This window comes from Bos taurus, chromosome 8 (genome assembly GCF_002263795.3).
Source record: "Bos taurus isolate L1 Dominette 01449 registration number 42190680 breed Hereford chromosome 8, ARS-UCD2.0, whole genome shotgun sequence".
NCBI lineage: Eukaryota > Metazoa > Chordata > Mammalia > Artiodactyla > Bovidae > Bos > Bos taurus.
This window is the reverse complement of record NC_037335.1, coordinates 37,068,276-37,356,633: the sequence shown is the minus strand read 5'-3', so window position 1 is coordinate 37,356,633 and position 288,358 is coordinate 37,068,276. Positions and strand designations below refer to the sequence as shown.

General features: G+C 40.0%; 1 protein-coding gene and 1 long non-coding RNA gene across 4 annotated transcripts; one reads left to right on the top strand and one right to left on the bottom strand.

The window, feature by feature from the left end:
* Window positions 1-60,711: 60,711 nt before the first annotated feature.
* Window positions 60,712-278,244, top strand: LOC132346043 (uncharacterized). Its single transcript, XR_009495763.1, has 3 exons — window positions 60,712-60,855; window positions 146,421-146,523; window positions 278,137-278,244. It is a non-coding gene; the product is annotated as an uncharacterized lncRNA (long non-coding RNA).
* DMAC1 (distal membrane arm assembly component 1) lies at window positions 259,741-261,316 on the bottom strand. 3 transcript variants are annotated; one of them, NM_001077007.2, is made up of 3 exons: window positions 261,000-261,311; window positions 260,398-260,444; window positions 259,751-260,029 (listed from the first exon to the last, which is right to left on the bottom strand). In NM_001077007.2, exons 1-2 carry the CDS (start codon window positions 261,271-261,273, stop codon window positions 260,413-260,415), a joined length of 306 nt encoding a protein of 101 aa, NP_001070475.1. In that variant the 5' UTR covers window positions 261,274-261,311; the 3' UTR covers window positions 259,751-260,029; window positions 260,398-260,412. The 3 variants fall into 3 exon arrangements, with proteins under 3 accessions (XP_024851742.1, XP_024851741.1, NP_001070475.1); XM_024995974.2 differs by lacking the exon at window positions 260,398-260,444 and having other exon boundaries at window positions 259,741-260,029; window positions 261,000-261,316; XM_024995973.2 differs by lacking the exon at window positions 260,398-260,444 and having other exon boundaries at window positions 259,741-260,029; window positions 261,086-261,316.
* Window positions 278,245-288,358: the final 10,114 nt, after the last annotated feature.

Here is a 288,358-nt window from a genome sequence, read left to right as displayed (position 1 = left end):
TTTATATAGATAGAATGGAATATTACTCAGCCATAAAAATGAAATTATGCCCTTTGCAACAGCATGGGTGGACCTGGAGGATGTTATACTTAGTGAAATAATTCAGAGAAAAACACTGTATGTTATCACTCATATGTGGAATCTAAAACCTGAAACAAATGGATGTAACAAAGCAGAAACAGACTCTCAGAGAGCAAACTAGTGATTTCCACTGGGATGATGCAAGGTGGGAGGAACAAGATAGGGGTAGGGCACTAAGAAGTAAAAAATATTATGTATAAAATAAATAAGCTACAAGGATATCTTGTACAGCACAGATAGCCAATATTTTGCAATAACTCTAAATGAAGTATGATCTATAAAAATATTGAATCATTTTGTTATACCCCTGAAACTAATAAAAGTGTATAAATCAACGGTACTTCAACTGGAAGAAAGAAAAGTAAATATAATTAAGCATTCAATTCCTCAGTCACACAAACCATTAGGCACATATGGCCATTTACTGGACATTGAAGATTTTGGAATGTTTTCATTATCACAGAAAGTTCTTTAGGACAGCAGTGGTAGACTTTTCCCCTATAAGAAAGGACTTACTCTTAAAAAGTTTTGGGCAGAGTTTTTAAAAATTCTCAAATTAAAAAAAATGGATTAAAACCCGTGTGTTTACATAATCTAATTTCTTCTAATTTAGTTGGTATGTATTGAAGTTTTGTTTGAAGTTTTTGGTACTTTCCTCTTACACGTCAAATGATATTCCTATTGTCCTGCGTCACTGACTTTTTATCCAAGTCTTCTGCACAATCTAGTGTGTGAGCTGAGTTTATTCTTACTTCCTTCTTACACTGATGGTAACTCTACATAGAAAACCCTTTTCTTTTCTTCCCCACTTAGCTCAAACCTATCCCCCGTGGAAGGCCTCGTTTATGTCCCATCTCCCTGTGAATACTCTCCAGAACACCACAACTCATCTAATTACTTTCTGTTCTGATAATTTGCCACTTTTTTTTTTTTTGTATTATACGTTCTTTCATGTGCTGATTTTCTTTTCTTAATTAGAATGTAATGTCTTTGAAAACTTGGACCCTGTCTTATATTCTGCTCTTCAAATACGACCTTTGCAATCATCCTGAACTCCATAAAATTTAGGAATCGTAACGTAACTTTTAATCTAGGCATATTCCAGTTTTGTCAATTGTCCCAACAATGTGGGTTTTTTAGCAGCAATTTTGTTTTTCTTTAAGATTTAGTTCAGAGTGGTGTATTACATTTAGTTAGCATGGCTTTTGGATCTTCTTTGTTGTTCAGTCACCAAGCCATGTCTGACTCTTTGTGACCCTATGGACTGTGGCATGGCAGCCTTCCCTATCCTTCCCTGTCTCCCGGAGTTTACTCAAGTTCATGTCCATTGGGCTTCCCAGGTGGTGCTAGTGGTAAAGAACCTGCCTGCCAATGCAGGAGACATAAGAGATACGGATTCAGTCCCTGGGTTGGGAAGATTCCCCTGGAGAAGGGAATGGCAACCCACTCCAGTATTCTTTCCTGGAGAATTCCATGGACAGAGGAGCATGGTGGGCTACAGTCCATAGATTTGCAAAGAGTCCGACATGACATGACTGAAGTGACTTAGCATGCACACATGTGTGTCCATTAAGTCGGTGATGCCATGCAGCCATCTAATTTTCAATTGCCCCCTTCTCCTCCTGCCCTTCTTTACTGTGGGACAATTCCTCAGTTTCTCATTGTCTTTCATACCACTGGCATTTTTGATAAAAATACAGGCTTTTTATTACCTTAGCCTAATTGCCTAATTTTTTCCACTGTACAGTTACTATTTTTTTCCTTTTTTAGTCAAAAAGTAATTGTTGATGGGCTATGTTGAGATGTAATATCCTTTTAACCCTGTTGAACTTTTCTGTTACTGAAATTTAGCACCTATTGAGGATTCTTGCCTGCATCAGTTTTTACAACGTTGTTTGCAAAATGCTGATTTTCTAAATGCATCCCACCTTTACTCTATTTTCATATCAGTATTACATGAAATTTGTTAATCTGTGTTTGTTTACAGTATAAATTAATGTATTCTATTTTATTTAATAGTTTGTAACTTATTACTGTCCTCTATTTTAATGATTACATTTCCTGAATTTGGTCAGTTGGCATTCCTTCAAGCTGATTCTTAGGTCTTTGTGACATAGCCACACTTCTTTTTTCAGTTCTTCTTTATTTTCAAGCTCAAAAATAGGATTCAGGCTCATCTAGTACTTTCTTGCCCCAGCCTTGGAATCAGCCATTTCTCCAAGGAGCTATGGTTCCTTTTAGTGGAGAATGGTATTTAGAAACCAAGATCTGGGCAAAAACCTGCAATTTGAGCAGGGCTTTGTGGGGAAAGTTTATTTCTACTTCGTGTCCTGTCCTGGGATTGCTCAATTGAGAGATGTCCTGTCTTGAAATAAGGGATGTGTTTCCATTGTTCAAATCTATTTTTTGTCTTTCAGTGTTTTTTCCTTTTAAATAGTTCTCTTCATATAGGTTTTGAACATTTAGTATTAACTTTACTTTTAAGTATTTTATCTTTTATTTATTTTTGCTGTTATAAATAGAATCTTATTTCTGCTGTATCTTCTATTAGATTTTATTTGAGCATGAAAAAAGCTATTGGTTTTTGCATGTTAATTTTAAAGCTGCCAGGTCGCTAAATATTTTTTGATTGTTTGAATTATTTTTAGCATTATTCTCTAGGATTTTTCAGGTATACCACCATGCCATCTGCAAATAGAGATAATTTTGTTGCCTTTCCAGCTCATATGCCATGAACTGTTTTCTGTTCTCTAATTGTGTTAGCTATTATCTCAAAGATATTGTTAAATGTAGTAGATACAGTGGTCATCCTTGCCTTGATCTTAACTCTTGTCAGAACACTTCTAATGTTTCTCCATTAGATAAGATATTAGCTATGGAAAATCCCATGGACGGAGGAGCCTGGTGGGCTGCAGTCCATGGGGTTGCTAAGAGTCGGACACGACTGAGCGACTTCTCTTTCACTTTTCACTTTCATGCACTGGAGAAGGAAATGGCAACCCACTCCAGTCTTCTTGCCTGGAGAATCCCAGGGACGGGGGAGCCTGGTGGGCTGCCGTCTATGGGGTCACACAGAGTCAGACACGACTGAAGCGACTTAGCAGCAGCAGCAGCATAGGATGAGGTATACATAGTTCATTACCACAATAAAGAACTATATGTCCATTCTTTTAATCTCAAGTACTTTTATTAGGAATGGGTGTTCAATTTTGTTAAATGCTTTTTTTCAATATCTTTATAAGATTTTTCCTCTTAAAAGTATTAATCTGGTGAGGTATTTTAATGGATTTAATCCACAATATTTGCATTCCTGGTATAAACTCTACTTAGTCATGGTTTTCATAATGTGCTGTTGGGGTTTAGTTGCAAATATTTTTTAAAGAATTTTTGCATCAATAGTTGTTAGATATATTAGTCTGTTTTCTCTTTCTTGGTTTGTTTTCTAAATCAGATTTAATTATAAATATCATAATACTTTATAAAAGGGATTTGGAAGTTCTCTTTCATTTTATATTCTCTTGAACAATTTATGTAGCATGGGAACTATCTGGTAGAGGTCTCCTTGTGAAGCCACCTGGACTTATGCTTTTTGGTTAGATAACTCCTTAAAACTTTTGCCATTTATTCTACAGAAAATGGTCATTTAAATGTTCTATTTCTACCAGAGTAAACTTTGGTAAGTTAAATACAACTAAAAAAATGCCCATTTCATCATTTCCTAAATTTTTTTGATGTATAGGGTGAAAATTGACCTCATGATTTAAAACATTTCCTCTGTACTAATATTTATCCCTTGTTGTTTCTCATTTTGCATCTTTGCATATTCTCCTCTTTTTAATAAATTATAATAAATTAGCCAGTGGTTTGTCTATTTTATTGATTCATTTTAGGGAACCGGGAACCAGGATTGTATATTTAGTTATGATTTGTTTTCTACCTCATTAACTTTTTTTTATCTTTATCATTTCTTTCCTTATACTTTTAGCTTTCTTCGTTGTCCTTTTCTTGCTTTTTGAGTTGGAAATTAATTTCTTCTTATTATAAATATGTTCTCAAAGCTATGAACTTCAAACATATCCCATCAATTCTGCTGATATGCAGTGTTTTTTTATTTCTCCTTTCAGTGTTCAGTGTCTTTTTATTTCCTATTCCACTCAAAAATTGTTTGAGGACTTTGTTTTTTTTTTTTCAGATGGAAGGGTGCTTTGGGGTTTTGGTATTATTATAATTTTTTAGTTTTATTGCATTGTGATCCAAGAGTAATTTTGCAGTATTCTTGCTTTATTAAATTTATCAACATTGTCTTAGTGAAGTAATACATTATTAACTATTATGAATGTTCCCTGTATACTTGAGAACGTATATTCCCTATTATTGGGGTGAATTGTTAGGTATATATTCATAAGTTCTACACTATCCATAGCACTGGTTGCTTTCTTTAGGTCTTCTGAAACATTACATAAATATTGTCACCTTATTCTTGTACTGAAAATGATGTTAAAGTCTCCTATCATTACTGTGCTTTTGTCTGCTTCTTTTGCATCTCCTATAGTCTTGGCTTGAATTCTATTTGTCAAATATTAAGATTGCAACCTTGCCCTCTTTTTGTTTCCATTAGCCTTGTCTATTTTTCCTACCCATTTATTTAAGCCTTTTTGAGTCATTATTTTAGGTGTGTCAACTGTATGATACAGAGTTGACCTTTGTTTTTGAGTCATTTGAAACAAAGTTTTATTTTAATTGCCAAGTTAAGCCTAATTACATTTGTTGATATGACTGATAAGTTTTGATCTCAACACTGTTGCATTATTTTCTATAACACAGCCTGTGTGTATCCTTCATTCTTTTTTGAAAATTTCTTTTAGTATTTAGAAAGGTTTGTATTTTTTGTTGTAGTGCTTAACTTTGTATTTATATAAAATCTTTTATAATGCTATTATTTTTTCTCAATTTTTTATGATCTTGTTGCTAAAGTTTTAAATGATACCCTTTTACTTCTATTTCCTATATAATGATCAATGATCTGATTTTAATTTTCTTTTTCTATTATGTTAATTTGCATTTTTCTACTTTGTCAGAACACATAATATTTACCTGTTTTCCCATCTATGCTATTACCTTTCAGTCTTAAGTCTTTAATTAAATGTATTAAACTCTTACTCTCAGCACTTTGTTAAATTTCTCTAGTTATGTCTTGATTGAAAAGAGCTTCTCTAGTAAATCCTTCAAGAAATGGTTCTAAAAAGAGCATTCCTTGAATTCTTTGATATTTAAAATTATCTTTCTGTTGCTTTGATACTGGAAAGATTACTTAGCTGAATATAAAGTCTTTGGCTCCTACTTTTTTCCCTTGAGTTTCTTACTGTTAATTCTTACCTTTCTTTGTGTGTTTCTCTTGAGAAATTTGATGCCCATGTGAATTTGTTACTCATATAATAACTAGTTCTTTTTGCCTGAAAGTCTTCAGAAATTTTTGTCTTTAACGTCTTCTTCTCTATTAGACTCTATCTCAGAACTGATCATTTCACACCAGTTTTTCCCAGTGTACGCAGTGGATACTTTCAATATGTAGATTTTCTTTTTGTCTCATCTCTGGAAACATTTCTCAGATACATATGTAGTATTTCTTTTAGTTACTGCAATCGTACCTGTATTGGATTTTGTTTTCCTTCTTTCTCAACAATTTTCTTTCTGACCCTTTTTACTTTTTTCTTTTTTCCTTTCTGTTCTTTTTAGTTGTTTCCTTGTCTTTGTTCATTGTCCCTTATAATCATTTAGATACCTTTTACATTTTTTTTTGAGACTTTTTCTTTTATTTTTTCTGGAGTTCATTGCATGTCTTTATTATTTTTCAATTTTATTCTTAAATTTTTGAATTCCTGATTTTGAATAGTTTTATATCTCCAAATGATTATTTGAAGAAGTTTAAATTTGAAACATTGATTTACACTTTTTATCTCCTCATTATCTTTCTTGAGGGAGCTAATCATCAGCTGAAATGTTTTAAGTCTCATTTTTTGTTTTCTATTTCTCATTGCTTTGAATAGAGTTAGCCTGAAAAGTTTGTTATTATTGTTCATTTGTTTTGTTTTTGTCTTTTCTATTCCAAGATATTTCAGAGTTCATCACTGAAGTGTACACACTCATGCTAGAATATTGAAGTATAATTTCCTTACTGAATAATCTTTTTATTGATGAAGGTGTTGGAGGAGGGATTGGTATGAATTGTGTTTCTCTTTCTCTTACTCCTCTCTCTTTTTCCTGTAGATTCCTTAACTTTTTTCCTTCTTATTTCTTTGTTACTTTAATGCCACATCAACAAAGTTTCACTCCTTCATTTATTATCTTCCCCCCAAATACTTTGCAGACACCAGTGGAATCTCTGGTTTCACTCATTTTCAAACGTCTTTTCTATTGGTGTTACTATGAACTACTAAGCCCCAGACCTATGTTCAGAATTTAAGCATTCAGTATGCAGTCTCTCCCCGGGAGTTATTTTTATCTGGCTTTTGTGTAAGTCTTATATACGCCTCTTGTCTTTTCCCTGGAGACTCCTAAGGCAACAAATGCCTCACTTTCTGAACCTACAAGCTTGTGATAGTGAAAACTCCAGTTGGAATTGATGATTGTTCTTCTGCTATTAATGGGGGTTTCCCTTGTAGCTCAGCTAGTAAAGAATCTGCCTTCAATGCAGGAGACCTGGGTTCAATAGGTAATTTGAAATTTGTGCTATTATTTTTCTCCAAATAATTCTTTAATATGTCGTATATTTGATTTTATTTGAGATCTTTATTGAGCTTAAGACTTTGGGGACGGGTGTGTAGGAAGCTGCCTTTATGTTAGTGTCAACCAGGCCTCTCCATAACTTAAGTTTTTTTTCTTTTCTTTTGATGATCTGTATTTTAGCTTTTCCTTTTTGTCTCAGTGCCCCAGTATCTGTTTCTGCATCTCAAGCTTAGGACTCCCATGGCTTCTGTCTTTATCACCATTTTGTATTTTCCTCATATTATTGGTCCATGGAAATATATTGCTCATTTCTTGTAGACTGGTTATACATTTTTCAAAAGATTTCTGATTGTGAAGAGTAGAAGATATATCACACCATGAATTTACTGCATCAGTTTCACCTGATAGCTCTTTACTTGGTACATTAGACAGAATCAGGAGAAAATAAAAACATTATATTTGGTGAAATGTCTCTTTAGGTCTTCTGCCCATTTTTTTATTGGGTTGTTTGTTTTCCTGATATTGAGCTTCATGAACTGCTTGTATATTTTGGCAGTTAGTCCTTTGTCAATTGCTTCAATGGCAATTATTTTCTCCCATTCTGAGAGTTGTCTTTTTATCTTGTTTATGGTTTCCTTTGCTGTGCAAAAGCTTTTAGGTTTAATTAGGTCCCATTTGTTTATTTTTGTTTTTATTTCCACCCCTCTAGGAGGTGGATCATAAAGGATCTTGCTGCAATTTATGTCAGAGAGTGTTCTGCCTATTTTTTTTTTTTCCCTTTAAGGGTTTTATAGTTTCTGGTCTTATATTTAGGTCTTTAATTGATTTTGAGTTTGTTTTTGTATATGGTGTTAGGAAGTATTCTAATTTTATTCTTTTACATGTGTTGACCAGTTTTCCCAGCACCATTATTGAAGAGACTGTCTTTTCTCTATTGTATATTTTGCCTCCTTTGTCAAAGTTAAGGTGCCCATAGATGTGTGGGTTTATCTATGGGCTTTCTGTCTTGTTTCATTGGTCTTCATTTTTGTTTTTGTGCCAGTACCATACTCTCTTCATGACTATAGCATTGTAGTATAGTCTGAAGTCAACAAGACTTATTCCTCCAGATCCATTTTTCTTTTTTAAGATTACTTTGGCTATTCAGACTCTTTTGTGCTTCCATAAAAATTGTGAAGGTTTTTGTTCTAACTCTGTGAAAAATGCAATTGGTAATTTGATAGGGATTGCACTGAATCTGTAGATTGCTTTGGGTAGTGTAGTCATGTTCACAATATTGAGTCTTCCAATCCAAGAACATGGTATATCTTTCTATCTGTTTGTGTTGTCTTTGATTTCTTTCATCAGTGTCTTATAGTTTTCTGTATACAGGTCTTTTGTCTTTATTTAGATAGGTTTATTCTTAGGTGTTTTTATTCTTTTTGTTTCAGTGGTAAATGGGATTGATTCCTTACTTTCTCTTTCTGACTTTTTGTTGTTAGTGCATAGGAATGCAAGGGATTTCTGTGTATTGATTTTGTATCCTGTGATTTTAGTAAGTTTGCTGATTAGCTCTAGTAATTTTTTGATATCTCTAGGTTTTTCTATGTATAATATCATGTCATGTGCAAACAGTGAGAATTTTGCTTCTTGTTTTCTAATCTGGATTCCTTATATATCTTTTTCTTCTCTTATTGCTGTGGCTAGGACTTCCACAACTATGTTGAATAATAGTGGTAAGAGTTAGTACCCTTGTCTTGTTCCCAATCTTAGAGGAAATACTTTCAGTTTTTCATCACTGAGTATATTATTTGTTGTGGGTTTGTTGTATATGGCCAGTAGAGGACCTAAACAGACATTTTGCCAAAGGATACATACAGATGGTCAATAAACACTTGAAAAAATGCTCAACAATGCTCATTTTTAAAGAAATGCAAATCAAAACTACAATGAAGTGTCATCTCACACTGGTCAGAATGGTCATCATCAAAAAAACTACAAACGATAAATGATGGAGAGGGTGTTGTGAAAAGGGAACCATCTTGCGCTGTTGGTGAAAATGTAAATTGATAGAACCATTATGGAGAACAGTATGGAGATTTTTCAAAAAAGAAAAAAAACAAACTAGGAATAAAACTACCATAATGACACACAATCCCACTATTGAGCATATACCCTGAGAAAACCACAATTCAAAAAGACACATGTACCCCAGTATTGATTGCAGCACTATTTGTAGTAACTAAGACATGGAAACTACATAGATGTCCATCGACAGATGAATGAATAAAGAAGTTGTGGTACATATATACAGTGGAATATTACTCAGCCATGAAAAGGAATGGTTTTTAAGTCAGTTGTAGTGAGGTGGATGAACCTCAAGCCTGCTATATAGGGTGAAGTAAGTCAGAAAACAAATATTGTATATTAATGCATATACACGGAATCTAGAAAAATGGTACTGATGAACCTACTTGCAGGGCAGCAATAGAGCTGCAGCCTCAGAGGACAGACTGTGGACATAGTGTGGGATGGAGAGGGTGGAGTGAATTGAGAGAGTAGCTTTGAAACATATGCATTACCATATGTAAAATAGATATCTGGTGGGAATTTGCTATTTGACACTGGGAGCTCAAACTGGTGCCCTGTGGAAACCTAGAGGGGAAAGATATGGTGGGAAATGAGAGGGAGGTTCAAGAGGGAGAGGGCATATGTATACGTATGGCTAATGTATGGCAGAAACCAATGCAACATTGTAAAACAATTATCCTCCAGTTAAAAATGAAATTAAAAAGATTATACTCTCAAATTAGGTAACTTGAAAATTTATTTATTAAAGAATTACTTCTACTTGCATAATTGGAGTATAGAGAATGTCAAGGAATAATGCAGAGTGTAGGAAAGCACAAGGACTGGTGTAGTGCCTTGACTAGTAACAGACAGGGATACTTACCACCTTTAAGTCCAAAAAGGCAAGGAGAAGGAAAAGGCTATCAAATCCTAAATAAAGAAAGCAGAGTGGAAAGGGTTGCCTCATAGGATCTGGGGCTTTTAGTTGAAGGGCATAGCTAGTCAAGGTGAACTTGTTTTCAAAAGACTAGAGGAATGACTAGATTAAATTCGCTCTCTCCCTTCAGTCTCTTGTTGGTGCTCCCTTTTATCCAACCCAAAAGGAAACCAAAGGAAAGAGAGCCTGTTGCTGGTATAGTCCATATATTTAGCTTCTCCACATAAGAGCAGACTGAATTATGGACAGTATATTTAGAGAAGTGTGGTTAATAAAGATTTTCAGGTATGAGTGCAATACTACCTACTGTCTTGGTGTTCTTCCAGATTACTACCATACCCATACTGCCATACTCAAGACCTAGAGTTGGGTCATATCTCCTTAGGTGAGCCTTTATGACTGTCTGAACTAATAAGGTGAGGTGGAAGTGAGGTTATGTGACTTTCAAGGTCAAGTCATAAAAGCAAATACAGCTTCTCACTGGCTCGCTCTATTTGGATGCTCCCTCTTGGAACTTGGTTGCTCTGCTTTGAGGAGGCTCCAGGCATGTGAAAGGATCCATGAGAGAGGAACTGAGGTTTCTGGCCCTGAACCCTGGTTGAGAAACCAGCTAACTGTTGGCACCAATTGTCAGTCTTCATGAATGAGCCATCTTGCTGAAAATCCTTTACACCTTGGTTGAACCACCCCAGTTTACACCACATGGAGTAAGAGGCAAGTGTGTCCCATTAAACTCTGTCCAAATTGCAGGTTTGTGATCATAATAAATAACTGTTTTTTAAGTCCCTAAGTTTTAGGATCATTTGCTACCGGAAACAAAGGGCGAGTGGACACTATCCAGCATACCTGGCTGATGTGAAAGTATCCTTCATATTTTAGCTCAAATCTCATATCCTAAGAGACTGTGTCCCTGATGGAAGAAACTTCTAAGGACTGAGATGTTTCCTTACCTCCCCTCTGGCACTCTGTACTAGTCTATCATGGAATTCAACCTCTTGTATTTTAATTACCAATTTATTCCCCCTTGTACTAGGTTACATGCTTCATGAGGGCTGATATGATGGCTTGATTATCATTTTACCTCCAGTGCCTACTACTGATTCTGAAGCAAGTACATGTTTAATATATTTTGGTTAAATAAATGGATATGGATTTGGACCTTTTTTCCCGAGCTTTAACTTTCTAAGAACTTTTATGGGTTGTCATTCATAGCCCCAGGGTTGCAGATTAAGAAGCAGTTGTGAGCAGCATCGCAGCATGAGGCTGCCATTTGAGCAGTTTCTCTCTATAATATACCAGCCTTTCAGAGTGCCTGGTGTGACACCACTATCATTTTTGCAGAACACCAATAAAAAATGATTTGATGTCGTTAAAAATGATTTCTCAAACGTGTTCTTAGGAGGAAAGGGAAATGGAGAGATGGTACAAGGAGATTTGGAAAAAAAAAATAATTGTCTTCCTTTCCTGAGGAAAGAAATGAGGATGAAGAACTCAGGAAAGAAGGGAGGGTAAGTGACAGGGGAAGTAAGATGTAGTAGCCCAACACCTAAGACAGGTGGTGTCGCAAAGGGGAAAGATGGGGGATTGTAGAGTCAGAACTGAATTTAGATTCTGTCTCAGCAATTTTTGGGCCGCTGGATAAGTGAACCTCAGTGTCCTCCTTTGAAATGAACATAGTAATAGCCATTATACAGAGTTGTAGAGGATTAAGAGACCCTATATAATGGCTAACACAATACATGGCATATGGCACGTGATTAACAAATGTTTTCTACATCATTCACATCCCTACAACCACTGCTACCAGAGCTGTGGAACTAATTGAGAGAGAAGATGGGGGTTGTGAGTATCTGCTGACCTCCAGAGTCTAGTTCCCATCCGATGGGTGACAACTGATGCCTAATATTCAGTAATATATTTCTTTGCTTCAGGTGTAAGTATAAGACAGCTGAACACAATCATTATGTTATTTCATAGTCACTGAACTTGCTTCATGGGAAATAGATGGGGAAACAGTGGAAACAGTGTCAGACTTTATTTTTGGGGGCTCCAAAATCACTGCAGATGGTGACTGCAGCCATGAAATTAAAAGATGCTTACTCCTTGGAAGGAAAGTTATGACCAACCTAGATAGCATATTCAAAAGCAGAGACATTGCTTTGCCAACAAAGGTCCGTCTAGTCAAGGCTATGGTTTTTCCAGTGGTCATGTATGGATGCAAGAGTTGGACTGTGAAGAAAGCTGAGCGCTTTCTTCAAAAAGCACAAAAAGAATTGATGCTTTTGAACTGTGGTGTTGGAAAAGACTCTTGAGAGTCCCTTGGACTGCAAGGAGATCCAACCAGTCCATCCTAAAGGAGATCAGTCCTGGGTGTTCTTTGGAAGGACTGATGCTAAAGCTGAAACTCCAATACTTTGGCCACCTCATGTGAAGAGTTGACTCATTGGAAAAGACTCTGATGCTTGGAGGGATTGGGGGCAGGAGGAAAAGGGGACAGAGGATGAGATGGTTGGATGGCATCACTGACTCGATGGACATGAGTTTGAGTGAACTCCGGGAGTTGGTGATGGACAGGGAGGCCTGGCGTGCTGTGATTCATGGGGTTGCAAAGAGTCGGACACGACTGAGCGACTGAACTGAACTGAACTGAACTGAATTGAACTTGCTAGTTTATAAGCAAATTCTCCCTTGGGTTAAGGTAGCCAGAATGCAGATACACCTAAAGAAAGAGGGAGATGAACCATGACTGGTTCACCATCATATCAGTGACTCATTTAGATGTTCTGAACAAACAGCATGTTATTGAGTACCCAGAAGATACCAAGACAATTTATGACAAAGAGCAAATTTGCCATCCTGAGTATACCTTCATAAATTTTTCAGACACTTTTATATAAATGTGTTTATTAGTTGCATAAGAAAAAGGATGTAATTTTTGATTTCTATATTTAAATCTTGACTCACTACTCATTTCCAAAGGGACCTTAGGCTAGTTTTAATTTTCCAGAGCCCAAGTTTTCTCATTGGCAAGAAGGAGATAAGAATAATGCTTACATTGTAGGATTGCTATGATAATTAATGAGAAAATGTATAAAATGCCTGTTGCAAAGATAGTTCATCCTAGATACTCAATGTCCACTTGCTAGAATAATTATTTTTTAGATCAAGGAAAAGCAAAAGGTTGTGGGTGGGGGGCAGAGACAGGGTGTTTGAAGGGGAAGAGTAGGAGATAAGGTTAGGGGATAGGTCTGGGGATAAATTTTCAAATGCCTTGGAGGGTCTGAAAGTTTGAATTTTAGTTAGTGGATATTAGATCAACTTAGTTCAGATTAGATATTAGAAAAGAGCTTTCTAATAATCTGATGGAGGGGTATTGTCTAGAAAGAGATGGCTGTTAATTGAGAGACAGTGATTTGATGTGGGCAGTGTAGATACAGCAGAGTACATGGTTCAGGACCCAGTTTTTAACTTAAACCCAGTTTAAGCTGGGTTAAACCCAGCTGCCTGAGTTTAAATCTTGGCTCTGCCATTTATGAGCTGTAGGGCCTGGACCACGATGTTTAACCTTTTGACATGTCATTCCTTATCTCTAAAATGGGTAAGTTTTAGTGCTTTCCTCACAGGGCTATAAAGCTTAAGGCAGTACCTGGCCATGATTAGCATTTTTTAGATAAGAACATCACTCATAAAAAGGTCCATTTCACTGGACCACAGACAGGGAAGGCAAGAAGAATGGAGGGTGGATCTGAGGCCCCATTCGGGAAACTGAGTACATGCTGGTGTCAGCAACTGACCTAGCAACACAAGAGGAGCAATGAGTTTTAGGCTTTTCATGATAAGCTTGGGATCTGGGAGAAGGTCTGGGATGAAGATGTAATTTGGGACATGCATTATGGAAAGTAATGGGAATGGATGAGTTTACCCAGTGAAATTAGGTAGAGAAGAAGAGCACTGTGGAAACTTGGGGAACATTTATATCCTTAGGTGGGTTGAGGACTATGATTTGAGCAAGAAGGGGGCTGAATGACCAACAAGAGGAGAACCAAGAGATCTTGGGGTGGTAGAAGCAAAAAGTAGACAGAATTGTCAATCTGACTGGGTGGTCAGCAGGGTTAAAGGCCAAATGATTCTGTGACTTTTGTCATCGTATGATTTACCTCCCCATGGGCCACGCCTCTAATGTTTCTGGTAATGGGATTTGCCTTTTTGCCTCATGAATTTCCAGCTGTATTGAATTTTGAGTCATCTAATGAGTCCCAGACATATGCACACATCTACTGTGCAGCAGAACGGAGAAAGACTCCCACATCCACCAGCCACGTGTACAGACACACACCACAAAGCCTCACCTGGGAAATGAATTAATACGGCCAGAGAGAACTTCCTGTCCTTAAGTAGAATGCTAATGCTTTTCTGTAAGGTCGTGAAAGTGGTGTTAATCAGTTTGCTTGTCCTGCTTTGCTGACCTCCCCACTCCCCACCAAACTATGGTGCCTCTCAGATGGCCTTGTTTTTGTATTTTGCCTGCACTGGGCATAGAAGTCATACTGAGATGTGGGCTCCATTAACTCAGTTCACAGGATTATCATGTACATTCTTAAAACCTGAATGGCTGAATTCAGAGTTGGCTGTCCCTGACCCCGGTCTTAGTAACAACGGTGTAAGTGGAGTCTTGGACACATCTGATGGAAAGGGTCAGCCTATTGTCATTGAGGCTATCTCTCTGCTTCTGGAAGGGACTGCATCTCTAATATTCCAAATAAATGTCTTAGGTTTCCAGAGAACAAGCACTGTTTGATTCTGTCCATCATAAAAACAGTCTGCTTTGAGCACCAACTGTGCACTCATTCCTAAGTGAGTAGCAGAGGGTGCCACCACCCAGTGTTCCTATCTCCCAAGTCGCAGTCAGCATCAGGAAAGCAGACCAATAACAAGCAGCACTGGAGAGAAAGAAAGAGTGCTTTGGGGCTTTAAGGAGGTAGGAAGAAATGTCAGGTACTTGTTTTTATTTTCAGAATGCTAATAAGATAAAATGATTGAATTTGGAGAAGTGATATACTATTGTCCCATGGCATGTTTCAGGGTTGCTTTTTGGGGTAAAGCACTAGAAATTGGAATATGGAATGAAAAACAATGTTGGCAAAGAGACTTTCTGTTAAGGTAAGTTAGGTCATTAGTTTATTAACTCAGCATATATTTATTACATGTGCACAATGAGGAAGGCACTCTGCTAGCTGCTGAGGATATAGCTGCTTCTGTTGAGAATGCAGGTGATGATCAGCATCTCCAGGGAGCACTCTTGTCCTTCAAAGTGAACTTGAAGGGGAAGGAGGCTGTCAGCAAAGGGTTACATCCACTTCTGCATTGTTCACATTTTTGCAGGATTCTTCTGAACCTTGACTGAGTGGGTTTTTTGCTGATGCATCAAGCATTTTCCTCCTTTCACTTCCACCATTAGCAATGAAAACCAAAAGGGTAAGAATAAATTGTCCATTCCACAAATCATTGGTAGAGATGTTTAATTAATGGATAGAAAAATGCACAGTAGTTAAATGTTAATTAATTTCTTTTTTTTTTTAAGTGATATATTCTTTTTGAGGTTGTCTAGTACTTTTGCCTGGAAAATCCCATGGATGGAGGAGCCTGGTAGGCTGCAGTCCATGGGGTCGCTAGAGTCAGACACGACTGAGCGACTTCATTTTCACTTTTCACTTGGAGAAGGAAGTGGCGACCCACTCCAGTGTTCTTCCCTGGAGAATCCCAGGGACGGGGAAGCCTGGTGGGCTGCCGTCTATGGGGTCGCACAGAGTCAGACACGACTGAAGCAACTTAGCAGCAGCAGCAGCAGCAGCAGCAGCAGCAGTAAACAGATTCGTATTACTTTGGTTCAACCATTGAATTTCCCAAAGTCACTTATCCTTAACATTCATTAATTTCCACCAGCTCTAGAGACTAAATTCTTGCTGAACATTACCACAAAGTGCAGCTCAAAAGCAAGGAGCATGTCTGCTTCATGTTCTAAAAAAATGCCCATAAGGAAGGAGAAGTGCTTGAGGGAGCCCCAAAGACAGGCTTTGATGATGATGATGATAATGATAGGGTAATGGAGATGGTGATAGTGATGGCAGTTTTGGGTTTATTCCCTGTTTTGATGCCAACTGAAGATGAGAACTGTGGTGTGAATAACTTTTCAGGTGTGTTAAAAAGATTGTGTGTGTGTGTGTGTGTGTTTACCAGGGGCACAAAGGAAGATGCTTGCAGGGGAGAGTTAGTTAGATAATCTAGCTTAGAAGGGCAGCTGAGGAGTGAATGGACCAAAATGGACTTATACCTACCTGCCAGAAAAATGGAATAAACCCTCAGCCAGTGTAAGGGAAAAATCTGAAGCCAACCTGGTCTAAGTACAAATCCAAGGTCAGTTCTGTCAGCCTGAGTGGTCACATAAACGCCAAGTCTCCCTTTTCTCATGTGTAAGTGGAATACGGCTCCATGCAGTTCTCTAGGTCTTGGGGCTGTTGTGAAGATTCAGTTGGGTAAGGTAGCAAAACTTCCACGTGGTTTCTAATGCATGAGTTGCAAAAAAAAAAAAAAAAAAATTATCTTTCTCATATTCCCCATAATCATCAGTTTACTCGCATCAAATACAGTAATGTATGTGAGAATACTTTGTAAAGCAGAGTGTGTGATAGACTTGCAAAGATGAATTATATTCTGGTGAAATATAGGCTGTTAGAAATGAGCAGGTCCTTTGCAAATCCTTGTAAATCTCAGGGCTTTTTCAAGATTCTGTGACTTTGACCTCAAATTCAGTGTCAGTGTCATTCAGTGAAGAGTTACAGCCATCCCTTTGAACCATGGATTGTAGTTGGGAGAGAGAAAGCAAGAGATGGGGCATTCTATAATGTAGAATGCTGTAATGTAGAATTCTATAGTGTAGAATGTAGTAGCTGCCAAGAATCCATGAAGCTTTACAAAGTTCATCTGTTTGATGGTTGTCACAAATGGAAGAGAGAGCTGGGCCTCAGCTCTGAAGAGAGCCAGTGGGGGATGGGTACTGCCAAGTGCATGTGATGTTCTGAGAATGGTTATGAATTGATCACTTCTCTTAATGGCTCAAGAGTATCAGTGGCTCAGTGCCCAAAGCTCCCACAAGCTCCCAGCCACCCTGCCCACATCTCCCCTCCAGGGAACTGGATCTCTGCAGCTCCCTCTGCAATGAAAGGCTTGTCTATGTGACATCAGGAAGATCAGTCTATACCTTGGCTTCACAGTAGTCCCATCATCATGCAGATAACTCCCTTTGCTCCTGCCAAACCTCTTTATTGAAAAATCGGATTATCTTGTCTTTATTTTAAATTTTAAAACAGGCACATTAATTTTATTAGTTAAACCACTCTGGGGGAAGAAAGAGCTTTTTACCTAAGATGCCATGACATCATCTCCTCTGTCACCTTTTAAAAGCCCTGTGTCTGTAAAAGTCCAAGCCTCTTGGCAGTCTGTACTTGGGCAGACACAGCTTTAAAAAGAGGGAGAGAGGGAAAAAAAGTCATAAAGTGAACTGAACTGACTTTTGGAAATTTAGTGACATGACTACAAAGAATCAAATAGAGCCTGAGCTGGAACAGCTGCTCCAGCCTTGAGTCCGAGCTCCAGGGATAGCCAGCTCCCAGCACGTCACACACTGCGACAGATGCCAAATGTAGCAGGAGCATTAGCAGTTATTAGAATGGGGACAAGGTTTGAAATGGCACTGGGGCCAGTGTTCTAAGGAATAACTGTTCCTCTCTTTCATGCAAGCATGAGGGAAGTTGGAAGCATCTCAGCTTAGAAGGGATTAGTGTGTTTCTTTCATTGACTCCACAAATGGTCTGTTCTCTCATTGTTATTCTGGGACCCTTAGGACTTGAGAATTTCAATCAGTACACTTCTCTCCCTGGTATCCACTGCTAAGGCTGCTGTCACGTGTTGCCAGCTTCCTGTAGTCTTCTGATTGCTTGGCTGACTTGGGTTGCATTCTGTGAGACATAAACTTTGAGATGAGAGATTGGCATGCAAGACGACTACTGAGGAGTGCTCTGGCATCACGGCTGTGAGAAGTGAGTGTTGCAGGATTGGGCAGAAGAAGTTCAGTCATGATGTCATTGCAACAAGGTCTCTGCTGATACCATCTGGAGCATCAGAGCACAGATAGCACACCAGAGCCACCCCGAATGGAAGCTTTTGTAGCAACATGGATCAGTTATCTGACGTCAGCTCTCCCCGAGGAGGAATGGCCTCCAAATAGCAACTTCCTTTAGTCAAGGGCTACTACCAGAAATGGTTTTAACTATTGAGTTGTCAGCAGCCAATACTTGCTCCTATAACCGGTAGAATGCACTGTAGTCCTGAAGGGGTACCTGGGATACATGCAACAGCATCCACTGCACTGATCTCTATCCACTCCAATACCCCCATCCCCTGTTCTTTATACCCTACTCCAAATTATCTTTCCAAAATACAATTGGGTATACCTCTCCCCTGCTTATAAATTAGCCAATGACTTACTGCATCAAAGTAAAGGGCCAAGTCCTTCTATGACCTACTAAAACCTGAATTAGTTCCACTCTACCTAAATTCCCAGCCTCATCCATTTCTCACAGTCTCTCCACCCTTCTGGCACGAGGCCACTGTGCATCTTTTTCTCTTTCTCAGAAATACTCTTCTCCCTTCTGCCTTGATATCAGACTGATTTTCTTTTTTTATGTCCAGTGTTGCACCCACCATTCATAATTTTGGGAACTCTCAGCATGTGGGTCAATAAAAGAAGAGCCAGTTTCTTCTTGGACATCTGACCTAAACTTGTACATCTGGGTGTTCCCATCCTACACTTTGAATCTGGAGTTAGTGACAACAAGACAAAGGAGAATGAAGTTCAGTTGCTGGCCTCAGTGGCAGCATCAGTGAGCTGGAGTAGCTACAGATCCAAAAGTTTCTGCCATCAGCTTCCCTTGATGTTCTGAGCTTATTCCTTCAGTCTTCCTGTCAATTCAGTGAGTTGCTACCCAACACCTTCTTATACATTCTTCATTTGATATACCTTTGCTTCATTACTCCCACTCGTGATTGAGTAAGTAACCCACTCATGAGGTACTTCCTTAGGGAAGCCTTTCATGGCACTCCTCCCCGATGTGGGTCAATTTCCCATCATATCACTGGTCCTCTTCATCCAGAATACTTACATACCTCTAATTAAGCATTCATGAAAGTGATTATTTGGTTAATGTCTGTCTTCCCAATTAGAGTTTGAACTTTCTGAGAGCAAGTAGGTATCTATTTTTGCTCATAATTTTTTTTTTTTCTGCAGTTCTAGTAGAGGGTCTAAAGCTAAATATATAAACACATGTTTTTGAATAAACAAAAATATAATGAAAGCCAGTGTCAGGAATTTATCATCTATAACTTTTTAAAAAGTAAGATAGATATGGACTTTGAGGGAGGGTGGTACAGGAAATTTTCCCAAAAGACTGAGAAAATGCCATTATTGTTATATACTGTCTTATTGCTTTTATCAATAATGTCCTGTGTTTCTTTTTTTCTTGTTACCCGTTAGTAAACTGTCTTTTTTCCCCACAACTAAATTTTTTATTGAAGTATGCTGCTACTAAGTCACTTTAGTCATGTTTGACTCTGTGTGACCCCATAGATGGCAGCCCACCAGGCTCCCCTGTCCCTGGGATTCTCCAGGCAAGAACACTGGAGTGGGTTGCCATTTCCTTCTCCAATGCATGAAAGTGAAAAGTGAAGTATAGTAAATTTATAATCTTGTGTTAGTTTAGAGTGTAGAGCAAAGTGATTCGGTTTTACATACGTACGTATATATGATTTTCAGATCCTTTTCCATTGTAGATTTTTTAAAAAATTATTTGTTTTTAATTTAAGGATAATTGCTTTACAATTTGTGTTGGTTTCTGTCATACATCAACACGAATCAGCCATAAGTATACTTATGTCCCCTCCTTCTTGAGTGTCCCTTCGCCTCCCACCCCCTGCCACCCCTCTAGGTTGTCACAGAGTACTGGGTTGAGCTCCCTGAGTCATACAGCAGTTTCCCACTGGCTGTCTGTTTTACATATGATAGTGTTCATGTTTATATTCTACTCGGTTGTTCCCACCCTCTCCTTCCCTGACCCATGTACAAGTCTGTTCTCTATGTCTGCATCTCCATTGCTACCCTGCAAACAGGTCCATTAGTACTATCTTTCTAGATTCTATATATGAGTGTTAATATATATTTGTTTTTCTCTTTCCAGCTCACTTCACTCTGTATAATAGGCTCTAGGTTCATCTGTCTCATTAGAACTGACTCAAACACATTCCTTTTTATGGCTGAGTAATATTCCATTGCATATATGTACCACAACTTCTTTATCCATCCATCTGTCAATCATTTAGAAAGTTTACTACATGAAAGTAAACTGTCTTAATGATGTAATTGATCAGCCCTCTTGCATTCAGATCCTTACCACACTTGAGGAAGGCTGAAAATTCCAGCTTTACCTCTTTTGAATCTGTTTCTTTATCCCCCCACTGCTTAACACAGTTTTGTTTCCTTCTCATCATTAACTGAACCTTTAAAGAATTACTGATGAAATCAATAGACGTTTGATACATGGAGTCAGATTCCCTTAGAGCCTCTGTCAGGTGGCTCCTGAGAGCCATGTGGCAAAGATATCCCTTCAGTAGAAAGAGCATCAAATGCGAGAGGCTCCCAATCCTTCCCTTTTTGGGTATCTGCCAAGTCTCACATATCAATGTATGGGTCCAACCTTAATGTCCCTTCATTTGACCCTTGCCAGGAAGTTTGGTTTTTGGTTGACCTCAGGAGAACTCTCAGGGCAGAGTGGGTAGATGCTATCATGATAGTTGCCTAGGACCATACAGCCACCAGCATGTTTGTGGGGAGGATAAAGAGGGTTGAGTTTCACAATCTGGAGGGCTTTTCAGATAGCATGGCCTGGATTTAGCCCACATCAGAGCATATGGGATTCCAGTGTGTTCTCTTTGCACAAAGCTCCATGTCATCTCTACATGTTCAAAGCCAAATTGAAATAAGAATTTACTACCTTCCTCCATCAACTTCTCACCTTTTCCCAGGGTGAGGATACTATAATACCAACCAGAACCAGTCCCTGTGATAGCATCAAATTAGTAGGATGTTCACCCAAAAGGAAAGGTAGGTATTCCTTAAGAAGTCAGCTCTCTTATCAGAAACCAAATGTCAAAGGGAAGGGGAAATAAAGGCATATTCAATGGGCTTCAGAGCTGTGTTGGCAGCTTAACACATACGAAGTTGCTGGATCCTCATACTATCCTTGACAGACAGGTAGAAGTGTCTCTGCTTTCCTTGTGGCTCGGATGGTAAAGAGTCTGCCTGCCATGTAGGATACCTGGGTTCAGTCCCTGGGTTGGGAAGATCCCCTGGAGAAGGGAATGGCTACCCACTCCAGTGTTCTTGCCTGAAGAATCCTAGGGACAGAGGAGCCTGGCAGGCTGCAGTCCATGGGGTTTCAGAGTTGGACATGACTAAGTGACTAACACGTTCACTTTTACTTTCATAGATAAAATATTGAGGTTCATAAGGGATAGGTGACGAGCCCACATCACACGACATAAAAGTGACAGAGCAATGATTAAAACGGAGGACTGACTGATTCAAAGTTTTGGCTTTTCTCACACTTCCCAAGTGTCATGCCAAAAGGGCGCTGTGGGAGACAATTCCTATACCTGGTGAGACTTCCTACTGCTGTTTAGACACAGCACTGGTCCCTCTTTATAGATGTTGCTTGGCACTGATCTGGCTGGTACTCCTGTACCCTGTGTATCTTGAGATGTCTGTATTCACAATTATTTTCTTGGTATCTTATTTTTGATTCAGATAATGTCTTAGTTGGACAGGATGGTGCTATGAAAACTGCGAAGGGAGAACTAAAAGTTATAACATCTAGAATTTGGATCCCAGCTTTGCCTTTTACTACTTGTGTGATGATGAGTGAGTTACTTTAATGCTCTAAGTTGCATCATTAAAATGGAAATTTTCTTACCTTTGTGGGAGGATTAACTGTGTAGTAGCAAATATGATGCTACCTTATTTTCTTTAAATCAATTTAAATCTGACTCTGAGCTCTTCCTGTTAGCTTATGAAGAATTTGTTCTCCAATAGCATAGGGGCTTCCTCTGCTAGAATTGTCCTTGACGTATATATGAGAGACATATGTGGTAGGTGCACAACAGAGGATTAGGTTGGAGCATTGAGTGAGTATCTCTAAATCAACCACTTACTGATAAATCAACCAGTATGTTCTATTCTGTGCTACGTGTCTGGTTGAGAATGGAAAAGAGACTCAGTCACTCCAGTAAGAATGAGAAGACAGACAACGTTACAAGATAGAGTGATTAATATTGTTACAGGGGAAGAATGTGTGGGAAACTAATCCAGTCTGGTTGTCAGGCAGAGTGGTTCATTAATTCTGCCGTGTATGTGTGTGTGTGTGTGTGTGTGTATGCATGTCCAGTTGTGTTCAACCCTTTGTGATCCCACTAACTGTGGCCCACCATGCTCCTCTGTGCATGAATTTTTCCAGGCAAGAATATTGGAGTGGGTTGCCGTTTCCTACTCCAGGGGATCTTCCTAACCCAGGGATTGAACCTGCTTCTCTTGTGTCCCCTGCATTGGCAGGTGAATTCTTTACTGCTGGTGCCACCTTGGAAGCCCAATTCTGGTATCAGATCAGATCAGATCAGTCGCTCAGTCATGTCCGACTCTTTGTGACCCCATGAATTGCAGCACGCCAGGCCTCTCTGTCCATCACCAACTCCCGGAGTTCACTCAAACTCACGTCCATCAAGTCAGTGATGCTATCCAGCCATCTCATCTTCTGTCATCCCCTTCTCCTCTTGCCCCCAATCCCTCTCAGCATCAGAGTCTTATCCAATGAGTCAACTCTTCGCATGAGGTGGCCAAAGTACTGGAGTTTCATCTTTAGCATCATTCCTTCCAAAGAAATCCCAGGGCTAATCTCCTTCAGAATGGACTGGTTGGATCTCCTTGCAGTCCAAGGGACTCTCAAGAGTCTTCTACAACACCACAGTTCAAAAGCATCAATTCTTCGGCGCTCAGCCTTCTTCACAGTCCAACTCTCACATCTATACATGACCACTGGAAAAACCATAGCCTTGACTAGACGAACCTTTGTTGGCAAAGTAATGTCTCTGCTTTTGAATATGCTATCTAGGTTGGTCATAACTTTCCTTCCAAGGAGTAAGCGTCTTTTTATTTCATGGCTGCAGTCACCATCTGCAGTGATTTTGGAGCCCCAAAAAATAAAGTCTGACACTGTTTCCGCTGTTTCTCCATCTATTTCCCATAAAGTGGTAGGACCGGATGCCATGATCTTCGTTTTCTGAATGTTGAGCTTTAAGCCAACTTTTTCACTCTCCACTTTCACCTTCATCAAGAGGGTTTTTAGTTCCTCTTCACTTTCTGCCATAAGGGTGATGTCATCTGCATATCTGAGGTTATTGATATTTCTCCCGGCAATCTTGATTCCAGCTTGTGTTTCTTCCAGTCCATCGTTTCTCATGATGTACTCTGCATATAAGTTAAATAAACAGGGTGACAATATACAGCCTTGACGTACTCCTTTTCCTATTTGGAACCAGTCTGTTGTTCCATGTCCAGTTCTAACTGTTGCTTCCTGACCTGCATACAGATGTCTCAAGAGGCAGGTCAGGTGCTCTGGTATTCCCATCTCTTTCAGAATTTTCCACAGTTTATTGTGATCCACACAGTCAAAGGCTTTGGCATATTCAATAAAGCAGAAATAGATGTTTTTCTGGAACTTCCTTGCTTTTTCCATGATCCAGCAGATGTTGGCAATTTGATCTCTGGTTCCTCTGCCTTTTCTAAAACCAGCTTGAACATCAGGAAGTTCACAGTTCACGTATTGCTGAAGCCTGGCTTGGAGACTTTTGAACATTACTTTACTAGTGTGTGAGATGAGTACAATTGTGCGGTAGTTTGAGCATTTTTTGGCATTGCCTTTCTTTGGGATTGGAATGAAAACTGAGCTTTTCCAGTCCTGTGGCCACTGCTGAGTTGTCCAAATTTGCTGGCATATTGAGTGTAGCACTTTCACAGCATCATCTTCCAGGATTTGGAATAGCTCAACTGGAATTCTATCACCTCCACTAGCTTTGTTCTATCACCTCCACTAGTGATGCTTTCTAAGGCCCACTTGACTTCATATTCCAGGATATCTGGCTCTAGGTGAGTGATCACACCATCATGATTATCTGGGTTGTGAAGATCTTTTTTGTACAGTTCTTCTGTGTATTCTTGCCACCTCTTCTTCATATCTTATGCTTCTGTTAGGTCCATACCATTTCTGTCCTTTATCAAGACCATCTTTGCATGAAATGTTCCCTTGGTATCTCTAATTTTCTTGAAGAGATCTCTAGTCTTTCCCATTCTGTTGTTTTCCTCTATTTCTTTGCATTGATCGCTGATGAAGGCTTTCTTATCTCTTCTTGCTATTCTTTGGAACTCTGCATTCAGATGTTTATATCTTTCCTTTTCTCCTTTGCTTTTGGCTTCTCTTCTTTTCACAGCTATTTGTAAGGCCTCTCCAGACAGCCATTTTGCTTTTTTGCATTTATTTTCCATGGGAATGGTCTTGATCCCTGTCTCCTGTACAATGTCACAGACCTCTGTTAGACAAGCATTTATCTAGTGCTTAGTATGTCAGTCACTGTTTTCGGCTTGAGAATGCACCATTAAATAAAGGAAGGCATAGACAGCAAGAAAGTAGAGTGATGTGAGATGTGCCTGGGGCATTTGGAGGGGCCACATAGTTGAAAAATCAGGTTCAGATCCCGAAAGGGTAGATGACTTGCTGACAATCACAATATTAAAATAGCAGAAATAACTGAAACTAAAGCTTGACCGATTCATTTGTTTGTCTCAGTCTTGTAGTCAAGGCTCACAAAGTCTTCCCCCAGAGGGTTTATACAACAACTTTATCTAAAGGGAAAAATTGTAAAGCAGGAGAAAAGAAGCAACTGAGATTTACGGTATGATTCACATATTTATTTGTTTCTTGAACACTTACGTGTGTCAGACACATTGTTGCTGCAGCCATAGCCCCACTTCAGCACCAGAGTAGCCCAATTCAGTATGCCCATTATCATGCCTGATTTATATAATAGAAAATTAAGGAGTAGTGAGGTAAAATAATTGCTCAAGATGACACAGGCCATAAATGATAAAACCAGGGTTTAAATCTAGATATTCTTTATTCCAGAGCCCTTACTTTTACCTTAGAATTTCTGACTAGTTAATTGGGTAAGTTGCCTCTTAGCAGAAAGCAGTTATCTTGAAGTTGTACATAGAGCTAACATGTTTTGATAGTGAGAGGAAACTAGTTTTGGAAGGTTAAACTGAAAGCAAAGAATGAATGCTTCCAAAGGAGCAACTGTGATATTGGTGTGTATGGGGGTACATGTGCTCATCACACATGCACCAGGATGGAGTCCATGCCCAAGGGACTTTGATATTTGCAGGACCATTTGATCCTGTTCAAAGCATCCACAAGACATTTGGTTCTTGTAAAATGTCCTTAATACTTGGTTAGGTTTGGTCCTGTCCAAAACATCCATGAAGGCATTCGGTCCACACCAAAAGGCCCTTAATATTTGGTCTTGTCCAAAACCATTTGGTATGGACTCCTGGTAGCTCAGGTAGTAACGAATCTACGTGCAGTGCTGAAGACCCTGGGTTTGATCCCTGGGTTGGGAAGATCCCCTAGAGAAGATCATGGCAACCCAGGCCAGTATTCTTGCCAGGAGAATTCCATGGACTAAGGATCCTGGCAGGTTACAGTCCATAGAGTTGCGAAGAGTCAGACACAACTGAGAGGCTAACACACACACAAATATGCATGTGGACATTTTGAACAGAAACAAATTTCGAGAAGCTTTTGGCTTGGACCAGATGTCTCATGCACTAAATGTCTTACAGACATTTTGGATAGGACTGAATATCAAGGACTTTTTGCCATGGGCCAAATGTCCTGCAAGGGAGGTGAGTGATATAAGAGATTCTGTCCCAGAGTTTTCCAAACTGTGTTCTGCAAAGAGTTCTAGTCTGACACATGTTAAGAGATGTTTTTGGAAAGAGAATTTCTGCAGTCAAATTAATCAAGGAAACATTGGAAAACAGAGTTAAATTCTTAACTCCAGGACTTCTCAGTTTCTTCAGTATGATATGTAAAGTATGACCCTTCAGGAGGGAATTACTGTTTTTTAAAGATGATTGGTACCATTATCTATTATTTTTTTCCTTAAATACTTATTGACTAATACCATATATAACATAGGTTAGAGAATGCTGTTGTAAACAATCTTTATGACTTTTATGATTTTGCATTGGTAAAACTGATTATGGTATTCAGTATAATTCTGTGAATTCAGTTCAGTTCAGTTGCTCAGTCATGTCCGACTCTTTGCAACCCCATAGACCACAGCATGCCAGGCCTCCCTGACCATCACCAACTCCTGGAGTTTACTCAAACTCATCTCCACTGAGTCGGTGATGCCATCCACCTATCTCATCCTCTGACATCCCTTTCTCCTCCTGCCCTCAATCTTTTGCAGCATCAAGGTCTTTTCAAATGAGTCAGCTCTCTGCATCAGGTGGCCAAAGTATTGGAGTTTCAGCTTCAACATCAGTCCTTCCAATGAACACCCAGGACTGATCTCCTTTAGGATGGACTGGTTGGATCTCCTTGCAGTCCAAGGGGCTCTCAAGAGTCTTCTCCAACACCACAGTTCAAAAGCATCAGTTCTTAGGCACTCAGCTGTCTTTATAGTCCAACTCTCACATCCATACATGACCACTGGAAAAACCATAGCCTTGACTAGATGGACCTTTGTTGGCAAAGTAATGTCTCTGCTTTTCAATATGTTTTTTCTAGGTTGGTCATAACTTTCCTTCAGCTTTTGATAAATACTCCCTGGAAGTTTGCTTTCTTTGAACACAGGATTATTTTTTATTGACTTGTTTGCTTTAAAAAGAAAGGATGTTATTATTGTCTTGGGCCAATTCAAACCTAAGAGAAAACCCTTGCCCCTCCAGATGCACCTGAACAGCTGTGAATTACACTGTGATTTAATAATACTTTCAAGATTTCATTACAATATATCTGTAGGGGTGGATGAGTTTGGCACAGAAGGGTTACAAATTAGGCTTTAAATCCAGAAGCCTAAACTTATTTCCTGGTATAAAGTATTTTGTATGAAAAAGACTTATTCATGTTTCAGAGATGAACAGAATGAGAAGTGGAGTGAAAATCTGGCTTTAGGAGTTAGTAACATCCGCTGGATCATAGAACAAGCAAGGAAGTTCCAGAAAAACATCTATTTCTGCTTTATTGACTATGCCAAAGCCTTTGACAGTGTGGATCACAATAAACTGTGGAAAATTCTGAAAGAGATGGGAATACCAGAGCACCTGACCTGCCTCTTGAGAAATTTGTATGCAGGTCAGGAAGCAACAGTTAGAACTGGACATGGAACAACAGACTGGTTCCAAATAGGAAAAGGAGTTCGTCAAGGCTGTATATTGTCACCCTGTTTATTTAACTTATATGCAGAGTACATCATGAGAAACGCTGGGCTGGAAGAAACACAAGCTGGAATCAAGATTGCCAGGAGAAATATCAATTACCTTAGATATTCAGATGACACCACCCTTATGGCAGAAAGTGAAGAGGAACTCAAAAGCCTCTTGATGAAAGTGAAAGAGGAGAGTGAAAAAGTTGGCTTAAAGCTCAACATTCAGAAAACGAAGATCATGGCATCCGGTCCTACCACTTCATGGGAAATAGATGGGGAAACAGTGGAAACAATATCAGACTTTATTTTTTGGGGCTCCAAAATCACTGCAGATGGTGACTGCAGCCATGAAATAAAAAGACGCTTACTCCTTGGAAGGAAAGTTATGACCAACCTAGATAGCATATTCAAAAGCAGAGACATTACTTTGCCAACAAAGGTTCGTCTAGTCAAGGCTATGGTTTTTCCAGTGGTCATGTATAGATGTGAGAGTTGGACTGTGAAGAAGGCTGAGCACCGAAGAATTGATGCTTTTGAACTGTGGTGTTGTAGAAGACTCTTGAGAGTCCCTTGGACTGCAAGGAGATCAACCAGTCCATTCTGAAGGAGATCAGCCCTGGGATTTCTTTGGAAGGACTGATGCTAAAGCTGAAACTCCAGTACTTTGGCCACCTCATGTGAAGAGTTGACTCATTGGAAAAGACTCTGATGCTGGGAGGGATTGGGGGCAGGAGGAGAAGGGGACGACAGAGGATGAGATGGCTGGATGGCATCACTGACTCGATGGACGTGAGTCTGAGTGAACTCTGGGAGTGGTGATGGACAGGGAGGCCTGGCGTGCTGCGATTCATGGGGTCGCAAAGAGTCGGACACGACTGAGCCACTGATCTGATCTGTTCTGATCTGAACAATAGAGAATGGAAATGCAAACAGAAGAGAAGAGGAAAGAGTTTACTGAATTTTAATTTTCTTTTAAAATCTGTTTGGAGAGGACTTTGCCTTTACCATAGTGTTCATCCATTAAACTTTTTCTTTTTAGCAGTAAGCATTGATTTGTGAAAATAATGGCTCCTGCTGGAAGATGAGAATTTCATTTAAAAAAACCCACATTTTTTAGTTTATGATATCTTTAAAAATAATCTAAAAGAAGAAATTGCTAACTTGATTTTGTCAGTTTTCACTGTGATTTGTTTTTTTTAAATTCTTGGACTGTTTCCACTGATAGAAACAATTTCAGTGCTTATGGTTTGGCAGAGAAATGACTTTTTTTTTGGTCCCCAATAATTATTTTCTTTAATAGTTTTCATCAAAAACAAAACTTATTCTGCAAGATGAAAACTTGCTAGGGTTTGAGTGTTTAACTAAACTAAAATTATTCTTAAGAATGATGCCAAATGATAATAATCCTCATAGAATTATGAACTGGAAGACCTAAGCTTCAGTAAAGTGGAGCAGAGTAAACTTGGTTTCACAATTTAAGGTGGGGGGACAAGCATGGCCATAGATGCTTGTTCTCAGTGATGCAAGTGGCTACAATAAAGAGGATGAGGTGGGGGGAATCTTTAAAAAATGCATAGTTCTTATAAGTTACATGCAGAAAGTATCATTTAGTTTACATTGTCTCACTGTAACAGCAATTTTATGACAAAGGTGTTGCCATAATCCTCATTTTACAGGTGGGAAAACTAAAGCTCAGAGATGTTAATTGACTTGTTGACTTGTTCATGGATTGAACAGAAAGCTAAACACTTAAACTAGACTGTATTAGTCAGAGTTCTCCAGAGAAACAGAGCCAATGTATTTATATATTCAAAACTCACAGTGACCTAAGACATGTATATGTACACACACACACAGATTATATGGATTGATTGGCAGATGTCAATATGGAGGCTGACAAGTCCCAAGGTCTGCTCTCAGTAAACTGTTCATCCAGGGGAACTAATGCATGGTTCCTGTCTGAGTCTGAAGACCTGAGAACCAGGAGAGCTGATGCTGTAAGTTCCAGTCTGAAAGCCAGTAGCTTTGGCAGACTCAAGAAGAGCTGATGTGTATTTCCATGTGAATTGGAGGGCTGGAAAAGACAAGAACCTCAGTTCTGCAATCAGGTAGCAGAAGTTCCCTATTATTCAGCCTTTTCCTTCTTTCTGTTCAGGTCTTCAATGGATTGGATGAAGCCGCAAACACTAGGGAGGGCAATCTGCTTTACTCAGTCTGCCTCTTCAAATGTTAATCTGATCCAGGAATGCCCCCACAGACACACCCAGGATAATGTTTGATTAAATATCTGGATACTCCATGGCCCAGTCAAGCTGACACAAAATTAACCATTATGTGGGTCTTCTGGGTCTAAATCCTATGCCATGCTTGCATCATAATAATATTAAGCCCCCTTCCCATATCTGTTTCTGAAGCTGTCATCCATGCTCTTGTTTGTTTATATTACTGTAAGGTTTTTACCCATTGTCATTCAATATTGATCTCATAATATTAGAGCTAAATAGGATGCAACTGGGGGAAATTTTTGCCCTCAGAGGGACACATGGCCATGTCAAACAATTTCAGTCATCACAACTGCTTTAGAGGAGAGTGGTGGAGAGGTTAGACTTCTGGCATGTAATGGGTAGAGGCCAGAGATGCTATTAACAAGGATAGTCTACAGGCTAGGCACCCCCCCCAATAAAAAAATTACCTAAATATCCCAAATATTAATTGTGTCAAGGTTCAGAAACTGTAACAGTGTAAAGAGTTCTTAGATTCCATGGTGAGTTTGGGGAGATATGCACACACCATGAAAATATATGCAAAAAATTTATACATGCATTATGTACCTTTTTTTCCTTTTTCTGAAGAAGGTTCATGGCTGTTATTGGATTGACAGAGATCCATACTCTCAGTGGTGGATGTGGCAGGTTGGCACAAGCTTCTTTTATCCTGTTTTCCTGTAGTGCAGAGCTTGAATGGGTTAGAGCTATATTTTCCAAACTCACCGTAGCTATAGTGTTGGGTATAACTTCATTTCTTCCCAGTTTGTGAAAGGCAGATATGAGGCAGGAGTCATATTCCTGCTGCTTTGGTTTTCTACTGGCAGGTTGTGCTGGTAGTCGTGTTAGGTTTTTCTGCATTTTCTTTCTGGGGATCAACCCAGAGCTTCACGGGTGGTAAGAGGCAATGTAGTGACAGAGGCAGTGAGGACAGTGGTTTTCTGCTCTTGTATCACCATTAGGAGAGTATGTTCTTGAAGTCCACGGTTTCAGAAGCCACCTTCTCATTTCCCATCTTTTCAAAGGCAGCAAAAATATCCATTCCTCCGATGGACCATTTTTTGAATATTTTTCTAGAAGTCATTTCTGGAGGCCCAGTCTAGAACTTGTTCCTCCATACTATTGAACATTTTGAAAGCACCTACTTCCTTGAGCTAAATCCCATTCTACTCAGAATAGTTAGGCAGTTATCAGTTCCTTGCAGTTGAACCCTACTGACATACCTCCACAAAATTTAGGACCATTAATTTGCTGGACTTCTGCTCTGATGGACTGTTGATTATCTTTCTACTGTAAAGTACTCATGTACCTCAGTGGCAAGGTCTCCTTAATATCTGTGTCAGGGCACTGTTAGAAAAATGTTTTCCCTGGTGCCCAAGTAAGCTTGTCATTGTTGAGGATAAGCAAAGACAGTTGTTCGATATAAAACTGTTCTTCACTGGTATAAAACTGTTGCTGTGCATGTAAGAAATATTGAGGGGGGAGGAGCCAAGATGGCGGAGGAGTAGGACGGGGAGAACACTTTCTCCCCCACAAATTCACCAAAAGAGCATTTAAACGTTGAGTAAATTCCACAAAACAACTTCTGAATGCCGGCAGAGGACATCAGGCACCCAGAAAAGCAATCCAACTCTTCGAAAGGAGGTAGGAAAAAATATAAAAGACAAAAAAAGAGACAAAAGAGGGAGGGACGGAGTTCCATCCTGGGAAGGGAGTCTTAAAAAGAGAGAAGTTTTCAAACACCAGGAAACCTTCTCACTGCTGAATCTGTGCCGAGCTTTGGAAGCACAGAGGGCAACATAACAGGGAGAAAAAATAAACAATTAAAACTCGAAGATTGCGAGTCCTACGGTAACTCCCCCAGCGGAGAAGCAGTGCAGACGCCTGCACACGCCATTAGCAAGCGGGGGCTGGGCAGGGAGGTGCGGCGCAGGCTGCATAGCTTAGAGTAAGAATCTGGCCTGAATACCCTGAGCACTATCTGAGCGAAATAATTTGGGCTAGCAAACCAGACTGTGGGATATCTACCACGTGAAAAGCCAGCCCCAACCTAAGACACTGCCAGGCCCGCGCCCGGAACAAAGAACTGAACAGAGATAGCCGGCTGCAGACCTTCCCCCTCCGGTGACAGGCAGCCAGAGCCGGAAGGGGGCAATCGCAGCCCCAGAGAGACATTATCTATAAAACTGTAAGCAGGCTTCTTTGCTAACTAAAACTTCTGGGGGTCTGGATGGTTAACATCTGCCTGAGAAGGTGTACCGGTTTTACACCCAGATAACCGAGTGGCGGGGAGGCGATGAGTGGTGGGGAGGCGATAAGTCGCAGCATTGGCGCTCGCCAAACACCTCATCACTTGAGCTGCTCGGACCTGGGAAGAGCACAAAACTCAGGCCCAACTGAGTCTGCACCTCTGAGGACTACCCGAGTGCCTGAACCTGAGTGGCTTGGACCTGGGAGGTACATGCAGCCCAGGGCCAGCCTCGGATTGTTCCCGGCAGAACAACCTAGAGCCCGAGCAGTGTGGGCAGGGAGGCTACATGCACCGTGAGTGGGGGCAGACCCAGTGTGGCTGAGGCACTGCGAGCGCACGCCAGTGTTATTTGTTTGCAGCATCCCTCCCTCCCTCCCCACAGCGCAACTGAACAAAGAGAAGAAATACAGCTCCACCCATCAGAACACCGACACAAGCTTCCCTAACCAGGAAACCTTGACAAGCCACCTGTACAAACCCACACACAGTGAGGAAAAGCCACAATAAAGAGAACTCCACAAACTGCCAGAATACAGAAAGGACACCCCAAACTCAGCAATTTAAACAAGATGAAGAGACAGAGGAATAGCCAGCAGGTAAAGGAACAGGATAAATGCCCACCAAACCAAACAAAAGAGGAAGAGATAGGGAATCTACCTGATAAAGAATTCCGAATAATGATAGTGAAATTGATCCAAAATCTTGAAATTAAAATGGAATCACAGATAAATAGCTTGGAGACAAGGATTGAGAAGATGCAAGAAAGGTTTAACAAGGACCTAGAAGAAATAAAAAAGAGTCAATATATAATGAATAATGCAATAAATGAAATTAAAAACACTCTGGAGGCAACAAATAGTAGAATAACAGAGGCAGAAGATAGGATTAGTGAATTAGAAGATAGAATGGTAGAAATAAATGAATCAGAGAGAATAAAAGAAAAACGAATTAAAAGAGATGAGGACAATCTCAGAGACCTCCAGGACAATATTAAACGCTACAACATTCGAATCATAGGGGTTCCAGAAGAAGAAGACAAAAAGAAAGACCATGAGAAAATACTTGAGGAGATAATAGTTGAAAACTTCCCTAAACTGGGGAAGGAAATAATCACCCAAGTCCAAGAAACCCAGAGAATCCCAAACAGGATAAACCCAAGGCGAAACACCCCAAGACACATATTAATCAAATTAACAAAGATCAAACACAAAGAACAAATATTAAAAGCAGCAAGGGAAAAACAACAAATAACACACAAGGGAATTCCCATAAGGATAACAGCTGATCTTTCAATAGAAACTCTTCAAGCCAGGAGGGAATGGCAAGACATACTTAAAATGATGAAAGAAAATAACCTACAGCCCAGATTATTGTACCCAGCAAGGATTTCATTCAAGTATGAAGGAGAAATCAAAAGCTTCTCAGACAAGCAAAAGTTGAGAGAATTCTGCACCACCAAACCAGCTCTCCAACAAATACTAAAGGATATTCTCTAGACAGGAAACACAAAAATGGTGTATAAATTCGAATCCAAAACAATAAAGTAAATGGCAACGGGATCATACTTATCAGTAATTACCTTAAACATAAATGGGTTGAATGCCCCAACCAAAAGACAAAGACTGGCTGAATGGATACAAAAACAAGACCCCTACATATGTTGTCTACAGGAGACCCACCTCAAAACAGGGGACACATACAGACTGAAAGTGAAGGGCTGGAAAAAGATTTTCCATGCAAATAGGGACCAAAAGAAAGCAGGAGTAGCAATACTCATATCAGATAAAATAGACTTTAAAACAAAGGCTGTGAAAAGAGACAAAGAAGGTCACTACATAATGATCAAAGGATCAATCCAAGAAGAAGATATAACAATTATAAATATATATGCACCCAACACAGGAGCACCGCAGTATGTAAGACAAATGCTAACAAGTATGAAAGGAGACATTAACAATAACACAATAATAGTGGGAGACTTTAATACCCCACTCACACCTATGGATAGATCAACTAAACAGAAAATTAACAAGGAAACACGAACTTTAAACGATACAATAGACCAGTTAGACCTAATTGATATCTATAGGACATTTCATTCCAAAACAATGAATTTCACCTTTTTCTCAAGCGCACATGGAACCTTCTCCAGGATAGATCACATCCTGGGCCATAAAGCTAGCCTTGGTAAATTCAAAAAAATAGAAATCATTCCAAGCATCTTTTCTGACCACAACGCAGTAAGATTAGATCTCAATTACAGGAGAAAAACTATTAAAAATTCCAACATATGGAGGCTGAACAACACGCTGCTGAATAACCAACAAATCACAGAAGAAATCAAAAAAGAAATCAAAATTTGCATAGAAATGAATGAAAATGAAAACACAACAACCCAAAACCTGTGGGACACAGTAAGAGCAGTCCTAAGGGGAAAGTTCATAGCAATACAGGCACACCTCAAGAAACAAGAAAAAAGTCAAATAAATAACCTAACTCTACACCTAAAGCAACTAGAAAAGAAAGAAATTAAGAACCCCAGGGTTAGTAGAAGGAAAGAAATCTTAAAAATTAGAGCAGAAATAAATGCAAAAGAAACAAAAGAGACCATAGCAAAAATCAACAAAGCCAAAAGCTGGTTCTTTGAGAGGATAAATAAAATTGACAAACCATTAGCCAGACTCATCAAGAAACAAAGGGAGAAAAATCAAATCAATAAAATTAGAAACGAAAATGGAGAGATCACAACAGACAACACAGAAATACAAAGGATCATAAGAGACTATTATCAACAATTATATGCCAATAAAATGGACAACATGGAAGAAATGGACAAATTCTTAGAAAAGTACAACTTTCCAAAACTCGACCAGGAAGAAATAGAAAACCTTAACAGACCCATCACAAGCACGGAAATTGAAACTGTAATCAAAAATCTTCCAGCAAACAAAAGCCCAGGTCCAGATGGCTTCACAGCTGAATTCTACCAAAAAATTTAGAGAAGAGCTAACACCTATGCTGCTCAAACTCTTCCAGAAAATTGCAGAGGAAGGTAAACTTCCAAACTCATTCTATGAGGCCACCATCACCCTAATACAAAAACCTGACAAAGATCCCACAAAAAAAACTACAGGCCAATATCACTGATGAACATAGATGCAAAAATCCTAAACAAAATTCTAGCAATCAGAATCCAACAACACATTAAAAAGATCATACACCATGACCAAGTGGGCTTTATCCCAGGGATGCAAGGATTCTTCAATATCCGCAAATCAATCAATGTAATACACCACATTAACAAATTGAAAAATAAAAACCATATGATTATCTCAATAGATGCAGAGAAAGCCTTTGACAAAATTCAACACCCATTTATGATAAAAACTCTCCAGAAAGCAGGAATAGAAGGAACATACCTCAACATAATAAAAGCTATATATGACAAACCCACAGCAAACATTATCCTCAATGGTGAAAAATTGAAAGCATTTCCTCTAAAGTCAGGAACAAGACAAGGGTGCCCACTTTCACCATTACTATTCAACATAGTTTTGGAAGTTTTGGCCACAGCAATCAGAGCAGAAAAAGAAATAAAAGGAATCCAAATTGGAAAAGAAGAAGTAAAACTCTCACTATTTGCAGATGACATGATCCTCTACATAGAAAACCCTAAAGACTCCACCAGAAAATTACTAGAACTAATCAATGATTATAGTAAAGTTGCAGGATATAAAATCAACACACAGAAATCCCTTGCATTCCTATACACTAATAATGAGAAAACAGAGAAATTAAGGAAACAATTCCATTCACCATTGCAACGAAAAGAATAAAATACTTAGGAATATATCTACCTAAAGAAACTAAAGACCTATATATAGAAAACTAGAAAACACTGGTGAAAGAAATCAAAGAGGACACTAATAGATAGAGAAATATACCATGTTCATGGATTGGAAGAATCAATATAGTGAAAGTGAGTATACTACCCAAAGCAATTTATAGATTCAATGCAATCCCTATCAAGCTACCAACAGTATTCTTCACAGAGCTAGAACAAATAATTTCACAATTTGTATGGAAATACAAAAAACCTCGAATAGCCAAAGCGATCTTGAGAAAGAAAAATGGAACTGGAGGAATCAACCTACCTGACTTCAGGCTCTACTACAAAGCCACAGTTATCAAGACAGTATGGTACTGGCACAAAGACAGAAATATAGATCAATGGAACAAAATAGAAAGCCCAGAGATAAATCCATGCACATATGGACACCTTATCTTTGACAAAGGAGGCAAGAATATACAATGGATTAAAGACAATCTCTTTAACAAGTGGTGCTGGGAAATCTGGTCAACCACTTGTAAAAGAATGAAACTAGAACACTTTCTTACACCATATACAAAAATAAACTCAAAATGGATTAAAGATCTCAACGTAAGACCAGAAACTATAAAACTCCTAGAGGAGAACATAGGCAAAACACTCTGACATACATCACAGCAGGATCCTCTATGACCCACCTCCAAGAATATTGGAAATAAAAGCAAAAATAAACAAATGGGACCTAATTAAACTTAAAAGCTTCTGCACATCAAAGGAAACTATTAGCAAGGTGAAAAGACAGCCTTCAGAATGGGAGAAAATAATAGCAAATGAAGCAACCGACAAACAACTAATCTCAAAAATATACAAGCAACTCCTACAGCTCAACTCCAGAAAAATGAATGACCCAATCAAAAAATGGGCCAAAGATTTAAATAGACATTTCTCCAAAGAAGACATACAGATGGCTAACAAACACATGAAAAGATGCTCAACATCACTCATTATCAGAGAAATGCAAATCAAAACCACTATGAGGTACCATTTCACACCAGTCAGAATGGCTGCGATCCAAAAGTCTACAAATAATAAATGCTGGAGAGGGTGTGGAGAAAAGGGAACCCTCTTACACTGTTGGTGGGAATGCAAACTAGTACAGCCACTATGGAGAACAGTGTGGAGATTCCTTAAAAAACTGGAAATAGAACTGCCTTATGATCCAGCAATCCCACTGCTGGGCATACACACTGAGGAAACCAGAAGGGAAAGAGACACGTGTACCCCAATCTTCATCGCAGCACCGTGTATAATAGCCAGGACATGGAAGCAACCTAGATGTCCATCAGCAGATGAATGGATAAGAAAGCTGTGGTACATATACACAATGGAGTATTACTCAGCCATTAAAAAGAATACATTTGAATCGGTTCTAATGAGGTGGATGAAACTGGAGCCTATTATACAGAGTGAAGTAAGCCAGAAGGAAAAACACCAATACAGTATACTAACGCATATATATGGAATTTAGAAAGATGGTAACGATAACCCTGTATACAGGACAGCAAAAGAGACACTGATGTATAGAACAGTCTTATGGACTCTGTGGGAGAGGGAGAGGGTGGGAAGATTTGGGAGAATGGCATTGAAACCTGTAAAATATCATGTATGAAACAAGATGCCAGTCCAGGTTCAATGCACGATACTGGATGCTTGGGGCTGGTGCACTGGGACGACCCAGAGGGATGGTATGGGGAGGGAGGAGGGTTCAGGATGGGGAACACATGTATACCTGTGGTGGATTCATTTTGATATTTGGCAAAACTAATACAATTATGTAAAGTTTAAAAATAAAATAAAATTAATTAATGGCATTGAAACATGTGAAAAAAAAAATTAAAGAAAAAAAAAAAAAGAAATATTGAAAGGTTAACACTGGAAAAGACCTTAGAGATCATCTAGTCCAGTTATTCTCAAACAAAATGGAAATTTGTGGGGAACGTTGCGTTGATACAATGACTGGGGAGTGCTACTGGCATTTAGTGCCCAGGTGTGCTCAACTTCCTGCCATGTGTGGGACAAACCTACACCATAAACAAGTGTTTCTTGCCTGCCATGGCCAAAGCATTCTTTCTGGATAATACCAGTGCAGTCTCCTTGCTTTACCAAAGAAGCAAGTAGAGCACAGGACAATGAAGTGATTTTCCTAAGGTCACAGAACTCATAGCACTAAGACTGAAACCTAGGTCTTCTGACTCCCAGGGGAGGGGTCTTCCCTCATCACAATAGGAGAGGCTGTCTGATGTTGCCAGTTGACAAAAGAAGCCAAGAAGTAGGCCTGGAAATGGGATTAAGAAGGAGTTGAAAGGTCTACCGGACCTATGCTATTCAGTCAACATACTCCTCAATAGCCAGATTTTTGTTCTGGCTATTTTTATATGGGCAGAGCCAGTCCTGACTGCTCATTACTCATGCTGTACTAATTGCTAAATGTTTTGTATATTGACTGAGTTAGAGAGTCTTGCTGAAGAAAAAATGTGAATGGAGAGATGCTGGCTTAGCATTTGTTTTCAGCATGGTGTCTCCATCTTGAGATGCTTATTCCTTAATGCAAACAGGGAATTTAAAATCCTTCCTCATTATATTGAATTGCTAAGCAGTACTATTTTTCTTGCTATCATGTCTTAAAAGGACACCTCACTTGCTGTAGCTTTTGTCACTGCCATGATATTTTCCTTTCTGGGGTGTTCTAAATTAAACTAGAAAGTTTTACAAATGTTTTTGAGGTTCTCAAATTGTCCCCAGGATTCCCAGTGCATGACTAATTGTGCAGGGATCAGTGATTAGTTCTTACTTTGGAAACGATATTTCTCAGCTGAACAGAAAACAGATTTAATGAGTAGGTTGCCTTGTTCTAATGTACAGTTCAGTCATAATCACCTTTCTCTAAGAATCAGACTCCTGAACCTTTTTGAATTTCATTATAAGCTTGCTATTTACTCGTATGATAATTTTTAAAATGTAGGTATTAGAAATAAGATAACTAATTAAGCTAGAAATTCAGGCATATTAAGTTAAATCTTAATTTTGCCCTTATACCTGTGGTCAATAGTTATCCATATCTCCTATAACAATGAAGTGCTTTTTGGCAGAGGTGATGTCTTACTGCTTTTTCCATGTGCACAAAGTAGGCATTCATTTGCTTGTTCCTGCTAGAAACAAATATTTATGAAGCACCTACAATCTGTCAGGCAGTAATAGGTAGAGGGGATTTATCTAAGGCTGTGTTCCCCAGCCCAAATGTCAGTATGTCTGGAGGTACTGTAATTTTATGACTGGTGGTTTACAATGGCCTAGGTTTTTTTATTCTACTTCCCATTTTGTCTATGAGTCTGGAGGTGAAACTGACAGTGATCTAGAAGAGTTTGTATGCACTTAGTCGTGTCTAACTCTTTGCAACTCCATGGACTGTAGCCCGCCAGGCTCCTCTGTCCATGGAATTTTCTAGGCAAGAATACTGAAGCAGGTTGTCATTTCCTACTCCAGGGGTTCTTCCTGACCCAGGGATCAAACACATGTCTATTGCATCTTCTGCATTGGCAAGTAAATTCTTTACCACTGAGTCATCTGGGAAGCCCCAATCTAGAGGACACGGGTCTCTCAAATGGAGAAGGAAACCAAACAGTCCTTACCTTCAGGGAGCTTATACTCTGATATCGTTGTCTGTTGAACTAGAGTAAGCTGTCTTATCAGAATATCACAAGGGTTTTGAGGAAAAAAAATAAAAGAATTCAGTACAATGATCAACTCTAGTGAGTGCACTAAAATAATTAATATTGTGTCAGTTATAGTTGTTAGGTGAGTTTTTCATAACTGTTTTCCAGCTGTCTGTCTTTCCCAATAATGTGAGTACCAGCCAGACTCTGTTCCAAATCACTCAGTGTTACCTCCTCACTCCTGTGCAAAATGAGACACAAAACATGTGATTGGTATCTATTGCAAGATACCAATCATAAAATTACAGTACCCCCCAACAGATTGACGCCTTGGCTGGGGAACATAGTTTTTAGATAAAGTAGCTCAAATTTGTGTTAGTTTTTACATTCAGTGAAATGCATGTCACCTCCTCCTCCTCTGGAGCTGGGAGGATTGATGGGGGCCTAGGTTACAAGCTTATTCAGCTTATAGGATGTAGTCTTTCTTAGTGGGTAGCACAGTATGATGACAAGCTGCTGTCCCAACAAATATGCCACAGAAGCAGAACAGCAGATAAAAAGATGCTGACTTTATGTTCCGTTTAAAATTTGATACGAGTGAGGGTGGGAAGAGTGCATGTACATCTAATGGAAAAAAATATTAATAAAAGACTGAAGAACAACCAGGAATTAGAATTGATGAAAAAAATAATGAGGGTGCTTAGAAAACATTTGAAGTGAAAAGTAGAGTATAATGTTGGCAGTTGTATAGAGGTGGTGTAATCGTGACAACCGAAGTTTACAGTGAAGAAAGGCGACAATGTTTGAGAAAAGTTAAGCCTGGGCTCTGACTAGCCTGGTGACTTCTGGCATCGTTCAGTCTCTCTGGGTTCCAGTTTTTTCATCAGTCCAATACTAATGCTTGCTCTGAGCCCCAGAAATTGTTCTGAAGACTAGTGAGAACAATGAAAAAAATAAGAAAGGGCTTTATTATAGAATTATAATATAGCTGAATTATATGTCTCCCAAATGCACATGTTGAAGTTTTAACTCCCAGTACCACAAATTATAACTTTTTGGAGATAGGGTCTTTAAACAGATAAGTTAAACTGAGGTCATTAGGGTGTCCCTCATCCAATATGACAAGTATCCTTATAAAAAGAGGACGTTAGGACACAGATACACACTAAGGAAAGACCATGTAAAGTAAAAGAGGGAGATGATGGCCATCTACAAGGCAGGGAGGGAGGCCTCAAAAGAAACCAACCCTGCCAACACCTTGCATGCAGACTAGTAGCCTCCTGAACTGCGAGAAAAGAAACATCTGTTTAAACCTCACAGTTTGTGGTACCTTGTATGGCAGCGTAAGCAAATGAATGCAGTCCTTGACACAGTAAAGGCACTGGCTATTTTGTTTTTGTAGTTTGCCATTGCTGTGGACTAAATATTTGTGTCCTTCCAAAATTAATTTGTCTAAGCCCTAATGTGATGGTATTTGGAAGTAGGATCTTTTGGAAGTAATTAGGCCTTGAAGGTGGAGCCTCTATAATATGATTAGCATCCTTATTAGAAGAGAAAGAGGCCAGGCACTGTCTCTGTCTATACCTGTTGTGAGGTGAGAAACCTAGAAGGAGGAGGGGCAGGATTTGGGGTGACTGATTAGTGAAGTTTGATTTATGCTGAGAATAACATGTGCTCATATTCCTACATTGATTTTAGTACCTCTTTAAAGCTATAGTCATTTTATGTATCTTTATTCAGTTTCAAAAAATCCACTAAATCTTTTGGATCTTCTTCCCTTGAGTGCTCTTAGATCCCTGTAAACAAACAGCCCTCGACCTGAGTATACTTCACAGTCTGTGCTCCACATTGTTCAAGAAAGAATGAGTTGGAGAGGCAAACAGGCAGAAAAGAGAAAACAAGCATCTGGAAAGAGATTCAGTTCAGTTCAGAACAGCACAAATACGTGGCCCCAAACACGCCTCATTTTAATTTGCAAGAGAAAGCATGAGGCCACATGTTTCAAAGTTAATGTGTTTGAACATGATTTTTGCTAAAAATACATTTTTAGAGGGGAAGAGTGGAGGATCCCTGATTCTATAGCTCTCTTCTTATTCATAGCCTTTGTATTTCTTTTGGTGGAGTCTTTTCCATATGAATTGACAGACACCTGTCCAGAGGATTTCCCCTGGGGGAATCAGTGCTTTCCAGGTCCTTGCTCTTGTAGGGATGACAGAACTAGAGGCATGTTCACCACATTCTCCCATCAGTTCGGTGAGTCCTGTTCCACATACATGGGGGTGGGGGAGTGGGGGTGGGGGTGGTGGAGGACGGTTAAAGGCCTCTGCTGGGTCCTCCTAGGAGACCTCCGACTTAGGGAGGGTAAGTGGATGAGGGTGGCTGCCTTGTTAACAAAAAACAATTTACTGCTTTCTTGTTTGTTTAAGTCTTTTGGTGCCAGTTAGTGATTACTACTTAGTCAGCTGAAATATTTGATAGCAGCTCCTGAGAAGAACCAGAACCAGCTTGGATTTGGAAAGATATTTCATGCTCCTTCCAAGCCCAGACACTGGATCAGGAGCTCCTGAGCATGCAGAAGCCATGGCGGTTGGGGGTGCCCTTTATTGCAGATAGGACTTTATCACTTGGATTGACTGGTATATGAACAAAGGGGCTCTTCAGAGCCCTCCCAGAACAGAAGGCCTGGCCTACCCCCTCCTCCTGGCCTCTCCTTCGCCCCCAGCTGTTGTCTTTGGATTGTTAATTTCCATGCCTAGTTGTGGTCCCAGTTTGAAAAATCACCAAGATTACCCTTTTTGATTTTGGCTTGTTTTGTTTGAAGCTGACTGGAACTTTTGAAGCCAGTCAGCCTTTGGGGAACTCAGTGGCTCCACTGTGAAATACAAGGAATGCACCAGAGAGAAAACGAGCGGGATTTTATAATGTGTCTTTTCTTTTGCCCATCGTTTCTCCTAAACAAATGGCATCACGTCTTGTCTGATTTTTCTGGGGCAGAGAGAGGGTAGGGGGATGTTATAAAGAGTGCAAAAAGCAGAGAAACCTGCACCCTCCCACCCCCACACTCTTCTTTACCCCTAGGAGAACAAGTCTCTCCAGCACACCCACCCCTCTCCTGCCCTCTTCGCACTCAACCTTTGGCCTGAAAGAGCCACTTGTGGGCTGAAGGCTAGAGGATGCTTTCAAGAGAGGAAGGGGAGGTGTTTCCCAGGCTCCTGTTTTCTGTTTTGGGCCATTAACAGTGTTAACTGAATAAACCAACCACCAGGCACAGCTGTTTTATTCCAAATACTTGCTGATCTACACAATTTCTACAGAACTCCACAGTTGTTCTGGGCTCATAAAGGACATTTGAATAGATTGTTCTAATTCTGACTGGCACTGGAGTGTGGGATTCTGACCTCCCCGGAAACGACATTTTTCCAAGGGGAGAGATGGTAAATAGGATGTTTTCCTCCTCTTCCCTCCCCTTTATGGCCGATGCTCGCTGGGTTGAATTGTTTAGAGACCCGTTTCATACTCCATCTTCCTTTCGGAGAGGCTGCAACATTACAACTCAATTACCATATGGCAATATTTAGAAATGATCTGAATAAATGAAAGCAAACAAGCACATAAAGCACACACACACTCATATAATTTCTAGCTAAAAAGCTAATCTATTGAAAATGTAACTCTAAATTGGTAACTTCTCATTGCCACCCAGGGCCGACATGAGGTCAGTAGATCATTACACATTTCTTGGTACCGTTAAAATTTCTCCTAATGCAATTTGGAATAAATATGTGATATTAAAGGTATCATCTTTACAGCATCTCAATCCAGAGCACACTGAGGGCTTAAAGTGCTCTAGTGGGATGAAAGTTCTTTGCTCAAGTTGTGAAAACCTAACTCCCTTCTGCAGTGATTCTCAATTTTCCTTTTTCCTATTAGGACCACAAAACCACTAGAATTTGCTTCCTTTCAGAGTGCTGCTTTAGCACATATGGAGGACCTGTGGGTCTTGGATGCAAGTCCTTGTGAGAGGTTAGCCTGGCCCAAGTAGCCTGCACTTTCCCACTCTTTTCAGACAGTTCAGATCATTTAACACTGTGTCTGAGTTGCCCTGAATGAAATGTGTGAGCCAAGATGGTAGTTAGGGTGACCACAAAGTGACTCTTTCTCAGGGCTTTCGGTAGGGAGTACCATGGTTATAGCCCGGTAGGATTCCTTTTTTTCACTCTTAAAGGTTACTTTTGGAAATGACCCACCAATTTGTGATTTCAGGGTTAAAAAGTATTGAGGCTTAAAAGCTGTCATTCTAAGTACCCTGTGTACGTCAAGATTTCTATCGTTTATGGTGATGCTACCTCATCATGGGCTTTCCAGGTGGCACAGATGGTAAAGAATCTGCCTTCAGTGTGGGAGACCCGGGTTTGATCCCTGTGTTGGGAAGATCCCCTGGAGAAAGAAATGGCAACCCACTCCAGTATTCTTGTCTGGAGAATTCCATGGACAGTACAGTCCATGGGGTGTTGAAGAGTCAGACAGGACTGAGCAATTAACACTTTCACTTTTACCTCATCACAAGTAGAGTTCTAGGCCTTCTGAGCTCTTATGAAAAGGAGTAATAACTGTAGTTAGAAAACACTTCAATGTTTGGAAAATTAATGACTGTAATGTAATCATGAAAGAGAAAGTGAGATTCTTGCTCTACAGTCGGCCCCATCTGCTCTCTGAATAGATTTTTTTGGGGGGGAAGAGGGAGGAGGAGCACTATTTGTCCCCTCCTAATGACTGTCACATAATGTGTTGGAACTAACATATGTTATTGGTTCTTGTTCTTGAACTATTTGCTTTTCCTAAACAGAAACGGAATCAAGGTAAAGAAAAAGAGGCATCTAGGGCACAAAATTTAAGGAGAGACTCTTAGGGTCATGCAAGTTTCAGCCCTGCTCCTAAACATGAGAATCCACTTTCCAGAAGCAACCCAGAACATCTTCACTCTGGACCTTGGACAGAGTAAATTCTTTAATTGTCTGCCCTCTGCTCTGTCACAAAGCCCTGCTAAGAGAAGAAATATTTATGAAGCATCATTCAAAGGATCACCTCTTTCTCTAGATAGGAAGATTCTATTCTTGGATCAGGTTATTCTCAGAACAATACCCAATTGAACTCTTTTTACGTTAGCTGCTTTCAGAATTATAGCTTATTTAATTTTCTTTTAATGGCATTCCCTTAGCTTTTATCTGAAAATAGTATTTTTAAAAAGCCAAATCACACCCATAACTTTATCTGTTGAAGAAAACTTGCTCAGAATGTTTCCTCTAGAATATTCAATGCTTCCTAAATTAATTCTTTTACAATTTCATACTAGGAAAATGTTACCTCCCTTGAGGAATAGTTATGACTCACCTTGTGATGGTTAATTTTATGTGTCAACTTGACTGGGCCATGGGGTGCCCTGATACTTGGTTAAACATTGTTCTAGGTGTGTATGTGAGGGTCTTTCTGGATGAAGTTAACGTTTGAGTTGGTTGACGAAAAAGCAGATTGTCCTCCCCTGGGTGGGTGGGTCTCATTCAGTCTCTTGAAGTCTTAATAGAACCAAAGGCTGAGCAAGAGAGGATTCACTCTCTGCCCGATGGTGTTTGAGCTGGGATATCAGTCTCTCCTGCCTTTGTACTCAGACTGCAACTTACACCTTTGGCTTTGCTGGTTCTCACGCTGTTGGACTGTAGGTTGTGGGACCTCTCAGTCTTCATAATCACATGACCCAGTTCCTTTTAATAAATCTCTTTTTCTCTATGTTTCTTTTTCTCTATATGTCTTGGTGCTTTTGTTTCTTTGGAGAAACCTGAATAATGCACATCTTTTCTGAAAAGTAAGCTTATGTACTTGTCTACATCCTCTTTTTGCTTTGGTTTTCAAGCTTCTCAGCTTCCAGTTTGAAGCATATCTCTAGCGTATATGTTAACTATTACAATTTGTCTTACCTTTTTTGGGCCTGCAATGCAGGAGACCCTGGTTTGATTCCTGGGTCAGGAAGATCCCCTGGAGAAGGGATAGGCTATCTACTTCAGTATTCATGGGCTTCCCTGGTGGCTTAGTAAAGAATCTGCCTGAAATGTGGGAGACCTGAGTTCGATTCCTGGGTTGGGAAGATTCCCCTGGAGGAGGGCATGGCAACCTACTCCTGTATTCTTGCTTGGTGAATTCCCATGGACAGAGGAGCCTGGCGGGCTACAGTCCATGGTGTCACAAAGAGGTGGACATGACTGAGCGACTAAGCACAGCACACATACATAATGAACATAACATAAACTGCATGGCTTATAGACAACAAACATTTACTTCCATTTATTTCTCATAGTTCTGGAGGTCTGGGAAGTTCAATACCAAGGCACCATCAGTTTCAGTATCTAAGATTCAGGTTCAGTGTCCAAAATTCAGAAGCTGTCTTTTCATTGTAACCTCCCATGGCAGAAGGACAGGAGAGCTCTCTGGAGCCTCTTTGATAAGGGTACTTATGAGGGCTCTACCCTCATGACCTAATCCCCGCCAAAGGCCCCATCTCCTAATATCACCACTTTGAGTGTTAGGGTTTCAATGTAATTTTGAGGGGGACACAAGCATTCAGTCATTGTAGTCTGCCTTTTTGTCTTCATCTTGGAATTGACTTTCTACTTTTATCCATAGTGAAGTTGCTCAGTCGTGTCTGACTCTTTGTGACCCCATGGACGGTAGCCTACCAGGCTCCGCCATCCATGGGATTTTCCAGGCAAGAATACTGGAGTGGGCTGCCATTTCCTTCTCCAGGGGATCTTCCCAACCCAGGGATCAAACCTGGGTCTCGGGTATTGTAGACAGATGCTTTATCATCTGAGCGACCAGGGAAGCCCATATCTATACTTTCATCCATACTTTTGTCTAGTTTGTATCTTTAAATAAAAATATTTAACTTTTATTGAATGCTTGTCAGGTGACCAGTATATTCTAAGCACTTGCTGAAGATTACTCCATTTAACCCTTAAAACAACCCTACCAGTTTATTATCCCTGTTGTATATGAGAAGAAATTGAGGCCTGGAGTAATTCAGTAATTTGTCCAAGGTCAAGTAAGGATACAGCCAGTTTGAATTTGGACAACCTTATTCTGAAATCAGTATTTTTATTCAGTATCTATGTGACATTTGTTTGAATGCATTAGTATAACCATTATTTTCCCTGTGTCTTTATATAAACCATTTCAGATATTTTGAGTGAGAGATGCATATATATATTTAATTTAATTTTCTTCTGTTTCAAATTTATATTAAGACTTGAATTACAAGGCTATTTAATTCCTTAATATCTCTCTGCTATATGCTTTTCTAGTTGAACTTTTTAATCTTGAACAAATTCAAGCTTACAGAGGAGTTTGCAAGAACAATACAATGAATCCTTGGATACTTTTCACATAGATTCTTCAATTGTTTAGACTTTTGGAATATGTTTTTGCTTTAGTGCTTTTATTTATATCTGTCTTTATTACTACTTTTCTTTTAATTTTCTGAACTGTTTGAAATTAAGTTATAGCCATCTTGACCTTTTACCACTGACTATATCAACACAGATATTTGAAGAACAAAGATATGTTCTTATATGATTATCAAGTTCAGGGACTTTAAAATTTATAATTATTCAGATTTCACCAGTTATCCCTAATATATTTTATAGTATTTGTTTCTCTCTTTCTTCCTTTTTTTTCCCATCTGTTCTGTCTAGAGTTTTTCCTATTTCCTTCTTTTTTCCCTTTCCAACTTCCTTCATTCTCCTCCCTCCTCCTTTCTCTCACTCTCTCTCTATCTCTGTCTGTCTCTTTACTATCCAGGATCTAGTCTAGGACTGTACATTTAATTGGCATGCCTGGCTATGTGCTTTGAACGTTCTGAGTTTTAAGTTTTGTCACACAGTCATGTCTGACTCTTTGTGAACCCATGGACCATAGCCTGCCAGGCTCCTCTGTCCATGGGGATCCTCCAGGCAAGAATATTAGAATAGGTTGCCATTTCCTCCTCTAGGGAATCTTCCCAACCCAGGAATCAAACCCAGGTCTCCTGTATTGCAGGCAAATTCTTTACCCTCTGAGTCACCAAGGAAGCCCTCAAATACTTACTTACTTTCTCTCCCCACCAAGCCAGTTATCCTCCAGTCTTTCCTTCCTAGAGAAGATCTACTTTTCCTACCTGTTTCTTAAAGGAGCTGTGTTCTGTTACTTGCACACATTTAGAAACCATCAGAAACAACATGCATCAAAAATTCAAAAAAAATTCAAGTTTTTTTCTTTACTTTTGCATTGGAAAACTTTCTAACCTCTATTATAGATCAAATTTGATTACTTTTCCCCCCAAAGCTATGTAAGATCAACAAAGCCAAAAGCAGAGGAGTACAATTTGAAGACCAAATTGAGTAGGAGTGTTTCAGGGTACATGTTTCTGTGAGTGAATACATGTAACACTTCTTAATAAAAGGAATCATCAAATCAGCACATCTTGGTATCAAATATAATTGTATTTGAGACAACATTATCTTCTAATTTTGAAGCAGTTAGGACAGAAGCAAAAAAGATTATAAAAGTGAAAAACAAGGCCATTTCAGTAAACTAGAACACATACTCAAAGCTCATTCAAAGCATTGTTTATGTTTAAACTCTTGAATTATGATGGGCACAATGCAAGGAACAGACAAGCAATTTTCCATCGACCTCCCTCATAAGGAACAGCATTTTCAATTCATATAAAATTATTTTATGCCAAAATTATATTTTCTATTACTTTACAATGCAATTTAGGTAGTTTTCATTTTTAAAAATTCATTTCCATTAGTTGGTTGAATATTTTAACACTCTAATTTTAAGGCTCTGTTCTCTCCACCCCCAATCTTCATGTCAAATATTTAATGATCTATAAATATTTAGAAAGTTCCAAAGTAGCATACTATTAAAAGCAAACCTATAAGGAAGTCTGATAGTATTTGAATAATCTCTCTTAACTTATCTCTTTGTAAATTTGAATATATAAATATTGAATTTTCTCACCCATCATTTTATTACATTTTTCCACCCCTTTTACAATCTGGTAGGGAGTACAAATTCTGTTACTCACTGGATAGGTTACTGGACAGGAAGTGTTGACTAAGTACTGGCAGATTAATAGGAAGAGGAGGTCTTTTGTAAAAATAGTATCAGGGAATTTTATATAGTAATGAATAATACTTAGACCCATTCCACCCAGTTGAGTGCTCGTGAGTTGTCATATTTGTCTTCCAGTTAGGGTTAGCAGAGTACATCATGAGAAACACTGGGCTGGATGAAGCATAAGCTGGGATCAAGATTGCTGGGAGAAATATCAATAAACTCAGAAATGCAGATGACAGAAAGTGAAGAAAGTGAAGAAGAAACTTATGGCATAAAGTGAAGAAGAACTAAAGAGTCTCTTGATGAAAGTGAAAGAGGAGAGTGAAAAAGTTGGCTTAAAGTTCAACATTCAGAAAACTAAGATCATGGCATCTGGTCCCATCATGGCAAATAGATGGGGAAGCATTGGAAACAGTGGCAGACTTTATTTTGGGGGGCTCCAAAAGCACTGCAGATGGTGACTGCAGCCATGAAATTAAAAGATGCTTGCTCCTTAGAAGAAAAGTTATGACCAACGTAGACAGCATATTCAAAAGTAGAGAGCATTACTTTGACAACAAAGGTCCGTCTAGACAAAGCTATGGTTTTGCCAGTAGTCATGTATGGATGTGAGAGTAGGACTATAAAGAAAGCTGAACACTGAAGAACTGATGCTTTTGAACTCTGGTGTTGGAGAAGACTCTTGAGAGTCCCTTGGACTGCAAGGAGATCCAACCAGTCCATCCTAAAGGAAATCAGTCCTGAATATTCATTGGAAGGACTGATACTGAAGCTGAAACTCCAGTCCTTTGGCCACCTCATACAAAGAGCTGACTCCTTGGAAAAGACCCTGATGCTGGGAAAGATTGAAGGCGTGAGGAGGAGGGGACAACAGAGGATGAGATGGTTGGATGGCATCACTGACTCAATGGACATGAGTTTGAGTAAACTTCAGGAATTGATGATAGACAAGGAGGCCTGGCATGCTGCAGTCTGTGGGGTCACAGGGTCAGACACGACTGAGCTACTGAATTGAACTTGGGTTAGAGCATTTGTGTTCCTGTGGAGGCAGTGGGGTCCACAAGAAAGAGCAACCATCTGGGAATCAGGAGACACTGGTTTCTGCTTGGCCTTCATCACTGAAACACTGTATGCCATGAATCTGGAGTTTCACCTCTCTGGAGTTCAATCCTCACCTTCAGTGTGGTGAACTAGATGATCTCTCATTTTCTTTCTAGCAGTGTACACAATACTAAGAGATCTAGACATTTGATGGAAGCATAGAACTGTTTATTGACATGTTTTGATTGGTATTTATGGTTGCTCAGACATTAAAGAATCTGCCTGCAATGCAGGAGACCCAGGTTTGATCCCTGTGTTGGGAAGATTCCCCTGGATAAGGGAATGACCACCCACTCCAATATTCTTGCCTGGAGAATCCCCATAGACAGAAGAGCCTGGTGGGCTATAGACTGTGGTATCACAAAGAGTCAGACATGACTGAGCAACTCACATTTATGCTCAAGCAATAACTTTCTATTTAATGTTGATTTATCTTTATTTTTCCAATGGTTTGCCAATGCTTTCCTGGATATGAATCCAGGTAAGTATCTTAATTTACAGATAGAAGAAAATAGTTGAGCATAATGTGGATATATTGAATTTAGGTTAAACAGACTCTTGAGAGTCCCTTGGACTGCAAGGAGATCCAACCAGTCCATCCTAAAGGAGATCAGTCCTGGGTGTTCATTGGAAGGACTGATGTTGAAGCTGAAACTCCAATACATTGGCCACCTGATGCGAAGAGCTGACTCATTGGAAAAGATCCTGATGCTGGCAAAGATTGAGGGCAGGAAGAGAAGGGGATGACAGAAGATGAGATGGTTGGATGGCATCACCAACTCAATGGACATGGGTTTGGGTGGACTCTAGGATTTGGTGATGGACAGGGAGGCCTGGCATGCTGTGGTTCATGGGGTAACAGAGTCGACATGACTGAGTGAACTGAACTGAACTTTTCATTGAAATTTTAAATTTAAAAAATAATTTAAAGGGATACATTTATTCAGAATGCCTTTCTGTAGGACTATATTTTTTAGATTGGGCCTCAGCTTTTTAGCCTTCTAAATGAGGAGCTGATGCCTATTCTGGAATAGCACACGGGATTATCTGAAGTACTGACTCTAAGCCTCAGCAGGGAAAAGCACTTGCCATGGTTAAGAACCAATGTCTAGCAAAGTTAAGAGAAGCACTCAATGCCTTCCATTTCATGGACTTGGACAGAACACCATTAAGAGTCTTTCCTAAGTATAGTCTTCTTCCACAGTTAGCTGTCCATTGAATAATCCAGTTGCCTAACCCACAATCTGGAGGTGATTCTTGCTGCCTTCCCTTCCCTCATCTCCCCACTAGCAAAATTAATCACCGGAATCTTTCTATTTACTTCCGAAGTCATTCATTACCACTGTCCTCATCTGAAGAACCAGCATCTCTCATCTGAACCACTGTCTCCCTCTGATAATGGGCTACACAACAGATGGTCTAAGCATGTGCTTAGGGTACCAGCAAGATGGGAACACATTTCCTCCCCCTGCCACATAAACACACAAAATGACTAAAAAAGGGGGAAAAGCTATTTTAATATCAGCACTCATGCTCATCTGGGTCATTTAAAGATGAAAAATTGCTATATAATGGTATATGATTGCTTGTGTTTTGCATTATAGAACAGTATTCTTATATATGTGTATGTGTGTTGAGGGGGTCGGTTGGGCAACATAACTTTGTTTTACGAAATAGTATCTTTAAAATTCTGATTCTTGCCCTGCCTCTAATCTATATTGCAGCAGAATAATCTTCTATCTCTCTCTCTCTTTTTTTTTTTTTCCTTTGAGAACACAGTAAAATCTCACTAATTCAGACTGCAGTAACTATCATGATTCATGAACTGAGTAAATTTACATTGGTATTATCTATTTTTATAAAAAAGGTATACTTAGAAATTAAGCTTATAAACCAAAATAATCTTTTCAAAGCAAATTTTGATCTTGTTACTTCCTGCTTCTCCCTCCCCTTAGGCTAAATCTTAAACTCCTTATTATGGCCATGTATACTCTGGGTCCCTGCCTGCTTCCTCCTACCTCACATTTCTCCACATTTTCCCTTTCTCTTTTGGGTCCAGTCATGTTGTATGTGTTGGTCACTCATTAAGTCCGACTCTGTGACCCCAAGGACTGTAGCCTTCCAGGCTCCTCTGTCCATGGAATTCTCCAGGCAAGAATACTGGGTTGCCATGCCCTTCTGCAGCGGATCTTCTTGACCCAGGAATCAAACCTAGGTCTCCCTGATTGCAGGTTGGTCTATGTCAGTTCCCCTAAAGGTACTGTGTAGTAATTTATCCCTCTCCCTGCAAAGATATTCTGCTTCTTTCCCTTTAGCATTTAATACTGTGACTCATACTTTGATCTCAGCTCAAACATCTCTTACTTGAGGACTCTTTCTCAGCCTTCCGGATGAGATCAGAAGCTGCCATATTCTTGCTTTATATCACAGAATTTTGTTCTTACTGTTTTTATGAAATTTATTTATTTTTTAAATGAAGGTTAATTGCTTTACAGAATTGTGTTGGTTTCTGCCAAACATCAACATGAATCAGCCATAGGTATACATGTTATTTGAGTTGTATCTCTCTCTTTGTTCACTATTGTTCCAGGGGCACCAGGTTAACATCAGGCTCAATAAATACTGGTGGATGAGATGGATGCTTCTCTAATTTCATGCAATCTAGGATTCCTCAGGAAAGTAGTAGAGGAGATGCAATCTAAAGAAGTTAGAGCCTTATTCTCAATAGTCTTTGATCATAGTATAAATTCAACACCAACAGTTAGTTGTTGTGAAATATCCCAAGTTTTTAGAAGTTCTTAATTATAATAAATGCTTCATTCATTTCTCACATTCATTTCTCACCTTTTTCAAACTTTTTGTGGCCAAACAGAACTCTTGAAGTCTTCCTCCCGTCCCTCGCTGAATAATATAAACATATTCCTCTCCCAGCAATCTGTCTTAATGACTTAAATCCTTAAGGTCTGCCTTAGCTCCATCCCTTCTCAGTTCAGTTCAGTTCAGTTCAGTCACTCAGTCATGTCCGACTCTTTGCTACCCCATGAATCACAGCACGCTAGGCATCCCTGTCCATCACCAACTCCCAGAGTTCACTCAAACTCATGTCCATCGAGTCAGTGATGCCATCCAGCCATCTCATCCTCTGTCGTCCTCTTTTCCTCCTGCCCCCAATCCCTCCCAGCATCAGTCTTTTCCAATGAGTCAACACTTCACATGAGGTGGCCAAAGTACTGGAGTTTCAGCTTTAGCATCAGTCCTTCCAAAGAACACCCAGGATTGATCTCCTTTAGAATGGACTGGTTGGACTCCTTGCAGTCCAAGGGACTCTCAAGAGTCCTCTCCAACACCACAGTTCAAAAGCATCAATTCTTCGGTGCTCAGCCTTCTTCACAGTCCAACTCTCACATCCATACATGACCACAGGAAAAACCATAGCCTTGACTAGATGGACCTTTGTTGGCAAAGTAATGTCTCTGCTTTTGAATATGCTATCTAGGTTAGTCATAACTTTCCTTCCAAGGAGTAAGTGTCTTTAATTTCATGGCTGCAGTACCATCTACAGTGATTTTGGAGCCCTCAAAAATAAAGTCAGCCACTGTTTCCACTGTTTCCCCATCTATTTGCCATGAAGTGATGGGACCAGATGCCATGATCTTCGTTTTCTGAATCTTGAGCTTTAAGCCAACATTTTCACTCTCCTCTTTCACTTTTATCAAGAGGCTTTTTAGTTCTTCTTCAATTTCTGACATAAGGGTGATGTCATTTGCATATCTGAGGTTATTGATATTTTCCCAGCAATCTTGATTCCAGCTTGTGCTTCTTCCAACCCAGTGTTTCTCATGATGTACTCTGCATAGAAGTTAAATAAACAGGGTGACAATATACAGCCTTGACATATTCCTGTTCCTATTTGGAACGTCTGTTCTTCCATGTGCAGTTCTAACTGTTGCTTGCTGACCTGCATATAGGTTTCTCAAGAGGCAGGTCAGGTGGTCTGGTATTCCCATCTCTTTCAGAATTTTCCACAGTTGATTGTGATCACACAGTCAAAGACTTTGGCATAGTCAGTAAAGCAGAAATAGATGTTTTTCTGGAACTCTCTTGCTTTTTCCATGATCCAGTGGATGTTGGCAATTTGATCTCTGGTTCCTCTGCCTTTTCTAACTTGAACATTTGGAAGTTCATGGTTCACGTATTGCTGAAGCCTGGCTTGAGAATTTTGAACATTACTTTACTAGCGTGTGAGATGAGTGCTGTTGTGTGGTAGTTTGAGCATTCTTTGGCATTGCCTTTCTTTGGGATTGGAATGAAAACTGACCTTTTCCAGTCCTGTGACCACTGCTGAGTTTTCCAGATTTGCTGGCATATTGAGTGCAGCACTTTCACAGCATCATCTTTCAATATTTGGAATAGCTCAACTAGAATTCCATCACCTCCACTAGCTTTGTTCGTAGTGATGCTTTCTAAGGCCCACTTGACTTCATATTCCAGGATGTCTGGCTCTAGGTCAGTGATCACACCATCGTGATTATCTGGGTCGTGAAGCTCTTTTTTGTACAGTTCTTCTGTGTATTCTTGACACCTCTTCTTAATATCTTCTGCTTCTGTTACATCCATACCATTTCTGTCCTTTATCGTGCCCATCTTTGCATGTAGTGTTCCCTTGGTATCTCTAATTTTCATGTAGAGATCTCTAGTCTTTCCCATTCTGTTGTTTTCCTCTATTTCTTTGCATTGATTGCTGAGGAAGGCTTTCTTATCTCTCCTTGATATTCTTTGGAACTCTGCATTTAGATGCTTATATCTTTCCTTTTCTCCTTTGCTTTTGGCTTCTCTTCTTTACACAGCTATTTGTAAGGCCTCCTCAAACAGCCATTTTGCTTTTTTGTATTTCTTTTTCTTGGGGATGGTCTTGTTCCCTGTCTCCTGTAAAATGTCACGAACCTCCATCCATAGTTCATCAGGCCCTCTGTCTCTCAGATCTAGTCCCTTAAATCTATTTCTGACTTCCACTGTATAATCATAAGGGATTTGATTTAGGTCATACCTGAATGGTCTAGTGGTTTTCCCCACTTTCTTCAATTTAAGTCTGAATTTGACAATAAGGAGTTCATGATCTGGGCCACAGTCAGCTGCCGGTCTTGTTTTTGCTGACTGTATAGAGCTTCTCCATCTTTGATGCAAAGAATATAATCGATCTGATTTCAGTGTTGACCATCTGGTGATGTCCATGTGTAGAGTCTTCTCTTGTGTTGTTGGAAGAGGATGTTTGCTATGACCAGTGCGTTCTCTTGGTAAAACTCTATTAGCCTTTGCCCTGCTTCATTCTGTATTCCAAGGCCAAATTTGCCTGTTACTCCAGGTGTTTCTTGACTTCCTACTTTTGCATTCCAGTCCCCTGTAATGAAAAGGACATCTTTTTGGGGTGTTAGTTCTAAAAGGTCTTGTAGGTCTTCATAGAACCGTTCAACTTCAGCTTCTTCAGCGTTACTGGTCGGGGCATAGACTTGGATTACTGTGATGTAATGGTTTGCCTTGGAAATTAACAGAGATCATTGTGTCATTTTTGAGATTGCATCCAACTTCTGCATTCCAGATTCTTTTGTTGACCATTATGGCCACTCCATTTCTTCTGAGGGATTCCTGCCCACAGTAGTAGATATAATGGTCATCTGAGTTAAATTCACCCATTCTAGTCCATTTTAGCTCGCTGATTCCTAGAATGTAGATGTTTACTCTTGCCATCTCCTGTTTGACCACTTCCAATTTGCCTTGATTCATGGACCTAAGATTCCAGGTTCCTATGCACTATTGCTCTTTACAGCATTGGACCTTGCTTCTATCACCAGTCACATCCACAACTGGGTATTGTTTTTGCTTTGGCTCCATCCCTTCATTATTTCTGGAGTCATTTCTCCACTGATCTCCAGTAGCATATTGGGCACCTACTGACCTGGGGAGTTTCTCTTTCAGTATCCTATCATTTTGCCTTTTCATACTGTTCATGGGGTTCTCAAGGCAAGAATACTGAAGTGGTTTGCCATTCCCTTTTAGTGGACCACATTCTGTCAGATCTCTCCACCATGACCCCTTGGGTGGCCGCACAGGGCATGGCTTAATTTCATTGAGTTAGACAAGGCCGTGGTCCATGTGATTAGATTGACTAGTTTTCTGTGATTATGGTTTCAGTGTGTCTGCCCTCTGATGCCCTTTTGCAACACCTACTGTCTTACTTGGGTTTCTCTTACCTTGGACGTGGGATATCTCTTCACGGCTGCTCCAGCAAAGCACAGCCATTGCTCCTTACCTTGGACGAGGGCTATCTCCTCACTGCCGCCCCTCTATTCCTTCTACCCTCAACCAAATCCATCTAACAGAAAAGATTATTGGCTCTAAAAAATACATCTGGTGTCTGACTCTTCTCACCTTCTCTGCTATCATCCCATTTCTAGTCATAAATATCTTTCACCTGTACAACTTTAATATGTTTCCTATTGTTGTCCCTGATTCCAGTCCTGCCTCCCTTGATCTGATCATCTTGGAATGGCCAAAGTAATTTTTTAATGAAACATATTAGACCATATCATGCCCTTATTCACACTTTCCTTTGCTTTTTTGACTTGATTTACCCTTTATATGAAATGCTATTATTTACCATTGCTTCTTGCCTACAACTCTGCTCTCATCTTTTACCACTCCACTCCCCTCTCTTGATAATTTCTAGTCACATAATGGCCTCCTTGTAATTCTTCAACTACAAAATACCGAGTCTCACTTGAGGACATTCATGCTTTCTGTCCACTTTGCCTGGTATTCTATTCCCTATCTCATGGCATATGTTTCTCCTTCTCAATATTCAGGTCATAGCTCAAAGACCATGCCCTAAAAGACCTTGCCTGGCCACATGATCTGAAAGTGTCCCCTCCACCCCACCATCATTCTCTATCTTCTTATAGCCAGCTTTGTTTTCTTGATAGCATTTACAACCACTTAAAATTATTTTAGATGTGGTCCACTGGAAAAGGGAATGTGGTCCACTGGATAAGGGAATGGCAAACCACTTCAGTATTCTTGCCTTGAGAACCCCATGAACAGTATGAAAAGGCAAAAAGATAGGACACAGAAAGATGAATTACCCAAGTCGGTAGGTGCCCAATATGCTACTGGAGATCAGTGGAGAAATGACTCCAGAAAGAATGAAGGGATAGAGCCAAAGCAAAAACAATACCCAGTTGTGGATGTGACTGGTGATAGAAGCAAGGTCTGATTGCTGTAAAGAACAGTATTGCATAGGAACCTGGAATCTTAGGTCCATGAATCAAGGCAAATTGGAAGTGGTCAAACAGGAGATGGCAAGAGTTAACGTCACCATTCTAGGAGGCAGTGAACTAAAATGGACTGGAATGGGTGAATTTAACTCAGATGACCATTATATCTACTACTGTGGGCAGGAATCCCTTAGAAGAAATGGAGTAGCCATCATAGTCAACAAGAGAGTCCAGAATGCAGTACTTGGATGCAATCTCAAAAACGACAGAATGATCTCTGTTCGTTTCCAAGGCAAACCATTCAATATCATGGTAATCCAAGTCTATGCCCTGACCAGTAATGCTGAAGAAGCTGAACGGTTCTATGAAGACCTTCAAGACCTTCTAGAACTAACACCCCAAAAAGATGTCCTTTTCATTACAGGGGACTGGAATGCAAAAGTAGGAAGTCAAGAAACACCTGGAGTAACAGGCAAATTTGGCCTTGGAATACAGAATGAAGCAGGGCAAAGGCTAATAGAGTTTTACCAAGAGAACGCACTGGTCATAGCAAACATCCTCTTCCAACAACACAAGAGAAGACTCTACACATGGACATCACCAGATGGTCAACACTGAAATCAGATCGATTATATTCTTTGCATCAAAGATGGAGAAGCTCTATACAGTCAGCAAAAACAAGACCGGCAGCTGACTGTGGCCCAGATCATGAACTCCTTATTGTCAAATTCAGACTTAAATTGAAGAAAGTGGGGAAAACCACTAGACCATTCAGGTATGACCTAAATCAAATCCCTTATGATTATACAGTGGAAGTCAGAAATAGATTTAAGGGACTAGATCTGAGAGACAGAGGGCCTGATGAACTATGGATGGAGGTTCGTGACATTCTACAGGAGACAGGGAACAAGACCATCCCCAAGAAAAAGAAATACAAAAAAGCAAAATGGCTGTCTGAGGAGGCCTTACAAATAGCTGTGTAAAGAAGAGAAGCCAAAAGCAAAGGAGAAAAGGAAAGATATAAGCATCTAAATGCAGAGTTCCAAAGAATATCAAAGAGAGATAAAAAAAAGCCTTCCTCAGTGATCAATGCAAAGAAATAGCTGAAAACAATACAATGGGAAAGACTCGAGATCTCTTCAAGAAAATTAGAGATACCAAGGGAACATTTCGTGCAAGGATGGGCTTGATAAAGGACAGAAATGGTATGGACCTAACAGAAGCAGAAGATATTAAGAAGAGGTGTCAAGAATACACAGAGGAACTGTACCAAAGGGGTCTTCACAACCCAGATGATCATGATGGTGTGACCACTCCCCTAGAACCAGACATCCTGGAATATGAAGTCAATGGTGCCTTAGGAAGCATCACTATGAACAAAGCTAGTGGAGGTGATGGAATTCTGGTTGACCTATTTCAAATCCTAAAAGATACCTCTGTGAAAATGCTGCAATATATGCCAGCAAATTTGCAAAACTCCGCAGTGGTCACCGGACTGGAAAAGGTCAGTTTTCATTCCAATCCCAAAGAAAGGCAATGCCAAAGAATGCTCAAACTACCACAAAATTGCACTTATCTCATATGCTAGCAAAGTAATGCTCAAAATTCTCCAAGCCAGGCTTCAGCAATACATGAACTGTGAACTTCCAGATGTTTAAGCTGGTTTTAGAAAAGACAGAGGAACCAGAGATCATTGCCAACATCCACTGCTGTTGCTGCTGCTAAGTCGCTTCAGTCGTGTCTGACTCTGTGCGACCCCATAGATGGCAGCCTACCAGGCTCCCCTGTCCCTGGGATTCTCCAGGCAAGAACACTGGAGTGGGTTGCCATTTCCTTCTCCAATGCATGAAAGTGAAAAGTGAAAGTGAAGTCGCTCAGTCATGTCCAACTCTTAGCTACCCCATGGACTGCAGCCCACCAGGCTCCTCCATCCATGGGATTTTCCAGGCAAGAATAGCTCATGGAAAAAGCAAGAGAGTTCCAGAAAAACATCTCTTTCTGCTTTATTGACTATGCCAAAGTCTTTGACTGTGTGGATCACAATCAACTGTGGAAAATTCTGAAAGAGATGGGACTACCAGACCACCTGATGTGCCTCTTGAGAAATCTGTATGCAGATCAGGAAGCAACAGTTAGAACTGGACATGGAACAACAGACGTTCCAAATAGGAAAAGGAGTTCGTCAAGGCTGTATATTGTCACCCTGCTTATTTAACTTGTATACAGTGTATGTCATGAGAAACGCTGGGGTGGAAGAAGCACAAGCTGGAATCAAGATTGCCTGGGAAAATATCAATACCTCAGATATGCAGATGACACCACCCTTATGGCAGAAAATGAAGAACTAAAGCACCTCTTGATGAAAGCGAAAGAGGAAAGTGAAAATGTTGGCTTAAATCTCAACATTCAGAAAACTAAGATCATGGCATCCTGTCCCAGCACTTCATGGTAAATAGATGGGGAAACAATGGAAACAGTGGCAGACTGTATTTTGAGGGGCTCCTAAATCACTGCAGATGGTGACTTTAGCCATGAAATTAAAAAGACACTTACTCCTTGGAAGGAAAGTTATGACCAATGTAGACAGCATATTGAAAAGCAGAGACATTACTTTGTCAACAAAGGTACATCTAGTCAAGGCTATGATTTTTCCAGTAGTCATGTATGGATGTGAGAGTTGGACTGTAAAGAAAGCTGAGCACCAAAAAGTTGATGCTTTTGAACTGTGGTGTTGGAGAAGACTCTTGAGAGTCCCTTGGACTGCAAGGAAATCCAATCAGTTCATCCTAAAGGAGATCAGTCCTTTCTGTTCATTGGAAGGACTGATGTTGAAGCTGAACTCCAATTCTTTGGTTACCTGATGCGAAGAGCTGACTCCTTGAAAAAGATCCTGATACTGGGAAAGATTGAGGGCAGCTGGAGAAGGGGACGACAGAGGATGAGATGGTTGGATGGCATCACCGACTCAATGGACATGAGTTTGAGTGAACTCCGGGAGTTGGTGATGGACAGGGAGGCCCTGCATGCTCTAGTCTATGAGCTTGCAAAGAGTTGGGCAGGACTGAGTGACTGAACTGAACTGAAAATTATTTTATCAGTTTATAATATATTTTTTTTTATTATTTTCTGCACTGACATATGGTGTTCAGAGAGAAAAACTCCTAATTGCCTTGTTTACTGTTTTTTTGTTTTTTGTTTTTGCTTTTAGAATAATGCCTGTAGTGTGGTAGTTATGCAAAATATATTTGTTGAATGAATGAATGGAGATTCACTTCAGATTAGATTCATGCTGGGCAAAGACTGAAAAATAACAAAAGTGTTTCTTGAAAACCATTTTAAATCATCTTAGTCCTGTGATTACTTTTAAGCTTTCCCTGTTCCAGGCCTCTATAGTATATAGAGGTTTACTCACAGCTTTACCTTGGAGCATAATCAGTCAAGTGATTGTTTTTGAGGAGTGAAATTTCACAATGGGTTGCATAATTTACATGATTATAACCTTTAGTGTTTGACTTTTTCTCAGAAGAGAGTTTTGTTAAAATAGGTATCTACATGTTGGCTTTCCTGGGACTGGTCAATCAGCTGATTACTTAGAACTCGTTTTTTTTTTTTTTTTTCCCCATCTTCTTAGTTTCATTCTCAATAATTCCAATCTAAAATTCACATTTTTTGCTGTTTTATTGAAGGGCACAAGAAACCCTCATATTCATCGAGCATTGGATTCCTAGTCACTGACAGGTTACTGGAATGACTGTGTCATCATTTCCACCAGGACCATCTTTTGACCTTTATGCCTGCTGGTACTGATTACCACTGGGTGGCACCTATTAGATGGTAAGGCAAAATGCTGGCTGATGGACTTTTTGCTTTTAATTTGTGAAGGAGTCATGGAAAAATTGTAAAATGAGTGTATAAAAGTCAAGGGCTGGTGAAATTTAAGTAATTTTTTTTAAAGATACATGAGAAAAGAAAATCATCAATATCTAATACGTAATGGTAACTTGCATTTCCTCAAAACAATGCATAACTCAAAAAACCATTGCATGTATGATAATTAAGCAATAGAAGTAGATTTTATCACTTGCCTACTGTGCTCTGGACTTTAGTTAGGTTAACGTTTTTAGTGAATATCTTGGTTATTTTATCATATGCGTCTTTGTTATTGAAATGGAAAAATCTAGATAAATGAGAGTTTCATTTAGTTGTATTAAGATAAAATGAGAATTACTTTACTTTATCAGAGTAGCAAATACCTATGGTAATATATCAAATCGTACATAACTGCTTATAATAAACATCAACCATCCTTCTTTCTATTTCCAGCCAGATTCCATAAGGAAAACTTAAAAAAAAAAAAAACAAACTTTATAAAGCCATTATTTAAATACAGAAATATGAAATTATTTTGAGTTAAATAGATATGGTCTTTCTAGGAAGATTAATATGCAAAAATAATGTGATGTTGGCATGATTCTGTACACTTGTTTCAAACTACAATGGATACTTAGGAATGAAATCTTAGACATCTGTTAAAAATTCTCTTTAAATTGTGTACAAGATGCTTAAGCTTCTGGAAGTCCTTTCGTATAAGTAATTCAACTGGTAAAGAAGGGGTAGGGAAGAGGGAGAAAGGAGGAGAATGAGTGACAGGAAAGTCAAAGAACAGCAAGTGATGGAGAAATGGACAGAGAAGATCTTGGTGTTGATCTTCAGACTTCACTGTCTAGGATCTCTGGTCAGTCTATTCCTTACTAAGACTCTAAAGGCCACCAAAACCTGAGTTGGGGTGGGGAGGACAACTTGAAACTGAAAAACTATCAAATTCTACAACTGAATCCCTTGCTTTGAGAAGAAATTCATCAGAAGAGCCTCTGATGATTATCTGGTTTACTGATGAGATCATGGGATAGTAGGCATTGCATGGCCTGGGTAACTTGAATGTCTGCCTTTCTTACTAGTTATAGTTGCCCTGTGATTTCAGTTTTTTCCATTCACCACCTGTGGGCCAGCTTATCCTAGATAGATGGCATAGTCATGATTTGTGGATAAAATCACATTTGTGAATATGCAAAACTGCCTGTGAAGGCTTCTAATAAACTTTCTGGGAAAGAGTGTTGGTGGAATGCCCAGAGGACAGCCTCCATTTCTTTCAAGTCCCTAAACACACATGTTCTACAATTCATAGCTTGAGCAATGTCTATAGCTTAGGGAAGGACTAGGCCCACATCTTCCCAGTTCTTACTTACATAAGAGTTGGTTTCTACTAGCCTAATATATGTACAGCTTATATTCAAGCTATAGAATGAAGGTAATTAATTAGAAATGGCATTCCCATCAATTCTGCAGTGATCATTTGCACACCATGAAATCCTCTTGCTCCAGACTCTTGAGAACCTGTTAGAACTCTCCTTCTGCATGATCTCATATGTGCACTCCAGGATTCCCCCATGAATTTCTCATATCCACTCACTCTGACTAACCTAAGATGGTTAATTTCTTAGTGCTTACCTGCCCAGGTTCTGTGTCTTTGCCTTGAGAACCTCTCTCCATATCTTGATATTGGGATATTTTGGCATCTTCTCTTAGCTGGTGCTTTTTTATTATCTTCTTTTTGTTTTTTAAGTTGAAGTATAGTTGATTTGCAGTGTTGTCTTAATTACTGCTGTACAGCAAAGTGATTCAGTGATAGCATACACACACACACACACACTCTTTTTTGAAAATGTTCTTTTCCATTATGATTTCTCACAGGATATCAGTATAGTTCTCTGTACTATGCTAACCCCAACCTCCCACTCTTCCCCCCGACCCCCCATCCCCTTAGGAACCACCAGTCTGTTCTCTGTGTGTCTGTATCTGTTTTCTAGATAGGTTCGTTTGTGTCATAGTTTAGATTCCATATGTAAGTTTTATGGTGTTTGTGTTTCTCTTTCTGATTTACTTTACTTAGTATGATAATGTCTGGTTGCATCCATGTTGCTGCAAATGGCACCATTTTGTTCCTTTTTATGGTTGAGTAGTATTCTTTTGAGTATTCTACTAAAAAAAACTAAGATCATGGCATCCTATTAAAAAAAACTAAGATCATGGCATCCGGTCCCATCATTTCATGGCAAACAGATGGAGAAAAAGTGGGAACAGTGACAGACTTTATTTTCCTGGGCTCCAAAATCACTGTGGACAGTGACTGCAGCCATGAAATTAAAAGAAACTTGATTCTTGGAAGAAAAGCTTTGACAAACCTAGACAGTGTATTAAAAAGCAGAGACATTAGTTTGCCTACAAAGGTCCATATAGTCAAAGCTATGGTTTTTCTAGTAGTTGCATATGAATGTGAGAGTTGGACAATAAAAAATGCTGAGCATCAAAGAATTGATGCTTTGGAACTGTGGTGTTGGAGAAGACTCTTGAGAGTCCCTTGGACTGCAAGAAGATCAAACCAGTCAATCCTAAAGGAAATCAACCTTGAATAGTTACTGGAAAGGTTGATGCTGAAGCTGAAGCTCTAATACTTTAGTCACCTGAAGCAAAGAGCTGACTCATTGAAAAAGACCCTGATGCTGGGAAAGATTGAAGGCAGGAGAAAGGGATGACAGAGGATGAGATGGTTGGTTGGCATCACTGACTCAATGGATGTGAGTTTGAGCAAGCTCTGGGAAACAATGAAGGACAGGGAAGCCTGGGGTGCTGCAGTCTGTGGGGTCTCAAAGAGTCAGATATGACTGAGTAACTGAACAACAATAATAATTATTTGGAGGGTCACGAAGTTTGTGAAGCATTGCAAATACATGGTTATGTTACAGACTCCTCTATCTGGATCAGTCTTTCTACTTGCATTGATACACATATGATCTCTTGTACCATGTTCCTGGTCAACTGGGATGAAAGCTGAGGTTACTGATATTTCTCCCAGCAATCTTGACTCCAGCTTGTGCTTCATCCAGCCCAGCAGTTCACATGATGTACTCTGCATTGAAGTTAAATAAGCAGGGTGACAATATACAACATTGACATACTCCTTTCCCAGTTTGGAATCAGTCCATTGTTCCTTGTCTGGTTCTAAGTATTGCTTCTTGACCTGCATATAGGTTTTGCAGGAAGCAGGTAGAATAGTCTGGTATTCCCATCTTTTTAGGAATTTTCCACAGTTTTTTGTGATCTACACAGTCAAAGGCTTTAAGGTAGTCAATGAAGCAGAAGTACTTGCTTTTCTGAAATTCTCTAGCTTTTTCTATGATCCAACAGATGTTGGCAATTGAATATCTGGCTCCAAATAATTATATTTCAAATTACAACTCAGTATATGCTCAATATATATAACTGAGAAACTTATAAAATAATAAATAATACTGGAGAACAAGATGGTGGAGGAGTAGGTGGACATGGAGTACATCTCTCCAAGGATACATCAGGAATGCACCTTCAGACACGGAAGTGCATGCAGAACACCAGCTGAGAGCGGACAGAAGTACCTGACCAGTGGAAAATAATATATAGAACCATGCAAAACTTAGTAGGATGAGGAACTAGGGGGAAAAACAGGAGTGTTAATAGGACTGGACCTACCCCCAGTAGGTGGGGGAACTGAAGCAGGGCTCCGATCCCCACACCGAGACAATTGTCTGAGTCAAAGGAGAAACATTTAAGGCTGAGAGTGAAACAGCTGATTTGTGGCAGCCTAAATGGAATGAGAATCACACAGTCCTTTCCACAGCTGTACCTACCCTGGACAGGAATGCTGGTCTCCTGGAAAGCACAGTGGCTGGGAGCTGGAGTTCAGGGATTATGGAGCAATCCCAGGGTAAGGGCTGCTATTGACTGTGGAGAGATGGATTGAGGGGATGTGAGGGAGGAGATTGTGGTGGGAAATGCCAGTGGAGGAAAGCCAGGCAGCCATGGAAGCAAGGTGATACTGCTGAGTCACGTGTTGGGGGTGGAGCCATCACTGAAGCCTCTCTCCCCACACCCGCCAGCATTGGCAGCTGAACAATAGAGAGGCTGGCCCATCAAGTGCCTGATGCACTGAACTACAGAGTAGGACCCTACCCAGAGTGCACCTTTCAGTGACTGATGCACCGATCTATAGAATAAGACCCCAGTCAGGGGGGCCCTTTATGTGCCTGATGTACCGAACAACAGAGAAGGACCCCAGGCAAGGGAGTCCTCTAAGTGCCTGAACAGACGGAGCTATGGAGAAAGACTGGCCAAAGAGGCCTTCTGATTGCCAGCTATAAGAGGCTCGAAAAGACTCTGATAGGGTCGTAACTCCTGTGGCGGAGGCAGTCCATGTCCCTGCGCACTTGGTGCTGCCAGGGCCCCTGCAAGCCAAGCAGCTGTGCCACGGTCACACTCACCTCTCACTGGGGCACAGCTGCCACAGGCAAAAAAAGTCTTGGCATCTATGCACACAGGGTCACTTCAGTCATGTCTGACTCTTTGCGACCCAGTAGACTGTGGCCTGCCAGGCTTCTCTGTCAGAGAAGAGGCAAGAATACTGGCCAATACTGGTTGCCATACCTTTCTAGAGCACTATATTTCTTGCTTCCCTAGCTGCAACCCCCCTGAGTACCTGGTGCTGTCAGAATCCCTGCAACACAAGCAGCTGCACCACCTCCACACCCGGCCCTCACGGGGGCAAGCCCAAACCCTCTAGAGCAGCCTCAGAAGCTAAACCCCAGTGGACGACCCACATGTAGAAGTGGAAATAAAACCATAATTGAAACCCAGGGTCAGTGTGGCTAAGGAAGAAGACCCAAAACTTTCCCACCAGCTGTACAAGCTGTAGATTAAATTCACACAATCAACTAAGCAGACTCTGTGTCTATGGAATATATAAAAGGTCATTGAGAGCTCCCACAAAAGAAAACAGAGGCAAGAACACATAAGAATAGGACCAGATTAGAATCTAAGCTGCCCCCACGTTAGGTCCAGAGATCAGCAGTGTTGAAGGGCGTTCTAGGGAGGTGAGGTGGACTGTGATTCCCAGCAAGGGAAAGGACCCTGATAGCAGTGACTCAAGAAAAATATTTATTATTCTTATTTTTTGACTTGTTCTGTAGAATCTTTTGGATTTTTTATTTCTTTTTTCCCCCTTTCCCCCTCCCTGTTGTAGTTGTCGATTTTATTGGCACTAAGAAATCCAACTAAGCTTTTGAGCGTTTTTTTCCTCAGTCATGTTTTTTATTGTTATCATAAACCTTTGCCTCTACATTGGGCTTTTGAAGTTCTGTGGAGTTTTCCTCTTTTTTTTTTCTTTTATCTTTTCTAATTTTAATCTTTTAAACCTATAATTTTTTCTACATTTATTCCTTTGTTTGCTTTAACTACTGTTCTTTTCCCCTTGCAGTTAATCTTTAATGTATATAAATCTTCTTTATCTACCTCTATTTAACTTTGCATAACTATTCTTTCATTTCTTTCTCTGCTTTCCTCTCAACATATTTGTTAGTTTTATTTTCATTACTTTATTCCCCAATTGGCACCTTGCTTTAGTTTTGTTTTCCATTTTATGCTTTAATTAGTTTTGTTCTGGTAGATATAATTTTTGGTTTCTTTTGTTCACCAGGTCAATCTATTGTACTTTATTTTTGTTGGACTGTTGTGCTTTTGCTTATGGGTGTATATGTATATGTGTACATTCAGTCACACTTTGTATTGTTGTTATAAACCTCTGCCTCTACATTAGGCTTTTGCCGTTCTGTGGAGTTTTCCTTTATTCTTTTTTCTTCTGTTTTTTTTTTTTTTTCTTTTCTCTTTATTATAGTTTTTAATTTTTTAAACCTATTATATTTTTTCTACATTTATTCCTTTGTTTGCCTTTCCTACTCTTCTTTTTCCCTTGCAGTTAATCTTTAATGTGTATAAATCTTCTTCATCTACCTCTGTTTAACTTTGCATATCTATTCTTTCTTTCCTTTCCTCTCAACATATTTGTTAGTTTTGTGTTCATTGCTTTATTCCCCACTTGGCACCTTGCTTTAGCTTTGTTTTCCAGTTTGTGCTTAAGTTAGTTTTGTTCTTAACTGGTAAATATAATTTTTGATTTCCTTTGTTCACCAGGTCAATCTACTGTACTTTATTTTTGTTCAACTGCTTTCACTTTGCTCATGGGTGTATATGTATATGTGTATATTCCATTATTTTAATTATTATTTGCCTGATTTTGTAACTGCCATTTATCTGGGGTTCATTTTTGGTTTCTCATTTTTGGATATTTATTTTAATCTCACTTAGTCAAGGCTGTGGTTTTTCTAGTAGTCATGTGTGGATGTGAGAGTTGGACTATAAAGACAGCTGAGCATGGAAGAATTGATGCTTTTGAACTGTGGTGTTAGAGAAGACTCTTTTCAGTCCCTTGGACTGCAAGGAGATCCAACCAGTCCATTCTAAAGGAGATCAGTGTTCATTGGTAGAACTAATTTTGAAGCTGAAACTCCAATACTTTGGCCACCTGATGCAAAGAGCTGACTCATTTGAAAAGACCCTGATGCTTGGAAAGATTGAGGGCAGGAGGAGAAGGGGATGACAGAGGATGAGATGGTTGGATGGCATCACTGACACAATGGACATGGGTTTGGGTAAACTCTGGGAGTCGGTGATGGACAGGGAGGCCTGCCGTGCTGCCATCTTGAAATCATATCAAGCATCTTCTTGGACCAAAATGCTATGAAGCTAGATATCAACTATAAGAAAAAAAAAAACTGTAAGAAACACAAACATATGGAGATTAAACAACACATTTGTAAATAACCAACAGGTTGCTAAATAAATCAAAAGGGAAATCAAAAATTTCTAGAAACAAATGACAATGAAAACACAACTCAAAACCTATGGGATGCAGCAAAAACAGTCCTAAGAGGGAAGTTTATAGCGATACAATCCAACCTCAAGAAACAAGAAAAACATCGAATAGACATCCTAACTGTACACATAAAACAATTGGAAAAATAAGAACAAAAAATCCCAAAAATTAGTAAAATGAAAGAAATCATAAAAATCCTAGCAGAAATAAATGGAAAAGAAATGAAAGAAATGTAAAGACTAATAAAACTAAAAGCTGGTTCTTTGAAAAGATAAACAAAATTGACAGACCTTTAGCCAGACTCATCAAGAAAAAAAAGAGAAGAATCAAATCAACAAATTAGAAATGAAAAAGGAAAGGTTACAACAGACAATGAAGAGATACAAAGGATTATGATACTATTATAAACAACTATATGGCAATAAAATAGATAACCTGGAAGAAATGGACAGATTCTTAGAAAAGTTCAGTCTTCCAAGACTGAACCAGGAAGAAATATAAATTATGAACAACCCAATCACAAGCACCAAAATTGAAGCTGTGATCAAAAGTCTGCCAAAAAACAAAAGTCCAGGACCAGATGGCTTCACAGAAGAATTCTATCGAACATTTAGAGAAGAGCTAATGTGTATCCTTCTAAAACTCTTTAAAAAAATTGCAGAGAACACTTCCAAATTCATTCTTCAAGGTCACCATCACCCTGATACCAAAACCAGACAAAGACAACACAAAAAAAGAAAACTACAGGCCAATATCACTGATGACCATAGATGCAAAAATCCTCAACAAAATTTTAGCAAGCAGAATTCAACAACACATCAAAAAGCTCATACACCATGATCAAGTTGGGTTTATTCCAGGGATGCAAGGAATCTTCAATATACACAATTTATGCAAATCAATCAATGTGATACAGCACATTAACAAAATTGAAAGAGGAAAACCATATGATAATCTCAATAGATGCAGAAAAAGTCTGACAAAATTCAGCACCCATTTATGATTAAAACTCTTCAAAAAATGGGCATAGAATGGAACCTACCTCAACATAGTAAAGGCCATATATGATAAGCCTACAGCAAACATTCTCAATGGTGAAAAAACTGAAAGCATTCCCCCTAAGATCAGGAACTAGACAAGGGTGTCCACTTTTGCCACTATTATTCAATATAGTTCTGGAAGTCCTAGCTATAGCAATCAGAGAAGAAAAAGAAAGAAAAGGAATCCAGATCAGAAGTGAAGAAGTAAAGCTCTCACTGTTTGCAGATGACATGATACTATACATAGAAAACCCTAAAGATAGTATCAGAAAATTACTAGAGCTAATCAGTGAATTTAGCAAAGTTGCAGGACACAAAATCAATACACAAAAGTCACTTGCATTTCTATATACTAACAATGAAAAACCAGAAATTGAAGGAATCAATCCCATTCACCATTGCCCACAAAAAGAATTAAATATCTAGGAATAAACTTACCTCGGAGAAGGCAATGGCACCCCACTCCAGTACTCTTGCCTGGAAAATCCCATGGAGGGAGGAGCCTGGAAGGCTGCAGTCCATAGGGTTGCTGAGGGTTGGACAAGACTGAGCGACTTCACTTTCACTTTCATGAATTAGAGAAGGAAATGGCAACCCACTCCAGTGTTCTTGCCTGGAGAATCCCAGGGATGGGGAGCCTGGTGGGCTGCCATTTGTAGGGTCGCACAGAGTCGGACACAACTGAAGTGACTTAGCAGCAGCAAGGAGACAAAAGCTCTATACACAGAAAATTATAAGACAGTGATGAAAGATATCAGATGGGGAAATAGTGGAAACAGTGACAGACTTTATTTTCTTGGGCTCCAAAATCACTGCAGATGGTGACTGCAGCTATGAAATTAAAAGACACTTACTCCTTGGAAGAAAAGGTATGACTAACCCAGACAGCATATTAAAAAGCAGAGACGTTGCTTTGCCAACAAAGGTCCGTCTAGTCAAGGCTATGGTTTTTCCAGTGGTCATGTATGGATGTGAGAGTTGGACTGTGAAGAAAGCTGAATGCCAAAGAATTGATGCTTTTGAACTGTGGTGTTGGAGAAGACTCTTGAGAATCCCTTGGACTGCAAGAAGATCCAACCAGTCTATCCTAAAGGAAATCAGTCCTGAACATTCATCGGAAGGACTGATACTGAAGCTCAAACTCTAGTCTTTTGGCCACCTGATGTGAAGAACTGTCTCATTGAAAAGACCCTGATGCTAGGAAAGATTGAAGGCATGAGGAGAAGGGGATGACAAAGGATGAGATGGTTGGATGGCATCACCAACTCAGTAGACATAAGTTTGAGTAAACTCTTGGAGTTGGCAATGAACAGGGAGGCCTTGTGTGCTGAAGTCTATGGGGGTGAAAAAAGTCAGACACGACTGAGTGACTGAACTGAACTGATGAAAGAAATCAAAGATTACATAAACAGATGGAGCTATATTCCATGTTCCTGGGTAGGAAGAATCAATATTGTGAAAATGACTATACTACCAAATGCAATCTACAGATTTAATGCTATCTGTATCAAATTACCAATGGCGTTTTTCACAGAACTAGAACAAAAAATTTCACAATTCATATGGAAACCCCAAAACCCCCGAATAGCCAAAGCAGTCTTGAGAAAGAAGAATGGAGCTGGAGGAATCAACCTTCCTGACTTCAGATTATACTACAAAGCTACAGTCATGAAGACAGTATGGTACTGGTACAAAAATAGAAATATAGAACAATGGAACAAGATAGAAAGCCCAGAGATAAACTCATGCACCTATGGGTACCTTATTTTTGACAAAGGAGGCAAGAATATACAATGGGGCAAAGACAGCCTCTTCAATAAATGATGCTGGGATAACTGGACAGCTACATGTAAAAGAATGAAATTAGAACACTTCCTAACACTATACACAAAGATAAACTCCAACTGGATTGAAGACCTAAATGTAAGACCAGAAACTATACAACTCTTAGAGGAAAATATAGGTAGAACACTCGATGACATAAATCAAAGCATGATTCCCTATGACCCACCTCCTAGAGTAATGTAAATAAAAACAAAAGTAAACAAGTGGGACCTGATTAAACTTAAAATCTTTTGCACAGCAAAGGAAACTATAAGCAAGGTGAAGAGAGCTCTCAGAATGGGAGAAAATAATAGCAAATGAATAACTGACAGAGGATTAATTTCCAAAATATACAAGCAGCTCATACAACTCAATACTAGAAAAACAAACAACCCAATCAAAAAATGGAAGAAATACCTAAACAGACGTTTCTCCAAAGAAGACATACAGATGGTTAATAAACACATGAAAAGATTCTCAATGTCGCTCATTATTAGAGAAATGCAAATCAAAACTACAATGAGATATCACCTCACACCAGTCAGAATGGCCCTCATCAAAAATCTACAAACAATAAATGCTGAAGAGGGTGTAGAGAAAAGGGAATGCTCTTGCACTGTTGGTGGGAATGTAAATTGATACAGCCACTATGGAAGATGGTATGAAGATTCCTTAAAAAACTAGGAATAAAACCACCATACAACCCAGCAATCCCACTCCTAGGTGTATACCCTGAGGAAACCAAAATTGAAAGAGACACATGTATCCCATTGTTCATTGTAGCACTATTTACAATAGCTAGAACAAGGAAGCAACCTAGATGTCCATTGACAGATGAATGGATAAAGAAGTTGTGCATATACACAATGGACTCAGCCATAAAAAGGAACACATTTGAGTCAGTTTTGATGAGGTGGATGAATCTGGAACCTATTATACAGAGTGAAGTGAGTCAGAAAGAGAAAGATAAATACTGTATTCTAACACATATATTCAGTCCTGAATATTCATTGGAAGGACTGATACTGAAGCTGAAACTCCAGTACTTTGGCTACCTGATGTGAAGAAGTGACTCATTTGAAAAGACCCTAATGCTGGAAAAGATTGAAGGTGGGAGGAGAAGGGAATGACAGAGGATGAGATGGTTGGATGGCATCACCGACTCAATGGACATGAGTTTGAGTGAACTCAGGAAGTTGGTGATGGACAGGGAGGCCTGTCATGCTGCAGTCCATGGGGTTGCAAAGAGTTGGACCTGACTGAATGAGTGAACTGAACTGAATGCATACATAATGGAATTAAAAAAATGGTACTGAAGAATATATTTACAGGACAGCAATGGAGAAACAGACATAGAAAATAGACTTCTGGACATGGAGAGGAGGAAAGGGTGAGATGTATGGAAAGAGTAACATGGAAATTTATATTACCATATGTAAAATAGATAGCTAACTGGAATTTGCTATATGGCTCAGGAAACTCAAACAGGGGCTCTGTATCAACCTAGAGGGGTGGGATGGTGAGGGAGATGAGAGGGAGTTTGAAAAGGGAGGGGATAAATGTATACCTATGGCTGATTCATGTTGAGATTTGACAGAAAACAGCAAAACTCTGTAAAGCAATTATCCTTCAATAAAAAATAAATTAATACAAAAATAGATAAATAATACTTTAGTACCTATGAAAAAGTAAAAACACAGCAGTTAATTTAAATCTAAACATTTATTAACATAGAAAACTCTTTAAAAATGCAAAACATGATCAACAGCAATAAGAAAAATGTGACTGTTGACTCTCCAGATGGGTTTCATTGCCCACTAATAATTTATAACTCTCAGTTTGAAACAAACGGATCTTAAATATATGGAGAAGCATCTCCTTTTCACTCAGGCATTGCCATTTTCCTTTGGTTATCTTTTTACTTTATGTTCAAGCACAAAGAGCCTTCATACTTCTGGAGTAAGTTCACCTAGGCGTATAGTTTTGCTTTTGACTTAGCTGAGCAAGAGACCACCTAAAAGAAAATGTGCATTGTAAAGGGCTCTCTAAGCTTGTAGAATGAGATCTAGTCTTAAATCTGTGAAAGATAACAACAATCTTAGTGTCATCTATCACTGGTAATATTGCTCATTGCCCTGACCAATGCAGTACAAGGACATTTTCATTTTTATCTCTTATCTCTTCCTCACACTCAGGGTAACGTGCTTACAATTCCCTTTTTTGCCAGTGCATACACATCTTCACAACAATCTCAGCTTTGTATAATTTACTCTGCCAGAAAGCAATGGGAGGGAAGTCAGGACTCTTGAGTTTCCTTTGGAACAGTTTCTCTGTGTTCCCTGCCCTCTTTCAAGCTTCTCTTTCAAGTTACTTTCCTGAAGTAAGATGGATTCACTCATTCATTTATCAAACGTGTACCCAGAACATTTCTGTTTCCAACTACTCTGACAAATGAGACAGGTAAGATTCTTGCTCTCAGGAGTGGCTGAGCAGACAATTGGGCTTCCCTGGTGGCTTGCTGCTGCTGCTGCTAAGTTGCTTCAGTCGTGTCTGACTCTGTGTGACCCCATAGACGGCAGCCTATGGTGTTCTCCAGGCAAGAACACTGGAGTGGGTTGCCATTTCCTTCTCCAATGCATGAAAGTGAAAAGTGAAGTCACTCAGTCGTGTCCGACTCTTAGTGACCTCTTGGACTGCAGCCTACCAGGCTCCTCCATCCATGGGATTTTCCAGGCAAGAGTACTGGAGTGGGGTGCCACTTCCTTCTCTGCCCTGGTGGCTTAGATGGTAAAGAATCTGCCTGCAATGTGGGAGACCTAGGTTGGGTCCCTGGGTTGAGCAGACAATTAGCAGGTATTAACAGTGAAATGTGATGCTTATCATAGCAGGGGACACAGAGAGTCACAAGCAGGGCATGGACATAGTCCAGGTGTGAGAGAAGGGACCCTGAAGAAGGGACTTTTTAGCTGGAGACCCTGAAGAATAGTATATGAAGTGTCTGCAAGGATTAGATTATTCTAAGTAAGGAGATGACATCTTAGAAATGTCAGAGGTGAGAGACTCTGGCCCTGTGTGAGCTTTGCAGGGAACCAACAGCAACCAGGAGGTCTGGTGCGAAGGAGACTTGGAGACTGAGGCAAAGCACATTTTGCTCGGCTTTCAATAAGCCAGGTTGAGAACACTTAGATGTCTTTATGGCCAATAAGAATGGAAATCCATTACAGTGCTTTAAGTGAGGGAGTGACAGAGCCATATTTATGTTTTGGAAAGATCATTTTAGCCTCGGTGTGGGGAATGACTTGGTCAGGATTTAGTGTTTGATTGCACTGAGGGTGAAGGAAAGGGAAGAAGCAACAATAGCTTGCCTTGTCAAGTCAATAAAGTTATGAGCAATTAAATTGCCTTCTTCGGCCTGGGAAGGGACTAAGTGTACATACCTGGGGAAGAGCTGATCAGTTAGAAAGGTTTTTTTTTTTTTTCCCTTTCATGTCTTTCTTTCTACCCTCAAACAAATCACTATATTCTTGACTCTTAAATTATCCTTCTTGTCTGCAAATGCTCTGCCTTGGAACAAAATGTCTAAACAAACTCCATTCCAGAGGAGCACTTGCCTGCGGTAATTAGGGCAGCGTGTTTCACTCAGTGGGACTGTCAAAGCCTGGCTGTTAATTAGGCCTCAGGTAGCACCCCACCCCCACCGCAGGCCCACCTCCTCCTCCTTTTCTTAGAAACTCAAGACACTTAGCAGGTGGGGCCTAATTTATCCTCCCAGGATTACTGGGAGGCAAGTCAGTGTGGGCCTGTCTGCATCTGCATCTGTGTTTTCCTGTTGAGGACACGGAAGAACAGGGTGGGCAAGCAGTGCTTGCTCTGTTATCCAGTCAGGCGGCCAGTTCTTTTCCAGAACTTGGAAGAGAACCAAGAAGTATATGTCCTGCTCTTTGTTTAATGAGAGTGGTGATTTTCACCCTGGGACCTGTCCCCAGATTCAGCACAGGAGCGCAAGGGTTACATAGGGCCCAAGGGGAAAGCTGAGTGGGGGCACTCAGGGCTTCTCATTCCTCCAAATTCCCTTTTAATATTCTGCCTAAGAAATTGTACATGTGAAATTAAAACAGAGTGTTTACTTCAGAGATTTCCCAAGGTGAATCCATTTTGAATTATAGAAGAGCAGGCATTAAAACCAACCCAGTTCTCTTAACTGCTTGTCTAGTTCTTTTTGTGTGTATGTACATCGTGTTTCAGACTGTATTAGACATGTCTTGACCTAGTTGTCTTACCCAGTTCAGTTCAATTCAGTCGCTCAGTCGTGTCCAACTCTGCACAACCCCATGAATCGCAGCACGCCAGGCCTCCCTGTCCATCACCAACTCCCAGAGTTCACTCAGACTCACGTCCATAGAGTCAGTGATGCCATCCAGCCATCTCATCCTCTGTCGTCCCCTTCTCCTCCTGCCCCCAATCCCTCCCAGCATCAGAGTCTTTTCAATGAGTCAACTCTTCTCATGAGGTGGCCGAAGTACTGGAGTTTCAGCTTTAGCATCATTCCTTCCAAAGAAATCCTAGGGCTGATCTCCTTTAGAATGGACAGCTTGGATCTCCTTGCAGTCCAAGGGACTCTCAAGAGTCTTCTACAACACCACAGTTCAAAAGCATCAATTCTTTGGTGCTCAGCTTTCTTCACAGTCCAATTCTCACATCCATACATGACCACTGGAAAAACCATAGCCTTGACTAGACGAACCTTTGTTGGCAAAGTAATGTCTCTGCTTTTGAATATGCTATCTAGGTTGGTCATACCTTTTCTTCCAAGGAGTAAGCGTCTTTTAATTTCATGGCTGCAGTCACCATCTGCAGTGATTTTGGAGCCCCTCAAAATAGAGTCTGACACTGTTTCCACTGTTTCCTCATCTATTTCCCGTGAAGTGATGCGACCAGATGCCATGATCTTCATTTTCTGAATGTTGAGTTTTAAGCCAACTTTTTCACTCTCATCTTTCACCTTCATCAAGAGGCTTTTGAGTTCCTCTTCACTTTCTGCCATAAGGGTGGTATGATCTGCATATCTGAGGTTATTGATATTTCTCCCGGCAATCTTGATGCCAGCTTTTGCTTCTTCAAGCCCAGCGTTTCTCATGATGTACTCTGAATATAAGTTAAATAAGCAGGGTGACAATATACAGCCTTGACGTACTCCTTTTCCTATTTGGAACCAGTATGTTGTTCCATGTAGAGTTCTAACTATTACTTCTGACCTGCATACAAATTTCTCAAGAGGCAGATCAGGTGCTCTGGTATTCCCATCTCTTTCAGAATTTTCCACAGTTTATTGTGATCCACACAGTCAAAGGCTTTGGCATAGTCAATAAAGCAGAAATAGATGTTTTTCTGGAACTCTCTTGCTTTTTCCATGATCCAGCGGATGTTGGCAATTTGATCTCTGGTTCCTCTGCCTTTTCTAAAACCAGCTTGAACATCTGGAAGTTCATAGTTCATGTATTGCTGAAGCCTGGCTTAGAGAATTTTGAGCATTACTTTACTAGCGTGTGAGATGAGTGCAATTGTGTGGTAGTTTGAGTATTCTTTGGCATTGCCTTTCTTAGGGATTGGAATACAAACTTACCTTTTCCAGTCCTGTGGCCACTGCTGAGTTTTCCAAATTTGCTGGCATATTGAGTGCGGCACTTCCACAGTATCATCTTTCAGGATTTGAAATCGCTCAACTGGAATTCTATCACCTCCACTAGCTTTGTTCATAGAGATGCTTTCTAAGGCCCACTTGTCTTCACATTACAGGATATCTGGCTCTAGGTGAGTGATCACACCATCGTGATTATCTGGGTTGTGAAGATCTTTTTTATACAATTCTTCTGTGTATTCTTGCCACCTCTTCTTCATATATTCTGCTTCTGTTAGGTCCATACCATTTCTATCCTTTATTGAGCCCATCTTTGCATGAAATGTTCCTTTGGTATCTCTGATTTTCTTGAAGAGATCTCTAGTCTTTCCCATTCTGTTGTTTTCCTCTATTTCTTTGCATTGATCGCTGAGGAAGGCTTTCTTATCTCTCCTTGCTATTCTTTGGAATTCTGCATTCAGATGCTTATATCTTTCCTTTTCTCCTTGCTTTTCACTTCTTTTCTTTTCACAGCTATTTGTAAGGCCTCGCCAGACAGCCATTTTGCTTTTTTTGCATTTCTTTTCCATGGAGATGGTCTTGATCCCTGTCTCCTGTACACTGTCACCAACCTCCATCCATAGTTTTTCAGGCACTCTATCTATCAGATCTAGGCCCTTAAGTCTATTTCTCACTTCCACTGTATAATCATAAGGGATTTGATTTAGGTCATACCTGAATGGTCTAGTGGTTTTCCCTACTTTCTTCAGTTTCGGTCTGAATTTGGCAATAAGGAGTTCATGATCTGAGTCATAGTCAGCTCCCGGTCTTGTTTTTGCTGACTGTATACAGCTTCTCCATCTCTGGCTCCAAAGAATATAATCAATCTGATTTTGGTGTTGACCACCTGGTGATATCCATGTGTAGAGTCTTCTCTTGTGTTGTTGGAAGAGGGTGTTTGCTATGACCAGTGCGTTTTCTTGGCAAAACTCTATTAGTCTTTGCCCTGCTTCATTCCATATTCTAAGGCCAAATTTGCCTGTTACTCCAGGTGTTTCTGGACTTCCTACTTTTGTATTCCAGTCCCCTATAATGAAAAGGACATCTTTTTGGGGTGTTAGTTCTGAAAGGTCTTGTAGGTCTTCATAGAACCATTCAACTTCAGCTTCTTCAGCGTTACTGGTTGGGGCACAGACTTGGATTACTGTGATATTGAATGGTTTGCCTTGGAAATGAACAGAGATCATTGTGTCATTTTTGAGATTGCATCCAAGTACTGCATTTTGGACTCTTTTGTTGACCATGATGGATACTCCATTTCTTCCAAGGGATCCCTGCCCGCAGTAGTAGATATAATGGTCATCTGAGTTAAATTCACCCATTCCAGTCCATTTTAGTTCACTGATTCCTAGAATGTCAGTGTTCACTCTTGCCATCTCTTATTTGACCACTTCCAATTTGTCTTGATTCATGGACCTGACATTCCAGGTTCCTATGCACTATTGCTCTTTACAGCATCGGACCTTGCTTCTATCATGTCACATCCACAGCTGGGTATTGTTTTTGCTTTGACTCCATCCCTTCATTCTTTCTGGAGTTATTTCTCCACTGATCTCCAGTAGCATATTGGGCACCTACTGACCTGTGGAGTTCGTCTTTCAATATCCTATCATTTTGCCTTTTCATACTGTTCATGGGGTTCTCAAGGCAAGAATACCAAAGTGGTTTGCTATTCCCTTCTCCAGTGGACCACATTCTGTCCAACCACCCAAGGATTGACCAACTCTGGGAATTTCATGCTAGGTTGGGCAGAAGTGTATATCCTAACTTGTAAGGAAGCATATGACGGTGAGAGTGGGAGTGTAAGGAAAAAAAAAAAAGTGATGTGAAAGGCATCCTTCAACACACGCTCATCATACAGTTAATACCTCAGCATCTGTGTTAGTCAGGACTCTCCAGAGAAATAGAATCAATAGGAGATAGGTAGATAATAAGCAATTGGTTCATGAAAGCTTTTCAGGTCCAATTTGCAGGTGGACAAGCAAACTGGAGACCCAAGAAGAGAGCCAGTGTGCAAGTTCAAGGGCCATCAGGCAGGAAAAGCCAGTGTTGTAGATGAAGTCCAATGGCAGTCTGGTGGTGAATTCTCTCTTACTTAAGGGTTGGTAGATGGTAGTCTTTTTTCTTTTCAGGCCTTCAGCTAATTGGATGAGTTGGATGAGGCCTGCCCACATTACAGAGGACACTATGCTTTACTTTACCAATTGAAGTATTAATCTCATCTCAAAGTATCCTCATAGGAACACCCAGAACAATGCTTGACCAAAATCTGAGAACTCTATGGCCCAGTCAAGTTGACATAAAATGAACCATTGCAACATCCTTCAACACAGTGGTATTTTGAATATCCTTCAACTTGCCCCTAACACATAGGTAGTATCTTGAGTATCCTTCAACTCATGCTTAATGCTCAGTATCTTGAACATTCTTCAATTTGGAAACAACATACAGATAGTATCTTGAACTTGCTTCCCACATAGGATCGAACCAGAATGTCAGTTACTCATTTGCATCTGAATTTTAAAAAGCATATATATTTAAAAAGTGAAGATGATCACAAGATAAAAACTTCGAGTTATAAGATAAATGAGTAATGGGGATGTGATGTACAGCTTGGTCACAATAATTAGCAATACCACATTGTATGATTGAAAGTTGCTAAAAGAGGTAGATATTAAAAGTTCTCATCATAAAAATAAAATTCATAATTTTATTCATAAAAAAAAGTGAGATAGAATTTAATTTGCTTTCACTGATTGACTGTTGTTTATTGAACTGCTTGTTGGGCTCCAAACCACTTGAGAGCAGGGATCATGTCTTCATATCATATACACATTGTGCATGCTGAATAAGCAGTGACCTGAGCTGGCTTGACCATCAGGTTCTTTGCCAAGAAGGATGCTACTCCTGAGATTTCAGTCATTGGCCTCCCTAACATGTTTCAGTCGCTTGGAACTTGCTGAAAAATTATCCTTTGGGCTTTAAATTTCATGCTTGATTTCATCCAAAAGGTGAGTTTTTTTGGTTGAATGTTGAAAGAAAGATTTGTTCAGCTGTTTCTGACACTTGGGCAGCTGAAGAAGAAGAAAAAGAAGAAGCCGACCGTCAGTTTTATGCCATAAAAATCATTTAAGATTATTTTTGCACATGAATAACTCCAGTGTAGAGTGAATTTAAAATTTGAAACTTTCCATGCATCTGCATCTCACAGGGGAAGAAGTGGGGTCATTTTGGAAATTTTTTTTTTTTAATTACATATCCATAGCAGCTTCAAGTGACCAAAAATGTGCTTCGTACATGCAGATCTCAGATTTAAGGAACTGTTTCCATGATTCTGTTTGGTAAATGCATAACAGCTCTATCCAACACTTACTGTATGGCTTTTTGTAGATTTGATTATAAATTTGTTTAAGGTTAGGGATACTACATCGTGTGTCAACAAGAAGGAGTTGAAGCCTTTTTACCCTTGCTTTTACTGCTTTCTAAACCCATGTTCTTTATTTCTCGTGCTCAGGGAAGGTTAAGCTTTTCTTTTACTTAGTAAATCTCAGCCCCGAGCCCTCTTTGTTTTTGGTTCCTTGTTCTTCTGGAGTCCAATCTTGCTATACTCCATCCCCTTGTTTACATATGTCATACTACCTGCCTTCAACACTAGACTGTAAGCTTTCTTTCTAGGTCAGAGACAGTGTTTCATTTGCTTTTGCTTGAGTATCTAACTGCAGCTCTGCTGTAATTAGGCACTCACTGGATAAATGGATGATCGAAAGCAGGTATCTGTACAGGCTGGTAGTAGGACCTCTGATATGGAAAAGCTCTGGACCTCTAGTCTGGTCTGCTGCCACCAAGCTGATTCTGCTTTCTGCTTGTCATTGGAACAGAATGTATTATAAGTGCTCATGAGGGCTTTGTTTTTTTTCACTTCTGTGCTTATTTTCAAAATACAAACTATTCTCATGATTCTTACCCCTCCTCCATTAAGAATCTTCCTTACTCATGGTACACACATTTTTGTCACATTTGACCTTTTTAGTTTATATTAGGAAAATAATAAAGCCATTTGAGTTTTCCAAATATGTAATATTGTGATGCTGAGCATACTTTAAAAGCTATTCGTCCCTCATCTTTGTTACTTCAAGAAGCAAATATGTCCCCCAGAGTGGGGACAGGATATGTCATTCAATCACCTGTGTCCCCGTGCTCCTGCCCATGAGAATGAAGGCTTTTAACATCATCAGAAATAGTAGCTACACAGGAAGCTCACTTTTGAGTTCTGTTTTCATGTTTAATTATCCTTGCAGTAAGGAAGCTCTGATCTTAATCCCTGTGGTTGCATATCCTCTAATATTGCATTCTGAGAACAGCTGTTCACTGTCCCTTGTCCTAAGTGTCGATGTAGATAAAGAAAGTTAATGAGTTTGCTGCTTGGTCTTCTTTCTTTCTAGATTAAAAGACCCCCTAGCCTCTTAAATTTTGTGCCCATGGGACTGATTCATAGACTCTTTAATTAATTTTAGTTGATACTCTCTCTGTTTTTCAATATTTCTCCATTTTTGGTCTTTTCTTCAAACACTGCCCTAAAACATCTCACCAAAGCTCAGTGACATGGAGAAACAGCTTAGCTTTCTCTCTAGAGTGGAAAAGTTAGAACCCAGGGATGGAATGACTGCCTGAAGCCTCATAAAAACTCATGGAAGTGGATGGAGTCAAGGAACTCACTGATAGGTGAAGGAATCAAGTGAAGAAATCAAGAAAAAGGGATTTGACTCTGTCACCTCCCTGCTGTGTCACTTATCTGTCATTTGAGAAGTGGAAATAATGATACTTCATATTCTGCCCCTTTCTTAGAGATATTACCAAGTTCATAAGTGACCATAAGAAATAATGGGAAGTTGTAAAGCTCTATACAGAGGGTTGTTGGAACCTGAGGGAAAGAGTGCAATGTCTTCAGAAGGTAAACAGAAAGTTCAAAGTGCAATGAAGGAGAATTTAAGCAGAGGAAATGAGATTGGTGATTTGTTGCAGTAAATCCTTGGTAGAGATTATCTGAGTAATCAAACCCAGTCAAGATGATCAGGTGGAAAATTAGGAAAAACATTTTACAAAGTTCCTCTGTGTCTACTGTATGGTTAAATTAATGTATTATTTAAAATTTTTATGTGCAAAAGAAATAGTCTTTTTCTCCCTCACAAAGGGAGTCTTCATGTTCAGAAGTATTAAATGGTTTGCCCAAGACAGTACAGCCATTGGAGGCAAAAGCTTGGACAAGGACCTTCTGTCTCCTTATCTTCTCAATTTTATTTTTGTTTCCTTCAAGAGTTCGAAGTGTAATGAACATGAATCTGTGAACACCACTGAGACTGCAATTTCAGTTCAGTTCAGTTCAGTTCAGTTGCTCAGTTCAGTTCAGTTCAGTCACTCAGTTGTGTCCGACTCTGCACAACCCCATGAATCGCACAGCACGCCAGGCCTCTCTGTCTATCACCAACTCCCAGAGTTCACTCAAACTCACGTCCATCGAGTCAGTGGTGCCATCCAGTCATCTCATCCTCTGTCGTCCCCTTCTCCTCCTGCCCCCAATCCCTCCCAGCATCAGAGTCTTCCAATGAGTCAACTCTTCGCACGAGGTGGCCAAAGTACTGGAGTTTCAGCTTTAGCTTTAGTTCCAAAGAACACCCAGGACTGATCTCCTTTAGGATGGACTGATCTCCTTTAGGATCTCCTTGCAGTCCAAGGGACTCTCAAGAGTCTTCTCCAACACCACAGTTCCAAAGCATCAACTCTTCAGTGTTCAGCTTTCTTCACAGTCCAACTCTCACATCCATACATGACTACTGGAAAAACCATAGCCTTGACTAGATGGACCTTTGTTGGCAAAGTAATGTCTCTGATTTTTAATATGCCGTCTAGGTTCATCATAACTTTCCTTCCAAGGAGTAAGTGTCTTTTAATTTCATGGCTGCAGTCACCATCTGCAGTGATAAAGTTAATAGAAACATCTCTCTCTTTACATAGCAATACTTGGGCAGACTTCCTTATACATTAAACTCTTGAAGATTGAATTATTATGTGTCAATACCTCAGAGCCACTATCCTCACAAACAGACTTTTCTGGCAAAGTCAAGAACTAACTAAACCATGGCGACCTCAGCAAGATTCTAATGCCTCTTGAAGGCTAGATTGGTGGTCAGCCCTCCACCTGTGACATCTACCTACTCTCTTTACTTGCAACTACCACAGTGATATTACTTTTGTCTCTAAGTATACTTTTGCTAAAATTATAGAATTTTAGATTGTAACCCTATTACTCCCATTCTAGTTAGCCTAATAAATTAAGGGATTATCATCCAATTAGTGACAGAAATTAGATTTGAACCCAGGTCTCTTGTGTTCCATTTGAGCTTCCTCTTCTTTTTTCCACAGTATCTGTTTCTTATAATCTACCTTCTTTTGGGGGTTTGTTTTCACAAGGGGGAGTTTCTTATAGCAAATACTTTGTCTCCATCATCTATGACTTATTCTAGTCTTTAAAATGTGGGTAATAATGCTTACCTCCTATGGATGCCATGAGAATGAAATGACAGAAGAAAAACACAGGGAACCTTGCTTAGGATGTAGTAGATGTTAAATAAACACTATTTTCCATTCAGTTCTTTACTCAAGGTATATTCTCAGACATTTCTATAATGAACTTGGTTTCATTAGTTTTCTCCACTAGACTAGAAGCCAGTGGTCTCTATCTTTGTCTGTAATTGGAATCTCCTGGGGAACTTTAAAAGATACTGATGCTGATGCTGGGGTGGGCCTCATTCCCAGAGGTTCTGATTTAACTTCTCCGGTGGCGGAGATAGTCCTTGAATATTAGTACTTAAAATCTCTCCAGATAATTTGAATGTGCAGCCAAGGGCTGAGGAACAGGCCTCACCACCAAAGTATTGTAAGGGCTGTGTTTTTGTTTTACTCATCTTTGCAACCCTAGGATCAGTACAGCCTCTCAGTGTGAGCACTGAGATTTGGGTTACTTGGAGGGACACAAATGGCCATATATTTCTCATTCCTCCTTTTGTTAATTCATTCAAATAATTCCATCTTATTCCAGCTTGTTTGTCCCTCTGATTTAGTCTAAGCTATTTTATAGTTTACCAAATCATTCTTTCTGGAATGATACATTCCTGGAGTACACCATTCTTTTCCTTTTAGTGTTTGTTTGTTTCTAATCTCAGGCTTTCAGGAAATTTGGAGATTCAGTATTTGTCAATCACAATTAATGAACTCATGGAAGACAGAAAGAGAAATACTGTATGACATCCCTTATGTATGGAATCTAAAAGGGAATAATACAAATGAACTTTTTTACAAAACAGAAAGAGACTCGCAGACTTGAAGAACAAACGTATGCTTGTCAGGGGGAAGGATGGGGGAGGAATAGTTAGGGAGTTTCAGATGGACAGGTGTACATTGCTGTATTTAAAATAGATAACCAACAAGGGCCTACTATATAGCATAGGGAACTCTGCTCAATGTTATGTGGCAGTCTGGATGGAAGGGGAGTTTGGGGGTGAATGTATATGAATGTCTGCGTCTCTTTGCTTTTCACCTGAAACTGTCAGAACATTGTTAGTTGGATATACCCCAATACAAAATAAAAAGTGAAAGAATGAGCACAGAAAGTCTTTTGCCCAGGCATAAAAAAGAAATTAATGAATTCATGCATTTATCCATAGTGGTGATAAGCATTTATTGAGCCTCTGAAATATGTTGTGCTGGGCAAATGAGATACAAAGATGAACAAGATGAAAACTGTTTTCAGAGAGTAGCAAGTCTATTGGTAAAATGAACATGTTAACAAATCATTGTACTATCACCTGGTAAGGACTTTGAGAGAGGTATTACCCTTTCCATTGCCCATCAACAGCTGCTGTTTTTTCCATATCTCTTTGGTTTAGTTTTTCTCCAGTTTGTGTGTGTGAGTATACACACATATGGTGTATATATATTATATGTATGTGTATACACACACATATATAGTATCACTTTGAGTCTGGATGGAATCATTTATGGAAGTAGTTGGAGACAGACATACAAACCAATAAATAAGCGAAATGGCTAAGAAGTCATTCTGGTGCACAGCCTGATGCTCTCCAGATAAAACCCTAGAAGACTATTTGTCTTTGTCCCTATCACAGGAGCATTTTACCATGACATTTTAATAGCATTGATTATTTATAGAAAAGATTTATTTCTATTCTCAGTCCTTTTCCATTAAAACATGAAGTGTTTTTAAATTATGCAAACTTTCAGAAGTCTCTTTCCTAATCAGGGGGAAAATTCTTGGCAATTGGGAAAATTAAACTTCTTTCCTTATCTTCTGACTGAATTATACCATCCACCTGCTTTCCTGGAGGGCCCCTTGGGATACTTTAATTTTGGATGACAAGGCTGGAGGATGGGCTCCATTTAGCCAGTGAAAATCAAATATTATACTCTGGGGCAGAAATAATAGAAAAATATTATTCTAAGCTTTTTTTAGACCTCATCCATTCAATAGGTAATTGGCCAGTATGACTCATTTTAAGCTTAAAGCTAAGTTAAAAGCACTTAGTATATGAGATTGATTAGTCAATCATCTTGCAAGCCTCTTTCAGAATGGGATAAAAAAAAAAGTGTTTTTTTTTTTTTTTTTGAAGGGGTCAGAAGGATATGAAGTATGAGTTGTGGTTAGATAAAGTCATCCCAGAGGAGCCTGTGGAACATAAGAGCCATGGAAATATATGTCAGTCTGTCTACATAGAAGTTATGGTGAGGTGAGGAGGGTGGTACTGAGAGATCAAGGAAATGAGCCTCCTCTATATCATTTCTGGCTTGTCTGGGGCAGGATTTCTCAGCCTCTGTAACCTGGACACTTTGGACTGGGTAGTTATGTGTTCTGTGGAGCTGACTGTGTGTCATAGGATGTTTGTCAGCATCCTTGGCCTGTACTCGTTAGATGCTAATAGCACCTCTTTCTTTGTTGTGAGAACCTGAAATATCTTCAGACTTTGCCTGGTAGAAAATCACTGGTCTTAGGCAAGCCCAGGGTGATTGAAGGCCACTAATTTTTAAAATCCTTTTATTAAAAAAAATCTGTAATGGAACCTCAATCTACAGTGTGCTAAATAGTAAAGTCAATAATGGGAGGAACCCTGTGTATATTATCCACTGTTTACTAAGTGTGCAGTTAAGACTAAATTGTGAATGAACACCATCAGCAAATGAGTTAGGTATGGGAAGATTTGTTGTTGTTCCATCACTCAGTCATGTCTGACTCTTTGCGACCCCATGGACTGCAGCATGCCAGGCTTCCCTATCCTTCACCATCTCCTGGAGCTTGCTCAAACTAATGTTCATTGAGTTGGTGATGCCATCCAACCATCTTGTCCTCTGTCATCCACTTTTCCTCCTGCCTTCAATCTTTCCCAGCATTGGGGTCTTTTCTTCCAAAGAGTCAGCTCTTTGCATCAGGTGGCCAAAGTATTTTAGCTTCAGCTTCAGCATCATTTCTTCCAATGAATATTCAGGGTTGATTTCCTTTAGGATTGACTGGTTTGATCTCCTTGCTGTCTGAGAGACTCTCAAGAATCTTTTCCAGCACCTCAGTTCAAAGGCATCAGTTATTCAATGCTCAACCTTCTTTATGGTCCAACTCTCACATCCATACATGACTACTGGAAAAACCATGGCTTTGACTATATGAACTGTTGTTGGCAAAGTAATGCCTCTGCTTTTTAATATGCTGTCTAGGTTTGTCATAGCTTTTTTCTAAGGAACAAGCATCTTTTAATTTCATGGCTGAGGTCACTATCTGCAGTGATTTTGGAACCCAAGAAAATAGAGGCTGTCACTGTTTCCATTGTTTCCCCATCTATTTGCCATGAAGTGATGAGAATGGATGCCATGATCTTTGTTTTTTGAATGTTGAGTTTTAAGCCAACTTTTTCATCTTGTTTTTGCATAAACTACCAGTTTTCTAAGGACTGAGGAGGTGAGAGCACAGATTGTCAGCTCACATATTCTGTGTTTGGTTTTTTTGTTTATTTATGCACATATATACTAATGAGGCTTCCCATGTGGCACTAGTGGTAAAGAATCTGCCTGCCAATGCAGGAGACATAAGAGATGCGGGTTTGATCCCTGGGTCTGGAAGATCCCTTGGAGGAGGGCATGACAACCCACTCCAGTATTCTTGTCTGGAGAAACCCATGGACAGAGAACCCTGGTGGGCTACTGTCCATGGGTTCATAAAGAGTTGGACGTGACTAAGTGTCTGAGCTGCTGCTGCTGCTGCTCTAAGTTGCTTCAGTCATGTCCGACTCTGTGCGACCCCATAGATGGCAGCCCACCAGTCTCCCCTATCCCTGGGATTCTCCAGGCAAGAACACTGGACTGGGTTGCCATTTCCTTCTCCAATGCATGAAAGTGAAAAGTGAAAGTAAAGTCACCCAGTCATGTCTGACTCTTAGTAATCCCATGGACTGCAGCCTACCAGGGCCCTCCATCCGTGGAATTTTCCAGGCAAGAGTACTGGAGTGGGCTGCCATTGTGTCTGAGTAGATATACTAAAACATATATTTATTTAATACCTGAGTTCCTGGTACTGTATGTTCTTGGGATACATTCATAAGCAGAACAACTACTTCTTAGCTGTGTAAACTTGAACAAATTATTAGGAACCTCAATTTTCTTATATATAAGAAGAGAATAATAATAATATGTGCTTACTACATCTATTTCTGCTTTATTGACTATGCCAAGGCCTTTGACTGTGTGCTGCTGCTTAGTCGCTTCAGTCGTGTCTGACTCTGTGCAACCCCATAGATGGCAGCCCACCAGGCTCCCCCGTCCCTGGGATTCTCCAGGCAAGAACACTGGAGTGGGTTGCCATTTCCTTTTCCAATGCAGGAAAGTGAAAAGTGAAAGTGAAGACGCTCAGTCGTATCCGACTCTTAGCGACCCCATGGACTATAGCCTGCCAGGCTCCTCCATCCATGGGATTTTCCAGGCAAGAGTACTGGAGTGGGGTGCCATTGCCTTTTCCGTGCATCACAATAAACTGTGGAAAATTCTGAAAGAGATGGGAATACCAGACCACCTGACCTGCCTCTTGAGAAATCTGTATGCAGGTCAGGAAGCAACAGTTAGAACTGGACATGGAACAACCGACTGGTTCCAAATAGGAAAAGGAGTACGTCAAGGCTATATATTGTCACCCTGCTTTATTAATTTATATGCAGAGTACATCATGAGAAACGCTGGACTGGAAGAAGCACAAGCTGGAATAAAGATTGCCGGGAGAAATATCAATAACCTCAGATATGCAGATGACACCACCCTTATGGCAGAAAGTGAAGAGGAACTAAAAAGCCTCTTGATGAAAGTGAAAGTGGAGAGTGAAAAAGTTGGCTTAAAGCTCAACAATCAGAAAACGAAGATCATGGCATCCGGTCCCATCACTTCATGGGAAATAGATCGGGAAACAGTTGAAACAGTGTCAGACTTTATTTTGACGGGCTCCAAAATCACTGCAGATGGTGACTGCAGCCATGAAATTAAAAGACGCTTACTCCTTGGAAGGAAAGTTATGACCAACCTAGATAGCATATTCAAAAGCAGAGACATTACTTTGCCAACAAAGGTTCGTCTAGTCAAGGCTATGGTTTTTCCAGTGGTCATGTATGGATGTGAGGTTGGACTGTGAAAAAGGTTGAGCACCGAAGAATTGATGCTTTGGAACTGTGGTGTTGGAGAAGACTCTTGAGAGTCCCTTGGACTGCAAGGAGATCCAGTCCATTCAAAGGAGATCAGCCTTGCTAAAGCTGAAACTCCAGTACTTTGGCCACCTCATGAGAAGAGTTGACTCATTGGAAAAGACTGATGCTGGGAGGATTTGGGGGCAGGAGGAGAAGGGGATGACAGAGGATGAGATGGCTGGATGGCATCACTGACTCGATGGACGTGAGTCTGAGTGAACTCCGGGAGTTGGTGATGGACAGGGAGGCCTGGTGTGCTGCTATTCATGGGGTCGCAAAGAGTCAGACATGACTGAGTGACTGAACTGAATTCCACTATTAAATAACAAAATATAATGCATGTGAGGTGCTTAGTATAATGCCTGCATAGAATAACAGAAACAACAATAATTACTATACAACTGATAATGATTTAATGGTAATTTTAAGAGTCACCAGCTTAACCTTTCAGAAGAGGAAACTGAGTTCAAGAATGTGTACAAACATCAGTGCCCAGAGCTCAGAGACAAAAGTGGGGCCACCTGCCTCTCTACTCTTTTTCTCATTGAGAGGAGGTTTTAAGTATTATAGATATTAATAAAATGATGGAAACTTCTGAAAATCCATTCTTTTAAAGAAAAAATCATAGTTGTCAGAAGCTGAACAAAGATTACCCATTTACCATAGATGGATGAACAAAAGATACATCTTAGTGTTTCATTTGTAAGCACCATAGTCCAGATGATTATCTGGGTAGGGTTAAGAGGATAAAAGCACGAAAGAAAAATGAAAAGAAAAAAAAAACCCACACAGCAGGAGCTTTCTTCAAAGGGGCCATTAATTCACAGGTTTTTGAACTCTTCTCTGCAAAAAATTATAAGGCAGAAATTTCACATGAGGGTGAAGAGAGACCATGCCGAAGCAGTAATGGCTTTAAGAAAGACATCTTAATGGACTCTACACATGCTATTTGAAATTTCTATAAGAGTCAAAACAGGAGAATAAAATATAAAAATACCTGAAAAGTATGTTGGAGACAACCACTTAAATTTATGCATTGGCTTCAATTAAAATGTCCTCTGGTTTGACTCCATGCTTCTGTTGGCAAGTCAAGAGGACAGTCAGAAACCCCAACTTTCTCTGGACATGACAACTGTATTTGGAGAAGTTGAAAAGGGAGTCTCTGAAGGTCTTTATGATTCTGACCAGACCTCCACCCTTTCCTCCTACTCAAAAGACATGCAACCCCACCACTACCGTCTACTTGAGACCATCAAGACTAATCATATTAAATCTTTATCCTCATTTATTTCTGTCACCACTGGCAGCTCAGGACTCTCTGGTCAGTGTTCTTCCCTGTTTGGTTCCATATATCCATCACTTGTACCCTCCCCTGCCACATACATGTCTAATAATCTCTCCACTTGCTTTATTCTCTTTAGAACTCATCAGCATCCACCTTATTATATAGGTTGTCTACTTTTTTGTTTGGTTTCTTTCAACACTAAAGAAACTCTAAGAAATCCTTTTTACTAAGGAAAATCTTTGTTTCATGAGGTTATAGATGTATGTGTATTTTGTTCAGGGCCGTATCTTCCTCTCATAGAACAATGCCAGGCATATGGTAAGCATTCAGTAGCTTTTTGGTAAATTAAAAAAAAATGAACTTGATAAATATGTTTGGATAGTGTGCCAGGGATTGTGCTGGAGAGGCACTGGGAGGTGGAATTAAGGATGGATCAAATAGAATATCTGCCTTCTAAGGATATGCAGTATAGAAGGAGAGAAAATTATCACTCAAAGTGGATTCAAACAGGTGTCTTAAGGAGTGTGGTAAAGACTTCCAGTGCTCACCTCTGTCTTATTCTCTCCTTTCAAATTTATAGAATCATAATCTCTCATACCCTTTGCCATTAGGGGGCCCATGTGACTTTTGTTCTGACCATTGAATGGTTGTAAGCAGAAGTGATGTGCATCACCTCAGGATTTAACAAATCAGTGCAAGATTCTATATCATTCTCTTTTGGCATGTTCCATAAGTGCAGCTTGAGAATGGAGAATCCTGTATCAGCTTAGACTGAAAAAGCACTGAAGGAAGGTTGGATGCCCTAGAGAGTCTCTGAGGAGCAGATCCAAAAAAGTACTGCTAAGACTTAGAGCAGTACTGCTAACATAGAGCATACTGCCTATGTTACCCTCAACCAAGGAGCTTTATGGTTTCAAGTCTTATACTTAAACTTTTAATTTTGAGTTTACTTTCATATATGGTGTAGGAAAATGCTCCAGTTCATTTCTTTTGCATGTAGGTATCCAGGTGTCACCACTTATTAAAGAGGCTGTCTTTTGCCTGTTACACATTCTTGCCTTTTTTGTCATAGATTAATTGACCATATAAGCATGGGTTTGTTTCTGGGCTCTCTATTCCTTTCCATTGATTTATGTGTCTGTTTTGATTACTATAACTTTGTGATATAGTTTGAAATCAGGGAGTGTGACATCTCTAGCTTTGTTCTTCTTTCTCAAGAATGCTTAGGCTATTTGGAATCTTTTTTTAATTCCATATGCGTTTTAGGATTATTTGTTCTAGTTCTGTGAGTAATTGTGTTTGTATTTTGATAGGAATTGCATTGAATCTAATAGTTCGCTTTGGGTAGCATGGACAGTTTGACAATATTAATTTTTCCGGTTTGTAAGCACAGATGCATTTCCATTTGTTTCCATTGTCTTCAGTTTCTGTCATCACTGTCATGTAGTTTTCAGAGTATAGCTCTTTCACCTCCTTTGTTAAATTTATTCCTAGGTATTTTTTGATGCATTTGTAAATGAGATTGTTTTCTTTATTTTCCTTTTGATAGATCATTATTAGTGTTTAGGACAGATCATTTAGAAATAGAACACCACCCATGGTTTGAAAAACTGTGAGACACCTTTGTGAGTTTCTATAAGGAGGAGAGGTTTTGTTTCCTTTTATTAGTGCATTCTGTACTACCTTCTCTCTAACTTCAGAATGTCCAAACTCCAGGGGCAGCTGGAGAAAAGAGAGAAGAGATGTACCTTTCATGATAACAATCCATCCAGAAGAGCATAAATTGTCAAATGTTTCCTGAGTGTCCGTTCTATACCCACCACTAGGTTTGGCATAAAGACAGATGCCAAAGGAATAGAAAACAGTATCTGCTCTGGAAGTGACTATGTCCTTTCCTGTAAATAAGTGCTCAATATGTATTTGTATTAGCTGCAAGATTTGTAAAAATTTAAAGGAAAGGGAGATCTTTGAAGTCTGGAGGAATTTAGGAAGGGTTCCTGGAGGTGAAGATTTGACCCTGACCTTGAAAAAGGGAAGAATTTAATACAGCTAGTAAGATTGAACTTACTGTTGAGCTTACTATGCACTGAACACAATGTGAAGATTTATATAGCCCATTGCATTCATCCTGCATATAGTATCTCCACTTTATAAGTAAGGAAATTGAGTCATGGGGATGTTAAATAATTTGGATTCAAGCTCTATGGCAAAGTTTGTTCCTTGTCAGAGCAGATGTTCTTAATCATGAGGCTATCATGTTGAGATGAAAGGACGAGGAACAGGTCTTTTGAAAGGAAGAACATGTTGGAATGAACCTCACTTGTACTGTTCTCACACCCAGAAAAGCCTCTACTTTATTGATTTTCCAATATAAATTTCAGGTCCTTTATCCTTTTGGTTGTGGAAGAGGAATTAGGTGAACTGATCTTTAAATAGTGCCTTAAGCAATGGAGCTGCTGAGCTATCAGCTTTGCTGAGTAAGCCAAGCTACTTCTTCCTATTTCTCAAGTATGAAAATCCATCTCAACTCTTTACTCACATAGATGTATAAGGAAAGTGAGGGTTGGGTGGAACTGGTCCTAATTCATTGAGACAGAATCCTTGGACTATGATGAGGATTAGCATAGGTTAATGAGTTCATCGATGGCCTTTTAATCACACTAGAACTCCAGCCACACAACTTTACCTGTGATGAGTGAATGAGCATTGTGGTATCTGGGTCCTTGCTAGAATCATATGGCATGCTTGAAGGGTTAATTGGGGATAATTTATTAAAGAAACTCTTTGTAGAGATGAGAGTGGGGTAAGGGAACCAACTGCAGATGGTGAGGCCTCAGAGATTAGCAACATCAAAAAGCCATTGCCACTTCTAGACATGAAGGGTCAAATAGAGGGAACAGTGTTACCGGAACTGATAAGAGCTAACCCTGTGTGAAGTATAAAGAATAATGGCCCCTCATTGATGTTGTGGCCTAATCCCTGGAGCCTGTGAATATGTTACCTGTGTGGCAAAAGGGACTTGGCAGGTATATTTAAGGTTGAGGACCATGAGATGGGAACATTATTCTGAATTATCCTGATGGGCCCAATTTAATCCCATGAGTTCTTGAAGGCATAAAACCTCTCCCCTGCCCATGGTCAGAGAGAGATGCGATGAAGGACGAAGCATCTGAGAGATGCAACATTGATGGCTTTGAAGATAGAAGAAAAGGGGATCACTAGCAAAAGAAAATGGGCAGCCCCTAGAAGCTGAAAACTTCTATTTGGAAAGATTGGAAACATATTATCCATTTCCATAGGGCCTCCAGTGTGGAAGCAGCCTTGCCAACATCTTGATTTTAGCCCATTGAGACCTTGCTGGATGTCTGACCTACAGAACAGTAAGATGATACATTTATGTGTTGTAAGCCACCAAGTTCCTGGTAATTTGTGGTAGCAGCCTTAAGAAACTGATATACCATGCAAAAGAGACTTCTTGACAGGAGCTATGGGCTTAGATAGAGGGCAGCTACTGCCCAAGTGTATTCCAATAAGTTAGGGAGGGAGATAAATACCCTGGTCTCTCTCTCTTCCTTCCCTCTGGGGTCCCTCCAGTGCCTCCCCTTGTTGAATCCATTAGCTGAAAGCTGCAGGGCAGAACAGCCTGGGTGATGCCTTTCCTAGTGTTTAGTCTTCTAAACACAGAGCACAGAACAGGGCAGCACAAGGTGGAGATTGGATCTACAGGGGCAAATGGAAAAGAACCAGCGTGGAGGTTAAACTTTAGGGTGGAGGTTTCAAATGGTTGGATACTTGACTTGATTTCACTCATTACCATAAAGAGGGGGACCTGGCAGGAAGCATTGCTGAGGAACTGCTTTCAGACAAGCGGTTGGATTCGCTCCATATATTTCATCTTTACAGCTGGAGAACAGATATGTAAATGTGTTTAATTCAGTCCAATCAATCAATCAGTAAAGTCAGTCATCATTCAACAAATCTGCTTGAAAGACTTGCTCTTTACTGGCACAAGGAGTGAGTTGGGGTGGGGTGGGGAAGTATACAAGAAAATAGGAGACACCACCTTTGCTCTGGAGGAGTTTAAAATACGTGAAGTAGAGGTGGAGTTGAGACTAGATGGAGAGGCGGGGAGGGAATGTTCACAGACAAGGTGGTACTTAAACTGGACTTTGAAATATCAGTACAATACTTCAGTATGAAAAAGGATAAAGAGCCCCCAAAGCAGAGAGAATGGCATGAGAAGAGGAGAGGCCAAAGGCTTGACATTCAGGCAACAGCAAGAAATTCCATTTTGCCAGAATAGAAGATGCCTGGGGCATCTGGCGCTGTAGGGTGGGGGCTTGAGGCCTGATAGGGTGGGTTGGATTATGAAGAATCTTAAATGGAACTCATAGACATGTGTGTGCACACCAACAGACACATGCACATATACACAGAAGAAGCTTAATGGGGTGTGTGTGCATGTGTGTGTGTGTGTGTGTGGTTTTGGTATAGACGTCATAAACTCATGAAAGTGGTTGATAAGGTCTGTAGAAATAATATGTTTATTATGAATACACTTGTAAAACAAAATAAAAATAAGCAGAATGTGTGAAACAAGTCATTGCTTCCATAATATAGACATTTTTATCTTTTAAAGTGAATTCTTGTCTTATACTGCCAGATACCCTGCTCTGACCATTTTAATGGAATTTTGTATATCAAAATAAAATGTGAAACAAAAATACTGAGAGAATCACAAACTCTGAATTCCCTGAAGGTAAACACGTCAGATGACTTTCTTTACCTCAATTGATTCTTGACCTCTTTCTTTTTGTAATCTCTTTGTCTCTTGCAACTTACACACACGTGTGTGTGCACACAAACAGACACACACACATACACACACACACACACACACACACACACACACAGAAGAAGCTTAACTCTGAAAGTTCCCTTATACTCGCAGGAAGATGACCAGTGTCTCGCCCCTGACCTCTGAGGAATCACTGTGCCATCCAGCCATTTGTATCCACCATATACATAATTTCATTACTCAGACCCCAGCCACTGCCTCAAACAAACATGCTTTGTCTTACTTAAGAAAAGTAACACTCCTATTTAAAAAAAAAAAGAAAACTGAATAACTTTCTTCCTCAAAATCTGCCATCAGAGTGCCTGGACAGGGCTTCCTTGACACAGGTCCAATTACATCCTTTATTTCCTGTGATGGAACCTTCACCTTAGTGCAAGTGAGGCAGGCAATGCATGAAGAGATATGGCTGCTATTATGTAATTACTTTTGACTGCCTTTAGTAATGCACATTGTAACTTTGTGGTAATAGCACACTTATTTTCCAAGAACCTCAATAGCTAAACAAGCATGGGGAAGTAATATTGAATCCAGAGAAAGCTACTGCCAAGGATTCAAGAAACTCAGCTCTGGAGAAAGTGGGTTTCAGCTCTGTGGACCCAGTTTATCATCTATAAAATAAGAGCTTGGGTAAAGCACTTCAGAAAGGCAATTAGGAGAGTAGCTACTACTACTACTACTACCAAGTCACTTCAGTCGTGTCCGACTCTGTGCAACTCCACAGACGGCAGCCCACCAGGCTCCCCTATCCCTGGGATTCTCAGGCAAGAACACTGGAGTGGGTTGCCATTTCCTTCTCCAGTGCATGAAAGTGGAAAGTGAAAGTGAAGTCGCTCAGTTGTGTTCGACTCTTCGCGACCCTGTGGACTGCAGCCTACCAGGCTCCTCCATCCATGGGATTTTTCGGGCAACAGTACTGGAGTTGGGTGCCATTGCCTTCTCCCAGGAGAGTAGCTATTCAGTCCCTAAGTTGTTCGTGTTCATCTCTTTGCAACCCCTCAACTGCAGCATACCAGGCTTCCCTGTCCTTCACTATCACATGGAGTTTGCTCAGGCTCGTGTCCATTAAGTCAGTGATGCTATCTAACCATCTCATCCTCTGCCACCCTCTTCTCCTTTTGCCTTCAGTCTTTCCCAGCATCAGGGTCTTTTCAAGTGAGTCAACTCTTCACATCAGGTGGCCAAAGTATTGGCACTTCAGCTTCATCATCAAGTGTGGAGGTTAAAAACACCAATATTACTCAAAGCCAGTCTGCCACCTGTTAGCTCCGTGGGTATGACACATCAGTTCACTGAGTTTCATCTGTAGAAGGATAAAAATAGTAGCTAACTCACAGGGTTATGAGGAGGGATACATTGAAGGATACAGTGAAGTGCTTGGCATGGTTGGTGTGTGTGCCTGCCTGTCTGTTTTACAAGTAGACAAAATGAGGAGGCAAAGAAAGGATGAGACTATGTGAGGCAATGACATAGCCCTTTGCAGTCACATAGGGCTATTTTTGAGTTGGGAAATTTAATGCTATCTCTTGAAAAAGGCACTGGGTCTAAGGTGCCACAGATCTGTGAGACTGGCTTTATCTAGTTATTTCTAGTAAAGATGTTTTAATATGTAGGAAAGGAAGCAAACCTAAACCCAAAAATGGTGATTAAAAATTATTTTCCAGAGAGAATCAATGGAGTATCAAATAATAGTGTTCACACACCCCAGTAGCAAATGCTTGCTGCATGCAGAAATGAAGTAATTTCTGGTTGGACCTGAACACTTGTTACCACTGGCTTGGCTTCACTTTTAATTAATTTTGGAATCAGTGGTGGATGAGGCAGCCTGTCATCCTTTCCTAACCTCCTCTTATTGGAATTGGAGAATTAGATCAGCCTAACCAACCTCTCATCAAGAAGCTGTGAAAAAACCACAAACAGAACACAGTGAAGAGAGACTTATCCTGGATTAAGTACTACAGATTCATACCTCCTTGGAATTATAGAAAATGATTCATAGTTCTGGCTGTGGAATTCTCAGAAGATTAGAGGGTGGGGATTATTGTTGTTCAGTTGTTAAGTCGTATTCAACTGTTTGTGACCCCATGGACTGCAGCACTCTAGGCTTCCCTTCACTATCTCCTGGAGTTTGCTCAGATTCATGTCCATTGAGTTGGTAATGTTGTCTAACCATCTCATGCTCTGCCGCCCTCTTCTCCTTTTGCCTTCAATCTTGCCCAGAATCAGGGTCTTTTCCAATGTGTTGGCTCTTTGCATTGCTGCTGCTAAGTCGCTTCAGTCGTGTCCGACTCTGTGTGACCCCATGGACTGCAGCCCACCAGGCTTCTCCGTCCATGGAATTCTCCAGGCAAGAACACTGGAGTCGGTTGCCATTTCCTTGCATTAGGCGGCCAAAATATTGGAGCTTTAGCTTCAACATCAGTCCTTCAGTCCTTCCAATGAGTTTCCTTTAGGATTGGTCCAAATAGTCAAAGCTATAGTGTATAGAAGTCATGTATAGATGTGAGAGTTGGATCATAAAGAAGGCTAAGTACTGAAGAACTGATGCTTTCAAACTGTGGTGCTTGAGAGTCCCTTGGACAGCAAGGAAATCAAACCAGTCAGTCCAAGAGGGTGGGAATAAGATGGCACAACTCCGCCAACTGCTTGCTATGTTTCTCAGGGTATAGTCATAGATCATGTGGGTCCACAACTTGCTCCTTAAAGAGTAAGGTAAGTCAGAGTGACCACGAAGTCAGAAAGAGAATGAGGCTACAATGAAATGTTTGTTCTATGTGGACAGAACCTTGCCAAAACAAAAACAAACAAGCAAACCCCCTTAAAACTCTAAATTGGGAAAGAGACATCTCCATTCCTTATTTCCTATTCAGCTCTCTTATGTCTAGAAATGCTTTAAATACTTCCCTCTGTTCCTGAACAATCACAAAGTTAGGTGTTCATCTCTTTCATATGTGTGGAAGGTGGTTCTTTGCTTAAGGAATGCACGGGATAGGCCCATTAGTATGTATTTAGAGCACTGAGTTTTATCATTATAATCATTATAATCATTATATCATTATATCATGGTCTTCCTGTCTGTTCAGAGTTTAATGTTTATTGAAACCACTGTCAGTATCTTAAAAGTCCTTGCCTTAAGCCCAAGATTACATAAGGACTTCCTCTACTTGGCAGTGAGCGGTAATTATCTTCACATGTATGGAGGTGGCCCAGTACATGGTTGGGCTATCACACAAGAAAAACAATATCTCAGTTTGTGTTTATTGGTTCAGTTTTTGCAATGCTGAATTCCTCTGTGGCTTTATTTCTATATGCAGTGGAATTTGTCACGAGGCCTGCCTATATTCATATATCATCTTTCAGCGCACTCAAGTCATTCTGACAAATGTTTGTATTATTGCTTCACTTTCTCCTGATCCTCGAGCTGATCAGGACATACATCCAATGTTTCAGCACATTCCTGTGTTACCACTGTGATGGAGTGTTCTTGGAAGACTCTCCAGTTCCTGACTTCTCAGGACCTTGGCTTCTTTCCAAAGAATGTACCTTTGGAGAGAGTCCTTATCAGTCCTGAGTTAGGGCTTTCTTGTCTCCACCACCTTGCATGTCTAATTCCTTCTGACTCTGGCTCAGATGAGGTTTACCACCGTCATATGTCTAAATGAATCCAAGATTCCTTTTGAATAGCACTTTACACGTTTCAGAACACTTTCTACGAGAACTCTGATACCTAATTGTTTTACCGGTTTTTACTTAAGACAAGGAGTGGGCTGGATAATTAGTGTTTTCTAACTTGAAGTTGTGTCCTTGAGGCCAGCTGTGGAGCTATTTACCCTGGTTGTCTTCAGTAATAGCAAAGATGCCGGGCAGACGTGGTTTTGGATACGATTGTAGCCAACAGGGTAAACCAGTCTTTTCAAAGCACATATGGTCTGATTTTCATGTATATCTTGAGGAACTACTTTTTTTTTAATTTAAAAAGAAAACCAGTCTGGTGTACTTATACATCTGCATTTCTGAGTGATATTATGAGCAGATACTTCATTTAGTGTATTGGGATCCAATAACCATCCCCACCCCACAAATATCTTTCTTGTTTATTGTTGTATGCCAGAGAGAGTTAGTGTGGTTACTCGCTAAATCAGTACCATAACCGCTAAAAACCCGCCTCTAACTCTCATACTGGGAGAAAGCTCTTGTGTTACTATTACTTATAATATTTCAGTAAAAAAACAAGACTGTGAACAAACATGAAGGTTTTGCATCTTTAAGGAGCTTTGACATCATAAACCTACAGTGTTGTTCCATTGATGTTAATCAAAATCAACTGCAGGAGTTCTCCAAGTTTAAATTTACTGTTCATTCAGAAATCACACGGTAAGCACTCACTGCATCACCCAGGCTTCTGGGTTGTTCTGCTTGTTGGACATGGCTGGATACAACAGACTTGTGAATTAGATGTGAAATCAACCAAAAGTCTTTAGGGCATCTCTTGCTGTGACTGCTCATGCTCTCAGGACCATTCTCTCTGGGAGTTCTTCAACTCATAGGTTTTGACACAAGAGGAAAACCTAAGAAGATCACTGGCACTAGAGGTATTCTAGAAGGCTCATACAGGTTAAGGAAGATTATACAGCTGACTAGTGGCCAAGTCAGGACTGGAGAGATCAAATATTTTAATATCATCCTGGTGTTTCCACAGCCACATGTAACCTTTACATGTTCTTCCAGGTAAGAACATAGCAGCAATTCTGTGTCATTTGTAACTGAAAAAGATAAACTCACGACAAGTAATTTTCTGTTGGTGTTTATGGCAAAAGGCAATTGTTAGTGTGTAGCTAAAGAGCATAGCATTCATTCTTAAACCTTTTCTGATGCTCAAGTTTGATTTAGAACCTTTGCCAAAATAAAGCACACATTTTTGAAAGAAACCTTTATCTCTGCTACATTCATCTCTTTGCTGTTCATGGCTATTCCACATCTTTTGGAACATATTTATATAAGATCAAAAGTTCACTGGGACTTAATGAAAAAGCAGAAATCACTATTCCAATACCTTTTCTACCTATAAAATTCAATTCTCTAATTATAAGAAATTGTTGTCATTGTTTAGTCACCCAGTCATGTTTTGTGTCTGGCTTTTTGTGGCCCGATGGACTGCAGCACGCCAGGCCTCCCTGTCCCTCACCATTTCCCAGAGTTTGCCCAAGATCATGTCCATTGCATTGGTGATGCCATCCAGCCATCTCATCCTCTGACAACCTCTTCTCCTTCTGCCCTCAGTATTTCCCAGAATCAGGGACCTTTCTAATGAGTTGGCTGTTTGCATCAGATGACCGAAATACTGGAGCTTCAACTTCAGCATCAGTCCTTCCAATGAGTATTTAGGGTAGATTTCCCTTACGACTGACTGGTTTGATCTCCTTGCATAGGACTTTCAGTTTTCTCCAGCACCACAGTTTGAAGGTATCAATTCTTCAGTGTTCTGCCTTTATGGTCCAGCTCTCACAACAATATGTGACCTCTGGGGAGTCCATAGCCTTGACTATATGGGCCTTTGTTGGTAGAGTAATGTCTCTGCTTTTCAACACACTGTCTAGGTTTGTCATAGCTTTCTTGCCAAGAAGCAATTGTCTTCTGATGTCATGGCTGCAGTCACCATCTGCAGTGATTTTAGCACCCAGGAAGAGGAAATTTGGCACCATTTCCACCTTTTCCCCTTCTATTTGCTATGAAGTAATGGGACCAGATGCCATGATCTTAGTTTTTTTTTTTAATATTTAGTGTCAAGCCGGTTCTTTCTCCTCCTTCACCTTCATCAAGAGGCTCTTTAGCTCCTCTTTTCTTTCTGCCATTAGAGTGGTATCATCTGTGTATCTGAGGTTGTTTAAATTTCTCCTGCCTATCTTGATTCCAGCTTATAACTCATCCAGCCTGGCTTTTCTCATGATGTGCTCAACATATAGGTTAAATAAACAGGTTGACAACAGACAGCCCCGTCATATTCCTTTCTTAATCTTGAACCACTCAGTTATTCCATACAGGGTTTTAATTACTGCTTCTTGGCCTACATACAGGTTTCTCAGGAGACAGGTAAGATGGTCTGGTATTCCCATCTTTTTAAGAGCTTTCCACAGTTTATTATGATCCACACAGTCAAAGGCTTTAGTAGTCGATTACACTGAGATAGATGTGTTTCTGGAATCCCTTTGCTTTCTCTATTTCTTATTTTCCTTAAGAAATTAAGGAAATGTAAATTTGCTTCAGCATTCCATTTCTGCAACACTGAAGATTTTGGATTGCTCATAAATTTCCAGAACCAGACCGACTACCCCTCTTGAGGATTTTAGGAATTAGATCAGTTGATTTATGCACACTGGATACCACTTTTACTCCACAGAGGTTTCTCTCCCAAGGGCAGACCAAAGATAAGCTAATCTGATTTTTCCCCTTCGCAGTCTGGAATTGGTACATAGGGGCTCTAGTTACTCTCTTCTGGGATTTGGAGCTGGGAGTTTAGCCTGGGCTGGGATGACCATTTTCTATCAAGTGTACACAAAAAAGAAAAATCTTGTTGGCAGAGAGAAAAAATAAATGTAATGCAAAAAGCAGAGATGAGGATCGTGTGGTCCCAAAGAGATGGCAGCAGTAACTTGGGGTCCTGACTCCCACATTCCTGGTTCAGTAACCACATACGGTACATCCTTCCTTACTCATAAATCCCCACTGAGACTTAATTTAGTGTGAGCCGCATTCTGTTCTTGGAAAAACTAAAGCCAACTGAGTTTAAGACAAGGGCAATTCCTCTCTTGTTCCCAAATAGCAGACGTGGTGACAAAAGGACATGAAAACAGTGTGACTGGTTTCGCTTTAAATTTACACCCACAAACCGTAAGTGAGGCTTCAGTACTGCCAAGCATGCAACAGTGTTTCCCTGAATCAATTTATATTTCACTCTCCAAGACAACTCTTTCATAATTTCTCCTCTTTGTTCAAACTTTCAACACTCCCTCCCCTTGTCACTCCGCCCTAATGACCCTGATTTTTATTTTGCTGGGAAAATAGGATCAGAAAGGAATGGTTTCATCTTCTCACAGGCAATAAATCTACTAGTCTACTTGTATTTGTGCTCATGAGCTTCCCCTCCTGTAAAGTGGATCAACTGCCCATATACCTAATAAAGCAACCCCTCTTCATCTGTACTGGGTTCCATTTCTCTTTGCTAATTAAAGCATTTTGCCCGTTTAATTATTCCCCACACTTTACCTTTTCTTACATCATTAATTTTTGCTTCTGTACTTAATTAGCATCCAAAGATATCATGAGTTCTCATCTTAATAAATACTTACACCCATAAATGAACATCATCTTTGATTTAGAGCACCTGCTTCACTACCACTCCATTTATTTATGACTTTTTAACAGAAAAAAATCCTTGCAAAAATTGTTGACCTCCTATCTATGTTTTTTTTTTTTTCTCTTTACACCATGCCATTCAGACTTTTATCACCACCATCAACATCTCACTCCCTTTAAGATTCACAGTGATCTCCGTGTTCTCAAGTCCTATGGACAATTTTCAAACTTCATTTTATTTAACTTTTCATCCATATTTGGCAGAATTGATGGTTCCTTCTTTCTTCAGGCACTTTCAGCATGTGGGATCCAATAAACCACTTTCTCCTGGTTTTCCTATCTTCTTCCTGACTGCTCCTTCTCAGCCTCATCTGCTGGCTCCCCTTCCTTCCTCTTCTATGCCATGTTTCATTCATCTTGTATCCGTGTTGGCATGCCAGGTTGTTTTACTGTCAGCTTGGTTAAACTGAGAACTGCATTTCCCAGAACCCCCTTTCCTCTGCCTTCAGATTGGAACTGCTCAAAAGAGGAGCTTGAGTGGGATTTGAGAAAGGGAACTAAAGCAGAGTCATTACTTTCTGAAGAATTTCAGGGTCAAATATGGTGATGAAAAGACAAAGAAATGCCTGGCAGGTTCCTACTTGTTTTTCTTTTCTTTGACTCCAAGTCAGGTTTCTGCCTCCTGATTTCTGGTCCTGTTGACCAGCAATGGTCCCAGTCACACGACCATATGCTTGGTTATAGATGCACAGAAGTGGTAGATATGTAGACGCATCAGCTGCTGTGTTCCTCATGAAGGGGTCCTCATTTGGGGTTCCACTTTAGTGACTGGATGAGCCTAGCTTATCAAATTTCCCTGAAAGCCCCATCTTGTCCACCTGTGTCAGTGCTTTGAGAACACCAGTTCGTAACTTCTTCAGGTCCTCCGTCCCCTCTCCTAGATCTTTACTGCTCCAGCTCCTCCAACAATTGTGTAAGGCCTAATTCCTATTAACAAATCTCTTGTCCTCTATCATTCCTATTTGAATCCTGAGGTAAATATTGCTGTTGCCAGAAGTGGTTCTAGGCAAATAGAACATTAAGGATAGCAATATGGTATGGCATTAGGATTCTGATATGAATAGGTTTAAAGAGATTGATGACCTTGTTGTCAGTAGCAAATGGGACATTTTTAGACTATGTCAAGCAATAGTTATTGCCCTAATTATGAAATGTATAATTGAAATAGACAAATAAGCAACTGGCACAACCTCCATAGTGGTTCTCTGATCTGTGGAGTGAGGCCTTTTATCACAGGAATTGCAAGATGGAAACCTCCAGAACTTCCTCTTCCTACTAAATCAGTAACCCAATAAAAAATCAGTGCTGAATTTTTTTTTGGTAGGGTTGGAGAGGTTTGTTTCACCATCGAGGACTTGAAAAATGCAAGAGTGGTGATTCCTACCACGTCTTCATTTAATATGCCTGTGTGGACTGTGCAGATGACAGATCTTGGGGAATGACAGTGGTTTATCATAAACTTAATCAGGTGGAAGGGAACTCCATTTGTAACCTGTGACAGGTGTGGTTTCTTTACTGGACTAATCAATACATCCCCTGGAATCCATATGCGGCTAGTAAGCTGGTAAGTACCTTTGAGTAGAGAAGAAGCTTGCTTTTAGATGGTAGTTAGCAATACACTGCTCCATCTCAGGACCATTCATCCCCTTTTCATAGCTTTTTTTTTCAGGGACCTCTCTGCCTTCCCATTCCAAATGACATCATGCTGGTTTACCATGTTGATGACGTTGTGTGTTCTAGACCTGTTGAGTAGGAAGTAGTTACTTCCCTAGAAATATGTGCCAGAGTATTCAAAATATTTCTCATAAAAATGTGGGAGATGCCAATTTAGTCAAGCATTTAGGTCTCCAGTGGCCTAGGGCATATCAAGATACCTGCTATGAGAGAAATCATAGATATTTATACAGTACCATGGGTTTCAGATATAGCATAGGATTTATTGGGTGAAAAACTTAAAATCAGAGAAGTAGTAGAATGCATACATTTCCTCATGTTTTTATTGCTCTGTTGCACAGGCTGAACATACATGCCCTGTCTGCACCATGATCCAAAGTCCAGCAGAGACTTGCTTTAGCCAAAAAGCTGCTAAGTGTTAACTGAGAGTCACTCCGTTATGTTCGACTCTTTATGACCCCAGGGACTATAGCCCACCAGGCTCCTCTGTCCATGGAATTCTCCATGCAAGAATATTGGAGTGGGTTGCCATTCCCTTCTCCAGGGGATCTTCCTGACCTAGGGATCAAAACCAAGAATCTGGATCATTCCAGGCAGATTCTTTACTGTCTGAGCCAGATGTACAAAAAAATAACTCCCTGCTTAGTCACTCCATTATGTAAGTTAGCCTAAGTTAGGGAGCATCTGGTTTCTTGCAATAAAAAGAAGTAAAGTGGGAGATCTCTGGGTCCAGAACATGCTAGGCAAGAGGCATACTGGAGACCAAGGTCTGAATACTGAGGGCTCAGGAAACAGCCTTGCCTGCGGAATGGAATGTTGAAATTAGCCAAAGGCTTTATCTCTGCATGCTGGCTGAGCAGTGCTAAGCCAGCTCTCTGCTAAGTGTCCAAAATGAGCAGGAGATGAGCCCCCAAGGCCATCTGGATTTATCTCTACTCAATATCCCTTCCAAGGAAAGGGTATCGTTGCTGCACCTGGCTGCTCTTGCAGTTGTAAAGCAGTGCATCCAACTGTCCATTTTCCCTAGGAAAAATGGCCAGTTCCTTGGCTCTATACTGATTCGTGGGTAGTGGCTGATGGTTTGATTGGATAGTCAGAGACTTGGAAACAACACAATTCAATAATTGTGTCAAGCAGTCCAGAAATAGTACATGCATAGAACACTTCATAATGGGCACAAAGTATAAATGTCTTTGTGTTCTGTGTGCTTATTTACAAAAGACCTCTTCCAGCAGAGGTCAGTATTAAAAACCAGATGGACAAGAATGGTACAGATGTTAGTCAGCCCCTTTACCCAGCCATTCCAACCATTGCCTAGTAGGTGAGGGTGGCCTTGTGACAGTAATAGAGGTTTTACATGGAATCAGCAGCATAGACTTTGCTCACAAAGATTGGTTTGGTTTTATTCATTACTGAGTGCCAAACCCACTAACATAGAAACCAACACTGAGTCCATAATATGTCACCACTCTCACAGAACATCAGCCAACCACTTGGTATAAGGTTGATTACATTGGGCTACTTCCATCATGGAAGGAATAGCATTTTGTTCTCAGTGGCATAGACTCATATCCTGGATATGACTTTGTCTTCCCTGCCTCTGATGATTCTGCCAAAATCATCACCCATAGATTTCCAAAATGCTTTATTGAGTGTTAAAATTTTCCACTCAATATTACTTTTACCATGGAAATTATTCAATATCAAATTCATTAGCATTGTTATAGTCCTCATAATCCTGAAGCAATTCATCTGAGAGGTCCTTTTGAGGCTCAGTTGTGGCTCCAAATGTGTAGCACTATTTTGAAAGGTTAGTGTAAAATTCTTTAGAATGAATATATGCTCTGAATGAGTGACCCATAGGAATGGTTCTTCTCTGTTACCTCTAGTGATCCACTGGCAGAAATTGTCCCTACAATTTTCTGCTGTGATGATTTAGAGTTCTTTTTTCTCCCTTTCATTTCATTTTATTGGGTTTGCAAACAAGCAATATAATATTGACCCTAGGTTTTGTATTCTTTTATGAGGTGGGCACTTAGATGTGACCACAGAAAGTAAAAGAGAACAGTCTCAGGAAAGAAAAAAGAATTTATCTTCACAAGCCCCAGGAGGTAAGGGTGGTCAGGAAACAGGTGATAGGAGCTGAGGGAAAGCATTAGGTCAGAGCCTTTTGGGGGGGTTTCCATTGGAAAGGCAGGCAAGGCAGGGTAGACAGCTTAGAAATGGCTAGTTTGAATAATATCGTGGGGCTTTGGGCTGTTTGAGGACCCTGGTAGCCTGGTCCCCGTTCCTCAGATGATTAAAATAGAAGAGGATTGCCTGAGATGGGAGAAGGCAATGGCACCCCACTCCAGTACTCTTGCCTGGAAAATCCCATGGACAGAGGAGCCTGGTGGGCTGCCATCTATGGGGTCGCACAGAGTTGGACTGAAGCGACTTAGCAGCAGCAGCAGCCTGAGATGAGGATGGGATATAGGACACGCTGGGCCAGATGATCATCTGTGTCAATACCGAAATCACTTGGGATTGTGACACAGCTGTCCTAATGAGTGGTGGTAAACTAGGACCTGGGGTACTGAAGAATGGCTGTTTTGAGGATTAGTATATGAGAGAAACAAGCAGAAGGGCTATAATTTGATTTAGCGTTCTTAGTGAACAGTGGAAGACTATTTTTATCAGAGGGCACAAGATGCTTCACTGAACTGGAAGTTGAGAGACTGTTACCTGGTCATTTTGGACTCCTCATCCCACTGAACCAATAGGCAAAGGAAAGAATCATTGTATTGGAAGGGTGATTGGTACTGTCAGTGGGAAAATTGGGCTTCTCTAATACAGTGAGGGCAGTGAGAGTATATCTGGAGAGCAGGAGGTCCTCTGGGTGCCTCCTCCATGTCTGATGTTAAAATTAATGGAATACTACAACAGTCCAATAAAAGCAAAACTGCCAACAGGACAGACCTTTAAGGAACGGTTGTCTGAGTCACCCTGCCATCAGACAGGTAACCGTGACCAGCCAAGGTACTTGCTCAGGACAAAGAGAATACAGATGGATAACGGAAGAAAGGAGTTCTAAATCTCAGTTATGATGGCCTGACGAGTTACAGAAGTACTCTGGTACTTCTAAGTATTTGTTCCTTACTTTGAGGTGAATATGTGTTGTGCGTATGTATGTGTGTGTGTGAAATGCCATTTGATTTCTCTGTTTTTTCTGTTCCTCTTTACTTTCCAATGTGAAATATATTAATAGTGTTTAATGTTTAGATATCAAAAGAAGTGTGTGACTCAGATAAGAGATGAATACCCAAAAATGGGTAAAGAAACAGAAAAGTTACGCATCCTCTTCTGGAGAGGATTATGTTGTGCATTACTAGTTATATCAAGGATAATTGTATCATGTTAGGTAGAAACATCATTTTGCTGTTGCCTCTATTTGAAAATTAAATATGGTTAAAAGCAGTATATGTAGACGACAAGCTGACAGTATGAATATGGACTAGTTTGGATTGCTTAATCTTAGCACTACATTTCCAAGAATCTCCTTTCCTGACTGGTTCCAAGTTATAGTTGGCCGAAACAGGAGCTTATGTGAGATTTAGAGGGTGGAAAAACATGCAGAGACACCCAGTTTGTCCTCATTCTCTCCTGCTCTGCATCCATCTCTTCTTTCCAACAGTGAGGCCTCTTACCCAAGCATCTCCACCAGATGCTTGGCTGTGGACACACAGAAATAGTAGCTAGACAAAGATGACAGCTCTTACAAACTCTGTTGCTGGTTGTGCTTGGTCTTTCAGATTTCCCCAGGTGCCCCAACAAGTCTACCCGCACCAGCACTTCAGGGGGACTGGTTTAGTGACTTCTTCTAAGTCTGCAAGGCCCCCTTCCAGGCCTTTTCTTTCCCCACTACTCCCATAATTTTATCAGATCTCCTAAATTCCTCAGTCCACAGTGAGCACAGTGCTTTGCCTCTCTCTTTGAACCCCAACTGCTACAGAGCCTACAGAACATCTGGCATGTAGTAGATGTTTGATGAAGATTAAGTTTGTGTGTGTCTGGGTATATGGTATGGGTAGGTAAGTTGCTGAAGACTCCACATTAGAGATAAATGCTATTCTAATTTGTTCTAATATGCATTTAGCATGGGTAACATTGAGAATTTATAGCCCTATGTATTGAGAAAGGGAGTTTGGAATAGTTCTTGGACCTATGACCGCAGACCTATGGTGCTAGGGGAGAGTAGTTAAATATTGTGTCCTCAAACTTGTTCTGTCTCAAACATCCAAATTACTCTTGATTTCTAGGATTTTGTTGAATTCAAGAATGTAGAAGTCAATGATTTGTGACATAAAATCAGAAGGGCATTGGATATTTGAATGATGCATTAGACAAAGTAATAGTAACAGTAACGAAAACAACCAAAACCCAAAAGACAGTAGAAACAAGCACAAACTTCCTAGTCTTTGAACGTGTATACTTTCTGCAACAAAGCAAAATGAATTTTAAAACATTTTTATTGAAACTTCAGAGAATACTCAAAAATTCCTGGTGAGCAGGATATAAGAAATTAACAGTATTAATTAGAATATATAGGCTGTTATAGATATTATATCTAGTTAGTGGATATCTTTTAGTCATTTTATTTCAAAAAATAAAAATATTTATAAAGTCTCTAACAACTATATACACCGTGTCAGTCCTCTTGTTCAAGTCTTTCCCCATAAGATTTTTTAAGTTTTTACAACAATGATAGTAATTGGTTACTATTGGTTCCACCATTCATTTTTATTCATTAAGGTAAACAATTCCCTTTCCCTTTACTTGTCCTGCTAAAGTGACAGATTCTAGAGTGGTACATTTTCCTTGTGAGCATTTTTTTAACCTTTAAAACAAGTGAAAAAGGTGGGAATTACAGTTCCTGTTTTAGTGTCCAGGGAATTGAAGATCAGAGAGATTATCTAAATGATGTATTCAGGGTCACCCAATGAAGTCATGAGTTTAACCCTGACCCACATTCCTTCCACTGTCTTGCTTCTATTTAATTTCTGAATCATGGCTTCCCTGATCCCACAAATGGCTGTGCAGTTTTTATACCTATTGCCAAATTTCCCTCCAGAAATTGCACCAAGGTACATATATTCCTACCAGAGTAGGAAAGTCTCACTTTCTCGTCTTCATCATTCAGTTCATTTCAGTTCAGTTCAGTCGCTCAGTCGTGTCCGACTCTTTGTGACCCCATGAGTCACATCACTATCACCAATTCCTGGAGTTCACTCAGACTCACGTCCATCGAGTCGGTGATACCATCCAGCCATCTCATCCTCTGCCGTCCTGTTCATCATTACTAGCTAGATTTTTCCAATTTTTTTAGAATTAGGAGGTGATTATAAAGATTCTTACTGGGGTAGAAGGTGAGAATAATCTGATATCTCAGGTATTTAAAAATCGTGCATGTCAAGCATTTGTGTTTGAGTGTGTCAGTCAGTTCAGTTCAGTCACTCAGTCATGTCTGACTTTTTGTGACCCAATGGACTGCAGCATGCCAGGCTTCCCTGTCCATCACCAACTCCCAGAGCTTGCTCAAACTCATGTCCATTGAGTCGGTGATGCCATCCCCTACTCCTCCTGCCTTTAATCTTTCTCAGCATCAGGGTCTTTTCCAAGGAGTCAGTTCTTCGCATCAGGTGGCCAAAGGATTGGAGTTTCAGCTTCAGCATCAATCCTTCCAATGAATATTCAGGACTGATTTCCTTTAGAATTGACTGGTTGGGTCTCCTTGCAACCCAAGGTATTCTCAAGAGTCTTCTCCAACACCACAATTCAAAAGCATCAATTCTTTAGTGCTCAGCTTTCTTTATAGTCCAACTCTAACATCCATACATGACTACTGGAAAAACCATAGCTTTGACTAGATGGACCTTTGTTGACAAAGTAATGTCTCTGCTTTTTAATATGCTGTCTAAATTGGTCATAACTTTCTTTCCAGGGAGTAAGCGTCTTTTAATTTCATGGCTGCAGTCACCATCTGCAGTAATTTTGGAGCCCACAAAAAGAAAGTCTGTCACTGTTTCCACTGTTTCCCATCTATTTGCCATAAAGTGATGGGAACAGATGCCATGATCTTAGTTTTCTGCATGTTGAGTTTTAAGCCAACTTTTTCACTCTCCTCTTTCACTTTCATCAAGAGGCTCTTTAGCTCTTCTTCTCTTTCTGCCATAAGGGTGGTGTGATCTCATATCTGAGCTTATTGATATTTCTCCTGGGAATCTTGATTCCAGCTTGTGTTTCATCCAGTCTGGCATTACACATGATGTACTCTGCATGTAAGTTAAATCAGTGGGGTGACAATATACAACCTTGACGTACTCCTTTCCAGTTTTGGAACCAGTCTGTTGTTCCATGTCCAGTTCTAACTGTTGCTTCTTGACCTGCATACAGATTTCACAGGAGGCAGGTAACGTGGTCTGGTATTCCCACTTCTTTAAGGATTTTCCACAGTTTATTGTGATCCACACAGTCAAAGGCTTGGCATAGTCAATAAAGCAGAAATAGATGCTTTTCTGGAACTGTCTTGCTTTTTCTATGATCCAGTAGATGTTGGCAATTTGATCTCTAATTCCTCTGCCTTTTCTAAAACCAGCTTGAACATCTGAAATTTCATAGTTCACATACTGTTAAAGCCTGGCTTGGAGTATTTTGAGTATTACTTTGATAGTGTGTGAGATGAGTACAATTGTGTGGTAGTTTAAACATTCTTTGGCATTGCCTTACTTTGGAATTGGAATGAAAACTGACCTTTTTCAGTCCTGTGGCTACTGTGGAGTTTTCCAAATTTGCTGGCATATTGAGTGCAGCACTTTCACAGCATCATCTTTTAGGATTTTAAATAACTCAACTGAAATTCCATCACCTCCACTAGCTTTGTTCATAGTGATGCTTTCTAAGGCTGACTTGACTTCACATTCCAGGATGTCTGTCTCTAGGTGAATTATCACACCATCGTGGTTATCTGCGTCATGAAGATTTTTTTATATAGTTCTGTGTTTCTTGCCACCCCTTCTTAATATCTTCTGCTTCTCTTAGGTCCAAACCATTTCTGTACTTTACTGTGCCCATCTTTGCATGAAATGTTCCCTTGGTATCTCTAATTTTCTTGAAGAGATGTCTAGTCTTTCCCATTCTATTATTTTCCTCTATTTCTTTGCATTAATCACTGAGGAAGGCTTTCTTATCTCTCCTTGCTATTCTTTGGAACTCTGCATTCAGATGCTTATATCTTTCCTTTTCTCCTTTGTGTTTCAGTTCTCTTCTTTTCACAGCTATTTGTAAGGCCTCCTCAGACAGCCATTTTGCCTTTTTCCATTTCTTTTTCTTGTGGATGGTCTTGATCACTGCCTCTTGTACAATGTCATGAACCTCTCTCCATAGTTCTTCAGGCACTCTATCAGATCTAATTCCTTGAATCTATTTGTCACGTCTACTGTATAATCGTAGGGGATTGGATTTAGGTCATACCTGAATGTTCTAGTGGTTTTCCCTACTTTCTTCAGTTTAAATCTGAATTTGGCAATAAGGAGTTCATGCTCTGAGGCACAGTCAGCTTCCAGTCTTGTTTTTGCTGACTGTATAGAGCTTTTCCATATTCGGCTGCAAAGAATTTAATCTGATTTTTGTATTGACCATCTGGTAATGTCCAGAGTCTTCTTTGATACAGAGAGTCTTCTCTGGTGATGTGTATTGATTTTTTGTATTGACCATCTGGTAATGTCCAGAGTCTTCTTTGATACAGAGAGTCTTCTCTGGTGATGTGTAGAGTCTTCTCTTGTGTTGTTGGAAGAGGGTATTAGCTATGACCAATGTGTTCTCTTGGCAAAATTCTGTTAATCTTTGACCTGCTTCATTTTGTACTCCAAAGCCAAATTTGCCTGTTACTCCAGGTATCTCTTGTCTTCCTACTTTTCATTCCAGTCCCCTGTAACAAAGAGGACATCTTTTTTGGGTGTTAGTTCTAGAAGGTCTTGTAGGTCTTCATAGAACAATTCAACTTCAGCTTCTTCAGCATTACTGGTTGGCTCATAGACATGGATTTCTGTTATATTGAATGGTTTGCCTTGGAAACAAACAGAGATCATTCTATCATTTTTGAGATTGTATCCATTTTGGACTCTTTTTTTTTTTTTTTTTTTACTATGATGGATACTCCATTTCTTCTAAGGGATTCTTGCCCATAGTAGTGGATATAATGGTCACCTGAGTTAAATTCACCCATTCCCATCCATTTTAGTTCACTGATTCCTAAAATGTCGAATTTCACTCTTGCTGTCTCCTGTTTGACCACTTCCAATTTGCTTTGATTCATGGACCTAATGTTCCAGGTCCCTATGCAATATTATTCTTTACAGCATTGGACTTCTTCCATCTCCAGTCACATCTACAACTAGGCATTGTTTTTGCTTTGGCTTCATCTTTTCATTCTTTCTGGAGTTATTTCTCCACTGATCTCCAGTAGCATATTGGGCACCTACCAACCTGGGGAATTCATCTTTCAGTGTCCTATCTTTTTGCCTTTTCATGCTGTTCATGGGGTTCTCAAGGCAAGAATACTGAAGTGGTTTTCCATTCCCTTCTCCAGTGGACCATGTTTTGTCAGAAGTTTCCACCATGACTCATACATCTTGGGTGCCCTAAAGGCCATGGCTCATAGTTGCATTGAGTTAGACAAGGCTGTGGCCCATGTGATCAGTTTGGTTAATTTTCTGTGATTGTGGTTTTCATTCTGTCTGCCCTCTAATGGATAAGTATAAGAGGCTTATGGAAGCTTTCTGATGGGAGAGACTGACTGAGGGGGAAACTGGGTCTTATTCTGATGGGCAGGGCCATGCTCAGTAAATCTTTAGTCCGATTTTCTGTTGATGGGTGGGGCTGTGTTCCCTGCCTGTTGTTTGACCTGAGGCCAAGCTATGGTGGAAGTAATGAAGAAAATGGCAGCCTCCTCCAAAAGGTCCCATGTACCCACTGCCACTCTCAGTGCCCCCGACCCTACAGCAGGCCACCATCGACCCATGCATCCTCTGGAGACTCCTGGACACTCCCGGGCAAGTCTGAGTTAGTCTCTTGTGGTGTCACTGCTCCTTTCTCCTGGGTCCTGGTGCATACAAGGTTCTTTAAGCCTCAGTGAACTTCTACACAATTGCCTTTAATTGTGTCAGGGCTTAGAATCAGCTGGAGTGTTAGGTCTCTGCTGGAATTGGCTTCTAGGTATCAGAGTTGCAAGCTACTGGTTAACTGAGGCTCTCAGCAAACAATGGGACCTGAGGCTCCTCACTGAGAGGGCTCAGCAATTTACTACTCCTGTCTTCATAGCTTAAGCTTGGTTTTGCCACCAAGCTCAGCAGACAGTTGGCCCTGCACTGTCATTCCTGTTGACTCAGAGAAAGATACACTTCTGATGGACTATGTTCACTGGAAATGAGTATGGAATCCACACTCTTCTCCAAGCATAAGGAGGTTCTAGCTGCTTCCTGGAGCTGCTCATCCATGGCATCTGGTCCTAAGATGTTCTAAAGACTTTTTAGTTTCCCGTGGTTTTCTCCACCTTCTCCATTTCAGCACTGCCAGTCAGTACAAAGAGCATGTGAATCTCATTTTCCTTTCTTCTTACAGTGCATGGTGGCGGTGGTTTAGTCACTAAGTCAGGTCCGACTTTTACAACCCCATGGACTGTGGCCCGCCAGGCTCCTCTGTCCATAGAATTCTCCAGGCAAGAATACTGGAGTGGGTTGTGCATACTTTTCTTTTTTCTTATCTGCTATAATTTCTGGCCTTCCAGGAAATAAATTTTGATACTCTCTCTACCTTCCTGGTAGAGAGAAAGAGGGAATTCTAGAATCTGGAGCTTGTTTTAATTAGGATTCTTCCAAATGCAGACCCTAAAATAAGAACCTGGGTTCAAGTAGTTTATTTGGTTAATCATTCCAGTTGGCACAAGACAGAGAATGAGGAAAGTGACCCAGGGAAGAGATAGAAGATGTAAAGGATGCATTGATCTGTGGGGTTACCGCTGTGAGTAACTGAAACTCAGTCCTCCTTGAGAGCTCCTGAGAAACCATGTTGAATGTGGTTCATAATTGAAGGGTGGAAAAACTGGGGTTTATCCACCCCTTATTGTTAGAAATTGTCTCTTGGTACATTGGATCCTTGGCTGCTGATTGGTGCACACTTCAAAAGTGATGACCCATTGATCATAAAACCAAATAACTTGGTCTGTATTCACTACTATATATTCTCCATCCATGGATTCCAAGAATTCATTTTATCCTTCTAGCCTACTTTTCTGTATAAGTTTGAAGGCATGTGTGTGTGTATCTTCCTGATACTAACAGCTGCTGAGGGAGTGGAGGCAGTGTGCTGAGAGGGAATCAGATGAGGCTGGCTTAGTTGGCACTGTGCCACTGGGGCAATTCTACTGCAGCCGGAGACCTACTATATGTCAGATTGGAATCAAACTTCCTATTGCTGAAAATCACAGTGCCTCTGATCTCAGCACCATCAGATAAGCTGCCAGAAAATAACATCTTAGATATTCATTTAATAGGAGGCAGGGGTGTTGATAGAACTGTCTGGCTTTGAAAATTCCTACAAGAAGGCAGAGCCGGCAAAACTTTAGTAGAAGCACCAGAGAGACAGAAGCTAAAAGTATGGCAGAGACAAAGGATGTGGGAATCTTTGAATGTGTTCCCTTTTAAGAACATTAGACAAGCACATGGCAGAGACTGCATACCCCTTAATTATTTCCTGGCCTCTGGGCTCACAAACAAGCACCATTTCCAGCATGAGAAAAGGGAAAAGAATAATTATAAGAAAGCACAGAAATGTTCAAGAAATTATCCTGGCTGCCACTTGCCTTAAGCACTGGGATGATGCTGGATCTGGGGACACAACCTGAATGACGTGCAGGCTTGCTCTTTAGAAGCTGTGAGGGTACTAATCATGGTGATATTCCATCTGGAAGTCTTGACCCTTGTGGTTTCTCTCTGCATTCCCCGTGCCTACCCCCAAAGCCTCATCCCATCATTTCCTACATGAGTCACTGAAAAACCTTTCAGGGTCCTCTTTCTTTTTTCACACTGCATACTGCTCTAATATTATCTCTTCCCAGCAGAATATTTATCACATCACACCACTGCTCAAGAAGTGGCAGAAATTTCCCTGTTGCTTATAGAACAGAACCTGAGGAGGTTCTCTAGTTCCTCACAAGGATGGTCTTCCAGTGGCCTGCTTGACTGGTTCACCTCATTTAATCAGACAGGTCACAGTGCTATTTTTGACACATCATGCACTAAGTCTGGGACCAAACCATATATTTATTTAGTGTTTTTCATCACTAGGCATTTAGCTGTGTGGCTGTGGTCACATCTCTTATTCATCCCGGATGTAAGTTTACTCATCTAGATGAACTCTTGATTCCTTTTAAGTGCAAAAAAGTCTTTGCTTTTAGACATTAGCTGATTTCCTCTTCTGGGTATGATAAACTAAAACCTCATGAGATAACTTCTCTGGGCAGAAAATAAGTATACAGTTTAGTCACAATACAAAAAAGCACCTACCTGATGGTATTGGAGAGTGAACAGAGGCAGACAGACTCAACTGAAGAGTGTACACTTGGGAGGGTGGGCAATGGTTCACTATAGTAGTCAGTTCTTATATTGTGCTTTTTGACTAGAGCTCGGTGCAACCCTCGCAGAGCATAGAGCCAGTGGAATACAAGTGGGAAAACCGCCATCTTTCTGGGTTGGAAAATAAAGAAAAATGAAGCTAGGAAACTTAATGCTAAAGAGAGTGGGGAGATCACATTAGGAAAAAAGCCAATGAAAACACCTCAAAGGTCTGTCTATGCATGTTTCTGACCCTTGAACCACATGTCCATGGAACAGAATAAGAGTTTCAGCCAAAGATTAAAAAAAAAAAAAAAAAACTGATACCAGAGCTGCTACCCTGAAGGTACTGAAGAGAAAACGTAAGCAGACAAGTCCTGGTTGGGGAATTGATCCTAACTTGGGGGTGGGGGAGATGGAATTGTATAAGTAGGTCCCCATATCTGCAGCTCTTAAACTGAGTTTAAATGCATATGATGCATATAGAAAACTATAGAGAATCCACAAAATATTACTAGCATCAAAATCAAATTAGTGTGTTTGCAGCCTAATCTACTTTAGTTAATGTATATACACATACCTATTTTATGGATTGAAAGGCTCACTATTTGAAGATGATTTCCCCAAATTATCCTAGATATTCAATACAATTTCAAGAGGCTTTAGAAATAAGAAATTAGCAAGCTGTTTTTAAAATTTTATGGAACTCTAAATGACTAAAATATAGCTTCACATTTTTTTGAAAGGAATAAAATTGGAGAATTTATACAGATGGGTTTCAAAATGTACTAAAAAGCTACGGTTATCAAAACATTGTGGTATTAGTAAGAATTGACATATAGATTGATGAATAGTGTAGAGTCTAAAAATAGGTGTATACTGAGATGATAAACTGATTTTTTTAAAAACATGTTTATTTATTTGGCTGCAGCAGGTCTTGTTTGTGGCATGTCGGATCTAGTTCCCTGACCAGGGATCAAACTCAGGCCTCTGCACTGGGAGGATGGAGTCTTAGCCCCTGGACCACCAGGGAAGTCCTGATCAATTGATTTTCAAAGTAATGTTGTCAGTTGAGTAACTAGGCATGTTAACTAGGGTAGGTGAGGCTGTAGTAGCAAATGAATTGCCAACTTAAGTGGCTTAAACAATAAGAATTCTATTTTTTGTTCAGAAAATATGTTTATATTGGTAGGTCAGCTCTCCTCCATGAAGAAATTTAGTGACCCAGGCTATGGTGGTACCGACATTTTCAGTATGTGGCTTCTAAGACCATTCTGAGTCTCACTATAGACATCATAAGTCATATCTCTGAGACATGGATGTAATGAGGTGGTATATGTGAAAGGTTTTTAAGGGACCAGATATAGATGTTTTTACTGGCCAGACCTAGACCTGAGTTACATGGTCATACTCAGCCCCAGTGGAGGCTGGGATATGTATTAATAGTTTAGATGTATGTGTAGGAAGAATAGAAAGTACACTTTGGTGAGGAGCTAATAATCTCTGTCATGGTATGGGAGGATATGTAATTTAAGTGGACAGATAAAAATATAATAAGTAAATGATAAATAACAACTGCATCAACGCAAAAGTTGTCATTGTGTATGTGCCAATGTAATTGTAGAGGCATTGCTACCAGGTAAGATGGTATTAACTTAGTGAAGATAAGAAAGATGGCATACAGTATTACACAGTGAATCTGTATCTAATGCCACATTGTTTTGGTTTTCCTTTTAGGTCCTAAATCTAGAGAATGTATGTCATATAGAGCAGTCATGAGTAGTGTAACGGTAACTGATTATCAAAATGTAATCATAGTGCCTTCATTAGATTTGTCAGGCACAGTGTAATGTGGACATCTATATCCTGAATAGAAGCTGTCTTAGATTCCTGCTTGTGAAGAGCCTTGATCTCACCATTTCCCCATGTATATGAATGCATCTTACACTGTTTCTAACCCATGGTAGTCCCTCGGGTAGTGCTTGTGAATGAATGAATCAAAAGAGCATTTGCTATTGGTATTCTTGGTTTTTTGCAGATGAGTAAACTGGGAAATTACTTTGTGTATATGAGAATATAGGTTTTGTTTTTCTGCTTCTACTTGTTAGAGGATGCAGAAAAAAATTATGGAAAACTCTAAAATACCATGAAAAGAAATACAAGACAAAATAAATCCTGGAGTCCTGGTAATAATTAATGATGTCATGTATCTTCTGAGTGTGTGCATGATGGCCAAGTGAAAAAGGCCAGATAAATTCCAGGTTATGTCAGGGGAAGTATGAGATCATAAATTCTTGTTGTAAAATTATATCACCAATTTTAAGTGAAAAATAATTTTTAAAAAACAACTACAGAATATCTTCTAATGCCTTAAAGAAAGTGAAGTCGCTCAGTCATGTCCGACTCTTTGCGACCCCGTGGACTGTAGCCCACCAGGCTCCTCTGTCCATGGGATTCTCCAGGCAAGAGTACTGGAGTGGGTTGCCATTTCCTTCTCCAGGGGATCTTCCTGACCCAGGGATCAAACCCAGGTCTCCTGCATTGCAGCAGATGCTTTAACCTCTGAGCCACCAGGGAAGCCCTCTAATGCTTTACTGTATTCAAATATTAAGTAGAATACTTGAAAGAAATCTTAGAGAAACTGCAAAAATCTAAGGAAACATTGTCTGAGTTTGAGTTTTAGAAACATAAATGGTTGAGATAAACTACCACTTTCCTAAAATATTCATAGAGCTATAGATGTAAAGAGGATATTATGAGAGTGTCCTCTGACCCAAATATGGGGAGTTCAAGAAAATATAGTCATTCACCAAATATTTCCTTTGTGTCAGGCTATTTGCTTGCTGCCTTCATATGCATTTACACAAGAATCCTCAAAACACCCATACAAATTAGATATTACCTCCTGTTAAAAAAATGGAAACACTGAGGCTCAGACAGGGTTCAATAATTTGATTGCTGAGATTTTATTTCAGATTTTCCTGATCCAAATTCCAGTTTCTCTCATCAAAATCTCAGTGAAATTAAACAGTAGGTCATGTGTCTCTACCTTCCTATGGAGAAAATATTAGGACAAGTCTTTCCTTCCTGTTAGGCTCAGTTCACTTCTGTCGCTCAGCTGTTTCCAACTCTGTGACCCATGGACTGCAGCATGCCAGGCTTCCCTGTCCATCACCAACTCCTGGAGCTTGCTCAAACTCATGTCCATCTAGTTGGTGATGCCATCCAACCATCTTATCCTGTTATCCACTTCTCCTCCTGCCTTCAGTCTTACCCAGCATCAGGGTCTTTTCCAGTGACTCAGTTCTTTGCATCAGGTGGCCAAAGTTTTAGAGCTTCAGCTTCAGCATCAGTCCTAATGAATATTCAGGACTGATTTTCTTTAGGATTGACTGGTTTGATCTCCTGGCAGTCCAAGATCCAACTTAAACTGTTTCCCTCTTCCTGCCTAGCTTTTCTTCAACCTTTCCTTTGTTAATCCTCACTTCTTTTGCATGGGCTTTGCCTCCATGAAAATGGGCAAGAATTGGGTATAACGTAAGTTATCCACATTAGATGTGGTAGGAACTATTCAGATGCCAAAATCCCCACTATTACTCTGGACACTACAACTGAGTGCTTCTGATCCTTTATTATCATTCTTGCACCATTGCTTTTCTCATAAAAGAGTTCAGAGGCATCTGCCATATTTATTGTTCTCATGTTTCTACCAAAAGTGGGAAATTAAATACAGTTTGAGGAAGTCATGCAAGCTTCACTCAGCTGACCTTGCTCATTTATGTTGTCTGCCTGTCTTGGAGACATTTGAGTTTGTGATTCCTGGGATAGAAACATTCCATGAGCCTTTCAAGGTGACAGCAAGCCCATTTGATGAACTCATCTCTATTGTATGAAGAGAGGTTTAGAACCTACATATTTTAGCAGCATTTCTCCTTTTCCTCTATGTTCCCTGATTGTTTTCTAAATTAATAGTGTCCAAGTACTGGATTATCTAGGCCAACTATCACATCTGGAAAACTGGTTAAAATATACATCCCCTATGCCCTGGCTGTCAAGATTCTGATTCAGGGTTTGGAAATCTGATTTTTTAGCAAGTTCCTCGGGTGAATCCAATGCACTGCTGTGTTCAGTAACCACTGACAAAGAAACAACTCTACAGGGAGCGATACTTTAGGACATGCCTCAGGCTGGTGGAGAGCATTTGAGGGGAGGCAGAACGTCGCAGTACTTATATGCCTTGCAGTTGTAGACTGTTGAATAAGTCTGAATGATCAGTTTTATGTCACAGACCCCATTGTCAGATTATCCTGTCTCTACCGCCTGCCCCTACCCTTTCCCCTGACCCCAGCAGTTTACATGCCAGGCCAGTTAAGACTCTGTTTCTACAAACTCTAAGAAAAAGCAGATTCTGGAGATTTTGAAAAGAAGCATAGCTCTTCAAAACACTCACCTTCCAGACAGGGACTTAGGTCTTATGAAGATAAAATTTTCTCTCTTTTGCTCTCTTTGCTCTAATAAGCAGACTACAAATATAGAAGCCATTAGATAGTGGACAATTTCATATCCTTACATAATTTCCAAAGTTGTTACTTTTTATGTAACATCCTTGGTTGGAATTCATTTGGTGTTGAATTTTAGATATGGAGGTTCATTGTATATGCACTCTAAATTAGAGATATTAACTGCTTAGTTTAACTAAAACTATAATTAAGGTATTTAAAATGCTTAGGGTTAATTATATACACTTAAGATTTTCACATCCCCCTGGTTAATATATTAACATATAGCTAAAAATATGGAATACACATTTGAACTCTTACTACACAGCTGGACCCAGAGGAAGTAATAAAAAGTAAATTGTACTTGTTACCAGGGGAAGGGTTGGTTTCAAAAGGTGAAGCATTAGGTGTTAGTATTTACCCTGAGTACATGTTTGAGTGATGGTTGATATGCAGGACATCTGTGTGAGTAAAGATTTTGAACACAATTTGATTGGTTTGCAGTGGTGGTGGTTTAGTTGCTCAGTCATGTCCGACTCTTTGTGATACCATAGACTGTAGTCCGTCAGGCTCCTCTGTCCTTGGGATTTCCTAGGCAAGAATACTGGAGTGGGTTGCCATTTCCTTCTCCAGGGGATCTTCCCGACACAGGGATCGAACCCTGGTCTTTTGCCTTGCAGGTGGATTCTTTATCATCATCCAAGCCACCAGGGAAGCCCAGTTTGGGATAGTCATGGTTTTGGTATTGTCTTGTTCTCTAGAACCAGTGGTACCAGGAATTATCTTGGAGGATAAAAGTCACAGCAGTCTGAAGGAATAGGAGTTTTAAAGTTTTACTTTCAAATGCGCTCCATTCCATTTTGGTCTAAAGTATAGCCTCCTTTCATCTTTTGGGGGGAAATTCACTGAAATGAAGAGAAAGAAAGCCACATCAGATCTTGGTCAGATTCCCTCAAGAAGCATTCATTCAGAGCTCACTTCCAGGTTCAGAGTTGAGGCTTTCCTGGCTTTTGTTCTGTAGTGTTGTTGCACTTTGTGTCATTTTATAAACAAAATGGTGTACAACAGAGTGCATTTATCACACAAGAAAGGCAAATCGCAGAGCCATGGAAGTGAATTTTATTAAACTGAAAAGCTTTCTCTGTATTATGATTTTTACTACTGGTTTATAGTAACTCATCAACCTAAAATAATTGGAGAGTCAAAATTCACCTATTAAATGGCCTTACTTAATTCAGTATATGGACGTGAGTCTGAATGAACTCTGGGAGTTGGTGATGGACAGGGAGGCCTGGCGTGCTGCGATTCATGGGATCGCAAAGAGTCGGACACGACTGAGCGACTGAACTGAACTCACTGAATTCATTATATACTCCCCCATCATCAGTTCTTTTCCCTAGTTTCTGATACAATTTTTGATGATCGTGGTTGTTTATATAACCAAATTTCTTAAAAGTTTTCTTCACTAGTAAACATTTAAGGAATTCTGTTTTAGTAGCTCCCAGAATGCACCTGAAGTGGATGTTAATGTGAAGTCTGATGGCTACATGGTACAGCAAGGGTCTGGGAAATAGAAGGAAAGTTATCCCAGGGTCATATTCTGGCCAAAGATAACAATGTGCTTAGCTCATACAGAGAGTTACATTAAGCTGTCATCCTTTGATGGGTTTCACGGGATTAAACATGGATGGGTTTGCAGTGTGCAGATGTGCATGGCTTTAGACTGGAATGTTGTCTGTTTGTGCTAGGGGTATTTCCTGACTCAGTCCAAGACCTAGAAGTGATGACAGGGAGCTCGGGTGAAGTATAGTATAAAAGACCACTGGGAAGTTTTCTGTCACCATAGCCAAATGATTTCATCTACAATAGATCATAACCATCCTTCAGATAAGTACAAGCAAGGAGGTTGTTTTCTCTGGCCTGTTTCTTTCTACGCTGCTGTTTTTGGTGCATGTTTGGGTATGTGTACACACACATGTATGTATATTGAGCAGACAGACATATGTTTTGATACCAGCAGTCATCTAGAAAGTGATGTCTTGTTAACTCTAAAACTTTATCCTTTGGCATTTACACTTGGATGTGCAGATAGGAAGGCTTAGTCTTGTCAAAACAGTGTTATATGTCTAAATGAGGGAATGTATTAAATTAGAATCCTCAGGCATTGTGACATTCTTCATCACCCTGGTACTGTACATTCATGCACGTTCACACACACACACACACACACACACACACACATGTGCATGCACACAGACACACACACATACAGGCACACACTAGTGGTGGTTGAGAAAGTACTAGGTTTCCTCAGCAAAGGGGAGTTTCCTGACTCATTTCCAAACAGAAGCTTATTTTCTACCTCAAATTAAATGGCCAGTGTTGCACTTAAAGCCATTAAGGCCTCCAAAGTCAATAATTCCTCTAACTCATCACTTTACCCTTCATTTAACATAAGTCACTGTTTCCTCTTATAGCCATTACTTAGAAATACATCTTCTATCCTCGTTTTTTTCATCTATTAGTTCACCCTACCGGGATTTTGGCATAGAGTCAGACATAGATGTATAAATAATACCATACAATTCCACTGAGCACAACCAATATTTCCCAAGTGTGTATTTTGTGCCAACTTCTGTGCTAAGCACTCTAGGCAGTGTAAGAGTGAAGATTCATGGGCCAGAGTTTATTTTCCTAAGGAGTCTCCAGAGATACTTTAAACTCATAGTCAAATGATCAGTAGTATTTACTGGGCATCTGTGGGGTATAGGAACTGGCTCGTTGCAGTTGTGAAGCGTGTATTTCAAATGCCTTTTCTAACTTAACTGGATACTCATAAGACCTTTCTATTTCAAGTATTCACAAGCATGTGGTGACATGACTGAGGGGGTTGAGAGAGGCTGAATAAAAGCACCTGTTTCACCATTGCCTGTGAATGGAGAGATATAAAGAACATAGCTTTGCTCATCATAGAGGCAATTCATCCACTTAGTCATCATCAGCCACCAGCCAAGTCCTTGTGTTATATTTGGATTATTCTCCTTGGTAGTGACAATATGGGCTTCCCTGGTAACTCAAGTGGTAAGGAATCATCCTCCAGTTCAGGAGACCCAGGTTTAATCCCTGGGTCAGGAAGGTCCCCTGGAAAAGGCAAAGGCAGCACACTCCATTATTCTTGCCTGGAGAATTCCATGGACAGAGGAGCCTGGCGGGCTGCAGCCAATGGGGTCACAAAGAGTTGGGCGTGACTGAGAGATTAACACTTTTACTTTTCACAGTGACAATATGTTTGTATTTATTTATTCAGGCTAGCTGCTCTGGGTCCCTTCATGGCAAAGAAGAGAGCTACTTTTGAGATATCTTGGTAACAGAAAGGGTGTTAGAATGAGGGAGTTCAAGTCAAGGACCAGGTTTCATACATGTCATTTGCTGAATAATTAAGCCATGCAGTCACTTGGGACACAGCAGAGACACCTAAAAGATAAGATGATATGAGGGTAATAGGATAATGTGAGATACTGATTGAGATCTTTTCCTTCCTTAGAGAATAGTGAGGAGTGCAAAAGTTCCAGTAGGAGTGGTACCCTGTAGAGAACTGAGCCATTAAATTCTCGGGCCTGAGTTTTTGAAAAATGCCTGGCTCTTCTGTGAGATTCCCACTCAGTTGCTGACATGAACAGAATTAAACTTGTTTGATGATCTGTGACAACTGGAGTGATAACTGGGGACTGAAAGAGTCAGGGAAATGGAAATGGTGTTCATGAGGAGAATAAAAGGGAAGAAACACACAACTTGTCCCGTTCCCTCCATCAAATGGAATTGGAGGTTGGTGAACAAGCAGAACTATTCACAGAGTTTGTGGGCATCTGTGTAAAGGGAGACTGTCACTTATTTCACAGTTGACTGAGAAATAAGACACCAGAGATGCTGATGTGTCCTGATGCTACTGGAATAGGGCAAACAGCACCATGCAGAGGTGGATTACCGATTAGGCCAGGCAGGGTTGTCACAGCCCACTTGTTAAGTGTTTGATTTCTGAGAGGTATGGAAAATAGATCTCACCACATAAGCCCCCAGACTTGGGTAAAATAGGGAAGATGGGGGAAAAGACCTTCTTGGTGGGGATTGCTGTGGCAGGGGACAGAGAGAAAGGCATGGTCATGCTGCTGTCTGGAGGTGAGCTGAAGAAAGCAAAATTTCTCAAGAGAGTATTAATATGGAGACTAGCTGCATGGGATTGAGTCCCCTGTCAAAGAGTTTGGAGGCCTGTAGGTGCCACTTTATAAACTACATATAACAAACTAGATCAGCAGTGATGACCAACAGAAAGAGAAAGACATTTGCTTGTCTAATCTATGGCTACTCAAGTGTATTAGAATCTAATTATTGCTATAATAAATTAAAACAAACTTTTAAGAGAACATGGGTTTATTCTCCTACAGTTCCAAAGGTCAGAAGTCCAAAACGAGTCTTAAGGACCTAAAGTCATGGTGTCAGTAGAGTCGGCTTCTTCTGGAAGCTTTAGGAAAAATTTCTATTTCTTACCACTTTCAGTGTCTAGAGTCTGGCATTCCTAGGCTCATGGATCCATCACTCCAATCTATGATGCATCACATGACCTTCTACTGAACCTGAAGTCTCCTGCATCCTTCTTATAAGGGTGTTTGTGATTATATTGAGACCACTCAGATAATCCAGGAAAATCTCCCTACTTAAGATCCTTAACTCAAAATTATTATGTTGAAATTCTTACTTCCAGTACCTCACATTATGTGTATATTTGGCAATATGATTTTTAAACAGATCATTGCCGCTGCTGCTGCTGCTAAGTCGCTTCAGTTGTGTCCGACTCTGTGCGACCCCATAGATGGCACCCCCCCCCCCACCAGGCTCCGCCGTCCCTGGGATTCTCCAGGCAAGAACACTGGAGTGGGTTGCCATTTCCTTCTCCAATGCATGAAAGTGAAAAGTGAAAGTGAAGTTGCTCAGTCGTGTGCGACTCTTCACGACCCCGTGGACTACAGCCTAGCAGGCTCCTCCATCCATGGGATTTTCCAGGCAAGAGTACTGGAGTGGGGTGCCATTGCCTTCTCTGAAACAGGTCATTAAGTTAAATTGAATACTAGCAGATATGAAAGGAGAAATAGACAACAGCATGGCAATAGTAAGGGTTATATTCATCAATGGATAGATCATTCAGACAGAAGATTTATGAGGAAATGCTGGACTTGACCAATAGACTTAATGTACACGTGCAGAACATTCCACACAACATCAGCACAGTGCACATGCTTCTCAAGCGTACATGAAACGTGCTCCAGGATAGATCATATCACAAAACAAGCCTTAACAAATGTAAGAAGACTGAAATCATATCATGTATCTTTTCCAACCCCAATGGTATAAAAATAGGAATCAATAATAGGAGAAAAACTGTGAAGTTCACAAATGTGTAAAAAAGAAGATGACATAGGTATCACATGAACAATTATATGCTAATTCATTGGATAACCTAGACTAGGTGGATAAATTACTAATACTAGAAACATACAACCTACTAAGACTAAATCATGAATAAATTAAAAAATGTGAAGAGATTATAGTGGTTGTTTGGGTACTGGTGGAGAAGGAAATAGCAACCCACTCCAGTACTCTAGCTTGGAAAATCCATGGATGGAGGAGCCTGGTAGGCTACAGTCCATGGGGTCTCAAAGAGTTGGACACAACTGAATGACTTCACTTTGTTGGGTACTGGGGTGGTGATTGTGAGGAGGAGCAGAATGAAGGAATTAGAAAGAACACAAACAACTTTGGGAAAGATGGATATATTCAGTATTATTATAGACTAAATGTTTGTGTCTCCCAAAATTTTACTTGTAGAAGTGCTAACCCCATTTTGGTGGTATTTGGGCCTTTGGGAAGTGATTAGGTTTAGATTAGGTAATGAGTGTGAGTCCTCATGATGGAATTAATACCTTTATGTGAAGGAGACTTCTCTCTTTCTGTGCACAAAGAGATTTCATGAGCACACAGTGAGATGGTGGCCATCCACAAGCCAAGAAGAGAGCTACCAAGATTTGAATCTTCCAGAATCTTCATCTTGGACTTCCCAGCCTCAAGAACTATGAGAAGTAATGTCTATTATTTAAGTCACCCAGTCTATAATTTTTGCTTATAGTAGCTCAGGCAGGCAAAGATCCTCACCTTGACTGTACTGATTATTTTACAGGCTTTTAAACCTTTATAAAGCTGTTTAAAAATAACATTTTCCATATTCTTACTGTGTAGGCATTTAAAGATTTCAAAATTCTATCATGAGGTTACTACCAAAGACATTTAGCACCTGCAGGTTACAAGTTGAGAGAGGGAAGCAGAAAAGGCACAGGAAATAGATCAGAAGCATGTTATCCAGTGTGAAATGTAGTTGTTATACAATCAGATTCTCTGATTTATATTGTGATCTGACTGAGCAGCCTGAGCTATTGGCTTCTGGTCCTTTACACTGAAATCCGGTATTTATTTAGAAATTTCTCTTAATGAAGAAAAGAGATAACACAGCTTTGAATCACTGACATGAAGTGTACCCTTCAGCCTCTTGAAACAGAACCCAAGAAAGAAACATACTAAACATATGAAAAATTACATGACAGAAATGGAGGAAAATAACCTTGGAGTAGAAAAGGGGGTTCATTGCCCTACCTCAAGCCCATTTCTTAATTAACCCTCCTCAGGAAAAAGAGTAGATTATCTGATCTTAAAGACTGTCAGCCTTTTGTTTCCTAATGCAGAGTGAATGTGAAAGTTGCTCAGTCATGTCCATTGCGACCCCATCGACTATGCAGTCCATGGAATTCTCCAGGCCAGAATTCTGGAGTGGGTGGCCTTTCCCTTCTCCAGGGTATCTTTCCAACCCAGGGATCAAACCCAGGTCTCCCACATTACAAGGGGATTCTTTACTAGCTGAGCCACCAGGGAAGCCCTCCTAATGCAAAGGGACACAGCAAAGTGGGTAGAAAGGGCCTGGCCTGGGAGCCCCACATCTCTGGGTGTCCTTGACTAAGTTACTTGGCGTGAATTATTACTTAGTGCATATAGGAAGAGGTTGCACTGGATGACTTCCCCTGCAATTATCTGTTTTAATTATCAAGAATCCAACAGTAGAATAAGTTAAGAGCTTGGAGATATTGTAAGAAGCCTATACCTGGTGTTTGAAACTTTCATTAGTAAATGTTCAACATAGCCTTGCTCTTCTGCTCACTTCAGCCCAGTTTCTCGAGACTGCTTATGCCGCACTATGCTCATGTTATTTACATTTTCAAATGCTGGCCAACTTTCAGAACAATAGAATTGGATTTGTTTTATATCCAATGTATTTAATGAGCCTTCTCCACTCTAATCATTATAAGTTACAATAGGACAAAATTAAAATGATTCTCATGTTGGAGGGGTTGTTTATCCATTGTGAGAGAGAACGGATTATTCCAGTCGCCTCTGAACATCTGAAAATTTTTCCTGGCAAAATAAAGGACATCCCCCAGAAACGTGAACAGCCTTGGTTTTAGGATATACTAAATTGCAAAGCTGAGGAGGTAAATCTGAAGACTACTGTTTTCAGAGGGAGAGTCTTGGTTCTTTTTTGGCCCCACCATAAGAATGCTTCACCGTGAGAGCTCTGACAAAGTTTTCTAGCATTCCTATACCCAGTGGTTTCAAGGAAAATGTAAAAACTTGGGAAGATTCCAAATAAGTGAATGAGTCGAATTTTTGAAAAGCAAAATTTAATTGATTTTTTTAAGTGGAATGGATTCTCCCAAATAGGAGTACATGAGAAGTGAGTGAAATAGGTTATCCCCCTCACATTTTCTTAGTGAAATGGATTATCCATTCGATGCTTGGTAAGTATGTTGAAAATGAGGCATCCACCCTGCCCCTCACACTTTACTCTTCCAGCCTAGCTCCAATGAAGAGGAGAAGAATCCTTCCAGAGCCCTTGCCCATAGACAGGCTGCTTGCCTGATGCAAGAGGTGTTTAATATGCAGCACTGCTGAGAATGACTGTCCCCCGACACAATGCTGGCCTTTCCTTCTGGATATTATTAGGTTTAGTCTATTGTTCATACACCAAACCTTCTGAAATCTATTGTTATAAATGACCCTGCTCTTTTGAAGCTATTCATCATTTCTATAAATGGAACAACTCTTCCTCTTAAGGTAGATATTTCCTTCCTGTTCTCACTTAGAATGTGAGATGGACAGTTTCTAATAACTACATCTATGTGTTGTGGAAGTATGCCATTAAGAGACTCAGATTTTGAAATTAGATGAGATGAGACTTATTCAAAGAGTTCATTTGCCATTAAGAACATCACTTCTAGACAGCCCGACAAACACAGGTGTGACAACTCTAACTGTTAACAGTAGCTGAAGAGTATGGAAAAATATAGATGACATCACAATTCTCAACTTTGTCTCCGAGGGGGAGGTTCATGTGGCATATATGTGTGTGTGTGTGTGTGTGTGCATATGTGAGTGTGTACTTCTGTGTGGGAAGAACTGATTAAGCAGTCTGTGTAAATGAGAGTAGTCTGTCATTTATCCATCATTAAATTGTATTTATCTACTCATTAAATTGTCTTAACTTGTTTGAAGTGGTGCCTTTCGCTGTGGTGTGTATATAGCTAAGTAGTCTAGCAAATGACCTTCTGACTTCAGAACTGTTGGTTGCACAGTTCTAGAGACCATAGTTGCATTGTATTTTGAGTGAATTATATCTCCTGCAGTTGTGTTGTAGCTCTGGTTATCTTGATTTGTTCAGCCAGTTTGATGCTATTTTTCAAAAACAGGCCTTCTTATAGAATAGCCTGTTTAAGGCCTTCTGTGTCTTCTAGAAGTACCTCCCATGTCTGCCTCACTGTCTAGGTTTTTAGCTATCACTGTGCCCCAGCAGTAATCAGTTCTTCCCCATTGTCTGCTATTATATTTTTTCTTTTGTTTCCTGAACCAGTATGTTGGTCTACCCACTCTGCTTCCTGATAGCATCTGGGTTTGTTCTTTGATAATGTTGAAGTGGGAAAGGAACTTTGCAGTTAAATTCCAGCTGTGCCCATTACTAACTGTGAAATCATAAACTCTCTGGTCTCAGTTTCTCTGTTTGTACAATGGAAGTAATAACATCCACCTCCTCGGATTATGAGATCAGGTAGGATGCTATGGTTGCTATGCAAATTGTCAATTTGGGTAAACTAATTTCCCCAGGTTTTCCTTGTATGTTTCTGGATAGGATGGACTACAAGAGAGATTCTTGAGTGAGTTTTAGAGGGTGAAAGGGAAGTAGTAGTATAATCGAAACCATTTTATAGCTCAGAGATACTGTTGTTTATCTGCAGGCTCACCTCACTGACCAGGTCTGTAACTGCTCCCCCTATTCCTGACTCCTTCTGCAATTTCTCAGATTCTTGATCTAGGTTTAGCTCTGGGTTGAAGGACTCAAGCTTCTGGAAGATATCATATCATCAAGACCAGAGGCAAGAGCAACTGGCAAGTTTCAGTGATTATCGTGGGCTCTAGCTTGTGCTTGTGCCTTCTGGCTTGTCCATGCTGTGCTTCACCTTACATCTATCTTCTTCTGTCTGCTATGTTCCTTGTGGACTTGAATTTCAACACCAGATCTGAAAAAAGATGTTTTATAGGGACTGCTTAATCAGCTCCCACAGTTACATAACTCGAATTTCTGTAAAAAATTTTTTTAAGCAAGCACAGACTCAGAGTTATGTCTTTTAGTGATTTAAGTGATTGAACCTTAGCTGATACAAATTTGATATATAAACTGTAAGTGCAAAGATTATGAAAGGCACTCAATAATAGACAAATGAATGGACAGATGGATGGATGGATGACACAGACTTACTGGCCTACATGAGGATGGTAAAAATAAGAAACTTAAACTTACTGAGCACCTACTATATGCCAGAAACTATGCTATGTGCTAAAGAGACAGTTGTATAAAAGTCAAACTAAGTCCTTTTATTCATGACAGTTGCAGTTCAGTAGCATTATTTAGTTTTGTTAACTTTGTTGACAGCTTGCTTGGATTCCTGATGACAATAATTAAAGATCACATAGCACATAGATAATATTTAGGTTATTAAAGAAGGCAGATAAGATATCTACACCTTCCTTTTTTTCCGCTATACCTTGGCATCATATCTGGCCCATAGTATATATTCAGTAAATGTTTAATGAATGAAGAAAATCTAGAAAAGACCTAGTTCTCATGGGCACCAAAGGAGACTGGGCATCTGTTTCTCTAGGAGATATTGGGTGCTAGTAAGGAGCACACAGGGCTTCCCCAGTGGCTCAGTGGTAAAGAATCTGCCTGTAATACAGGAGATGTGAGTTCCATCCCTGAGCTTGCTCTTGGAAGGAAAGCTATGACAAATATAGAGAGTGTATTAAAAGGAAGAGATGTCACTTTGATAACAAAGGTTCATCTGTAGTCAAAGCTATGATTTTTCCAATAGACGTATATGGATGTGAGACCTGGACCATAAAGAAGGCTGAGCTCGAAGAATTGATATTTTTGAAAGGTGGTGCTGGAGAAGACTCTTGGGAGTCACTTGGACAGCAAGGAGATCAAACTAGTCAATCCTACCAGAAGTAGACTCTGAATAATTACTGGAAGGACTGATCCTGAACTGAAGGTCCCAATATTTTGGCCATCTGATGGGAAGAGCTGACTCTTTAGAAAAGACTCTGATGCTGGGAAATATTGAGTGCAGGAAAAAGGCAACAGAGGATGAGATGGTTGGATGGCATTAAAAAATCAATGGGCATGAGTTTGAGCAAACTCTGGGAGATAGTGAAGGACAGGGAAGCCTGGTGTGCTACAGTCTATGAGGTCACAGAGTTGGACACAACTTAGTGACTGAACAATACCACCAAAGGAGCACACACTGGCCACACTGACCAGAGTTTCTATTCCTCTGATTAATTCCTTCCATAAGGAACATTCCAACCAAATAGGAAACTCTAGCGGGGAAGAGTCTGAATCTTTTTTGCTGACATAATCTTTTAGCAGATAGGCTATTTCCCTGGCTTAAGCTGGTTTGTGGTCTTGGGCTCTTCAGAATCACCATCTCTTTAGAGTATGATATTGACTTAGCCATGATTTTTCTAATACATTGTATGTATTTGATGTATAGGATATCTAGAGAAAAATGCACACTGTAAGGCAGGCTCTGGTAAGGTTACTGCTTACTAGGGAGTATGCTAAAAATAAATAGAAAAGCTATGGCATGGATAGCAATAGTCAAAACAGGTATCCAGAGTTCCTGGAGGTCCCCTCCTTGCCTTGTTTTAATCCTTTAAGTTCTGGGTTCCAGGAAGATTCAAGAAGTCCTGAGAAATAGTTGGTTGAAGATTTAGGTTGGTTCTGCAGAATAGCCAGGGGCTCAAAATGGAAGCATGTTAATATCAGTGACTGATAGAGATGAACTAATACACAGCAGCTCAGTATCAACTCCATGCTCACTTGGTTTTCCCTACTCCAGACACGTAATTCTTGCTGCTGCCAGAGTAGTTTCATAAAGTCTATATTCATAACAGTTCAGTTCAGTTCAGTCTCTCAGTCACGTCCGACTCTTTGTAACCCCATGAATCGCAGCATGCCAGGCCTCCCTGTCCATCACCAACTCCCAGAGTTCACTCAAACTCATGTCCATCAAATCGGTGATGGCATCCAGTCATCTCATCTTCTGTCATCCCCTTCTCCTCCTGCCCCCAATCCCTCCCAGCATCAGAGTCTTTTCCAGTGAGTCAACTCTTCGCATGAGGTGGCCAAAGTACTGGAGTTTCAGCTTTAGCATGATTCCTTCCAAAGAAATCCCAGGGCTGATCTCCTTCAGAATGGACTGGTTGGATCTCCTTGCAGTCCAAGGGACTCTCAAGAGTCTTCTACAACACCACAGTTCAAAAGCATCAATTCTTTGGTACTCGGCCTTCTTCACAGTCCAACTCTCACATCCATACATGACCACTGGAAAAACCATAGCCTTGACTAGACGAAACTTTGTTGGCAAAGTAATGTCTCGGCTTTTGAATATGCTATCTAGGTTGGTCATAACTTTTCTTCCAAGGAGTAAGTGTCTTTTAATTTCATGGCTGCAGTCACCATCTGCAGTGATTTTGGAGCCCCAAAAAATAAAGTCTGACACTGTTTCCCCATCTATTTCCCATGAAGTGATGGGACCAGATGCCATGATCTTCGTTTTATGAATGTTGAGCTTTAAGCCAACTTTTTCACTCTCCTCTTTCACCTTCACCAAAAGACTTTTTAGTTCCTCTTCACTTTCTGCCATAAGGGTGGTATCGTCTGCATATCTGAGGTTATTGATATTTCTCTTGGCTATCTTGATTCCAGCTTGTGCTTCTTCCAGCCCAGCGTTTCTCATGATGTACTCTGCATGTAAGTTAAATAAGCAGGGTGAAAATATACAGCCTTGATGTACTCCTTTTCCTATTTGGAACCAATCTGTTGTTCCATGTCCAGTTCTAACTGTTTTTTTGCTGACCTGGATATAGATTTCTCACGAGGCAGGTCAGGTGGTCTGGTATTCCCATCTCTTTCAGAATTCTTCACAGTTTATTGTGATCCACACAGTCAAAGGCTTTGGCATGGTCAATAAAGCAGAAATAGATGTTTTTCTGGAACTCTCTTGCTTTTTCCATGATCCAGCGGATGTTGGCAATTTGATCTCTGGTTCCTCTGCCTTTCTAATACCAGCTTGAACATCTGGAAGTTCACAGTTCACGTATTGCTGAAGCCTGGCTTAGAGAATTCTGAGCATTACTTTACTAGCGTGTGAGATGAGTGCAATTGTGTGTAACAGTAACCCAATGATTTTACAAATTAGGGCTTTACAAAGCCATCCATAGATTTGTTGAGAATCACTGACCCTACATTTTGCAGTACTATAAATTAAGTGTATTACAGTTTTTAGCTTAATGTAGGTAACTTACTGTGAAAGTAGTTTATCTTTTGGTCTAAATTTCTTCTCTATAAGTTTGAATTTCATTGATACTTTTCTGGTACACACCAGTGTGCTCTAAGATGTCATATTCTAGTTCTCATCTGTCTTTCGGTCTCTGTCTCACACAAACACACACCCCCCTCACCTTCCACCTCTCATGAATTGGAATTATTCAGTTTACAGCTCCTGATGGAAGCAGTTTGGTGACTGACTTGTGCGGTGGCATCCTACATGTGCATGGCTTAGTAGGAGTGAGCCACAGAGGCAAGGGAACCTTCATGCAGGCTCCTAGAGGTCTTCTTCTGTGTATCTCCCTCCCCTCCTGTTCTCTGCCCCTCAAATTCCAGCCCCCTAAGCCTTAACCACCTCTGGTCTCTTCTCACCTCAGTGAGATGGTTGTGCTTTGCTTGAGCCCCCACTACTCCATACCTGCCCATTGCCTCCAGGCAGGAAGCCAGACACTTGCGTGGGCTTGCGGTTCACTTTTGCTCAGAGATCACAGTCCTAGCCTGTGGGTTGTGGAATGTCTGAACACTTTCGTTTCCTTTATCTTGCTCAGTTTTCCAGTTGTTTTGGTATGGGGGAGGGTCAAGTTCAGTACCAGTAACACAATGAAGCAAACCAAGAAGGTCTGCCTTCATCTTTGAGGAGTAAGGACATGGTGCTCAATATTATCTTCTTTTTTTGGGTGCTCTCCCTGTGGGGGTGTGAATACCCTTCTCAACATGCTCTGGCAAAGGATGGTTTGAAGGAAAGAATCACTTCCTAATTAAACTCCAAATTGAAAACCATTCCCCTACTTTGCGAAGAGACATGGATGCTATGACATGCCTGACTTACTGTGGGTGACTATCATTAGACACTCTCCCCTTTACTAGCCCAGAGCATATGGGTGCTCATTCTTTAACATTTTCATGTCCAGTGTCCTATAAGCTACACATCTCCATGTGTGCACTTAGAACATAGGACTCAACACAGAAAGCCTTCTATCTAAAGAGACATGACCCTGGAGGCCTCTCAGCTTGCTCTGGAGAGGACTGTAGGAATACCATTCAATTCAGTTCAGTTGTTCAGTCGTGTTCAACTCTTTGTGACCCCATTGACTGCAGCACGCCAGACTTGCTTGTCCATCACCAACTCCCGTAGCTTAGTCAAACTCATATCCATCGAGTCGATGATGCCATCCAACCATTTCATCCTCTGTCATCCGCTTCTCCTCCTGCCTTCAATCTTTCCCACCATCAGGGTCTTTTCCAATGAGTCAATTCTTCCCAGCAGGTGACCAAAGTATTGGAGCTTCAGCATCAGTCCTTCCAATACATATTCATGACTGATTTCCTTTAGGATTGACTGGTTTTATCTCCTTGCTGTCCAAGTGATTCCCAAGAGTCTTCTCCAACACCACAGTTCAAAAGCATCAATTCTTCAGTGCTCAGCTTTCTTTATGGTGCAATTCTCACATCCATATGTGACTACTGGAAAAGCCATAGCTTTGACTAGATGGACCTTTGTTGGCAAAAGAATGTCTCTGCTTTTTAATATGCTGTCTAGGAGGCAGTCCTAAGATGGCGGAGGAATAGGATGGGAAGACCACTTCCCCCCCCCCCCCCAAATTCATCAAAAGAACATTTAAACGCTGAGTAAATTCCACAAAACAACTTCTGAATGCCAGCAGAGGACATCAGGCACCCAGAAAAGCACCCATTTTCTTCAAAAGGAGATGGAGAAGTCTTGAGGCTACTGTAAAAATAAGACTGAAAACCAGAAGCAGGAGGCTTAAGTCCAAATCCTGAGAACACCAGAGAACTCCTGACTCCAGGGAACATTAATTGACAGGAGCTCATCAAAGGCCTCCATACCTACACTGAAACCAAGCACCACCCAAGGGCCAACAAGTTCCAGAGTAAGACATACCATGCAAATTCTCCAGCAACACAGGAACACGGCCCTGAGCTTCAATACACAGGCTGCCCAAAGTTACTCCAAAACCATTGACATCTCATAACTCATTACTAGACACTTCATTGCACTCCAGAGATAAGAAATCCAGCTCCACCCACCAGAACGCTGACACAAGCTTCCCTAACCAGGAAACTTTAACAGCCACCCGTACAACCCCACCCACAGTGAGGAAACTCCCCAATAATGAGAACTCCACAAACTGCCAGAATACAGAAAGGCTACCCCAAACACAGTAATATAAAGAAGATGAAGAGTCAGAGGAATACCCAGCAGGTAAAGGAACAGGATAAATGCCCACCAAACCAAACAAAAGAGGAAGAGATAGGGAATCTACCTGATAAAGAATTCTGAATAATGATAGTGAAAATGATCCAAAATCTTGAAATCAAAATGGAATCACATTAAATAGCCTGGAGACAAGGATTGAGAAGATGCAAGAAAGGTTTAACAAGGACCTAGAAGAAATAAAGAATCAATATATAATGAATAATGCAATAAATGAGATCAAAACACTCTGGAGGGAGCAAATAGTAGAATAACAGAGGCAGAAGATAGGATTAGTGAAGTAGAAGATAGAATGGTAGAAATAAATGAATCAGAGAGGAAAAAAGAAAAACGAATTAAAAGAAATGAGGACAATCTCAGAGACCTCCAGGACAATGTTAAACGCCCCAACATTCGAATCATAGGAGTCCCAGAAGAAGACGACAAAAAGAAAGACCATGAGAAAGTACTTGAGGAGATAATAGTTGAAAATTTCCCTAAAATGGGGAAGGAAATAATCACCCAAGTCCAAGAAACCCAGAGAGTACCAAACAGGATAAACCCACTGCAAAACACCCCAAGGCACATATTAATCAAATTAACAAAGATCAAACACAAAGAACAAATATTAAAAGCAGCAAGGGAAAAACAACAAATAACACACAAGGGGATTCCCATAAGGATAACAGCTGATCTTTCAATATAAACTCTTCAGGCCAGGAGGGAATGGCAGGACATGTTTCAAGTGATGAAAGAAAATAACCTACAGCCCAGATTACTGTACCCAGCAAGGATCTCATTCACATATGAAGGAGAAATCAAAAGCTTTACAGACAAGCAAAAGCTGAGAGAATTCAGCACCACCAAACCAGCTCTCCAACAAATGCTAAAGGATCTTCTCTAGACAGGAGACACAAAAAGGGTGTATAAACTCGAACCCAAAACAATAAAGGAAATGGCAGTGGGATCATACTTATCAATAATTACCTTAAACGTAAATGAGTTGAACGCCCCAACCAAAAGACAAAGACTGGCTGAAAGGATACAAAAACAAGACCCCTATATATGTCGTCTACAAGAGACACACCTTAAAACAGGGGACACATACAGACTGAAAGTGAAGGGATGGAAAAAGATATTCCACGCAAATAGAGACCAAAAGAAAGCAGGAGTAGCAATACTCATATCAGATAAAATAGTCTTTAAAACAAAGGTTGTGAAAAGAGACAAAGAAGGACACTACATAATAATCAAAGGATTAATCCAAGAAGAAGATATAACAAGTATAAATATATATGCACCCAACATCGGAGAAGGCAATGGCACACCACTCCAGTACTCTTGCCTGGAAAATCCCATGGATGGAGGAGCCTGGTAGGCAGCAGTCCATGAGGTCGCTAAGAGTTGGACATGACTGAGCAACTTCACTTTCACTTTTCACTTTCATGCATTGGAGAAGGAAATGGCAACCCACTCCGGTGTTCTTGCCTGGAGAATCCCAGGGATGGGGGAGCCTGGTGGGCTGCCGTCTATGGGGTCGCACAGAGTTGGACACGACTGAAGCGACTTAGCAGCAGCAGCAGCAGCAGCATGGACCCAACATAGGAGCACCACATTATGTAAGACAAAGGCTAACAAGTATGAAAGGGGAAATTAACAATAACACAATAATAGTGGGAGACTTTAATACCCCACTCACATCTATGGATAGATCAACTAAACAGAAAATTAACAAGGAAACACAAACTTTAAATGATACAATAGACCAGTTAGACCTAATTGATATCTATAGGGCATGTCGCCCCAAAACAATGAATTTCACCTTTTTATCAAGTGCACACGGAACCTTCTCCAGGATAGATCACATCCTGGGCCATAAATCTAGCCTTGGTAAATTCAAAAAAAAATTGAAATCATTCTAAGCATCATTTCTGACCACAATGCAGTAAGATTAGATCTCAATTACAGGAGAAAAACTATTAAAAATTCCAACATATGGAGGCTGAACAACATGCTGCTGAATAACCAACAAATCACAGAAGAAATCAAAAAAGAAATCAAAAAAAAAAAAAAAAAAAAAAGAAATCAAAATATGCATAGAAATGAATGAAAATGAAAACACAACAACCCAAAACCCGTGGGACACTGTAAAAGCAGTACTAAGGGGAAGGTTCATAGCAATACAGGCGTACCTCAAGAAACAAGAAAAAAGTCAAATAAATAACCTAACTCTACACCTAAAGCAACTAGAAAAGGAAGAAATTAAGAACCCCAGGGTTAGTAGAAGGAAAGAAATCTTAAAAATTAGGGCAGAAATAAATGCAAAAGAAACAAAGAGACCATAGCAAAACTCAACAAAGCCAAAGGCTGGTTCTTTGAGAGGATAAATAAAATTGACAAACCATTAGCCAGACTCATCAAGAAACAAAGGGAGAAAAATCAAATCAATAAAATTAGAACTGAAAATGGAGAGATCACAATAGACAACACAGAAATACAAAGGATCATAAGAGACTACTATCAGCAATTATATGCCAATAAAATGGACAACATGGAAGAAATGGACAAATTCTTAGAAAAGTACAACTTTCCAAAACTAGACCAGGAAGAAATAGAAAATCTTAAGAGACCCATCACAAGCATGGAAACTGAAACTGTAATCAGAAATCTTCCAGCAAACAAAAGCCCAGGTCCAGATGGCTTCACAGCTGACTTCTACCAAAAATTTAGAGAAGAGCTAACACCTATCCTTCTCAAACTCTTCCAGAAAATTGCAGATGAAGGTAAACTTCCAAACTCATTCTATGAGGCCACCATCACCCTAATGCAAAAACCTGACAAAGATGCCACAAAAAAAGAAAGCTACAGGCCAATATCACTGATGAACATAGATGCAAAAATCCTTTACAAAATTCTAGCAATCAGAATCCAACAACACATTAAAAAGATCACACATCATGACCAAGTGGGCTTTATCCCAGGGATGCAAGAATTCTTCAATATCTGCAAATCAATCAGTATAATACACCACATTAACAAATTGAAAAATAAAAGCCATATGATCATCTCAATAGATGCAGAGAAAGCCTTTGACAAAATTCAACATCCATTTATGATAAAAACTCTCCAGAAAGCAGGAATGGAAGGAACATACCTCAACATAATAAAAGTTATATATGACAAACCCACAGCAAACATTATCCTCAATGGTGAAAAATTGAAAGCATTCTCCTAAAGTCAGGAACAAGACAAGGGTGCCCACTTTCACCACTAGTATTCAACATAGTTTTGGCCACAGCAGTCAGAGCAGAAAAAGAAATAAAAGGAATCCAAATTGGAAAAGAAGTAACACTCTCACTGTTTGCAGATGACATGATCCTCTACATAGAAAACCCTAAAGACTCCACCAGAAAATTACTAGAGCTAATCAATGAATATAGTAAAATTGCAGGATATAAAATCAACACACAGAAATCCCTTGCATTCCTATACACTAATAATGAGAAAATAGAGAAATTAAGGAAACAATTCTATTCACCACTGCAATGAAAAGAATAAAATACTTAGGAATATATCTACCTAAAGAAACAAAAGACCTATATATAGAAAACTCTAAAACACTGGTGAAAGAAATCAAAGAGGACACTAACAGATGGAAAAATATACCATGTTCATGGATTGGAAGAATCAATATAGTGAAAATGTGTATACTACCCAAAGCAATCTATAGGTTCAATGCAATCCCTATCAACCTACCAACGTTATTTTTCACAGAGCTAGAACAAATAATTTCAAAATTTGTATGGAAATACAAAAAACCTCGTATAGCCAAAGCACTCTTGAGAAAGAAGAATGGAACTGGAGGAATCAACCTGCCTGACTTCAGACTCTACTACAAAACCACAGTCATCAAGACAGTATGGTACTGGCACAAAGATAGAACTATTGATCAGTGGAACAAAATAGAAAGCCCAGAGATAAATCCACACACCTATGGACACCTTATCTTTGACAAAGGAGGCAAGAATATACAATGGAGAAAAGACAATCTCTTTAACAAGTGGTGCTGGGAAAACTGGTCAACCACTTGTAAAAGCAAAAATAAACAAATGGGACCTAATTAAAAGTAAAAGCTTCTGCACAAAAAAGGAAACTATAAGCAAGGTGAAAAGACAGCCTTCAGAATGGGAGAAAATAATAGCAAATGAAGCAACTGACAAAGAACTAATCTCAAAAATGTACAAGCAACTCCTGCAGCTCAATTTCAGAAAAATAAATGACCCAATCAAAAAATGGGCCAAAGAACTAAACAGATATTTCTCCAAAGAAGACATACAGAGGGCTAACATACACATGAAAAGATGCTCAACATCACTCATTATCATAGAAATGCAAATCAAAACTACAATGAGGTACCATTTCATGCCAGACAGAATGGCTGCTATACAAAAGTCTACAAGCAATAAATGCTGGAGAGGGTGTGGAGAAAAGGGAACCCTCTTACACTGTTGGTGGGAATGCAAACTAGTACAGCCACTATGGAGAACAGTGTGGAGATTCCTTAAAAAACTGGAAATAGAACTGCCTTATGATCCAGCAATCCCACTGCTGGGCATACACACTGAGGAAACCAGAATTGAAAGAGACACAAGTATCCCAGTGTTCATTGCAGCACTGTTTATAATCGCCAGGACATGGAAGCAACCTTGATGTCCATCAGCAGATGAATGGATAAGAAAGCTGTGGTACATATACACAATGGAATATTACTCAGCCATTAAAAAGAATACATTTAACCAGTTCTAATGAGGTGGATGAAACTGGAGCCTATTATACAGAGTGAAATAAGCCAGAAAGAAAAACACCAATACAGTATACTAATGCATATATATGGAATTTAGAAGGATGGTAATGATAACCCTGTAAGCGAGACAGCAAAAGAGACACAGATGTATAGAACAGTCTTTTGGACTCTGTGGGAGAGGGAGAGGGTGGGATGATTTGGGAGAATGGCATTGAAACATGTATAATATCATATACAAAACACATTGCCAGTCCAGGTTTGATGCAGGATACAGGATGCTCGGGGCTGGTGCAGTGGGATGACCCAGAGGGATGGTATGGGGAGGGAGGTGGGAGGGGGGGTTCAGGATGGGGAAAATGTGTACACCTGTGGCGGATTCATGTTGATGTATGGCAAAACCAATACAATATTGTCAAGTAATTAGACTCCAATTAAAATAAATACATTTATATTAAAAAATATATGTACTGTCTAGGTTGATCATACCTTTTCTGCCAAGGAACAAGCATCTTTTAATTTCATGGCCGCAGTCACCATCTCAGTGATTTTGGAGCCCAAGAAAATAAAGTCTGTCACTGTTTCCATTGTCTCCCCATTATTTGCCATGAAGTGATGGGACTGGATACCATGATCTTAGGAATAACATTAATGATTCCTATTTGTGTATCACCTCACAGCTTATATAGACTTTCCCATCATTATTTCATTGAATCCTTGCAAGTTGTCTGTGAGGTAAACAAGGCAAGTAACATTTTCCAAGTTTATCAGAAAGGAACTAAGGACTCCAAAATTCTTCCTCAGGTGTCTTCAACAGCTTTATCCTGAGTCCTTTTGGGACCATTGTCATGCATGCAGCTTAAATGTTAAGTGTGTGATGTGACTGGAATCATATTACTTTATATAATTTAACAATGTTGCTGCTTCAGTTGTCTTAATTTTTAAAGAAGTAGCCTAAGTTCATTAAAAAGTGTGTTGCAGATGTGTTTGTTCTTTGAAGTTCAGTTAATCTTGCTTGTGGGGAGCTAAGCTTTCACCCCGTGAGGTCATAGATCAAGCACCACTAAGTAGTAGCTTAAATAAATTGTCAGTATAGCCTCTGGATGGAAATAATTCCAGTATGACAGCCTTAAAAATTTGTTTGTTATAGCACCTGATCAGAATGGCCAACATAGCTGTAGATATAGAATAATGAGATGGATCTTTTAGGAGACTGTGGATACAATGATGTGATAGATACCACCAGACTCCCTAGCCAGGATTCACACCTTTTCTTTCTAAATTATTCCCTAATTTAAAAAAGTAATTCTCTAGAAAAGACATTTAGTCAACTAATCAGTCAGTCAAGTAATTTAAAATTTTCTGAGACTCTGATGCTTGGAGGGATTGGAGGCAGGAGGAAAAGAGGACAACAGAGGATGAAATGGCTGGATGGCATCACCGACTCGATGGACGTGAGTTTGAGTGAACTCCGGGAGATGGTGATGGACAGGGAGCCCTGGCATGCTGTGACTCATGGGGTCGCAAAGAGTCGGACACAACTGAGCAACTGAACTGAACTGAACTGAGGAGAGGAAGCCTCATTCTGTGATCCTGTAGTGAGGGATCTTTTACCATTTAGAGGTGATGGGGCTGGAAATTGTGTCCAGTGGGAATTATCTGAAGGTTCTTTAAGAAGGAAATTGTCCCTGGAATCTGTGAACAGATACGTAGTCTTCCTGAACCTTCCAAAGCAAAAAAAGAGCTCTGAGTGCCCTGGGTGGCCGGGAGAGAGTGCTGGCTGGAAAAGAAGACATCAATATGAACAATCAATCCCTGCTGATGGCAGAGAAATGGGTCATTAGCAGAAGATAAAGATCCTTCTGTGTGAATGGAAGATGCTGATTTAATAATAACACTGATAATAACATTACTATTAGCTACCAATGATGGCATACCTAATATGGGCCACATATTGTGTCAGTTAAGTACACAAAAGTTAGCTGTCATTATCCAGTTTTACAAATAGTAATGCTGAAAGCCTCTTGAAGGTTAAGTTACTTTCCCTGGGTTACACACCTAGTGAATATCTATGTGATCCAATGTCTCTACATTGACCCTCAGCTGGTAACATTAAATAATATTGAGTGACTGTGTGCTTACTCAATGATGATATTTTAGTTGAGACTGAGTAGGCTTTAGTTTTGGAGAGGGCAATGGCACCTCACTCCAGTACTCTTGCCTGGAAAATCCCAGGGACGGAGGAGCCTGGTGGGCTGCAGTCCATGGGGTCGCTAAGAGTTGGACACGACTGAGCGACTTCACTTTCACTTATCACTTTCATGCATTGGAGAAGGAAATGGCAACCCACTCCAGTGTTCTTGCCTGGAGAATCCCAGGGACGGGGGAGCCTGGTGGGCTGCCGTCTATGGGGTCGCACAGAGTTGGACACGACTGAAGTGACTTAGCAGCAGCAGCAGCCACAGGCTTTAATTTAGGCTTGGTGATATCTCCTTTTCTTTATTAAAAATGTATTTAGATGCACTGAGATCAGCATGCTTAGAAATGAGCAGTTAGTGTCAATCTGCAGAGCTGTCTAGAGTAGAGATTGCTCCTTCTTTCTGAGTGAGGGGCTTTTACCAAAAAAGTAGGCAATTCCCATAAAGCAACTCTGGCCTTTTGTATCAAAAGCATTGATACAGAAGAATTAAGTGAATAAATATTAGTTTGCAATAAAATGGAATAAATGGAAGAGGCGAGGGGCAGGAAATGCTAGTGGGAGAAAAGAAGAGTTATTAGGCTATTTATGTCTTTTATGTGGCCTTTCTCTTGCTGTCTGGCTAGACCTGGTCCTGAATAAGTGGCTTCAAGCACTGGTTGGTATCTTGCCTTGCTCAGTAAATTTGTTCAATGGTCAAGGGAAAATGATTATTTCCCACTGCACTGTTGTTAGAAATTGAAGTCCCCATATAACAGAAGCAATTTTTCAGTTCTGTTGAGCTGCAGTTTTCTACCTTGTGAAAAAATAAAGACTGTGCAAAATATATACTCTGATAATTTCAAGCTTTAAGCCTTCAAAGAAAATTCATGTTTTTTTTTTTTTCTATTTAAGGAGCTATGAGTATATGTGTGTGTGTATATATATATATTTATGCACACATGCACATAAACATATGGAATTAGAGGAAAATTAGGGAAGTGGGAAATTATACTAATTTGCTCTTTCCTTTATTCTATCTTAGGGGATACATACACAACAGATGAAAACTCAGTTTTTGTTCAGTTCAGGCAGTGAAAGCCTGGTTCACTTCGCTTTATAGAAAGAATAGAAACAAATAGAAGGGTCTTTAGACCCTTATCATTCTTCCTTGCCTACAGCTCTCTCCCAGACATTTCCTTATTCAATCCTGTCGTAGCAACAATACATTGGACGGTGTCAAGCCTCAGGGGCTCAGGGAGGTACAAAACCAGTTTGGGCCTTGTATTTCTCCATTTAAGTTAAGGTTACAATTTGTCCAGAGGCTGATTTTTATTTAGGCCTCAGGCCTCCAGGCCTGTACTCATTTGTGTGGCACATTATAGCAATTCTCTTCAAGCAGACTCTCACCAGAGGGATTTCATTCTTGCAAAAATCTAAGTTAGTGTAGGGATGGTAGCATAGGAACAAATGGCCAAGGAAGGAACTGATGTCCACTGGGCCCAAGGGTGAGTTGTTCTAATCTATTCTCTTATTCTCACCATCTCACCACAGACATTTAGCATTAGGGGTTATGGCAATAAGTTAAACATGCTCCCCACCTTCAAAGACATTATAGCCTAACAGGGGAGAGGGACCTGCAGAAGAGCAACTTATTAATAGATACCATAAAATGGTGGCCAGAATATGGAAATGGGCAAAATTAAGCAAAGTACATATGGAAGGAGCCATCCACCAATGCCTTTTGCCCAAACCCTGGACATCCATTTCCAGAAGTAAATTCTTTCCCTCCCTATTTTAAAAAGCCCCCACCTCACACCTAGATACCTGCTATCATTCCCTTTTTGAAAACCAGGCATTTCATGGGGCGGGTGCACCATCGAGAGTTTGCAAGGTGTCTGTGTAATCTGTGAATTCACTGTGCTTATTTACATCTGTGGCTCTTTGGCCCTTTCCCCTTCTTTTGTCTCTTTCCTGTATCCGTGACTCCAAAACCTGCATTTCTATTCAACATATGTCAAATTTTCAGCTACCAAGACTTTGAAGTGAAGGGAAGTCATCCCAGAGAGGGGGAAAAAAGTTTTATCTGTGAAAGTGGGATCTGCACAGGGCAAATCTGTTAAGCAGAGGGTCATTAGCTGAGCAGTCCTCAGGCAGGTGGGCCTGGGTGTGTGGATGACAGAAGCAGGCCTGCTGTGTGAATGAATGTGATGGGGCAAAGGTTTACCACCTGTAAATTGTGAGCCCCTATCTGAGAAAGGATGCCTGAAGACAGAAGAAGTATACTACTAGGTTGAAATATGTATGTATATATTTCCCTCTCTTGGGCCTTATCAAAAAGACTGTATATTTTAAAAGTTTTAACTTTTTCCCAATTCCAAGTGGGGCTATATCTAAGTTAATGGTGCCTAGGAAAGATGTATGGCTGCATCCCTTTCTGAAAGTGCTCTCCGGAGACTTTCCTCAAAAAGTCCCACTTGATGACAGAGCAAGAAACAAAACTGCTGATATTGTTCAAACAACAGGAAACATATTTTATTTACAACATTACTAATAAATCCTTCCTACTACATTTTAAATTCTCCCCCTTAAAGTAGACAGTATGAAATCTCATAAAAGGGGTGTATACATGGCATTGCTGAACATGCCTCTCTAGGAGACGTATCTCCGCTGCACACCTGGGGAAAGGGGCAGCCTAAATGAACCTGGAGGATTCTCTCCTCAATATGACCCACCATGGCTTCTCTGTTTCCTACATCCTTTTAGATTTCTTTGTTTAAAGAAACCCATTTCCTAACAAGCACAGAGCAAATACCCCCATGAATACATTAGTTTCTTCTTTTCTCATAAACTTTTTCTTTCTTCCTCTGTCCCTCTGATGCTTCTTTTCCTTCTCAATTTTTTTTTCCTAGCTCTTTTTTTTTTTTTTTTTTAACATACTTACAACCGGTTTTCTCATTTCTCCTCTCTTCTTTCTTTCTTCCCCCCTTCTAGGCATTTATTGAGGGAGGAAGAGAGATATTTTTTAAAGGTTAAAAAGGATGGCTGTCATTTTCAAGAATATATCAATCTAATATCAGAGAATGTTAGTCCTCTCTGTTTTTTAAGTCTTTAAAAAAATGCTGGTCATGGATTTGGGGTGATTCTGATAGTGATCATACCTTGCTTTTGTGTCTATTTTGCTTACTGTTCACAAAGTCTTCTTTCACTTAGGTTTTATATACTGTACGACTGCCAGAGACAGTATTCAATGTGTTGATTTGAGTCTTCCAGATTTGAGGTCACTAATATTTCTCAGGCTATGACACCTGAGAGACAGATAATTGGTGACACGATTCAACTCCATAAGCATTTACTCACTGGGTCCTGTGTGCCCGGTACCATATATCCAAAGAGGAAGAAGCTGCAGCCTTGGCTTTCTTAGGAGTTCCCAGGCCAATGCAGAGCACTAAGTGGTAAACTATTGGTGTCATCATTGGAATATGAAGGATTGCTTATTATTATGATTATCATTATATATTTTTGATTGAAAATGAATGTTATGGAAGATTAAGGGCCTTAAAGAATGAGCAGGAGTTTTATGTATTGTGATTGGAAGGGATGTATATGGAATAACCTAATCAAAGGAACAAGTGAAATGTGAACTATTATTGGCCATATCAACAGTGGTTTCACCAACTCTCAGGAATCCTCTACCACCTTGATCTTGTTCTGTTCCCATTATCAACACTGGGGAATTTCCACCATCTGCTTTTTCATATCCTACTTTTAGCCAACTGAGAATTTTCACTGAATCCATGTTGGTTCAGTGCACTCCTTTTTAATTAAAAAAAAAAAAAAAAAAGCCCCAGAGTTTCAGAAGGCAATTTCAACATCCTAAAGGGTTGGAGTGACATGGTACCAGCCAGTAAGGTACGTGAGGGAAGCCGAGATCAAGGAATCAAGGACTATATCACCAGATGTAGGAGAACAAGTGACTTCCATTCATCTGTTTTTGTGGAAAGTGCTGGGAATAGTGTGTATTTTCAGAGTCATAGTTACTTTGATAGTATTTGAAATCATAAATGCCTATTTCACAACCATGCATGTAGTATGCTCATGTATTAGGTTGATCCATGTGAAATGCTAGTATCATATGATAATCAGAATGGGACTTCCAGGGCCTCCTCAATTTCTCAGCCATTAGAAAATTAAAGGTTTTAGGAATCTTTAATACATTTTACACAATCCATTTTAGATAACTGATGAAACTGAAAGATTTCCTAATGCAATATGGGAAACATTTTTTCACATAAGGATATTTCCGTGCACAGCAAATGGGGTGTAAACAATCAAGTTTTTTGTCTTGTTTTGGATCTATATCACAGCAAACTATTCAGAACTCTTTCAAAAATGTTTTAGGAAATTCTGAAAATAGACTCTTTAGGAATTTTGTTTCTAGATCCAGCTGGAAATACTAGGAAACCAGCCTAATGTGAAATATTCCATCTTTTGGTTGAATACATTTGGTCTGTTCAGATTCAAATAACAGTTATTAAGTACTTGAGCATTTTCTAACTTACTAGCTCATGTTCTAGGTTCATTCATTATTATTTATACATTATTTTCTTTAATAACAACTCTGCATGTGACCTTACACTTATTTAGGTACTATTTTCTCATTCCACAGATGAGGAAACAGCTTGAGAGAAGATAAATGACTTGGTCACATGGAACAGAGGAAGAATGGAGCCAAGCATGGGAGCCAGGCATTGGACCCAGGTCTCTTGACTGTAAGTCTTGTGTTCTTTCTGCTCTTCCATGATCCTTATGTCTAAACTTCTAAAGGAAAATTAAAAATTACATCTAGGGTGAGATGCCTGTGAAAAGAGGAATGAGATATTTATTATTGAATTAGGCTCATATGTTTCTATCCTTTATCATGTAGAAATGTAACTATATTTGTGCATGATATTATATATGTCATAGTGTTGAACATATATATGTTCATATATGATATTATATATGTCTTATATGTCATAGTGTTGAACAAGAGGGCCATTCTATTTAGACAAGTAGTGAGAAAATTTTCAGAATATCCTGGACTATAGGAAGAGGGCTGTAAGGGAATGACATGATTATAGAAGAAGGTATGTATATAATGCACGGAGCATGTTGCCTTGATCTCTGTGACTATTAGTTTGGAAACATAAAAGAAATGTGTGTGTGTGTGTATCTGTGTGTATGTGTGCATGCATGCGTGTGCTTCTGTCCTATGAATTTTAACATGTAATTTGATATTACCTAAAAGTACAATTTACCTGAAATGTCTTATATATTTCCTATTACAAAATTTGAACTTGTTCAAAATTTATAAAATAGACTATGATCATCTTACTGAAGCATTTTTTGGTTTACACAGGTACCATCACAATGTAAATATTATGTGATTTATATTTGACTTTTAGAGATGCATCCATTATGTTAAGCAACTTGCACTTGTCCATATATAGTCTGGTTTATGCAGGTCTGTATAATTTCTGGAGAGTGTGGACCTTCTTTATTTTTTATATTCCTACTGTGATGCTTGATGTTTTATGGATAATGATCCCTTTGAGAATCTGATGAAGTAATGAAGCTTGTTCTAAGAATAGATACACGCATAAAAGTCAACAACCTTGCATTTCATGCCAGGGATTCGTGAACTTCTTGGCACCAATCTCTGGACCTCCAAGTTAAGAACAACTTGGCACTAAGTCTGCTACATAGTAGGTTTCATAGATACTTCTCTTATGTTCCTCAACCCATAACTATGAGATGTGAGTATGAGTGAATGCATCACTCCACAGCTCAATCCCATCTCCTCATCCTCTCTAACTCTAGTCCCATCCAAACTCTTCACTCTGACTGAAGGGAAAGGAAGGGGGCATAATTCCTGTGGATATGTAGTCAATCTTTCCTTTTAATGGTACCATTTGGCATATCTACTCTGGCTTGGAAATTTTTGAATTAGACATACGTAATAAATCTTTAAGTTTTTTAATCACCAGATGACGTAAAATAAGTGCCCTTTGTCTCTGAGCTTCACTGAGTCATTGAGACCCATCTGTGGAGACTGGATGAAGTGAAGTTCAAATATGAACTTGGGAAGAAAAACAGGCGAAGTCCTCAAATGCATGGATTATGCTAAAAAACAGTGATTTTACATTTTGATGTGGTTGTTGTGTCTCTAAAGTTAGACATGAGAAGAATGGTGGTGTAGAAATGCCAGTGTATTGGATACTGCCAAGAATATTTTGGCGATCAATGACTTGCAGAGTTGTGTACGTTGCAAAGTTTGCCTTCAGGCTCAGGATTTGAATTGGTATCATGGAAAAGCTTTGTTTGTAAATAGACAGACTCAGGCCATTTCTAGTTTGTGTTGCATGGGATCAAATGAACAAGGATTTTTTTGGTAGTAGAATACAAATTTTTGTAACAGATATTACTATTTTCCATTGATATACTATTTTCCTTTCCTTCTGGACACATGTTAAAATTGCTCTTTCCACCCTACCTCCCTGAAATTAATTGAGGCCATTTGATTCTCTTGGGCCAGTGAAATGTAAGCTAAATGAAATTTAACACCCATGATTCTACACCTCCCCTTCCATCTACCTCACTGACCTATGGAGTTCCAGATGGCGGTGCCTCCATCATGCTTGATCCCTGAGTGAGGATAACATGGAGCAGAGGCCACTTTCCAACCTACAATGGTTGCATAGCTGAAGCAAGAAAAACACTTTGGTTGTTATAAGCCACGGATGTTTATGGTTATTTGTCATAGCGGCACAGCCTAGTCTGTTATGCCTGCTATTATACAACTTCTGTTTAAGCATTGTAAACAGATTAATGAGCTAGTGAGTAGATAGAACAATGTAAAAGGGAAAATTAGTAGTTTCTTGTTTTTAATAGTGGGTCTGTTCCTCATAGGAGCATCTCAGACAGTCGTTCTGGGATTCCTGGCTATTCCACAAAGCAAATACGTGTGTGCAAACATATCGATAGCAATGAAAACTTAGAGAATTCACAATGGCTGGGCTGGCCCAGTGGCCCAGGCACATAAACACTATTTGCTTCCTTTCCCCTTTTGTTTTCTCTGAGAGCTAGAGAGTACTTGAGTCACTCAGCTTCCTCCACTGGGACAGTGGTGACAATGATCTTGTTGTTCTCTAGAGGCTTCATGTCGTGGTTAAGTCACTTGAAACTGTTTAATAATCTGTGCAGGGCTTGTTGGGTCACAAAGTCCCAAAGCCTCTTCCTCACACATTATCTTCCACCACTCTCATTTTTTTGCCCATGAACAGAAGAGTCTCTCAGGATCCTTTAAAGTGTATCCATCACAGGCTTGACTACAATGGGAAAGGGGTAGGAGAAAGTACTTTCACCATTAGCAGGCACAAGCTGAACAAATCTCAATAAGTGACAGGCATAGGTGATGAAGAGCTAATTCTTAGATTCCAGCAATTCACCAGTGTCACTTTTTAATTTGACGGAAGATGATATATAGGTAGAGAGGCAAATGTTGTCAAGAGAAGCACAATGGATTTGGAATAAATGATCTTGTCTCAAACATGCTCTCTACCATTTCCCAGTTTTGTGGTTGTAAATACCTGCTTAAGCTAATCCCATATTCTTTACCAGCACCAGTGGGTGCAGTGATACCTACCTTCCATGGTAACTCTAAAAATGTATTTCACAAAATAGGCTTTCAGGGACTTTCCTGGCAGTCCAGTGGTTAAGACTTCCTGCTTCCCCTGCAGGGGATATGGGTTCAATCCCTGGTTGGGGAACTGAGATACCACATGCTGTGTGGCCAAAAATATGGGGAGGCTTTCATTCAACACTGCTTTCCTGTTGTTTGTTTTCATATTCAGTAAATAGTACCATAATGCAGGTGTCCAGACAGTCCTCAAGAGTCATGTTTTCCTTTAATGCCCAGTCAGTAATAATCTAAAGTTCTATCCCAACCAAGTCCAAGAAGTCCAGTGTTTTTCTTCATTCCACTCTTAGGTTTTCTGAGAATCTCTGAGGGATGTGTACATATTTCACAAATGTATCCTAGCTGTTCTTATCACTTTAGCCAGTTATCTGGCACCAGACTCTTGCTCTGATTCTCTGCAAGTCCCCCTTGCTGTTGTGTAACTGTCTCCTCTAAGCTCTAGCTCTTCATCTGTACGTTGCTTTTTCTTAAAATTTGACCCAAGTCTGTCTCTTTATTGCCTCAGCACAGCAAAAACCAGGCTCTGAGAAGATTATTGTGAAGGCTTAGGGACAATAGAAAAAGATTTCAACTTGATGAGGGGTTAAGTAGAGGAGGCAGAATTTATATGCCCATTATGTAATGATCCCCAGATCCAGTGCTTTCCAAATGGTCTCTGTAGCAAATGAACAGAATTCCCTGTTAAACACAATCCTAGTGAATTAGAATCTCTTAGAGTGACTGAACAAGAGTGTATATTTTAATAAACTTATGAAAATTTCTCTGTTGGGACATTGGAATGGAATTGTTTGGGAACTTGTGCCCCAGTGACATGTTGCAAGAAGAAGTTTACGTCAAACTCGAAAGAATGATTTGATCATATTTCCCTGGCCTGGGTTTGTGCTTCCAACTTTTCCAGGACCAGACTGAAAAAAAACAAATGAACAATAACAACGGTAGCAGGAACAACAAACTTTAAAAAGAGCTTTCCCTTGGGTAAACTTTGTTTTTTGCAGTTTCCACACCATCTCTCTTCTTTCTTGCTCATGGAACAATTATGTACCTAGCTTCTGGTGATGAATTAGACTTTGTCCGAGTCAGTTTTGATTATCCTGCCTCCTCTATTTTAGCCTTCCTTCTATCTAAGGGGTAGTCATATGATCCAATTCTTGGCAATAGAATGCAGCAAGAAACTTTGAGGGGAACAATCTCTGGGAAAACTTTCACTTTTCCATCTTAAATATAGATGTCATTATTAGATAATTGATTCTGAGAGTCAGATTCTGATCATGAAGGAAAGGAAGAGAAAAGTACAGAAACATTGTCCATTCCTAGACCAAAGTCAGTGTCTGCTTTACCCCCAGTCTTCTTTTGGTGGGAGAAAGACCCCCAGTCTTTCTTAGGCCACTGTACCTGTTTCTTTGTTCTGGCTACTAAAAACATTTCCAGTCTCAGGCTGTCCTCCCTATAAAGGTCATGTTATTTCAGTGGTAACCACAATGATGATCGGCTTTCATGCTACATGACCTATTTAGCTCCTCATTATTGCAAATATCTCCATTTCAAAAGAGAATGTTGGCTTTGTCAAAAATCTCATTGTTTTTTATCCCCTTCAAATTAATGAAGAGGCTTGTCCTTAAAATTTGCTGTGACAGTGGTTTGTCCTCTACTAAGAAAAAGCTTGGAAATAAGGTTTTTCTCTTCTATCTCATCTCCCCACATCCCTCATTCTCATGGTTTCAGAAATTGGCACACTTTGTACTAATATGTAGTATGCCAAAATCTTTTTTATAATTTCCAAATATTCTTTATCATATAAATGCACAAACATATACAAATCATATTCATACATACACATATACATATGTAAATTCATATTTTCTCTCCTTTAAAATATTATGAAGGAAATATGTACACATTAATTATCAGATCAGATCAGTCGCTCAGTCGTGTCCGACTCTTTGCGACCCCATGAATCGCAGCACGCCAGGCCTCCCTGTCCATCACCAACTCCCGGAGTTCACTGAGACTCACGTCCATCGAGTCAGTGATGCCATCCAGCCACGCCCCCACGCCCGAGGTCAGGGGTGGCGGCCAGGAGGAGATACCCCACTCCCCAAGCCCGAGTCCAGGGGCGACGGGCGGGAAGAGCTACCCCACATTAATTATAGATACATTTAAAAATGCAGACTAGTATACAAATAGTAAACATTAGTAAAAATAGTATGCAAATAGTACAGATAGTATACAAATAGCATGTTAGTATGTTATTCACCAACAGTATCCACAGTCTCCTACAAAGCGTTTCCATATCTTGAGAAAATATTTGCAAACCATATATCAAATAAGGGGTTAATATACAAAATATAAAAGGAATTCATGCAGCTCAATAGCAACAAACAAACAACCTGATTGCAAAATGAGAAGAGAAACTCAATAGACATTTTTTCAAAGAATACACACAACTGGCCAACAGGTATATTAAAAGGTGCTCAATACCCTGGTCATCAGCAAAAGGCAAATCAAAACCACAGTGAGATATCACCTCACACCTGTCAGAATGGCTGTCATCAGTAAGACAAGAAATAACAAGTGCTAGTAGGAACAAAGAGAAAAAGGAACCTTGGTACACAGTTGGTGGGAATGTAAATTGGCACAGACATTATGGAAAACTGTACAGGGTTTCCTCAAAAAACAAAACATAGAACTATCATATGATCCAGCAATCCCTATTCAGGATATATTCCTAAAGGAGATAAGATCAGTATCTCAAAGAGATACTGCAACCCCATGTTCACACAGCATTATTCACAATAGCCGAAATGTGAAAACAGTCTGGGTGTCTGTTGATGAAGGAACAGATAAAGAAAATACTGTGTAGTTCAGTTCAGTTCAGTCGCTCAGTAGTGTCCGACTCTTTGAGACCCCATGAATCACAGCACTCCAGGCCTCCCTGTCCATCACCAACTCCTGGAGTTCACCCAGACTCACGTCCATTGAGTCAGTGATGCCATCCAGCCATCTCATCCTCCGTCGTCCCCTTCTCCTCCTGCCCCCAATCCCTCCCAGCATAAGACTCTTTTCCAATGAGTCAACTCTTCGCATGAAGTGGCCAAAGTACTGGAGTTTCAGCTTTAGCATCATTCCTTCCAAAGAAACCCCAGGGCTGATCTCCTTCAGAATGGACTGGTTGGATCTCCTTGCAGTCCAAGGGACTCTCAAGAGTCTTCTCCAACACCACATTTCAAAAGCATCAATTCTTTGGTGCTCAGCCTTCTTCACAGTCCAACTCTCACATCCATACATAACCACTGGAAAAACCATAGCCTTGACTAGACAAACTTTGGTGGCAAAGTAATGTCTGTGCTTTTGAATATGCTATCTAGGTTGGTCATAACTTTCCTTCCAAGAGATCTGTCTGTATATGAATATTCAATTCAGTTCAGTCAGTCACTTCTGTTCAACTCTTTGTGATGCCATGGACTGCAGCACACCAGGCTTCATTGTTGATCACCAACTCCTGGGGCTTGCCCAAATTGATGTCCATTGAGTCAGTGATACCATCCAACCATCTCATCCTCTGTCATCCCCTTCTCCTCCTGCCTTCAGTCTTTCCCAGCATCAGGGTCTTTTCCAAGGAGTCAATACTTCCCATCAGGTGGCCAAAGTATTGGAATTTCAACATCAGCATCAGTCCTTCCAATGAATATTCAGGACTGATTTCCTTTAGGATTGACTGATTTGATCTCCTTGCAGTCCAAGGGACTCTGAAGAGTCTTCTCCAACACCACAGTTGAAAAGAATCAATTATTTGGCTCTTGATTTTCTCTATAGTCAAACTCTCATATCCATACACGACTCCTGGAAAAACCATAGCTTTGAATAGACAGACCTTTATTAGCAAAGTAATGTCTCTACTTTTTAATATGCTGTCTAGGTTGGTCATAGCTTTTCTTCCAAGGAGCAAGCATCTTTTCATTTCATGGCTGCAGTCACCATCTGCAGTGATTTTGGAGCCCCCCAAAATAAAGTCTGACACTGTTTCAACTGTTTCCCCATCTATTTACCATGAAGTGATGGGACTGGATGCCATGATCTTAGTTTTATGAATGTTGAGTATTAAACCAACTTTTTCACTCTCCTCTTTCACTTTCATCTAGAGGTTCTTTAGTTCTTTTTCACTTTGTGCCATAGGGGTAGTGTCATCTGTGTATCTGAGATTATTGATATTTCTCCTGGTAATCTTGATTCCAGTTTGTGCTTCATCCAGCCCTGCATTTTACATGACGTACTCTGCATATAAGTTCAATAAGCAGGGTGAAAATATACAGCCTTGATGTACTTCTTTCCAGATTTGGAACCAGTCTGTTGTTCCATGTCTAGTTCTCACTGTTGCTTCTTGACCTGCATACAGATTTCACAGGAGGCAAGTAAGGTGGTCTGGTAGTCCCGTCTGTTTAAGGATTTTCCATAGTCTGTTGTGATCTACACAGTCAAAGGCTTTGGCATAGTCAATAAAGCAGAAAGAGATGTTTTTCTGGAACTGTCTTGCTTTTTTGATGATCCAATGGTTGCTGGCAATTTGATCTCTTGTTCCTCTGCCTTTTTAAAACCAACTTGAACATCTGGAAGTTCACAGTTCACATACTGTTGAAGCCTGGCTTGGAGAATTTTGAGTATTAATTTGCTAGTGTGTGAAATGAGTGTGATTGTGCAGTAGTTTGAACATTCTTTGGCATTGCCTTTCTTTGGGAGTGGAATGAAAACTGACCTTTTCCAGTCCTGTGGCCAATGTGGAGTTTTCCAAATTTGCTGGCATATTGAGTGCAGCACTTTCACAGCATCATCTTTTAGGATTTGAAATAGCTCAACTGACATCCCATCACCTCTACTAGCTTTGTTCATAGTGATGCTTGCTAAGGTCCACTTGACTTCACATTCTAGGATGTCTGGCTCTAGGTGAGTGATCACATTATTGTGGTTATCTGTGTCATGGAGATCTTTTTTTGTATAGTTCTTCTTTGTATTCTTGCCACCCCTTCTTAATATTTTCTGCTTCTGTTAGGTCCATACCATTTCTGTCCTTTATTGTGCCCATCTTTGCATGAAATGTTCCCTTGGTATCTCTGATTTTCTTGAAGAGATCTCTAGTCTTTCCCATTCTGTTGTTTTCCTTTATTTCTTTGCATTGATCACTGAGGAAGGCTTTCTTATCTCTCCTTGCTATTCTTTGGAGCTCTGCATTCAAATGGGTGTATCTTTCCTTTTCTCCTTTGCCTTTAGCTTTTCTTTTTTTCTTAGCTATTTGTAAGGCCTCCTCAGACAGCCATTTTGCCTTTTTCATTTGTTTTTCTTGTGGATGATCTTGATCACTGTCATGAACCTCTATCCATAGTTCTTCAGGCACTCCATCTATCAGATCTAATCCCTTGAATCTATTTGTCACTTCCACTGTATAATCATAAGGAATTTGAATTAGTTCATACCTGAATGGTGTAGTGCGTTCCCCTACTTTCTTCAATTTAAGTCTGAATTTGGCAATAAGGAGTTCATGATCTGAGGCATAGTCAGCTCCCGGTCTTGTTTTTGCTGATTGTATAGAGCTTCTCCATCTTTGGCTACAAAGAATATAATCAATCTGATTTTTCTATTGACCGTTTGGTGATGTCCATGTATACAGTCTTCTCTTGTGTTGTTGGAAGAGGGTGTTTGCTATGCCCAGAGCATTCTCTTGGAAAACTCTGTCATCCTTTTCCTTGCTTCATTTTGTACTCAAAGGCCCAATTTGCCTGTTACTCCAGATATCTCTTGCCTTCCTACTTTTGCATTCCAGCCCCTTATAATGGAGAGGACATCTTTTTTTTGGTGTTAGTTCTAGAAGGTCTTGTAGGTCTTCATAGAACCGTTCAACTTCAGCTCCTTCAGCATTAGTGGTTGGGGCATAGACTTGGATTATTGTGATAGTGAAGGGCTTGCCTTTGAAACAAACAGAGATCATTTTGTTGTTTTTGAGATGCACCAAAGAACTGCATTTTGGAGTCTTTTGTTGACCATGATGGCTACTCCATTTCTTCTAAGGGATTCTTGCCCACAGTAGTAGATATAATGGTCATCTGAGTTAAATTCAACCATCTGGTCCATTTTAGTTCACTGATTCCTAAAATGTCAATGTTCACTCTTGCCATCTCCTGTTTGACCACTTCCAGTTTACCTTGATTCATATACCTAACATTCCAGGTTCCTATGCAATGTTGTTCTTTACAGCATTGGACTTTACTTACATCACCAGTCATGTTCACAACTGGGCGTTGTTTTGCTTTGGCTCTGTCTCTTCGTTCTTTCTGGAGTTATTTCTCCACCCTTCTCCAGTAACATATTGGGCATCTATCGACCTGGGGACTTCATCTTTCAGTGTCATATCTTTTTGTATGACACTGTCTTTTCATACTGTCATGAGGTTCTCAAGGCAAGAATACTGATGTGGTTTGACATTTCCTTCTCCAGTGGATCACATTTTGTTAGAACTCTCCACCATGACCCGTCCGTCTTGGGTGGCCCTATACAACATGGCTCATAGTTTCAATAAGTTAGAAAAGGCTGTGGTCCATGTTATCAGTTTGATTTGTTTTCTGTGATTGTGGTTTTCATTCAGTCTGCCCTCTGATGGATAAGGATAAGAGGATTATGAAAGCTTCCTGATGAGAGAGACTGACTGAGGGGAAAACTGGGTCTTGTTCTGATGTGGGCAGGGGTGGGGGGGTGAGGGCATGCTCAGTAAATCTTTAATCCAATTTTCAGTTGATGGGAGAGGCTATGTTCCCTCCCTGTTGTTTGACCTGAGGCCATACTATGGTGGAGGTAATGAAGATAATGGCCACCTCCTTCAAAAGGTCCCATGCCCCCACTGCCACTCTCAGTGCCCCCGACCCTGCAGCAGGCCGTAGACAACCCACACCTCTACCAGTGACTCTTGGACACTCACAGGCAAGTCTGAGTCAGTCTCTTGTGGGGTCACTGCTCCTTTCTCCTGGGTCCTGGTGTGCTCAGGGTTTTGTTTATGTCCTCCAAGAGTCTGTTTCCCCAGTCCTGTATAATTTCTGGGGGCTCTATGATGGGGTTAATGGTGACTTCCTCCAAGAGGGCTTATGCCACACCCAGATCTCCTGCACTCAGAGCTCCTGCTCCTGCAGCAGGCACTGATGACGGTACCTCTGCAGGAGACACTCAAACATTCAAAGGCAGGTCTGGCTTAGTCTCTGTGGGGTCTCTTGGTGCACACAAGGTTTTGTTTGAGTCCTCTGAGTGTCTCTGGCAGGTGTGAAGTTTGATCCTAAACTCAATTTTTACTATTATTCAGCCTTAAAAAGAAAAAAATTCTGCCTTTTGCAAGGATAAATGGATTAACTTGTTAGTCATTATGCTATGTAAAATAAGTCAAATACCTAAAGAAAAAAACTTCAATCTCACTTATATGTGGAGCCTAAAATAAGTCAGCTACATAGAAACAGAGAATAGAATGGTGGATATCAGGTATGGGAAAGGGTGCACAGTTATGGGGAATGGAGAGGTTTTGGTCGGAGCATACAAAGTTGCATTTATGCAGGATGAATAATTCTAGAGATTTGTTGTATAGCATGATGACTATAGTTAATAATACTGCAGTGAATACTGAAAATTTGCTGAGAGAGTAGATTTCAGATGCTCCTATTACACACAAAATGATAACTATGTGAGAAGATATGTTAGTTGGCCTGACTGTAATAATCATCTCACTAAATATATATATAATCGTTATGTTTACTTTATAACTGACTGGTTGGATCTCCTTCCTGTCCAAGGGGCCCTCAAGAGTCTTCTCCAGCACCGCAATTCAAAGGCATCAGTTCTATGGCCTTCTTTGTAGTTCAACTATCATATCCATACATGACTACTGGAAAAACCATACGTTGAACTAGACAGACCTTTGTTGGCAAAGTGATGTTTCTGCTTTTTAATATGCTGTCTAGGTTTGTCTTAGTTTTCCTTCCAAGGAGCTAGTGTCTTTTTATTTCATGGCTAGAGTCACCATCCACAGAGATTTTGGAGCCCAAGAAAATAACATCTGCCACTGCTTCCACTTTTTCCCCATCTATTTGCCATGAAGTGATGGGCCAGATACCATGATCTTAGTTTTCTGAATGTTGAGTTTTAAGCCAGCTTTTTAACTCTACTCTTTCACCCTCACCAAGAGTCTCTTAAGTTCCTCTTCACTTTCTGTCATAAGGGTGGTATCATCTGCATATCTGAGGTTGTTAATATTTCTCCTGGCAATCTTGATTCCAGGTTGTGATCCATCCAGCCCCACATTTCAGTTGATGTACTCTTCATAAAAGTTAAATAAGCAGGGTGACAATATATAGCCCTGATGTATTGCTTTTCCACTTTTGAACCAGTCTGTTGTTCCATGTCTGGTTCTAACTGTTTGAACAATTCTGGGTTGTTACAGGTTTCTCATGAGACAGGTAAGGTGGTCTGGTATCCCCATCTTTTAAGAATTTTCACACTTTGTTATGATCCACATAGTCAAAGGGTTTCACATAGTCAGTGATGCAGTACTAGAAAATACACGTTAAAAACTCTTTTCTGAAGCACATTTGCCACACATTTTTATTTATTTGGAGTCTGAAGGAGTCTTAAAATTCATTTAGTTTAAACCGTCATTTAGCAGAGAAGACGAAATCAAATGATTGTGTCTTTTTTAAGATCACAGAATTATTATTGGCAAATAACAGACTAAAAGTCAACTCTTGTACTGTCTAGTCTAGTGATCTCCACATATCCTTCTATTACTTCCCTAAATTCAGAATTATGTGAAATTCAGATGTTAAACAGTAAAAAGGAATGGCAAGTTGCTAAGAATTTTATTTAGAAAGTCTTTCTAGTTTCTCTTCACTTTCATTAATGTATTTATTTTTTAATTAGTTGGGTAACATATATTCAGACTTTATCATTTAATGTTAGTGACTATGAAATTGTAACCTAAAACACTGCCATTGAATTTCATCTATAATGAAGATATTTGATAACACTAGAAATATCAGTTTCTACTTTGCAGTATAACCTCCTGTTCTGATTTACTCTGATCTTCCTAGCAACGATATGGCTTTCTTTGCTTGTCTCATAACCTTTTCCCCTAGCAGTTCTTCAATGACTAAAAAGATTTTCAGATTAAATTTGCAAGCCCTTAATGAATTCCTGGCAAGTGGTGCTCAGTTATTGAGTGATCCATCAGTGGTACCATGGTACATCAACAGATACTGGATTGTTACCTCATCAGGGCCCTGGTGCCAAGATTTATTTTAGAAATTTGACCCGAAAAACTTTTGTTTTACAGATATTCCTTTTGAAAAAAAAAGGAAAGGATTAAATATATCTTTATTATATTTTATTTTGTATAGTGAAGGTTTCTTAGGATGGATAATATGATATAGCAAGAGAACAAATGAAGGGGGAAATATGATACATAAGAGTATGGAGTAAAAAAACCAAAATGGCTCAGTGAACAAATGATAGGAAATTCATAAATAATCTCTTATCCTAAAGCACAGAGAACATTTGCAACCACATGTGGGTCCATTCATATAGTGTCTTCTTTTTTGAGTGTATGGGTCCATCTGTAAATGATTCTCAAAGCTGGCTCAAAATATGAACAAGCTTTAAAGAGTCCTTTATTCTACACCGGTATTTTTTCACCAGACTCTGGGATTCCTTCACCTATCCATCTCCATACTCTTACTAATTCCCAGATATTCACACATACAAATTCTTTCCACATATTGGAAAGCAGATTTAAGTCACTTTGGAAGGCCAGTCACCCCAGTTTTAGAGCTAGTTGTTTCCTGAAAACAAGTTAGAAGGACAAAACTTTTGAACGTCATTGCCTCGCCAAAGGTCATGTATAATCCACAAAGAAACCAATTCAACCTGGAAAATGTTATATGGAATCATTGTTGTGTGCTAAACTGCAATGAAAGAAACACAGACAAATCAGAACAATCAAGAAATTGGATGAAACTTAAAGAAGTTTATGATCTAAAGAAGAAAAGAGAAATGGGGAATAGTATTTAGTGATATCTTCTATGTTTTGGACCCTGTGCCATCTCATTGTTTTAATTGCACAGAAGCTTTTAGAATAGTGTTCAGGTCCTAGGACAATGCCTAGCAGAGTATTAGACCTTTTAAATGTTTACCAAATGAAAGAGTAAATGTGTAATCCTATGAAGAATGACATTACTTTGCCAACAAAGGTTCGTCTAGTCAAGGCTATGGTTTTTCCTGTGGTCATTTATGGATGTGAGAGTTGGACTGGGAAGAAGGCTGAGTGCCGAAGAATTGAGGCTTTTGAACTGTGGTGTTGGATAAGACTCTTGAGAGTCCCTTGGACTGCAAGGAGATCCAACCAGTCCATTCTGAAGGAGATCAGCCCTGGGATTTCTTTGGAAGGAATGACGCTGAAGCTGAAACTCCAGTACTTTGGCCACCTCATGCGAAGAGTTGACTCATTGGAAAAAACTCTGCTGCTGGGAGGGATTGGGGGCAGGAGGAGAAGGGGAAGACAGAGGATGAGATGGCTGGATGGCATCACTGACTCAATGGACATGAGTCTGAGTGAACTCCGGGAGTTGGTGATGGACAGGGAGGCCTGGCATGCTGTGATTCATGGGGTTGTAAAAAGTCAGACACGACTGAGTGACTGATCTGATCTGATCTGATGAAGAATGAAAAATTCAGAGGAGCCACATATCTGTTTGAGGTTAGGTTGAATTTACTTGCATGAAAACAGTAATGGGTCACTATTTATTGAGCATTTGTGTGTGTGCCCAGACTATTAGTGTAGAGGTTTGATCAACATGGCAGCCAAGTGCATGCGCTTTGGAGTTAAGCAGACACAGGTTTATATTTTTGCTCTACTAGAGTTACCAACATAGCACTGTAAATCCAGGTGGCCTCATATTACCAAGCTACAGCTTCTTCATAAAATACAGATGTGTGTACCTCTACTTCAGGCATTTGTAAGAGACTGAATGAAAATATGTAAAGTGCTTGGCAAAGTGCTTGGCACAGAGTAGGAACTAAGAGATGCAACTAAGATTGGAACCCAGCTCTGGTAGAATGAAACATGTTCCTGCAAAGATGTCCACATCTTAATCCCCAGAACCTGTGAATGATGACAGGGACTTTGCAGATATGATTAAATTAAGGCTCTTCAGATAGAGTGGTTATCTTGGATTATCTTTGTGGACCAAGGTAATGACATGGGCCTATAGAAGAGGAAGATAAGAACGTCTGAGTCATGGAAGACGATATGACAATGGAAGCAGAGGTCAAAGTAATGCAGCCACTGGTAAAGAATTCAGGCATCAACTGGAAGCTGGAAAAAACAAAGAACTAATTCTTGCCTGAAACATTCAGAAGGAAGCAGCCCTGCCTACACATTGGTTTTAGCTGGGTAAGACCCATTTTGTACTTTTGACCTTAAGAATAAATCTGCATGGCTTTAAGTTTGTGGTAATTTGTTATCAGAGCCACAGAGAACAAACACATCAACCCATGCTTTTACCTCTATGCTTTGCTGCCCTTTGCAAATACAGAATTAAATAAGAAAGAAATCTCACATTGGCAGCCTAGAATTGGTTTTCTTTTGAATTTCTTTTCTCTTAACCTGCTTGCTCTTTCTTCTCTCATGGCCAGACAATTTGACATATCTGTTTCCTCTGTCTGATTGCTTCTTCTGTGGCCACTGACTTGGGAATTATATGGAAAAAGAGAGAGAAAAAGCAGAAGGGAGAAGCAAAGGGATCATTGGCAGAAATAAGGTTTTTTGTGAGAAAAGGCAGATCCTCTGTATCTGTGGGCTGTCTTTCTAAGCTAGAAAATATGGGCTTCCCTTGAGAGGGCTTATTGTCTCCACCCTTCCCCAACATGCATCTCCATGCCTCTTCCTGTCTCTTCCAGACACAAACCCAGAGCATTTTTGAGAAGCTGGACAACTCCTCTAATGGTGGCCCACATTCAAACTCCAAATCTCCTGCATAGCTTTTTCCATTGTGTTCTTTAGAAGATGCCTTTACTGAAAATGATTATTGTAGTGACTATATGGGGCTGTCTCTAATCTTTATTTAAAGACAGGTTATTCACTTATTCATGTATTAATTCAAGATGTTTATTTGGAGAACTTTGCATGAGTCAGATTTCTCCTGAGGAACCCAGTGGTGAATGATCAGATCAGAGAAAATTCCTTTCCTCATGCATTTAGATTCCAAAGAGAGGCAGACCAACACAAGTAAACACACTTAAAATGTGTGTCAAAAGAATTGCAGATTGTGTTAAACATTTACTAAGGAAATGAACCAAGGGATGAGGTAGCTAATAAGGTGCATAGGGAGTGGGGCAGGGGAATAGGGTTACTTACACGGGGTTAGTTAAGGGAGAGTCTCACACATTTAGCTGAGACCACCGGAAAGGATGGGTAGGAGGAGCCTTGTGAAGGAGAAGGTCTGGAGAGCATTCCAGGAAAAGGGAACAGAATGCTCAGAGACTTAAAGCAGGTTCAGTTCAGTTTAGTCGCTCAGTCGTGTCTGACTCTTTGTGACCCCATGGACTGCAGCACGCCAGGCTCCCCTGTCCATCACCAACTCCTGGAGTTTACCCAGACTCATGTCCACTGAGTCGGTGATGCCATCCAACCATCTCATCCTCTGTTGTCCCCTTCTCCTCCTGTCTTCAATCTTTCCCAGCATCAAGGTCTTTTCCAATGAGTCAACTCTTCGCATTAGGTGCCAAAGTATTGGAGTTTTAACTTCAACATCAGTCCTTTCAATGAACACCCAGGACTGATCTCCTTCAGAATGGACTGGTTGGATCTCCTTGCAGTCCAAGGGACTCTCAAGAGTCTTCTCCAACACCATAGTTCAAAATTTCCAGGAATTGAAAGAAGACAGTGCCATTAGAATGTGAGGTGTGTTTGGAGCCTTTGCATGTTTACTTCATGGAGAGTCTTATAGGCAAGAGAAAGGAATTTGATTTGATTTTGTGTGTAGTAGAAAGCAATTAGAAATTTTAAGGAGGCAGTGACATAAGCTGGTATATGTTTAAATCTGCCATGTGGTTATTTGGAGAATGGATCTCAGAGGAGCAAGGCTGGAAATGGGGAGACTGTTTTATAGGCTTTGCCATCTCCCAAGTGAGACCTGAGGAAGGCCTGAACTCAGGTGGTAGAAGTCAACTATATTCAGAAATGTAATAGAAAGATTCTATGAATACATCTAATATGGTAGAGGATTCCTGTTTGGAGTACTTGGGCAGAAGGGCTGCCATTCCAGTTGAGATGGAAAAAAGATAGATGTGAAGAAGAAATAATCTTGACAAAGGGAGTGGGAGATACGTTTTGTGCATTAAAGTTTCAGATGTCTGGTAATTATCTAAGTGGAGTGGTCAGGTTGAAAGTTGGATGCATATGTACCCCTGGAGTTCAAGGGACGGGTCTGGGCCAGAGAGGTAAATGTGGAAATTATTAGCGTACTATGGCACTTAAAGCCAAATGCCTTGTGATACAACTGGAGAATATGTATGGAGAAAAAAGACAGTCAAGATGAAGCCCTGGGGAACTGCCCCACTGAGATGTCAACTGGAAGAGGAGCAGGAGCCAGGGGAACAGAAGGAGAGTGGTCAGTGAGGGAGAGAAACCACCAGGTGAACAGTGCAGGCTGCAGATGAGAAAGCAGACTGCCTGCACAGGGGGAGAAGGCGTCTCTGTCTCTTGGTGCTGAGGGCTCGAGTATAACAGAGGCAGAAAGTGGTGTTTTGTTTTTTAATAAGTTAAAAATAAGACTTTATACACAGTATTTCCTTTTCTATTTCATTCCATACTACCTTTTAAACTTGTGTATACATTCAGATTTGGGAGACCATTTATGATATATTAGATTCTTTATCTAGATCTACCCATATTTGGGGAGTGTTTTTTGGATTAGCCAACATGGAAATCACTGATAACCTTGACCAGATGAAGGTATGCCTAGGTCACCAGGTCGATTGTAGTGGGTTAATGAGTTAACGTGTCAATAATATGAGGAAGTGCAGACAGCATTTGTGTGTACAAAACTTGCCAAGAAATTTTCAAGAAATTTGGTCATGATAAGGGACAGGTAAATGGGGCAGAAGCTGACAGGAACTATGTGGACAGTGGAGGTATTTTGTGCAAGGTGTGCAAGATGGAAATGCTAAAACGTGTCTGTGCGCTGAGGAGAAAGAGCAAGTGGATGGAGAGACGGTGAATGTATGAGAGAGAGTGAGTAATAGAAGAGTAAAGTTCTTGAGAAAACAGAAAAGGCTGTGAGCTTGACCTTCACTGACAGACGCAGTAAGGAGGCAGGGGATGTGCAGGTGTCAGTGATAGAAGATACTTCTCCCTCCCAATGCTACTGTTCTTCACTGAATTATGGAAAGTCATCAGCTCATGTTAGTGGGAGGTTTGAGGAAGAGGAGAAAACATGAAATGCTTGTCTCATATGAATTAGATAACTAGCTTCCCTTAAGCTGACTTCATGCTTACTAAGCAGCCTTATTGTTGTAATTGGGCTTCCTGTGGGATTTTCCAACAGAAGGAAGATGTGAGGGACAGAGGCTCCAAGTGTCAGACTAGAGGAAGTTAGAATTCTCCCAATAAAATGTCTCTTGTGAGTTTGTCTCTGTGAGCCAACTTATGTGGGTCAACTCAGGGAGGAAGAGAAGTCCAGATCAGAAGTGCAATGTGATATGTGACAACTTTATCAACTTTGTATATGGTTCACCTGGCAAAAGGCTTGATTTATTCTATTTAACTTAAGTAGGGAGTATATAATTTACCTGCATTAGTTCAGTCACTAAGTCGTGTGTGACTCTTTGCGACCCCATGGACTGTAGCACGGCAGGCTTCCCTGTCCTTCACTATCTCCTGGTGTTTGTTAAAATTCATGTCCACTGAGTTGGTGAAACTGTCTAACCATCTCATCCTTTGTCACCCCTTCTCCTCCTGCCCTCAGTATTTCCCAGCATCAGGGTCTTTTCCAGTGAGTTGGCTCTTCACATCAGGTAGCCAAAGTATTAGAGCTTCAGCTTCAGCATCAGTCCTTCCAATGAATATTCATGACTGATTTCCTTTAGGATTGACTGGTTGCATCTCCTTGCAGTCCAAGGGACTCTGAAGAGTCTTCTCCAGGACTGCAGTTTGAAAGCATCTATTCTTCAGTACTCAGCTTTATGGTCCAACTCTCATATCTATACATGACTCCTGGAAAGACCATAGCTTTGACTATATGGACCTTTGTCAGCAAAGTGATGTTTCTGCTTTTCAATATGCTGCCTAGGTTTGTCATAGCTTTTCTTCCAAGGAGAAAATGTCTTATAATTTCATGTCTGCAGTCACTGTTTGCAGTGATTTTGGAGCCCAATAAAATAAAATTTGCCCCTGTTTCCACTTTTCACCCATCTATTTGCATTAGAAAGCCAAGAAATATGGATCTTTCGTTTAGGCTCACAATAAACTATGCATTCTATCTCTTAAACAATGATTCTAGAGACTCATTGGTTGTAATCATTGATAGTCTCATAGAAGAAGCATTTTATACCTCCAAATGCTCCCACTGTGTATCTTATAATGGAAAGTTTTCTGCTCTTCCTTACCTGTAGAAATAACACCTGTAAACAATTAATGGGGAGAAATAAGGAAGCTCTAAGATTAGCCTGAGAATTAAAGAGGCTTCATGCCATTATCAGGTACATTATGCAGCTATATTTCCCTTGAAGATTTACAAAATGTTCATCTAATGGGTTCATAATTGCTGGAAAAATAGAGAAGAGATGAAAGAGTTGGTAGTATATCAGAATATTCAAGTGCTAAAAACCCAAGGTTGTCCCCTGCTCCCATCATCAAGAAGATTTTGGTTTCAAAACAATCAGGGAAATTTTATACCTGTGGTATTTTTAACAGAGTAAATAATGACCATCCAGAGAAAGAGACTATAGGTTTCTTTCTTAGATGGGATTCTTTCAATGCTCCCTTTGGGGATTTCTCAATAGATCATTATGATAATCACTCTTTTTGTATCATATATTTTCCTCTCAAAAATGCAGAAAAAAAATGAGTGTGGGTTCTGGACAAACAAAGCTATAGAATAATTCTTGTACATAACAGCTGGGAGTGTGTGTGGCAGGGAGAGGTTTGGTGAGAGAGAGAGAGGAGGAGGACATAAAAATGTTTGTTGCTGTAGAGTGTTCCTTACAAAACAGAACTCAACAGAAACATCAGACAGAAAAAACAGGACAGAATGTTTATTCCAAAAATATTTATTGAACATCTAAAGAACAGGGCACTGCTCTGGGTGGTGCGCATACTATAGCACAGGAAGTAGACTTCAAAAAAGCCTGCTGTCAGGGAGACTTGTATTTTGATGGATGGCACCTGACTCCTCCCTTTCCCAGAAATTTTCAGTACATTGCTATGAGACCCAAGGGAGTGGAAGGCTTTTTGCTTTCTTGGATCAAACACAACCTGACTGGGTACTTTGTCTTTCTAGTTGATTTAAATGAAATAAGAAGTGACTTTCAGGTTTATCTTGGTAATAAAACTTGAGGCCGGTGAGAAGGGGATGATGATATTATTTGCTATAGAAAAGGAAGCATGTCTGTAGAGTGCTGAGATTAGATCTATCAAGGTAGCATGCAGGTAACTAGAAAGCAGCCACCAAATATGATTGAATCCTTCCCTCAGTAGCGATAACATTGTCTTCTGTTCTATTGAAACTTGCATTTCATTTTCTGAGGAAACAAGGATTCTCTCTCTTTCACTGCCAGACAAACTCTCAAACACACATGGGCACTGTCTCTCTGTTCTGTGTCTCTGTCTCACACACACACACCCACCCACACCTCCAAGCCAGTTGCGTCAGTGATTCATCTCAAAACTGCCTATCTAGAAACAAACCCATTTTTCTCCCTCTTACCAATCATCCTAAACTTCTCCTTGAAGTAAAATCAGAAAATGCACCGGCATAGTTTTCCTTGTTGCTAGAAATCCCGTCACTGTATTTTCACACCAGGATTCTCAAGCAGCCAATCTTACTCCTGAAGTAGCACAGGGACCATTTTCCTACTTTTATCTTTGTTCACATGTGAAGGAATCACATTAGGCAACACAGGAGTGTATTACATCCACACTTGTCTCCTTGGTATGGTTTATAGATTCTGCGTCAACACTCAAGATCCTCGATGATAACGGAGAAGGCAATTAGTCTATAATTAGAAGTTAATCACAAATCTATGAGAAATTTCAGCATATTGACAAAGACTTTTCTTTAAGTGACATTTCTATGCATAGTTAATTAATTGCTGATCTCAAATTGGGTCACTGGAAATGGTATTCTTCTGATCTGTAGTAATTTTTCATCCAGACACACTTTAAAAAAAATTCAGATTAAATCTCTCAGTGCCCCTGTGCAGTTGAGTTTTACTGAAGTGGGAGAAAAGACAAACCATCCAGATACAGTTGATGCATTTGCTTAAAAAAAATGACCACGCTGTAACTGATGCACCGCTGGAGTCTACTTTGTGAGTGACAGGACAGGACACATTCAATCCGTTTGTTCTCAACATCACTCATTATCAGAGAAATGCAAATCAAAACCACAGTGAGGTACCATCTCACATCAGTCAGAATGGCTGCCATCAAAAAGTCTATAAACAATAAATTCTGGAGAGGGTGTGGAGAAAAGGGAACCCTCTTACATTGTTTTGGGAATGCAAACTAGTACAGCTACTATGGAGAACACAGTGGAGATTCCTTAAAAAAGTGGAAATAGAACTGCCATACAACCCAGCAATCCCACTGCTGGGCATACACACCAAGAAAACCAGAATTGAAGGAGACACCTGTACCCCAATGTTCATTGCAGCACTGTTTACAATAGCTTGGACGTGGAAGCAACCTAGATGTCCGTCAGCAGACAAATGGATAAGAAAGCTGTGGTACATATACACAATGGAGTATTACTCAGCCATTAAAAAGAATACATTTGAATCAGTTCTAATGAGGTGGATGAAACTGGAGCCTATTATACAGAGCGAAGTAAATCAGAAAGAAAAACACCAATACAGTATATTAATGCATGTATGTGGAATTTAGAAAGATGATAATGATGACCCTATATGCAAGACAGCAAAAGAGACACAGATGTAAAGAACAGACTTTTGGACTCTGTGGGAGAAAGCAAGGGTGGGATGATTTGAGAGAATAGCATTGCAACATGTATATTACCATATGTGAAATAGATTGCCAGCCCTGAGACAGGGTGCTCAGGGCTGGTGCACTGGGATGATCCTGAGGGATGGGATGGGGGGAGAGGTGGGAGGGGATTCAGGATGGGGAACACATGTACACCTGTGGCGGATTCATGTCAATGTATGGCAAAAACCACTACAATATTGTAAAGTAATTAGCCTCCAATTAAATAAATAAATTTTTAAAAAGGGACTCCCTCACCCTCCCCCCAATTCTCTAGGAAAGTCAATGAACCAGAAATAGCTCAGATTTCACTGTACACATATAAATGTGATATTAACATTACAAGACTAATAATGAGGAAAAAAACAGGAAGCAGTCCAGACTTTTTTACTCAGTATATGCAAATAAATAAATATAATATGTCTATCTGTGAAATTGCACTAAGGCTCGACACATGGAAATCTAATGGAATTTTAATAGAAAAGAACATGAGGATCAGTATGGAATGACACTGGTACTGTACTCAATAATACCAAATGCATTAGTTACAGTTAGCACTGTTACCATTACTGGCTAAACAGGGGTATCATGCCTCTAATAATTTGCTGAGCAGGTTTCAGAGACTTTCCATCAAGTAGGAATAAAAAGCAAAATGCTTCCTGAGGTTCCAACTAGAGAGAAAGATAATGATGTTGGAATTGTGAGTTAAGCTTGAAGCAATGTTCATTTCCTGTATTATGTTTCAACTTAAGTAACACAGCCATGGGCAAGCGTGTGAGAGGATCTTACTCTGCAGTCTTGAAATGGTTGAAGAAGGGTCATCCACATAGCTGAACTGTGGATGTCAGTTCCAGCTCCATAGTCTCATACATTGCCTGCCCCTCCCTGTCATTAGTGGGAAGCCGTATGGCCACTGTATCATAGTTCTCATGTTGCTAAACAGAGGGTTTCAGGAAAAATCTTGCCCCACCCCTGGGCTGATGCTTTTGGACTTTACAGAAGTGCTGGTGCTAATGCTCTGCTGTCCTATTCCTGCGTCTGCACCCCAGGTGATGTCCCCATGGGAAAGCTGAGCTGTTTTTCTGATTCTACCATGCCACAGGAAACTGAAGATTTTGGCATTTTATGATACTGGTATGATACCCATTTTAAGTATGAGAAAGTTGAAAGGCTCAGAAATTTTAGTAATCTATAACAATAAGGAAATGACAAAGCTAGGAGTCAAACATAGGCTGATTTCAACATTCACCTGCTAACCACACTCCCTCATATTTCCCCCTGTGTTCCTGAAACTGGGGCACCTATATCATTGGTTCCCAGGCCTGACTGCACACGAGAGGCACCAGCAGGGCAGATTCCTCAATAGTCTTCCTCCCTCTGTGTTTTGAGTAAGTAGATCTGGGGTAGAGCCCTGGAATCTGATATATTTTTAAGTTCCTGTCAAGAATTCTGAAGGATACCCAGGTTCAGGAACTGCTGATCCCGATCAGGGCGTTGAACACAAAATTGAGATTCATTCATTGTTTGTTTCAATAAATAACTGTTGAATGCTGACTATCTACCAGTACTGTTCTAGATGCTTAAGACAAGTCCCTGTGTTTGTGAAATTTACACTCTAGTTGGAAGAGCCAGAGATGAGAAAAAAAAATAAACAATATCTTTTGATATATGTATTCTATCAAGTAGTGATAAATGCTACATAGAAAAGCATAGCATTTATTGTTGTTGCTAATTGTGTCTAGCTCTTTTGTGACCCTATGGACTGTAGCTCACCAGGCTTCCATGTCCATGAGATTTCCCAGGCAAAAGTATTGGAGTGGGTTTCCATTTCCTTCTCCAGGGGATCTTCCCAACTCAGGGCTCGAACCTCTGTCTCCTGAATTGCAGGCAGATTCTTTACTGCTGAGCCACCAGGGAGGCTGAGTAATATTCCACTGAGCATATGTACCACATCTTAAGTCATAGAAAGGAACAGAATTGGGTCATTTGTAGAGACTTGGATGAACCTAGAGAGTCTCATGCAGACTAAAATAAGTTAGAAAGAGAAAAACAAATATTGTAAAGTAATGCATATATGTGGGATCTAAAAAAATGATACAGATGGACCTATTTGCAGGGCAGGAATAGAGACGCAGATGTAGAAAACAGATGTGTGGGTGTGGCAGCGGGGAAGGGTGGTGGGATGAGCTGGGAGATTGGGATTGACACATACTGCCATGTGCAATGGAGAAGGCAATGGCACCCAACTCCAGTACTCTGCCTGGAAAATCCCATGGACGGAGGAGCCTGGTAGGCAGCAGTCCATGGGGTCGCACAGAGTCGGACACGACTGAACGACTTCACTTTCACTTTTCACTTTCATGCACTGGAGAAGGAAATGTGTTCTTGCATGGAGAATCCCAGGGATGGGGAAGCCTGGTGGGCTGCCGTCTATGGGGTCGCACAGAGTCGGACATGACTGAAGTGACTTAGCAGCCATGTGCAAAATAGATAGCTATTTGGAACCTGCTGTATAGCACAGGGAGCCCAACTCAGTGCTCTGTGGTGACCTAGATGGGTCACTTCATTGTACAGCAGAAACTAACACAGTATTATAAAGCAACTATACCCCAATAAGAAAAGAAAAACATAGCATGGAATCTTCAGGAGATACTAACATTGTGACTGATGATAAAAATGAGCATGACTATATGGAAAATGATAAGAGATGAATCTGGAGAGGTTGGAAGAAGTCAACAGATTCATGGACAACTTCCAAATAGGTTGATATTAAAGATATTTCTGGAAGAATATGAGGATGGTCTAACTTTTTTTCTCCAGCTGTTGTGGTGACTATAAAGTGACAATACAATCTGTCCTTTTTGGGGAAGTAGGCTTCTTCGCATGTGGAATTCTGGACCCCACAGTCTCATCTCTGCCTTTTCAGGCAGCAAGAGAGAATTAGCTCAGCAGCACTGATGAATAACCACCCTCTGGAATCAAAGATAAAGTTCACTTTCTGACCAAAGATCCTGAGGGTGTTTTCAATGCCACTTGATTCTAAGTGCTGCTGAGAATCCTTTAGGTCTCCAACACAGCAGTAAATGAATCTCAACAGAGTGGTTCACAAATAGATCTTGGGAGATGCTCCTTCTACCTCATGGCAAACCTGGAGCCCATGCACACCCAGTCAGCATTTTCTGTAAGCCAGGACCCTCCAAGTACAAGTTCACTGTTTCCCCAAGGCATCTCCTGGGGAGTATCAGTAGTAAGCCCGATGCTTTGAAACTCCATTTCTCCAAGATCCTTGGAGACTTGGGACTGAAGTCATCACGTATTTCTGAAGAATTTTGCGAAGTATGTTTCCTCAAATTATTTCAGGTTGAGACTAGGGGCAGGTTATTTTAGTCCACATTTACTCAAGGCTGTGGCAGGTATATATTCAACTTCTCTGAGGTCCTCTCTGAACATAGGGGAAGGATCAGGAAAAGCTGAGCCTCTCAGAGAGAGAGGAACACATGTGATGAGGTGCATGGGTCACACACAGAAGTGCCTTACTCTCAGATTTCTAGCTGTTTTGCTGAGAAGACTCACAGACTAGGATGGCCAGCATGTTGTCCCCAGGACTAAATTTGTATTTCATAAGGAGTTAACCTAAGTAGTAATACTGTTTTCTGCCAGCTGGAAATGGCAATGCTGTGGTAACTAAAGGGTAGTAGTCTTTGTGGGAACTGGAAAAGGGGGAAATGGGGAGGAAGGATAAGGCTGTTTCTGATCCTGTCCAAAGAAGAGCACTTTGTCCACCTAATACAAGCATCCATCTAACCTTTACCTGAAAATGGATGTGTCTGGCCTTCAAATCTTGAAGGTTTAAAATCATTGAGCTCCCTTGACTCTGAGCCAAGCACACGACAGTCCCAGAAGATTTGGGCATTCACGGAAAGGAGAATACACTGAGTGGTAGCCTGGTTATTCTGAGCTTCTTGAAAGTATGATTTTTTAAATCACTGAATTCATAATTTCTCAGTATAAATTAATCATGTGTTATTTGATGAGAATGAGTCAGTCCCAAGAGCCTGAAAAAGTCTGACTGATAAAACTGGACTTCTGTACCACAAAGGAAATGATCCTGTCTGAAGGCAGCTGGTCTATCTCTTTAACATTGTTCATCCAAATTTTACCTGGATCATTAGATATGACCTACTCCAAGGCAGTTTTAGATTCAATTTTATGTATGATAATGTTTGTAGTATATATATATTTGCATATATATTGATAGTGATTATATGTTCATAATAGTAACCTAAAGAAAAAGTAACTCTGATTTTAGAGTCTGAAAGGGACTTTGATATAGTCAGGGTAAAAGCTACACACACACACACACACACACACACACACACACACACACACACTCCAATACATACATATAAGGTGTATATACTGTTGATACATACATGCTGAGTGACTCTCACATTATAATAAAATTGCATAGTGGAAAATTTGTTATGATCTAGTTCTCTGGTCATCTAGCTAAATGTCCTTTCTATTATCTCTAGCGTACCATATTATTATGATCACACTATTCACTTTTATTTAGTCTGCTAGAGAAACAGACTTGCCCAGAGACATGTATGCCATTTTATTACTCTTAGTAATGTAATCTGGAAGTCAGCTGCAATACAGATTCTATATACCAAACAAGAAAGATTAATAAAGACACTTAAAAAAAAAAAAACAGTACAAACAACTTGTCTAAAAGATAAAATTGGCAAGTGAGCTTATTAAAGGAAAAAATGGTGGTGAAATCAACTGAAAAATAGAAAATAAGATTGAAATAAAGATAAAAATAAAAGTGGTTATTTTCTTTTTTTTCAAGTTCTCTCAAATGTTTATTAGCTTTTAGTGCAGAATTATTTAGCCCCAGATTCTTTTGTTTGTGAATATAAGCACTTGGGTTATTTTAATGATTTGTCTCTCATAAGTTTATTTGGATTTATGTCAGCAGCATCTCTTTCCCAATTAAACTAAGTCACCTCAAGGTTTCCAAAACCATAAGATCAAGCTTATTGATGACTTCAATTCTTAAGAGCCAATCTTCTCTTACTGAGTGCAAAGCCTCAGCCCAGTAACAAGATCTTATTACAAAGGAAAAGCATAAAATGGTCATTATAATGAATATTGCTGTGATAAGTTATAATAACCCCTAAGAGAATTACAGGAATTTGTTTGGAGTTCTGCCATCAGTAACCTGCTTTAGATAAGCAACTGATTTAAATGGGACCAAAGTATCCAGTACGTAGAAGATATAGTGAGTTGTCCCAAAGAAAATATGAAATATGAATGGAAATATGAATGTGCCTTGAGTGATCAAATCAATACTCAGTGAATAAGGACAGAGAAACAGGAAATCATCTTGAAGATTTAGAGATGATATAGAGTGATTCCCAGGATAGAGAGAATATTCTTACTGATTAGCACACTTGAACCATTTGAATACTGTTAGTATTAACACACTTGAACCGTGGCTGAACCTAAGCAAAGGGATTGTTTAACCATACAAATATAAGAAAGGGAATTTTCAAAGCCAGCAGTGCCCAGGAAGAAGGGAGTGTGTGAATTGTACATCAGGTTTGATAGACAGTATCCTGAGAAGCTCTCAAATCCCCATTGGCATAGAATCCTACCAATCTTCTTATCTTTTAAAATGGAGATTAAGAGTGTTGTGGACCAGGTACTTAAGCAACAACCAGAGCAAGAGGGACCCTTTAACACTCTTCTCTGTCCTCCTGAAAGCAGGATATAAATCTTTCCCTATGAATGATACACTCCCTGCACCTGGAGTTAGGATACCCTTATCACCAGAGATCAGAGACTTGGAGCCGAGAAGTCTGTATAAACAAACCTCATTTCTTCTTTAACTTACTACCCCAAACTCAAACTCTGTTTAGATTCTTCATTTATTAAGCATCCAAAGCCTAAGTTTCTTTGTCTCGTCAATTCCTCACAAATTTATTGTTTCTTTGTCTAAAAGCTAAAAGCTGATTGTTTTGGCAAGTTCCTGGGTCCTATTTCCATGAGACCTCTGTGTACATGAATTGAGATTTGTTTCTTTTCTCTCTTGTTTATCTGTCTTGTTTTCATTTTACTGTTAACCCAGACACAAGAATTCAAGAGTAGTTAGGGGAAAAATTTCCCCTCTCAACAACAGTATCAACTTCACAACATTGTAATAAAGTTCATATGAAATCCTGTATTAAAATTAGAATGATCTGAATGATATGTGTAAGTTCATTCTCTAAGTTTCTCTTTCCCATAAGTCAGCTGAGCGCCTCTGTTGAGATTTTTGCCATCGTAATATACACCTCTCCTATTACTTACTTGAAAATAGTTTCTTCCAGTTTTACTGAGAAATAATCAGCATACATCACTGTGTAAGCTTGAAGTGTACAGCACGATTATTTGACTTATACATATCATGAAATGATTACCACAGTAAGTTAACATCCATCATCTCATATATTTATAAAATATAAGAAAAAAAATTTGTGTGATGAGAACTCTTAGGATTTAATTTATTAACTTTATATGTAACATGTAGGGGGCTTGTATATATTTATTACCTTGTACATTACATCCCTAGTACTAATTTACCTTTGTTTTTGTTCAGTTGCTAAGTCTCATCCAACTCTTTGCGACTCCATGGTCTGCAGCACGCCAGGCTTCCCTGTCCTTCACTGTCTCCCAGAGTTTGCTCAGACTCATGTCCACTGAGTCAGTGATGCCATCCAAACATCTCATCCTCTGTTGCCCTCTTCTTTTCCTGCCCTCAATCTTTCCTAGCGTCAGGGTCTTTCCCAGTAAGTTGGCTCTTCTCATCAGGTGGCCAGAGTATTGGAGCTTCAGCTTCAGCATTAGTTCTTCCAATGAATATTCAGGGTTGATTTACTTTAGTAGTGACTGGTTTGATCTCTCCACTGTCCAAGAGACTCTCAAGAGTCTTCTGCAGGACCATAGTTTGAAAGAATTAATTCTTTGGCACCCCGCCTTCTTTATGGTCCAAATCGCCTATCCATACATGACTACTGAAAAAACCCTAGCTTTGACTTTATGGACCTTTGTCAGCAAAGTGATGTCTCTGCTTTTTAATACACTGTCTAGGTTTGTCATAGCTTTTCTTCCAAGAAGCAAGGGTCTTTTAATTTCAGGCAATTTATACATATGACTACCTTCATCCAGTTCCCTTTCCTCCCACATCCAACCTCTGGTAACCACAAATCTGATCTCTCTGAGTTTGGTTGGTTGGTTGCATGATTTTTGGAAGTATAATTGACCTATGACACTGGTGCCCAACATAGTGATTTGATATTTCTGTACATTACAAAATAATCACCATGATAAGTTCTAGTTACCATATGTTTCTATACGAAGATATTGCATTATTATTGAATAAGTGCTAGGAATGTATTGAAAGGAAAAATATCGTCCAGCAGCTTATTAGAAATGTAGAACCTCAGGCATTTTTTAGTTGATGAACTCTTCTTAAGTTTATTCCTTAATTATAGTTCTTTGTTTACCAAGCAACCTCAACTGGTGAGTTGGTGGGAAGTAATATACCAGTAAATCATGCTACCTTCATGACAGAATATATACTTTCCTATACATTAATGAAGCTGACATCCAAATTTTTATAGTAAACTCTGGGGACCTAATTAATATCCATGTAGAGACTTAGATATACTCTAGGTTTGTCGTCAAATCACATTTTTGAGCCTACAGGACTTCACGTCTCACTGTGAACCATGGTAAATGAACCAGGAAAATTCCATCTGGTGAAACCTGTTCTAAAGAGATTGACAGCCAACCTCTTCTTGTGCCACCCTGACCACAAATGTTCTTTTCTCATAAATAGGAACACCATATCTACCTGGTTCTGAGATATGCCACCTGAAAATGATGAATTATTCATCAGCTCTGAGTTTCACGTAGAAGTATTAGCCTTCTTAAATTTTCAGTGCCTTGGCAACCCTAAAGTCTTCTGAGGCTTTGACTCGCCAAGGGAGAGTCGGACCATCTAAAATACTCATCCCAGTCACCTCAGTTTAGGCCACTTAAAACAATGGGTCTTCACTGATTCCTGCCTCCTAAGCCAGCTTCCTCTATTAAGGTTTTGGGGACCGGCAGATCTGAGAAATCCATTTGGACTGCACCTGTGATAATGAGACACTAAGGAATGTAAATTTGGATAGAAAAAGACTTTGGAGTCAAGAATAAGAGAACCAGAGAACCCAGGAATCAGGAAGGAACCTAGAAATCAGCCAAACAAACCCCTTGGGGAACTGAGACCCAGAGAAATGAAAATATTGTCTAAGGTCATTGAGAGGGTAATTAAGTAACAGAGGTGGAATTACAATTAAGTCCAGTGACAGGTTCACCGCAGTGTATTCTTCATCACATAAGTGCATTGAACTGATTGCTGTTAGAGAAAGCGGGGGAGGTGGTAGAGAAACCAGGCAAGAAGGAAAAAAAGAGGATAAGATTTCTGAACTTGGTTTTCCCTGCAAAAACCTTCAGAGGTTGCTCTCACTTTGATATAGATAATGTATTCCTCTAGCAGTATTCTAGCTTCTCTTTTCCTTTCTCTGCTGCATATGGTTTAGCTGAAGGCTCTGGGACTTTTCTCCTATAACCATGGAACTATTTCCTAATCGCTATTCTGCATTCCCTTTCCATTTATCTAATAGTTCCACTGAGCATTGTCTGCCTCTCACTGAACTCTTTATCAGCATTCAGCCTTTCTTTCCACCTACTCTTCACCATATCTGACTGCACTATTTCATTGTTTCTTATGGCCTGTGGGCAGTCACCTATTCTGCCACCCCATGGTGTCCCAGTCCCTGGTAGAATGTGACAGGGGATTTGGAAGAGAGGGCACATAAATGAGAAACAATCCCTCTAAATTTCACATCAAAATTGGAATTTTCTATGGGATTTATGTATTATATAAGAATAAAGAGTTCATTTTTTTTGCTTATTGTTCCTAACATGATCTAAAATCAGAATGTTTTTGCAAGGCTTAGATACATAAATTGTTAAAAAAAAAACACACAAAAAAACTAATACCCAATTTCCACTGGGTACAGACTATCTTAAATTCATTTCCATTTAAGGGATTAAAAGGAAAAAAAGAAAAATGAAATCCTTTAAAGAAATTTGTCTTCCTTATCCTAGCAGATTTAATGCTCTGGGTTCTTTTTCTAAATGTTAGAGTCTTCAGTGTAATTCAGGAAATCCTGGACCTATTACATTTAGCTTTTCCAACCTCAAATGACTCCCATTAGGGCTTTGTGGCCCAAATGAAGTAGATGAAGCCAACCCTCAGAATGAGTTCTGTTCTATAACTCTTAATTTATACTTCATCAGCCAGAAATAGATGATTTAACTTTTTCCACAATGACAAATCTTTTGGGTTTTGAGGAAAAAGATGCAATCACTGTATTATCACTTATAAGACCCATCAAAATCCCAGTGGTTAGTGTTGCCCAGTAAATGAGTGGGAGAACCACAGGGGGCATGTTGGACCTGGGGTCATTCTGAACATGAGCCTGCAGGAGAGATCAAATGGCACTGTAAAGAATTTAAAGACTGGCCATGGAAAATTAATATAGAGAAGAAAATGCAAAAAAAGAGAGAAGACTGAAAATTGAATAAAATTAAACAAATCAATATTTTGCCTAGAAAGATGAAACTAGGTATATTTGAGGTCTGAAACATCAGTGTAGAGAGTACAGATCCTCATTTGATGAAGCATGTTACATGTCTGCTCAGTGTAAGGCTTTGTGTTGAATATGTGGGGGAAATAGAAGAGTAAGACAAGGTTCATGCCATGGAGTTGTATGCGTTTTAGTGTTTTTAAATTTAGAAGTGTATCGGTAACATAAATATTGATAGAACATGGCACACGTCTTAAGAGGCATAGATAAAGCATTAGAGTATTTCAGGAGAACAGTGCTAAGTGAAAGCGTCGGGAAGGGAAGAGTGAATAAAGTTGTATCTCAGTGGTTGAGTACAATCAGACATACCTATATTGGAGAAAGGGGCATATGATATAGAAGAACTATAGCAGACAAATATACATTAGTGTGTTAGTTAAGGTAAAGTTTGCTGATATAGCAGATACACCAGAAAATTTTTAGAGAATAGAAGCTTTCAGAAAGCTTCTTTTCATTAAGATTTTTAAATTCTTGTTTTCATGAAGTCCCAAAGGGGCTTTCCTATTCATTGGGTGACTATCTGCAAAGTAGTGATTGAAGGCTAGGTTCTGTCTGTCCTTTGGCATCACCAAAGTGGCAATCTTAAGATTCCCAGAAGCATCAAGATAGGGCAAGCTACAATGCTTAGAATTTTTGTAATGCTTTGTAAGACTCTGTTTGTTATGTTATTATCCCATCAACTAATACAAGTCCTATTAGCCAAGCCGAGTCACATAACAGTTGACTATCCAAAGCCATGGATACAAGGAGATAAAAACAAAATGGAACTACAGCAGTCTACCACATCCAATCATGGTGTTGCTGTATAGATTAAATAATATTATGTTTATCAAATTTATGGATGTAGTTGAACAATTAATAAATGGGAATGATAAAGATGATGATTGTGCATGGATCACTGCCAATGTGGCATATCTAATTGCCATTTACAGTTAAGGAAAATGTCTAATGGAGGATAGGAGATCTGCACACTAGTCTAGCTTTGCTGTTATGTGATCTAACATAGAGATGTGAGACCAGAGGGACTAGGAGTGGTTTAGCTGCAATAGTTGACAGATGAATAACATTTCTTTGTTAATTGCTGCTGCTGCTGCTGCTAAGTCGCTTCAGTCATGTCTGACTCTGTGCGACCCCAGAGACAGCAGCCCATCAGGCTCCCCCGTCCCTGGGATTCTCCAGGCAAGAACACTGGAGTGGGTTGCCATTTCCTTCTCCAATGCATGAAGGTGAAAAGTGAAAGTGAAGTCACTCAGTCGTGCCCGACTCTTAGCAACCACATGGACTGCAGCCTGCCAGGCTCCTCCATCCATGGGATTTTCCAGGCAAGAGTACTGGAGTGGGGTGCCACTGCCTTCTCCGTGTTAATTGCTACTCCACTGCAATTTTTCCACCACCACTCCTACTTCATATCACATCCCACCATACTATATTGTCCCCCAGTACCCACCCCTTGCCCAGCTCACCACAAGCACCCTTTTCTGCCCACCATTTCCACCATGGTACACATGGCTTACTATAGAACCTCTCACTCCATGTCAGATCTCTTGGGCACTTTTTTCTTTCTGTATTTATTAGAATGTTTATAGTTTCTTGTACCTAAATTATGAAGTGAAATGGCTTAAATACTGAGAAATTACTACCTCATGTAACAGCTATGCAGGCAGCAGTCACTGAGTTGATTGATTGGTTCAAAGACTGGATAAATGGTGTCAGTGCTCAAAGATGGCTTCTCTGAGATCCTCTTTGGTTTCCCCTCACTATTATTGCAAGATAGCATCTATAACTTGCTAGCATCTGCTCTCACAAGAAAATAGGTAAAGAAAAGAGAGAAGGATCATTTCCCACTCCCTGCTTCTAGCCCTCACTCCCCTTTATTTGTCAAAGAGGTAAACTTCTCTCAAAACCTCCTCCCTTATTTCTCATTGACTAGAATGTGACCACATCTCCAAACCAATCAGAGGCAAAGGGGAAAAAGGTTTTCATTATCATGATTAGATCATATTCATCATGGTTTATCTCCTAAAATTCAAAAGGGACCCATGTTTCCTGGATATACTGTTGCAGAATGCATTGCTCAAGGATAATAATTTTTTTAACTATTTTTTTATATTGGGGTATAGTTGATTGATAAACAATGCTGTGATAGTTTCCGGTGAACAGCAAATGGACTCAATTGTTTTTTAAAGGTTAATCATGACTCTCATAAGGATATGAAATTAACAGGTGTCAAGGATTTAATTAAATTAATTAATTAAGAAGAGAACTATAAAAGAAGTTATCAGTTCAGTTCAGTCGCTCAGTCGTGTCCAAGTCTTTGCCACCCCATGAATTGCAGCATGCCAGGCCTCCCTGTCCATCACCAACTCCTGGAGTTCACTCAAACTCACATCCATCGAGTCAATGATGCCATCCAGCCATCTCATCTTCTGTCGTCCCCTTCTCCTCCTGCCCCCAATCCCTCCCAGCATTAGAGTCTTTTCCAATGAGTCAACTCTTTGCGTGAGGTGGCCAAAGTTTTAGAGTTTCAGCTTTAGCATCAGTCCTTCCAATAACACCCAGGACTGATCTCCTTTAGGATGGACTGGTTGGGTCTCCTTGCAGTCCAAGGGACTCTCAAAAGTCTTCTCCAACACCACAGTTCAAAAGCATCAATTCTTCGGTGCTCAGCTTTCTTCACAGTCCAACTGTCACATCCATAGGTGACCACAGGAAAAACAATAGCCTTGAATAGACGAACCTTTGTTGGCAAAGTAATGTCTCTGCTTTTCAATATGCTGTCTAGGTTGGTCATAAAAGAAGTTATAGACAGTTCCAAAGAGAATCCAAAAACCAAGACAAATATTTACGATCTCATGATTTCTGAAATGCGTTTATTTAATCACTTCAAAACTGTTTTCCTGCACTGGAGAGGAAGAAAGTCAATTGACCATTATGGAACAGAATTTACATATCTAGAGACAAGAAATACTTGTTTTACACCAGTTTTATACAAGTTAACTTCTATCTCTACACAGCTGTAGAAAACAATGAAAAGCACAAATAACGTAAAGTCAGATACCTTTGAGAGAGTGAGTTTCAATCAATACCCAATTTTCAACTGAAGGCATTTTCTAGTCTTTTGGTCCACTTAAAGACCTTTCGATTTTTCCTTACAATATGCACAAAATCATGATTCATTAGCAAAGAATAAAGAGGAAATGACTGTTGGGTGGACAACCAACAGTATCTGCCGATCACATTGCTGAGAAGTAGGAGAAAAATAAATGTATCATAATTTGCAGTGAGACTTTCATACTGCTTTACAGGGATTCCTTTGGAGGTGAATGATAAGCCAAGAGATACTGGTTGACGCTGAGAAGGCCTGGCCACTTGCCCTGAGCCTAAGCCTGAGCTTGTAGTGGGGATGGGACAGCAGCTCATATCTTCCCTCCTGAAGAGTCGCTAAAATCATGTGTTAAGTAAAAGCTCTGACCAGAGGCATTTCTGTCATGAAGGATGATACTATGAATAATTCCTTTATGGAAGCTGCAGCTTTTAATTTTTATAATGTACATGGCCATTTTCTGTTCCCATTCTACCCCCTCCCTTGGTTCTTTCTGCATTTATTGTAAATTAAATTTCAAAGGAATAGTACCAATAATCACGTACAATTCATTTCAGTCTGTCGACAGGCAATTTTTCTGTAGTACCCTGCTGGGGATTTGATAGTGAGAGGGGGTGGTGTGAAAATGTGATATCTGATATTCTTACAGCCTTTGTCCCCAATCTGGTGTTTATGAGCTTCTTTTTTCCTCTTATACAATTCAGGATACTATATTTTTATACCTTAATTAGTTTCAAAATTAATAAACCAAATGTTTTATATATTTTTTTAAAGTTCCAAACCATATAGTATGCTTGCTGGTACTGTTAGTGGCTCAGTAAGTCTGTCATGAAAAAGAAATCTAGTCAGGATTTTGCTAAATGCTACATTTCACACATATACATTTTGCATATATAGTTCTGATTTTGTCTGTGAGTAATCCCCTGGAGAAAGAAATAGCAACCCATGCCAGTATTCTTGCATGAGAAATCCCATGGACAGAGGAGCCTGATGGGCTACAGTCCATGGGGCTGCAAAAGAGTGGGATATAACTTAGCAGCTAAATAGCAACAATTGCTCCTTGAGAAGGAATTGCTCACATTTTTTTACATGGTTCTATTGTAACTACATACAGGTTCATTGGCCATTTCCATGACAGAGTTCAATTCTACCTGTGAAAACACTGCTTTCTCTTGGCTTCTGGCTCTTAACTATTAATGCCCATCATAATCACATGGCAGGGGCGACTTGTTACTACACAGATGGCTGTTCCCCACACCAGAGTTTCTGATTCAGTAGAACTGAATGAACCTAAGAATTGGCATTTCTGACAAGTTTCCAGGTAGTGCTGATGCTGCTGGCCTGGGGAAAATCTTTTAAGAACCCGCGCTCTAGGCCATGTACCTTCAGGTTAGAAAAGATTCTCAGTCCAGGAGACAGCCACAGTCTACACATGACAGAAAAGGGAAGATATTTTGTTAATTCAGGGAAGAATTTTTCGCCCTTCAAAGGAGCCTATTTGCACTTCCATTATCTTCATCCAGTGAAAAATTGATATGAATAATTCAAAATGGGAGGCCATTAAAAAGATCATCATATTGGAATAAATCTAGGACTTCCAATTAACTGATGATGCAGAACATAGAGAGGAGAAAGTCAGAAATGAAGACCAGCAGATTCATAAACCTGAGTACTAGTCTTAGCATGGGCTTCCGTGGTGACTCAGATGGTAAATAATCCACCTGCAATGTGGGAGACCTGGGTTCAAACCCTGAGTTGGGAAGATCTCCTGGAGGAGGGCGTGGCAACCCACTCCAGTATTCTTGCCTGGAGAATCCCCATGGACAGAGGAGCCTGGAGGGCTGCAGTCCACGGGATTGCAAAGAGTTGGGGGTGACTGAGCAACTAAGCACACAGTCTTAGTGTATCCTGGCTGTACCACTTAGGCCAACCAGTGACTGTAAATTTCATTAGTAGACAAAGATTGTGGACTGTTGATTGCTAAGTTCCTTTCTAGCCCTATTCTTCCATGACTCTGATCCTAACCAAATGTCCAAAGAGTTCCCCAGCTTTATCTGCTGGTGTGGACATCTTGAGCCAAGACATGTAGCAGGAGAGGGGGCAGCATCTGCCTCTGAGCCCACAGCTACACTTTTGCCAACCCTGATGTCAGAGAGTAAAGCTCAGTGGAATTTCAAGGAATTCAAAACTATGTGACCCAGGCAAAATCGATCTGATGAGCAGGGTATAAACCTTTTTGTTCAGTAGAGCTGCCAGGGGCTTACTGCTGACCTCAGCTGCCTGACAGCATTGTGCACCTTTTCACAAGTGTGTCCTCAGCATTTTTTTTTAGCACTAAAGTTCTTCAATTAAGGGAAAAGCGCCATCTCTACCTTTTCACTGGAAATTCTGGGGATCTTCCTATGACGTGTTTTGGATAACTGCAAGCATCTGAAAGGATGCAAGAGAAAAACAGTTTGCTTTCTATTTCACCTCAGAGTCTTAGAGTTCTATGCAAGCTTAGGGTGAGTAGATAGGAGAAAGCAGACTATTGGAAAGGAAAACTGTTGCTGCACCTTGTGGACAGTTGAGTATGTGTGTATACGTGTCTCCTTGGCAAAACTCTGGGCTTTTAGGTAAAGGGCTGTGCTTTTTCTCCCTCTTTGCCTCATTAATGAGTTTGTCTGCTGAGAGGACTTGGAACAGAAGTGTTTCATAAGGTTTGCTGAGTGGATAAGTATGCAGAATATTGCTGTTTTGCTGTGTGCATGGAGTTATTTTGTTGGTTTGCCTCTTCTTTCAGAAAATTCTCCAAGGTCAATACAAGTACTAGAAAGAAAGAAAATGAAGTCACTCAGTCATGTCCGACTCCTTGCAACCCCATGGACCGTAGCCTACCAGGCTTCTCCATCCATGGGATTTTCCAAGCAAGAATACTGGGTATTCCAAGCAAGAATATCCAGGGATTGAACCTGGGTCTCCCACATTGTAGGCAGACGCTTTACCGTCTGAGCCATCAGGGAAGTCCAAAAGTACTAATGAATGAATAAATAAATGATTTTTAAATATATAAAACAAAGTTATGCTGAAGTCTCAGAAACTACATTGCCTCAATAAGGAACCATTGTGTGGATGGATGAATGAATTTTTTCTATAGAAGCATCAGTGAAAATGGGGTTGTTTCATGGCTTGCAAAACTAATATCTGAATTTCTAAGTCTTGATAAACTTTCAGTGGGTTCCAAAAGTAACTATGCCGTAATACATAAATAAATGATTTCTCCCTGATCTTGACTCTTTGAGTCATACAAATGTTTATTCCTCTTTATAGTTTAATTATTACAATAAAGCAGTAACAATAATGATAATAATAGCTAACTTCAGTTAGGCACTGAGACCCAAACTCTGTGCCAGCCTTTTTGTTGTTGGTATTTAATGCTTGTAGCAATCTGAGAAGTAGTTACTGTATTATCCTCACAAAGACTGTGTAGCTTACTCAAGGGCATCTAGCTGGTGATGGGTGGAGGCAGACTTTTTGCCAAGGAATTCTGACCGTAATGCTCTGCTTCTCATCACTGCACTGTATCAGAAGCACGGATGATAAATGAACCTTTGGAGAAATAGCTTGTGGTGGATTGAATAATGGCCTCCAAACATTTCTATGTCTTCCTGCTTGAAACTTGTGAATAAATGACCTCACGTGGAAAAGGGGACTTTATGGTTGTGATCAAATGAAGGACCTTGAGATGAGGAAATTATCCTGGATTATCCAGATGTGTTTGCAATCACAAAGCTCCCTTAGGAAGGTAAACAAGGGGGCCAGAGTAAGATAATGCAATGTGGTGACAGAAGCAGAGGTCAGAGTGGTGCAGGGCCATAAGGCAAGCAATGTAGGCAGCCCCTAAAACCTGGAAATGGCAGGAAGACTCCCCTAAAGTCTCCAGAAGAAACGTACTTCTGCTGACCCATTTGGGACTTCTGACCTCCAGAACTGTTAGATAATAAATCTGTGTTGCTTAACGCCACTAAGTAGTTATTATTGCAAATATTCTTTTTTGTAGTTTGTTAGAGTAGTTGAAAGAAACTGATACCCAGTCTGTATAACCTGATGATGGTCACACTCTGCCCTTGGTGGGAATATGCTAACACAAGGCCCCACATCTGCTATAATGGCGTCACAGACCTTACTCTGCAGAGAAACACCCTGTTTGTTTTGAGGTTTTCTGGTTTGCCTGCTGCTTTATTTATCAGTACATAAATACATGCCATTTCAGAAAGTGGGTGCCATTCCCCAACACACTCACAGCAATCGAAATAGCAAAACAGACTGAAAATTGCCATAATAGCGCTTTATTCTTGTCTTCACATTGGCTTATAAAATGACATGCTCACAAGATTTGTAAAAATCTCTGCTTCTCTTTGCTTCCCCCCACCCCTTCCTTCTAGATCTTTCCTTTCTCTCTCTGCTAAGAAATTAAGCCCCTTAGTGGGTTTTCCATTCACGGAAATATATTGTGAGCTTTGTTTTCTTTTTAAGTGAGCATATTTTTTCCCCTTTAATTATTTTTATGACATGTCTTGGGTTAGCAACAAAAGGGAACTTTGAAACGACAAACATAAACATGAGAAATGCAGAGTCTAAATTAATTTCCCCTCTGATTCAGAGGAAACCATGCTTGGTCCCTATTTGAGTTTATCAAAATTATGCAGTAGGGGAAGTAGAATTGTTTTAAACATTCAAAAGAAGAGAGGGAAACTAATGTCTTTTAGATACTTGCTGTAGGTTTAATGCTTTATGTGGGCTAGCATGTATATGTCTTACAACTTGTAAATGCTAGGTATTTCCTCCATTTTTTTTTGAAGAAGAGTACATAACTGTGCAAGGTCTCCTTTCATCGTGGGCTACCACCAGGTAGCTTTCGGAGAACTTGCTGGTACCTGGGAGCTGGTGAGGGTCCTACTTCTTGTGTTGCTGCCATTTCCCTATTTGGAAGTTGTCTGCCCTCAGGGCCGTTGCTTCACATCTAAGCCTCCTCTTGTCCTGTAAGTTGTGGAAGGTGCTCCTGCTCATTGATTCAGATTTTTGCCTGTGCTTTTCCCTCTCACGAATATGTCCTGGTTGATGGAGATGGAATGTTTGGCAGACAAGGCTCTTGTGATATTACTGTGGCAGACCTGGTCCATCCATATCATGTTTCATCTCCAAATATGATGGTTTCTCACCCACTGGTGAAACAAGATTCTTCACCTTAACATCTCTTGGCATTAGTTTCAAATGTTGGTGCCCATTACAAATAAACCTTGTGAAGATAACTCTATGGTTATAATGCTATCTGATATTGATATATATATTGGGTTGGCCAGTAAGTTTGTTTGGGTTTTTCCATAAGATGTAACAGAAAAACCTGAACAGACTTTTTGGCCAATCTGATATAAAGAGACAGAGTATAATTTCGGATAAGCTAGTATAGGGGGATGGAAACAGAATACTGGGATACAGAAAAGTCATAAAAGGGAGACATAAAAAAGAAAAAGAAAATCATGATTTCATGTTAATCAAAGCTAGATAAGTTAAAACTAAGCACATTTGGAGACTTGACAAATAGTCTCCTGAAAAGGGTGGGATCTCATTCTCCCATTGCACTTTGTAGGTATGGACTTCATTTGTTGACTAAAACTGAAGTGGAATCCTGCTGAAGACAAGAGAAAGAACATTTGATGGACAGTAGATCGTCTCAGTACAGTTGCTCTTCTCCTTTTGTCCTATCACCTCTCCCTGATTCACTTTCTGTCCTACTCTGAGCTCCTCCAGCCTGAACCTTTGGACCACAGCCTCCAGACTTCAATGGCTTCATCTTTTCATTGTGTTCTGCCAATGAAAGGTACTTGCAGAGTTTAGGATGGAGGAAAAAAAGAGTTAGGGAATTTCTTGCTTGCTTGCTTCCTGTTAAATGTTACAGGTTTTGTGATGTCTACACTCTTCAGTTACTATTGGGCTGTTGTTGTTTAGTCACTAAGTTGTGTCTGACTCTTGTGACCCCATGGAATGTAGCCTGCCAGACTCCTCTGCCCACGGGATTTCCCAGGCAAGAATACTGGAGTGCATTGCTCTTTCCTACTTCAGGGGATCTTCCCAACCCAGGGATCGAACCCACATCTTCTGTGTCTCCTGCGTTGGTAGGTGGATTCTTTACCACTGTGCCAGCTGGGAAGCCCTAGATATTGGGTCCTTCTCCATAAATCTGTCACTCACTGGGCTTCACTGTCTCTTTCTTTTGCCCCTTTATATGCACAAGTAGTCATGAGTTTCCACTATTGCTAAGCTTTGGGTGCCTCAGCCTCCCTAGTTGGTCACCTAAAGCTGCCCGCTTTTAATGCAAATAGTCCCTTTATTAAAATCTCTTCAACTCAACCATCTGTGTATGAATTCTGTTTCCTGCTGACACCTCAAGTGAGGCATAATTCCCTTTTCAGAACCTTCTGAATAGAGAATTTTCCTGCAAAAAATGATTATTTAGTTTCTCTGTTTTGTCCCCGTATCAGAGCTAGCCATGTTTTTAAATCTTAAGTTCCTTTGTTTGCTTGTTTTCTTTTGTAAATGGAGAAGTGGCGCTGCCTGTTCCTTAGGAAAAAATAAGGAAAAGTAATACTTCTTTAAAAGTGGCATGGGTTTTGTTGCCCTGGAGGGCGTAATCAGTGCATCCCTGGAAATAATTTCCATTTTTCATACAGGAGCCTGCAGTGTGCACTCTTACCTTAGTGCCACATCTCTTGGGCAGAAGTTTTGTCTTGTAACATCAGGGTGACAGTGAGACTCCACCATGCTCATTTATAGGCCCTGCAGTGTCACTCTTATGGCTGCACATTACCTATGTCCCTAAATGTCCCAGATATTTTTAGAAAATTTAACATAGCCATCTGTAATAAAATGTTATAAAGAGTTGGAGTCTTACCTCCACCAGGCAAAAGCCTGATTAAAAAGATCTTGTGCTGGCCCTGAAGGTCAGTATTTATGGCACTGTATTATTTATAAATAATGTGAGAATTATTATAGTAATAAAAGTTGGCATTCCAAAGAATGGGCATATTAGGGATGGCTAAATTATGGTGACATTGAGATCATGGGTCATATCTGAAGCTTTCTTTCAAACCTATGGAAAATTATCACCAACTTGACTGCAAAGCTACAGGAAAGTCTTGAAAGGCATAAAAAACAGTGGGAAAGTCCTACTCACTGGAAGAGTAAAGACAGCTAGGTTGATCCCAGGGGCTGGGAGTTTCTTACCAAGGAACGAATAATTCAGCACCCTTTCTCAGTCTCAGGACTGGCAACATTTCTACCTAACTCTATCCTCTCTGAATCTGAGTAGAGTCCTGATACAGTCAGAATTCAAGAATCTCAAATAGAGATACACAGCTGAAGTAACCTCTGTAGGAGGATGAGATTGGGTGCTGTGTGTTTCATACTTCCCAAAGAGAAAATGCTAGCTTAACCACAAATCACAAATTGGACCTTAGCCTACAAACCTGTCCTCTTCTGTAAAAGATTGGGCAGATCCATGGTGCCCTGTTCATACCACTGCATGGTCAAGGCTCAGACAATTGATAAGTTTAAATAACACTTGGGGGGAAGTCTCTTCTTATAGGAAAGTTCTAGAACTACATAATGGTTGGAACACTCTTTGGAACTCTATGGAGATAGGGTCCACTTGATAGCTGCAGAACACAATTTTATCATGAGATCTATGAGTTTTAAGAAGTAACACTCATTAAGAAAGATTGTCCTTTATGATGTCCCTACTTCACTCCTTTGCTGATTTAGATGCCTCAAACCCACAGATCAGTTTTCATTCAAAAATGGAGTTTACAGGTGTTTATTTCCCTAGGAATCAAGTCAGTTTTCAAAGTTCAACTTGCTTCTGACTGATTCTGAAACTTCTGAGATGGGAAGGAGCCCAGAAAAGGCTTTTCTAATCATACTGTTTCTGGCTATGGGCAAGAGATTGATATAGTCAAGAAAAATCATTCTTGTGGCATCTGTAATCTGCCAGTAGGGTCTCTTTCTGCTGGACGATCTCTTTGCCCAAAAAGCATCAGAGATGCAAGCAAATTTCTGAGCAGTTGAAGGGAAGCAAAATAAATCTCCAGTCTTTTGATAGACCGCCAGTACCCTATTTTGTTTTTCTTGTGCTTTCGCATTCTGAATGTTTATTTTCTTTTCTTGGGGTTCATTTCACACAGTGTAAAATTTCTGTAAATATTTTTTCTTTCTTTAGGGAAAATTCATACTTCTTATAGATCTGGTAAAGTTCTTCAGCAACCTTTAAACTACTAATTATGTGGAGATTATACTGGGGAGGAGGTAGATTCAATTCAAGGATGATTACCATGTAATCTGGAGAACATAAATAATAATGTACTTAGTGCAGAAGAGTTTACAAATGCGCAGCCATTTCTTGGCTCTCTGTGCCTGGGGAAAGAATAAGAAACTAAATGTTTGTGATTTATAATTCCTTCATCTCTGTTGGGAGTTGTCTTATATATATTTCTAATCTTTTCCTCATGGGGATAAAAATAATCTTCAGCATTGCATCTTTCGTTTTCTCTTGACTCTCTGTACTCTTGAGGTCAGGTCAGGCTGCTCAGCACTGGAATTTGAGGACAGCATTGTGAGGAAGCAGCAGCAGAGGCTCTAGATTTGCTTGGCTGGAGGGAAAGCTGTACCCTGTATTTTTATAAACTGTATTCTATATTATTTTCATGTTCTTCTATACATTTTTTGTACTGTGGAGATTCAAAAAGCTCTGGTTTCTTAGACTCAGGATGTAAGGTTTCATTGTTTGCAAATTCATTGTGCACACTCCTGTGGTTTCAAATCCCTCCGCTCAAATTAATAGTGGATTGAGATACTAAGGAAAGTTGTTTAAAAACTAGCAGTTAATTGAGACTTCTCTCATTATGGAATGTGAATTCCAAGGTATTGCAGAGAGAAAACTGACAAGTCTGTCAAGTATTGATACATTTTTATGGATTTTCCAATCTTAAGAAATTTAAATAGTCTATCTCATCTCGCTAAAATAGAGAGGATATAATGCATAGTGTATTATTCTTAATTGTGGTGACATTTAATTGATCGTGAATGTATGGATTATTTCCCCAATTGCTTCATAATATTTATAAACCAGATGGACTGTCTTTCAGTTTCTTCATCTGTACCTCAGTGCTGTATGTATGTTCTTATGTATACAAAACTGACACAAATCTCTGAAGACAAATTATAGTTCATTGTAATAATTCAGAAAATGTACCATCAGTCAGAATAGGCTAGGATATGCTTCAGAAACACATGATCTGAAAATATCAGCTGCTTCTAACAAACATCCTCATCTTCACCCTGGTTGTCACCCTGGGATTTAAACAAATATCCCTCAAAGAGAGGGATTTAAACAAATGCTTCTATTTGAAGCATTGCTTATGTCATAGTAGGGACAATGAGAGACACTTAATCAAGTGTTGGCTCTTAGAGCTTCTACTTCAAGGGGATAAGCATCAGTTCTACATACATTTCATTGGTCAGCATAAGTCTTGTGCCTACTAACTGAAGGTAGAGAAAATAAAATCCTGGGAAAATCATAATGTAATCTTCCATAGGAGACTTAGGAGTTGAAAAAAAAAACATACTGGGACATTATTGAACGTGTATATATCCTCCCAGTCCTAAGCCATGCCCTTAGCAGCCATTTTTCACCACTTTTCTGTCTCTCCTAACCTTGGGTATGATTAAATTAATTGGTTAAGGAAAGCTGGTATGTATTTCATATGATTAATGCCTTGGAAAACAATTGTGGTATATTGCATTGATTTGTTTCATTTTACATGCTTGAAATTAGAGGCTTATGAAGTCTACATGCAAATTTATGCAAAGTGGGATGCAAATTCATATTGTGAGCACTACCCGCCCCCCCCCCCCCCCCCGAAAAAGAACTGCACCATTGAATATGCATGTGCTGCATATGGTACTGCTCTTTTCAAATAGCAGCTCAGAGCCAGCAGCCAAATAAATCCCGGTGACATCAACCGAGCAACAAACAAAAGTTTAAAGTCATTTAGGAACAAAAATTGAGCTCCAAAATCTCAATATTTTCAGGGTCAACATTTTCAAGCAAAATTTAAGTTAACAAATGCACTGTCCTTTGGCTTTCAAACTCTGTATGGGTAGGGGGCAGAGGCCTACAATAAAAAAAAGGTATTGGCGGAATCCACTCTGGAATTTTATTCTCTTGATTACTTGCTTCTGGTGATCTCTTGGCTGGCTGGATCAAATAAATCTTCATTGCCACGAGCCAGTGCCCATGTGTGCTGACATATTTCTCCCTCATTTGTACCCATCAGTGGGGGATTCTGGTTCCAAGATTCAGACAGAGTTATTATTAAGAATGGTCTCAAAGAGAGGAACAAATTTTGCACCTGAGTGCTTGCAAGTCAGGCATAGGGGAAAATTAACCACTTGTAGGAATGCCAATTAGAATCAATATCTTGATTGGCCTGCAGGTGGTACTCAGATGATTCACTGAACTCATTCTGCTCTTGTGAGACCCCAAATTTGCTTTGATACTAAGTACATGTAAAATATTTTAGTGAATGTTTATAAATAAACAGACATGGGGCACAGTCTCATGCAGATTCTTCTAATTTAATGCTAATGAATTCAGCGTGTAGTTATTCACTCATTTATCAAGTATCTTTTTGGTTATCCTCCAAGAACTGGGCAGGGACCTGAGGGGCATCAGAACAAATAATAGGCATTCCTGCCCTTGGGGAGCACCAGCCCACCTCCTGAGCTCCTGGAGCTTTGTGTAGTGTCAGGGACACTGTCTCTGAATGGCTTTTCATAGTAAATGCATGTGAATCATGTTGAGAAATACACCAGATGGGAGGAGGGAATAATGAGATCCTTTGATGTAATGGAGCCCTTCATTACAGCAACTGCTTTTATAAAATTCTAGTCAGGAAAATATTTCTCAGCCGTGGCTTAGGTTTCAAACAACATTTCATACAACAAAATTTCAGTACAACAAATGCACTTCAAATGTCCCTTGGAGTTTGTCATAATGGGGTTTGCTCTATGAATTTAAAAAATATGCCCAGTGGTTTAGATATTTTACTTATAAAACTTTCCTGCAGCAAAGGTAAAAGGGAAATGCAGAGACTGTGTTGGAATCATAAAGTGACCTAGGGATTAAGGGACTTATGTTTTTTTTTTTTTATTTACCCTTGGAGTGTGGCCTTCAAAATTATTCACAATAATTGGCATGCCAGTAACAAATGTGTCAGGGTTCCCCATGTATCAGTGCACAAGAGTAAAGTCAAGTCTCCATATAGGTTGGGACACTCAGTAAAGAAAATGACAATCATCAAAAGATGGATAATAGAAATAATAACCATCATTATAATGGCACTGGGTCATATTTATCAAATGTTTAAGTATGCGGTAAGCACTGGGATAAGAGCATTTATTTGTTCCATCAGCTCAGTATTCCTATTTTACAGATTAGGACACTGAGCTTCAGAGAGTATGTTAAGGACAAAGCCTGGTATTTGGTCTAATAGGACCCACAGCCTCTTCTTTCCCTTGGTGTTAAACCTTTGCTTAGGAGAGCCTCCTTCCCTCAGCTGAGATAAGGAGGCTGTCAGAGCAGGCATGTCCACATCATCTTACTCTCAGTGAAGGGCAGCCTGCAGAAGGCTGCTCACATCTGGCTTGTCAGTGAGCACAGCTGATCCAATCCAAGGACCAAAGGAATTGCTTCTTTTATGCCTGTGACTAGAAAAAATCATGGAAGCAGGAGATTGGAAGGGACCTCTTTGTGGCTTCCCACCTCTTAGCTTGTTTCAAGTTTGTGGATAGTATATAGAGTGGGTTAAATTTTCAGGTCCTAACCCTGGTACCTGTGACTGTGGCCTTATTTGGAAATAGAAACTAGGCTGATGTGATTAACCAAGATAAGTTCATACTCGAGTAGAGTGAACTCTAAATCCAGGGACTGGCGTGTTCCTAAGAGAAAGCAGATGGAGATCTGAACACAGCAGGGAGAAGGCCAGATGGAAACAGAGGCAGGGATTATTAACGATGCAAGTGATCAGCACGGAACAGTGAAGATGGCTGACAACACCCAGAAATTAGGACAGAGGTGTGAAAGGATTCTCCCCTAGAACCTTCAGAGAAAGCAAGGCTATACTAACACCGTGGTTTTGAACTTCTACCTTCAGAACTAGAATAGAATAAATTTCTGCTCTTTTAAGCCAAGTGGTTTGCGGTACCTTTTTATGGCAGCCCCTAGAGTCTAAATACCACATCTCTTGTCTCTCCATTGAATCCTGTTTTGTTATCATGGCCACCACCCAGCTTAGACCTTTGTCTCCATCAGTTGAACTCTTGCAGTGGACTTTTGTCTTGTCTGGCCATAAAATATTCTTCCCTTGTACAGTACATCTTTCCCAGTGCTGCCAGAATAATTTTTCAGAAGTCCAGTTCCAATTATGTTACATCTCTGCTGTTTGAAGTTTTCAGTGACCCCCCAACATACAACACCCACAGCCTGGTACCCAAAACTGTGTGCTAGCTTCCTTGGTCTTCAGTTACTGTAATGACTCTTCTTATTGTCTCATTCTATACTAGATTTTGAGCTCCTCAAGGTTGGGGTCTGCAATTAACTCACCTTTGGTTTCTCTGCAGGGCTTAACGTAGTGGGAAAGGCTCTAGGTCAGGAGGTTGGACCTGTGAGTTTTAGACTTGACTCTGCTATGAAGCAGTACTGTGGCTTTGACCAGTTTTATCACCTTTGTAGCTCTCTGTGAGCCACTCTGACTATGCTGCTGCTGCTAAGTCGCTTCAGTCATGTCCGACTCTGTGCAACCCCATAGACGGCAGCCCACTAGGCTCCTCTGTCCCTAGGATTCTCCAGGCAAGAACACTGGAGTGGGTTGCCATTTCCTTCTCCAATACATGAAAGGGAAAAGTGAAAGTGATGTCGCTCTGTTGTGCTTGACTCTTAGCGACCCCATGGACTGCAGCCCACCAGGCTCCTCCATCCATGGGATTTTCTAGGCAAGAGTACTGGAGTGGGGTGCCATTGCCTTCTCCCAGTCTGACTATACATAGCAACTATTACAGTGGTTCAGAGCTCAAGCTTAGGAGAACAACGTGCATTGATGTAACTGAAATTAATTAAGAGCAAGTCTAGCCATGGTCAAAACATTGAGACAAACCAGAAGGCATGGGTTCATGGATGAAATGTCCATTTGATTAGTTGTTGTTTTGTTCAGAAACATTGCTTTAAGCTTAAACACTCTCATATAAGAACCCCCCCTAACACAGAGACAGATTATTTGCTAAAAGCAAGTCTGCTTAATCTTTTCCTATTGTCACTTTAAATCAGATGGGCTTTCTATTTTTAACAAGTCTTTGTTTATTAAAACAAACTCCCAACATGTGATGTAAGGCATAAGATTTAGCAGTAGATTTTAAGGCCACTTTTAAGACAGCTTGGTTAGTACTGAGATGTTTGAAGATCATAATTAAAATTAGACATTAAAAACAAAGATTTCTCAGCTCTTCAACCATCAAAACATTTGGCGTTCCTTTCTTTTCTGGGCCCCAAATAGCCATGTAATCATCGCTCTGTGTTTTACATGTAATTCTGTAGCTAAGTACATCATTATTTAGACTCCACAGATTATATGGTAATCATGGATTTACTGTAAACCCAATTTAATTTCTACGGAATTACTGACTTTAAGGTTGCAAAACAATATTGTTTACAAGGCAGTATAATAGCACTCAGAATGAATGCTGATTAGAGCTAATAAAGAAAGGAATGCATAGCTCTCAGGACTAAGCCGAAATAGTTTAAGTGATCGATATGGTAATCAAGTGTTTTTAAGAGAATACCTGTTGAATACCTGCAGTCTCCACACAATAAAACTAAAAATATGGACAAAACCAAAAGTCATTAACAAATTCAAGAATAATTGCTATAATGGGTCACCTCAATTTTTTTTATTTGCTTATTCTAAGTAATAACTCTGATTCTGCTTTTGGGATTTCAATTTTTAACTAATAACCAAAATGTTAAATTCTTGGATAGGTTAGTCATAGATGCATCTCTTTGAAACCTAAATGTTGCACAGTCAATTCATTGCACACTGAATTTGCTCCTGTTATACTTTTCCCTGTAACCAGTTAAATGTGTCTGAATTAGATGTACAGGTGGGGCTTTGCATAGATAAATGAATACTCCCCAATTCAACAAATTTTGAGGTGTAGTGGACAAGAGGAAGGAGATTGTTTAAAGATCCTAGTGCTTATTGGTCATAATCTCTGGTGAATAAACTTTAATTGCTGAACAGAGGTGAAAAGTAGCCTAAGGCATGGGTTCAGCCTTGTGATAGGCCTAGCTAGAGATGGGGTAGGAGGTGTAGGAGGAGCACTTATGCAAACTCTGTAGTACAAACAGAACTTGAGCAGACTTCAGAGTAATCCAGATTGTAATTTAAAGAAAGGTGGAAGTTTCCAAAAAAAAGAAAAAAAGGAGGTGAGGAGATGCAATTCTATGATTTTGTTTTCCTAATCTTTTCCCTTATGATGGGAATTGTATTCAAAAAGTATCAAGCTATTGGGAAATGAAACTTTTTTTAATTTAGTAAGGATTGCATACCATAGAAAGAAGTTGCAAAGAGGTCAGGGGTGGAGAGGAGGAAGATAAATCTCTTTTGGAAACAAGTTTTCCTTCAGAGTTTTCCACTCATCAGGCTAAAAGTGTTAGTCACTCATTCATTTCCATTTCTTTGTGACCTCATGGACTAGCTCACCAGGCTCCCCTGTCCATGGAACTCTCCTGGGCAAGAATATTGGACTGGACTGCCATTCATCTCTCCAGCTTCTTTTCTCAGGAATCAAACTGGGTCTCCTGCATTGCTGATAGATTCTTTACCATCTGAGCCACCAGGGAAGCCCATCATCAGGCTAAAATGTCCCTGGAAATTCATGTCAACAATCCAGTTAACTCCAGATAGTGAATTAGTTCTAAACAAAAAGTTCCTTGAGGAGAAGCATTCTACTGTGTGTTATTTTTTCCATGCATTCAGTCAACCAGTATTTAATAAGCTCCTCAGTTCAGTTCAGTTGCTCAGTCGTGTCCGACTCTTTGCGACCCCATGAATAGCAGCACGCCAGGCCTCCCTGTCCATCACCAACTCCCGGAGTTCACTCAAACTCACGTCCAACGAGTTGGTGATGCCATGCAGCCATCTCATCCTCTGTCGTCCCCTTCTCCTCCTGCCCCCAATCCCTCCCAGCATCAGGGTCTGTTCCAATGAGTCAACTCTTTGCATGAGGTGGCCAAAATATTGGAGTTTCAGCTTTATTATCATTCCTTCCAAAGAAATCCCAGGGCTGATCTCCTTCAGAATGGACTGGTTGGATCTCCTTGCAGTCCAAGGGACTCTCAAGAGTCTTCTCCAACACCACAGTTCAAAAGCATCAATTCTTCTGCGCTCAGCTTTCTTCACAGTCCAACTCTCACATCCATGCATGACCACTGGAAAAACCATAGCCTTGACTAAACGGACCTTTGTTGGCAAAGTAATGTCTCTGCCTTTTAATATGCTGTCTAGGTTGGTCATAACTTTCCTTCCAAGGAGTAAGCGTCTTTTAATTTCATGGCTGCAGTCACCATCTGCAGTGATTTTGGAGCCCCCAAAAATAAAGTCTGACACTGTTTCTGCATGCCAAACTGTGCTAGATCTGGGGATTTAAAAAACAAAAGATAGATGTGATTTTTCCTTTCTCAAAGTCTTCAGCCTCGTACAGAAGGCAGATAACCAACAAGTTATGTCAAAATTGTGTATGTGTTGTTATAAGAGACAAAGACCAAATTCAAATTGGCCAAATCAAAGAGCATAAATGGCTCACAGATAAAAACCCAGTACATTGATCTCAGCCAAAAACAGGGGGTTCAGGATATATATTCTGCCTTGATCTCCCTCTCTCCACTTTTCTTCTGTAATGGTTCTGTACTCAGGCAGACTTTCTCCTGGGGTGGCAAAATGGTTGCCAGTAGCTCTAGCCTTAGATTTATCTTGTTAGATAATTCTCTTACCCTCACAGAAATAATTTCTCTTCTATTGAAGTTTCACAGAAATCTTGGGCTTAATTTGTGTTGTTCAAAATTGGGGGTCACTCACTCATTTCCGAAATGGTCATTGGAGTTAATGCAATGCTCAGACCAAGAACCACCCTGAACTAGAGTGTGAACAACTGCAATCAATTGTCATAACGTGGACAAAGGAGTTTTCCTTATGTTTTCATAAGATAAATTTGGATGAATTACTAGAAAAGGGTGGGAAAACTAGATAGGTAGAAATGATAGGGATCCAGCCCAAATCTCTCAATGTTGAAGTAACGGATGTGTTCTTACCTCTTTCTTCATGCACACAGGAGGTGTATTTTCAATGCTTGTTGTATCAAATCATTCTAAAAGGTACTTTTGAGCATTTCTTGTGATCTGTGATGTTAACTTTGTGTCAGCCTGGCTGTGCTGATGGATGTCCAGATAGTTGATAAAACATTATTTCTGGGTGTGCCTACGAGGACATTTCTGCAAGAGATTAGTATCTGAATAAGAAGACTGAATAAATAAGATCACTGCCTCTTGGAGGAGGTCGGTGAGAAGACATGATGGCAGGTTGACCCAAGGGCTTGACCACGCAATGAGGGGCTCCTTACCACCTGCTCTATCCTTAGAATGTGCATCCTCTTGCCCTTCCTGAACACCAGAAGCTCCAAAGACTTAGCCTTGAGATGTATTCTTGAGACCATCTGGACTGTACATGTAACTGAATCCAGTTAAGGCTGGATATAAATTTTTTAAGATTCTGATGAGCAAGTGCCAAGATCTACTTATCTCACAGTTGCCCAAGAGAACCTTATATACAAGTTCCCTTGCCTTTTAAAACTGCCACCTATCACCCTGGAGTGGTCTTGCCTCTTCCTTCCGTCTTTCCTTGCTCTCCATGTACGGGGACATTTTGCAAACCAGCACCCTCACCAATGTGGGCGGGCATCACCTAACCTATTGAAAGTGAAAGTATTAGTTGCTTAGTCGTGTCTGACTCTTTGTGACCCCGTGGATTGTAGTCTGCCAGGCTCTGCTGTCCTTGGGGTTCTCCAGGCAAGAATACTGGAGTGGGTTTGGAGTGGGTTACCATTCACTTCTCCAGGGGGTCTTCTTGACCAGGGATTGAGGGCCTAAATAAAACAAAAAGGCAAAGGACAGGCGAATTTGCTCCTCTGCTTAAGCGGGCATCCATCTTATCCTGTCCTGGGACACTGGTTCTCTCTGCTCTTGGGCCTTTGAGTTTGGATCCAGACCATTGACCTCTGGTTCTCAGGCCTTTGGGTTTGGACTAGAACTACACTCCACTGGCTTTCCTGCGCCTCCATTATCACTTGAGCCAATGTCTCATAATAAATCTCTTTCTTTGTATCTACAGGAATCCTCTTGATTCTGTTTCTCTGCATGACTCTGGCTAACACATAGAATATGATTTGTGAGATACCAAAAGAAGAAAAGCCAAAAGCTTTGAGTGTTTTAAACACAAAATATCAATATCACCTGCAACAATCCAAGAGTTCCAACTTGTGTAAAGTGATGCATTACAGTTTAAATCCCTGAGTGCAAGTAAGGCATGAAGACATTATGCTGTACTCTAATAATTAAAATTAGCAACTATTATTTGTCTAATATATCATGTTTTAAGAGCATTTTTGTGCCTAAAATCTCAGTTGATTTTAATGTTATCTCTGTCAGCTTATTGGGGGCTATATTTTCATGACCTGCCTTTTTTATACGAGACAGCTAAGGCAGGAAGGGGCACACAAGTCCTCAGTGAAGCTGAACAGATTGAGGGATGTGCAATCCTAAGTGCTAATGTTTCCTCTTGTTTCAAGAAAGATCTGCTCCCAAAGCCTCCTGGCAGTAGATATTCTTAGATAGTCTGAAAGCATAGCCAGAGTGCCCTGTTCACAAAAGGGTTCCTGTTTTTCTTTTAAAAGCTCATGTTAGCTTAAAAATATATGTTCAGTTTCAGTTCAGTTGCTCACTCATGTTCGACTCTTTGCAACCCCATGGACTGCAGCACGCCAGGCCTCCCTGTCCATCACCAACTTCTGGAGTTTACCCAAACTCATGTCCATTGAGTCGGTGATGCCATCCAACCATCTCATCCTCTGTTGTCTCCTTCTCCTCCCGCCCTCAATCGTTCCCAAAATCAGGGTTATTTCAAACAAGGCAGCTCTTCGCATCAGGGGGCCAAAGTATTGGAGTTTCAGCTTCAATATCAGTCTTTCCAGTGAACCCCCAGGACTGATCTCCTTTAGGATGGACTGACTGGATCTCCTTGCAGTCCAAGGGACTCTCAAGAGTCTTCTCCAACACCACAGTTCAAAAGCATCAATTCTTCTGTGCTCAGCTTTCTTCGTAGTCCAACTCTCACATCTATACATGACCCCTGGAAAAACTATAGCCTTGACTAGATGGACCTTTGTTGACAAAGTAATGTCTCTGCTTTTTAATATGCTTTCTAGGTTGGTCATAAATTTCCTTCCAAGGAGTAAACATCTATTAATTTCATGGCTACAATCACCATCTGCAGTGATTTCGGAGCCCAGAAAAATCAAGTCAGCCACTGCTTCCACTGTTTCCCCATCTATTTGCCATGAAATGGTGGGACCGGATGCCATGATCTTGTTTTCTGAATTTTGAGCTTTAAGCCAGCGCTTTCACTCTCCTCTTTTACTTTCAGCAAGAGGATGTTTAGTTCTTCACTTTCTACCATAAGGGTGGTGTCATCTGCATATCTGAGGTTATTGATATTTCTCCCGGCAATCTTGATTCCAGCTTGTGCTTCTTCCAGCCCAGTGTTTCTCATGATGCACTCTGCATAGAAATTTAATAAGCAGGGTGACAATATACAGCCTTGATGTACTCCTTTTCCTATTTGGAACCAATCTGTTGTTCCATGTCCAGTTCTAACTGTTGCTTCCTGACCTGCATACAGGTTTCTCAAGAGGCAGGTCAGGTGGTCTGGTATTCCCATCTCTTTCAGAATTTTCCACAGTTTATTGTGATCCACATAGTCAAAGGCTTTGGCATAGTCAATAAAGCAGAAATAGATGTTTTTCTGGAACTCTCTTGCTTTTTTGATGATCCAGTGGATGTTGGCGATTTAATCTCTGATTCCTCTGCCTTTTCTAAAACCAGCTTGAACATCTGGAAGTTCACGGTTCATGTATTGCTGAAGCCTAGCTTGGAGAGTTTTGATCATTACTTTACTAACGTGTGAGATGAGTGCAATTGTGTGGTAGTTTGAGCATTCTTTGGCATTGCCTTTCTTTGGGATTGGAATGAAAACTGACCATTTTCAGTCCTGTGTCCACTTCTGAGTTTTCCAAATTTGCTGGCATATTGAGTGCAGCACTTTCACAGCATCGTCTTTGAGGATTTGAAATAGCTCAACTGAAATTCCATCACTTCCACTAGCTTTGTTCATAGAAATGCTTCCTAAGGCCCACTTGACTTCACATTCCAGGATATCTGTCTCTAGGTGAGTGATCACACCATCGTGATCATCTGAATCATGAAGCTCTTTTTTGTACAGTTCTTCTGTGTATTCTTGCCACCTCTTCTTAATATCTTCTGCTTCTGTTAGGTCCATACCATTTCTGTCTTTTTTTGGGCCCATCTTTGCATGAAATGTTCCCTTGATGTCTCTAATTTTCTTGAAGAGATCTCTAGTCTTTCCCATTCTGTTGTTTTCCTCTATTTCTTTGCATTGATCACTGTGGATGGCTTTCTTATGTCTCCTTGCTATTCTTTGGAACTCTGCATTCAATTGGGTATATCTTTCCTTTTATCCTTTGCTTTTCACTTCTCTTCTTTTCACAGCTATTTGTAAGGCCTCCCCAGACAGCCATTTTGCTTTTTTACATTTCTTTTTCTTGGGGATGGTCTTGATTCCTGTCTCCTGTAGGATGTCACGAACCTCCGTCCATAGTTCGTCAGGCACTCTATCCATCAGATCTAGTCCCTTAAATCTACTTCTCACTTCCACTGTATAATCGTAAGGGATTTGATTTAGGTCATACCTGAATGGTCTAGTGATTTTCTCTGCTTTCTTCCATTTAAGTCTGAATTTGGCAATAAGGAGTTCATGATCTGAGCCACAGTCAGCCCCCGGTCTTGTTTTTGCTGATTGTTTAGAACACATGTTTAGTTGCTTTCTATTTCATAATGCATCTGTACTCCAAAAAGCTGTGCTGAAACCTTTTTGCCTCTAACTCTGACCCTGGCTAATTAGTGCTTGAGTGTCCCTAGTGCACTGTTTGCCATGAACTCACCCAGATTCACAAAACGCAGCAGACAGTTGTAGGGATGTTGTGGTGACCTGTGATGTGATTTCTTGGCTGCAGGTGGGGGTGGAGCAGGAATTGTCATTTCAAACTTGAGGAATGTGTCTAACGGAGAAATCGTTTTAGGTCACAAAGTAGCACCACTTTCTTGTGAACAGCAGTGACGAGAGAATAATTCAAGTCCCTTCTCATCCTCAAAAGTCCTTGAAAAGGAAGCTCAAGCCCAGTGGGAAAATCTGTATTTAGTGAGTTTCTGCTATTTTGTATGAAACATCCATATGCTTCTTTGTGTTGTTATCACGTTTGCTCCCTTTCACAAAGAGATAAATCGCACATTATGTTCTATAGGTTTCAAGTTTGCTAAAAACAAACACAATTTCACAGCTTTCCAGAATACTTTATTGTTTGGTATCTTCCAGGACTTTGTATTCACTAAGTATCTTACAGTTTATTCCTTAATCATCACAGAATCCTTGAAGCAGTTTCGCCTGATATATTGCTGGTTCTGCTTTATGGATGAAGAACCTAAAGGGAAATGATGTTCAAAGTTACATACAAGGACCAAAGTTAGAACCCATAAGTCTAAATTACAAGTATGTTCCATTGACTCTGGCTTCCTTCCTGCCTTTCAACCTTGGGTTCTTCCACAACCTCTTTAAGTTAGGTCAAAAGGACAAGTCTGTGTCTGATTCTACCTGACCTGTGTTCTAGTATTGTCACTCAGTAGTCTTGTGACAAAGGATATGTCATAAAACTCAAAACAAGCCTCAATTTTCTTACCTGTAAAAGGGGGGAAATTAAGCCTGTGTTTCAAGTTGTGATTATCTGTAACAAATGATCATTGTTGGAATTAAAAGTCAACATAATTTCTCCAATTTTCTTATTCTTCCTTGTGATAGAGCATAAACCCCTGAGGACACAGATTTCCACTTACAAACTGCTTTATAACAGTGATTCTCAGCCTTAACTGCACTCAAGAATCAGTTGGGCAACGTTTTGAAATTATCCATTTCTTTTTTTTTTTTTCACTCCAGATCAATTAAATAGGAATAAATAAGAGGTGGTCTCAAACATTATACTTTTAAAAATCTCCCCAGATGGATTCTATCATGCAGACTTCATATAAGGTGAATGATGACTTACAGAGCTGATTTTAACTTCCTCTATTTTATATACTAGTTTTAAAGTACTTATAAACTCTGGCATTTTATTATTAGCAATAGTAAATTATTTTTGCACCTGATTGATAGGATAGTCCAACATGTCAACTCAGTTGGAACTGTTAATTCCTGGATAGGATAACTAATTCTGGATGGGGTTTGGGAAAGGGTAGGTGGGAGAAGGAGTTGATGCAAATTTAAGTACCTGGATGCATGGGATGGGATTAATGGAGATGGGGAATGCAGCAAGAACATGATTTTGTTATGACAAAGCAGTGAACACCAGGCATAATCTGCTAGGGACTTTGAACTATATTTAAGAATCAAGACCCTAAAATCTTCAGAGTGTAGATATGAATCAGCACATAGCCTGAGTCTCTTTTATTTATTTAAGTCTATTCAGGAGAGTGCAGTAGTTATGAGAGTAACTGGAGTCAGAGTCCCTGAGTTTGAGTTCTGTCAATACAATTTCCTAGCTTTGTAACCCTGCACAATGACTTAACATTTCTGTGCCTCAATTTCTATATGTGTCAAATGGGGGAAATTATAATATCTATTTCCTAGGTTACTTTGAGGGAGAAAAATGAGCAAATTCTTTCCCAGTGCTTAGAACAGTTCCTGGCATATAATAAATAACTAGTTAGTGCTATAATTATTTATTTATTACAGAGATATTTAGTGTTGACGGTGCGCTAGGTACTATACAAACAGTGCTGAGCAAAACACATTTATTTCCACCCTCATAGAGCTTAGAGAGGAATGATGAGATCTATAATAAGAAATACTGACAGTAGTCGTGATTGATTCTGAAGAGGGAAAAATGGGAGTCTGTATTACCATACAGGGAGTTTTCTGATGAGTTAATGTGCTTAAATATATGCAAACAATTAATGTATATAAAGATGCAAGTGTAGGGGGAGGGAGGTGCACATCATAAAGGCAGATGTATAAAGAAAATAGTCAAGGAAGCTAGAGACCAGAAAGAGGTGAGAACTGCAAAACTTGCAAAAACAACTAATGGGGACATTTTCAGAGCAAAACAGGTGACCAAGTAAAATAAAAAACAAATTCCAAAACCAGGCAAAGATACCATAAGAAAACAAAAACATAGACCAATATTCCTAATAAATAGAGATAGAAAAACCCTCAATGAAATATTAGGAAATTGAATCCAGCAATACATTAAAAGGATATTATTCCCCATGATTAAGAAATGCACGTATAGTTTACATTAAAAAAAAAAAGAAATGATCTATCAGTGTAATGCACTGTGAAGGGAAGAAACAAACCTAATCATCTCAATAGACATGGAGAAGCACTTGAAAATATTCAGACCCTTCATGATAAAAATACTTAGCAAACTAAGAATGAAAAGTAATTTTCTTAGCATGATAAAGAGTATCTATGAAAAATCCACAGACATCATATTCACCTCATACTCAGTGGTGAAAGACTAAAAAGTTTTCCCCTAAGCTCAGAAATAACATCCTCCACTTGCTAGTTAACATTTCACTGGAAGTCCTAGCAAGGGCAGTAAGGCAGTAAAAAGAAATGAAAGACATTCAAATTAGAAAGGAGAAAGTAAAACTTTCTCTATTTCCAGATGAAAATATTTCCAGATGAAATGATTCCAGGTATGAAAATCCCAAAGAAGCCACAAAAAAACTACCAGAGCCAATAAATGAATTTAGCAAAGTTCTAAGGTAGAATATCAACACACACAAAAACTTGTTTGCGCTTCTTTACACTAGCAATGAACAATTCAAAATGGAAATTAAGAAAATAATTCCATTTATCATTGCATCTAAAATAATAAAATACCTAGAAATAAATTTAACCAGTAAAATGTAAAACTTACATGATGAGAACTATAAAACATTACTGAAAGAAATTAAACAAGGCCTAATTAAACGGATAGACATCCCATGTTCATGGATTGAAAGACATACTACGTACTATTTAAAATGGCAATACTCCCCCAGACAATCTACAGATTCAGTGTAGTCCCTATCAAAACTCCAGTGCCCGCCTTTTTTTGTATAAAGGAGAAACCCAACTCTCATATTTATCTGGAATTACAAGGAGTTCCAAATAGCCAAAACAATACTGAAGAAGAAAAAGTTTGAGGACTCACACTTCTCAATTTTAAAATTTACTGCAAAGCTGAAATAATATCATATTGACATATGGTAGATATTTGGACCGATCAAATACAATTATGAGTTGAGAAATTAATTATCTATGGTCAATTTATTTTTGATATGGGTGCTCAGTTCAGTACAGTCACTCAGTTGTGTCTGACTGTTTGTGACCCCATGGACTGCAGCACACCAGGCCTCCCTGTCCATCACCAACTCCTGGAGTTTACTCAAACTCATGTCCATTGAGTCGGTGATGCCATCCAACCATCTCATCATCTGTCATCCCCTTCTCCTCCTGCCTTCAGTCTTTCCCAGCATCATGGTCTTTTCCAATGAGTCAGTTTTTCACATCAGATATATGGGTGCTAAGAACATTCAATAGGGAGAAAATAGTCTCTTCAACAAATGGTCCAGGGACAGTTGGATAAAATAATAAAAAGTTAATTCGGAGCCTACTTCATTCCATTTGCAAAAAATCAACTGAGCATGGATCAACAGTGTAAGCATGAGAGAGGGAAGGACTGGATGCCTGCTTGGATATAGATAATGCAAGTTAGTAAGAAGTGGTGAACAGCCAGGTTTATTCAGTTGTAAAGTATAAGACGGACATTTTAAAAAGAGAAATGGAGATCAGGTTGCTAAACTTGGTGATGATCCCCAACAGAATTTCCCAGTAGATATTGTATAGGCAGTTTATAATAGGTGACATATAGGAACCAACATGGACCACCTAAGCAGAGTTAACAAGTCAAACCATGATTTACATTTTGCAAGTAGTTTACCAGGCCAGAAAATTAGGGGAATGCTATAGATCTGAGAAAGCTAAATTTATCAAGGCATTAAAAAAGATTTATCTTTCTAATAAAGTGGAAAAAATATTTGATGTGGGATAATAGTAAGGTTAATTGCTGGTAGAATAATTGTTAATTTAATTGTTTGTTGAATATTCAAGGAGTGTTGATTAATGGATGGACACCAAACTGAAGGGAGACCTCAGTGATCATGTTCTGGGGCCCTATTCTATTGCTTATGCCAATTCAACTTATAATTTAAGTCCTAAGAGTATAGGATTCTAGTAAAAGACCTCATTGCAAGAATAAAAAGAGTTTTTAGTTCAGATTATAAAAACTAATCAATGCAATTACAAATGGGAAAGGTTTACTCGATAGCCTTTCTTGTGAGAATGCTTTCATTCCTCACATGTTCCATGAGTGTTCGCTGTTTGTCAGGCACTCTGCTAGCTGGTCAACATGTAAAAATGTTTTTGTTGCTCCAGGAATCTGCAGCAGACTAGCCACCACAGAGCCCTCCCTGAAATCTTAGTGGTTTGTCTCTTGCCCAAGTCCCATAACAATGTAGGTCAATAGAGACACTCTTTCAAGCAGGCTTTCAGGGAGCGGGGCTTCACCATCCCTAGAACCTCCAGTTTCCCTCCATCTGGCCAGCAGACAAGGGAGGAAAGAGCATGTGGAGGATCATGCCCCCTCCTGCCTTGCCCATGTCACTCTCTGTCACTTCTGACTACTAAGGAACCTGGGAAGTAGAGTCTTGCTGTGTGCCTAGGAGGAAAAGTGAAAATCTGGTTGGGCAACACCTTGCCAGTCTCTACCACAGGGGAAAGACAGATGCATAAAAAGACACATAAAACAACACAGTAAATTAAACTGGTATTAGAGATACATACCAGTTTTATTTACTGTGTTGTTTTATGTTGGTGTGCTTTCCCCCAGGGGATCTTCCTGACCCAGGGATCGAGACCAAATCTCCTGCGTTGGCAGGTGGGTTCTTTAACACTAGCACCACCTGAGAAGCCCCATTAGAGATATGTAGAAGGTGCTTAACACACACACACCATACACACACACACACACTCACACACACCCCATATACACACCAAAAAGCCACTGAAGCATCTTGGGCCAGAGTAATCAGAGAAGATATCCCTAAGGGGATATCTTACGGGTTCCAGTGGTAAATCTCTGAGGACAGTTGTGAAATAACAGATAGGGGTTAGCCACACAAAGAGGAGAGGGCATTAAAAGAGAGAAACTACAAACAAAGGAGAAAGACTGTGGAGGAACTCAGCCCAAGGGAACTGGCAGCCTGCCTGGGAGTGGACAGTGGCTCCCTTGGGTCTCCTGTAATTCTCTGCATTTGAAACAAATGGCTGCTTGAATAGGAGGGGGGCATACTCTTCTGTTCTACAATCCAGTTCACAGAGCTCCTTTTGGGGACAGCCACCAGAAAATGGTCCCTTTTTATGATGTGCCTTGTCTTGTAAAGTGTCGCGTAACTGCTCCCACAGCACTTCCCTGTGGGTGTCAGTGGCTGCTGTTCCACCAGCCAAAGCCTGGAAGGCAGCTTGACACAAACCCACCATTATGTTCTGTTGAGAACAGGGTTTCAGTTTCCACTCCCCGAGGAGAGGGAGTAGAGATGTGAGCTCAGTTGAAAGCCATAGTATCTGTGAGAAAAGGACATCTCAACGTGGGTGAATCTATACTTACTTCAGGTCCAGGATCACTGATGACAGAAACTGAGATGAGACTACCCACAAGCCCTGGGAGAACAAACCAGACCCGTCGCACTCTACCCAGTTAGAATGACCCAGCCAGCTCTGCTCCAGGCCTAGGAGTCTTGCTGGGAAGCACAAAACTGAAAGCCATTCCCCTATGCTCACACCCTCAGAAAAGGGAGACCAAGGCTAGTGCTGTTTCCACACTAGGGTGGTCTCGCTAGCAAGCAGTACCACTGGGACAGTCCGCAGCTCTTGGTTTTGAGGTCATTTATTGGTCTCCTGCTCTTAATCACTCAGCTGTTTGCTGGATAGAAAGGAATTTTAAGAACAGATAGGAGCTAGCCAGCCTCAAAGTGGATGCTTAGACCTTAATTTCCAAATCCCACTGGTTCCCAAGTGGAAAACCAGGTCCCGGATGTTGAGGTGTATGCAGAACTTTCATGTCTCAAGGCCTGGAATGGTGATTCTTGGCTCTATATCAAATAAAATATAAATGGTATTTTTATACAGAATGGAGACCACAAGATTAGATGCTTAAAACAAAAATTAAACATCACATATGCAGACCTTATCAAGACCCATGGTCGCACTTTTTATTCCTGTGTCCTGACAAAGGAGGCAGAGAGTAGTGGAAAAGGCACATACCTCAATGTCAGGGTGATATATGTTCAAATCCAGGTCTTTTGAACTGTATGACTTTGGACAGGTGGCTGAATTTCTCTCCATTTTGATTTCCTGTCTATAAAATGGCAATGAGAATACCTACCTCATTGTAGCACTGTGGTTACTGATAAAACAGCTCTGCACTGGGCTGAAAGAAGCACAAGCTGGAATCAAGATTGCCGGGAGAAATATCAATAACCTCAGATATGCAGATGACACCACCCTTATGGCAGAAAGTGAAGAGGAACTCAAAAGCCTCTTGTTGAAAGTGGAAGAGGAGAGTGAAAAAGTTGGCTTAAAGTTCAACATTCAGAAAACTAAGATCATGGCATCTGGTCCCATCACTTCATGGCATATAGATGGGGAAACAGTGGAAACAGTGTCAGACTTTATTATGGGGGTTCCAAAATCACTGCAGATTGTGACTGCAGCCATGAAATTAAAAGACGCTTGCTCCTTGGAAGGAAAGTTATGACCAACCTAGACAGCATATTCAAAAGCAGAGACATTACTTTGCCAACAAAGGTTTGTCTAGTCAAGGCTATGGTTTTTCCAGTGGTCATGTATGGATGTGAGAGTTGGACTATGAAGAAAGCTGAGCACGGAAGAATTGATGCTTTTGAACTGTGGTGTTGGAGAAGACTCTTGAGAGTCCCTTGGACTGCAAGGACATCCAACCAGTCCATTCTAAAGCAGATCAGTCCTGGGTGTTCTTTGGAAGCACTGATGCTGAAGCTGAAACTCTAATACTTTGGCCACTTCATGCGAAGAGTTGACTCATTGGAAAAGACTCAGATGCTGGGAGGGATTGGGGGCAGGAGGAAAAGGGGACGACAGAGGATGAGATGGTTGGATGGCATCACCAACTCGATGGACGTTGAGTCTGAGTGAACTCCGGGAGTTGGTGATGGACAGGGAGGCCTGGTGTGCTGCAATTCACGGGGTCGCAAAGAGTCGGACACGACTGAGCGACTGAACTGAACTGAATTCTCAATGAAAATTATTCTGCCCTTTTGTTCTTGAAAACCTTCAATATCCTCTATTGCACCAGTTGTGGGAAACTCGCAAATCTCTGTCTCTTGATGGCATCTCAGACTCAATAGATCCAAAAATGAGATTGTTTCCTTTACTTCTAAACCAGGTCTCCCTCTCAACATCCGTCTGTAAATGGTATCACCATTGTCTCAATTAATTAGACTCAGTTTTACTCTTCCTCTTCACTCACCAAGACCTGTTCGATTTTCCTCTCTGGTGTCCACAACAGCCTCATTACACCTTGTAAATCCATACTTTTAAAGTTATGGAAACATTACAAATGTCATAGGAGTCACTGAAGTGTTTAGAATAGAATCCTGACCTGGTCAAGTCAGTGTTTAAAGATTTTTTTTCCCTCAGTGCGCTGCCTTTAGAGGTATGACTGTGAACTGCTAAAGAGATGAGAATCAGATTGAAAGAATCAAACAGAAACAAAGCCAGGCAAATGAGAAATTGATAACAAGGAGATTTTCTGTTTTAGTGGAAGTTGAGGGTTTGGATGGGCTTCGGACTTGTCAATTCAATGGTTCTGAGATATCTTTCCATAAAGTTGTACCCTACCCTTTGCCCTGAGCCTTTTGCCTACTGAGCTAAGGATCATTAATTTATTGTCATCTGCCACCCCATTTAATATTTGAGAATGCCAAAGTCCAGAGAAGTAGCAGGACTTGCCCAAAGTTGTCCAGCAGGTCAGTCAATGACACTATATTCATCCTGTGTGTCCTCTCCTCGGAGCTTTGCTCTCTGCAAGCCAGTCTAAAATAAATCAAATGTCTTACACCTTAGTACTTTTTGAGTACAAATGCCGACCCACCAACATTAATGCCCAAATTTGTATAACCTATTTACCCACCTGAATAAATTGTAGGACCTTAGCTGACATCCCTCGGAAGATTCTACTGGTTATTTCTAAGAGAACCAAGGGAATAGTCAGCGTACATAAATGCAAGGACAGTTCCACTCATGTCTGTGTTCAGTTCAGTTCAGTCGGTCATTGTGTCCGACTCTTTGCAACCCAATGAACCACAGCACGCCAGGCCTCCCTGCCCATCACCAACTCCCAGAGTCCACCTAAACCCATGTTCATTGAGTCGGTGATGCCATCCAACCATCTCATCCTCTGCCGTCCCCTTGTCCTCCTGCCCTCAATCCTTCCCAGCATCAGAGTCTTTTCCAATGAGTCAGCTCTTTGCATCAGGTGGCCTAAGTATTGGAGTTTCAGCTTCAACATCAGTCTGTCCAATGAACACCCAGGACTGATCTCCTTTAGGATGGACTGATTGGATCTCCTTGCAGTCCAAGGGACTCTCAAGGGTCTTCTCCAACCCCACAGTTCAAAAGCATCAATTCTTCAGCTCATGGCTTTCTTTATAGTCCAACTCTCACATCCATACATGACCACTGAAAAAACCATAGCCTTGACTAGATGGACCTTTGTTGACAAAGTAGTGTCTCTGCTTTTTAATATGCTGTTTAGGTTGGTCATAACTTTCCTTCCAAGGAGTAAGTATCTTCTAATTTCATGGCTACAATCACCATCTGCAGTGATTCTGGAGCCCAAAAAAATATAGTCAGACACTGTTTCCACTGTTTCCCCATCTATTTGCCATGAAGTGATGGGATTGGATGTCACGTCTGTGTTAGATTTTGTCAAACTGCCTGCCAGGCGTTTCAGAGCATCATGGACCTTGTGCCACTGCTGAGTGATGCCTTTCCTCCTGCTGGTTCCCAGGACTCAGAAATTCACTGCTGGTCTTCTCAAGCCTTTAGGGTGTGGTGGCTACGTGAAACCAACAGTGGCGTATGGATGGTGGGGAGAAATTCCCTTTTCCCAACTCAGTTTCAAATTAGCTTACCTAGGCCATGAAGCGATACTACTTGTGCCTGAGGTCTTACACATTTCCCAAGGGCTTTCCGTTTCTGGCCCTAGTTCCTCCTCCTCCTTTCCCAATTGAAATAAATAAGCAATCTACCAAATAAGCAAATGCCAGTTCCCTAGGAAGGACAGATACCATATGTGTCTTCTGTCGATACCACTGCTCCTCCATGCTCTTAAAACAAAACAAAACAAAATCCAAAAGTCTTTGCTCTTTTTTTCCAAATATGTACTTGAGGGGTGTTCCCAAGTTGTACTTGGTATGTGTTTGTGATGCTTAGCTCCAACTCAGACAGAATTCCTATTCATTCTGCAAAACTTCTGTGTGAGAGCAAAGATATGTATTTGTGGGCTAGTATTTGTCATTCTTTCTCAATACTTAGCCAAGTTCCTACCCTATATATAGGAGAGGTTCAATGAAGACTTGCCTTTTAGAAAAAGTCTCCTGGTGGCACCAACCTTCCAGAGACATATTATTATCTTTGGTATTCTGATTCCATAGAGACCAATCATGTATACAATAGCAAAACTGTGAACCTACACTTTGACCAAGAGATCTATATTTGAGAAGGCCTGTTGGGATGGGAAATCATATGTAGGAGATGTGTGATTTATAATAAGTATATATTTGGTCTTTGTCTTGTCCCCATTTCTGGCACAGAGTTCATAAGATCATTGGAATTTCCAGTGTTGAGAGTGATAAATGTACCTTTTGTTATGTTGATGAAGTAACTTTTAGAGAGCACCTGAGCATGGGAGCTGGTGGTCCCTGTGTGTGTGTGTGCTAAGTCACTTCAGTTGTGTCTGACTCTTTGTGACCCTATGGACTGTATCCTGCCAGGCTTCTCTGTCCATTGGATTCTCCAGGCAGGAATACCGGAGTGGGTTACCATTTCCTCCTCCAGGGGATCTTCCCAATCCAGGGATTGAACGTGTGTCTCTTATATCTGCTGCCTTGGCAGGTGGGTTCTTTACCAGTAGCACCATTTGGGAAGCCCCAACCATATGATTAGAGGATTGGAACTTTCTCTTCCTATGCCCTGACCTCCAGGAAGAGGAGAGAGGCTGGAGATGGAGTTCCATCAGCCAGTGGCCTGTGGTTTAATCAGCCATGCTTATGGTTGCAAATGGACTTGGAACTAGCATTCTGAATCGGTGAGGGTCACTGGAACCTCCAATTTGTAGCTGGTCAGTCAGAAGCACAGGTAACAATCTGGGCTTGGAACTAACATCTAAAGTGTGTGTGTGTGGTGGGGGGGGGCGGGGGTGTGTGTTGAGGGAGGGCAGTCCTGTGGGACTGAGCCCTTAAGCTGTGGGATCTGATGCTCTCTCTGGGTCAGTAACATCATAATTGAGTTGAATTATAGGACCCCAGCTGGTGTGCCAAGAATTGCTTGTTGGTGTGGGGAACTCCCTCCCCCACATGGGTTAGAATTGGGATTGGAGCAATTTTAGGTGTGTACCTTTAATACTCAGCTCAGGCAGTACTTCCTCCAGGAAGCCTGCCCTGATCTCCCAGTATAAATTAGGTGGCCTCCACAGCATTGCACTGCAGCCTTAACTTGTCTTCATCATAGTCCTTACAATTCTGTGCCATGATTTTTGCTTAATTACGTATTATCTTCCCCTGGACTATGAGCCCTTTGTGGGTAAGAAAAGAGTCTACTTGCCTTTGTTAATTCAGAGTCTAATATGAGACTTTCCACTTGAGGAATTTGATGGCTTTCCATTGCTATTATAAAAAATTAAAATTAAAACCCTCAACATGGATTATAAATTTCCTACCCTCTTTATCCCTGCCTGCTTCACCAACTTTCTCTTTGGTCATTTTTCAAAACTCAAGTATGGTGGTTTCTTTCAGTTCCTTTGATTATGACCTGGTCATTCCAGCAAAAGGGAGTTTTCCCATTTTGGCCTCCATCATCTAAGATCTCACCTCATAGTGCAGTTTTCCAGAAAAGCCTTATTGAACGCCCCTCATTCCAACCTAGACAACCACCATTGCTTCTGATCTCCCTTCATTCCTGGTCCAAATTAGGTTCCATTGTTGCAAGAGCTCACAGAACCGTTTTCTGTTCCCTCTAGTTACTCAGTTTGTGCTTCTGCATTCCACAGGTAGGCTTTATTGATAAGTTCTCCTCTCCCTCCTGTCATTCAATTTTAATTCCCCCAAGAGAGAATATTCCCAGTACATATATTCCAAGTGATCAGCACTGTGCCTGGGTGTATAGAATATACCATGTGAATACCATGCAGTGGAAGCAATGTTTGATGAATGAGTAAATGAATAAATTAGTAAATTCAGATTAAGTATATTAAGCCTGTAAAGGTAGAAAGAGGAGTTAGAGATCAAAATACAGTGAATTTTATCCTATTATTTCACTAAATCCAGATAACTGACCTTTTGATGAGCACCAAAAGCAAATTTGCTTAGTTATTACAGGTTCACCATGAAAACATTTATGAAATGTATTTTCTAGAATGAGAAAATAAAACTCAGGTTAATTTTTAAATTAATAGCATGACTAAGGCAAAGACCTAATATAGTTATTATCTATATATAAATGTATTCAGAAAGTGCACAGGTAGAATTAATGGTGTGTTCATGATTTGCAAATGCTGCCTACGGATACATGCAGATAATATGAAAGAACATTTAATTGGATATAATTTAACTACTAAGATACTTAAAGTAATGATACTTTTAAGAATAAAGTCACAGGAATCTGAGGAACCAATTCAAAGAACATACAACTCAGTGATTATATTGGCAGAACTAATGCTTATAATTAAAATAGAATACTAGTATTTTATACAACAAAGACTCCTATTATCTGAAGGAAGCTCATAATTTGGCAGAAAGAACAACATAAATTTCAGTGTCAGAAAAATCCAGGTTCGAATCCTGATTCCACTACTCACTGGCTGTATGAATTTGAGCAAGACAGCTATATTGGTTTCTTTTCTTTTCTTTGAAATTTAGAAGCTCTCCCTCTGCTTCAAGGATTTTGCCTTTGTTCTTTCCCTGCCCTTATGCATGGCTGGCTCCTTCTCGTCTTTCAGATTTCAAATCATATGTTCTTTGCAAGGAGAGGCTGATTTTGGCCATGTTCCTTGGGCAGCAGGTTCTGATGCACAAGTGTGTGTATATAAAGTTGATTGGGAACACCCTTAGGAATAATACCTGGGAAGGGGTTGGGGGAAGCCGAATTGGACAGAGAGAGAAGCTGAGCTGTGATGCAGTCATGGAAGACACCTCACCCAATCTCACTGGGAGTTCTGGAGCTGGGAATGGCACTTCAGTATTGCACTGTATCGAGGCAAAGAGGCACCCTCCTATCAATCAGGCATTGCATGTAGGCTGTTTCTGGGCAGGCATAGTAATGTATGTGGGGCAGGTCCCTTCAGCTGAGGACAGTTCCTAGAGGGCCTCAGCTGTGAGCCTATCATGGCAAATGTTCCTGCAACTGAGGGGATTACAGAGGGCTCAGGTCCAGAAGGGAGGGTCAAAGCATTCAGTAAACAGGCCTTGCCTAACCATGCTGTATTGATTAGCTTACCACCCTTGCACACTGCTTTCTATGAACTACCCTCTCCACTTCATTTCTATTTCATCATACATTTTAAAATTAATGTGTCCTTTTGTTCATTACTCACATTCCCCACATGGGTAAATACATTATCTGTCATAGAACAATGTGTAGTTGACAGTTCTGGTTGAAAAAAAAAAAAAAAAAAAACGAATGTGTGAACACATGATGCAGGTTGGTAACATAAACTCTACATCACTTGTTGCGGCAAGCAGGGTGCCCCAAGTTTCTACATAGAGTGAGGAGTCATTTTATAAATGAGGTAAGTCTGAAGTATTATGAAAGAGTAAAAGAACATTAAAACCCCATCCTCGTTCTGAAAGTAGAAACAGAATGGGATCTCAAATTGTAATATTAGATGCATTGTAATTTTCAACCAACTTTTTCAAAGGAAAAAAAATACATGTTTTACTCTAGTAAAGAAATGGATGTTTATTGTGGAAAATGTATAGGATGCAAGCTGTAAATAAGAAAATAAGATTCAACTATTGCCCAAACACAGAGAAATGATGGCCAGTGTTAGCATATTCTAGTGTGTTCCCTCTCAGCTTTCCTGTTTGTATTTTCTATATAATTGAGATCATACTACTGCTTAGTTTTATATCTTGCAGTTTTTCCTCTCAACATTAGAAGTTTCTGAGGTCATTGAAATCCTTTGGGAACCTTCTTTTTAAAGATCTGTTCTTACAGTTGCAACATTATTATTTAACCATACCACCATGACTGGATAATTAGATTGTTTTCATTTTTTGTGTGATTATAAACAATTCCAAGTAAACCTTTTTTAATAACAAGATTTATTAAAGATTATTCTTTTACATGCTCAGACGATTTAATTTGCTAATCACATGCCTCATTTGTCAGTTAGATCAAATCATTCCTTTTCATTAAGGTCTCTTATCAGAAATAATAGAGTAGAACCAATCACTAAGCTAAAAGTAAGAAATCCTGGGTTCTATCCCAGGTTGAAAATGATGCAGCCTTGGGAAAGCAATATGCTTTTGACACGGAGCCTCAGTTTCTTTGCTTGTAAAATGGAATGGTTGAGCCAGATCAGCTTTAAAATCCCTTTTAGCTCTAGTATCTTTTCCTATTATGACTGCTTCTTGCCTCTCTTCAAGAAACAGCTTCATGGGCTCAATTTCAGGCCTCTTTAACGTTTCGAATTACCTACAAATCTTCTCTGATTTCCTGTATTTCTGATTTAATTTCCTTCCTTTTATCCAATTTTGGCTATTCCTTAATCTTCTTATCTAGGTCTTACTTTTGTTCCATCTTTCACTGCCATCCATTAAGCTGAGATGAACCCTCTCTTCTTGATCTTTTACCCACTCAGTACATGATTTTTCTTTAAATCCTTTCTCAACACTTAATTTTTATCCTGCTAATCCTTTTGCTGTTCAGTATTCACAAAGATTGCTCAGCCCTCTACTTTCTCTTTTTTCTGCAAAAATAAATGAAAATAAAAAGTTGGGTAAAATAATGAAAGAAAGTGAAGTTGAACCCAGTAACATGATACAGCACACATCGTGGGTTTTAGTACATTATCTATAACAATCTATATGTAGCGTGGGGTTTAGTGGGGAGGGTGAAGGAAGGGGGCAGCATGTGTTAAAGGCTGGCTGTAAGGCCAAAGGATATTTCAGTCAGCAAGGTTAGTGAGGGGCCATATGCTGAATTACTCTTAATCTTATCATAAAAATGATGATAGTAATTAGTAATTGATAATATTTTAAGTTGCTTTTCATGTTATAGACATTATACTAAGCACATTGACATGCCATGTCTCCTTAAATCTTCAGAAACCCCAGTGAGGTAAGGATTATTACCCCTGATCTGTCAATAGGGAAGCTGATGTATTGAAATAATTTTTTCTGTATTATAACAAACAAATTTATAAGCATTATATCAAATTCCCAGAAGGTGTTCAGTGTAATGACAGGCATGGGTTATATAATGTGTCAGTTAGAATGTAGCAAATATTCTTAAATTGGGTTTGCCCAAAATTCAGAACTTGAGACAAGAACTTTGCAGGTGATTCTTGAAATCAGAAGGGAAGGAGTGAGGAAAGAGAGAGAGGGAAGGAGGGCATGCTCTTGAGGCCACTGCTACAGGTTCCTGGGGAGTGGAATCTGCCTCAGTACCTCCAGATCAATCCCTGGAATCATGGAGATGGACATCCTCCCTTTTGTTATACTATCCTTTCTGCAAGTAGGGTTTCAGAAAAATACTTTGGGAGCTGTTAATAGGCAGGGTATAACAAACTAAAAGAATTACTCAATCAAATAAATTTAAGAAACACTACAGGAAAATAGGAAAGGAAATGAGAGGGGCTTACTGCCTCCTCTAACCTTTTCCTTCACTATCCCATTCGATCTTCCCCACAAGGATAAGAAATGCCCAGCGTTTGCATTTTATGGGTGAGGACATAGGGGCTCGGGGAAATTATGTAACCAGGATAGGATACCCACACATAGGGCAAGTGTAGGTACTGGAACTGACCCCTGCCTGACCTGAGCATCCATCCTCTGTTCTGAATACCCCCTGTCTACAGGAGTTAGTGCCTGATGTTATTTTCCTGTGGGGAAAGGTCACTCCCTGCTTTCTTATGAGCTGTCAAGATACCTGTTTGCTCAGCCATAGGACTCATGCAGTTTGTTGAAGGTCTGCCCTGCTGGGCAGCTGTCTAGGTCCCACTGGAGCTGAGATGTGTTTGTCAACATTAAACCCATAGGCCAGGTTTTGTAAAACATAGTTTGTGGAACTTGTCCCAGATGTGTACTCTGCACACCAATCCTCTGCACTCCTGCTCTGCTGGTTGTCCCCATCTGTGGCTCCTTCCTTCTTTCTGGGGTAGTCATCTGTCAGATTCTGCTTCCTACCAAATTGGTGTTTTCCAAAAACCCAAAGGGAAAGGAAGTTCTGAGTAAATAAGGGTAAAGTATGTCCTATTTCTTTCAAACTAGCTTCCATGTGAAAATCTACCTGATTTACTTTCATTCCTAGATGTAGAGAGGCATGGGTGTTTCACAGCTGCTACTCAGATGGTCCAGAAATACTATATGGGGCCGTAATTTCAGTTTCTCCTTGACCAAAGTTTGAACTGTGTTGGCTGACCAGAAAACCCCAAATAAACTTGAATTTCACTCTCTTCTCTTCAGGGGAGCATAGGCTTCAGAGAAAGATAGGCATGTTTTCAAATCCAGCTCTGTCTTAGACCAGCTGTGTAACTTTGGGCATGTTAATCAAGCTCTCTAGTCTGTCAGCATAAAATGGGCATATAGTAGTAATGGTCAGAATTACCTGATGGGGTTTCTCTCTGAATATGAAAGAAGCAACCTGTAAAGCATTTAGCAAATTTCCTGTCACCAGCAGGCACTCAAATCTTAGCTTCCATTCTGTCCCCTCCAACCCCTCTCCCCTTATCCTAATAAAATTAGCAATGGACTGAGAAAGGTGTGTGTTAGTAGACAATAACAATCAACGCTTCTAGATTTTTTCAGTGTCACAGTTGTGACAGTGCAGTTAGCATGGAGCTCCCAGATTAGGGAATGAAGCAAAAATCCAACTCAGACACTCAGATACTGTTTGTTACTGGGAGAGAACTCTGTATCTTATTAAATACCAACTACTGTGCTATTCTCTCCAGAAAATGATTGGTTGAATTAGGTGTCCAGGGAGTTAGAATTGAATAGAGCCAGGAAAACAGCTGTGTCTCGATGGAGGCAGCAAGCTTCTAGCTCTTGCTGATTCATTTCTCTGGCATTTTTTACTTAAGAGAACCATTCATAATTCATGGCTGCAGGACTGTATAGAAGGCAAATCACCCAAACTGGGAGCATTACAAGCATCGCACATTGACTTTTCCAATTCTGGGAACTGCATGATGAGCTACCTATGATTTTTTCTAGCAGGAACTTGAGAGAAAAAGAAATACAGTTACTGAAACAAAGAAATGTTAAAAATGACTTTTCTTTCCTTGTAGCCTTTCACCATCTTTCCAACAAGACTTAATTATGATTAATTAATTCTACAAGCATTTGTTAAACATCTACTGTGTGGCTAGGCACAAGGTGAAGTATTGGGTATTCAGAAGGGAGCTAGATTGCCTTGATCCCTGCCCTTCATGGAGTTTGCAGCCTAGTGGATCCAATAAACATGTCATTAAATAAATAAATACGTATTTTCAATTAGGTGAAAGTGCTGTGAAGCTGGAACACAGTGGAGACCTGATTAGAGGTGCCAGCAGCCCTTAAATGGAGCCTACAACACGAGGAGGAGCCAGGCACGAAAATGCTAAGAGCATGCTGAGTGTGCACGGCTCTGTGCACTGTCAGCAGTGCAGAGTCTCTGGGAGACCAAAGCTTGGTTTTCTCTAGAAGTTAAGAGGAAGCCATGTGACTAAAGCAAAGCTAGCAAGGGACGATGGCATGCGTGGGAAGCTGGAGATGGAATCAGGAGCTCATTGGCCATGCACAGATGAGGCTTTTATTGTGAGGTTAATATGAAACCATTTTAAGGTTTGAGTCAGGGGAATGGCATAATCAGATTTACAATTTCAAAAGATCACCCTGGTGACTTAGTGGGAGAAACATTTGTGTAGAAAGGACACAAGATTTATGCAGGGGGCTTATTGACATTCTAGTCGTGGAATGATGGTATGGAGGGAAGGCAGGAAAGGGACGCTGAGGCAGGTAGAGAGAAGTAGAACAGGAGATGCTCACTGGAGGTAGAATTGAGTTGGGTGGTTTGAGAATGACAAAGAGAGAATCAAGGATAATTAAGTTTGGAATGGTTCAAGGGAATGGGAGTGTGTTGGCACCATTTACCACCTTGGGAAAGACTACAGAAGTAGCAAAGGGATGTTCCAGACTTTCTCTGGGCCCTTGAGAACTCTGTACCTATCTTTGTTAGGTATAAACCACACTATGCCATGGTTTATTTTCTACCTAATTGTTTTCTCTGTCAGCTTGTTCATCCCATTGGATAAGAAGCATAGGGTTGAGAACATAGTCAGAGTCAGATCTGAGCACTATCAGTCATTCGCTGTGTGACCTTGAGCAGGTTACTTAACCTCAGAGTCTAGGTTTCCTCCTTTGTCATTAGGCTCTAATAACACCTATCTCAAGGGTTGGTAGATTAAATGAGAGAAATTATAAATGTGTCCAGTGCTTAGTATGGAATCAGTGCATGTTAACTATTGTTAGTTATCACTGGACTCTTTGATAGTCTTGGTCCATTATAGATACTATGTAAGTATTTATGGAATAAATGAATGAACAGGCTAGAACCCGTTTAGGTGTTCACTGAAAAAATAAGTAAATCAGGTCTGGATTATAATTTTAAGTCTATGATTAACCAACTAATTACTGTTGGTTTTAACTTCTCTGGGTTAAACTTAAACTCAGTTTCCTCATCTGTGAATTGAAGCAGAGATATATGAGGGAAGGGTAGTTGTATGTTAGACTACATAGTTTCTTAAGCTGCTAAATTTAAACTTCCCATAATATTCTTAGTTCTTTGTTTTAGTATATCTATTTAGTCATCTATTAAAGGCAATGGCAACCCACTCCAGTACTCTTGCCTGGATAATCCCATGGATGGAGGAGCCTGGTAGGCTGCGGTCCATTGGGGTCGCTAAGAGTCGAACATGACTGAGCGACTTCACTTTCACTTTTCACTTTCATGCATTGGAGAAGGAAATGGCAACCCACTCCAGTGTTCTTGCCTGGAGAATCCCAGGGATGGCGGAGCCTGGTGGGCTGCCGTCTGTGGGGTCGCACGGAGTCAGACACGACTGATGCAACTTAGCATTAGCAGCAGCAAAGGGTACCTAATAATTCATTAAATTCTTATCTGCTTTCTCAGTTGATGCTTAAAATTATCACCTATCACTGAGGTAGTTGAAAGACCAAATGACATGATTCTTGGCTAACAGATGGGAAAGCTGATGTGAAATAACATGTCTGTGGTCAGTACTTGAATTCAGACCTCATGACATAGAATATTATCATTTTCCCACTGTGCCTCACTGCTTCTCAGACTAGGTAGTAGTCCTTATATGCCGACAGGAAGAAGTCATTTCTAAGAATAATACTGTCTGAAAATAACTGTTTAAAAATGTTGTGTCATCCTAGGCTTAATTGGAGAAGGTGATGGCACCCCACTCCAGTACTCTTGCCTGGAAAATCCCATGGACAGAGGAGCCTGGTAGGCTGCAGTCCATGGGGTTGCGAAGAGTTGGACACGACTGAGTGACTTCACTTTGACTTTTCACTTTCATGCATTGGAGAAGGAAATGACAACCCACTCCAGTGTTCTTGCCTGGAGAATCCCAGGGACGGGGGAGCCTGGTGCGCTGCCGTCTATGGGGTCGCATAGAGTCGGACACGACTGAAGCAACTTAGCAGCAGCAGCAGGCTTAATATTCATTCTAGGAAAAAAAATTCAAATTGAGTTCAGAGCTATGAAAAATCCAGTATACAAGTAAGACTTCTAATATACTCTTACTTAGATATTCTTGTCTGTATTATGTTGTCCAATGGAAATTTAACGTGAGCCCCATATGTAATTGAAAATTTTCTAGCAGCCACATTGAAAAGTTTAAAAGAAATAGATGAAATTAATTTTATTATCAAATTTTATTTAATTCCATATTTCTAAAATATTATCATTTCAATATGTAACCAATTTAAACATTTTATAATCTTTTATTTTTTCATTCAGAGTCTTCTAAGTCTAAAAACCCAATGTGTGTACTTACAACACGTTTTGATTCAGCCTGGCCATATTTCAGATGCTCAGTAGTCACATGTGGCTCTTGGCTACTGTGCTGGACAGCACAGGTAATTCAATTAGAATAATCTCCCAGTCTCCAGTTAGGTCTTTAAAGGTTTCATGTAATCCTTACAATAAAAGCCACATTCTGTACAGAGCCAACCAGTCCCTGCTTTTCTCTCCACCTTCTTGTTCATGTCACTTTCCCTTGCTAACTTGGTATTTCCCAGAAAACAAATACATAGATCATAGAATGCTGTCATATAGAATGGCTGTGTTGTGTTGTGTGGTACATCAATTAATATGGCTATAGTATAAAAAGACCAATCCAGCTAGTCAGACTTGGTATTTCACTTGAAACAAATTATACTAACCTTTTATCTCAAATTCAGTTACCTAAAAAAGATCTTAATTCAAGAAATCTTCAGAACATTAGAACCAGAACCCCGTGTAGTAATTCTCAATATATGTAGCTCCCTGCAAAAAGGTCCATAAACATATGCTTGTATATACATAGAAAACTTCTGAAAGAATTTCTAAGACACAATCTCAATATTGACTTTGGAGAATAAGAGAAGTAAGATGGATTGGAAGAGAGAATAATTTTTTTAATATATGTTTTTATAGTGTTTAAGTTTCTATCAAAATTTCCAACAAAAATAAACATTTCTTTTTCAAACAAAATTATTAAAATACAATAAAATTGCATTTTTAGTTAACTATCAAACAAAAAGATAACATACATCAGAGAGGAATAAAATTCCATTGGTGTTTTGCTTTTTATTTTTTTCAGTAGGGCCCTTTCTTCAGCTGGAAAATTTAGAAATTGCAGTGGCATGTTATCCAAGGATATAATCAGTGTATAAACCCAAGATGGGTTCAACCATATCACTTCAGCAGAGGAGACAGACATAGCCTGTCGAGAAGTTCCTGTGAATTTGATGGGATTTGTAGCCCTATATCACCCATGGACTCAGGCTGTCAAGCAACCAGAGAAAATCAATAAAGACTCCTTACTTGTGCTCAGAATTGCAGGACATGTTTGATGTGCTACCAGCCACCTGGCCTGAACCACTTTCTGGCAGATTGTGATCATGTCATTGCACTGTTCTAGATCGATCAAAATCTGTCTTTGGAGGTAACGTAGTTTGTGTAGTATTTATTTCTGAAAGCAAATAAGTCACTGAACACTAATTCTGAAAGTTACTCTTTTTAACACCTACTGAATGTTTCTATTTACTATATTACCTTCTTGGAAAATGACAATCAGCCTCAACTTATAATGACTCAGATAAGTCTTGTAATAAACCTTTTGATGTTGTTTAATTCAGCATTTGCCAAGCTAGTGTGATCAGGAAACTTCTAGTTTCTTTGGGGAAATGCTTAACTGACATACCTGGGCACGCTTTGGAACCCTCTGGTTTACTTATAAGTGGACCTTACTTATTGTTTATATGATCCTGGTCAAGTGACTTAGTTTTCTTAAGCTTTCTTATAAATTGGGGATAATAATATATGAGGACTAACTTAATTTAATGAAATAATTGATGGAGGAAGCATCTTTATAATGGCCACACATAGAAGAGGCACACAGGAGCTCAACCAATACTGATTTATGCTTTTCTACTTTCCTGCCCTTCCCTGTTCCTCTGTTATTAGGTAAACTCTCATGCAAAGAATGTAATCTGTAGAAAATAAAATTTCTAAAGCCTAACTATTGGAAAAATAAGAAACTTAGAAACTTATGGTACACTTTTCCAGCATGTCTAGGACATGAAGGGTGCAGATGAAATGGAAAATGAGAGTGAACTAAAAAATGTGAACTAGCCTTGAATGTGTTACTTTAATCAAGTTTTCAGCACACAAAAAATTTCAGTCTGCAGATATTCTTTAAAGTAGAAATTTTGCCAATTTTCTTTTTTTAATTGAAAAGAATCTTATAAATTTAGAAATTCTTAAACTAAATATAAGAATATGAACTTTACAGAGTCCTGGATTAAGATTCATTTGAACTTGAACTTTTAAGCATTTTACAGACAGTCCACTTATTAGTGTGATGAATTATTGCCTAGGTTCCCAGTGTTTACAATTTAAATTTCCAAACCTTGTCTTATTGTTTGATGCACATCCCACTTTTAGAAGTGAAATAATACATGCATATTTTGGAAATTTTGGGTCTAAATATGTTTAAACCACATGAAAAAACCAGATACTTGGTATCAGTTGGTGTCATTTCTCCTTAAGATCTGTGTGTGTTCAGTAGTGTCCGACTCTTTGTGACTCCATGGATTGTAGCCCGCCAGGTTCCCCTGTCCATGGGATTCTCCATGCAAGACTACTGGAGTGGGCTGCAGTTTCCTTCTCCACGGGATCTTCCCAACCCAGGAATCAAATCTGCATCTCTTGAGTTTTCTGTATTGGCAGGCAGATTCTTTACCCCAAGCCACCTGCAAAGCCCTTCTTAAGATCTCAATAAGATCAATTCACAACCCCAGTCTGCATCCTGTGGAAGACCCAGTGCCATCAGGAAGTGTGTTTGTGAATCCCTAACAGGCTTTATTTACATTTCATGGCCACTTGCAGCTCCAAGTCATGCTTTTGCTGACATGGTTGAGTTACACATTTTCTTTTCATTCCAAATGAGCTGTCCTCCAGACTCATGGCATCAACCCAGATGTAAAACTCTGTCCCTTTACTTGATGTCCAAACAGAAACAATAAATATACATGTGTGCATGCACACACACACACACACACACACACACACACAAGTTCATTATGAGGATTTTATGGGCATAAAATAATATTTAAGGAAAAGGAGATTTACATTTCAGAAACATAAGCAATATAAACATTAAATAGTCAACATTCCTTTTTCAAAGTCTTGTGGCCATTTCTGCAATACAGAGCTTCAGGGTCCCTCCCTGTGGCTAAACTCTGACCTCTCACACTTTACTTTCTGATTTTCTCTATTACCACTTCCTGAGGAACCAAGGAGGGAAAAAATATCCCCCTGCCTCTAAAATAACCCAATATTAGGTGATGTCCTTATTGTTCAGGCAATCAATAAATCTCTACTGCCCTTTGTCCTACTTAAGGTGCCCATGTGAAAAGCAGCTTCAAGTGGAAATCAACCCCATGATTGTACCATCTGTCCCCTAGACGTTCGTTTTCAACTTGGGTTTCATATTCAAACCCCTTGTCTATGACATGTCAACATGTCTGTACCAAGGGACAGTTCTTAGTTTGGAGGATAACTATTTAAATAAACAGTTTAAATAAATATTTAACATGTCACCCAGGGCCCTTCACATTGAATTTTGTAGGAGCTACATAGCCTAATATTTTAAGCTGTACTGTGCTAAGTCGTTGTGTCTGACTCTGCGACCCTGTGGACTGTAGCCTGCCAGGCTCCTCTGTCCATGGTGTTTCCCAGGCAAGAATACTGGAGTGGGTTGCCATTTCCTCCTCCAGGGGATCTTCCTGACCCAGGGAGCAAACTCGTGGCTCCTCCAGCTCCTGCATCACAGGCAGATTTTTTTTACTGCTGAGCCACTGGGGAGGCCCATATGTTAGGCTGGACAATCCTAAATTTACTTTTCCAGCTTATTGAAAGTCTATCCACTTATTTTCATAGGATATAGACACAGTTGGAAACAATTATATCTATATATATAAACATATGTATGTATATGAATCATCAGTAGATGTAATAAATACTATAATGTAAACCATCATTATTTAGTTTTGTTGCATCATTTTTTTAAATTCATATTTTATTTAAACAAACATTCATTTGGCATCAAAAGGAAATGAGGTGTTTATTATAGCCAAGTAATTAATGTTCCTCTTTCATAAGAAGTGACACAATTTTATTAAAACACTCTCAAATTATTTCTAAAGTACATATGGCTATCATAAATACACTCATATTACAATAATTTGGGATGAAAACAAGGGGAGATGGGGCGGGGAGACATACCATTGGAGGAATTTTATAGAGCATCATTATTCAAAATTGGAGTTGGAAAGTCAATTTGAGGAGTCTCTACCAATAATGAAATAGAATGGAATAGAGAATAGTAGAAAAAAGTGTATTACATGTTATATGATCAATTACTTTCCTGTGAAGTTTAGTTTTTAGATGTTTATGTGCATGTGTGTTTATGTGTGTGCCTTTGGATGCAATGTAAAATATTTTTTTATCATGGGTTACAGTCAAAGACATTTGAAAGTCATTAGTATGGAGGCCAAGCTGCACTGGGGCAGCATGTGAGTGTGGTCACCACAATACAGAGCCTGGTCCTCCCCCTGCAGGTAAGAATTGGAATTTTCTTTGTACATTGAAGCTTTAAGAAAACCTACTGTTTTCTTAAAAAAAAAAAAGTCTAAGGTCAGGCTCAAGTTGAGGGTTGTATGAATCAGACCTGGTATCTCTCTCTTAGGACAGTCAAAATGCACTTTGAAACTGGACCACTGGGTTCAAATCTTGGCTCCACCACTTATTAGTAAGACACCTTGGGCAGAGTACTTAACTCTCCAACTCTTGGGTTCCTCACCTGTAAAGTGGAGTTAATAATAGTATTTTTTATTTCCAAAGATTACTGTGAGGGATATATGAGATTATTTATCAAAATTTTTGCTATAAAGTCTTCACATAGTAAGCTATGTTAACTATGATAATTATTTTACTTTCCACAGCCAATTATATTCAGTATGAGCATTGGCTCTTACCGTATATATTGTATGTCTGTGTGTGTGTATAGAGTAAGGGGATAGTGATCTTATGATAGAAAAAGTCATAAAATTTACCAGAAAACCACTGACTTGCTATATTGTTTCATCATTGTCTTTCTATCCCCCATATTCTGCCTTCAAGTACTGTGATCTCTAGTCAGGAGACCCAGAGTAGATGGATACTGGAAAAAAGAAAATACAGGCTATACATAGGAGTTTTAACCTCTTACATCAAATAATCTGTCCATGAAATGTGTGAAATCAAAGGGTCAATGAAAAACAGCCTGCATATTCTTTCTGCTTAGGATAGACTGTTTGAAAAATAAGTACATATGTGCTTTGGCAAATCATCTTAGGAGGATATGTGTGTTCGTTCCTGTTGCCTATTGCAACTTTGGCATCCAGTGCAGTCAGAGAGAGCCGTGTTGAAACTAACCTCAGCAAATGAAGCATACTTCCTCTCATGCTGACTATAGTCAAGATTAAGTCTAGCTAATCTTTATCTTTAAAAAAAACTCTCTCTGTTCAAATGAAAACCATTATATGCTCACTTTTAATCATTTCTCTAAGATTATTATTTTAACTTCACCCTATTGAGCTAAATTTCTTCAACTTTATTACATTATGGCTCCGTCCTTAATTCATACCAAAACACACATGTTAAAGTAGCAGTGATTTTAGGAATCTTAGAGTCAAATCACCATCTTTAATAGAAGAAAAAATAAGAATCATAGAAATGAAAAAAATATTGCCAAGATTATACAACTAACTATCAGCAGAGTTTATATCAAAATCCATGCTTCTTGAATACTCAGTTTGGAGTTATGCACCCTTCTCTCATCTACTTTCATTTTAGGACTGTGATAGAAGAGCTAAGGAAACATTACTTTAAACCATTATCATCTAGGAAATATTTGCTTTCTGAAGACAAGGCACCGTGTTGCCTTGCTCTCTAGGCAGAACTAGGGTGCCTTGGATCTCCCTGGAGTTTTCCCATAAGAACAGTGGTGCTCCAGTGCCTTTTTTCTGTTTGTTATCTGTCCTGTTGATTCATTTTGATTTCAACTTCATGTTTAGTGTAGCTCATATGGTTCTTTTCTGGCCAGCAGGGTTCTGTTTTCAACATTCTGGAAATAGTAGAAATGCAGGACACATCTTAAGGGGATTGTGCTGGGGGTTAGTAAAGGGAAGGGTGGGTTGTTATGGCAGAATTAACTGCAGCTGTTGAAAACGCAGCTGAGTGGAGAGTATCAGGTCACAGGGCACAAATGGCACACACATATACACATGCACATAGACACATTCTCATTGCAGTACAGGGCAGTGGTTGTCCTACGGCAGGTATTGTACATACAGAGGGTAACTGAGACACGTGGGTGTGTGTGGCCAGAGTAGAGAAAGGTGGAGACTAAGAGGATGCAATGCTAAAGAATGTTCAAACTGCCTCACAATTGCACTCATCTCACACGCTAGCAAAGTAATGCTCAAGATTCTCCAAGCCAGGCCTCAACAGGATGAGAACCATGAACTTCCAAATGTCCAAGTTGGATTTAGAAAAGGCAGAGGAACCAGAGATCAAATTGCCAATATCTGCTGGATCATAGGAAAAGCAAGAGAGTTCCAGGAAAACATCTACTTCTGCTTTATTGACTATGCCAAAGCCTTTGATTGTGTGGATCACAACAAACTGTGGAAAATTCTGAAAGAGATGGGAATACCAGACCACTTGATCTGCCTCCTGAAAAATCAGTATGCAGGTCAAAAAGCAACAGTTAGAACTGTACATGGAACAACAGACTGGTGTCAAATTGGGAAAGGAATACATCAAGGCTGTATATTGTCACCCTGCTTATTTAACTTATATGCAGAGTACATCATGCAAAATGCCAGGCTGGATGAAGCTCAGGCTGGAATCAAGATCGCTGGGAGAAATGTCAATAACTTCAGATATGCAGATGACACCACCCCTAGGGCAGAAAGTGAAGAAGAACTAAAGAGCCTCTTTCATGAAAGAGGAAAGTAAAAAAGTTGACTTAAAACTCAACATTCAGAAAACTAAGATCTTGGCATCCAGTCCCATCATTTCATGGCAAATAGATGGGGAAACAATGGAAACAGTGACAGACTTTATTTTGGGGGGCTCCAAAATCACTGCAGATGGTGACTGCAGCCATGAAATTAAAAGACACTTGCTCCTTGGAAGAAAAGCTATGACCAATCTAGACAGCATGTTAAAAATCAGAGACATTACTTTGCCAACAAAGATCCGTGTAGTCAAAGCTATGTTTTTTCCAGTAGTCATGTATGGATGTGAGAGTTGGACTACACAGAAAGCTGAGCACCAAAGAATTGATGCTTTTGAACTGTGGTGCTAGAGAAGACTCTTGAGAGTCCCTTGGGCTGCAAGGAGATCCAACCAGTCAATCCTAAAGGAAATGAGTCCTGAATATTCATTGGAAGGACTAATGCTGAAGCTGAAACTCCAATACTTTGGCCACCTTATACAAAGAACTGACTCATTGAAAAAGAACCTGATGCTGGGAAAGATTGAAGGCGGGAGGAGAAGGGGAAGACAGAGGATGAGATGGTTGGATGGCATCACTAACTCGATGGACATGAGTTTGAGTAGGCTCCGGGAGTTGGTGATGGACAGGGAAGCCTGGCGTGCTGCAGTCCATGGGGTCACAGAGTCAACGACTGAGTGTCTGAACTGAACTGAAGAGGATGGCAGCTGGGTGCCAAATTTTTTGGTAACATCTGTTATGGGAAAGGTTTGGAAAGTACAATGACCTATAGAGAAGCAGAGGATGGAGAGAAGACAAGGTAGTAGATACCGTTGAGCATAACTGCCTTTCTTATAAGTTTCCAAACATACATTTTTTCCCTCTCGTCTATTGTGAGTCACTTTTCTTTCTATCTTCTTTTTAAAAATCTGTAATTATTTATAAATTTAATATCTGGAATTTTTTATCTAAACCTTACTGAGTATTATTATACAGTAGACATGTTATCTCTACCTCAGAGCCTTGTAAAAATTATAAAGGATATCAATAGCATCCATATAACATCACAGGAAAAGGCGACATTTACTGTGGGTATATTTTCTGTAAGGTTTTAACATATAAATGCCACTATTCAACTTTTTGAGCTATAAAAAGTAAAAATATTGTTTTACTTGTCCAGGGTTAGTAGCAAAGAGACACACATGAAGAGGTTGCTGTGTGAGCAGTCATTTAAGATTGACTTTTGCTGTCCCCCTTCCAGAGTATGTGTGTACAGTAGGTACCATGGAGGTTTGCTATCTAACAGGCTTCAATTTAAGCCCAGGTGTTTTCATTATTTTCTTTGTGATCTTGAACTCATTTTATAGCTTCTCTAAACCTTAACTTTTTCCACTTATAAAATGAAGATTGCAACAGAACCAACTGCATTTGTTCTTTTTTAAAATTTTTTTTATTTTTGAACTTTACAATATTGTATTGGTTTTGCCATATATCAAAATGAATCCGCCACAGGTATACATGTGTTCCCCATCCTGAACCCTCCTCCCTCCTCCCTCCCCATACCATACCTCTTGATGTATTAACAGATTCTCTCAGAACTTAGTCGGTTAAAAAACACAAACATTTATTATCTCATAGTTTCTGTGGGGTGGGAATTCTAGAGCTGCTTAGCTCGATGATTCTGGTTCAGGATCTCTCCTGAGGTTGTGTCAAGATGTTGGCTGGAGTTTGAACCATCTAAAGGTTAGACTGGGGCTAGAGAGTCTGTTCACTTGCATGGACGATGAGTTGGTGCTGGCTGCTGGCAGGAGGTCTCAGTTCTCCTCCATATAGACTTCTTTATAGGGCTGCTTAAGTGTCCTTACCACTTGGCAGCTACCACCCTCCAGACTGAGTAACTCAAGAGAGAACAATATATTTTATGACACAGCCTCAGAAGTCATACATCATCTTTTCCACAATATCCTATTGGTTATGTAGGTCAGCCCTGTTCAGTGTGAGAGCTACACAAGAGTGTGCATGCCGGGAGACAAGACAGGCCATCTCGATGGCTCACTACCACACCAGCTAAGCTGAAGTACAGAAGTATTTAGCTTGGCATGTATCAAGCACATTTTGAGCCCTAATTAAACGTTAACTATTATTACCATTCTTAATTTGTTGCCTGCATGCATGTGTGCTCAGTTGTGTCTGAGTCTTTTGACCCTATGGACTGTAGCCTGCTACGCTCCTTTGTCCATGGGATTTTCCAGGCAAGAATACTGGAGTGGTTGCCATTTCCTCCTCCAGGGGATCTTCCCAACCCAGGGATCGAACCCAAGGCTCCTGAATCTTTTGAATTGCAGGTGGATTCTATACTGCTTGAGCCATCAAGGAAGCCCCCTTAATATGCAGAAAGTAGTTTAAAAGTTAAGGCATAATTTCTGTTCAGAATTTGGAGATTGTTAAAGCACAGAGCAGAAATTTTAAATAAATAGAAAAACCCCATTTCTTACTTATTTCTATCTTTCTCACCCAGAATAGTACATATAAAATAAAGCAGTGAGATTTTTCAAAATAAAATGAAACATCAGAATCCTTATAGTGGCTATTTTTAAAAAGTTTTGTTAACTTCAAACACTAGGTCCTCTTCAGTATAATCTCACATTTAGTTTACATCATTCATTTGAGATTATAAATAAACAAGAAAGAGATTAAGAGTAACCTCAGTTCTATATGATAAATGTTCCTCAGTGTTCTGTAAGTTCATAAATCCCTCCTTTTCTTCTGAATACAATAAATGTTTCGTTTAAAAGACATCTTTTGATTTTAAATGGCAGAAATCAATTAAGTCTATTTTGGGAGAACAGGGGGCATTAAAGCTTACATAATTGTTAGAGGTGGAACAGTGTATGAAAATAGCCAGACCCAGGGGTTCAAATGGGTCATTTGGTCATTGAAAAGGGTCATCAGGTCATTTCCTAACTTGTCTTGTTTTCCCCCTTGTGGTGGGCAACATGATTACCAGTATCCCCATACCACCACCTTTATAGCATCACAGTAAAAGAGAAAGAAGACCCTTCCTTCCTACCTCCCAGCTTGAAGTCACATGCTCACTCTGAGCCAATCACTTTAGTTAGGGAGATGGGCATTCTGAATGGCCAACCTGGTTGATGAATGTATGTAAGATGACAGTGATAATGGTGTTGGTGAGGGCTAGTCATTGGGGTGGAATTAAAGGGCACTGCAATTTTTATTTCCACTAGCTTAGCAAAGGACCGGAGAAAGCAATGACACCCCACTCCAGTACTCTTGCCTGGAAAATCCTATGGACGGAGGAGCCTGGTAGGCTGCAGTCCATGGGATCACTGAGAGTCAGACATAACTGAGTGACTTCACTTTCACTTTTCACTTTCATGCATTGGAGAAGGAAATGGCAACCCACTCCAGTATTCTTGCCTGGAGAATCCCAGGGACGGGGGAGCCTGGTGGACTGCCATCTATGGGGTTGCACAGAGTCAGACAGGACTGAAGTGACTTAGCAGCAGCAGCAGCAGCAAAGGAACCAGAAGAAAATGGTTGGAAAGTGTGTAGAAAAAGGAAAGTTATACCTACCATAGTTGATTATGAATAAGTAGAATTTATGATAGATATAGTCTATAAAATGAATTAAAAGGAAATTCCAGAATAACTATATTTCCTAATTATATACAGGGAGACCTTAGAGATACTGTGCGTTTGTTTCCAGACCATCACAATGAAGTGCATGCATGCATGCTAAGTCACTTCAGTCGAGCCATTCAAATTTTTTGGTTTCCCAGTGCATATAAAAGTTATATTTACATTACATTGTGCAGTCTATTAATTGTGCAATAGCATTAAGTCTTAAAAATGTATATACCATAAGTAAAAAATACTATATTGCTAAAAAATGCTAACCATCAACTGAGTTTTCCTCAAGTCAAAATCTTTTTGCAGTAGTATCATCAAGGATCATAATCACAGATTGTTGTAATACATTTAATAATAATGAAAAGTTTGAAATTTTGGAAGAAGTACCAAAATGTGACACAGAGACATGAAGTAAGCAAATGCTGTTAGAAAAATGGTGTTGATAGACTTCTTGACACAGAATTGCCTCAACTTTTCAACTTGTAAAAAATGCAAAATCTGTGAAGCATAATTAAACAATGAAGCACAATAAAAAAGTATACCTGTATATAAAATTTTAGTTTAGATTTTATAAAGGAAATAAGTGGAGGGTATGTATATCTTATGGCTAAAAGATTAAAATGTATCTTCTTCATGAGGAAAACGTATTTCCTGCTCATTTTTAGAAAGGTGAGCCACGCTAAAGTTAACTTTTTAATAACCCATGATTCTAAAATATAACATCTTGAAGTGTAGAAAGCTGCACAGGAATCTTGTGAAGGTTGTACAGACCAATAGTTTTAAATTAGGTTAAGAGAAATTGATTCAAGAACTATTTGCTGCTGAAGGATGTTGGAGATGCAAAGGAAAGGAATCCTCAACACCTCTGATCTCTCTGTCTCATCTGGAGGGGTCCAAATGAGTTTTTCTTTGAAGGGAAGGTTCCGTTACTAAGAAACTAGTTTAGAAAACTGGTGTCATGTAAAAGATAATTCTAGAGTTTTAGAATCTATATATATTTATACATCCATTAGTCATTCAACAAACATTTGTTTAGTGTTCACTATACACAATGGTGGGTAAACAAGCAAAACACATTGCCCTTGTCTCTTAGAGCTAAGAATTTAATATACATTTGTTGCTGTTTTAGGGTTCTTACAAGCTCAGACCAGAAATGCTAAGAGTCTACTAACATTTGACAGATATTTAGCACGTTTCAGGGGCTTCTCTGGTGGCGCAGGCAGTAAAGAATCTGCCTGCAATGCAGGAGACCTGTGTTCGATCCCTGGGCCAGGAAGATATCCCTGGAGAAGAGAATGGCTACCCACTCCAGTATTCTTGCTTGGAGAATTCCCTGAACAGAGGAGCCTGAGGGGCTACAGTCTATGGGGCTGCAAAGAGTCTGAAGTGATTAACACTTTCATTTTTCTTTTTTCACTAGCAAGTTTCTATTACATGCCAGGTAGTAGAGCAGTGTTACAGGTGGGTACTGGGAATGCAAAGATGAATAACAGTCTCTGCTCTCAGAAAATCACAGATCAATACTTTGCTTCTTGGTCTCAAGGATGGTGGACTTTTGACCTACTCTTACACTTTCATTTTCAGTGAAGGAGGAAATATGAAGTGAGTGTTATCTTCCATATTTCTCATTTCCCCTCCTCAACAACGAAATTCCTTCTGTAAGGTTTAAGGGACCTCTATGAAGAAAAATGACAGCAATATAACAGCTCTTGGGTGGCCAAATCACAATTCATGGACTCTTTGTAGATCCCAAGAGGACTATTCAGCATCAACCTCATTCTTAACAGTGGAACAATATTTCAAATGCAGAGCCTTCTTTGAGGGAAAAACTACATCTTTTTATTTATAGCATCTATACTTTAATGCAAAATTCTTAGAATAGAATTTCTGAAAGTGTGGATCACCTATGTTAGAATCACATAGGAAACTTGTTGAAAATGTAGATTTCTGTAGCCATCCTAGAACTTCCAAATGAGAATCAGCAGACTTTAGAGTTCAGCAGTTTAAACAAAGACTCTAAGTGGGCCATAGACACACTGAAGTTTCAGAAATAATACTTTAAAAACTTAAGTTGCTGTATAAGATATCAGATGGGTAGCCAATTGTACTCTGGAATGTATCTACTCATTGTTATAAGTATGCAGCTTTAATAAACTCCATTAAAACATCAGCAGCTCATCAATATACCACTGAATAAAGCCATTTTGGCCTGGTAGCTATTAAGGAGTTCCTCTCCACACATCAGTTTTCTATTCTAACCCAGATCAGTGACTTTTGGTTTGATAGTAGCAAACCCATGCTGTTCCTTGTTACAATGATCTAGGGATGCAATGAAGTTAACAGCGTATCCCTCTGGCTCTTCGCCAAGTGATCCCATCCCTTCCTAGATTGCTCCTGTGACATCTGGGAGGTCCCTATGTGCTCGCATGTGGTCCCGTGATGGCCTCATCTCCTTTCTTGCTTTTACATTTGCAGTAATATTCCTCTGATACTAACACTGTCATGTCCAGCAGCTCTCCAGGATGCTGTGATTTTCTGCTTCCAACTTTTCCAAACCCAGTGGCTCAGTTTGGTCTGGCTTTTATAACTGCAGTTCCAACAGGCTACCCTGCCAGTGTGGAGTGCTTGCTTCCTAGCCCTGTGTTGCCTTCTGCAGCACAAAGGTAGAGTCAGTGGATCTACTTTTACTCTCAGTGTCTTTCCAGAGACTGGAGTGGTGTGATTCTTAATTGGTTACATATTCCTATGAGTGGAAGTTCATCAAAAGTCATTTATGGTAGGATTTAGGAGGTTGGGTAGGGAGCTGATGACACTCCACTTGATCATATATATATATTTTTTTTTTACAAAAGTTCTTCAACTTCATATCAATTTTGTTAACCTCAATATCTTCCCTGATAGGCTGAGTTTATTTTTGCCATAGGATGTTTTAATATTAACAGGATACTTTCATTTTAACAATGTCGTCTAGGACTCAAGGCTTTCTATCTGCTATACCTCATTGGCTTGTCCTCACACTGGTTCCCTCTATGGTCACAGAATGGCTACAGTAGTGCCAGGCATCAGCTCTAGACCCAGTATTCCAAAGAGCATCCATCCCTTCCTGTATGTCTGTTTTAATACTGAAAAAACCTGTCTGACAAAATTTGCAGCAAGTTATCCTTTAATTTCATGGCCTGGAACTGGGTTGCATACTCACCCTTAAACCAGTCACAAGGGAGAACAGATTAAACTGTGGGATTTTTTTTCTTAGAATATTCAGTATTTCCTCCCTGAAAGCTAGACACATGAATAAAGTTGGGATGTTCCTAGTTGAGAAAAAAAGAGGTAGGTTTGAATAGGCAACCAAGAGTCTCTACAGAAAGATGATGAAAACCATTGGCTCTTGAAAACCAATGGAGCTGTTAATATCCTAACCTCTGGCATGTTGATAACCCCTAGATGTTCACTCTGGAACCCCAGAATAGCCAGAAGAATATCTTAGATCTTGACTTACCATAATGGAAAGGTTTTTAATTTTTCACTAGTTATCTATAATGTAATTTCTCAATTTGTTTATAAATCCCTCCTAGTTTGTCTGTTTGTTTTTGTGTAAAAAACAAAAGAAAACTAAGAACTTTCAATGCTTTCAGCTGGATGTAAATATAATAAAGATTTAATAATGAAACAAAAGAGTTCCCTGGCAGTCCAGTGGTTAGGATTCACTGCTCTTACTGCAAGGGGCTGGATTCAGTCCCTGGTCAGGGAACTAGGATTCTGCAAGCAGCTTGATGCAGTATATATATATATTTGTTGTTGTTCAATCGCTCAGTCATGTTTTGACTCTTTGCAACCCCATGGACTGCAGCACAGCAGGCTTTCCTGTCCTTCACTATCTCCTGGAGCTTGCTCAGACTCATGTCCATTGTGTCAGTGATGCCATCCAACCATCTCATCCTCTGTCGGCACCTTCTCCTCCTGCCTTCAGACTTTCCCAGCATCAGGGTCTTTTCCAATGAGTCAGTTCTTTGCATCAGATCGCCAAAGTATTGGAGCTTCAGTTTCAGCATCAGTCCTTACAGTTAATATTCAGGACTGATTTCCTTTAGGATTGATTGATTTGAACTCTTTGCAGTCCAAAAGACTCAAGAGCTTTCTCCAACACCACAGTTCAAAAGCATTACTTCTTCAGTGCTCAGCCTTCTTTATGGTCCAACTCTCACATCCATACATGACTACTGGAAAAACCATATCTTTGACTACACGGACCTTTGTCAGTAAGATAATGTCTCTGCTTTTTAATATACTGTTTAGGTTTGTCACAGCCTTTCTTTCAAGGAGTAAGCGTCTTTTAATTTCATGTCTGTAGTCACCATCTGCAGTGATTTTGGAGCCCAAGAAAATAAAACCTATCACTGTTTCCATTGTTTCCCCATCTATTTGCCAAGAAATGATGGGATCAGATGCCATGACCTGGCATAGTTTTTTCAATGTTGAGTATTAAGCCAACTTTTTCACTTTCTTCTTTCACCTTCATCAAGAGTTTCTTTAGTTCGTCTTCACTTTCTGCCATAAGGGTGGAGTCATCTGTGTATTTGAGGTTATTGATAATTCTCCTTGCAGTCTTGATTTCAGCTTGTGCTTCATCCAGCCCAGCATTTCACATGATGTACTCTTCATATAAGTCAAATAAGCAGGGTAACAATATGCAGCCTTGATGTACTCCTTTCCCAATTTGGAACCAGTCCATTGTTCCATATCTGGTTCTAACTGTTACCTCTTGACCTGTATACAGATTTCTCAGGAGGCAGGTAAGGTGGTCTGGTATTCCCATCTTTTTAAGAATTTTCCATAGTTTTTTATTGTGATCCATACAGTCAAAGGTTTTAGTGTGGTTATTGAAGTGGAAGTAGGTATTTTTCTGGAATTTCCTTTTTCTATGATCCAACGGATGTTGGCAATTTGATCTCTTATTCTTCTGCCTTTTCTAAATCCTACTTGTACATCTGGAAGTTCTCAGTTCATGTACTGTTGAATCCTAGCTTAGGGAATTTTGAGCATTACTTTGCCAGCATGTGAAATGAGTGCAATTGTGTGATAGTTTCAACATTCTTTGGCATTGCCTTTCTTTGGGATTGGAATGAAAACTGACCATTTTCAGTCCTGTGGCCACTGCTGAGTTTTCCAAATTTGCTGGCATATTGAATACAGCACTTTCACAGCATCACTTTTAGGATTTGAAATAGCTCAGCTGGAATTCCATCACTTCGATGAATTTTGTTCACAGTGATGCTTCCTAAGGCCCACTTGACTTTGCAGTCCAAGATGCCTGGCTCTAGGTGAGTGATCACAGCACTGTGATTATCTGGGTCATTAAGATCTTTTTCTTATAGTTCTTCTTTGTATTCTTGCCACTTCTTCTTAATATCTTCTGCTTCTGTTAGGTCCATACCATTTCTTTCCTTTATTGTGCCCATCTTTGCATGAAGTGTTCCCTTGGTATCTCTAGTTTTATTGAAGATATCTCTAATATTTCCCATTCTATTGATTTCCTCTTTTTCTTTGTATTGTTCATTTAGGAAGGCTTTCTTATCTCTCCTTGCTATTCTTTGGAACTCTGCATTCAGATGGATATATCTTTCCCTTTCTCTTACTTTTCACAAACACCCAATCACTTCAATGGTATGAGTAACATGAGCTGCTGACCACAGTCTCACTTCAAATGAAAACTGCCAAAGGGACTTTTCCTCAATCCTAAAGGGGAGATGTGTTCAAAATTTAACAGAGGGAGGTAGAGTGGGAAGAAGGAAGGGAGGAATGAAGTTAGAAGGGAGAGAAGAAATCCTTCAAATCTCTCAAAGAACAACCGCAACTAACCATTAAAGTTAATTGGAACAAAGTGTCAGAAACAGAACTTTGAAAATTTTATTGATGTTTACTCTAAAACCTACTTTCCCCAAAGCTTCTCTGTGTTACATTATTTGGTTTTACTTCTAGGACTTATGCTCAGAGCAGCAGATGTGGGAGCAAAAATGAAATAAGAAGGACTTTGGTATTCTGAAGTAAATTGCTTTCCACTGCATTAGTGAGAGAGAACAGATTGTAGCTGGGATAAGAACAGTGTAAATAATTTTAAGTGTGCAATAGCACACAGTATCGATTTAAATGACCTGGTAACTCGGCACCATCCCAGGCAATTATTCCCTAAGCAGGATTTATGTCATGTGTTGTCAAAAAGCAGTCCAAACCTTGGACCCAGATACACGTTTAGATATATGTTTAGAAGTTGCTCTTCTTAACTGGAAAAGACCTTTGGATTGCTTTGTTATTAAAAGCAGGAAGACCATTTTCTCTTTCTTGTTCTTTAAATTTAATATGGAAATAGTCTGCCTTTCCCCAGTCTTATAAATATTTTGAAGATACACATGCAGGTTTGATTTGAAAAACATCTGAAAGGATGACAACATTTGTCGCTGTGAATGAAGGTTTTAAAGTCTTACACTTTTATTTCTGATGGTATACTTCATATACATCTAAAACTATTCCTGGGCTTTTAGGGAAACTGCAGAAGAAATTAAAATATTTTAGTTCCCCCACCCCAGTTGACTTTCTTTCTGGGAGGCAGCAGCAAGTTTTGGAATCACATAAAGCACCACATGTTAATGTCATAGCCTCAGATTGTCTGGGTAAATGCCAAGGAGCACATCACAGTTAGTAATGAACCTTCCATTGACAACTCAGTCAGCCTTTGACTTCACATTTTATGACTCCCCACTCTGCCTGACATTATATTTCAGGACTGCAGTTGGAATGTTGAGCGCAGCGGTTTGTACATTCTAATCTCAGGTGCTCAGAGGCATTGGTGGATTTTTCTTTTCAGTTTGCAGCAAAATGCCTCATGAACCTGAGGTTTAAACTTGGCTATAATTTTGGCAACAGAGCTGCCAATCAAGAGCTGAGGTAACCCTTTCATTTGCTATCCTTTCCTCTCACTTATAACTTGCCAAAGCAGAGCTGGATCTCTAGGACTCAGGTGGTATTCTGAGTTAATGTACAGAACCTGTACGTGTAGAATATAGCACGTATAGGATATAGAATGCTGGGTTCTAAAGCTGGTCTCTGTAGCCTCTCCAACTGTTGTTGCTGCTGCTTGCTGTTACATAACACCCCCACCTTTGTTTATCCATCTCATAAGCAAGGCTCCTTCAAACTCTCTCCATCTTATTTTGCTAATTGTGATGAGATAAATTTATTTCTCTCTCACATTCTTCCTCCTTCATGGGAATCAAACCCATTAAAATTAGGAAAGTAAAAGGAGGAATTTAGTAGTGCAGATTAAATGAGGAAAGAAACAGAAACTCTAGCTGTGCAAAGATGAGATTTATTTTGGCAGTATAAAGCCATTCTACTGTCTTACAGATCCTCTGTGTGAAGCTTCCCAAGTACTGCTCCCTATGTACACCCTTGTGCACAAATAGTTGTTAACTTTGTCCAGAGACTTGAGAAAAAGAGGAAGGCCCCCAGGAAGAAAAGCAGAGGGATCAAATAGACCTTCCTTGGCCTTGCTGAAGAGGTCTGCTTTCCTAGTGATTCTGAGGGTAAAAGTTGGAGGCAATGTACAAGGAACAATTAGAACATCTATATTCTCTGTGATGGAGAAGGCAATGGCAACCCACTCTAGCGTTCTTGCCTGGAGAATCCCAGGGATGGTGGAGCCTGGTGGGCTGCCATCTATGGGGTCGCACAGAGTCGGACACGACTGAAGTGACTTAGCAGCAGCAGCAGCATTCTCTGTAAGGACTTGACTGCGAGTAAGGGTTTTAAAAATGAACTGTACTGCCTCTCTTATCCATCCAAAGAACAATACTGTGGTTATTCTAAATTAACTCCAAGCTTCCTTATGTTGAATGGAAGCCCAAAAAGGTTTGCCACCATGAACATTATGAAAGAGCACTGTCTTTCTCTGTACCTTAAACATGCAGATTGATTTCTGCATGAAATTATTTCATTATTTCAGCCAATGCATTCAGTAAATGAAGCTCAGATAATGTATGATTTGTCAGCACCCACAGGACGTGTTGGAACAGGTCGTCAGAATCAGATTGTTCATCTGACTATAGTACGCTGGGTAGCACCTACAGATGAGGACCTCAACCAATAATTTGGGGATGTTTTTGCCTATATGGCTGCTTGTGTAAAGCTCTTTGGAGATATGAAGATTGGCCCTAAGCCTCTGGATCTTACCAGGCTCTTGATTTGCTTAATTTAGCAAAATCAGATACTTTACACCCATTGCATTAGCTGTACTCATTTGTTTTCCATAGACATGTAAATTCTAGGGAATGAGAAGTTTAATCAGAAGGAAATTTGAGAGCAAATCCTTAAAAGTTGTGGTAGAGGTGCTATTTGGTCCAGCTCATTGCCTCCTACGCTGCAGTTTTCTATTACAATTGTTTTTCTTTGCATAAAAAATCAAGATCATAAACCAAAAAATAAAGCAAGGAATCATGGGTTCTTAAAGCTAGTGGAGATTTTACAGTTCATCTTATTCAAACCTAAAGAAACAGGCCCAGAGACTGCATACGTCCATTCATTGACAATTTTTCATTTACCTTTTACTGTAAAGTACCTGGCACTGATCTAGTTACTGGAAATACCAAGTTGTAAACAAAGCACTCTTAAGTTTCTGTCCTCATGGCATTTACATTCAGTTGAGGAGTGAAGACGTGTGGGTATGGGTTTGAGCAGAAAAAATGTCAGAGAGTAATGGGAGCTAGGAAGAGAAACAGATTTCAAGAAAGGAACTGCACAGTAAGATTAGAAGTGGGAGCTCTTCTGGATCTGATGGAAAACACTGAGGCAGTTTGAACAAACACCTGATTGATGCAAGGGACAAGCTCTTTGACTGTTTTAGGGGAGGAGTTCCAGGCAGAGAGAACAGTAAGTGCAGAGAGGATGTAATGAGAGACAGCGAGAATGTGCCTGGAACTCTGTGAGTAAGAAGGATGTGTGAGACGACATCACATGGTTCAGGGTTCAGGATCACAGGGTTCAGTCATGCAAATAAAGCCTTGAACGCCAAGATAAGAAACTTAGCATCTATTCTAAGTGGGATAGGAGAAGATCAGTGATGGTAGGGTTTCAGGAAAGAGGGTGACATGATCCCATTTACTTTTGAACTGAGCATGCTGTCTGCTAGGTGGAGTAAAACAGTAGTGTGTACAAGACAGGAAGCAGAAAAACCAGTCAGAGGATTGTAATAGTCCAGGCAACAGCTGGGTGTGATTGAAGTCAAGTGACAGGTGGTCTGATTTTAGGAATATTCTGAAGATAGAACTAATAGGATTTGCTGAGGGGTTGGGTATGTTGAAAAAATAAACTGATGCACATGAAAAATTTACAAGTTTGCTTGAGCAAAAATCAATTTGAATTGGGCAACACCAAACAGAAAGTGGTTAGGAGCACTCCTGGACAGAAGCCAGGGGGAAAATGTCCGTGAAGAAAGTGGGGAGCAAAGGAAGCAAGTTATTTGATTGGCTATAGCATAAAGCCTAGTTGGCTGTTTATGGTAGGCTGTTTGTGATTTCTTAACCTCGAGGCATTTACCGGCTTAGATTTTGATTTGCTGACTAGGTCGCCAAGATCTTAGAGCCACTTCAGTCTAATTAATGGCCTCTTTGCTTAATTAATGTAATGGGTATGGAATGTAAAAGAAAGAGAAGTGTCAAAGATGATTCCTAGGCTTTTGACGTGAGCACCTGCGAGGATGGAGATGCCACTTTTTAAATGGGACAAAGAGACAAAGTAGATTTGGAATGGGGACAGAGAAATCAAGAGTCTCTTGATTATGATTTTGGATGGGTTAAATTCAAGACAAGTATTAGTCACCCAAACAGCAACGTCAGGAGGCAGTTGAATAGATGAGTCTGGAGGTCAGGAAGATTTGGGGTCTAGAGACATAAATTGTGACTGAGCATGATGAAAATTTGAGAATCATTATCACTGGCTTATTTAAGATCCCCCTTGGCAGATCTGAGACCTGAAGCCTAAACTTCTGCCTTCTTCTTTGTTCCATATCTGACTGAATCTAGATGACTTATTAAAACAGACTTGGCAGAAGTCAGCATGTTATTTGAGAATTGTCTTAATTTAAAATATATATATATATATACACACACATATATACACCTTACATGTAATATATTGTGTATATATAAATGTATTATACACATATAAAATGCATTCAAGGAAATAAATGAAGGCTAAATTCAGTAAGAGAAAATCCTGAATATATTAATAAAAGAAGCCTTATAGTAATCTTTAAAAATCAGCAGTGTGTTCTCAAATGTAAAATTGTGCACGTGACCTCAGTTGCTCAGTAGTGTCCAACTCTCTGTAATCCCAGGGAATGCAACTCGCCAGGCTTCTCTGTCCATGGGATTGTCCCCAAGGCAAGAATACTGGTTGCCATGTCCTCCTCTGGGTCAAACCAGAGTCTCTTGCACTGGCAGGTAGATATTTTACCACTGAGCCACTGAGAAGCCCCGAACTATAAAAGAAAAGCCCTTAACTAGGCATAGTGTTGCATCTAAAGTTCAAACAGCATATCAGCCAGAGTGCCTTAGCTAACTTGAACCCTGGGAGATAGTTGAGTTCTCAAGAACTCAATATTAACTGTTCTCAAGTTCACATGTGGCTTTATAGAGTAAGCAAAATGCCACTAAAGTACACCTGGACTATGTAGTGACTCATGAGCCCAGGTGGGATGTTCCATTTGACTCCGATTGTTAGAGGAGGAGTGGCTATGTGCCTAAATAGCTGGGATGCTGAACAGGATCCTCCTGAAAGAGCTCCTATATTTCAAGTGGCAGGTCAGAGGAAAAGGGAGAGGAATCACAGAATAGCCTGTGAACTATTGTGGAGAAGGAAGGAGTACACCTGATGGTATATCTTCTGATTCAAAGGATTCAGAGCTGAAAGTCTTATTTAACAAGATAGTCTACAGGCCCACCTAGTTTTATTGCACTTCAGATACTCCATTATTTTATAAACTGAATGTTTGTGGCATCCCTGCAGCAAGCAAATCTATAGGCATTATTTTTCCAACAGTATTTGCTCACTTTTATCTCTCTGTCACATTTTGGTAATTCTGCAATATTTCAAACTTTTTCATGATTATATTTGTTATGCTGATCTGTGATTAGTGATCCTTGAAGTTAATATTGCAAAAAGATGACTATTTGCTGAAGGCTCAGATAATGGTTAGTAATTTTTAGCAATAAAGTATTATTTAATTATGATATGTACATTTTTTGACATAATGCTATTGTACATCTAATGGACTACAGTGTAGTATAAACATAACTTTTATGTACAGTGGGAAACCAAAAAATCCATATAACTCTCTTTACTGCAGTGATCTGGAACCAAAGCCACAGTATCTCTGAGGTATGCCTGTATTAGAAACCAAGTTTCAAGAAATCATGATAATTATTTGAGGATCACTATTACAGTGGCATTTTTGAAGAGTTAAACTGTTGGCAAAGGGGAATGTCTAATGTTGCACAGAATTGGGATAACTTGGGAGATCTTGGTTTTAGGATGCATAGTAGCACCACTAGATGGACAAATTCCTTTCCTGAGTTGCATTGCCTATTTTTTAAAATATTTTTTTTTCATTTATTTATTTTCAGCTGCATTGGGTCTTCCAGGCTTTACTCTAGTTGTGGCAAGCAGGGGCTACTCTCTAGTCGTGCTGTATGGGCTTCTCATTGCAATGGCTTCTCTTGTTGAAGTATGGGCTCTAGGATGTGCAGGCTTCAGTAGCTGTGGCATGTGGGCTCAATAGTTGTGGTGTGCGGGCTTAGTTGCTCCATGGCATGTTCGATCTTCCAGGAATAGGGATTGAACCCATGTCTCCTGCATTGGCAGGTGGGTTCTGAGTCACTAGGGAAGCCCCATGCTCTACTTTTGAAAAATTAAAACTGGAGGAAAGACTGAGGTAATACTGAGAGGGTAGTATGCTAAGTCACTTCAGTCGTGTCCGACTCTGTGTGACCCCATAGACGTCAGCCCACCGGGCTCCCCCGTCCCTGGGATTCTCCAGGCAAGAACACTGGAGTGGGTTGCCATTTCCTTCTCCAATGCATGAAAGCGAAAAGTGAAAGTGAAGTCGCTCAGTCATGTCCAACTCTTCGCGACCCCATGGACTGCAGCCCACCAGGCTCCTCCATCCATGGGATTCCCCAGGCAAGAGTGCTGGAGTGGGGTGCCACACTTATACATAGCCACTTATTTTATTTGATCTACATGAGAAAGCTGTGAGCTGAGCAAGACAGATAAGAACATCCCTATTTTCCAAATGAGACAGCGACACAGTCACTAAGTGATGGAGAAAGGACTCAATGCAGGGGAATCATTTACAGCTCATGTCAAGCAAAAGCATGTCAGTCCCCCAACCAACTTCACGAAACAAGCATCAAGCATCCCAGGAAGCCGAAGCTGCTGTCAATTGCCCTTCTCCTCTTCAGCCATGGATGTATTTAAACAGAGTAATAATAAAACAAACTGGCAGCTGACACACTCGTAGAGCCAGCTCTGGGGCCCCCTCAGAAGAAAACTTTTTTCTGGATAGATCTCATCATTTCTCTTTTTTATTTTTCATTTGCTGTCTATTTTAAAGTTTAGTTTAAAGGAAACATTTTAAAATTTTAAAAAAATTGGGGTGAACTGAACCAGATTGTAAGCACAGACCTGCTTTGAGCAACATGCAAATTAAAAAAAAAATTTGTTTTAATTCTGACTTCTTGGTATCTGCATGATGTGATCCCAAACACCCGATCCCTCAGACACTCCGTAGCAGGCTCTTCCCCACATCCAGACCCTGAGTCCTCAGTCACCTGGCAAGAGGAGTGGGAACTCGTTATGTATACTATTAAATATTTATATACTTATACTATTAAAAACAGAATATGCTAATAAAAACAATATTGTTGTTGTTCAGTCATTAAATCATCTGATTCTTTCCAAATCCGTGGACTGCAGCACCCCAGACTTCTCTGTCCTTCAATATCTCCCAGTTTCTCAAATTCCTGTCCATTGGGTCAATGATGCCATGCAATCATCTCATACTCTGTCACCCCCTTCTCCTGTCCTCAGTCTTTCCCAGCATCAGGGTCTTTTCCAATGAGTTGGCTCTGTGCATCAAGTGGCCAGAATGTTGGAGCTTCAGCATCAGTCCTTCTAATGAAAATTCAGGGTTGATTTCCTTTAGGATTGACTGGTTTGATCTCTTTGCTATCCAAGGGACTCTCAAGAGTCTTCTTTAGCACCACAGTTCGAAAGCATCAATTCTTCAGTGCTCAGCTTTCTTTATGGTCCAACTCTCACATCCATACATGACTACTAGAAAAACCCATCTAGCTTTGACTAGATGGACCTTTGTTGGCACAGTGATGTCTCTGCTTATTGGCAATCATTTATTGACATCCTAGTACATCACAGTCATTAATACACAGTCCCCACGGATGCTGGGGGATATGACTGTTCACATTTTAAAATCAGCAAGTAGCTTATCTAGGGACAGACAGGTTTCAACTGGCTGGTTCTAAAACAAACCTTTCATCTGCATTGCCCTCGTCCCCCTGAACCTCAGGCTTCCAAAGACAGGGTCGCTGCGCTTACATCTGAGGGAGACAGATTGAATTTCCATTGCTTTAAAGGCACAACCTAAATTGCTTCCTACCAGAATGACAGCTGGATTAGCACAGACACATCTCCTTGAATTCTTAGAGAGTCAGCAGGGAGGTAGATCCTGCAAAGGTTCCCAAGACCTGAGCTCACTGGTGGCTGCCCTGTCCCTCAACTCTCAAAACCACCTTCATTACTTCATCTGTAGAACAGCAACTCTGGGAGATGCACTGCCCATTCTCTTGCCTTGCTGTAGACCCAAGTGTGTAAATGAATGAAGAAAAGTGCTTGTCCGTTGAAAAACTCCCTGCATGTGGGATTGCATGTGGGAAACAGTGGAAACAGTGAGAGACTATTTTTCTGGGCTCCAAAATCACTGCAGATGGTGACTGCAGCCATGAAATTAAAAGACACTTGCTCCTTGGAAGAAAAGCTATGACCAACCTAGACAGCATATTAAAAAGCGGAGACATTACTTTGCCAACAAAGATCCGTCTAGTCAAAGCTATGGTTTTTCCAGTGGTCATGTATGGATGTGAGAGTTAGACTATAAAGAAAGCTGAGTGCCAAAGAATTGATGCTTTTGAACTGTGGTGCTGAAGAACACTCTTGAGAGTCTCTTGGAATGCAAGGAGATCCAACCAGTCAATTCTAAAGGAAATGAGTCCTGAATATTCATTGGAAGGACTGATGGTGAAGCTGAAACTCCAATACTTTGGCTGGCTGATGCAAAGAACCGACTCGTTGGAAAAGACTGACCCTGATGCTGGGAAAGACTGAAGGCAGGAGGAGAAGGGGACGACAGAGGATGCGATGGTTGGATGGCATCACTGATGCTCTGGACGTGAGTTTGAGTAGGCTCCAGGAGTTGGTGATGGACAGGGAAGCCTGGCGTGCTACAATCCATGGGTTTGCAAAGAGTCGGACATGACTGAGCAACTGAACTGAGCTGAACTGATGTGGGATTACTGTGATTTTTTATTTTTCTCATTTAAAAGGGAATGTTTTGAGAATTTTCGGTATCTCTATAGTCAGCCACGGTAAAACCTGCTCAAGGAGTTTACTTACCTCTCCCTCCTAGTAACTATGCAGCAAAGGGAACTGTAATCAATTTGTGAGGCAGAAGCTGCAAAGGATCACGTTTTCACTAAATCATGGAGAGGGGCTGATTCTGCTGATGCTGCCAATATGTGCCAAATGTGTCTCTCAGCTTGCTCTCTTGGTAACAGGTGTTCACAGGGTGGCAAGGATGGAGAGCAGGCCTCCCCGCACTTTGCCTGTCTTTCACTTGTCAAGAGTTTTGACAGGCCTTTTGCAGTTCTCTGTCACAGAGTTCCAAGCATGGCTGCACAGTACGCAGCTTAAAGTGGCCCTGAGTCAGGAACTTGGAGAATCCGCCCTTAGAGGTTCTATTTAATGACATGCCTGGATGTGAGCGTGGGCAGCCCTTCTTCTTGGCATGTGTCTGCTTCATTCATCCTCCTGATGGGCAGCACACAGGTCTAAAGTTTGTTCCACTGGTGACGGGGCTTTGCTCTAGGCAGCATATCAGACTAGGTTTGTGTGCCAGTTTGAGATCTAAAATATCCCTTTTCCTTGCTGTCATGTATCCAGTCTATAACATTTCCTTATATCACAGTCCCTTGTTAAAGTGTCTGTCTCTCCTAGTCGACTCTCAGCTTTCTTTGATCAGGGACCCTACAGTATTCCTGGCATACCTAGCAGTGCCTGACATGTAACAAAGACTAATAAGTATGTATCAGACTGAATCTTAATACAGTGCATCCAAGGAACCTGAAAATGGTAATTCCCCTGAGGGAAATGAGGCCAGACTTCTTCTAGCTATCAAAACTGTCTTATGGACTCTGTGGGAGAGGGAGAGGGAGAGGGAGGGAAGATTTGGGAGAATGTCATTGAAACATGTAAAATATCATGTATGAAACGAGATGCCAGTCCAGGTTCGATGCACGATACTGGATGCTTGGGGCTAGTGCACTGGGACGACCCAGAGGGATGGTATGGGGAGGGAGGAGGGAGGAGGGTTCAGGATGGGGAACACATGTATACCTGTGGCGGGTTCATTATGATATTTGGCAAAACTAATACAATTATGTAGAGTTTAAAAATAAAATTAAAATAAAATAAAAAACTGTTTTGGCGATAACGGCCAAAATCTAGGGCTTTCACCAATACTGGCTTCTAGTCCCAGGCTTAATGGCTATTTCTATAGTTGGCCATTATAATGTTGAAATCAACTGGGTTTTATTGTGTCCATTCAGCTTCATATACAGGGTAGCCACTATTAAAAAATACATATTTGTGTGTGTGTGTGTGTTAGTCACTCAGTCATGTGTGACTCTTTCCAACCCCATGGACTGTAGCCTGCCAAGCTCCTCTGTCTATGGAATGTTCCAGGCAAGAATATTGGAGTGGGTTGCCATTTCATTTTCTAGGGGCTCTTTCCAATCCAGGGATCAAACCTGGTTCTCCTGCAATGCAGGCAGATTCTTTACTGTCTGAGCCACCAGAGAAGTCCATATATATATATATATATATAGTTTTGTACCTCTAGGTACAGGACAGAATGTGCATTTTTTAATTGGTCTCCTTTGCCTACTCACTGATGGCATGTTTTCTTTTGCTGAAATGTGTTATTATTCTAGACACAGTCTGCATATCATAACATGTTTAATTTAATTCACATCATTAAATCAGTATTATGCAGGGTGAAACTGAAGGAGGGATTTTCCTATTTGGGTTCTTGGGAAATAGAAAGTAACTACACATACACAAACATCACCACCACCGACAACCTCCATCCTTCCTTGACTTCCCATGTTTCTATTGAACCCCTGAGTAGTTGTACAGGCTAGGAGAGGGTAATCACATTTCATGCTTCAGGGTGTGATCTGATCACAAGGGGGTCAGGAAGGACCTCTCCCCTCCTCTGTGGAATTGTTTGGTTGGCCAGGTGCACTAATTGGGGTGAAGGGTTGCTAAATTCCTGGGAAGCATCAGGCATTTGCAGCTTCAGAATTCTAAGCAGTGAACTTGCAGGAGCAATGGTTTGGTCTTTCTGCGGCAGATTCACAGGATCACTGAACTGGGTGCTACTGCAATTTTCCCTTGGTTTCCCACTCCTTCATCTTTGTCATTTGGAATCAAAGAATACATCTCTTCCTTTATGCAAAGAGAGAACTTTAATGCTAAAAGGGAATTTAGAAATTATCTGGTCTGATTTTCTGAATTTACGGAGAGTAACATTTATGTTCTAAAAGGTTAAGTCACTTTCTCAAGAGCACAGTAGGAGCTGATGACAGAACTGAGCTTAGAACCTAAGTGTCCAGATGTTCCTTCCACTACTTTACAGCTGAGATCTGTTCTAGACACATCAGCCAGGTTCAGGTACACTGGTGGTGGTTTATTCGCTAAGCTGTGTCCAACTCTTGGTGACCCCATGGACTATAGCCTGCCAGGCTCCTCTGTCCATGGGGTTCTCCAGGCAAGAATCCTGGAGTGGGTTGCCATTTCCTTCGTAAGGGGATTTTCCCCACTCAGGGATTGAACCTGGGTCTTCTGCATTGCAGGCAGATTCTTCACCAGCTAAACTACCAGGGAAGCCCTATTAACTACACTGGTGATTCTTAAATGTAAGCACTTATTTGAATCACCCAGTTCAGTTCAGTTCAGTCACTCAGTCGAATCCGACTCTGCGACCCCATGAATCACAAAACACCAGGCCTCCCTGTCCATCACCAACACCCGGAGTTCACTCAAACTCATGTCCATCTAGTCAATGATGCCATCCAGCCATCTCATCCTCTGTCGTCCCCTTCTCCTCCTGCCCCCAATCCCTCCCAGCATCAGGGTCTTTTCCAGTGAGTCAACTCTTCACATGAGGTGGCCAAAGTATTGGAGATTCAGCTTCAGCATCAGTCCTTCCAGTGAACACCCAGGACTGATCTCATTTAGGATGGACTGGTTGGATCTCCTTGCAGTCCAAGGGACTCTCAAGAGTCTTCTCCAACACCACAGTTCAAAAGCATCAATTCTTTGGTGCTCAGCCTTCTTCAAAGTCCAACTCTCACATCCATACATGACCACTGGAAAAACCATAGCCTTGACTAGATGGACCTTTGTTGGCAAAGTAATATCTCTGCTTTTCAATGTACTGTCTAGGTTGGTCATAACTTTCCTTCCAAGGAGTAAGCGTCTTTTAATTTCATGGCTGCAGTCACCATCTGCAGTGATTTTGGAGCCCCCCAAAATAAAGTCTGACACTGTTTCCACTGTTTCCCTATCTATTTCCCATGAAGTGATGGGACCAGATGAGATGATCTTCGTTTTCTGAATGTTGAGCTTTAAGCCAACTTTTTCACTCTCCACTTTCACTTTCATCAAGAGGCTTTTTAGTTCCCCTTCACTTTCTGCCATAAGGGTAGTGTCATCTGCATATCTAACGTTATTGATATTTCTCCTGGCAATCTTGATTCCAGCTTGTGCTTCTTCTAGCCCAGCATTTCTCATGATGTACTGTGCTGCTGCTGCCAAGCCACTTCAGTTGTGTGCGACTCTGTGTGACCCGATAGATGGCAGCCACCAGGCTCCTCCATCCATGGGATTTTCCAGGCAAGAGTACTGTAGTAGGGTACTATTACCTGTGCATATAAGTTAAATAAGCAGGGTGACAATATACAGCCGTGACAAACTCCTTTTCCTATTTGGAACCAGTCTGTTGTTCCATGTCCAGTTCTAACCGTTGCTTCCTGACCTGCATATAGGTTTCTCAAGAGGTAGGTCAGGTGGTTTGGTATTCCCATCTCTCTTTCAGAATTTTCCACAGGGTATTGTGATCCACACAGTCAAAGGCTTTGTCATAGTCAATAAAGCAGAAATAGATGTTTTTCTGGAACTCTCTTGCTTTTTCCATGATCTGGCAGATGTTGGTAATTTGATCTCTGGTTCCTCTGCCTTTTCTAAAGCCAGCTTGAATATCTGGAAGTTCATGGTTCACTTACTGCTGAAGCCTGGCTTGGAGAATTCTGAGCATTACTTTACTACCGTGTGAGATGAGTGCAATTGTGCGGTAGTTTGAGCATTCTTTGGCATTGCCTTTCTTTGGGATTGGAATGAAAAGTGACCTTTTCCAGTCCTGTGGCCACTGCTGAGTTTTCCAAATTTGCTGGGATATTGAGTGCAGCACTTGCACAGCATCATCTTTTAGGATTTGAAATAGCTCAACTGGAATTCCATCACCTCCACTAGCTTTGTTCATAGAAATGTTTTCTAAGGCCCACTTGACTTCACATTCCAGGATGTCTGGCTCTAGGTCAGTGATCACACCATCGTGATTATCTGGGTCGTGAAGATCTTTTTTGTACAGTTCTTCTGTGTATTCTTGCCACCTATTCTTAATATCTTCTGCTTCTGTTAGGTCCATACCATTTCTATCCTTTATTGAGCCCATCTTTGCATGAAATGTTCCCTTGGTATCTCTTTTCTTGAAGAGATCTCTAATCTTTCCCATTCTGTTGTTTTCCTCTATTTCTTTGCATTGATCGCTGAGGAAGGCTTTCTTCTCTCTCCTTGCTATTCTTGGAACTCTGCATTCAGATGCTTATATCTTTCCTTTTCTCCTTTGGTTTTCACTTCTCTTCTTTTCACAGCTATTTGTAAGGCCTCCCCAGACAGCCATTTTGCTTTTTTGCATTTCTTTTCCATGGGGATTGTCTTGATCCCTGTCTCCTGTACAGTGTCATGAAACTCTGTCCATAGTTCACCAGGCACTCTGTCTATCAGATCTAGTCCCTTAAATCTATTTCTCACTTCCACTGTATAATCATAAGGGATTTGATTTAGGTCATACCTGAATGGCCTAGTGGTTTTCCCTACTTTCTTCAATTTAAGTCTGAATTTGGCAATAAGGAATTCATGATCTGAGCCACAGTCAGCTCCCGGTCTTGTTTTTGCTGACTGTATAGAGCTTCTCCATCTTTGGCTCCAAAGAATATAATCAATCTGATTTCAGTGTGGACCATCTGGTGATGTCCATGTGTAGAGTCTTCTCTTGTGTTGTTGGAAGAGAGTGTTTGTTATGACCAGTGTGTTCTCTTGGTAAAACTCTATAAGCTTTTGCCCTGCTTCATTCTATACTCCAAGGCCAAATTTGCCTGTTACTCGGTGTTTCTTGACTTCCTACTTTTGCATTCCAGTCCCCTATAATGAAAAGGACATCTTTTTTGGGTGTGAGTTCTAAAAAGTCTTGTAGTTCTTCGTAGAACCATTAAACTTCGGCTTCTTCAGCGTTATTGGTTGGGGCATAGACTTGGATTACTGTGATATTGAATGGTTTGCCTTGGAAAGAAAGGAACAGAGATCATTCTGTTGTTTTTGAGATTGCACCCAAGTACTGCATTTCGGACTCTTTTGTTGACCATGATGGCAACTCCATTTCTTCCAAGGGATTCCTGCCCACAGTAATCTGAGTTAAATTCACCCATTCCAGTCCATTTTAGTTTGCTGATTCCTAGAATGTCAACATTCACTCTTGCCATCTCCTGTTTGACCACTTCCAATTTGCCTTGATTCATGGACCTAACATTCCAGGTTCCTATGCAATATTGCTCTTTACAGCATTGGACCTTGCTTTTATCACCAGTCACATCCACAGCTGGGTATTGTTTTTGCTCTGGCTCCATCCCTTCATTCTTTCTGGAGTTATTTCTCCACTGATCTCCAGTAGCATATTGGGCACTTACCAACCTGGGGAGTTCCTCTTTCAGTATCCTATCATTTTGCCTTTTCATACTGTTCATGGAGTTCTCAAGGCCAGATTACTGAAGTGGTTTGCCATTTCCTTCTCCAGTGGACCACAATCTGTTAGACCTCTCCACCATGACCCTCCTGTCTTGAGTGGCCCCACACGACATGCCTTAGTTTCACTGAATTAGACAAGGCTGTGGTCCATGTGATCAGATTGGCTAGTTTTCTGTGATGATAGTTTCAGTGTGTCTGCCCTCTGATGCCCTCTTGCAATACCTACAATCTTACTTGGGTTTCTCTTAACTTGGATGTGAGGTATCTCTTCACAGCTGCTACAGCAAAGCGCAGCCGCTGCTCCTTACCTTGGACGAGGGTTATCTCCTCACCGGCCGTCCCTCCTGGCCTTGGATGTGGAGTAGCTCCTCTCAGCCCTCCTGTGCCCATGCAGCTGCCACTCCTTGGATGTGGGGCTGCTCTTCTCGGCTGCCTCCCCTTATCTCGGGCGTGTGGTAGCTCCTCTCAGCCACCGCCCTGACACAGAGAGTGTGTTAAATCACCCAGAGAGTGTATTACATTACAGATTGGTGGGCTCCAACTCCAGAGTTCTTGAGTCAGTAGTAGCTCTGGCATGGGATAAGAATCTGCATTTCTAATGAGTTCTTGGAATGCTGATGCTGCTGGACCAGGGATCCCACTCCAGGTAAGAAGCACTGAAATACACTAAAGTTGTCAAATACAACAGATGTTTTTCTTTCCTTACTCCTTTGTTCAGCCCTTTATTCACTTCTTCATCAGATATTTATTGAACACCAACTGAGTGCCTGGCATGTTTGCTGCTGTGGCTGGGAATAGGAAACAAGAAGGTTAAAAAAAGGCATAATCCTCTTCTTGAAGAGTTCACAATTGGTAGAAAGGGACAAATGCATAAATAATTACTGAGCGGTATTTTAAGTACAGTGATAGAAGTCTGCCCGAAGTCTAACAGTTGTGCATCCCTGAAAGTAATGACAACATAGGGACTTTTCAGGGACGGCTTTACCAGAGAGGTGACATTTGGGTTGGGCTATGAAAGACAGGCAGGATTTCTTCACAAAAGGAAGATTATAGGCTGAAGGGAGAGAACATACAAAGGCATGGAGAATGGCATTTTTAGGAAGAGCTGAGTAAAGTGGCAGGAACATGGAAGGAGGGGCTGTGGTACAAAATCCAGAGAGTGGAGATAAAATAAAGATGGAGAGTTATGGCGGGTGAAATAACAAAGGCATCCCATGCAATAACATTCATTGTGTGTGTAGCAGAGATACTGAAGGGTTTTAAGGGGAGACATTGTATGACTACACTAGCTATAGCGTGGAGGGCAGATGAGAAGGGTTTCCAGAAAGCAAGGAGAAATGAAAAATCTACTATGGTGATGTACATGAGAAAAGATGTTAGGTGATCCAAAACAATAGCAATGGAAATGGATGCGAAAGAGCTGTAAAGAGTTAAAATAATCAGGACTTATGAAAAGAAGAGAAAAATGATAAAGATGCTCATAAATAATTCCACAATCTCTAGCTTCTCTGATTAGATGGAAATGCTATTAATGGAGATAGGAAAAAGAAGAGCACAAGTAGGTGAAAGCTAAGTTCATTTGGGCAAGTTGGGACAAAGAGTCAGACACAACTGAGTGACTTTCACTTTCTCTTAGCCAAGCTACTATTGGTTCATCACTTGAGGTGTTGGGGAAATTCTTACCTGCTCTGCATCCTTGAGGTCCTCAAGCATCTCATCTTTAAAACAGGGTTGCTGAGAAAGGAATAAATGATACCTACAAAGTATTTAGTTTGCATAATGCTTGGCACATAAAAAGGGTGCTGTAATTTTTTAAAATAGATTTAACAGTGGAACAATTTTACTAGAAAACAAAATATAGATTATCCAAGAAAACCACCAATAAAAGAACAAATGAAGACTGTAACTATGAAGACAAATGCTTTTCAGGTGGTCCCTTCTTGTTCTTCCCAAGTGCCCAGAATGGGGATGTCTGTTTGGTCTAGTGTCCCACCTACTTTTGTTACTAAACTCAGGTTTGGTTGCTCACTTCTCAGAACCTGTTAACTGAGGGGAAAGTGTCAATAGAAAGGAAAGGTGCTTTATTCAAAAAAGCTGGCAACCTGGGGAGAAGGCAGACTCATGTCTGGAGATCAACTCTGAAAATTCTGTTCAGCCATAGTAATTTTCAAAGGGAGAAAAGAAAAACAACCTCATTTAATCATTAAGGTAGGCGGTCAGATTCTTCATCATTTCTCCATTGCGTGCAGGCCTGCTGATTTCTCTTGACCTTCTTTTGAATGCTCTCTTGCCTGCTTGGTCAGCCTGCAAATTTGCTAAGGGGGGAAGCTGGGGATAGAGAGTTAGTCATTTTTTAACTACTTAATTTTTCATTCTTGTTCCTTTTAATCCAGGAAAGGATTCAACAGGTTAGGCAGGACATTGTGTATATTCACTAGAGAAGAAGACAGGAGTTAGATTAAATGTTATCAGCTGACGTCATTTTTATAATTAACATTTTGGAGAAGCAGAAATTGGCTAACAGGAAAGGGGCAAATCAGAATCATTCTGAGACTAGAGGTGAAGGTCCATCTTCTGTAACTTCTTTATTTGTTGTTGTTGACATTGTTGTTCATTTGTTCAGTTGCTAAGTTGTGTTCTACTCTTTGCAACCCCATGGACCGCAACTTTATGCTGACATAGGGTGCTATATGGAGAAGGCAATGGCACCCCACTCCAGTACTCTTGCCTGGAAAACCCCATGGACGGAGGAGCCTGGTGGGCTGCAGTCCATGGGGTCGCGAAGAGTTGGACACAACTGAGTGACTTCACTTTCACTTTTCACTTTCATGCATTGGAGAAGGAAATGACAACCCACTCTAGTGTTCTTGCCTGGAGAATCCCAGGGATGGGGGAGCCTGTGGGCTGCCGTCTATGGGGTCACACAAAGTCAGACACAACTGAAGTGACTTAGCAGCAGGGTGCTATATGTCACTCTGTGTCAGAGTAGAAGATACTGACATGGTTTTGTAGCATCTGTTTGGTGACAGTTTGAGTTGCCTTTGTGGGCAGAGCAAGCTACAATTATTCTAATTCTCACAAAGATATAGATTGTTATGAGCAAGAGTGTTAATACCATTTTTCATCGGACACTGAGTCTATGACTCTCTTATCATTAACTGCTTGAGCCTACTCTTTTGTGACTCTGGGAGGCCTTTGTTCTCGGGGGGAGGGGACCATGGGGTTCTGCTTAGTTCCCTCTATGACTATGATACTGCAAAACACTTCTGATTCCTTGTATTCAAACTTCCTTGTATTCAGGGAAGTTGTATTCCTTTATGATTCCTTGTATGTAACAGATTATCACAAACTTGACAACTTAAATTTATTATCTCATTTCACAGCATAACTGGATACTCTGCTTAGGGTCTCACTGGGCTGAAACCAAGGTTTGGCTGGGGTTGCAGTTCTTCATTCTCACAGGGCCCTCTTCTAAGCTCATAGGGGATTCACAGGATTCATTGCCTTCCAGTTGCAGAAGTGAGGGAGGGCTTCATTTCCCTTTGAGTTGTTAGTCATTCCTAGTCACATGACCTCCACAGGAAATTCTCACTATGGATGTTTGTTTTCTTCCAGCCTGTTGACTCCCCCTCCTGCTTTTAATCTCTGTTTTCTCAGGTCTCTAACCTCTGGATCAAGATATAATGGGCTCATGTGATTTAGTGCATCTGGATAATCTCCTTATCTTCAGATCAAATTGATCTGGAACCTTAATTACATCTGCAAATTTCCTTCACAGCCATACCTAGAACGATGTTTGAATAACTAGGAGAAGGTGTGTGTATACCCAGGGGTTGGGAGCCTTGGGGGGGTCCATCTGAAGAATTCTGTCAACCACACTCCTGAAGCCCCTGCAAATTCAGTCACAAGACTGAGCAAGTGCTTTTAGTGGCATTGTTGCATTTAACACTCTCCCTTCTGGCCATTTCTCTACATTTACATTTGAATGACAAGTTGTTGAATAGCTCAAAGGCCAAGAGACATGCATTTAGAAGAGTGACAAATTTTTTTCCCCATGCTCTTAGGATACCTCTGAATGGTGTGTAATTATAGGTCTCTCACCTCTCTTTGCCCCTGATACCTAAATAATCATTGGGTCAAGGCAAGGATTTATCTGTCATTTAAAAGAGAGGAAAAAAAAAAAAAAGAAGAAGAAGGTTTCAACTCAAAATTGCTTACTATTCCTCACTTCAAGATTTGAGAAGTGTTGGTTTCATCAACTTCCTGGCAATAAATCAGTTGAGGCCAAGCCTGGTTTGAGGGGGTTCTTGAACATAAGCTTGCCCTGAACATATATTTAATTTTGGAGCAATATATTTCATGCTGTCAAATCAAGTGGCATCATTCAAGAGGCCCCTAATTCAGACACAGTCAGGCTGAGAAATGAGTAATAAAAAAGGAGCAAGGGGCAAATGCTAGTTGAGGGTGGGAGTGAAGCACAAATCACAGCTGAAATGCTTAACCTCTAAGGCTGCCAGCAACAGCTGTCTCTGCAATGGCTTCTGTCAGGTGAAACTCCAGAACTGTTTAGGTTGGTCTGCATTTGGCATACAGCAGTGCTGCAAGCAACAGCTGTCCATTAATTCACCTAGGGAAAAAAGAGACCCCTACCTCTCCCCCCAGTACACAAGATCCCAAGGATCAGTCTATATTCAGGTCCTTTAATATGTTGTTAGCTGTTCACTGGTTTCTAGACTAGTCAGTGCAATACACAAAGGAAATAAGAGACGGTACAGTCATTTCTTGATCATCTGGAGATATCAAAGTTTACACCATGTTAAGTTTGTCCTAATAGGTATTTTAGACACCATGAAAAATACCAGTGTTGACACATTTTGATCTGCATTCCAAGGAAAACTCTAAGTGTGTTTTTAAATTGCCTGTTTTTGTACTTTTTTTCCTTTCTTTGTGAAAGGAAAAAATAAACTCTCATTTCCATACTGCAAAGATTCTAAAACCCATCATAATTAAGCTGGTGTTCTTAAATTGTTGTTATTGTTCACTTGCTAAGTTATGCCCACTTTTCACGACCCAGAGGACTGTAGCCTACCAGGCCCCTCTGTCCATGGGATTTCCCAGGCAAGAATACTGGATTGGTTGCCATTTCCTTCTGCAAGGAATCTTCCCGATCCAGGGATTGAACCTGTCTCTTGCATTGGTAGGGAGATTCTTCACTGCTAAGTCAATCAGGGATCCTTTGATTCTTGAGCTTCTTTGTCCTGCTCACCCAAGGAAAGAGAAGATAATATAGGGGCACTAAATGCACTTCATCCCTGAGAAAAGAGAGGGTAATACAGGAACACTAAATGCACCTCCTACTTTGCAGAACTAAGGCAATGTCTCTTTTCCCTCTGAAGATTCATCCCTAAAACAAACCATGGCCTCTAATTTAGCACTGACAGAAGTGAAAGCAAATTCAAACAATTTTAACTACAAATTCTAAGCTATTTTGGGGAGGGGATGGAGGGAGATTATCCCTAACTGCCTTTAGATATGGCAGAACAGTACTTTGCTCACACCTAGTTAAGTGAGTCCAAGTTCAGTTCAGTTGCTCAGTCGTGTCCCACTTTGCAGCGGGACGACTGCAGCAACGACAACCCCAACGACTGCAGCACTCCAGGCCATCACCAACACCCAGAGCTTGCTCAAACTCATATCCATCAAGTCAGTGATGCCATCCAACCATCTCATCCTCTGTCTTCCCCTTCTCCTTCTGCTTTCAATCTTTCCCAGCATCAAGGTCTTTTCCAATGAGTTGGTTCTTCCCATCAGCCAGCCAAAGTGTTGGAGTTTCAGCTTCAGCATCAGTCCTTCCAATGAATATTCAGGACTCATTTCCTTTAGGATTGACTGGTTGGATCTCCTTAGTCCAAGGGACTCTCAAGAGTCTTCTCCAACACCACAGTTCAAAAGCATCAATTCTTCAGTGCTCAGCTTTCTTCATAGTCCAATCCTCACATCCATACATGACTACTGGAAAAACCATAGCTTTGACTAGACAGACCTTTGTTGGCAAAGTAATGTCTCTGCTTTTTCATATGCTGTCTAGGTTGGTCATAGCTTTTCTTCCAAGGAGCGTCTTTTAATTTCATGACAGCAGTCACCATCTGCAGTGATATTTGAGCCCCCAAAAATAAAAGTCTGTCATTGTTTCCATTGTTTCCCCATCTGTTTCCCATAAAGTGATGGGACTGGATGCCATGATCTTAATTTTCTGAATGTTGAGTTTTTTTAAGTCTCCTTTTTCATTGTCCTCTTTCACTTTCATCAAGAGCCTCTTAAGTTCTTCCTCACTTTCTGCCCTAAGCGTGGTGTCATGTGTGTATCTGAGGTTATTGATATTTCTCCCAGCAATCTTGATTCCAGCTTGTGCTTCATCCAGACCAGTGTTTCTCATGATATACTCTGCATATAAGTTAAATAAGCAGGGTGACAACATATAGCCTTGACATACTCCTTTCTTGATTTGGAATCAGTCTGCCAAACCTAATTTGGCAGTATACTTTGGGCAAGTTTATTTGGAAAAAGCTTTTATTTGATTAAAGATTCATACTGGTATGAATCCTGAGAAACATGCTAAAATTATAATATATACATTTAAGAGTTATGTTATGTATCCAGGAAGTCAAGCCAAGATGAGCAAACTGTAATTTGGTTTTAAAACTAAGAAAATGTTAGGACTGAAGCTTTCCTTCAACAGAATGGGTTACCTTTTAAAGAAGGCAGTAACTTGTCTTCATGGGTATTTTAGTGGATTATCGTGTGTCATGGGGGGCTTGCCTGGTGACTCAGTGGTAAAGAATCTGCCTGCCAGTGCAGGATATGTGGGTTCAATCCCTGGGTTGGGAAGATCCCCTGGAGAAGGAAATAGCAACCCGCTCCAGTATTGTTGCCTGGGAAATCCCATGGACAGAGAAGCCTGGTGGGCTACAGTCAGTCAGACATGGCTTAGCAAATGAACATACACATGTCATGCGTCCTCAAGGAAGTCCCCTGCTTTGGCTCCCCTTCTAAGTTAAAACTTCTGTATTCACTAACATCACATAACTGAATTTAATATTTCACTTAAATATTTTATATTGAAAAACCTTCTCAGTTGGATAGATATATAATCACTCATGCCATGAACTCTAGTGTAGACAATGCAAGAGACTTATTGTCATTTGTGAGGCTTAATAGACTTGTATACTTATATACAATATCAAAAAAATAGCCCTAAAAGGTATCTACTTATTCAACCTACCATCCAAAATGTAGACATTGTGATTCACAGTTGAGTTGAAGAGTATTTGTCTGCTCTGAAAAAATAGCTACACACAACTTTAGAAACCACAGTATTGCAGAAAAAAAAATTAAAAACCTAGTAGGAAGCAGACTTCTCTCAGGCATAAAGTGTCTAATTTTCAGTCTTTATCTCAAAAGCAACTGAGTTTCATCACAGAAACTTTTCCAGTGCTTATGAGAAAAGAACAAAACACACATACACACACACACACACAAAACTACAAAAGATTTTGAATTTCTCTCAAGTATTTTGGTACTTAAGCTTTTTATTTTATGCTGATTTTTATGCTTATCCAATTGTTTCATAAAGGTAATTCTTGCTTCCTGGGAACAATCCTAGTTCTGAAAGACAAGAACAAGTCCAAACACCATCGCTGAATGACCCTGGGCATATCACTAGGACTCTGTTTTTTAATGTTCACTTACCACCAATGACATAACCTCCTCAGAGTAGCTGGTAAACTCTCAAAAGGTCATGGATCTGACAATGCTTTGGGAAGTATGAGCAGTATGCACATACATGTTTTATGTATTTCTGTGTATTATATGATACCTACCCAGGATAGTAGGTGCTGACCCAATTATAGGAAAAGTATGATAAAAAGAACTATTGAAAATAACTTTAGCTAACTTTCCCATTTGGTTTATCACTTCCTCTCTCTCTATATATATTTACAATTATACCCTCCTTCCTCAAATAAGACACAGAACCTCTTCTCTTTTCTCAGGGATTTATTGGTCCCTGTGGAGCCTGCGAAGAATGCCATAAACAGTCATTGACCATGAATGACAATCCATGTTTGTCTTTTCAGTCATGTCGTATCTGCCGGACTGAAGTCTGTCAATGTCCACATTTCTGTCCAGAACGCTTATAAGTGCCATTCTTCCTGTGTGTGTCACGGGGACGTGGAGGGATGACAAATTCACTGGTGGCACTTTCATCCAGTGCGGAAGGCCTTCCCTTTGGGGTCTGACAGGATGACCACACCCCAGCAAGCAATGCCTAGGGGGGAAATAAACAAAACAGTACTTGATGTGCTAGGAAAGTACCAAGTGCTTTCATATATGGCAACTCTAATCCTTGAAGATTTCTTATAGAAGAGTGAAGCTCAGAAAAGGAAAGTTGAAAGAAAAAAATTTTTACTTTCCCTATGCAAAAAAGTAATTGATCTAAGCAATCTAGTTAAGACAATAAGAGACATGAAAAATTAAAATTCTACTCACTCAATTGATCTAAAGAGCTAAAAGAATCACCACATTTTACCAGAAGACATCTTGACCATCACTTAGTATCCTTACAAGTAATAACTATGGGGTCACAATAGGCAGAAGACCTCATACGTGCGCTTTGAACCCATGTCTACAGTTTACCTTCAAAGGCAAAGGTCAGGTGCCCTCACTCAGTCTTTCTCCACAACCTAGAAAAGAAGCATGGGTTTTGGTGACACATAAACCCGGGATCAAAGACTGGCTGTGTGTCACATCCTGGATGTCTGACTTAAGACATATTTACTTCTCTGTGTCTGGGTTTGTCAACAGGAAAATGGGACTACCATGCTCATACCTATTTCTAATAGCTCTCAATAGGATTAAAAAGATTGAGGCTCGAGTTCTCCAAAAAAAAAAATACACACACACACACACACACACACACACACACACACACACACACACACACACACACACACACACACACACACACACACACACACACACACACACACACACACACACACACACACACACACACACACACACACACACAGTGTTATTTAAGAAAAAACAAAGCAAAGAAAGTATCCCAGCAACTACTTCTTCCCTCCCCGCGCGTCTTACTGGAGGGGATGCCTGCGGCCACGTGACCAACCCGGGTGCCTCGCCCCCCGCCCCCCCACGCCCCACGTGTCTGATCTCCGATCTCCTCTTCTCCCTCTCCCTCTCCCCCGGCCCAAGGGTGGTGCCCAGACTCTCACTGATGCCGAAGATCATCTGCGCAATAGTCCCAGGACCCGGGGGATATCCCAGCTTCATGGGCTTCCGCGCCATCCAGTACACATACCCGCCTGCCCCTATCAGCCCCGACCCGGAGAGCACGCGACAGCTCCAGCAGTTATTAAATAGAGGGGCTTGCGCTGGAGAGGCTGGCGCTCCGGGTGCAGTGACCTGTGCGGGCTTAGGGGTGGAGGTGGTCTCAGGGGGCGCAACGAACTTGACCGGCTCCAGGGGCTGTGAAACGAAGGAACCCATATTAAGAAAATGAGCCTCAGCCCCAAGTCGGGTCCCGTGAACTGACGTAAAAGATGTGCCCGGAAGTAGCGCCGGCGCGCTGCACCGGAAGCTGCCTGAGGGCCACTGGGAAATGTAGTTTCTTCTGCCCCTGGGAGGGAAAGGAATGAGGAAGGGCCTGCTGTCCTGGTGTGGTGTGTGGCTAAAACTTTGGCCATTCCAGAGGCATGTTTTTGTTGTTGTTTAATCCCTCCCAGTCATTTTAAGAATTTAACCAACTCCCTAAATGCCTTGAAATCTAAGTCTCCATAGAGGAAAAGTCTGCGTTTCTCAGTATCCTAATAGGAAAGATGAGGCCTCGGGTGTGTCACTTCACGTGACTATAAGTGTTTGACTTAAAAAGAATTAAGTAGTGTATGCCTAACTTTATGCTGGACACTTTGCTAAGCGATTATCTGCAGTATGACATTCACTATTCTCAACCCAACAGGGTTATCAGTTTCCCAATATATGACAAAACTGTTAGGTAACATAGCCGTGGTTGACCCAGTGTCTGTGAGGAGATAGAATCAGATTTCTTAAATGCTACAAAATGTGAAGGGACAACACAGATATAAGACAGTTATTCAAAACGGATCTGAATAATCTCCGTAAATACTTTAAATTTCTCTATAGCATTTTTCATCCCATCTTTTCTTCAGGGAGGGTTGGGCACATATTTCTTGTGCTGGATTGTTTGCAGAGGATTATTGATAGAAAGACATTTAGAGTTCAGAGGCTGTTTTTGATAGAAGAGATGGACAAAAGCAGGATTAACTTCAGGTTTGAATTTTTCTGATATACAGTGGCTTAAAAATTAACATGATAAAAAAGAAAATTTACTATTCCTTCTTCTAAAACAGGATGTGATTTTGGGAAGGCTAGAAAAAAGGCAAAAATAAAAATAGGGTGTGTGTGGGTATGTGTTAGTTGCTTAGTCATGTGCAACTTTGTGACCCCATGGACTGTAGGCGACCAGACTTCTCTGTCCATGGAATTCTCCAGGTAAGAGTACTAGAGCAGATTGCCATTTCCTTCTTCAGGGGATCTTCCTGACCAAGGAATTGAACTCAAATCTCCTGCCTTGCAGGCAGATTCTTTACCCTCTGAGCTACCATGGACATAGAAAGACATAAAGACAGATATTTAACAAAAGGAAGGGTCTTTGAAATTAAGTAGCAGATAACCTAGTATTCCTTTTCTCTCCAAAGAGAATACTTTGTTAAATATTTGTCAGTTTTTCTGTCTATGTTTATGTGTTGAATAGTTGAAAGACAAAGGTTTTGGAAATTTGGGATCTGTACCTGGCTCTGTCACTATGAGTCAGGCATATGACATGGAAACCATTATTCTCTCCACCTGTAGTTACCTCATGTTTGACACTTGAAATAGGTAATATATAATTTCTTTCCTAACTTTAAAATTCTATTATTTATTAGTAATCTCTCTTTAGTTAGCATTGTATTAAGTGCTGTACCAAATGAATTAATAGTATTTTATTTAGAAATTCATAGTTTATGGCTGGTGCTTCTTGCTATGCCCCAATAAAATATTCTTATAGCACATTTAAATTCTCCTTATATATGTGGAAAATCATTATTTAGCAGTGGTTACCAAACATTTTGATTACAATCCTCTATGGATTGAAAAAGACTGAGCCCACAAGATAATTTATATATGCCTGTTTATGATTTATAAGTTATATATTAATGTGTTACTTTATGGGCTTCCTTGGTGGTTCAGTGGTAAAGAATCTGCCTGCAAAGCAGGAGCTGGAAGAGCAGTGGGTTCACTCCCTGGGTCAGGAAGATCCCCTGGAGGAGGGCATGGCAATCCAACCCAGTATTCTTGCCTAGAGAATCCCCATGGACAGAGGAGCCTGAAGGCTACAGTCCACAGGGCCTCACAAAGTCAGACATGACTGAAGTTACTTAGCATAGCACAGTACATGCTACTTTATGTACTATGCGTGCATGCTAAGTATCTTCAGTTGTGTCTGACTCTTTGCCACCCTGTGGACTGTAGCTTGCCAGGCTCCTCTGCCCATGGGATTCTCCAGGCAAGAATACTGGAGTGGGTTGTCATGCCTTTCTCCAAGGGATCTTCCCAACCCAGGGATTGAACCTGTGTTCCTGTGGTTCCTGCATTGCAGGCAGATTCTTTACACCTGAACCACCAGCCAGAGAAGCCCTTATATACTATAAAATAGCATATTAATATATAATTTATAAATCATAAATAGGTATACATAAATTCTGAGAAAAGAAGCCAAGTGAAAGGCAAGGAAGAAAGGAAAAATACACCAAAATGAAAGGAGAGTTTCAGAGAACAGCAAGGAGAGATAAGAAAGCCTTCTTAAGTGAACAACACAAAGAAATAGAGGAAAACAATAGAATGGGAATGACTAGAAATCCCTTCAAGAAAATTGGAGATAGCAAGGGAATATTACATGTAAGGATAGACACAATAAAGGACAGAATGGCAAGGGCCTAACAGAATCAGAAGAGATTAAGAAGTGCCAAGAATACCCAGAAGTGCTGTACAAAAAAGTCTTAATGACCCAGGTAATCACAGTGGTGTGGTCACTTACCTAGAGCCAGATATCCTGGATGTGAAGTCAAGTGGGAAGGCATTACTATAAACAAAATTAGTGGAGATGACGAAATTTCAACTGAGTTATTTAAAATCCTAGAAGATGATGCTGTTAAAGTGCTGCATGCAGTAAATCAGCATATTTGAAAAACTCAGCAATGGCTACAGGATTGAAAATGGTTAGTTTTCATTCTAATCCCAAAGAAGTGAAGTGAAGTCGCTCAGTCGTGTCTGACTCTTTGCGACACCATGGATTGTAGCCTACCAGGCTCTTACGTCCATGGGATTTTCCAGGCAAGAATACTGGAGTGGGTTGCCATTTCCTTCTCTAGGAAATCCCAAAGAAGGGCAGTGCAAAAGAATGTTTAAACTACTTTGCAGTTGCACTCAGTTCACATGCTAGTAAGCTTATGCTCATTATCCTTCAAGGTAGGCTTCAACAGTTCATGAACTGAAAACATTGTTATGTCCAAGCTGGATTTATAAAAAGGCAATGGAACCAGAGAGAAAATTGCCAACATTTGTTGGATCATAGAGAAAGCATAGGAATTCCAGAAAAACATCTACTTCACTTCATTGATTATGTTAAAGCCTTTGACTGTGTGGATCACAACAAACTGTGGAAAATTCTTAAAGAGGTGGGAATACCAGACTACTTTACTTGCCTCTTGAGAAATCTATATCCAGGTCAAGAAGCAACAGTTAGAACCAGACGTGGAACAACCAACTGGTTCCAAATCAGGAAAGGAATACGCCAAGGCTATATATTGTCACCCTGCTTTTTAAACTTATATGCAAAGTACATCATGCAAAATTCCAGGCTGGATGAGTCATTAACTGGAATCAAGATTGCCAGGAGAAATACAAAAAACCTGAAATATGCAGATAACACCACCCTAATGGCAGAAAGCAAAGAGGAATTAGCCTTTTGATGAAGGTGAAAGAACAGAGTGAAAAAGCTGGCTTAAAACTCAACATGCAAAAAATGAAGATCATAGCATCTGGTTCTATCACTTAATGGTAAATGGAAGAGGAAAAATTGGAAGCCATGACAGAGTGTATTTTCTTGGGCTCCAAAATTATGGTGATTGTAACCATGAAGTTAAAAGATGATTGCTCTTTGGAAGGAAAGCTATGACATAGACAGCTTATTAAAAAGAAGAGACATCACTTTGCTGACAAAGGCCCATACAGTTAAAATTGTGACTTTCCAGTAGTCATGTGTGGATATGAGAGTTGGACATTAAAGAAGACTGAGTGCTGAAGAATTGATGCTTTCGAATTGTGATGCTAGAGAAGACTCTTGAGAGTCCATTGAACTGCAGGGTGATCAAACCAGTCAATCCTAAAGGATATCAACATAAACATTCATTGGAAGGACTGATGCTGAAGCACGAATGTTTTGGCCACTTGGTGCAAAGGAGCCAACTCATTGGGAAAGACCCTGGTGCTGGGAAAGATTGAAGGCAAAAGAAGTGGATGACTGAGGATGAGATGATTGGATGGCCTCACCAGCTCAGTGAACATGGATTTGGACAAACTCTGGGAGGTAATAAAGGACAGGGAATTGTGGCATGGTGCAGTCCATGGGGTCACAAAGAGTCAGATAAAACTTAGCGGCATGCTACTTTATATATTATAAGGATAAGATAAAATAATAGAAATGGAAATTTTAATATTTTATCTTATCCCAATAGAGCTGCATTGTGCAGCTCTGTGGATATCATGGTTATTAAACATGTGATTCTACTAATTATATCTTATCTAAAAGCTTACCTTCTTTAGTGTGCTTAGAGTTAAGAATGTTGGAGAGGACATCTTTAATTCTCCAAACAAATATTATTAGAATGGCCTATTATAGATTTTGCAAATAACAAGCAAGTTTTTATTTTAACCAGTGCTTTTTTTTTTTTTAAAGAACCTTCCAAAAGATGTGTTTGCTCTCCTCTCGTTGCCTATGTCCTCTCCTACAGATTTCAAACATGCAGAAGGCACTAAAAAGTACTTACTATTAATAAAAAGTGTCCTTCACACTTCGGTTCACTCTCATCAACAAAGTCAGATTCATCAGTTTTTTTCTGTGTCTCTTCAAAGACGTCTGTGTGCTCTTCTCCTCCAGTGGTTTTGAAAATCATTCTCTTAACAGTCAGTGAGTAAAGAGCTTCTTCATTCTTTTGTTTGGATTCACAGGATTCCATTGTATGAATGGAACGAATATTTATATATTGACATTAATAGACTTTTAGGCTGCTTCCATTGTTTCACTATCACATATCAGTTCAGTTCAGTTGCTCAGTCTTGTCCAACTCCCATGAACCGCAGCATGCCAGGCCTCCCTGTCCATCACCAACTCCCAGAGTTCACCCAAACTCATGTCCATTGAGTTGGTGATGCCATCCAACTATCTCATCCTCTGCCATTCCCTTCTCCTCCTGCCCTCAATCTTTCCCAGCATCAGGGTCTTTTCCAATGAGTCAGCTCTTTGCATCAGGTGGCAAAGTATTGGAATTTCAGCTTCAACATCAGTCCTTCCAGTGAACATCCAGGACTGATCTCCTTTAGGATGGACTGGTTGGATCTCCTTGCAGTCCAAGGGACTCTCAAGAGTCTTCTCCAACACCACACTTCAAAAGCGTCACTTCTGTGGTGATCAGCTTTCTTTATAGTCCAACTCTCACATCCATACATGACTACTGGAAAAACCATAGCCTTGACTAGACAGACCTTTGTTGGCAAAGTAATGGCTCTGCTTTTTAGTATGCTGTCTAGATTAGTCATAACTTTCCTTCCAAGGAGTAAGCATCTTTTAATTTCATGGCTGCAATCATCATCTGCAGTGATTTTCGAGCCCCCCAAAATAAAGTCAGCCACAGTTTCCACTGTTTCCCCATCTGTTTGCCATGAAGTGACTGGACTGGATGCCATGATCTTAGTTTTCTGAATGTTGAGCTTAAGCCAACTTTTTCACTCTCCACTTTCACTTTCATCTAGAGGCTCTTTAGTTCTTTTTCACTTTCTGCCATAAAGGTGGTGTCATCTGCATATCTAAGGATTTGATATTTCTCCGGGCAATCTTGATTCCAGCTTGTGCTTCTTGCAGCCCAGCGTTTCTCATGATGTACTCTGCATATAAGTTAAATAAGCAGGGTGACAATATACAGCCTTGACGTACTCCTTTTCCTTTTTGGAACCAGTCTGCTGTTCCATGTCCAGTTCTAACTGTTGCTTCCTGTCCTGCATACAGATTTCTCAAGAGGCAGGTCAGGTGGTCTGGTATTCCCATCTCTTTCAGAATTTTCCACAGTTTATTGTGATCCACACAGTCAAAGGCTTTGGCATAGTCAATAAAGCAGAAATAGATGTTTTTCTGGAACTCTCTTGCTTTTTCGAGGATCCAGCAGATGTTGGCAATTTGATCTCTGGTTCCTCTGCCTTTTCTAAAACCAGCTTGAACATCAGGAAGTTCACGGTTCACATATTGCTGAAGCCTGGCTTGGAGAATTTTGAGTGTTACTTTACTAGTGTGTGGAGGGCTGCCTTCTATGGGGTCACACAGAGTTGGACATGACTGAAGTGACATAGCAGCATCAGCAGCAGCAGAGATGAGTGCAATTGTGTGGTAGTTTGATCATTCTTTGGCATTGCGTTTCTTTGGGATTGGAATGAAAACTGACCTTTTCCAGTCCTGTGGCCACTGCTGAGTTTTCCAAATTTGGTGACATATTGAGTGCAACACAAAGTGAAGAAGAACTAAAAAGCCTCATCAAGAGGCTTTTCACTTACATCAAGAAAGTGAAAGAGGAGAGTGAAAAAGTTGGCTTAAAGCTCAACATTCAGAAAATGAAGATCATGGAATCTGGTCCCATTACTTCGTGGGAAATAGATGGGGAAACAGTGGAAACAGTGTCAGACTTTGTTATGGGGGGCTCCAAAATCACTGCAGATGGTGATTGCAGCCATGAAATTAAAAGACGCTTACTCCTTGGAAGGAAAATTATGACCAACCTAGACAGCATATTGAAAAGCAGAGACATTACTTTGCCAAAAAAGGTCCATCTAGTCAAGGCTATGGTTTTTCCAGTGGTCATGTATGGATGTGAGAGTTGGACTGTGAAGAAAGCTGAGCACTGAAGAACTGATGCTTTTGAACTGTGGTGTTGGAGAAGACTCTTGAGAGTCCCTTGGACTGCAAGGAGATCCACTCAGTCCATTCTGAAGGAGATCAGCTCTGGATGTTCTTTGGAAGGAATGATGCTAAAGCTGAAACTCCAAAACTTTGCCACCTGATGCAAAGAATTGACTCATTGGAAAAGACTCTGATACTGGGAGGGATTGGGGGCAGAAGAAGAAGGGGATGGCAGAGGATGAGATGGCTGGATGGCATCACGGACTCAATGGACGTGAGTTTGAGTGAACTCTGGGAGTCAGTGTTGGACAGGGAGGCCTGGCGTGCTGCAATTCATGGAGTCGCAAAGAATCGGAAATGGCTGAGCGACTGAACTGAACTGAACTGAACTTTCACAGCATCATCTTTCAGGATTTGAAATAGCTCAACTGGAATTCGATCACCTCCACTAGCTTTGATGCTTCCTAAGTCCCCCTTGACCTCACATTCCCGGATGTCTGGCTCTAGGTGAATGATCACACCACACAGTTCTTCTGTGTATTCTTGCCACCTCTCTTAAAATCTTCTGCTTCTATTAGGTCTATACCATTTTTGTTCTTTATTGAGCCCATGTTTGCATGACATGTAGTGCCACAATAAATAGCCTTGTGCATAGATCATATCACAAACATATGCATCTTACAGTATACTTTAAAAGGGTACAGTATTTATATGCTTGGTGAACATTAAGAAGTTATACCAGTTTACACTCTCACCAACAAGTAGGAAAAGACTTGTTTCCCTACCCAGTTTCCCCAAAGTAGTGAATTATTGAACTTCAATCTCCACCAATCTGATAGGTGAAAATTGTTTTATTTTCTTTTTATGAGTGAGCTTCTTTATGTATATTGAAGGACCATTCATATTTCCTTTTTTGTGAACTGTGAATATTTTTTGTCCATTTTTCTCATTGGATTGTATTTTTCTCATTGATCTAGAAACTCTTTATAATTAGTGAGGTTAACGTTTTGTTTGTGACTTAAATTCACATATTTTTCTCCCAGTTTGATATTTGCCTTAATTTGCTTGTTTACTTTTTATTGTATACATTTTTTAAACCTGTAATCGAGTTTATCATTTTTACTTTCATAGCTTCTGGACTTCCTGTCAAATAGAAAGGCCTTCCATTTTCTATGGTTTCCCCTGATATTTTGATCTTTTTTAAAAACAGTAATTAAAAATTTAAGACATTTGGAATTTATCCTGTTTACTAGTTGTCAGGAATGAAACCAGATTTTCTTTTTTGTTTTCCTTTTCTTTTTTCAGACCCATTTTTCTCAACACTGTTAATCAATAATCTACCTTTCCCCCACCTATTTGAAATGCCACCTTTTGTAAAAGGCCATATGTGAACTTCGTAATCCGTTCTATGATTTGTCTGTTTATCCATGTGCTAGTGTCACACTGTTGTAATTACTGAAGCTCTGTAATGGATTCATACTTACAGACTGGTCCCTCTCTATTACTCTTCTATTGCAGACTTCTCTTGGCTAGTTTTACTTGTTTATTTTCCCAAATGAACTTTTGACTCAGCTTGATTATTTTGCCAAAGTGATGCTGACATCTTTATTAGACTAGTGTGAAGATTGTAGGTTAATTTAGGGAGAAATTATATTTATATGATGTTGAGTCACCCTGTCTAAGGACAAGGAATGCTTTTCCTTTTGTTCATATCTTATTTTGTGTTCCTCTGTATCATTTTAAAGTCTTTTTCATAATGATCACACACATATTCTGAGATAGTTTAATGTTTTGTGGTGTTTTTGAAAATAAAGGATTTTTCCTTTTGTTGTGTCTTCTAACTGGCTGTTGTTTGACTGTAAGAAGGATATTGATTTCCATGTATCCTAATATTGAAATAACAGTGACTTCTGTTGAACCATTGAAATGTGGTTGCTAGTTTTGTATGTGTGTGTGTGTATAATCTTTGTTGATTTTAGAGATCACTTTTATGCCCACTTCATAAAAATAAATCAGAAACTTTATTTTTATGTACCCTCAGTTCACTTCAGTTCAGTCACTCAGTCGTGTCCGACTCTTTGTGACCCCATGAATTGCAGCACGCCAGGCCTCCCTGTCCATCACCAACTCCCAGAGTTCACTCAGACTCACGTCCATCGAGTCAGTGATGCCATCCAGCCATCCCATCCTCTGTCGTCCCCTTCTCCTCCTGCCCCCAATCTCTCCCAGCATCAGAGTCTTTTCAAATGAGCCAACTCTTCGCATGAGGTGGCCAAAGTACTGGAGTTTCAGCTTTAGCATCATTCCTTCCAAAGAAATCCCAGGGCTGATCTCCTTCAGAATGGACTGGGTGGATCTCCTTGCAGTCCAAGGGACTCTCAAGAGTCTTTTCCAACACCACAGTTCAAAAGCATCAATTCTTCGGTGCTCAGCTTTCTTCACAGTCCAACTCTCACATCCATACATGACCACAGGAAAAACCATAGCCTTGACTAGACGGACCTTTGTTGGCAAAGTAATGTCTGCTCTTGAATATGCTATCTAGGTTGGTCATAACTTTCCTTCCAAGGAGTAAGCGTCTTTTAATTTCATGGCTGCAGTCACCATCTGCAGTGATTTTGGAACCCCAAAAGATAAAGTCTGACACTGTTTCCACTGTTTCCTCATCTATTTCCCATGATGTGATGGGACCGGATGCCATGATCTTTGTTTTCTGAATGTTGAGCTTTAAGCCAACTTTTTCACTCTCCACTTTCACTTTCATCAAGAGGCTTTTTAGTTCCTCTTCACTTTCTGCCATATGGGTGGTGTCATCTGCATATCTGAAGTTATTGATATTTTTCCCAGCAATCTTGATTCCAGCTTGTGTTTCTTCCGGCCCAGCGTTTCTCATGATATACTCTGCATATAAATTAAATAAGCAGGGTGACAATATACAGCCTTGACGTACTCCTTTTCCTGTTTGGAACCAGTCTGTTGTTCCATGTCCAGTTCTAACTGTTGCTTCCTGACCTGCATACAGGTTTCTCAAGAGGCAGGTCAGGTGGTCTGGTATTCCCAAGTCTTTCAGAATTTTCCACAGTTTATTGTGATCCACACAGTCAAAGGCTTTGGCATAATCAATAAAGCAGAAATAGATGTTTTTCTGGAACTCTCTTGCTTTTTCCATGATCCAGCAGATGTTGGCAATTTGATCTCTAAACATAAAATGCCATTGGAATTATCTGCTGTTTAAAAGTTCTGTTAGCATTTTCCTTTGAATTGTCTAATGCAGGCACCTTATTATATTGGGATGAAGGGGAGTGGAGAGGGAGACTCTTTGATTTTGTTTTCTTTTTTGTATTTTGAAAATCTTTAAAATATCTCCTGTAAATAGTTTTGATAAATAATATGCTTCTGGCATATTATCTAATTCATCCTAATTTTCAAGTTTATTTGCATTGAGAAGAGTAGTCCTTTACAATTCCATTAATTTTTTATTTAAGTTTTTTGTAGCCTGTAAATTCTATATTTTATATAAAGCAAAAAAAAAAAAAAATCTTTGCAGATGTGATTAATTAAGGTTCTTCAAATGGATTGATTATGCTTGGGTTGTCTGGGTAGGTCCTAAGTGCAATCACAAGTGTCCTTATAAGTAATATGAAGAGGGAGATTACACAATGGAAGAGAAGAAAGTATGACCACAGAATCAGAGATTGCAGAGATAAAACCACAAGTCAAGGAATGCTGGCAGCCTCCAGAAACTAGCTGTAAGAATCAAGAGACAAATTTCCCTTAGAGCTCTTGAGGAAGCAAACCTTACCAATACCTTGATTACAGTCCAGTGACAACTGATATCAGGCTCTGATCTTGACACTGTAAGAGAATAACTTTCTGTTGTCCTAACCCACAAAGTTCAGTATAGCAGCCACAGGAAACTAATGAATACATGCAATTAAACCTTTGTTCGAGTCTGCACTCTGAAGCGCCCAGGTGAAGGCAGCAAAGTATAACCACTTGGGATAGTACTTTCTTTTCTTAAGGTTCTTGTATTGGTCTAGTATTTTCTGATATTGAATATTACTGCAGAGAATTCTGAGGCCAGGCCAGTTTATTCTCTGTTGTAAGTAACTAAATGTTTTTGTCTAGATGCCCAAATGGTTTTCATTTTTCTTTTCCTTTTTCACCTTCCTTTCTTCCTTCCTTCTTAAAGTTGTTGAAGTCCAATAACATCTTTACTAGAATATTTATCTTTGTGGACTATTCTAGCTTATTTTTCCAGGTATTAACCACATATATATATACACATTCTTATCTTTATTCCAAGAATATTTATCTGAATTATATCACTTTCAAAGCACAATTATTTTGTTTTCTTATAATCAAACACTGCCAATGGGCATTACTTCCACTATGCGCCATTAAAGACAAAAGGATAATTCATTGGATATTTTGAAATAATGCACTATACAACAAAAAAGTTAAATTTACAAAATAACTTGACTAACTATGTAAACTGATAATTAAGAGCAAAACTAATCATTTATTTCTTTCCTCATAAATAGAAATCTAAAGGATTCTTTTAGTCATAATGTTTTATGTTGAAGTTGCGTAGTGTGTGATACATAGTTTCATCTAGAAGGGTATACAACTTATAAACCTCATATGAATTAATAAAATTTATTTTAAAAAAATGAATACAAAGAGCCCTAGGCTTTCATATTAAAATTTGCCATTGAAATATTTTTTATAACATAGATGGTTACATAAAACATTTTTATACATCTGTAACCTTGAAAACAGAAATGTAAGTGTTTCTTGGACTAGAACTCTCAGTAGCCATTTGGATTATAATAAGAAAAATTGAACCTCTCAGTTTACTGTCTCCCAAATCTTGAAATCTTTAGCTTGAGTCAAAAAGTGAAATTTGCTACATATTTCAGTTTCTTGTCTTGGGTCTGCCTTTTCTCCTGAAGTACTGACAATTTATGCACTTTTAGGGAATATCTCTGGCATGGTGGCTTTCTCTGTATTGTTCTTGTTGTTATTAATGTCTGTGAGCTATATTATTTATCCTCTTTTCCTCCTCTGCCATACTTTTCTATTTTACTTATTTGAAGTTCACTCAGAACATTCTGAAAAATATTCCTCTAAGAGAAGAAATTTTAGAGGTGGAAAATTAGAATAAGACTGAGTATTGGTATGTCCTTGGCTTTCCCTATATTTGCCACCAACTTCTGCCAGATTGGTGATGTTGAAGTTTTAAATGTGATGACAAACTCCATAACTCTGATTTGTTTTTGAAAGAAAATCAGCATCTATCTATGACATCATTTTTATTAGAACTTTTGGAAGACTCTCCTTTTCAGCTTTTCATTGTTTATTTTCTTTCATTTTTTTCATTCTTAGCCTCAAAGAACTCCACATGCCTCTTTAGTTTTTATTTTTTCCACATCCCTTTTTAGAAATACAGTTTTGGTTATATACTCATTTATAGGTGTTTTAATAATCTTCTTGAGCTTTGCTCCTTATGCATAGCTCTGCTAGCTTGTTCTGTTGCTGATTTAAATAGATCCCACAAAAATAGAGTGCCCCTAAATTTCTGCAGGTGTGTCTCTGAGGTTGGCCTCCATTTCTAGAAAAGAAAGGACCTGCACTTTTAACTTCCACAGCAGAGGGTTGGAGATACCCGAGGATGAGGAGCAACATTCTTGTCCACATTCTGCTGGACTTCATACCTTTAAATACTTTTCTTTTTCCACCTCTCCAGAATGACCAATAACTGCTTTGTGCAACAATCCGTTTGCAATTCCAGTAATAAATGGGCATGGTTAGGCCATGTCAGCCCATAGACTCAGAAAGATATATGTCTGCCTTTTTGTGACAAGAAACAGCCTCTCCCTATTTCCCTGCAGCGAACAGTCTGTTCTTTTACTTTGTAGACGAGTATGTTTGGGGACTCTTCATTGCCTCTACAGACCTTGGGATGGGCACTGGCAGAGAGCTGTGGCTGCAGTGTCAGCACGTGGAGGAGCACAGCCATGCGCCGTGGCCTGCCGCAATCCCTCCCCTGTGCTCTGGGGGCCTGGAGTGGCTCAGCAGCCTTCTTGCTGTGCATGCTACATGCTCAGTTGTAAGTGACTCTTCCAGACCCAGGGATTGAACCCAAGCCTTTTGCATCTCCTACATTGGCAGGTGGATGCTTTACCCTTGTGCCACCTAGGGAGACCCCTTCCTCATGCTATACTGTTGTCAAAATGGATCTGCCTTTTAACTATTTGTTCTATTTTTTCTTTTTTTCAATTTAAAAATCCCAGTTATATACCCTGTTGTATCTCTTTTTCATTCACTTTCATAGTTATTTTAGCTTTTCTTCTTAATATGTTTATAACAGTGTCTGTTCTTCCTTATATTCCTCTACTTTATCCTTCAAAATTTGATGGTTTTATTTTTTCTCCCACTGATTTTCTTGAGCTCTGACAGCTTAAATTTTATCTTCTCCTTCTGTCTAGTTATCATATAAGTTCTTACATTTGTGTTTTGAGCTCTTCCTTCATTGAATCACTTGGTTCTTAAGTTTTTAAAATTTAAGGAGAGAGATTTGGTCATAATTTTTATATGCTCCATGAGAATATTCTTTGGATGTTATTATGAGTCTAACATTTATTTTTTTTCTCATAGCTTACAATCCTTTCCTCTTTCCTTAGCATATATTTGAATATCATGATTTTGTTCCCTTATTTATTAAGTATCTCTGAAAAAGTGAGTTTCATCAGCCATTAGGAGCAAGTTTACATTAGCACAGAGCCAGAATTAATTCTAGGCCAGTTGGAATTATCCCTGTGGTTTAGGGAGTCTTATGTAATTTTAGCCTGCTTTTCTCCTCAATGAATGGAATAGGCAGCTATGATTTCTTGTTTATTTCCTTGTCTTGCTTTGTATTGTTTTTAATCAAATCTTTTATTCTTCTCTACTGCCAAGAGACAGTGCCTTCTTGGTGGACTTCCCTGTTCAACACTACCTTCTTTACTTGAAGGAACAAACTAGTTCTAGGGAACCTAGAGGTTAGGTTTTGCATCTCAAGGTGTGCCCTTATCCTTCAAAATTATGCTTTTCTGCCTTGTTCTGATACCTAAAGCTATAATTCCCCAACTGTGATGTCTCTTCTTTCCAATACGCTCTGTATGATCACCATTGCTACAGTGACTGTGTGTGTGCTTATTGCAATGGAGCCTTATCAGCCTTGGTCCTTGGTCATTATAATGAGCAGAATGTACCTCTTGATTTGTTTTGTATATGTAGAGTAAGAGAGAAATTAAAAAAAAATTATATCCCTGAGGTGTGAGGTTGTTTGTTACTGCAGCATCACTTGGCCTATTTTGACTAATATACTCAGTTCACAACTGTTACCCTAGAGGACAATTGGAAATAATAAGAGGCACTTTTGGTTGTTGTAATGGCAGTATCCAGGGGCCGGGGATACTAAATCTCTAGTAATGCTTACAACAGCATTATGTAATAATGATTGCTTTGCTGAAATGTCAGTGGCTCCCCCACTGAAAAAATGCAGTAAAGGATAAAGTGCCTTCCTAAAATGAGTGCCTATTATTAAAACCTGTCTTAATTTGGCATTTAGGGAGGTCTTTTAAGTAATTCAGATAATTTCAAATTTATATATCTATATGCTTATTATTTCCTAAATATAATACCCATGAGTGGACTGTTAGAATTTTTTAAATTTGTATCATTCCCATATTGTTATTAATTTCTGGTAAATATCTGTGGATTTCATTAGAGTAAAATATCTTCATGAGTCCATGTTTGACAAAGTGCTTTTCATGTTATGAGTGCACATTAGTAAAATGTGGGTTCCCCTTTTGTTTCCTGTAGTTTGAACTGACAAGAGGCTTGGAAAATAAACAATTGAAAAAGACATTCCCTAAAGGTAGCCATCAAGTGTAATAAGACTCAAGTCAAATGGCCCAGCTGTCACTGTAAAATACAGCCTATTGACTTCCTTCTCACTAGGGAAAAGCACTGCTTGCCACTTACCACAGACAGCATGGAGAGAAAGTATCACCCTACGAACGGCAGGAGGGCATGTCCCTTGTGTAGCTGAGAGAAAGGCACAAAACAAATCTGGTTACATATGTTCCTAGTAGGTAACCACACATTTTTATAAGAGGTGAGTGTGGGGTTTCATAACTGTATTTTAGTGTCAGAATTAACAGCTCCACAGTTAAAATATAACAGGATGACCAGCAACATTTTAAAAAATAGATATATATTAAAAAGTAAAGAAGATCAGCTAGGTGCAAACTCCTAGTGGTGAGAAGTAAAGCGGGCAGCTTACACAAAGATGAGCAGAATAGAGCCTGCCTTCTGGGCATCTGGAGTCTTATCTGGAAGCTAAGCATTTTTGTTATTCAGTGCTCAGTTGTGTCCAACTCTTTGCAACCCCATGGACTGCAGCACGCCAGGCTTCCCTGTCCTTCACTGTTTCCCAGAGTTTGCTCAATCTCATGTCCATTGAATAGTGATGCAATCCAACCATCTCATCCTCTGTTGCTCCCTTCCCCTTCTGCCCTCAGTCTTTCCCAACATCAGGGCTTTTTCCAGTGAGTCAGATCTTTGCATCAGGTGGTCAAAGTATTAGAGCTTCAGCATCAGTCCTTCCAATGAATATTCAACATTGAGTTCCTTTAGGATTGAATGGTTTGATTTCTTTGCAGTCCAAGGGATTCTCAAGAATCTAGCACCACAGTTTGAAAACTGCAGTTCTTTGGCGCTCAGCCTTCTTTATCAGCCAAGTTTGCTGATATATTGAGTGCAGCACTTTACAGCATCATCTTTTAGGATTTGAAATAGCTCAGCTGAAACTCTATCATCTCCACTAGCTTTGTTTTTCGTAATGCTTCCTAAGGCCCATGACTTTACACTCCAGAATGTCTAGCTCTAATAGTCTTTATCATTAAGATATCTTTTGTACAGTTCTTCTATGTATTCTTTCCACCTCTTCTTAATTTATTCTGCTTCTGTTAGGTCCTTACTGTTTCTGTCCTTTGTCATGTCCATCCTTGCATGAAATGTTCCCTTGGTATCTCTAATTTTCTTGAAGAGATCTCCATATATGTATAAACAAATATGATATCAATAAGCTGTGATAAATGTTATAACAGAGGTAGTAAGAAAATTTAGTGAGAAGGTAGGAAGAAAAATTTTAATTGAAAGGAGGCATAAGAGTTAAATCTAGGAGGAAAATGTTTGAAGTTGAACCTTAAAAGAAGCCTACTGTGTGGACTGCTGAATAATATGTAAATATCACTGACCTCATTGTCTTAGGGTTTGGTTAAGAGATGTAATAACTAATATCAGTAACACATTTTGCAGTTAAGTAGTGCTATTATAGATATTATTTTTATGGGTGTATTAATATTAAAAGATGATTTATACAATTAGAACCTGAAAAATATGCTTTTAAATGATTTAACCTAGAGTATTCTAAAAATGATTACAATAATTTACCACTGAGTCCGCAGCTTATGATTCCATGTGTGTGTGTGCAAAGTATGTTCATGTCTTAGAAAAAGGCAGCTAGTATGCACTGCAGATGCCCACATTACTTCAATCTACCAATATTGACTCTTTGCAGTACCTTATTCAACCAGAATAAAACATGAAAATATCATTCAAACTGATGTTTGAGTAAATTCTGTCCTTGTAAAAGCATCCCCTCTTATAGCCTGGTACTAATGTTTACATTCATCAAATTCAAGGAGTTGTATGTGAACTATTAAGCACAGACAACTTGGGTTGTATGTGTATATGTTTCCTTTGGTCTGGATACTGGTATTGATTAGATGAGGAATAAATAGGGTGGCCTTTCTTCAGGAAGTAACACTTCATAATGTCTTAAATCTTGTTAACCTAGAAGTGTCTGATGTATATACACAGCTGAGGAGGAAACACTGTTAAAGTACATGTCAGTGAACCCAGACCTTGAGAGCTGTGAGCAAAAAAATGATTTAATTATTTCAGTTCTTCCCATAACACTTATTCACTTCAACAGGATGCCAGTCTACTCCCTTGCTCCTTATTACTGTCATGAGAAAGGAACTCATATTGATCCCCCTTGTAATCTTTTTTAGGCCTGGTGGGTGTTGCATGGTTGAACATCTGGGAATGCTGTTCTTTGCTGTCCAGTGAATCAGCAGAAGGGGCGATGGGCCCCAGGTGTCCTGCAGCCAACTGCGTCTCAAGGTTTGCTGACACTAATCCACACAGCATTGTACTGTCAAGTTAGATGGCTCTGGGTTTGCTGTTGATGTGAAACACACATAGCCCAAGGGAGATAACTTCTTGTGATAAAAATGCAGTTTTCTTGGAATTTTAATTTATTCCAGAATTTCCTTCCAGAGAGCATATCCTGGTAGTTTACTGTGGTTAGTATGAAGAGTGAAGTGGCAGAAGAGAAAGAGGATGAGGTGATAATAGAAATGAAAACATCTGTGCTATTTTCCAGATTGCACACCATCTAGTTTAATATAACAGTACAGTGACAAAACTTTATTATTATCCTTGTTTTACAGATAAGGAAATTGAGGTCTGGTAGGGTTAAGAAATTTGTCCTTGTTGTTTAGTTGCTAAGTTGTGCCCAATTCTTTGCATCCCATGGACTATAGCCTCCCAGGCTCCTCTGTCCATGGTATTTCCCAGGCAAGAATACTGGAGTGGGTTGCCATTTCCTTCTCTAGTTGTGACCTAGGGATCAGACCCACATCTCCTGCAATGGCAGGTGAATTCTTTACCACTGAACCACCAGGGAAGCCCCTAAGTAGTCTGGCTCAAGGTAACTTGCTGTTAGGTGATAAAGATGAAAAAAGTACTAATTGGCCAGACAGTCTGGATATGCTCTACTGAATTAATAGATTCAACCCTCATAACAACCTGTGTAGCAGAGACCAACACTGATCCCATTTTTTTTTAAAACAAGGATGAGAATCCAGATACTAGATTCATTTAGTTTAAGTGACTAGACTTGAATCTAGGTCTTCAGACTCCAGAACCCAGTCTGTACTGTCGTGCAGTCATGTGGTGTCCTCTGACTGGAAGTTGGTATTTCTCTCCACATACCATGCTGAGAATGCATTCATCTTTAGAGCATTTTGCACACTGCCTCACACAATTTAAAAACAATTATAATTGAAAGCTACTATAAATGTGTGACCAGTAAGGCTATATTTGCCTATTACCTTTATTATAAAGATTTCTGAAAATTTTACAACTGTCATCAGAATCATCAAATGCTGCATCCCACTAAGCTTTCATCTGCATAAGGCATGTTTTCAGGTTGTGGCTGGAAAGACTGAAATTGCACGACAAATGTGACTTTTCTAAATTGATAAGGTGTCAGTGGCAAGTCAGCCTGACAATTCACAGCAGCAAGGAAAGTTCTCATTGACTTGACTACATGCTACTCTTTACTGGCCATAAGCCCTCTGAGCTCACAATGTCATTTAGAAAATGTCTGAAGTTTTCCAAGTGCTTTCAGTGCATTCTTTTGTTCGTGCCCGATAACAACATCCTTGGGTGACAATTGTTGTTATTGTTTTACAAATAAGGAAACTGAGAGCTAGAGTCAGAGGTTAAGATTCAATTCACACAATGAGGAAATGGAGGAACCAAAGTCCAGAGCAGCTTCCCTGACTCAAAGGTCAATGCTAGCCGTTGCCACCTCACATTTTTGTTTAGATTTCTGTTTCCTTATATTCGTTATGAGCCACCAGAATCTGAAAATACAAATGTAATAAAGTGTCATAGTGGGTGGCTTTCTGAAATGCGTGAACCAAAAGCAAAATTTGATGGGCCTAACAGTGAGATCTTAAAAAGTGCTCTCAACAAACATTCATCCAACACCAATTTATTTAGTCCCTACTTTGCCCATGACATCATGTTAAATTATGTGAGCTATATAAAGAAGCAGGGGCCAGGTGTGTATGTGTTGTGTTTAGTCACTCAGTTGTGTCCTATTCTTTGTGACCCTTTAGACTGTAGCCCTCCAGGCTCCTTGAAAAGCCTTCCACTCAACTCAATTTTTAGATGTACAACAGTTTATAGGAATCATGTTGTGGTAATTGTATGCATCTCTTATTTCACCAGTAGAACTAAAATCAAATTGATGATGGTACCTGTGTCTTATTTATCTTTAAATTTCACATAATGCCTGGCTCAGTATCATTCCTGCTGAATAAATGAATGAATGAATAACAGTGTAGAGAGTCAGGACTCTTCCTGTCTTGGAGCTTATGACCTACATGGAAAGATAAGAAACTAAATTAAGTAAAGGACAAGATTGATATGTGACTGTAGGGTAGAGAGATGAGAAGCATGATTTCTAGTTGAGATGATCAGAGAAAGCTTCATGAAAGAGGCACTTGTTGAATGAGAGGTAAATAATAAGGACTTGTGCTATCCTTTTTTAGAGCAATATTGGATAGACTAGCTTAGTGAAAACAATAAGTGGGAGATTTAAATCTTCTAGCATCCTAGTACTTTTGCCTGGAAAATCCATGGACGGAGGAGCCTGGTGGGCTGCAGTCCATGGGGTCGTGAAGAGTCGGACACGACTGAGTGACTTCACTTGGACTTTTCTCTTTCATGCATTGGAGAAGGAAATGGCAACCCACTCCAGTATTCTTGCCTGGAGAATCCCAGGGACGGCAGAGCCTGGTGGGCTGCCGTCTATTGGGTCGCACAGAGTCGGACACGACTGAAGCAACTTAGCAGCAGCAGCAGCAGCATGTAGATGGGCAGAGTGGACCTATAAAACATTTTTGTTGAATGAATGATGATTAAATCTTTCCAACAAAAATTTTAATGTATTAACTTTTAAAAATGAAATACTGTTGAGATATCTTGGTGTTACTTGAAGTCAGATTAAAAAAAATGTCAAAACACTGTGATCAAGGATCTTGCCATCCTCATTTAGCCCTTCTAGAAATCACAGAAATACCTTATAGAGTGCTTTACTCTTATAGAGATTTAATAAACCTATACAATTCAGAAAAGTATTTTAGATGTGTAATCAAAGAATGAAATGATATCTTTGAGAGGTTGTCTCATTTCCTTGAGAAGGAGAATGCCAAGCCCAAACTCTTTAGTTATATCCTCATTCCTACGTACCCCATATAATTTTAACATCTTTCAGCAGCTTGGTAATAAAAACTAGGATATGAACATTCCTGCTTAATTCTGAGTCTAGGTTACACTTTAGTCTCCACATTGATCATTTGGTTTTATTTCATTTCACAGAAAATCACTTGCAGTGCCTCCTAGGTTACTCTCAGAGCTAGGACTTTTACAACAGCAATAAAAAGAGGCATCATTTACCATAAGGCATTTTTTCCATTTGATGGCAATGACTCATGGTGCTTTCTTTTACTCAGAAGTAAAATAATAATGCTTCTATTTGAAATGTAAGGGCTTTTTATGTTTTCTAAATTTTGCCTGGAGTTGTAATGATCAAAAGAATAAATAAGACCTTAAAGCATTAATTATGGAGATGGGATTTCAGTTCGCTTTTATTACAACAGTAAGTAATAAACACATTTAGTGGACCTTCCAAATACTGTACTTTCATCTGAATCCTTTTAAAAGATATTTGAAGAACAGTGTAAAGAAAAATGTCAACTATGTTAATATTGCTAGTATAAATTATTTGGTTTTGGTAATCACATTTCATGCCCTATATAAATTCCCATTGAAAAGAAGCCCCATTTGAACTTTTGTTGTTCTGTCGTTCACTCACGTTCAACTCTTTGAAACCTCATGGACTGCAGCACGCCAGGCTTCCCTGTCCTTTATCATCTCCTGAAGTTTGGTTAAACTCATGTCCATTGAGTCGGTGATACCATCCAATCATCTCATCCTCTGTTGCCCCCTTCTCCTCCTTCCATCAATCTTTCCCAGCATCAGGATCTTTTCCAGTGAGTCAGCTCTTTGTATCAGGTGGCCAAAGTATTGGAGCGTCAGCTTCAACATCAGTCCTTCCAGTGAATATTCAGGTTTGATTTCCTTTAGGATTGACTGGTTTGATCTCCTTGCAGTCCAAGGAACTCTCAAGAGTCTTCTCCAGCACCACAGTTAGAAGGCATCAGTTCCTCAGTGTTCAGCCTTTTTTATTGTCCAGGTCTCACATCTCTACATGACTATTGGAAAAACCAAAGCTTTGACTAGACAGACCTTTGTTGGTAAAGTAATGTCTCTGCTTTTTAATATGCTTGCTGGGTTTGTCATTGCTTTTCTTCCAAGGAGAAAGTGTCTTTGAGTTTCATGGTTGCAGTCACCATCCTCAGTGATTTTGGAGCCCAAGAAAATAAAGTCTCTTGCTGTTTCCATTGTTTCTCCATCTATTTGCCATGATGTGATGGGACCAGATGCCAGATCTTCATTTTTTGAATGTTGAATTTTAAGCCATCTTTTTCTCTCTCCTCTTTCACTTTCATCAAGAGACTCTTTAGTTCTTCTTCATTTTCTGCCATTACGGTGGTATCATCTGCATTATCTGAGTTTATTGATATTTCTCCCCGCAGTCTTGATTCCAGGTTGTGCCTCATTCAGCCTGGCATGTCACATGATGTACTCTGCATATAAGTTAAATAAGCAGGGTGACAATATACAGCCTTGATGTACTCCTTTTCCTATTTAGAACCAGTCTGTTGTTCCATGTCCAGTTCTAACTGTTGCTTCCTGACCTGCATATAGGTTTCTCAAGAGGCAGGTCAAGTGGTCTGGTATTCCCATCCCTTTCAGAATTTTTCACAGTCTGTTGTGATCCACACAGTCAAAGGCTTTGGCGTAGTCAATAAAGCAGAAATGGATGTTTTCCTGAAACTCTCTTGCCTTTTTGATGATCCACCAGAGGTTGGCAATTTGATCTCTGGTTCCTCTGCCTTTTCTAAAGCCAGCTTGAACATCTGGAAGTTCACGGTTCACTTACTGCTGAAGCCTGGCTTGGAGAATTCTGAGCATTACTTTACTAGAGTGTGAGATGAGTGCAATTGTGCAGTAGTTTGAGCATTCTTTGGCATTGCCTTTCCTTGGGATTGGAATGAAAACTGACCTTTTCCAGTCCTGTGGCTACTGCTGAGTTTTCCAAATTTGCTGGCATATTGAGTGCAGTACTTTCATAGCATTATCTTTTAGGATTTGAAATAGCTCAACTGGAATTCCATCACCTCCACTAGCTTTGTTCATAGAAATGCTTCCTAAAGCCCACTTGACTTCACATTCCAGGATGTCTGGCTCTAGGTGAGTGATCACACCATTATGATTATCTGGGTCATGAAGATCTCTTTTGTACAGTTCTTCTATGTATTCTTGCCATCTCTTCTTAATATCTTCTGCTTCTGTTAGGTCCATACGATTTCTGTCCTTTATTGAGCCCATTTTTGCATGAAATGTTCCCTTGGTAGCTCTAATTTTCTTGGAGAGATCTCTAGTCTTTCCCATTCTGTTGTTTTCCTCTATTTCTTTGCATTGATTGCCAAAGAAGCTTTTCTTATCTCTCCTTGCTATTCTTTGGAACTCTGCATTCAGATGTTTATATCTTTCCTTTTCTCCTTTGCTTTTCACTTCTCTTCTTTTCACAGCTATTTGTAAGGCCTCCCCAGACAGCCATTTTGCTTTTTTGCATTTCTTTTCCACGGGGATTGTCTTGATCCCTGTCTTCTGTACAATGTCATGAACTTCCATCCATAGTTCATCAGGCACTCTGTCTATCAGATCTAGTCCCTTAAATCTATTTCTCACTTCCACTGTATAATCATAAGGGATTTGATTTAGGTCATACCTGAATGGTCTAGCGGTTTTCCCTACTTTCTTCAATTTAAGTCTGAATTTGGCAATAAGGAATTCATGATCTGAGCCACAGTCAGCTCCCGGTCTTGTTTTTGCTGACTGTATAGAGCTTCTCCATCTTTGGATGCAAAGAATATAATCGATCTGATGTCGGTGTTGACCATCTGGTGATGTCCATGTGTAGAGTCGTCTCTTGTGTTGTTGGAAGAGGGTGTTTGCTATGACCAGTGCATTCTCTTGGCAAAACTCTATTATCCTTTGCCCTGCTTCATTCCGTATTCTAAGGCCAAATTTGCCTGTTACTCCTGGTGTTTCTTGACTTCCTACTTTTGCATTCCAGTCCCCTATAATGAAAAGGACATCTTTTTGGGGTATTAGTTCTAAAAGGTCTTGTAGGTCTTCCTAGAACCGTTCAACTTCAGCTTCTTCAGCATTACTGATTGGGGCATAGACTTGGATTACTGTGATATTGAATGGTTTGCCTTGGAAATGAACAGAGATCATTCTGTCATTTTTGAGATTGCATCCAAGTACTGCATTTTGGACTTTTTTGTTGACCATGATGGCTACTGCATTTCTTCTAAGGGATTCCTGCCCACAGTAGTAGATATAATGGTCATCTGAGTTAAATTCACCTATTCCAGTCCATTTTAGTTCACTGATTCCTAGAATGTCAGCGTTCACTCTTGCCATCTCCTGTTTGACCACTTCCAATTTGCCTTGATTCATGGACCTAACATATGTTCAGTAAAGTCCAAATAATTTTAAATTTTCACTTATGAAATCGTGATGAACACTTAAAAAAAAAACAGCTTTCTAAATTAATTATCTAGGACTTTGAGGTGAATCATGTCTCTTGAAAATGTATATTATACATTTTTGGAAACTTTGTATATATGGAAGTGTTTGAAAATTTCTGTATGATGAAGTATAAGCCTTTTATAGTTTTACTCAGAACTTTGTAAAGTTCAGAGATTTGAATTATCACCCATCTTCTCTTAGAACTCTATGTCACAGTTCTGTATGTTTATAGTAATTATGACTGTATAGCTACTTTGGCTTGAAATTTTAAAAAACAGAAAAGAAGGATGGAATAGTTGAAATAGAACACATATCGTAAGCAATAGGAAAAAAAAGACTTAAAAAAACGTCAAAAAATAATCTAGAGGAAAAAAAGTTATTCATTCATGGATGGAAGCCCCAAATTGAATATATTTTAAAAATGTGAAGTTCCTTCCCCAAGGCAAAGGTTTTCAACTTTGATGTTTAGGGGATCTCTTTGCAAGCCAGTTAAAAGCAGAATTTCTGATCCCCATTCCCAAAAGAGGCCATATCTCTTAAATATCTAAAACAGCAGAAGGGTACATGAGGAAGGGGTAAGATAGATTAAAAGGGATGGAAAAAGCTTTTAATAATGATGGCTATGGTCCTTATTGTAATTGTGGTGATAGCTCTTTCAGGTGTGTGTATAAATCAAAACATCAAATTGTACATTTTAATTAGGTAGTATTTAGCGTATGTTAGAAGGAAATGGCAACCCACTCCAGTGTTCTTGCCTGGAGAATCCCAGGGATGGGGGAGCAGTAGCAGCAGCAGCAGCAGTTATACAGTAGTTGCATGTTAGTTATATTGTGGATCTGGGGCTTCACAAGTGGTGCTAGTTGTAAGGAATCTGCCTGCTGATGCAAGAGACACAGAGATGTGAGTTTGATCTCTGGGTTGACAAGATCCCTGGGAGTAGGAAATGGCAACCTGCTCCTGTATCTTTTCCTGGAGAATTCCAGAGGAGTATAGTGGGCTTCAGCCCACGGGGCCACAAAGAGTCAAACACGACTGAGCAACTAAGCATTGCCACTGCACTGCAGTTATGAGAACTACAGAGTCTTGTCTTTGACTTCTAGGCCTCTCTGGTGACTGTCGTCACATAGAAGTTATAGCCTCTTTCACACCGCCCAAGTTGTTTGGATTTCAATGGCAAAGGTTGCAATAATGGTGGGGATCAAAGTCAGAAATCTTACAGGACTTCTTGCAAAAGACTGAGATTTCTAAGCAGGTGACCATATATGAGTGAGGAAAATGGCTGATTTGTAGGCTTTACGAAAATTCTGAAAATTGTTTAGCAATTACATGGGCTAAAAAAACCTCAGGGTAGGAGAAAATTGACCTTACCAAGGAAGATGCTGGCAGGGAGCCTCTTGAATATTAAAAGATTTGTAACTCAACCAGACAGTGGAAAGGACACTTACTGAAGACATCAGTTCAGTTCAGTCATTCAGTCATATCTGACTCTTTGCTACCCATGGGCTGCAGCACTCCAGGCTTCCCTGTCCATCACCAATTCCCAGGGCTTGCTCAAACTCATGTCCATTGAGTCAGTGATGCCATCCAACCATCTCATCCTCTGTCGTTTCCTTCTCCTGCCTTCAATCCTTCCCAGCATCAAAGTCTTTTCCAATAACTCAGTTCTTTGCATCAGGTGGCCAAAGTTTTGGAGCTTCAGCTTCAGCATCAGTCTTTCCAATGAATATTCAGGATTGAGTTCCTTTATGATTGACTGGTTTGATCTCCTTGCGGTCCAAGAACCTTTTCCAGTACCACAGTTCAAAAGCATCAATTCTTCGATGCTCAGCTTTCTTTATGGTCCAACTCTCACGTCCATACATGACTACTGGAAAAACCATAGCTTTGATCATACAGATGTTTGTCAGCAAAGTAATGACTGAAGACATACATGGAGGAAAGTTCCAATAATTACTTAGTCTTGCTTCTTTATACAGATGAAGAAGTGGAGTCAGTATTGATTGTGAATTTTACCCGAAGGCACAAACACAATGTAATTGAACTAAGGGGGAGGGGGGAAACTCAGTTTTTCAGTTCTCAGTTCTATACTTTTTGAACTAACTCTTACCAAATGCAGGGTTTTTTCCCTCCCCCTTTTTGACTTTGAAGAAATGAACTTCAAACTGGAGATAGCAGAACAAGCATGGGTAAGGAATATTTGAAATTTAAGCAAGATCACATGTGGGAGAGCACTTAGATGCTATAAACTAGTATATTTTTTCAGAGTCATAAAAATTATACATCAAGATCCTGAAAGATCTTGCAAATGCAGAATCATAGTTTGGGGGTAAGGCTTAATGAAAAACAGTTATTTTAATAAGGGAAATTGGAAAAAAATAAGCTTCTGTAAAGGCTAACAGATCCGCTCTATTATACCCTGCTATCTCCCATTTATAAATGGACAATATTTAGTTGGGTGGCTGTTTCAATTCTTAAATAAGTCTAATCATAATCCAAATTTCCTGGGATAAATAAGTGTTGTAGGATCAGTCTAAGGAAGATCCTAGGAGATTCTTTTAAGAACATGAGCGATAACTGAGGAGGTGAGATGAAGCCTGGAGTAAAAAACATTGGTTGCAATTTAATAAGCGTCTTCATATATAAAGGCTATGAAAGAGCTGTACTTATTCTCCCTCAGGCTGTACTTTAGGAAACAGGTTTAAACTCTGAATGAAATTGGCAGGGAAAGGAATATTACTAGTCATTGGAATATGTAGATATGTTTCTAAAAAGATACCTTCTTATTTATATAAGATTCTAGCTCAAGTTCTACATCTTGCAGGAAGATATTTTCTCTAACTTCCATAGACCACATTTATTTGATCTTTCTCTGAATTTCTGTTGTCCTGAGAGTCAGTAGGTCAATAGCATGCAGGTTATCTCATAATTAATTCAGTTTTGCTTGTGTCAGCCAAATTAGATATTAGATCAGTCAAGTTAGATATTATAGGAGATGCATATATGAAAAGATAATTGGATTATCATCTTCTTCAGGTCATCTGGTGGAGAAGGCAATGGCACCCTACTCCAGTACTCTTGCTTGGAAAATCCCATGGATGGAGGAGCCTGGTAGGCTGTAGTTCATGGGGTCACTAAGCGTCGGACACGACTGAGCAACTTCACTTTCACTTTTCACTTTCCTGCATTGGAGAAGGAAATGGCAACCCACTCCAGTGTTCTTGCCTGGAGAATCTCAGGGACAGGGGAGCCTGGTGGGCTGCCATCTATGGGGTCGCACAGAGTCAGACACGACTGAAGTGACTTAGCAGTAGCAGTTAGTGGGTCATCTGGAGAAGGCTTCAATCTTCTGGAAGTTTAGTTAGAGTTTAAGAGGAAGAGAAGAATCTTCAATTAGAATTTCAGGACTCTACATAGAAGGCCAGAAAGTAAGCCATGGTTAGACTATAAAGTTCATCAAAGTAAGAGGCAAGGGATAAAGTTGGTAGTGTAGGTTAGGGTCAGATTGTGAACAGTCCACAGACTGGGAGAAAATAATCACAAATCATATATTTGATAAGGGACTTATATCTAAAATATACAAAGAACTTGAACAACTCAGTTAAAAAGATAACACAATTTAGAAAAAAAATGTTCAAATGATATGAATAGAATTTTATCTAGAGAAGATATACAAATTGTCAACAGGCACATGAAAAGATGCTTAATATCATT

Excerpts from the sequence above, each read along its gene's own strand:
- DMAC1 (XM_024995973.2), bottom strand. The coding sequence starts at position 261,273 with ATGGGTTCCTTCGTTTCACAGCCCCTGGAGCCGGTCAAGTTCGTTGCG. Across the intron at positions 260,030-261,085 it reads GGGCTGATAGGGGCAGGCGG|GCATTGCTTGCTGGGGTGTG; the intron begins GTATGTGTACTG and ends TTTCCCCCCTAG.